This window comes from Tiliqua scincoides, chromosome 4 (genome assembly GCF_035046505.1).
Source record: "Tiliqua scincoides isolate rTilSci1 chromosome 4, rTilSci1.hap2, whole genome shotgun sequence".
Classification (NCBI taxonomy): Eukaryota; Metazoa; Chordata; class Lepidosauria; order Squamata; family Scincidae; genus Tiliqua; species Tiliqua scincoides.
Genome location: NC_089824.1, coordinates 187965877 through 188195881, shown reverse-complemented (window position 1 = coordinate 188195881; position 230005 = coordinate 187965877). Strand labels below are relative to the sequence as shown.

The following is a 230005-nucleotide window of genomic DNA, read 5'->3' as shown; positions in this document are numbered from 1 at the left end:
AAAGCTGTGGTATGTATATAAATAAATAAATGAACTGAATGAATATAAGCCATCACTAGTGCATAGAATTGTGTAGACATTTTCAGTTTTTTATTCCGGAATACATTTTTATTCCAGAAAAATTTTGATGTTGGTTAGAGGGTATGAGGACTGCTTTTTAAAGCCATTTCTGCTCAATGTTGCATATATGCAACAGGAATCAAATGTGTACACCTGTGAAGCAGGCAAAAGTGGGTTTTAATAATGTTTTAACTGATGGTTTATATCACTGCCACTGCTTGGCTTTTATTGTCTATTTTATAGTTTTATATGTATTATCTTTTATGTATTTTATTTGTTGTTAGCTACCTCGGGTGCCCTCTGGGGAGAACAGTGGGGTACAAATCGAATTCAATAAATAAATAAATAAACAGACAACATTGTGCAGTGTCTACTTTATTTCCTGGCAATTTAATTCAATTCTTTGTGTTAATATTTTCACTGTATTTTATAGTTTATTAATTGATTTTGCATTACTATGATGAGTTTTAAAGTATCAATATGGTTGCTATTTGGTTGTTTTCAGAGTGTTTACTTGGTTTATTTATTGCAATGAGCTCTAGTATCAGATTATTATTGGATTAATGTATGAATTTAATATGTTTATTTTCATTTTGACTTGCAGCTGCCTCACTGACCATTGGCATTAGGAAAAAGGGACTCATGATCCCAGAGGAATATCTCCCCGCCCCATTGGAACCCAAAGGAACATGGAGTGTAGATTCTGTAGACCCTGTGATCAGAGAAGCCCCTCCCTCTTACAAACCCTAAGGCAACCTGAGATAAGAAATAAGGTGGTGTACCACAAAACAGCAAGGCTGTTGTGCCATAGCAAGTTATCCAACTGACAACCAAGTAAAAGATGGCAGTGAGGTCTTCCTACACCAATCGGTTGACTGTCTGTCATGGAGTTTGCAAAGCCTTTCTCCGTCTCTGTTCACTCTGTCTAGAATGAGTAAGTTATCAACTCTGCTGAGCGGCAGCTGGGACTCACACTGGTCCCTGCAGACAGGCAAGCTATAGGTGTACTTTAGGATCTGTACAATGTCCTCACCTGTGGGGCAGCTGCCTTTGGGAACCAAAGAGAAATACAGAGAGAGTAAGAACAATAGGCAACAACATCAGTCACACCTGTTCTCTGGCTTGAGATGCACATGGAAAGTGGTGCCATTAGAGTGTATATGCTGTTGTGCACTGTATGAGGCAAGAGCATTATTATTATTATTATTATTATTATTATTATTATTATTATTATTATTATTATTATTATTATTAACAGTATTTATATACCACTTTTCAACTAAAAGTTCACAAAGCGGTTTACAGAGAAAAATCAAATAACTAAATGGCTCCCTGTCCCAAAAGGGCTCACAATCTAAAAAGATGCAAATGAATACCAGCAGACAGCCACTAGAACAGACAGTGCTGGGGTGAGTACTCTCCCCCTACTAAAAAAAAGGAGCACCCACTTGAAAAAGTGCCTCTTACCCAATTAGCAGGGGTTAACTTGATGGCTTGGAACTTGAGTTTTCCCTCTCATAGAGGGAGTTGCAGTGGAACTCTTGGCTGTTGCAAAAGGAAGGGATGGTTTGGCCACACAGTTGATAGCACAGGCGCAATCTGAGGGATCATAATGGGGAAGGGTTGGAGACATGAGAGGGAGATGCAACATCAAGACACTGAAGCATAGGATTTTCTCCCCCGCTTTGCTTACCTGTGGCATGCATTGTCCTTCCCCTGTAGGGGTAATGAGTTGGAGTTTTCAGTTGAGCATTTGTGTGTGAAGAGCCCCTGGGGCAGAATACCTGCAGTAAGAGTTCTGAGAAGTCACGAGTTAAGAAAATATCTTGCCATACATATTGTGAAGGGCAAGAAATTGTGTAAAGTGCTCCTTCTGTGCTCCAAGTGCTTTTTCACCATCGTTTCCTTAACCAAAGTTTCTCTTTGAGAGACCAGAGAGGTAGAGTCCCATGCCAAGGGTCTAATTATTTGACAGCCCAATGCTAACTAATATTCCAGTGCTAATGCAGCACCAATGCAGCCCCAAGATAAAGGAACAAAAGTTCCCTTACCTTGAGAAGGCCTCTGTGACTGCTCCCCCACTGGATGATGCCAGATTGGCATGACTGCATTGGCACTGAAAAGTTAGTTAGGATTGGGCTATGAGATAAACTGTTCCTGGTAGAAGCTTTAGAATTGGTGTAGTGTGCTGGAATTGGCTGCCAAATATACTGTAGTTTGTATCCTATGTCCCATCATAGGAAAGTGAGCAGGGCAGTGTGTTGGTGGGATGTGCAATTTTCTGTTTTTCCCTTTCCCGTTGTTCCTTATAATAATAATTAATAATAATAATAATACAGCAACTGTTACCCTGCACATGCCCAATCTCGTCTGATCTTAGAAGCTAAGCAGGGTCAGGCCTGGTTAGTACTTGGATGGGAGACCGCCTGGGAATACTGGGTGCTGTAGGCTTATACCATAGTCTTTCGAGACTGAAGGTTGCCAACCATTAATACAGGCATGAGATTATGAGATTACTCCAACCTCTGGTAGCTCTGTCACGGACATACCTCTGTTGTGTGTGTGTGTGTGTGTGTGTGTGTTGTCTGAAGGGGAGTTCGGATATGGAGTCCATTGACACTTCATCCATCCTACGTCGATCACACTTCATGCCCCAATCTTCTCTGTTTTGGCCTCTGCACCAACAGTGCAGCATTTTTCCAGAGTTACACGAGCACCCACAGTGCATCCGTCGTTGGTTTGCAGTCTTTTACACTGTCATTGTGCCATGTGTATGGAGATACAGTGATGTATCTCAAGGATAGGGTTGGGCTGTAAGATGTATGTATGTAAATGTAAACAGATATGTAGTGAGCAATGAGCTGAACTGCCACGGCATTTCTTTTGGGACACTCCTGTACAAAACAGCTCGTCCAAGTTAGAACTTTAAAATTAATACTATAACAGTGTATGTTACTGCAGTAGAAATTCACAAATGTGGTTGCCATATGGCTGCCAACATCTGTAAGTGTCCATGTGCTTCTAGTTGCCCAGAATGAAGTAGGAGACCCTTTCCTGAGTTGTCCATGCAACACAGAGAACTCTTATACAGTGCAACCTCGCTTTACAATGCATTCTCTTTACAATCAAATCACTTTACAATGAACTTTTGATCAAAAACAAGGATTACTATACAATATGTTATTACCGTTACAATGGGCTCATAGTTGCTGTCAACAGCACCTCATGGGTGACAGATAAACTCATCTGCTATATGAATGCAGGCTTTGATACCATCTCAGCAAATAGCAGCATTTTTAACAACATGGCTTTGTCTATTGAGGGAAATATACAGCTTTGTAGTTTGTGTTTTATAATTATGACATTGTGTAAATGAATAACCATGGCCCCCAAAGAGCCCAACAGACACCTTTTAGAGAAGAAAATAGCTTGGTCCTGTTGCAGAAATTTCAGCTTCCGAGGTCTTGGAATAAATTACCAAAAGACAATGCATTATTTGGTTCACGTTACAATATTTTAACAGTACAGTGGTATCTCCAGCATGGATTACCATTATAAAGTGAGGGTCCACTGAACTAACTTTTCTTCTGGGGTTTTATACTGTGCTGTTTGTGATTTTTTAATATTATAAGGGATTTTATGTCATATACTGTTTTAGGGACACGAGTGAAAAGTGGCTAAGAAATGCAACTAAAAAAATAAAGGCTTGAGTGATCTCATGCTGGGTGGGAGATTTAGACTTTGTCCTTCCCCCCAAATTCTGTATTATATGCAGCCAAATGATATACGGAGAAAGGTGTCTTACGTCATGCTGAGCTTTGCAAGATAAAAACAGAGATTCTCTCTGCTTCCGAGTGTTTCAAGTACTCTAGAAAAATTACAGATTATTTATTAACAGTATTTATATACCGCCTTTCAGCGGAAAGTTCACAAAGCGGTTTACAGAGAAAATCAAATAACTAATGGCTTCCTGTCCCAAAAGGGCTCACAATCTAAAAGGATGCAAAAGAACACCAGCAGACAGCCACTAGAAAAGACAGTGCTGGGGTGAGGAGGGCCAGTTATTCTCCCCCCGCTAAATTGATTAAGAACATAAGAACAGCCCCACTGGATCAGGCCATAGGCCCAACTAGTCCAGCTTCCTGTATCTCACAGCGGCCCACCAAATGCCCCAGGGAGCACACCAGATAACAAGAGACCTCATCCTGGTGCCCTCCCCTACATCTGGCATTCTGACTTAACCCATTTCTAAAATCATTGATTTTAGATTGAGCCGTTCCGTCTCCCATATCTTCAGGGTATGCCACTGGACTCATGGGAGGAGTAGACAGTGACAACAAACAATAGCTGGATGCTAAGGACAGCCAAAATTTATGAACCACTTATTTTAACATAAGTTGAGAGCATCTATGGAATGGGTGGAACATTTATGTGCAAATACTTATGCTTACTTAGCAGAGTGATGGTATGATCCAATGACTAAATGTGGGATCCAAAGCTTCCCCAAATTTGACTACATAATTATCCTACAGAGTTGTTTGTGTACTTCTTACATTTACACCTATTTTCTTTAAGAAATTCAGAAAAAAAAATTCATATAATTCCCAGGCAGTGTTCAATACGCGCAACAGGGCGCAATCCTAACCCCTTATGTCAGTGCTTTCCAGCACTGACATAAGGCCAATGCAGCTCTGAGGTAAGGAAACAAACATTCCCTTACTTTGAGGAGGCCTCCGTGAGTGACATCCAACTGCAGGATGCAGCACATGTCCCATTGGCACATCTATGCCTATGCTGGAAAGCACTGACATAAGGGGTTAGGATTGTGCCCTTAAACTCTACTTGGGCACCATTTGCTTTAGTAGTTGAACTATATCATTATTTGAGATGAAAATCCTCAGATGGATTCCCCCGCCCCTTTTTTGCCTATTTTTCATTGTTATGGACTTGCTAGTACCCCAGAGGCTTTAGTCATACTTTAGTGTACTTTAAGAGGCTTTAGTGATACTGCAAGTGCTGTTGAGACATTCAAATGCAGGAGCTGTTACTCCTTGTTTATTGTTAGTGTTGCAAGGTCGAGAGCAAAGTTCAAAAGCAAACTCAGTAGGCAAGAGTGGTGATCATCTGCAAGCTTTATTTCGTTGCCAGCAATGGGCTTCTCAGGGACTCCTGTCCAAAAGGAAAGCAATGAGAGCTATGTGGGAACTCTCAGATCCCTCAGAGAAAAAGCCCTGTTCTAGTGTGAGCCACTTGCTTATATTCAATTTTGGCTCCTTTGTTTGAGGAGTCTTACATTTCATTGGCTGGGGGTGTGACATCAGAGATGGAGGCTTTCTCAGGATTGGTCACAGATAAATTTATAAGCATTTGATTGATCTGTTTCAAGTTACAAGTTCCAAAAAAGGCAAATACATACATATTTCAAAAACCACTAGGTGGCACTGTTTACTCATTTATTACAGTACTAGGTTTGATATGTCTTTTGCAATTATCCCCTGACCTTGACAAGAGCCACATGCTTATCTCCAACATTCTTTGTATCAGACTCCGTGGGGCTATGTGCCAGTATTGTTTTCTTTAGTTGCAATCCCATATGTTTGTCTTAAAGGATGTTTAATGATGTATTGTGGTGTAATTATATTTATTTAATACAAGAAAACCTAACCTTTTATTGTAAATAAGGATTTTAAGAAACATTTCTCTTTATTTCAATTAAATCTAGCCCCTCCTGTCAGCTTTTAGGTCTGACAGAGATTCTCAGGAATGTTTTGCCAATTAGGGGCTTTTTCATAATATCTTGTTCCTGTTCAACTGTTTCTGCTGATGTCTGTATCTTGGAAAACTCTATTTTAATTAGCAACAGATTTACTGTCTCTGCCAAGGCCTTTCTTACTATTAAAAGGTTAGTGCTATCTCTCTGACCTGTGTACAACCTCTAGTTTTCTCGCTTCTTGCAATAATTTATTATTAATTATTATTATTAAATAATAATTAAATTATTATTAAATTAATAATTTATTATTGCAAGTGCCAAGAGATATGGCTTCCTGATTAATTGGTGCAGGGCATACTGCTTCCTGCCTCCCTCTAGTTCCTCTGTGTGTTGTATCTTATCTCACTTTAGGTTGTGACTTCTAGTTCCAATTAAAAATGACGGGTGGGCCTTGATTCCTTTGAAGTCTTACAGAGTAGTCTTATCTGTGAGGTGTTGTTTTCCTCACATTCCAGGTCTATGAGCTGTCTGTGAGGCTTCTGCTAAGGTTGCAATTTGAATTACATGGCTTGAGCATAATCTACACTTTTAAGCAATAACTATTAAGCAAGTACTGTGATCCCTTTAACATGAACCTTTGGTGTATTAACCCCTCCCAGTCTTTAATATATACATTCAAGACTGTATTTTGGTTAAACAAAGAACTAATAGAATAACAGGAAAGTCTGACTTATGTCTTAGAATCCAAAATGTTCTTTGTTCAGTTCCAGTTTAGATAGGTTGGGGGCCCAGAAAAAGGGAGTATGTGTGTTCCTGACTCCCTCTTCAGACACTGCCTTATCTCTCTGGCAGGCTGCCAAAGGCACATTCCTCTGCCATCTCAGCAAAACTGTCAGTTTGAAGCAGAGACAGAGAAACAAAATGGATCTAAGCTTCATTTTCTCCTATTAAACTGCTAAGCATGTGAACATGGAATATTAAACTAATAAAAATGTTTAATTAAATATAGCATTAACATAAGTAAACATTTGAACATTTCCCTATTAAACATCCTAATGATTTGCTCTGTTTAATGATTTGTTTTAACATGAATGGCTGGCTTCCATTAGCCTGTATCATTAGAACATCATCTTCTTCCCCTACTTGTTGCGAGGTCCGCAGCAAAGTTCAAAAACAAATTCAGTAGGCAAGAGTGATGATCGCCTGCAAGCTTTTATTCGTTGCCAGCAAGGAGCCTCTCAGGGACTTCTTGTCCAAAGTGGAGAGCAATGAGAGCTGTGTGGTAATTCTCAGTGCCTCCAGAGAATAGCAATGTTTCAATGTGAATCCTTGGTTTATATAGGATTCTGGCTTCTTTGTTTGAAAAATCTCACTGTCATTGGCTGGGGGATCATGACATCAGAAATGGAGCTTCTCTTAGGATTGGCTACAACATTACAAGGATCTGATTGGTCAGTCTCAAGTTACAATTCAAAAACATACATATTTTAAAACCACTAGGTGGCACTGTTTACCCACTTATTGCAGAACTAGTTTAGATTCTTCTTTATTAAACAATGTAAGCTCTCTATAAACTAAACCTTTGGTTTTCTGTCATTCTCAGTATGTATATTAACTCAATTCAGTACCAAACAAACTGAATTCTTCCTGCAAACAAGGATTTTTAAGAGACTTTCTCTTTGTTAAATTCTGCTTTTGCTGTTAACTTGGTGCTTCTAATGATGTTTTCCAGATCAGGAGACACGCTTAGGAATGTTCTTTTGCTTATCTGTTCTTGTCTCAGCTGATTTGTAGGTGTTTGGATCTACCAAGCTCTGTCTCTGTCTGTCAAACAAGATAGACTGTCCTTTACATTAAACTTTTTCTGAACCCAACTATCTGCTTTTGGTGCCAAGGGAAAGACATAAATGTTCTGGTCACTCCCTAATTCTCTGTATGTTGTTTCTTATCTGGTTCCATTAAGGTGACAGGCATGATATAGTCCTGGTATAGATAGATACTTTATTTACGGTCATCCGACCAGCTAGTCACAAACAACAAAACAAAATACACAGAATTAAAACCAACACCCCGTTACACATATATAAAATCATAAAATCAGAGATTTACACTCTCAATCATCCTGGTATGCCTTTGCTTTATGATAAGAATTCTAACTGTGAGGAGTAACCCTATACTGCATTCTAAGTTCATGAGCTTGTTTGTATTACCTTTGATTAATTGTGCTACATCTACTTTTCAAGGCTACTTTGAGGCACATCTGAGACTTAGTCTTTTCAATTTAGCTCTCACCACTCTGTGCATTTCAGGCTCTGATCAAACTATTTTCAACAGCTAAAATTCACTCTTCCTTATACATTGCTAATCCCACTCTACAACTATTAACCTACATGCTAGCTTTTATTTGGCATTTCTATGAACCTTGGTGTGTGGTTTTAGCAGCTTCCAGATACCTTCTTCTGTTAATTTACAACTCTAGGGCATTACTCATTACACATTAAGAGTGCATAGGACTCTAAATGCAGGGAATTAGAGGACAAGTCCTCTCATGGATTGAGAACTGGTTGGAGGCCAGGAAGCAGAGAGTGGGTGTCAATGGGCAATTTTCACAATGGAGAGAGGTGAAAAGCGGTGTGCCCCAAGGATCTGTCCTGGGACCGGTGCTTTTCAACCTCTTCATAAATGACCTGGAGACAGGGTTGAGCAGTGAAGTGGCTAAGTTTGCAGACGACACCAAACTTTTCCGAGTGGTGAAGACCAGAAGTGATTGTGAGAAGCTCCAGAAGGATCTCCCCAGACTGGCAGAATGGGCAGCAAAATGGCAGATGCGCTTCAATGTCAGTAAGTGTAAAGTCATGCACATTGGGGCAAAAAATCAAAACTTTAGATATAGGCTGATGGGTTCTGAGCTGTCTGTGACAAATCAGGAGAGAGATCTTGGGGTGGTGGTGGACAGGTCGATGAAAGTGTCGACCCAATGTGCGGTGGCAGTGAAGAAGGCCAATTCTATGCTTGGGATCATTAGGAAGGGTATTGAGAACAAAACGGCTAGTATTATAATGCCGTTGTACAAATCTATGGTAAGGCCACACCTGGAGTATTGTGTCCAGTTCTGGTCGCCGCATTCAAAAAAGACATAGTGGAAATGGAAAAGGTGCAAAAGAGAGCGACTAAGATGATTACGGGGCTGGGGCACCTTCCTTATGAGGAAAGGCTACGGCGTTTGGGCCTCTTCAGCCTAGAAAAGAGACGCCTGAGGGGGGACATGATTGAGACATACAAAATTATGCAGGGGATGGACAGAGTGGATAGGGAGATGCTCTTTACACTCTCACATAATACCAGAACCAGGGGACATCCACTAAAATTGAGTGTTGGGCGGGTTAGGACAGACAAAAGAAAATATTTCTTTACTCAGCGTGTGATCAGTCTGTGGAACTCCTTGCCACAGGATGTGGTGCTGGCGTCTACCCTAGACACCTTTAAAAGGGGATTTGACAAGTTTCTGGAGGAAAAATCCATTACGGGGTACAAGCCATGATGTGTATGCGCAACCTCCTGATTTTAGAAATGGGTTATGTCAGAATGCCAGATGCAAGGGAGAGCACCAGGATGAGGTCTCTTGTTATCTGGTGTGCTCCCTGGGGCATTTGGTGGGCCGCTGTGAGATACAGGAAGCTGGACTAGATGGGCCTATGGCCTGATCCAGTGGGGCTGTTCTTATGTTCTTATGCACAGTAGCCTGTCAGTAGCAGGATCTGTAACATTTTTCCAAATGCAGTCACACATCATGATGTTGCTTTTTGGTAGAATACATACACAAGGCTCTTCTGACATGAAACTTCCTGATTGCTTTTCCTAGTGCATATTTTGGTTCTTAAAGAAAGCCTGTTTAGATCTAAAATTGTTTTCTATTTAGAAGCAGGTATTCAAGTTTGAAAGTGTATTTTAAAACAAACCTACTCTGTTCAGCCTAGCTTCATCCATCACTCTGACAATTGGCCTGATAGCTGGTAAATTCCAGACTCTTTTGCTGATGCTTTTATTGCTTAGCAATAAAACATCTTCTGATTTACGACCTGTGCTAGCCTGCACTTTTTAAACTTATTCAGAGAGGGTGAAATGGAGTTCATATGTTTTAAGCATTGCTAGACATAATTTTCTATTTCTTAATCCATATAAGCATAACATTTTGTTCTAAACTAATTCATTCATTGAACACTTCTCTATCAAGCTGCTCAACTATAATGTGTGAGCATGGCATTACATTGGCTTTCACTGAACATTTGGTCTGTTAGCATAAGTTTATTTGTGTTTGGCTTCTACCAGCTTGCATCATACCGACTGGTAAACAAAGAAATTGACTGGACCCTAAAGCCCCAGTTCCCAATCCCACAGGTCACACCTGGTTAACATCTACAGGCTATAAAAAGCAAGGTCATGCCAACCCTCTTTGTGCATTTGCCCAAGTCTGATGTTGGCAGTTGTATAATAAAAGCTTTTTCAAATCTGTTAGAAGCAGGAAAGCTGCCTGAGAAGCAGTTGGCCCACAGGGGAAAGGGGAGATACAAGGGAACTTGGAGATTGCAGAGATATTAAATGAGTTCTTTGCATCTGTCTTCACGGTAGAAGACCTTGGGCAGATACTGCTGCCTGAACCGCCCCTCCTGCGTGTCAAATAGAGGTTAAAAAAGACATTTCAGATCTAATTGACAAATTAAAGATCAATAAGTCACCAGGCCCAGATGGCATCCATCCAAGAGTTCCTAAGGAACTAAACAATGAATTTGCTGATCTTTTGACTAAAATATGCAATGTGTCCCTTGAAACCAGTACAGTGCCAGAGGATTGGATGATAGCTAATGTCACATTGATCTTTAAAAGAGGAAGGTAAGCAGACCTGGGAAACTACAAGCTGGTCAGCCTAACATCTGTACCAGGTAAAATAGTGGAATGCCTAATCAAAGAACACATATAAGAACAAGCTTTGCTGAGGGAGAATCACCATGGCTTCCACAAGGGTAAGTCTTGCCTCACAAATCTTTAAGAATTCTTTGAAAAAGCTGATAGGCATGTAAGGTGCAGGCAAACCCATGGGTATTATACAGGGTGACCCAAAAGTAGGTGGACAGTAAATGATAACATTTATTCCACCTACTGTCCACCTACTTTTGGGTCACCCTGTATATCTGGATTTTCAGAAGGCACTTGACAGGGTCGCTCACCAAAAGTTCCTGAGCAAACTCCACAGGCAGGGAATAAGAGGGCAGGCTCTGTCATGGATTAGGAATTGGTTGGGGACTAGGAAACAGAGAGTTCATGTCAATGGGCAGTTTTTACAATGGAGAGAGGTGAAAAATGTGTGCCCCAATGATCTGTCCTGGAACCAGTGCTTGTCAACTTGCTCATAAATTATCTGGAGTCAGGGATAAGCAGTACACTGACGTTGGTAGGGGGTGCGGGGGGTACGGGCCGCACCGGGTGATGCGCTGGGGGGGTGACGCGCCCTGGGGGGACGCACTAACATCGCGGCATTAGGAGCTACCCCATCGTGTCATAAACCGTTGGATGCGGTATGTCCTGTGGAGTGCAATGCAAAAAACATAATTGAAATCGCTCCTTTCCTTCAAAAGTTATGGCCAAAAAGCCGGAATGAAAAAATGCATGGAGCCCTATGGAAAGTGAAAGTGAGCTGTATTGCGCGTTTACCCGCGAGCAGGCGAACTTGCCATAGTGCATCAGAAAGGACAGACTGAGAGGAATCCAACAACACCAGAATGGTCCCGATCCAATGAATGCAGCCCCCAAAAACACAAAAGGGAGAAGGAGGTCCCTGCCTCCCTCCCAGCTGCAGTCTATTGAGCCCTATGGAAAGCGAAGCAGCCTCATGGTCGCATTTCCTTGTGAGTAGGCAGACGTGCCTTGGCTGGTGGTCAGGCCAGGCAAAGGGAAATGTGAGGACACCAGAAGGGTCCTGATGGGATGGAGCTGGAGTGCAACAAATGCTCCAGAAGGCAGCCTCCCCTCCCCACTAAAAAGGACAAAAAAAGAGGCTTGAACTGGTAAGGGGAAAGTTTTCTATTTTGCACTTGTAAAGCCAGGAGGGTTTTTATCTTGATGTGCCTGAAATAGAAGAACTTTAAGCTGGGCACTGGGGAGGGCTGGAAATCTCACTGATTCTTTTGGGGGGGGGGGTGATTGCAGGCAGGCTACAGAGTAAGCTCATTGACCACTATGGGACTTACTTCAGAGTAGACATGCATAGGATTGGGTTCACAGGCTGCAACCCTACCCACACTTTCCTGAGAGTAAGCCCCATTGACCACAATAGGACTTACTTCAGAGTAGATTCACTTGGTGGAACAGGACTGGCTCCCCCTTATTTAATTATTTCTTTTATTTTAATTTAATTATCTATAATTATTTATTTTAATTTGCTTGATGATGTCACTTCTGGCCATGACATCACTTCCAATGGGTCCTGGACAGATTGTCATTCTAAAAAGTGGGTCCCAGTGCTAAAAGTTTGAGAACTGCTGCAATAAGGTGTTAGTAAGTTGACACGGGGTGTGTGTGTGTGTGTGTGACTCTAGAAGTTTTCAAAATCACTAAAATCAGAGTTTGGAGGACTAATATCATCATGTTATATATCAATCAATGCGTAATTTCATGCAGAATGCAATGAAACAAACCACATTGAAATATCTAACAAAAGGTACAGCCCAAAAACCAGTGGGGCGGGGCAATGGTACATTACCATGCCCACCACCTGAGGCGTCACCCCACCCACTGCATGGGGTGACGTGCAGGCCTCCCGCACCGGGTGACACGAATCCTAGTGACACCACTGAAGCAGTGAGATGGCCAGCTTTGTGGATGACACACAACTTCTGGGTGGTAAAGACCAGAAGGGATTGTGAAGAGCTACAGAAGAATCTCTCCCTACTGAGAGAATGGGCAGCAAAATAGCATATGCAATGTAAATGTGAAGTAATGCACATTGGGCAAGAAATTAATACTTCGCATATACGCTAATGGGATCTGAGCTGACTGTGATAGAACAGGAGAGAGATCTTGGGGTGCTAATGGACAGCTCCATTAAAGTGTTGACCAAGCGTGAAGCAGCTGTGAAGGCAGCCAATTCCATGCTCTGGATAATTAAAAAATATTGAAAAGAGGATTGAGAATAAAATGGCCAATATTATAATGCCATTGTACAAATTGATGGTAAGGCCACATCAGGAGTGTTGCATGCAGTTCCGGTCGCCACATCTCAAAAAGGATAAAGTGGGACTGGAAAAAGGTACATGAGAGCTAAAAATATTCTACACCTTTCCTTGAATAAGATGCAATGACAAAATAACATGACTTTTGACTGAACAGAATACAGCAAAACCAGTGTACTCCTGCAAAGTTAGCAGAACTCAAATATTTATTATTTATTATAAAATATTATCAGTTTGCATAACAAGATATTTTATAAAACACCTCAAAATCAGATGTTCAAAGAAAAAATGTGGTTTCAAGAGACATTCTGAGAACAGAAAAAGAACAAAGTTACTTGCATAATGTAATCTGTACATGAGATGCCCCTTTCAGTCCATTTTTATTCTTTATTTCTATAAGTTTCTAGGACATTTGATTGCAATGCAAATGTTGATTCTTCATGGATGAATCAGGCTTATTCATTTAGAAGTCATCCCACTGAATAAAGTGGAACTTACTTCCAAGTAAACAGCTGTCAATTTATACTTGTTCCCTACTTCTGGCACGTTTCCCTTTTTGCGCATTCTCTTCAGGATGTTCACGCTTCAGTCTTGTTTCCATTGGATCGTCCATGTCACCTATAAAGCAGAAAGAAAATAACATCCTATTGGTGTATGGCTGTTCAGAAATACATGAGCAAAGTGGTTTCAGTTTAAATTTGTTAAAGATGGAACTCTCTGCACAGAAACAAGTCTCATTTAAGTGCAATGCCAAAAAATTACGGCTGTGCAGGAGATGTATCTGTAAATAAAATAATTATTTTTGTTCTAATTTTAATTAAGCTCAGATCTGAGCATCCCTGTGGAATGCCAGAGGTCTGGGAGGACAGTGAGGATATGGCAGAGGCCTCCTCTGTTGATCCTAACCCCCTGCTAGGCTTGTCCCACCCTCCGTTCCACCCTTTCCCCCCAAAAGTGCCCTCTCTTGCCTCTAAAACGTCCTCCCACCACCCTGTCCCAGGTCACTCAGTGGCATACTTACCTCTGCAGGTGGGCAGGCATCAGGCATACAGCATCAGCGGGGTAGCACAGGCCTTACTGCTGGCACTGCTTACTCGTGCAGTGTCATGAATGTGCTTTATGGCAAGTTCCTGACACCTTCAGCAGGCACAGAGGCTGCTGCACTGGCTGAAGGCGCAGAAAGGATTGTGCTCGCAACATGAGAAAGCATATTTCACAAGCTGAACGTTTCAGAAAGTTTTTACCAGCCTTTATGCCATGATGCATGAAACAAGCACCGAAATTGAAACTGAGTGCAGACTTCAGCATTTTAAGAACATAAGAACAGCCCCACTGGATCAGGCCATAGGCCCATCTAGTCCAGTTTCCTGTATCTCACAGCAGCCCACCAAATGCCCCAGGGAGCATACAAGATAACAAGAGACCTGCATCTTGGTGCCCTCCCTTGTATTGGCATTCTGCATAGCCCATTTCTAAAATCAGGAGGTTGCGCATACACATCATGGCTTGTAACCCATAATGGATTTTTCCTCCAGAAACTTGTCCAATCCCCTTTTAAAGGCATCCAGGCCAGATGCCATTACCACATCCTGCGGCAAGGAGTTCCACAGACCGACCACACGCCGACCACCACACACACATTTTGCTGTTTTTTGTTTTTTTTAGTATTTTTTAAAATAGTCCTCAAGCTACAAAGATAGGTTTCGAGGTATGCAAGCACTGGTGAAATCTCTGAGGCCAAAAAGGGACTGAACAGGATTTATAAATCCCCTTCCCATGAACAGAACATCCATAACAATGCAGATTTGTGTCTTTTCCTTAATGTGTACAGCAGGTTTTGGGTTATCTTGGTGCAGGTTTTGATTTTTTTAAAGTGCAAAATATAAAAAGGGGATCAACTATATTGTCATTTTAGTCATAGTGATTACTACTGGACTTTCCTATTATTTCAGAACCAAGAGAAATCTACAATTCCTGCCACAAAGACAGCCCAGCACCTGCCAATGGACTCATCCCGTCTTCAAAAACCCATTTTACCTCTTGTCAGCTGAGCTGTTTTATATTGCTCTTCTCTGACTTGTTTCATCAGCTGCAGATTATGATTGCTGGCTTCTTTGTGATTTACCATAGGAAAAGGGTAATCTTTACCTAATGCAAAAGAGAGAGGACATGTTTGAACAATAGTTAGTCTGCTGTCTAGGGGACCAGCAAAGACATGAATGCAAACCAAAACATTGGCTTGTTCTCCATACTGTAAAACACAATGTATGAATAAGGTACAGTTGAAGCTATGTCAACTAACCAATTCATGCGGAAGTGGGGAAGGGCATACTTCTCCCCCCCCCCAACCCAGTAGTGAAAGGAGGGTAGCTCTCAAACCAGCACAGCAGAGCCTTCAGAATGGCTGATGGGTAGCAATGGTCTGGTTACTTGAACATAAGAACAGCCCCACTGGATCAGGCCATAGGCCCATCTAGTCCAGCTTTCTGTATCTTACAGCGGCCCACCAAATGCCCCAGGGAGCACACCAGATAACAAGAGACCTGCATCCTGGTGCCCTCCCTTGCATCTGGCATTCTGACATAGCCCATTTCTAAAATCAGGAGGTTGCGCATACACATCATGGCTTGTACCCCGTAATGGATTTTTCCTCCAGAAACTTGTTCAATCCCCTTTTAAAGGCGTCCAGGCCAGATGTCATCACCACATCCTGTGGCAAGGAGTTCCACAGACCAACCACACGCTGAGTAAAGAAATATTTTCTTTTGTCTGTTCTAACTCTCCCAACACTCAATTTTAGTGGATGTCCCCTGGTTCTGGTGTTATGTGAGAGTGTAAAGAGCATCTCCCTATCCATTCTGTCCAAACCCTGCATAATTTTGTATGTCTCAATCATGTCCCCCCTCAGGCGTCTCTTTTCTAGGCTGAAGAGGCCCAAACGCCTTAGCCTTTCCTCATAAGGAAGGTGCCCCAGCCCCGTAATCATCTTAGTCGCTCTCTTTTGCACCTTTTCCATTTCCACTATGTCTTTTTTGAATGCGGCGACCAGAACTGGACACAATACTCCAGGTGTGGCCTTACCATAGATTTGTACAACAGCATTATGATATTAGCCGTTTTGTTCTCAATACCCTTCCTAATGATCCCAAGCATAGAATTGGCCTTCTTGGAAGCTGTACTCTCACTGTTACCCAGGGCAGTTCCACAGCTGGAACTGTGGACACTAACCCTTGCAAGGCAGACATCAGAAGTGAGGCAGTGCTGTTTCTACAGTCAGGGTGATCAGATACAATGGAGAACAGTGTGCCTAGACCTTTAACCAGAGTATAGAGGAGGGAATTTTGGCAGGTGTAGCTTTTTAAAGCCTTCCATGTTGAGCTGCACCTGCCAAAATGTTCTCTTCTAAACAGTGGTTAAAGGTATAGGCACTCTGTCCTCCATTGTAACTGGCCACCCGGGCTACAGTGAATGAATGCTTTCCCACAGGAATAGAACCTCCAACAGGAGCTGAGAAACATACACAGCCCAGAAAAGCCTTGAGGGACCAAAGTCTTTAGTGGCTGTGTCCTGAGAAAGAGCTAGGAAGAAGGAGAACAAGGATTGATAGAAATCTGTCTCTTTCCAACTGTGTGAGGGAGGAAAAACAAAGGCTCCAATCTTACTCACACTTACCTGGGAGTAAGCCCCATTGACTACAATGAGACTTACCTCTGAGTAGACATACATAGGAATGGGCTGTTTTGAGCATTACCTATAATGCAGTCTGCTTCTATCTGTGCTTCTTCTGGTGCTGCCCAAGGTTCATAGATGTATTTAGAAGGAAAATTCTTCAGCACGGGGAGATATTTTCTGAAAAAAATTAATTGGTCTGTTTTATTCCTTCCATCCTGTAGATACAATTGTTACAAACTGGAGAAACTCTAGGTTGTTATCATTTATTACTGCACTGAGGATCATATGTCTTTTACCTGACTCTGTTGAGACAGATCCTAAATAATGTGAAGAATTGATAATCTGTTCAAACATTAGTCAAGTGAGCAGTCTGAGCAACAAATGAAATGTTTACTTCTGCCCAGCCCACGGGTGTACACATTTGATCCCTGTTGCGTATATGCAACATTGGGCAGCAATGGCTTAAACAGGATTCTGAGAACCTTAATAAACAATAATGCAGTAAAATGCAGAAAAGGATTAGGATCAAGCAGATTGATGAGCACTGAATGAAGGAGAGTGATCCACCTTGGGTGCTTACTCACCGGATGTACTGGCCTTCTGGATCTGTGCGCTTGCCAAAGCGTACAGGGCAGAAAATGCGAGTGTACTGGTGAAAGAAAGCACTGGCTGACAGCCACATCCAGTTCCCTGCATTGATACTGTAATCTGCATCCAGAAGCAGCTCTTCAAACACCTGTAGTTGATGAGAGTAGCAAAAACTAGATATGGGGGAAAGACTAGGCTACACTGCTTTCTCTTCACATCTGGTTTTCTATGTGGAGAGATGTGGAGGAGCATGAAGTCATGTGAACACCCATGTGTGAAGTGTGAAGCAGGACAGCCAAGCAGTCCCAGCAACTGCCAGACCTAATTCTTATTCAAGTTTGCTTAATGTTTTTCACTTCAAACAATCTTGTTGGCAACCTTCAGTCTCAAAAGGCTATGGTATTCCGCTCTGAATGGTGGTTCTGGAACAGCGTCTAGTGTGGCTGAAAAGGCCGATTCGGGAGTGAGTAAAAACAATACTTTTATTCTAATAAGAACAGTGTATGCAACAAATGTCTCTCTATTTTCCCAGGGGATAGCTGGCATAAAAAAGCATTGCTATTTTCTTCAAATCCTCTAAAGGTTTGTAATTCAAAGGAGTATTTCAGAGTACCAGAATTAGGGGCAGAAGACAAAACGATGACTGCAAACCTGCATGCCTTCTTCCCAACTGATCCAGAGGTCCCCTCGTGTCAAGAAGCAGGCAACAGCATGGCGAGCAAAATGATGTATCCAGCCTTCCTGATGGAGCTGAGTCATAATGGCATCAATCCAGGGAAATCCTGTCTTTCCCTAAGGAGGGCAAATGATGTCAGTTCCTGATCCACTCTGTTACCATGCTCTCCTTCCTTCCTTTTCCTCCAAGAAAAGTCACCATTCCCTCTTTATGTAGAGATGAATTGTTGAACTGAAGGAAGAGTAACTCTTCTACTCAACATTTTAAAGGTTGAGGATTCGGTTGCCCTTTCTTAGCTTAGGTGGGGATGGGGGAGGACAATAGCAACAAAAAACAATTATCATACAACTTTGGGAAATGATGCTTGCAGTGGGGAAAGAAAACAATAACCATGAGTTTGATTCTCACCTTTGTTGCCCATGGCTGTTGTGCATATAACATATCTACTTTTACTCTTATCTAAGCCCTACATAATTGATGGTTCAATCCTATGAGGCCTTGCACTGCTGGAACTACTGTTCTGGCAGCACAAGGTCCTTCACAGACATGCCATTTTGGGCTACGGCTGTACAACGGCTGTGAGTACCTGTGGCTGTGCACCAGTGGTCTGCCCGTGACCCCTGGTGCAAGTAAGTCAGTTGGGGAAGAGGGAGGAAGGCAGGGTGTGTGGGATGGGATGGGGAGAAATGGGGCAGAGACTGGGGCTGGGAGGAAGGACGATTGAGGCAAGGAAGGGGTGGTGTTGGCGAGAGCAGCGCTGCTGATATCCTATCCCCCTTCCCAGTCTTGATCCTCCCTCCCAGGTCCACTTGAACTTGCACCAGCAAAATCGCTGCCATAGATCTGAGTAGACCCAGCAGCGAAGTGAGGGCTTAGCCCCAGACAAGGGAACAAATGTTCCTTTACCCAGTAGGCACCTCCAGGACAGGCACCCCTACAGGATGCAGCACATGCTCTGGTGGAACAGCTGCATAGCCTGAGGGGGGTTTCAATAGGATTGGGCTGCAAGTATAAACTGAGAGCCCAGACTGTCACAAAACAGGCTGGAAGTTTAGCCTCTTCTCGGCCATAATCTGAAATATTCTCTGATTGTCTTATCGAACGCTCTGGTACCGCATTCAAAAATCAAGAAATCCTCTTTTACCAATCCATTTTGGTCTACCACAAAGCATTTTTTGACTTATTATTTTGCCTCTTATACGACAGCAATCAAATTTAAATGGAGTTAATCATTTTCCATTAAATAATTCTTTATAATTCTTGGAGACAGCCACAGGAGATAATAAAGCAATGATGTTCTAGAAACTGTTACATGTCTCTTTCATTGCTAATCATGTTGTTCTACAAATGGCACTGTCTGTTCTGAACCCTGTCCTGCAGAGGCACTAAGGGTAGCCAAAGAATTCCAGAAGCCTGCAAAATGTCTATTAATTGCACTTCTTTTGCCATATCTTACTGTTTTCCACTTATGGAGCTTTTCTGCATCTTGGTACCATTTTATTTGAAGGCAGATGGGATTCCCAACCATTTTGGTGAAGTTGGGTGTTGAAGATGCTACTGTGTAGAAGAACTCTCTCCACAGCAGCTGTCCTTGAAGAGATACTGGTGGCAGAGAATGATTCTTTGACTGCAATATGAACAGAGAAATATGGAGAACCATTGTTGTTTTATTGTTCTTCCTGTTGCTTGATTGCATGTTTTTGTTTTCTATTTTGACTTTTTTTTTTTTTTACACTTTGTGAGCAGCCCCAAAGGCACTTATGATTAGCTCAACTAGTTCTAATGTTTGATAATAATGAATGTTTTGGTACTGGAACAGCAAGTTATAATTTTCTTTTTACAATAGCTATTTCTATATCACTAGGTCTTATCCTACCACCATCAGTCCTTAAGACAGAATCATGCATTTTACAAGTACAAAGCAGATGTATTTAGTAACCTCACAAATCAGGCATACGGAAGGCTGGCAACAAATATAACAAATCACAATGTGTGCCTTTTAAAAATCTATCCAAACAATACTTCAAAACAGTACAAGAACTCATCACACCTGAATGTTGTGGGAAAGAGATGCTCCTTTTATAAAAACAATTTTACGTTTGCTGTGTTTGCTTGGTTAATGCACACTCATTCATGAAGCACTCTTACCTGAGCATAAATTTTTGACAGCCTGTGAAAAAAGGTCCGAACGGATAAACAGCCAAAGCTGAAATAGGGGCTCAAACCTGTAGTACTTGGAAGCAGAGAATTTGGGATAGTTCTTGGCTTTTTAAACTTTGCTACCCAGCCCTAAAAAGAGGAGTGCAAAGGAAAAAAAAGATATGAAGCAAAAGAATTTATTCAATTAATGTATACTGCCTACTACAAACAGGATGATGATAGATGACCTCATCTACACCATATCTGTGCCCCAAATGAAGAACAGCTGTGTACTGACACACTTGTACAAGGATGGGCTGTTGTTCTGTGTGTAGCAAGTGTATAAACACACTGCCATAGTGACTCATCAGATGCTCAGTAAGTATACAGACTGCTTGTATCATGCAGCCATAGCAAGATGTGCTGCTATGATGAGTTCTAGAATTAGTTTGTTTCTGCTGTAAGATGCAATTTTAGCAAAATGCTCACAAACTTTTAGTAAGTCAACAGTAAGATTTACCAAATGCCCACTACAAATATGTGTACAATTATGTACAATAAAGAAGAGAGTGGGAGACTTGCTAAAAGAACTGGGGCATCTTCTAGAATCTAGAAGACTCTAGATGTCTTCATGTATGATAGCTGTGTAAGATGAAAGGTATGGACTCCTACTGCATTAAACATCTCTGTCTAACAGAGCAATCTATACCATGTTTACTTGGACCTAGGTTCCATTATGTTCAATGGGGTAATGGGCAGACAACTGCAGGCCTAGATAATTAGAAAGACCCCTGACTATCCTGACTAGCAAATGTTGCGAGCAAGGGCAGGTCCTTCAGAAATGAAACTGACCTGGTTGTTCAGGTGTTCTTTGAGTTGTAGAAGTCCTGTAGTTTCCCCACCTCTCCAAGGTGACAGGTACTCTTTGGAAATCCCCAGATCCTCAGGGAGAGGCAACCTGTACTGCTCATCCAGGCCCTCTTCAGGTAGAGGACTCAATTTTCTAAGGAAAAAAAGGCTTCTTTCAAAAGATTGTAGCAGTGAGGAGGTAAAAAGAAGCTTTCTCATCTAACTTGCAGCTAAATGAGATCAAACGTGCCATTTTGCACAGTTAGCAGGGGTTAAGCAATGTGCAAATCAGAGTTCTCACTCCAACTAATAGAGGATTTGCTCACTCATGGCCTAGGATAGAGGAGAAGGGTACTTAAATCACCATCATGGTGACTATGAGTTTACATAGAAATCAATAGATCACACCAGCCAAAGTTGTTTTTCTGGTTCTCTGGTTCATGCGTCTTTAAAATAATAGTGTCCCAGCCACACCCAGAACATATTTACAATGTAAAATTGACCTGATTTCACTGACAGAACTCTGTGAAATGTAATTTCCTGGGGATGTTTAACTGAGAAGTCTCATATTTTTAAATAAAAGTACCATACTAATTACTATAGGACACAATTCTGCCACTGTTACTGTTAGGCATATTTCATTGGTGATGGACTAGGACGGGGTCTCCAAACTTTTCAGTACATGGGCCACATCGTATATTTTACACATTTTTGTGGGCCGAAGAAAACCAGTTTTATAAATAAATGAAATTTTAATCAATTGATATGTTTTACTTGGATCTTTTTCTCTAATCAGTTCGATATGATTCAGAATAAAATAGAAATGTGACAATTGCAAAGAAACAATGTTAAAATGTCAAACATTAGCAAAAAAAAAAAAGAGCAATAAAACTATTTTAAGTTGTTGTGGACTGGACGTGGCCCCCAGGTCATAGTTTTTGGAGACCCCAGGTCTAGGAAGTTAAATATACGCTTAGTTCAACTTCTGTCCCAGTGAAACTGCAGGTACTTAAAAAGTGTTTCACTCTGGATTGTGATCATTAATATAATATTTTTCTTCACTACAGTATAAAAACGTAATCTAAAAACCCAAGTCAAACTAATGACAAAATAATGAAACTAGAGTTCCTAAGAATTCTTACAGAAGCCTCAATGATTTAAAATAAGTTTATGGATATCCCCTAGTTGTGTTTCCACGGATCCTGGAAAATTTGATTGGTGCTCTGCCCCTGCAGCTGTAACCAGTGGTAGAGTGAGATGCAAGTGCGAAAAGAGTTCACAAAGCCACTGCTGAAATGCCTCAGAGCTTTTTCCTCCTTTGTTCACAGAGGGGAGGGGGTTAGCTTTCACCTGCACCCTCCTCCTGCCAAGTGGCTGCCTCCCCTGCCTAGGCTATCCAGGGGGTTCCCTGGAGCAGTGGCATTGCTAGCAGGCTGCAGGGGGTGCAGGCCTCACTAGGTGATGCGCACAGGGGGGAACGCCTCTATTGGCAAAAATTTTTTAAATCTTGACATTTTTGAATAATACTGTCATTCAATGTGCAATTTCATGCAGAATGTGATGAAACAAACCTTATTGAAATATCGTTATTCTATCAAAAATTATAACCAAAATACAAGCAGGGGTGGGGCGATGGTACATCACCATGCCCACCACTTGGGGCACTGCCCCGCCCACTGGATGGGAAGAGGTCCATCATGGGAGTAACGTGCTGGCTCCCTGCACCGGGTGACACAATCCTCATGACACCACTGCCCTGGAGCTCTCTATCTTCTGCCTGTTCTCATCATAGACCTGTAAGGGGTTTTTGCAGCTCTTCCTGGTTCCCATGCAGGCACATCACTCCTGCCACCTCTATGGAGCCTAGATTTTGCTGCTTGGTGCATTTTTGCATGGTCAGGGCTGCCCCTGTTCCACTCCCATCACTGACTGCTCTCTTGGCCAGAAAAACAGTGATTGGGCAATTTCAGACATTTGTACATGCAGCATCAACTCACTTTTTTGTATGTCACAATATTCATTAAATTTGCAGCCAAAATGGCATGAAACAAAATAAAATCTTGCACAACATGCCAGTACACTACAACATCAGTTACCATTTTCTTGAGATCTCTGTTTAATAATAATGATCAAATCATCTATCTTGTATGTTTCTCTCGAATGCTTTAAATAATCCAAGTGTTGCAACACAAGAAAGATTTTTCAGATTTTGCGTCATTCATAAATTCCTGAGTTAGCAGTTTTCTCAGCAATTATCTTGATGTTACAAAAAATAATTTTTTTAAACAGAAACAAATGTAATTCTACCTCAGGCTCTTTCATATATACCAGGGCATGGCCAAACCATGGCTCGCAAGCCACATTTAGCTCTTTGATGTACAATGTACAGCTCATAGAAATATGTTGGCTGAACCTTTTTTGTATCACAATTACAATAAAAGATTCAAAAAAATTCAAACTTTATAATTATTCACCTGTTATAAACTGAGAGTTAAATGTATATTTAATGTTCATGGTGAGTAAATATATTTAAGAATTTAAATGTTTCGTAAATATTGTGGCTCTCATACATCTCTCTTGCAGCTCTCAAATATCTGAAGTTTATCATATGTGGCTCTTAAGCAAGTCTAGCCACCCCTCTATATACCTAAGGATGACATTGTATTCTTAAATCACACACAACATTGCTTTTTTCTACCACAGCCTAGAGATCAAATTATGTCGTACAACAATTGATAGTACAGTGATGCATTTGACACTTAAGAGAGCAAGAATGTCTTGTGCTAGTGGTAGAACTGGTTCTTACTGGGCATCCTCCGCTGCAACTTCTTGTACAGGCATCTCAGGATCTCCAAGCAGAGTCAGAATATGAAGAAACCTCTTGTAAGTCAATGGAGCTATTCCTTTGTTTAGTTCCACAATCCTGTATAATACAAAACAGTATACAGTATGAAGAGAAACCACCTGCAAAAGAAGGCTTCAGTGGACAGAATTTAGCCACATAATAGCACATGAATTTTTCTTTAATATCGCCTAGGTCAGTGTTTCTCAAACTGTGGGTCATGACCCACTAGGTGGGTTGCGAACCAATTTCAGGTGGGTCCCCATTCATTTCAATATTTTATTTTTAATATATTAGACTTGATGCTGCTATGGTATGTGCCTACATTTGGAGAAATGTTACAGATCTGTACTTTGAACAGGCTACAATGTATATGCTTTTAATAATGCTAGTGAATGGGACTTACTCTAAGTGTGGGTAGGATTTCAGCCTAGGATTGTTCAGGATTTTAGGATTTCAGCCTAAAAATGTTCCTGCTTAATGATGTCACTTCCAGTCATGACATCACTTCTGGTGGGTCCTGACAGATTCTCATTCTAAAAGGTGGGTGCCAATGCTAAAAGTTTGAGAACCAGAGGCCTAGGTCATATACTTAACAGCTAGAAACTTGCTTGGTTACTATATTAAAATTTCAGAATTATATAAAAGGAGCCAGCATTACATATATTTTTAAACAGCCATATTGATAGGCCTGGAAACAGCCTTGCTTCTTTACAATATTGACAGCTTCTGCCATACTGTTATAGGCAGTTTAGAGGACAAAGAGTAAATTGCTGAAAGTTTGCTCCCATTCTAATATACCAAATGTCTAACCTCTACATTGGACACATTTTAATCTGTGTACAAAGTACTGCCTTGAGTGGGTAAGGATTCTGCATTATTGGGAATAAATGAATAGGGCACGATGTATATATATTTTGCAGACTTTACTGAAAATGCATGGAAGCCAGAGATGGAGCAGGAGGATGTGAGCCTCCTGCCCCATTGCACGCTGACTTTTCCTTATTTGCTGAAGGTGTGCATAGACCTATTGTATTCTGTTTACAGATCATAACTGCACATTCTGGACTATGTCTTTCCTAAGGTTGGTTTTATACCAGATCTGTACAGATGTCTTATCAAGAGAGATATAACTTCTGGAAAGATTTCTATTTCACTGTCAAAGATGGTTATTGGCACTGGGTTATCCTACCCCACCCACACTGTTTGAGTGTAATTGATACAATGACCATTGTTACAATGACCGTTGTTGACCCTTCCCTTGCTTCCTACCATGTTGGACCTGGCCTTCCAACAACGTGGACACTACCTGAAAAGCACATCATGCGAGCTAGGCACAAGTCAGTCAGAAATCCCATGTTAGACACCTATGCAAAACACTTGATATTTGTCCATATGCCCCACATTTCTAACATTTACTGCTAAAATCTGAAACAGACAGGGAAGGGATTCATGTTCCAATTCCATATACCGTCCATAAAAAGATCTGAGCCCAATATAGCCCACCCCTCAAGGAAATAACCCTTCATCCTCGAGGCCAGTTTCATACCGGCTGACATCGTATAAAGTGTGTGCCACCAATGAAAATACTTCAAATCCCATTTCCTTTCCCATATCTTGGATAGTCCTCTCCATCTGCTTATAAAATGGTTCAATTTCATTATCCAAAGTCACTTGGGAAATGTTCCACTTTTGAACATGCTCCCGCAATACAGCCTCATACTCTCCCTGAATAATCCATAGGCAAGAGTTCAATTTCTTTAAGTTTGACTGCAGATCTTCCAGGCACTGCAGGAGGAAATGCCAACGCAGAGTTCCCATTTTAACTGCAGATGTCAAAAACTTCCTATCGAGGATGTAGACTGGATATACAACTTCAGAAGACTTCAGCGCTGCTAGCAGAGTGGGGTTGTCATGCAGCCGGAGTCCTTTCCGGAAAAGGTGAATGGTCCGATGAGGCATGCTGGAGGAGACCTGGGGGGAGAAATGTGGCTAGAGTTCAGATCTGTATTATCAGGAAAAGAAAAACAGAAATCTGAAAAACTGATAGCTGTGGATAGAGATTTCATTATACTTGGAGCAGAGGAAACTTGAGAGAGCAAAGCCAGGTAGAATGTACAAACATGTCAGTTCTCATTACAATCACAGTGGAGATTGTGCTAATTTACTTCCCAATGCGATGGGCCTTTTATGACACCGTATTTCCTGATATGGTCCAGCAATGGTACAAAAATCACACCTCTACCAGGACAGTTGCAGTTGCTGCTACAAAGCAGCAGGAGCTCTGTCCCCTACTGCCACAGAACCCAGGTTTCAAAATGGGGGGGGGAGAAAGGGTAAGGAGGGGATTATCTTAGCGCCAGGATCTTATCTACTCTTTCCCAGTCTGTCCCACCCCTTTCCTCTCCTCAGACTTATGCCAGCTTTATAGCTGGTGTGGGTTTCAGGAGACCCACAGGAAGTCAGAAGGCCTATGCAGAGGTAAGTAAAAAAGTTTTTTTTAAAGTAAAAAAGTTTTTACTTAAAAAAAAAAGTTTTTACTTATCTCCAATTCCCTTTGGATGCTCTCCATAGTATGCAATACAGGCTGCATGCTATGAACTAGCGGGAGATGGCACTGGGCTGTTAGAGAAGTATTCAATAATGCAAACTAAATAAGGACCCAGTCCTAAACATCCTCAGTGCTGGCGCTGAGCTCCAGAGCTGGCCCTGGGTGTCACAAACATGCCATAAAGCACGTTATGGCACCCAGAGAAGAGGGGCTACCAGTTTGAGCCTCAGCGCTGTATGGAGGGCCAGTCTGTGCTCCAGCAGCACAAGCCAGTGATAAATAGTTTTGGGGTGGAGAGAGACAGGGAGTGGGTAGGGAGTGGGCAGAATGGGATGGGAGAGGGCAGGACAGGAGGGACTGTACTGTACTGTCAAGTCTGAACTGCAAAATAGCCGGTGCAGACTTGTGAAACCCCATTGCAAGGCTTGGGGCTTTCCCCAGGAGAAGTGTACAAAAGTGGCACTGGATGCAGCAGTAGCTGTTTTGGCACCACTGTACCCGTCAGAGTCACTGGCTTCAGGATTGGGCTTCCCATAAGGTAGATTCCCAAATCAGAAAAAAACTTTTTTACTGTTAGCGATAAGCAGGAAATTCAAACTCTTCCTCTGTGTCTATAGAAGCATAGCATTGAGACTCCTGAGAAGTAATGGTACCAGTGTACTGTGCTTTAGTCAGACTCCACCTGGAATACTGTGTCCAGTTTTGGATCCTGCAGTTTAAGAGGGATATTGACAAACTGTAGTGGACCCAGAGGAGGGCAACTAGGATGGGGGTGGAGACCATGTCCTATGAGGAGAGGGTGAAGAAGTTGGGCATATTTAATTTGGAGAACAGACCAGAAGTGACACTATAAAGATCTATAAATTCTTGAGGGGCTGTCATGTGGAAGACAGAAGATTTGTTCTCAGTTGCTACAGAGGGTGAGAGGAGGACAATCAGTTTAAATTACAACAGGAAGATTTCAATCAAATTGTACAAAGAACTTTCTGATGGTACAAATTGTTGGGCAGTGGAACAGCTTGCTTTGGAAGGTGATGAACTCTCAACTGTAGGAGATCTTTAACCCATTTCTGCCCAGCCCACAAATATACACAGGGACATTTGGTCCCTGGTGCATATATGCAATGTTGGGTAGAAATGGTTTTTAAGCAGAGACTGGATAGTCTAAAACCATTCTGTTTCCCCAAACTTTTAATTAACTGCAATGAGTTTTACAGCCTTGTTGCACATTACATTTGTGTTCTGCCTTTCTTGCACCATTTAAAATCAATGTGCATGGGGTTTCCTGGTCATCACCTATCCAGACATTTACCAGACTAGACCTGCTTAGCTTCAAAGTGGCTGCATCATCTTCCCTCAGGCCTTTTATACTTCATTCCATTTACTGTTGCATTATAGCTCACTTAGCTTTTGCATAGTGAACAGGGCTGGATTGCATGGAAGTTGGCCATTTATTAACTTAACAAACTTGTTTATGTACTTTTATTTTTCATTTATTTTGGTGTGCAAACTGCATTGTGAACTTTGTGCAGAAAAGTCCAATATGATAAAATAACAATACAGGATTGGGTATCCCTTATCTGAAGTGCTTGGTACCGGCAACATTTTGGATATCAGATTTTTCGGTATATCAGAATACGTGCATGATAGATCTTGGGGATGAGGCCCAAGTCTAAACACAAAATTCATTTATGTTTCGTATACCCTATTTATACGCATAACCTGATGGCAACTTTATATAATATTTTAATAGTTTTGTGCAGGAAACAAGGTTTGTGCATGAAATGCAGTTTGTGATTTAATTTCTTTAAGGCAAAAAAGTTTTTTTTTTAAAAGAGCTCAAAAAAGTTCCGTATTTCAAATACTCCATATTTTGGAAATCGGGATAAGGGATCTCCAATCTGTTCTAATCTGGATAAGGATGCCCAACTTGTACTATAGTGGGGAGAAAAAGTAAGAAAGAAAATGACATTGAAAAAAAAATTGCACAATCTTAGCAAAATAAATGTACATTTTTTTTTACCCAATGTCATTTTCTTTTTTATTTCCTCCCTGCTTTATTGGGTCACACTGTAAGCATGAGCTTCTGGGATGTCCAGAGGAACTGCAGGAGACAAGAAAGGAGGAGGAAGGAGTTCCTCTGGGTCCATCAGGGCACCCAATCCTTCCCTGCTGCGGGGCTGGGGCTGGAAAATGGAAAGGGTTGCCCAGTGGGGTGGTCCAGTCCTGGTGTTTCTGAAGGAGAAGCGAGAAGAGGGGCGGAGAGAAGGAGACGCCTCCCCTCCCCCAGGGCTGATTCTCCTACAGTGCGGGGTGGGGCGCAGGCCCGACCCCTCTTATGCCACTGCCGCAGCGCGCCCATGAGAATCATCCGCCTGTGCGCTGCACGGAGAGGGCAGCAGGGATTCTGTTGCCTGACCGGGAATAGCCCATTCTCGCGGGCTCCTATGCACTTCTACTCAGAAGTAAGTCCTATTATAGTCAATGGGGCTTACTCCTTCGTAAGTGTGAATTGGATTGCAGCCTGGGAGAGATGCCTGGCAGGTCCCGCCAGTCTCATTCTTGATCTAAGGAGGGGAGGGAGGCAGAAGGGACCCTGGGCGCGCCCGCGGGTTGCAGTACAGTACCTGCTTGTCTCTGCAGCCGTTCAAAGGGCCTTCCGCCTCATCCAGGCTTCTGATTTCCGGCAACAGCTGTTCGCTAGTCCGGGGATGCGGCACGGAGCGTAGGGAGGGACGTTTGGGCTTGCCCTGCTGCACTGGTGGTGGTGGGAAGACTCTGGTGGTTGCAGTCCTGTGTGTGGCTGCCAAGGAACAAAGTCTGCAATCCTATCCACACTTACCTGGGAGTAAGCCCCATTGACTATGATAGGACTTACTTCTGAGTAGACATGCCTAGGATTAGGCTGGAAGCTGCATGCAATGGTGGTGCAAATTTCTAGGGGAGGAAGTGCCATCTAGAAAACACATACATGCATAGACACAAACACATGTCCTCAAAAGTAGCTCTCCACTGAGTTCAGGGTTCAGTAGGACATCTGATCCTAGGTGTGTGTATGTATGTGGGCACAATCCTAACCAGATCTATTCAGGAGTAAGTCCTATTTTGTTCAATGGGGCTTACTCCCAGGTAAGTGTGGATAGGATTGCAGCCTGTATGTATGTATGTATGTATCAGGGACATGAGGTGTGTGGGGAGACAGGTGAGGCAGAGCCTCCCCACCAGAGTCCTTTGAAAAGCACCACTGCTCTGCTTCCCCTGGGGGCTGGGGATAAGAATAGGCCCTCAGTTTGGCTGTACTTGTCTTAAGAGAGGTGACTAAACAGCCACCCGGTAGATGGGACTCGTTAGCCTGGGAAGGCAGCTCATCTGAGAGAAGGAAAACTCTGATCCCAAACCTCCACTGCCTTGTGGATACATCCAGTTGTGGAAAAGGCTTCAGGAGTCAACCTCGAGGCAAAATCCGGAGCCGGAGTCCCTGAGGCAGTTCATGGCTGAACACAGTCACGTTCTGGCAACTCCTGTGACACCGCTGGAACCAACCGTATTGGCCTCTGCCTTTCCATTGGACCATTTCAGCGACGTGGAGAGAGGGGATTTGCTGCATGGGTAACAGCCTATCCTCCATACCTACTTTACCCAGGCTTCGCGCACTGGAGAGCACACTCTGTTCCAGAACCATCAATCAGAGCGTGACACCATAGTCTTCGAGACTGAAGGATGCCAACAAGACTGCTCTGCACATGGGTTGTGAGTGCTTGCACACCTCACACAGCAGCGGCACTTACATACATACACATGCCTAAGATCAGATGTCCTACTGAACCCCGAACTCGGTGGAGGGTTACTTTTGAGGACATGTGTTTGGACTGGGGTGCTGCTGTGTGCCTCCCAGAGATTACTGTGGACAAATTGGGTAACCGTGTCTTCTGTAGTGTTGATGCTTTTTTGGGAACTGGTTTCCTATACTGACAATAAACAGAAGTCCAACAGTAATTCTGTCTACTCTCTTTAGATGGTAGACCTGCATCTGACACTTCACACAGACACTTTTCTGAACTTCCCAAATTCCTGCACATAGTATACTAGTATATTGGGAGAGGACTAGTCTGGAACCCTTTGATACAATGTTTCATTTTCTACATCCAGGGAATCTCTTACCCAGCAAAGCACTGCCAGATGAACTGGGAGAGGAGGGATTGTCTCTTCCCATATTTGTACCTGGGTAGGTAGTACTTCCAAGAACCAGATCCAAGAAAATGTATTCTTATATGAGGCCTCAAATTGTTCTATAGGTCATAGGTTTTATTTTTTTTTTTAACCACTAAACCAATGAAAGTGAATGTAGGAGTATGTAAAAGTTCCAGCCTCTTAAAGGGTTATGTAAACCTTCAGTGTTTGCAAACTGTTATGTCAACTGAAATTCTAGCCCAATCCTGTTGGGGCTGGGCGGCAGCAGAACTCATAAAAGACACTCCAACAGCACGCAAATGCTGTATATCATTTGTATATCATTTTGTATTGTTGCTTTTGATTTTTATTACTGTTTTATATTTCACATGTGTTGGAGGTTTGTGATAGGCTATTTTAAAAGGCAATTTTTAAATGTTTAATTTTTATATTGTTTTATGATGGTGAAATTGTAATTTGTATACAGTATTTTGTTGGCCACCTGGGCTGCCCACAGCATGGGGGGAAGGTGAGGTATAGATGTGTTAAATAAATAAATAAATAAATAAATAAATAAATAAATAAATAAATACAGTAGAACCTCTTTAAGTTGACCACCCAAGGGACTGTCACTGGAGGAAATTGGTCAACATAGGGAGGTGGTCAACATATGGGGAAAAAGGCATTTAAATATCATGTTTAGCTCCCAGGACAACAAATGCAAGGCCAAGTTATTATTTAGATTGGTTTTTTAAAAAGCTTTATTGCAAATATCAATGAGAATTGATCCTCTTGTGATGCTTACTATTTATATCATCTATATCAAGAAACAGAGACTAAACAGCCCACAATCAGTGTTTAAAAAAAACCTTGAAAATTCATAAACTTAAAAAAATTGTAAGTTAAAAAAATACTTGGTTTTATAGCAGACAGGCAGACCAATGCTATCCCTTGCCAGCCGATAGCATGTAGCATGTTACATAGCCCCAACAGCTAAAAAAACAAAACAAAACACTTTACTTAGGCTGTCTGGCCTCCACTGGGTCTCCTCAGATTCACTAAATGCCAGAAGGTGTTTGTTATGGTCCCTCACTAAAAGCTGTTGAGAAAACTCCACAGTCAGGGAATAAGAGGACAGGTACTTTCATGGATTGGGAACTGGTTGAGGACCAGGAAACAGAGAGTGGGTGTCAATGGGCAATTGACAAAAAAGGTGGAGAGGATCTGTCCTGGAACTGGAACATCTTCATAAATGATCTGGAAACAGGGATAAGCAGGGAGGTGGACAAGTTTGTGGATGACACTAAACGTTTCTGAGTGGTGAAGACCAGAAGAAATTGTGAAGTGCTCCAGAAGGATCTATGCACAAGCAGCCTCATGTCCCTCACAACTTGGTACATGTTCAGTACAATCGGCAGCCAGCACAAGTCTGTCAACTATGTGCAGTGTGCCTACCTATAAAAACCCTTTCGCACATGTGCTAGCAGGTGTAGGGGAGGGATTGTCGCATGGCTTCTTGCTTTTCCAAGATGGGACAAACCAGACAAAACACAGGCCCACAGTATCACGTTCAGTGGGCAATTTACGGAGGGTAAATTAATATCTGTGCATTGGTCTGTGCAATGGTCGCTACAACTGACGGAGGTGGTCAATATAGAGAGGTTGGTCTCCCTTAATGTATATGCAGTGTCTGTCCATACTGTGAAAATTAGGTCAACTTAAGAAGGGGGTCATTATAGAGAGGTGGTCAACTTTGGAGGTTCTACTGTATTTCACAGTTGTATGAGGTCCATTTGAAAGCTAATGGTCCATTTGAAAGCTAAGCTTACTAAAGGGCACGTTTAATTATTTCATCCTTCTTAGGGCACAATCCTAACCAATTTACCAGCACCAAAGTAAGGGCACTACAGATCTCAGGTAAGGGAACAAGCATTCCCTTACCTTGAGGAGGCCTCCATGACTGCCATCCAACTGCAGGATGCAGCACATGCCCCATTGGCCCAGCTGTGTCAGTGCTGGAAAGTTGGTTAGGATCTGGGCCTTAAATAGTTTGGGAAGAACTGGCATGATCTATATTAACAATATGATGTATGTATGAGAAACAGGCATGTTAAAGACCATACCAGGAGTATGAGACTGTACAACACACATCCCAGAACATCTGTGGGCTAATAAAGGATTATTTCTATAACAGAAATTCTGCACATAATCATTCAAGGCACTTTGTCCATGTTCCCCTGGGTAAGAAAATTCTGCACCTGCTCAGGGGCATTTTACTCTAACTATGAATGAAGATGGACCTCTCATCTGCTTTGACAGTTGTGGGCCCAATCCTATCCAACTTTCCAGTGCTGAGGCAGCTGTTCCAACAGGGTGTGTGCTGAATCCTGTGGTGGAGGGGCAGTCACTGAGGCCTCCCCAAGGTAAGGAAGTGTTTGTTCCTTTATGTCAGGGCTCCACTGGGGCTGCATTAGTGCTGGAAAAAAGTTGGATAGGATTGGGCCCTGTGAGTGGAGAGAAAAGGCTGAAATTAATCTACTCCCAGCCTAATCCTATGCATATCTACTCATAAGTAAGTCCTATTATAGTCAATTGACCTTACTCTCAGGTAAGTGTGGATAGGATTGTAGCCTAAGCCTGTCTAGAACCCTGGGAAGTCCATTTGGGTAGACCAGTGTTTCTCCAACTATGGATTGAGATTAGGTGGTGTTCTGCCAAATCTCCCAACTCCCTTCTAATGCCCGCTTTTTGGCTAATTAACACCCCCTTTTCCAAGCACAGCTGTGGTGTGCAAAGGAATAAACACAGAACTTCAAGAATTTATTACTACAAACACATACACTCACTGCAAGTCCTCTTGTCCAGAGGCTTTCCCTCCCCAAAACTCAACTTAGTGAGTAAAGGTCTGAATCCTCCAGTCCAAGTCCAATCCCATCTCCAAAGCACAGTCCAGTCTTCCCAGTCTAATCTTCCCAGTCCAATCTTCTGCCGTAGAGTTCCTCCTCTCCAGTAGTGTTCTCTCCAGCAGAGTGTCTCCTCCAGCAGGGTCCCCATCCTGGTTTCCTGCTGGGTCAGCATCTAGCTTTCTCTGGGTCAGGGTCCTCCCTCTGGTCAGCATCCTGCTCCTTGCTCTGGGTCAGGGCCCAGCTTCCAGCTGGGCCAGCATCCCACTCTTGGTCCTGGGTCAGGGTAGCTCTGTCGCCTCCCAAAGCTGCCTTTTATCCTTGGATGTCTCATGATCCAAATGCAGCTCAGCTGTGAGCTACCTCATTAGCTCCAAATTAGGCTCAGGTGAGCCATCCCTTCAGTCCATGTCCATTCAAAGTCCCATCAAGGTCAAATGAAGTTCAGGTATCCATCCAGGTCTCCATTGGCCTTGATTGATTACAGCTGTGGAGCCAGCCCTGCCCTTCCCAGAGCTGTCAAACAGCTGTCAAAACATGGAATCGCTGTCAACACCACATCATCCACCTGATGATCTTCTGATCTTCCATTACAGGTGGGTTGTGGGACAATTTCAGGTGAGTCCTTACTAATTTCAATGTGTATGCTATTTGTAATATATTAGAGTTGATATGGTAGGTGACTGTATTTGGGGAAATGTTACAATGGGACTTACTCCCAGGTAAGTGTGGATAGGATTGCAGTCTTTGGGATGTTTGGTGATATTTAAAAAAAAACAACACAAATAGATCAGCAACTGCTTGAGAAAATTAAGAGGGTTCTTCTTATGTTTAATTTTTTTAACTTAAGAACATAAGAAGAGTCCTGCTGTAACGGACCAAAGGCTTGTCTAGTCCAGCTTCCTGTATCTCACAGTGGCCCACCAGATGCCTCAATGAGCACCCAAGACAATAGGAGACCTGCATCCTAGTGCCTTCCCTTGTCAGCAGAACATATGAACATAAGAAGAGCCACTGTATCAGGCCCAAGCCCATCTAGTCCAACTTCCTTCATCTCACAGTGACCCATGAGATTCCTAAGGAAGCACACAAGACAGCAAGAGACCTGCATCCTCATGCCCTCCCTTGCATCTGGCATTCTGAGGTAGCCTACTTCTAAAGTCAGGAGGTTGCACATCCCATCCCATCCTCCAGAAATTTGCCCAGTCCCCTTTTAAAGGCGTCCAGGCAGATGCCATCCCCACATCCAGTGGCATGGAGTTCTGCAGACTACACGCTGGGTAAAGAAATGTCTTCTTTTGTCTGACCTAACTCTCCCCACACTCAATTTAGTGGCTGTCCCCTGATTCTGGTGTTGCATGAGAGGGAAAAGAACAGTATTAAAAACTTATACTCACTGTAAGCTTAATTTTATTTACTTAATTTAATTTGATTTTGCTGTATGGGGGAGGTGTTCAAAATTTTTCTGCCTGATGATGTCACTTCTGGCCATGACATCATCATTCCATCATGAGGCTTAGCCAATCAGAGGCCGCTTGGAGTTGAGGGGGGGGTGCAGCTCTATAGAATCCCCAAAGAGACAGACAAGATTAGGGTCACACAAGCTGAGCTTCATTTCATTAAACTGAAACCCGCCACAGGCCGATACCCCCTATGGACACTGGGTGGTGCCACTCCGTTGATCCTTGGAGTGGAGTGGAAGTGCGTTGAGACCGAACTTGTTTGGTGCACCTAAACCCAGTTGAGTTGCTAGGGCTGAGCCATTGCTCTCCAGCGACCAATCCACATCAAGAAGTCCTTTGAAAGTCACTCCGCGCACCCAATCAGAGTGTGGCATGAGAGGCAGTCGCCAGGCATGCCGGGAAGTGCTGTTTCGAATGAGTGGCGCGGCTCTCAGTAGGCCTGCGGCGGTCCTCGAGTTTCGTGTGGTGGTCTGAGGGGGCGCAGCGCTGCCTGGTCCCGCCCCTCAGAAGCAGGGTGGGGTGCCTGGAAGCGGACGGTCTCCGCCCCCCTTCCCTGGAGGGCCGAGGGAGCCTGTGGGTGCTCGCCGGGAGGGCTCCGTGCTCGTCCTCGCCCAAGAGGCTCCTGGACGCCGCGGGCGGCCCGAGCGGGGGGGAGGGGCGTCGTTGGTGCTTCCCTCGGGCTTCACCACCTCTCTCAGCGGCTGGGAGGAAGGAGCGGGACTGCCAGTCCCTCAGGGCTGACCCGGAGCCTCCACGACTGGGCACCGGTTTCTAGGTACCCAGGCCCATGGGGTGGAGGGGTCGTTTGTGCCCAGGCTTAGAAAGGGGGCCCAGGAGCCAAATGAGGGGGCTGCAGGGCTTTCACAAGGGGCTCCAGGGCCCATGAGAGGGGGCTGGAGGAGGTCGTTTGTGTGCAGGCTCAGGAAGGGGTCCCAGAAGCCAAGGGAGGGGGCTCAGGGCTTTCTCAGTGGGAACCCAGGCCCATAAGAGCACCCAATCTAAAGGGGGTCATTTGTACCCAAGCCCAAGCTTAGAAAGGGGGTCCCAGGAGCCAGAGGAGGGGGTCCAGGCTCATAAGATGGGTGTAAAGGGGGGGTCATTTGTACCCATGTTTGAAAGGGGGTCCCAGGAGCTAAAGGTGTGGGGGTCCAGGGCTTTCTCAATGGGCTTCAGGGCCCATGAGAGAAGAGTAAAGGGTAATTTGTGCCCAGGGTCAAAAAGGGGCCCCAGAAGCCAAAGGAGGGAGCCCAGAAATTTCCTGGGATCTTACATGTTCCAATCTTATCTGGACTCACTTCTGCATGGGCTGCTGGGGGTAGCTACATTTGTGTGTAATCAAGTGACCTGCCAGTTAATGGAATACAGCTCTCTAGTATCTGCCTGCTTTCTCTCCTGTCCATCATTCTTTTCCCCACCTTTCTCCCTGTTTTGCTCCCCAAGCAAATCAAGTGGAGAAGTTGTGACCACCCTGAATGTGCCAGTGGAAAGAAGGAAACTTGATGGTGTGCTGTGTAAAGGGTAGCAAAAAGAATCAAGCAAACCATAAACTGCTGTGGTGCTTTCTTTGTTATTAAATGTGTTTTAAAATATGCCAACTTTGTGCATGTCACTCAAGTGTCAGCGTGACACTAGCGGCATTCATCCTGCAGCTTGGCCACCCCTGCTCTAAGTACCTTTGTCACTGCTTTAAGAAACTAGGTGAGGAAAGGGCCTGGAAGAAGGAGCCTCCCTCTTTTCCCAGTCTATGGAATGCACATAATTAAGTGACTCCCCAGTAAAACTGTTTGAGGCCTATCATGAAAGAGATCTCCAAGGAGCCCTTTACATGGCATCCAGTCCATTTTAACAGTGCAGATCTTGGTAGAAAAGACATGTTCTCATTTCTGGGTCAGTTATCTCTGCAGAGTTGTATATAGGTTGCAATGCAACACCCCTAGTTAACCTTACTTGCCTAGTTTTAAATTGTACATCTCCTTAGTATAGAGGCACTGAATGTCAGCTTAAACGTAATAAAAGAAATAATACAGCAAGTCTACTTCTGCCATGGTAAAATGGTCTAGGTCAGTGGTTCTCAAACATTCTAAGTCCTAGAGCAGGGGTGTTAAACATGTGGCCCCAGAAGCAATATATCTGGCCCCTGGTATAATTGGACTCTCCCAGCTTGATAATTGGGCTCTTATGTATCTTGAAAATATGGACAAGATTTGCACATATCTTAAGCCATTTGCAGCTAATGAGTTTCTATGTGAGAACAAAGTGCTTATTTCTGGCTATCATCTGCTTAATGATATCACTTTCTGCTTAATGATGTCACTTCTGTTTCTCAGCAGGCACCATGAACTTTGTCCTTCTGTATGAATGAGTTTGACATCCCTGCCGTAATGACTGCTGCCTTGTTTATAAATGCTATGTGGTGTGGCTGTAATGGTGATGGGGCAGTAGTGCTCCCCCACTGCCAAGTAACAGCTTGTTTAACCTTTGATGCACATAGCCAATCTGCCCTGTCAATTTTGCAAACCCCCCAAAATTGGGTTATAGCCCACTGGTGGGTCCCAGACCCACAGTTTGAGAACTGCTGACCTAAGCAGTGATCTCTGAGTATACTGAGTCTGAGTCAGAATTTCTGCTGGCTCAGAATAGTACAGGTAATTGCCCAGCCTATCCTGCTGTTGCCTTGCTTATGCAAGAGAGCTTTGTGGTAACTTAGAAAAACACTGAATGGTGCAAATGTTTCTTATGCTGTTATAGTGCAATGCAGCGGGCTTCACGACTGAAAAGGGAGCTGCATCTTTTGACCACAGAGCCACCACTTGGTATTACTTGCTGGCAAAATGAAAGCTGCTTGGATTATCTTCGAGCCCGTATGTATCTGGCTGCTGGTGTTTTTTAATAACTGTATTGTTTTTTAATAACTATTGTTACAAAATAGCCTATCGCCCTATTGTGTGAGTAACTTATTTCTTTACATTCAGTATTTCTGCCCTGCATTTCATTCTAAATGATATGGATCAATGACACTCTGTCAGGACCCACCTTATTTTACATAACTAAAAGAAAAAAAATTCCCTTAATAGGCTGCTCAAGCCTCTGTTTTTATCCTTTTTATTATGGGTGGGGGTGGGCCACCTTCTGGAGCAGTTGTTGAGCGCTCATTCATTGGATTGGGACATTTCTGGTGGCCTTGTATTCCTCTTTGCCTAGCCAAGGCATGTTTGCCTACTCATAAGTAGATGCACACATGTGGCTTAGTTTTGGCTTCCATAGGGCTCAATACATTTGTCAGCTGGGGGGATTTCCTCCTTGGGAGTTTTTGGGGGCCAGTGTTTATCACATGAGGACCATTCTAGAGGTGTTGCGTTCCTCTTGGCCTGCCCTTTAAAGTGGACTGAGGCACAGTTGTCTACTCATGAGTAAATGTGCACATGCAGCTCAGTTTGACTTTCCATAGGGCTCCATAAATTTTCCTTGTCAGTTTCACAGCCCTCAGCGATCAGGTCCTGACCCAGCAGTGGGTCTCGACCCACAGTTTGGGAAACACTGATCTATACTCTTAACTTTTTATAGTTTATACATAAGACAACTAAAGAGTAATCCAGTAGAAACAATAAATTTAGAATAACATAATTAAAATTAATCTGAACAATCTAATTTGAAAAAGAAATGAGATCAGACTGTTAGTGTGTTATCAGAAGCAGCATCTAAACAAATTTGTTCATGCGCGCGCACACATATACACATCATCTGTAGATTCTGAGGTTCCCACACACTTTAAATCTTGTTTTTGCATCCATAAAGCTTGTGGAAACTTTTGCGTGCAGCTGCGTGGTTTTTTCTTAAAGAAAGAAAGCTGACTGAATTCTGCATCAATACCTCATTGTACATTTTCTGTGCTTGCAAGGGACTGCAGCATACACATAGTGGTGCTTATGATTCTAGTTTAACTAAAAGCAAAACATTATTTTTGTCAATCAATTGTTTTTGCTTGTCCTTTTTATTTAACCTTGAGGCATACAGTGAAATAATGCGCTGCACCTTGCCCCTTTTCTCCTGTGTTGTTTTAGACCACAGAGCTGGTTCTGGCTTATTGCTTAAACGTGAGGTGCTGTTTTGGTCTGTTAGCTGTAAATGGATTTAATGCAGTGATTTTGTTCAGCTGTTATTTCTTTTAAGCTTTGATGTGCTAAGTCGGAATGTAAGAAAATCTTGTTTCAAATGCTAAACTTAGTTGAGATTCCCAATAAAGGTGAAGGGGCTGCATATCAAATTTATGTGCTAAAATTGGAGAAGATGGATCATCTATATAGCAGAAAATACAATACTTCTCTCAAAATTCTGTGTGTTGCCAAAGATCATAATAGATGCCCTTCATTGTTCTGTTCTTTATTTTTGCCAACCTTATATTACCTTTGCCAGTGTAAAGGTTGTTGCTTGGAAGAGATAGCTATGTCTTGATTCAAGTCTCCAGTATTTTTTTAAATTCCAGCACTAAATTGAACTCTGAATCATAATTTCATGATCAAATCATTTGATACTTTGCTTTTACTTCTGTCCTGCTTAGTTTCTTAGATGGTCATATTTTTAAGAAGTTTAAGAGGTGTTCCTGTGATCAAACTTTGGTTCTTTTAGTGCCTGCAATAATTTCCTAAAGGGGGCAGTGTTGACACATTTTACATTTTAATATCTATTTTCTTTTTCTTTCAAGAAATACTAGGTTCTGCAAATACACCATATGAAAAAGGGATTTTTGATTTGGAAGTAGTGGTGCCTGAAAGGTAAATGTTTAATTCTGATTTGTTTTGCAGTTAAAGTTTGCTAACAGCACAATCCTAACCTGCACGGGAACAGGCAGGCAAGGTGGCCTGCCCCATATTCAGTATGGCAGTGGTTCTCACACTTTTAGCACTGGGGCCCAATTGTAGAATGAGAATGTGTCATGATCCACTGGAAGTGATGTCATGACCAGAAGTGCCATCATTGAGCAGGAAAATTTTTTCACAATCCTAGGCTGCAATCCTACCCACACTTACCCAGGAATAAGTCCCATTGACTATCATTGTTAAAGCATATACATTGTAGCCTGTTAAAAGTACAGGTCTGTAACATTTCTGGAAATGCAGTCACATACCATGGTAGCATTAAGTCTAATATATTAAGAATAAAATATTGAAATGAATGGTAACCCTCCTGAAATTGGCACGTAACCCACCTAGTGGGTCCCAACCCACAGTTTGAGAAACACTGCAGTATGGGGATGGTTGAGGCACAAGTTGGAGTAAGAGGAATGGACTCCCTTTACCCAGTGTCGTGCTGCAGCCAGCTCTATAGGGCTACTCGGATTTGCACCAGCGAAATCGCTGATGAAAATTTGAGTGGCCCGGGTTGGACTGACCTGGATGGGGGTTGAGATCTGACCTAAGTGCAGAGTTTGGTTCCAGCTGCCCTTGGCTGGCGCAACCTTACCTGTTTTAGGTGGCGCATAGGCTGGATGCAGTCTCTGCGTTCTGGTGCACATTCTTGTGCTGGCCCAGCTGACTCTGGAGGCAGCGCAAGCTTGCTTTATGGCATGTTTGTGACAATACTGGGCTGGCGCAAGGGACTTTCACTGGCCTAAAAAGCGCTTAGGATTAAGCTCTAAAAGTTATAGTTGTATTGAATAGGGCACTTTCAACTACAGATCCCTAGAGCAGTGGTTCTCAAACATTTAGCACTGCCACCCACTTTTTAGAATGAGAATCTGTCAGGACCCACCAGAAGTGATGCCATGACCAGAAGTGACATCAAGTAGGAAAATTTTTCACAATCCTGGGCTGCAATCCTACCCACACTTACCCAGGAGTAAGTCCCATTTACTATCATTGTTAAAAGTGTATACCGAGTAGCCTGTTAAAAGTACAGTTCTTTAATATTTCCCCAACTGCAGTCACATGCCATGGTAGCATCAATTCTCATATATTAAAAATAAGATATTGATTAATGGGGACCCACCTGAAATTGGCTCGCAACCCACCATTTGAGAGGATTAGACTAGAAACCAAAAAAGTGTTGTCAGTGTATTTGAACTGAGTAGATCACTAGAAACTAATTTTTGAGGGGTGTATGTGTGTGTGTTCAGAAATTACCAGGGAGAAAGACCTAGTAGGATTTTTTATATTAAAAATTATATATTTTTTTGAAATAGATATCCCTTTGAGCCACCAAAGATGCGCTTTCTGACTCCCATCTACCATCCCAATATTGATTCTGCTGGAAGAATATGCCTGGATGTTCTCAGATTGCCCCCTAAGGTAAGGAAAATGCTTCCCTCTCAGAGATTGAGAAGGTATCAGTATTGCAGATAAATGCACATCCCAGGATGTTTATTGGTATACAGATTTCTTGCTGTATTGTAGGAATTGTCTTATTTAGATGACATGGATGGGTTTCTTAAGAAGCATAACTGTAGTTTAGTTGCCTTGCCTTTAACATTTTGAGAACTGCTTTGAGAATGTTTTGCAATATATCTGGCTGTATTGTTCTGATGACTACCTCTTATCTACTGTAGTGAGATCTTTGGAAAAATTCTGATTTTTAATACCCTATGAAACATTTTTTAATCTAACCCTTCCCCTAATAATTTTGCTTTTGCTGTTTTTGTCTTTCTATGAAGGGTGCATGGAGGCCATCACTGAACATTGCCACTTTGCTGACCTCTGTACAGATGCTCATGAATGAACCCAACCCTGATGACCCTCTCATGGCTGACATTGTACGTTTTGTCCTCTTTTATTTTTTTCCGTAGCATGTGTGTTTAGGAAGCATGTGTGTTTTGGAAGTTATAACTGTGCCATATCTTTATGACTGTGTCTGAATTCTGTTTCAAGTTGCTGAAGCTTTAAAATTCTGAATATTTTTGTGGCTAACAAAATAATGTCTCATACTATCCAGTATCTATCAGTAGATACCCTCATCAATAAAACTCAAGGTGGATTACAAAATCAGAAAAATTAAATATAGTAAAGTTTACCAAATTAAGGGTACGATCCTAACCAGGTCTACTCGGAAGTCCTATTTTGTTCAATGGGGTTTACTCTCAGGAAAATGTGGTTAGGATTACAGCCTAAAGCGTATTGTAACTAAAGTATTTATGGTATCCTGTGGTTTCATGGCTGCTTTGTGCAGTTGATTTCTTCTGAATGAACGATTCACAGCAATTAATCTGAAGGAAGACCACATTTATTCTGTGGTATGGGAGGATATGCAAATAGGACTTGCTTTGCTGACAGCAAGATTGGCACTTGCCATTTTGAAACTGCATTATGCTCTTTAAAAACCGATGGGGCACATACATGTAAATACGGCGTGCACCAACATTAGGGCCTTTTTCAAGGATTAGTCTTCTTTCCCTAGGTATCTTAGATGGTTAAGCAGTCTTCCAGGCTGTCTGGTAAATCTGTCATCAAATGTAACTATGGTCTTATGAGTGTGCGAGACCATAATTATCCTTGTCTCTTGCTTTTTAAAATTATGTCTAGTCCTCGGAGTACAAATACAACAAACAAGCATTCCTCAGAAATGCCAGACAATGGACAGAGAAGCATGCAAGGCAGACAACAATGGTAAGAAATGTACATCACTTGTATTACAGAGGAATGGGGTGTAGGTTATTCACGTGTGCAGTCTTGCTGTGCCCAATGAAATTTTTCTGATCTACGTCACTTAATTGCCTATCTTTTTGTAATTGAGTCTGGGGAATGGAAGTCCCACAAACCATGTGCCACGACACACCAGTGTCTGGATTTAACTTCTTCCATCTGGAAGAACCTTTTTTCTGGCATGTTGAGTTTTGTTTTGGTTTCTTGGCTATGTTACCATAGTTCAGAACACCATGAAAAATGCAGGGATTTTTCTGATGAGGACTTATTGTCTATTTGTGTCTGATCTTGTAAAGCATGCCTTGGGTGAAACTACTTGGACTTTATCCTACTACAACCATATATTTGGAATTCTGTCAGGCTTACTGCCTGAATCTAAGACTTCTGGCAATGTATTGCTCTATGTCAATATATGGGGTGAGGGAAATTGATCTGTGGAGGCAAGGGACTTTTGGTGAAAAAGTTTCCTAAACCCCAGGCACCCATTTCCACCGAGTTTTGCAACAATAGCGCAATGATCTGCAGATCTAGGGAGTTTTCTCTGGAAATTCACCCTTGCAGGGATTTTCAGATGAGGGCTTATTGACTTGTGTGTGTGTTTTAGCTATAGAAAAAGAAAGGTCCCTTGTGCAAGCACAGAGTCATTATTAACCCTTGGGGTGTCACAACTTCCATGATGCTTTCATGACAGACTATAAGTGGGGTAGTTTGCCATTGCCTTTCCCTGTCATATTACCTTTCCTCAGCAAGCTGAGTATTCGTTCTACTGACCTCGGAAGGCTGTGTTGACCTTGAGCTGGCTACCTGAGATTCCAGCTTCTGCTGGGATAAAAGTCAGGTTGTTCTCGGTTGCAGTACTGCAACCTACCACTCTGCACCACACAAGGCTCTTGTTGTACCTATACCAGAGGTCGGTAACCTGTGGCTCTAGAGCCACATGTGGCTCTTTCAGCTGTCTGCTGCAGCTCCTCCCAGTGAAAGTGGCAAAGGGGGTGACAGGAGGCACCTGTGTTGGGAGGGCAGGCTGCTTCCCTCCGCCCCCTGAGCTCACTGCCCTCCTCTCCCTTCACCCCCACCTGCCCCGCATTGGTTTCCCTTTTCAATTTTGCCAGCTCTGCAGGCTTCAGCTCCCTGTTTTTCCCTTCCAACTCTCCAGCAGGATGCCCTCCTCCTCAGCCATTGCGAGCCCTTGCAGCCCGCCTTTCCCTGAGCAGGTCCCCACTCCACAGCAGAGGAGCAGGCTTTTCCTCCACAGCAGAGGAGACATCCTGTGTGTCTACTCAGTAGTAAGTCCCATTACAGCAGATGAAGCTTACTCCCAGGAAAGGGTACCTGGGATGGCAGCCTTAGAGCCTGCTCAAGGCCAAGCAGTGAGTGAGAGCCCATGCAGGTCTGTTCGAGAGTAAGCCCCGATGTAGGGCTACTCCCAGGAAGGTGTGGAGGGCTGTAGCCTCAGCTGCCTCCTGTGCAGGTCTACTCACAAGTAGTCAGTGAGGCTTCCTCCCAGGAAAGTGTGGAGAGGACTGCAACCTGAGAGCTCCAACCAACTTGTCTGCTCAGAAGTCCCATTGTAGCCAATGGGGCTTACTCCCAGGATAGTGTGGAGAGGGTTGCAACCTGAGTAAGGGAGGACAGGCAGGCAGGGCAGAAACTGGCCTGTGGCTACCCCCCCTTCTTCTCTTCCCCACCTCTGGAGTCTGTGTCCTTTTTTCCTTCCAGCAGGGTGCCTCTGGAAGGTGGGGGGAGTTCTTTAGTATCCATGTAAGATAAGCAGATGTCATAACCACCATATGTATTGGAATCCTGGAAGCTCTGGTGAGGAGGTAGATGTGGTGTCAGCAGTGAACCCTTTAAGGGTAAGGCCTGGGCATCCAGCAGAGTGTGCTGCACAGCTGCAGCCATTTGAAGGCAATAGGGCCCTCAGGGATATAAAGGGCACTTGAGGAAGGGGGGTGTGGGTTGTAGAAGGAGTGCAGGTTGGAGAGGAGACTGACTTGGCTTATTGACTTTGACTTGGATACTCTGACTGATTTGACTGACTTACTTTGGAATCTGATCTTGGACTGTGACTTAGCTTATTGACTTTGGACTCTGCCCTGGATACTCTGACTGACTTTGTGACTAATGGACTACTGGAGACACTGGAGTTTGAAGCGTGGCTGCTCTGCCCAAGACCTGCTGATGACCCAGGGTCTGCTGTAGTGGTGGGAGGCTGCTGGCAGGAGAGAGGACCTTTGCAGGTTGAACAGGGGAGCTACCCTGGAGGTGGGGTCCAGCAGGACTGCAGGGCAGAACCAGGGTCATTTGTTGGGGGAAAGAAGGGAAGCTAATTTGCTTAAAGTGGGCATAATTCTCCAGGCAGAGAATGGCCTTGGAATCAGGCAAAACACCATAGAGGACCAGGTGTCTGAAAACACAGGACAAGAATGTATGACAAAACTAACTAAAAGCTACAAGAGGGGGCTACATTATAAAAATGGGACCTATAAGAGCATAAAGGTTAAAAAAAAACACAACTATATGCAGTATTATCTTCATTTTAGATGTCAAAAGGGTTTTGTGGCTCCTGAGGTTTTTTCCTCCAGAAAATGGGTCCAAATGGCTCTTTGAGTGTTTAAGGTTGCCGACCCCTGTCCTATACCATGTATCAATTTAAGCTGTTTCTGCCCGACATTGCATATATGCAACAGGGATCAAATAAGTACACCTGTGGGCTGGGCAGAAATGGGTTAAAAAGTAAATTCCCGATTTCATGTTCACTTTACTTGCTTAAGCACACTAAGTATATATTAAATGGAAAGACTTCTTCCAACTGCCAGGTGCCTTAGGACTGGAGAAGAGAGTGGCTCATTCTGTCATTGGCCAAAGGACCAAGAACCCAATCCTGAGCTTCCTAGTGCCTTATTGGAGCAGTGGCACCAAAGCAGCTACTGCTGTAGCCAGAGGGCCCTGGGAAGCAGTTGGCATCCCCTTCCCCTGGCAATTTTACCGGCATGGAATTGAGAAACTCTGTGTTAGGCCTTTGAGCCTGACAAGGAGTTTAGGATACAGCAGAGCAGAACTCTGCCAATTTCACATTTTTGTGATGCAGCATTTGCAAGTTTGAGCACCATCCTGACTCTCAGAGAGCTTGCCTCCTTCTCTCTGCTTGAAAAAACTTTGCTCTGACTGCTAATTGCTGAGGAACTGGAGAAGCAGGTGGAGGAATTGGCCAGAGGACCACGGGGCTCCGTAAGCTGCTTTGGGGATCATTTTGATTGAAAGTTAGGGTTAAAATCTATAAATAAAAATAAAGATGGGCAAATCAAACATTCATGGGTATAGGAAAATTGGGCCTTAGCTGTGTCTAGGAACTAGGGAAGGCTGGAGCTGTTTTTTCAAGCACAAAGCTGAAGGCTAGTAATGGATCCAAGTTAAGAATAGCTGCAGCAATTGCTTCTGTATAGTCTTGCGTGGCTGGTTAAAGAGCAGCTTGGTGTGTTCGAATAGAGCATAAAGCAGTCTTAAGTACATTTACTATTTTGATTTTTCCTTGTAAGCTGTAATGTAGTAAAATGGATTGAAATAGATGGTGTGATTATGCAGTAGAAGCACAAGGGGGCATCTAGATCTTGTAAAATACTGTTTCTGTAGTTTTCTTTTAAGAAAGCATCTCTAGGAATGAAAATAGAGAAGCTGCTCCTTCTTAATCTTTCCTAATGAAGTTCTAGATTGGATAAATGCAGTCTGGATAAAGCCTTTCATTTCTGTTTGAAGATAGTATAGCCATGCCTTCCACAAATTGCTCTCTACTCCTTGGTGGTGCTGTAAGATTATAAGAGCAGCCTTGCTGGATCAGGTCAAGGGTTCATCTAGTCCAGTGGCCCACCAGATGCCTCTGGGAGCACACAAGACAACACAATACCTGTATCCTGTTGCCATTCCTTTGCATCCGGCATTCAGAGAGAGACTACCTCTAAAACCAGAAGGTTGCCTACAGTTGTCATGGCTGGTGACCTGTGATGGCCTTGTCTTCCTTTTGTGACCTGTGATGGCCTTAAACATTATTATTATTATTATTATTATTATTATTATTATTATTAACAGTATTTATATACTGCTTTTCAACTAAAAGTTCACAAAGCGGTTTACAGAGAAAAAAATCAAATAACTAATGGCTCCCTGTCCCAAAAGGGCTCACAATCTAAAAAGATGCAAAAGAACACCAGCAGACAGCCACTAGAAAAGACACTGCTGGGGTGAGGTGGGCTTTTAAAGGCACTTTTAAACATCCTTTTAAAGGCATCTAGACAAAGGTGCCATCACAACATCCTGTGACAAGGAGTTCACAGTGTAAAAGAGATCTGCAATAAAGGACTAAGTGATGAATAGCCAAGAGCAGGGGTGCTCAAAATTTTTGGCAGGAGGGCCACAACATCTCTCGGACACTGTCAAGGGCCGGGGGGGGGGGAATTAATTTACATTTCAAATTTGAATAAATTTACATAAATGAATATATTAGAGACGGAAAATGAATGAATTCAATCCAGTTTATGATTCCATTCAGCCTAATAAGGGGGGATCTTCATGGCAGTTTATGATCCCATTCACCCTAATAAGGGGGGGGGGAATCTTCATGCCAGTTTATGATCCCATTCACCCTAATAAGGGGGGGATCTTCCACACTTTCACACACACATACTTGCCTGCTCACCTGCCCCCTTGCCCTCCCTCCTTCCCTCGCTTGGGCTGCCTGCCTGCTTGCCCAGCTGCATGCCTACCTGCCTGTCCATGTGCTGCTGTCTGCCTGGCCAGCTGGCCAGCCAACCAGCCCCCCCTCCCTCCCTCGGGAGGCGGTGCTGCGAGCTGGGCTGGGCTCCCCTCCTGGTGATCTCTCTCCCCTGGCTCAGGTTGCAGGAGGGGAGGGGAGGGGAGCCGAGCCAAACAGAGTGGATCCCAGCCCAGCCTATGGGCAAGAAAGAAGAGACCAGCAGGCAAGTGCACAGGGTCTTTTATAGTGGGAAGTAACGCGAGACCTGCAAGTCTCACGTTACCTTCCCACTATAAAAGGGCCTGCATGCCGGCTGGGCTCATCTTTCCTTCGCTGCCACTGAGCTCAGCGGCAGCGAGGGAAAGCAAGGCACGGAGTTTGCGCGGCAGGCCAGCGTGGGCTGGGGTGAGTGCCAAGTGCCCATTGGAGGTGGGGGGACCCCCTGGTGGCTGGGTGGGGACCCACAGCGGGCTGCAAGTGGCCCGCGGGCCGGGATTTGGGCACCCCTGGCCTAGAGAAATCTTACATGTTCTCTAATCATCATGGATGTGAAACTATGCATGAATTCCTGCAACAGGTTATCTAGTTTCCCACGCAAACTAGAGTAGCCTATTGAGACAGAGCAGTGACTATCAAACAACTGAATTTAGTTCAGCTGTAATTTAGTAACAGAAAATTCAAGGAAATCTTGGATGGTGGGAAACATTTGGTGCAGGGTAAGATGACTGGTCTATATTAAGGTGATGGAATGTGTTGCACATTCCACTGAAGTTTTGATTTGGGGACCCTGAGCATCTACAAGATATGGATGAAAGTGCTAGTTCTTTGAGCCAAGTAACCAACAGAAAAAAAAACATTTGTATCTGAATTGCTTTTCTTCCATACCATTCCAGGCTTCAGAAACCTCAGATGAAGAGAACCATCAAAGTGAGGCCAACCTACTCAAAGTTTCTAACTCTTCCCACAAAAGAAAAGGAAGCAGCATCCATGGATTGTCTAAAAAACATTGCTCAGAAACATAGAAGTATTACTGCTTTGCAGGATCTTGCTGTCTGTCAGTGTGTGTTTTATTTTGCATCTCTTAAACAGGCTTGATGCACATATAAATATGTAAATAGTACATTAATGCCTCTTCAGTTGTTTCAGTGATCTCATAACGTCTAGTATGGTAGATACCTGTTTATAAAAACTTTTTTCCACTTTGTAGAATTTTTTTATTCTCTAGTCTTTTCCTGTATTTGTATGTGTTCTGAATGAAATCACAAATGCAACAATTATAAACAAATTATTTGAACTTACCTCATCTAATGGTAATTTATAGTTTGTAAGGTTAAAGCTGTAAACTTCAACTTCACTGCTGCACTAAGTAAATAATACTCATAACTTTTTTTCTTCACCACTGCTCTAGAAGTCACAACACAATCTTCAAGCTGAACGTAAGACTATAGGCCCCATAGTTGTAGTACAGCCTATGCTTTATGTACACATCAGATTTAATCCATGACACCTCTAGCTGAAAAAGAAACATAGGTAACAGAACTGGGCTGACAGGATAGAAATATATGGGTGTTGCTACACTTGGAGCTGAGAAACCTTCTGTCACTACTTTGCTGCAGTGTGATGCAATGGTGGATCAAAGTGATGAATGGGAGAGAGCAATAACCGTCCTTTGCCAGCTGCTTTGCAGTGATATATCCAAAAGTGGGAGTTGTGTTACTCCTGTAATTGTGGGCCTAGCCACACAGACCAATACCATCAACCTTACCCATGTAGTGGGCGCTACTTATCCACAGTCCCCATGGTGTGCAATTGTATCACAACGAAGTTGTTCCTACACTGCTATATGTGAGTAAAGGGCCCCTCTGCTCTTCCTAATTTTGATGTAGTTTGGGGCTGTGAACACACTCAGTTTTTTAATCACGCTGATTTCTAAGTCCAGTTCTTTAGACGACCTTTGCAGGCCCCATGGTAAAGAAATATTTTGTTGTAACTTTGCAGCTGCTTCTGATGATAGAAGTTTAAAATCTTCTAATAATTTTGTTATATAAAAGTCATAATAAAGACAGTTCATTATTTTTAACCGCAAGGCAGAGAAGAGTATGACTTTTACTTTGACATTGGGTACATGCTATACTAGTATAGACTGCCACTTGTTTAAATAATTGATATGTTTGCAAAATATGCAACATCTTAAAAAGACCAAACAAATGCACAAGCCCCCTGGCTTTTGGATGTGCTTGGGTAGTGCTTTCACACAGGTACAATAGTGCCAGGCTGCCAAGAATGGTGGCAAACAGCGCAAATGGGATAAGTGTGCGGTGGCAGTGATGAATGGGGTGCAGGGACCCTCTATTCCAAAGCATCTACAGTAGATAGTGGAAGGAAGATGCCTCTCTCCTTTAGAGAGATGGTACTGGAGCAGCATGTACCATCTACTCTACAGGAAATCAGAAAATGTGTGCATGTGAGGCAAAGGTTACAAGTCCTGTATGGTAGAGTTGTGCTGTATGCTTAGGGCTGCTTTCCCTCTACATCAGGGGTGTCCAAAGTTTTTGGCAGGAGGGCCACATCATCTCTCTGACACTGTTGGGGGGGGGGAGGAATTAATTTACATTTAAAGTTTGAATAAATTTACATAAGTTTACATAAATGAATATATTAAAGATGAACTTATATGAATGAATGAAGGTCTTGCAATAGCTCAAGGCCTATAAAAGGCTTTTCACAAAGCAAGGCTGGCCTTTCCTTTGCTGCTGCTACTGCATCATAGACATAGAACAGCAAGCAGTGGAGGGAGCCCTCATCCCACAGTTCAAGCAAGAGGTCAAACAGTCACCCTCGCACTGAGAGCAGTTGTGTCGGGCCAGTGCGGGCTCCAACAAATATCTGGGGGGCCAGAAGCTCATTGGAGACGGAGCTCCCAGCGGGCTGCATTGAGAGGCCTTGAGGGCCACAAGTGGGCCCAGGGCCGGGGTTTGGGCACCCCTGCTCTACGGCAGTGGCATGGCATCCACATCAACAGCAAGTCCTAGGCTCATTTCTTGATAAGACCACAAAATGTACAGGACTGTACTACAGGCCTTCCATAAATACATTTTTTATGTTTCACAGCAGGTTTGCTACTAATAAAGAATATTCACAAAAACAGTTCACAATTTTGTTTACATAACACAAACTATCTTGGGTTTAAGTTATTTTTACTTAAGTATAGACCCCTGGAACCTAACCTGTACTTAAGTAGGGAACCCAGTGTACACCTTCATTGAAGTCTACCAATAGGCTGACTAGATTTGAACATATGGTGTGATCTCCCATTCCCTAAAATTGTTAGTGTTAGCTCATATAATTTTGTTTTCAGTATAGTTGCCCTACCCATGCTTTGAACTGTGAGAAATGTTTAGGTTCAGCTATTCTGTGATTGAGTAATATAGGCTTGCTGTGTAAAGAAGTTTTTAAAAAAGTTTGAGTGTCTCTTTGGTGTATTTCATAAAGTAACACCTTAGCTTGTGGCACATGTGTGCTTGTGAACCACCCCAATGAATTTATCAGGTTCCAAACATTTAAAAAAATCCACTTTAAAATTCAACCAATTCTGACTAAGATCTCCACAGGATTTTAAAATTCTGTTGGCATGTATTGCACACGCTTGGCAGAAACCCAGAATCTGCTGAATATCTACGTTTCTTTTAACATTGAAAGAACACATACAAAAAAAATTCATCCATCTGAACAAAAAAAATTATATTCCCCAATTTCCCATGGATTCAAATTATATAATACAGTGTGCACTTAAAAAAAAAATTATTTAGGTGGAACATTGCTGCTACCACCCCTCATACCAACCAACACCAAATAGATTTCTTATTAAAAGAAAAAAATCCCTTCAATTATCCAGGTCTGTTCAAAATCAGTGATGAAAAAGCTGGAGATATGGGTTAGTTATATGTTAGTTAGATATGAGTTAGTTATAGTTAGTGAGTTATAGGTATCAAATATCAGCATAGTATTGTTATCTGCATAGCTTTTTGTCCAAATATGGTGTGTGCTTTTTTATATATATAGAAGCTAATTAGAATATCCTTGTTTTAAGAATCAAAGTCCGGATTTAAGAAGCTGTTTCAAGCCAACTTGTTCAAAATCCACTTCTGATAAAGAGTCTGTCTAGTCTATTAAATGATCTTTTTGACTTTTATGCCTTTGGGCATCATAATAAGATTATTACATTTTCTTTTGTCATGCAACTCTAAATAATAAATTTTTAAGGTTGCAGTGGGGAGGTGAATTTATATTAGCTCATAATATTCTGTGCTCTCTAACATTTGCTTATGAATGGAAATGCTCTTTTCTGAAACATTTTATATATCCATTATCACCATAGTCCTGCATTATGCGCAGGTATGGTGAGCTGTACTTCAGGACAGGTATGAGCCAATTTAATGTGCAGTGATGATATGAAACTTGTTGAGAACTAGCCAAGTCATTTACCTGGTTATTTGCAAAAACATTCTGTTTGTACTAATTAATTGTTGGTTTCAGCTTCCTTTGAACCAATCATTAGTGTACAAAGGTTGTATACAAATGTTCTGTGAATGTTCTGGCTAGAGGCTAATGTTTCTAGTCTGGTGGTCTGCAGATTTTCTATTGTCAAACAGCCCTTTCTGAATCAACTTACCTACCAAGTAGCCCCTGTGCATTGCAGAAGAGACTGGGCATTATCTAATAAGGTACACAGTTGAGCTTCACTGTGGTCTTGCATGAACTGAGTATGCCCTAGAACACAGCCAAAACATCCTGGCAGCTACAGGTTGCAGAGGGAGGCTGATAGTTCCAGGGAAGTTTGTCTACCATTACTGATCTTCTTTTGTATTGGCCAGAACTATTGCTTAAGCTTCCAAGGAACCTGAGAGTTCCCTGGGGCACAGTTTGAAAACCTCTGCTATAGGGGTTCGATTTTCATCTGGCCTTTCTGAAGTTCCTCAGGTTTGGCATCCTACAGAACAGGCAAGCAATAGTTTTTATTTAAAGTAATAATAATAATAATAATAATAATAATAGAGCTGCAGTGTGTTTGGGGCTGTGTCAGCTCTTTATCAAAGGAACTTATATATGCTTTAAAAAATCCCTTCTCCACTCTCCAAAAAGTTGTATGACATCCGTGACTTGTGAAGAGTTTGATATTGTTATACTGCATACTAAACGTAGTTTAGGGCGCAATCCTAACCCACTTTCCAGAACTGACATAAGGGTAGTGCAGCCCCAAGGGAGCAAACATTCCTTTACTCTGAGGAAGCCTCCGTTAGTGCCACCCAGCTGCAAGATGCAACTCACGTCTCATTGGCACAGCTGTGCCAGTGCTGGAAAGTTGGTTAGGATTTGGGCCTTAGTCTTTTTTCAAAGTTCCCTATGAATAATCTGGGTCTGATCAAATTGCAAGCATGACTACCTACCTTATTTTTTGGTGCCCTTCTTAGTTAATGCATCAAACTATTCCATACTTGGCGCTATAAGTGTTCTTATAGCTCAACACCTGATAATTGAATTGTGCTTGTGAACTGTGAATCTGTCCCTTGAGGCCCTCTTGGGAGGCCGTGTTGCGGGTTTTTCTCCCTTGAAAGTGCAGAGACTATAACTCATGATAGGTCCTTCTCTGTTGTGGTGCCCAGCCTGTAGAACTCTCTCTTACATATCGAGTTGGCCCCTTCCATGTTGGAGTTCCACAAGGCTTTAAGTGTTTTTAGCTTTAAGCTTGGTTTTATCTAGCCACCTGGCTGCTGCTTTATGGAGATTTATTGTAGTTGTGATTCTTGTGGTTTTTTCCCTTGTACTTTATTGGCTTATTTTACTATTAATTTGTTATTAACAGTAAACAATTTATTGTTTTTAATTGTTGTAAACTACCTTGGATTTCCCATTCAGGAAAGAATGAAAGGTATAAATATTTTAATTGCAATGGAAAATTTTTTAAAGATGTGCATGTATGTTCCGAGTAGTAGGACCTGGGTGGGGGAAAACCAGGCTCTTTCTTGATGTGCTGCCCATCATGCTGCAGGCCTTACTTCCTTCTAAGTTTGCTGAGCTGATCTTGGCCTTGGTGTTGCGATTTCCCCAGTTTCTGATGCTAGAAGACATCCGAATTCATGCTGAGGTCACTTCTGGTGGGGCTCAGGGATTCATAGTTTCTGTGGCAACTGTGGGTTTTCCTAATTTTTTAGAGGTCCCAATCACACTGCATGTCACATGTTTGAAGTGATGTTCCTTGCTGGCCTAGATTTTAGTATTCTGGGCATTTCTACTAGACCTCCATCAGAGTCAGATGGTCATGTGGTCCAGGCATATTAATAGCATTCACAGCTCCTGCAGAGTGGTGGAAAACCTATGAAGATGGTCTGTCCTTGGAGATTTACAGAATACAGTTTCCAGAATACAGTAGGAGATTTGACTGTGCCTGTTGCCCTTACTGTCAAGTTGGACCCATTTTAGATCACTGATTAAATAAAGTTTTCCATTTTGAAACGCTTATTATTCCTGAAGGAGCATGTACAGTATTTGACCTGGAAGATCCAGGTTCAAATCTCCCTTCTGCCATGAAGCTTCCTGGGTGACCTTGGGCCAGTCACTTTCTCTCAGCCTCACCTACCTCACAGGGTTGTTGTGAGGACAAAAGGAGGGAAGCAACTGTGTACACTGCCCTGAGCTCTTTGGAAGAAGGGCGTTACAAAAATGTGAAAAATAAAATAAAATAATAAATAGTTGCTGTAACAAAAAAATATTGGTTTGAAGCTAAACACAGTCTTCGTACCTTTTGCTTACACTCTTGTGTTGCAGAATGATAGCTGCTCAGGGAAGAGAGATTTCTGCTTGGGCTTTCTCTGTACACATGCAAAGGTACTGAGCAAGATCACTTTATGTAGCTTTAAGCTACATTGCAATCATATGCACTCATTTGTTAGCAGTATCAGAACAATGTGGTATTCACTCCATGTAAACATGTATATGATCAGACTGTAACTGTTCAGAACTTTAAGCAAGGATTGGTACTTACTGAGCAAAATAGTGTTTCTCTAAGTTACAGAAAGTTCTTGATGCATTGCCAATGAATTATTTTACATTTTTGTAATAAACACTTTCTTAGAAGAATGCCATATTGTTTTGTTTGCTCATTATACTTTTAATTAAATTTCAATAGCCTTTCTCATTTTTTTAGCATGTTACTAAGGAGCCTCAGAATCTACACTGAAGCAATCAGACCGCAGTACTGGGATCTGGCTTTCTAAAACTGGGACTGATAATTGACTCTGGAGTCTTGACAATCTCCATTTACATGATATAGAAAATGCTTTAATCCCTTTCTCCATTATTTCATGGGGGAAATATCCATGAAAAAAATGTAGAGTTTCTGCTAAAAGCCCAGAGAGAGGGAGAGAGTACACGTGCCTACGTGTTTGAGCCTCTGATAATCAAGGGATGAGCCTTCAGTACATTCAACTTTTGTCTTTTCTCTCAGATTCGTTATCCCTGCCTGCTTGTTGTCCTACCATTGTCTCATGAAATGTTCCCTTTTTAATTAAAAAAGGACAATTTTGATAAAATCCAAATTTTGTAACCGCGTATACAGTGATCAAGTTTCTGCGTATTTATGTAATTTTGACTTGTCTGACGCAGAATTGTAGATGTTGCCTGTCTTATATGCCAACCGTTTTTATTGGCTATGTTACCATTAAGACTTTCAAAATGTGAAGGAGCTCTGATGGGCTTAATTAGCATGCTAGCCCTTGTCAGCTGGTTATCTATAATAATCTGCTTTTTTAAAAAATGACTTTTTCCTTGAGTTATCTGAAATTGCAAGCTATCAATCTGGATGTATGTATGTTTTAGAGCCCCCTGAAGTTAAAGAGAGTTTGTCATTCATCTTCTTGAGTCTATATATGAAGACTGAGACTTCATGAGATAAGAGGGTTTTTAAAAATTTCCCTGGAGAGTTGGTGTAATGCTTCAACTGCTAGTTTGTCTCTCATACTCTCAAGATAGACTCCTTCCTTATTAACATGAAGCCTTTCACTGTTTCTGTCTGAGTTGCTGTGTGGTATGTGTTTCTGTATTTCTCAAATCTCACTTGCTGATATGCTACATAAGGCTGGTTCTTCCCAGCATACATATACAAAGCTGGTTCACATAAGCACACATATTACTTGTATACTGTAGCTTGATGACTGGGAGCCCAATGTGCAAAATGGGTCCACTGAAAAGTATTATGTTGGAAGTGATGTGGAAGTGGTCCGCTGATACATATGAGTTGACACTTGATGTTGCTGACACTTGACGCTGCAGTAAGAGCATTACCACAAGCCCACTGTCTTGTTTTCTGTCATAAGTCACAGATAAAATTTAAAATAAAGAGCTTTAAAATTACAATTTTTAATTTTCTACATGATCTTCCATAGAGAATGCTTTACACATCAATATACAAAAACAGGAAAGTAGGAATTCAAATGAGGATTGTCAAGAGAGGGGAAAGTGGCTATATATTTCTCTATATAAATATACACATAATATACAAACACACGCATGCTAGATATTGCATATATGGCATCCTTTATATACAGACAACATACATGGTGTGTAAAGGCATTTTGTTTTCTTGGCATCGACACAGGATGGGATCTTGGACATAGATGATTCTGGAGACAATAGTATTAATAGTAAAAGTTATAGGCATTCTAGGTTTTCAAGAGCTGATGGAACCTGAGTTAGGCTAACCATTCTTTACAAGTATGGTAGGCTAATCATCCTAATTCAAGAGGAGACCCCGTTGCCATGTAATGCATGTAGAACTGACAGGCAAAGGAAAATCAAAGAAGCTGAAATTTTATCCAAATGCAAAGACCCTGGAATGAATGGAGTCCAGACTGTGCGCACCTCATCAGATTGACTATGTCTTCAGAAAGCCAGTGGCTGCATAGATGGAGACCCCGCAAAAGATTTTCCTTTGGCATGATCAAGAATCCAGCTACAGACCAGAAGAAAAGATAATTTTCCTGCCCCATACAATGCATCCTGCATATTTCACCACTCATGAGTTGCTCACTGTTTTTTATGAGCAAAGTTTATAAAAGGCCACTGCAGTATGATCTCCCTGCTTAACTCAGGGCATTTTCTTCAAGGATACTAATAACACATTTAGTTTGGAATACATAACCTCCAAAGAATTTAATGAATTACACAAAGCAGAAGATAACCACTTTTAAAATGGTATATGCAGTATATTCAAGTTTGGCTCTGGAAATATGCAAATTGTTAGTAGTCTATTCTTGATTTTGGTTTGTTTTTAAGATTCAGCCTTTTGGGAATTCTGAAGTAGTTAAGATAGGGATGGATATTTCTTTTCTTACTGTGAAAAGATCTTCAGAGATTAATGGCTGAACACTGTGTAATGATTAGGAATGTCTTCTTTCCAGGTCCTAGGAACTGACTTTGCAAGAAGGGTTAGAAATGCTATTTGCTATCCATAATTGCAAGTGAGACCCTCCATGATTTAAGGGTTTCCTAGTCTGCTGGTTGCACCTTTTTGGCTAGTGTATAATAAGCCTTTCTAATGCACAATCAAACTTCCATTCATAGAACGTATATCAGAGTGAGCCTTATTACTAACTGGGGATTTGAAGAGTTTGTTCCATCTGATTCTTTATAGAACTTTGCAGTAACCAGCAGGATTATTCAGCCTTAAGGGGCTGAAAGGAAATGGTGCCTGGACTGTTTGCAACATTCCACACTTCTCTCTATGTGTTTTGGTCTAAGGTTTCTCTCTGAACTCTATTAAGTGATTGCTAGAAAGCAGAAGTACCGTAGTCTAGAATTGGGTGCCCTTTAGGATATTAAAGCATTGGTAATAAAGTCCATGTGATAGGAATAAAATGTTATTTCCTTCTAGAGCAGGGGTGCCCAAACCTAGGCCCTGGGGCCACTTGCAGCCCTCAGGGGCTTCCAATTTGGCCCACAGGGAGACCCTAGTCTTCAATGAACCTTTAGCCCTCTGGAAACTTGCCAGAGCCCATGCTGGCCCAACACAGCTGCTCTCAGTGTGAGGGCAACTGTTTGACTGCTTGCGTGAGCTGTAGGATAAGGGTTCCCTCCACTGCTTGCATCATATCTGTGATGCAGCAGTGGCAGTGAAGGAAAGGTCAGCCTTGCTTTGTGCAAGGCCTTTTGTAGGCCTTGAACTACTGCAAGACCTTCATTCATTCATATAAGTTCCATCTCTAATAAATTCATTTAAGTAAATTTATTCAAATTTGAAATGTAAATTAATTCTTGTTTTTCCTGGCCCTCGACACAGTGTCAGAGAGATGATGTGGCCCTCCTGCCAAAATCTTTGGACACCCTTGTTCTAGAGTATGGGACAAGTTATTAATTGGTGCAGATAGCTGTTCCTCCTCAGCAAAGAAACAGAATGGAAATCAACCTGGGCTATTTCAGCAGCCTGCAGGCCATACATTACTGGGTTAACAGAACTTCTGTAGCACATTCTTTCTGGGAATGAATCCATCAAAAATGCAGCATAAACAACTTGGGTACCTTAAACCCCCCCAGTGGATCCAATTCAGGATTGGCCCTTGTGCAGCTATTTCCTATCTATCAAGTTCAGTTCCCAAAGGGAAAATAGAGAAGATGCCAAAATGTTTGTCGAAGTAGCATCATGTTCCTTTTAGATTTAACCTAATGCTTCAGCTTTTATGATTGGAAGTTGTATTATTTGTAAAATCACATAAGTGTAACTGAGTGCCAATATGGTTGGCTCTGGCTATAGTTACCTTGTGTTGAACTTGCATTAGTGGGAAATAATACTGCATGTGGAAATCTCTGGCTTGTGATTGACAAGTACAGAGAAGTGCAAGGCACAGTCTTCTGCTATCCTTTTCCATACCACCAACAGCTTTAAAACTTGAGGGCAGCAAAAGAATTCATCCTTCCTAATGGTTTGAGCAAGGGTCTGAAGTTTAGAAATGGGACTACACCATCTTCATCCATTGCTCTTCAGTTCATGGGCCCCCATGCTTTGTACTGATGGACTACAGTGGGACCAGGGACAAACAGATGCAACCCTATCCTGAAGAGCCTTGCTCCTGGTGGGACTGTGTGAATTCTAATCCTGCACTGTACTAACCTTGGACTCAGGCACAATGTAATATTTCATTCATTGTTCAGTTTGGGTACTTTTCCTGAAGTTAAGCTTTAGATAGCTGAGTGCTGGGTAGGCACATCACTCCTTGACCCTGATACTGAGGCACCCCAAGTGGAAAGCTAGTCTGTCACCTTCGCCTCTCTTTCATTTGTAGAATAGAACTGATGGTATTTCTTACTGCAGAGGGGAAAGGGCAATGCAGAGCCCTAAACATTTGACAGGTGATGGGCTGATCTACCCTGTGGTGCTCAGTGTTATCTGTGGTGCTTGGAGTTCCTATGCAGGGACTCAAGAATAATTCTTTCTCTATCATTATCCTAGTTCTGGGGGAACCACTTAATGACCATTAGCTAGCTGTTCTAAGCAATTCAGTTGGAGTTAGGGTCAGAAGTGTCCCAGAAAGTTGAGACATGTTGGTTATCTGTTTCTGCTCTTCCACAATGTTGCAGTGTGGTTTTCCTGCACTGAAGGATTTAACAAAAGCTTCCTAGGTTTCCCTCACCTGAAAGACATAACTCGGTGGTAGGAGAGGACAACAATCTAGCAAGATGCGTTACATGGTGTTGGTGCCATCTTGCAGGTCATCAAGTCATCCTGCTTCCAGAAGAAGAGAGATATTTGACCATGCTTTTCCTAGAACAGCCACTGTCCCAAGCAGTTAGCAGCTACAGACTGGGCTCTCGCATAGGTTTTTCATGAAGGGGATGAAGTACTGCTTATAAGTGAGAGGTGAAGGCTGGTGCAGATGGGGTGGGAAACAAGGGAATTCGAAGGCTGTTCCCAGCTGGGTCTCTGCTGTCTGATGCGATGAGTAGCTCATCATCAGCGAGGTAGGAGAGATGAGAGGAGAAGCCATTGTCATGTCCTCGGGAACCTGCCTTTTGCTGGCATGGGATGAGAGTTACTGAGGGAAAGTTATATGCCTCTAGGACAGATGGGCACCTGGGGGGCACTCCAAAGATGTCTGGTGCCTCAAATATGTGATCCATGTCTGAGAAACCAACAAGGGCTTGGGTAGAGTCATACGAGCTCTTCTCTGTGTCCTCAGACACGTAGGATTGAGCACAGCTTTCCCGGGCCTGCCTCTTCTGCCTTAATAGCCGCAGGTCATCTCTGAAGTGGGGATTAAAGAGCAGGTAGAGCAAGGGATTAAGGCAGGCTGGCAGAGGCAACACCACCAGCAGCACAGACTTGATTACTTCAGGGGTGATGAGGAAGAGACTGAGCATGGAAGAGAAGGTAAGGAAGGCCACAGGACAGTAGAGAAGGCAGTTGGTAAAAATAAGCCAGGCGACATGCTTGATCATAGCACAGTCCCAGACTGAGTCAAATTCACCTTTCAGAAGGTTGCAGTAGAGGCGAATGTAGGTACTTGTGATGATGAGGAAACAGAATGTATTCACCAGCACCAGGGCCACCATGAAGCCCAGCATGGAAGGCTTCCCATCAAGGAGTGGGTAGGGAAGGCAGAGAGGGGATGCCCCATACTCCCCAACAGAGAAGACAGGCAGCACTGCAGCCACTGTGGCGAGGGCCAGGCAACAGAAGGCACCTGCCTTAACCATACCAAAGGAAGGCACTTTCCCATATGTCCGCATCCATGACACTGAGAGGCTGCACTGCACAGCAGCCAGTGTTAGGAGAAGGATGGAGGCCTCTGAAGCAAACACTGACAAGAATCCAGTGACTTGGCACCCTATACCTGTCTCCCACCTGGCTCCATATTTGGCAAAATGGCCAAAGGTCACTGCGTCCACAAAGGCCAGGATGGCGCAATACATGCCCGTCAGCAAGTTGGCTCCAGAAATGGCACCAATGACAAACTTGATTGGGGAAAGGTAGCCAGGTGAGACAAAGACCACTATCATGATCAGCCCATTGCACAACATGGAGACCAACATAATCAGCCAGACGCCTAGGCGGATGACCCAGCTCTCAAAGAGGTGATCGCAGGGCTTGAAGGGACCTGAAAGGAAGGAAGACTCAAGTTAAAGCCAGGATGGAGGAGACACTGCAGCAAAGCAACTGACACAATACTTGCTGAAAATCAGATCAAGAAGTAATGGGCACGACTACAGGGGTTGAGGTACAGTAGGGTTGTAATGCTAGAAGACTTGCTGCAACAGGGAGTGCAGTGCTCTTGGATTTTCAGCTGAAAAGCTTGAAAAGCAGGGGCTGCAACCAGGATCTCAGAGCTGAATATCCCAAAGGTGTATTTTGTGCATTTTATTCTATTTATGCTAGTTATAGGGAGGGGTAAAGAGCCACGTGGGGCACCAAACACTAGCCTCTGGCTCCTAAAAATCCTGTTCCTAACATTTCTTCAAACATTGCTCAGTCACTGCCTTGACAGCAATGAAGTTTCTCAGGGTGCTTAATTCTTTACCCACGATCAATTCTATGCTTGTGTAAAGCAACTGTATAATACACTCCATGCAGCCTGAATGCAGTGATATCTGTAATGGTCATCAGTGGCCATCACAGAAATACAATTTGCTGGTTCTCCTTGTCTTTCCTCCCACTCCGTTTTATGTGCATGCGTTTTAAACTTTTGAAGTAGAGCTTTTAATGAGTTAATTTGTCTGTATTTTGAGAGGACTTCTTACCAGGGCTGGGTGTGCACTGGATGTTGGGACAGAGCTTTGAATCCTCAAGTTCAAGCTGGAAATCATCCATGTCCAGATCATCTAGACAGTCAAATGAAAGAGATTAATGCTGCAAGTATATCATGATGTCTCACAAAACCTGTTGTTTAGAAAATCCCCACAAATCTAAAAAACTAATTATATAATTTTGAGGGACCCTCAAATGATTTTAGAATATTTGAAAAGAACTGTGTGTGATCTGCTGATCAGTGAGTATCAAAGAACTGAATCAAAGGCAGCATGGCTATTTTCCTGACTCCAAAGTAGCAGGTGCCAAACTGTCTAGTTCTTATCTAAGGCCTGATTTGCTTATGCATAAATACACCTAAAGGTCCAGCCTTGTTATACACGGATTTTTTATACACAGATTTGACTCAACACGAATGGCCACTGCAAAATGAGGAGGAATGTGCTGATCCCTGGAGAAGGGGAAAAATGCATCCCTTTAAAATCTGTTTAAAAAACTGAACAGTCCTTTGACAATATCCTCCTTAATGAGAGAGAGAGAGAGAGAGAGAGAGAGAGAGAGAGAATCCATCAGTCCTTCTCTCTCTCCCTCTCTTCCCCCTGAGCACGTGAAAGAAAGGTGATCACTTTGCATTGGTGAAGGAAGGGGCTGAGTGAAGTGTCTTTTTAAGTGCTTGGAGGAGGACTGATTGATGAATTGTCTTCTTAATGACTCTTATCTTACATTGCTATAGTGCGTTTTTTGCCATCCACGTGAGTGCTTGCAATGGAACCCACGCAAATAATGAGGCTCAACCTGTAGTTTATTGTTCATACCTGACACTGACATTGTTTCGGCAAATTTGGCGAATGTGCTCAGAGAGAAAAGTCTTCTCTGAATGACCCAGGATGACTAGTACTCCAATTGCAAACATCTAAAGCAGATTTTTTTCCGCCTCCTGGGTAAACATGTAGAGGCCACTCTGTTGGCTTTAGGGGATCACTCTGTTTTCCAGACTGAGTTAAAACATGAGGCAATCTGTTTTTTTTTAATTCTCCAGTTCTTTGGAATGGGCACTGAGCAGGTCTACAGTTCTGATGGGCAGCACTGACTAGCAGAGAAAAGAGCTCAAGCAACCTTCCTGTTAAGTGGGCTTAGCACCTTTGTTCCCTGATACAGTCTTTTAGCATCAGCTGCTACTGCTGCTGTAGGGTGCACCTTTTCCCATTATGGAGCTGTGGTAATGGGGAAAAGCTGCACCTATAGATTCTCTGCCTGTCATGCACAAAGCCTTTGCCAGGAACAAGACAGGAACTCTATTATTAAGTGTCTCTCACTTCAATAAAGCCTGTTTTCTGCTTTAAGCGAGGGTTTCGCATAGCACGAAATTTACGATGAACATTTCCCAAAGCATTTTTGGTTTATCCCATGCTGAATAGTCATGACTGTGCTGCATCACTGATGGCTCCTCACTGCAGGGAGCCTAGATTCATTGCAGCTCGGCTAGGAATATGCTGGCACCTGGCAAAGCAGGATCTCTTGCCCAGCAGTCTAGACAGCTGAGTCTTCACTGTTTGTTTTACTGGAGGTGTCAAGAACACGACTTGGGCAGTCTTAGAAAAGGTGCATATTTTCCCCCACAAACGTCCTGCCATCAAAACAGCCCAATTGTACAAAGGGAACCACACAGAGCTTCCATTGAACTTGTACTCAAATAACTGCTCTCTGCTCTGCTGGATGCAGGGCAAGTCTTCATGGGTTGGTAGCACAGAAGGTATGCAGGACCCACTCCTTGCAGCAACATGAATCCACCCTGTTCTCTACCTGTGACTGATGCAAAGTTTTTCCAAGAATAGAAATCAGCAAGCCAGAGGATGCCCACCCACCGGAGTTGGAGATCTGGGTGATACACCGGCCTGCTATTCGATATGTACACTATGCAGCTGGATTGTGGAAAAGGAAAAACTATCACATCTCGTGTTCTACTGTTTGCATTACTGCAGCCCTAGAAGTTATCAGGGTGGCACATTTCTGCTGGAAGAGTGGAAAGTGGTACCTGTGCCAGGACATTCAACATTGTAGACAGCTTGTGAGGTAACTTTTTGCAAGAGCCTCCGTTCTTTGCATTTGAAAGGGAAGGCAGCAAAAGATGGGGAGCAACCCCTGGAACAACACATCTCTGTGTGCTATAAAACATTCCCCAAGGGAAAAAAATCTATCTTAAAAAGCTTTTTTCTGATGCAAAGGCAGAAATCAGAATTCTTGCCAAAAACCAAACTTTTCTTTCCAAAGTGTAAAAAAAAGTAGCATGTTTTTTTTAAAAGGAAAGCTTTTGGTACCACTTATTAACGTCCAGCAAGCTTTTGCTTAAACGTGAAGTCTATTAATAGAAAAAGAAATAGACAGCATCAACTAAGCCAAGCTGGTGAATACAGATTACAGATGGTGGCCTGTCTTCTGTAGTGCAGAGTCCTGTCTTACAAGATGTGAGAAGGGGACCTTTCTTTTTCCAGAACTAAAGCAACAGACAAGACTGTTATAACATAGGCCAAGAGCCTGTCTCAACAGGATCAGTAGAAGACAAATCCCTTCTTCCCAGAGCTCATGGTATAAAATACATTTCTCATTTCAGCTAGATCCTCTTGGTCTTGTCAGTGTGTGTGTGGGCCATGTATTTATACTGCCATATTATGCAGCAAACAAACAATCCAAGCTGTGGCTTGGGAATCCATGTACCAGTGCTTTTTGCACATGACATGTAGTCACACAGAAGTCCCTGCCACCACAACAAGATCTGGCCAAGTGAGAAGCAAACCCTTAATACAACAGTCTCATGGCTTGGCTGGCCTGCTTTGATCCCTCATGTACAGCATCCATCCAAAGGTACAGCTCAATTTCCCCTCCTGCTTCCTTCTGCTAGAGAAACTGCAGTTAAAAGTACAAGGTAGTCACCAATGGGAGCATAACAACATTGAAAGCACATGGCTGAGGCAATCATACTGGCTCCAAAACTGTGGATCTGCTTCCCTTTGTACAGTGATATTCCTTGTGTTTTACTGGTTTAACTTCTGCTTTAATTTCACCCCTATCCTCAAGAGAACAAATTGGCTCCCAAGTTACAGCCATCTGGATTATGGAGATGCAATACGTCCTTTGCTGGTGCTTTTGTGCAAGCGTGATAATTCTAGGTCAGCAAGAGCTGAGTATTTCAAGCTACATGTTTCAACTTATGTACAGACCCCTGGAGCCTAACCACTGCGTATGTAAGTCTTATAGTGCAATTTGATGGATGACAACTCAGAAGCAAGCCCCACTGTACTCCTAGATAAGTGTGTATATAGGATTGTATCCTTAATATACAGGTTGGAAAGTACAGCGAATAGTCTAACCAAGGAATTGATTTTACTCACAGTGATTATCAGCATGGCCTGGAAACAGTCCCAAGTTCCTCTTGTGCCCATCCTCGTCCTCAGGGCTCATATCCTCAGATTCCCATTGACTGGATACTTTAAAGAAGTTGCCACATGCTCCAAAGGCACAGCACTGGTAGGCATAGGGCACCTCCAGGACTCTGGGAAGGATAAGACAGAGCTACTGGTTGTTTGATTCCTGTCTGCTGAACTCAGACCATGCTGACTCAGGGCTGCAGAAACTCATGCTGCCACAAAGGTAGCCTTCCGCATACTAAATATGGGAAGGAACAAGGTAAAATACAAGGGCGACTAGATGCAGAGGGGGACAGGGCTCCTTTACCTTTAACAGCAGCATAGAAGGAGGAATTGGTAGGCTCAGCTTGTCACAAAGTGTTAAGAAGAACTGCAACTTCTGTCATGCCTGGTTTCACAGGTACCAGAGCCCATTCTCCTACGTATGTTGTGGAGAGTCAAAGCCCCCAATAGGCAGCCAGCACTGCACAGAATTGTTTTCTGCATTGTAAACATGCTGCTGCAGAGTTGCATATTACGGTCATGCTACCTACTCATATGTTGGATCAGTAGCAACAAAGGACAACCATGTAACAAGAAACCGGAACTGAAGAAGCAAAAGAAAGCTGTGTGATGCTCATCAGGACCAAAGATGCAAGCTAGCAGGCACGATTTCTAGAAATTTCCTCTTTTGACACTGAGCTTAGCCACACTACAGCCTGACATTTGTTTAACATGCTGTAGTTTTGTGAGTGGAACTAAGGCACTCCTCAGTAAAGCAAGATTGCAAAGGTTCTTTGCGAGCAGGCATGACAATTTGTATAAAACAGATACATTAGTATAAAACAAGTGTCGGTTTGCAGTGTTGTTCTTCTCTCAGTTTATTTTGGTGGTCTCTCAGTATGTTTTGTTTGGTATTTCCTGTGCCCTCTCTGTGTTGTCGCTTCTTCCTACAAACATATAGATCAACTCTCAGCACAATCCTATACATGTCTTCTCAGAAGTAAGTTTCATTAACTTCAGCAGAACTTATGCTCAGGTAAATGTGTAGGATTGCAGCCTCAAGTTTTTCAGGCTGCTACTATTCCCATGTGTAAGCTATCATTTTAACCAAATGCCTTGTGGCCAAGCTAATACACAATGCCTTCTTTAAAGCAACCTAGTAGATTTAGAGTAAAACACTGAGCACTCAGAAATCCCTGTTTGGCTCTGAATCCAGATGCAACTAATGGTGCAATTAATAGATCGCTAAGGCACTGAACTGAGCTTGGGATAGTCAGGACTCCTGCCCACTAACATAAATGCTTAGAAGTCGCTGGCACTCCTGCTATTGTGTTTTGAGCCTTCTGGAACATTGTCTTAGCTGCTTACTCCAACCCTTCAGGCAGCTCATTAATCCACAACAGACAAGACAAGGCCACACAAATAGCATTTACTGCAGAAAGGCTGGATGTCATTAGCAGAGGTTGGCTTTTGCAAAGGTTTTCCGCTCTGCTGAGCCCTAGGCGTGAGTCTCCTGCTTCCAGGGCCTCTGCCCCACAAGTTTTGATGATGATGCGAGCGACGAGACATTTGGCGGCTCATCGATTTCTCAAAGCAAAATCTGAGTGATGGATTTTGAGTATTAGCAGGAAGTCACGCTTGCTCAAGCCTCTGGCATAATGGAGTTATGTGGAAATGTCTGGTAAACACGGACACCAGAAGGTGGATCAAAACAAACAAAGTCCACTTAGAGAGGGGGGGGGCTGGGATGTTCTTTGTGAAGCTGGAAAGCAGTCCCTCTAGAAAGGAAAAAACAAACCTCACCTCATCTTGGGAAAGTTTTCTTTAGTGAAGGCCTCAGATAATGCAGGGTTGCCTTTTAGCTTGAGGTGAGTAAGTCCATCCAAACCAGCCAAGGGCAGTGTCACCAGCTGATTGTCAGTCAAATCCCTATCAGAGTGGAAAGCAGAAGACACTCAAGAAAAGGACAGTGAGTAGTGTGCTGTGTGAAGATGGGCTTTGGGCAAGATTTTCATTTTGCTGCTCTGAAACAACTGCTGCTTTCATGAGATTCTTTTATTTTGATACAAAGTTTTAAAGTTGTATAAGGAGCCACTGGACTTGCCAGTAGAATATTAAAGCTGCAGTCCTATGCACTCTTTCCTGGGAGTTAACCCCATAGAACACAATGGGACTTTCTTCTGAGCAAACACACATAGGACTGTGCTATTAATAAGGAAATACAACTTTTCTCCTTTTCTGCTCAGCTAAAGATGCTAAGAATGAGCAGAACTTTAGCTGCTTTCAAAAGAGGCAAAATGATGCCACACACCAAACTGCATTGTACAGAAATACCACTCCTCCCCTAATAAGTAGCCATAGTCCCGCGAACATGGATGGCATATGACCAAAGCACATCTTTAAGGCAGAATCTCTTCTGACGAACAGGAAAACTTTCACCCACCACATGATTCATATTAAGTACTGTAGTTAAATTTTTCCAGGGATGCTGAGGCTTCTGACAGCTCCGGAACTACCTGATTGGTAAAACCAGGCCCTTCTCCCTATACGATGTTAAACATGGTAAAGTGATGGCCATGCTACCCTTCTGGTTTGACATATCTGCTTGAAAGCAGATTAACAAACAGGTTTTGGTAAAGGGAAATTTGTGCTAGAATATAAAGAGATCAGCCACTTCTCTCTGGACAGCCCAATTTGCAGCAGTCGGGTTTCATTTTCCACATGATGCATACTTCTGTTCTATGTCACCTATGCAACTTACAGCTTGAAGAGTGAGTGAAGGGTCACAAAAGCTTCAGGATGTATGGACTGAATGTAATTCCAACTCAGGTCTCTGCAAAGCAAAAATATAAACAGTAATGGGAAAAGCATGTTGATAAGTCTGTAAGTGGTAAAGCTACAGACTTTTGGTTATGTTGGTTGGCTATGTATGCTGGCAATGTAGTCTATGTTTGTCCCCTGCAGCTATTAAGTAGACAGTCATTTCAAAGGGGGCAATTTTGGCGACAGATGTACATGTCCTTCCCAGGTACAATCCACCTTTACAGATTCACATGGACTTGTGCCAGTGATTTCACTGGTGCAGGTCTGAGTAGATCTGCCGGGCTGGCAGGGGCTTACCCTGGGGCAAGGGAACAAATGATCTCTTAACCCGAGGAGGCCTCAGATGGCAGAAACTCCCCCGTGGAATGCAGCAGATGCCATGCTGGTGCTGCTGCATTGCCCCACAGGGAATTAGGTAGGATTGGGCTGTAAGTTTCCATCCAATTGTGGGGTTGAACTTTTTTATGACAGGTGAATTTCTTACCATCCTTGAATTTATCCCAGTGAAAATCTCTGGGCAAATTCTGTTTCAAAGAAGCTCCCCATTTATCACTCTTTTCTCACACTGGCTGTCATAACTCATGCCTTTTACATCCTTGTGCACAATCAACAGACTGGCATGACTCCGGGCATTCCAAGTGTCATTAGAAATGCAGCGTCAACAGCCTGACTTGCATACCCAACTTGGTGTACATTCCATTGTAAACATTTACTTCCTTGGTAATACATAATTTTATAATACATGTATAAAAGTATACATGGCAACTAAGGTCTGGGTGTTGTTGTCTGGGCTTTCCAAACGCCAGTCCAGAGGCCAGATCTGGGATTTGGGGAAAGCCCTCTGCTCCGTGAGCAGAGCTTACCATTCTGCCTCTGCGCCACATGTATTCTCAGTAGATCTGGGTACTGGGACGCTCTAGGCAGTTGTGTCTGCCCACACATCCTGTTGCACAGCCTTCTATGATGCTGGGAAACAGATGCGATTGTCCAGAGCATCCTGGTGCCCAGATCTACTGAGAATACACACGGTGTGGAGGCTGAACAGTATGCTCTGGTCTGAACAGGGACTACTTTTTTGACGGGCAGTGGTTGCGAGTTTGGTGATCGCTGTTGTAGATAATAGTAGGATTGAATACATGTGAATTAAGAAGGGATATGATGTGAGTAGCTCTTCCAGTAGAATGCAGAAGTATGAACCTTAGAAATACACAAACTAGCTGGTCATACAGTTTGCGCCGCGTGTATTCTCAGTAGATCTGGGCACCAGGACGCTCTAGGCAGTTGTGTCTGCCTGGACATACTGTTGCACAGCCTTCTGAGCACTGTGGGCCTTAGGGCCTGGTTGGTTGGGTTCCCCCCCCCCTAAAATAGTAATGCTAGGAGAGGGGTACAAAATGGAGCAGAATCATGGCACAGGAGGCTTGGAGGGACTTTGTCTCCACCATTGTTCTGCTCCTGATTGTTTCCCACCATGCCCTATGTTAAAACAGAAAAGAAAGGTTTCCACTGAAAGCCAAATGGAAGCTTTTCTTTATATTAGAAAAAAAAAAGGCAGAAAGCCTTTATAGGATGGGCCTATCACAACTTTTTTGGTAATTAGCCTATCACAACTTGAGTAATTAGCAAGGAAGATGAGTAAAAGGGTAGAGAACTTTTAGAGATTATGATATTTTTTAGTACAGTTCAGTTCCTGAATGGTTTGTATCTCTGAATAAATTAATACATCATAAGACATCTCTGCGTGTGAAGTATATGGTATGTGCATGTTGTAGATATAAAAGATGTATTTAAATTTTAAGTTCCTCTTCTCTAGAACCTTTGTAGGCCTGGTTCTGTGCATAAGATATTGTACTCCATTCAGTGCTACTCGTGCTTGGGCAAATAAAACAATGGCTTTTGTGGCCACAGACGAATCTGGCCTATTTATTTTGAAGAGGTTTTGGTGACCTTTGGCTGGCTCTGTAATTATGCTCAGAGTACTCTATGTTAGATTTTTTTACTTGCATTTCCTATAATAAAAATTCCTTTACTTACATGGAGCGCAAGGTTGTGAGCTGCCCAAAGGTGTCTACTCCAATTTCATGGATGTGGTTGTGCTGGAGGCCACTGCAAAAACAGAGAGGCTGCATTGAGAGAGGGAAACCTGTTTCTGAGATTTCGCTGTCCTCACTGGCAGCAGAATAAAGCACTATTGCCATGAAGGTTACTTCCATGAAAGTCTGTGGTTCAAATTTCAAGGGGAGGGTGGGTCAAGAAACAAAACACCCCCTCAGTTTCACCCCCCCTCCCATGCATGTAGCCTTGGGACTGGGCCCATGTCCCATTCAAATCAAACACATGCTTGTTGGGAGTTCAAAAAGCACCAAGGTTTCTTTATGGCAGTAATTTCTAGACCTCCTCAGCATCTGCCCCAGTACAAACCCCAGAGGGCTGAATGTCCCCATGGTGATCAGGCATCCCAATGGATGCAAAAGATGGGAGGGGTGAGGAGGAGAGGCACTGGGGAAACTCAGTGCCTTCACATCACCTTATCTCTATCACCCTAATCTTGTTAATTGGAATCTCTTCAAGAATATTGATGATGCTCCCAACATTGCCAGCGCCCAGGTGGCACTTATGGTTTCTTCAATCGTGCCAAGAGCTCTGTGTGAGGCACAAGCCAGAAGGTGAAGCATTTTCCATTTTGGAGACATTAAGCCCCTGGCAAAAGCCTGACTAGGTGTCTATGCATGTGCACCAGGATCCACCTCTCTTCACTTGTTCATTCATTCCCACAGACTGCTGAACAGGCTGCTCAGACCTAGGAACTGTATCTCAACTTGCCCAAAGGCAACAGTTACTCACATTTCCTCCAGCCTCTGGCAGTGGTGGAAACTGGGCAGCTCCTCAATTTGATTGTGTGAAAGTTCACTGTGGGAAATATAACAAAGAACAGAACAAAGCCAGCCTTCTTTATTTCACCTTTTTTAAGGCCCTCTTGGAATGTATCTGGTGCAGAAGAAGGGAGTGGGTGACCTCAGGCTATGCAGCTGGGGAAGCAGGAAACCCCAGAGACAGGTAACATCTCTCTGTACCCACCTGATGTTTGGCACCAGTTCTTTCATTCATTCTGTTCTTGGTTTCCTGGTATTACTCCTAGATTACTTTCCCCTGTCCATGCAGCCTCTTTCTTTGCCTTTCCACTGCATCCAGTTGGCCCCAGGGGCCCATGTTACAACTGACTACTGATTGGTGTTTCTTGAGGTCAACACATAAACAGTCTTCTCCAACACATGAAAATATGCTTCTGCATGTTTAGTATGATGCCTTTATAGCACTTTAAACTGTTTTGAATGAGGGCTAGGGAGCAAGCAAGATGTCATTCCAGGTTTTTCAGATTTTTTTTTTCTATTCAATTTGCAACACAAACCTTCTTTAATTTTAATCCTGGATGGTTCCTCCTCCCCAATCCATTTTGTTCTTGCACCCATGAGAATGATGACATTTCAGCCCAACATGCCGTAATACCCATATGACAGTTAAGGACCAGAATGACCTGGTCATTATATATGACCACTGATGGAACTGATTTGAAAAGTGACACAAATGTGATAGAAGGAATTCCCTTATTGCCAGTTTCCTAGAATGGAAAAAGCAGCAGGGTGGAAAACATGTCACACTTGCACAGTACACAGTGCAGAGACCTGTGACAGATGTGTTGATAGTAAAGAGTCATTGAAGAAAAAGAAAACATGTTTATAACTCACAGAATTTGCAGACTGGGCAACTGCTGGCACATTCCTCCTGGAAGGAAACGGATCCCAGCTCGGGTCAAGGTCCTGCACAACAGAAAAAAACAAGAGTCAATGTCATTACACAGAAGGAAGCTTCAGAGACACAGCTCACTCCCTGCTGCCAGCATGAATACTACTGAGGATGATTGCTGGGGTGGAATTAAAAGAGGTGTAGAATGTCAGATATGGTTCATTACAAATAGAGAATGGAGCAAGAGGGGTAGGGTAAATACAAATTGTTGTGCTACATACTTCCAAAACTATGGAGAAAGACAAGGTGTATTCCTGACTGCAAGGTGTATACCTGATGCAAACAGTATTTGTCTAGTCAAATTTCTGTGATAAGGAAGGATACAGCAGCCGAGTCAAAATGCAGGCACCTGCAAATTGGCATCTGTGCCTTTCCTCTTTATGGTTTAACTTATTGACAGTTCTGGACAAGATATGCTAGCTCTATAAATGAAGCTGTGGTATAACCTGTGCATGTCTACGAAATGATATCAGACACCAGGGAATCGCAGCTTTGGTTACTACAGCATAACTGGAAAGTGCAAAGCTGCTTGAAAGACACATTTTGGACAGCTCCTTCAGTGCTTTCCCAAGCATGAACCTTTTATATCTTATTGTGGTTGAAAGGAGACATGAGCTGGTTTGAATCAGGACAACACTATACTCATGATCCGTCCCTTGCCTTCTTTGTCATGTTCCTAGTGGAATACAGGAGATAATGTGGCGAAGTAGGTAGTGAATCCAAGGTACAAGTTTTCAACTCACCTTGGTGCGCTTTTCTTAGCATCTTCCCCCACACGTGAACATATTAAAGTACAACCTTAGGAATTATGACTATCCTCCTTATGAATAACTTGGTACGGGTAGGGTGGGGGAGGTAGCACCTTAGCCCTGGATTAAAGAGTCTCATTTCTTACATAATTTGGAGTAATGGGTTCCCAGCAAATGCTTTCTCCGGAATTGCCTTGATGTTGTTGTTATGGAAGCCCCTGTTGAGCAAAAAGACACCAGAGTAGTTATGGATCAGAATGTAAAAGGGAGATGGTTTAAATATGGAAAGTCTTACAGTAGCTTCACACAAGATGTAATTTTCTGCATGGAAATGATTTAGTTTGTCAGTTGTGGTAAATGCACAGGCTTCTGCTTTACTGTGTGTGCACATGGCAGGAAGCTGCCCCCAATTATGCTTCCCTACTGTGTATGCATGCAGCAAAACAGACATATATCCATCATGTAGTCGTGATGAACTGGAAAATTCATCCTTCTTGCATTTAATTTAACTATGTTTCTAAGCCATCACCCACATTGCTGAGAGGTGCCTGCCTCACATCAACTCCCTGGGAGGTCTGTGTGTACTGTGACTTTTTGAGATGCAAAAGTGGGACAGGAGCTGCCAACATTTTAACAAAATCTACATTTTAATCAAAAGGATCAGCATTGTCAAATCTCACATTGCAAATAGGCAATGTAACATAATTATATATTCAAGAAATATGGGGCATCCCCTGTTCTTATTATCAGGGAAAGCCAACAATGACACTCCACAGCCTACACCTGTATCCTGGCAATCTTGTCCTGTGCTGGGAACCAGGTCAGCTGAAGCACTCCTAGCTGCCTGGTAAGCACTGCATGCTATCCCCCAAATTAGGACTTTCTCAACATACTCTAAAGGTTGAGAAACGTATTACTCATAATGCATGACCATCTCTTGGGAAGCCACAAATTGCCCATGTCCTGGAAGAATGAATGGACTCCAGTGAAGTGGAAAATGCTTCTCTGAGGGTAATAATTAGAGGTTTACAACTCCTTCTAGAGGGATATAGGCCTAGAGGTAGAAGGTATTGGGAGTGGGGAAAATTGGCCCAGCAAAAAAATGCTGATTCTGTCAGCACTGCACCTTCAACATCTCTCTAGGTGTGTCGCATGCATCTCATCCATTGGGTCAATCACCACCATTATTAAAACCCATGGCAATTTGCCCAGTACTATCATAAGTATGGGAATTCTACTTTGACACTAATGATGTCTGTGAGGCATTTACTGCCATGCTGAAGAGAAGCAAACTGAATTTATGAAAGAAATGGTGAATGAGGAATGCTCATTAGGGTTTGGAATGACAGCTCTGCCCACATCAAAGCTGGGCCCAGATTATCTGTTTGAGCATTCTTCTTCCAGAGAGTAAAAGAAATGCCTTACAGCTCCTGAAGTCGGCTGAGTGTCCTAATGGCCACTGGGAATTCCACCAATTCATTATAGTTTAGGTCCCTGGGAGAGAAAAATGCAAAGGCATCATTAAGGAAGCTGGAAAAGCTCACCAGAGTGTGTCTCATTCCAAAGGGTTGGAAACTTTGTTATTAAGCACTGGAGATGAGCTTTTCAAGTTTGTTTTGTTTATCCAGCCACTCATTTCTGGAAGCATAGTAGAACATGGTACAGTCACACTCTTGTAATACCATAGAATTACAGCCTGGGAAGGGATCCACAAGGTCATCACAATTCCCTCTTAGGAGATTTTAATCAGGCATCAACCAAAGCAACTTCCAATCTCTCAATGATATTGCTCTCTTGGAGCCACAATACCCTACTCCTGTGTCATTCTATGTATTCCTTCAGATTAACCTAGCTGCCCTTCTTTGGTATGTTCCGCTTCTGTGTCTTATTCTATGCTCTTCTGTTCTCTCAAGCACATTTGTCCATTGCTTGTTTTGCTTTGCCCTGTTTTCCTGGAGTAGTAGTTCCCAAACTGTGGGCTGTGACCTGATTTTTGTTGGGTCACCAAGGGTGATGCAAAGATCAGATAATTCATTGCCTCAAGCCCTGAGGCTATTGAAAAATACTGTTGCTGCTAATTACCCTGCAAAGCCCTGGCAGTTTGCAAATAGCTGCTCTGCAAGCAGGGTGACCAGATACAATGGTGAACAGAGTGGCTATACCTTTAACAATTGTGTGGGAGAGGGAAATTTAGCAGATGCAGCTTTTAAACCCTTCCATGTTGAGCTGCACCTGCCAAAATTCCCTCTTCTATACAATGGTTAAAGGTAGAGGCACTCTGTCCTCCATTATATCTGGTCACCCCGCTTGCAAGGAGCTGAGTTCCTGAAGTTTGAAAGCATGTGAAAATATAGATAAAGTTTGAGGGTCTTTTTTTCTGGTCAGTATTATTACTACTGGCCTAGAGAGAATGAGGAGCTGCAACAGGAGACCTATCTTGGGCTGCAGCATTTACAGCACAATCCTATGCATATTTACTTGAAAGTGGTCTGTAGTGTTCAGTGAAGCTTACTCACCAGTAAGTGTGTTTAGCACTGCAGCTTTAATCTGGCAGCTGCAAAGCCTTTACCTAAAACAGTGAGGCTGCTGCCAGGATAAGGGATGTGTAGCAGGTATACACAAAGCTAGAGTAGCTGTTCCCAAAGTGATGAGTTGTATGTACCATGGGAACCTAAAATCGGCCATTCCTCCTTAAGAGGAGTGGCCCAGGAATGTGTGCCCTGATGGGACTGCAGTGATTGTGGCACCATGGAGACCCAGGGGCATGGTAACATGCTGGGGGGGGGTGAGGGGGTTGTGAAGCCTTCCAGAGGGTCCTGCAGGCTTTCAGCCCCCTTTGCAAGCTTCCCTGCTGCAGCAATGAACTCTGGTCCATGATCAGAGCTGGTTTGCAAGTGGAGCTCACTGCTGTAGCCTCTAGGACTATTTGGTCAACTTTACAACCCCCCCCCCCCCACTTATTCCACAAGCCACTCTAGCTTGACCTACCTGCAGCAGCTGGTAGAAGAGAGTCTGCTCCAGCATTCCAAAATGGAGGTAGACTTTTGGAATGTGTTTCCTCATTTAGGAGGATAATGTGTAAATCAGCCATGGATGACAGAAAATCGGCAGTGTGCCAAGAAGTGTGGAAGACTTCATTCAGCCATTCTGGGTGTTGTTACCACAAGAAACAAGAAAATGTGGTACAAGCCCAAATACATTTTCCAGAGATGGTGGTGTCATGGGCATGCTACGTTTATTACACAGTATATAACACAAATATACAGTAATCTGAAAGCACCATTAATGCTCCTGAATGAGACAGGATTTGAATATCATGGGGTTCTGTGCAATAAAACCTCTTTACCAGACATCTTTTTGAATGGTGTGTGCTAATATTTGTTGACTACAGTTAATGCAGTTTACCTCCCCACTTTTTCCCCTCTCCAGAGACAGTCTAATTTCATCACTGAGACAATGATGATCAGGTCCAAGGGGAATCTCTCCACTGACACATCTCTGTGTTGCAGCTCAGGTAAGGCTAGCCAAGGAAAGCTCTCAGATGAAGCAAGCTAAACAAATATGATGTCATCAAGATGGGGTGAGCCAGGAGAAACAGTGAAGAAACTGAAGAAAGAGGGTGCATTGGATTTCTCAGGAGCGGCATTGCCAACATGAGTTGTAGTTATGCCAGGGGCTCAGGCACCTTCACATGGATGATGGTGCTTGATATAGGAGGTTTCAGGGCATCTCTGGCTGCAACACTGAATTCACACAAAAAATTACATGGTCAGGGCGGAACATGCTCAGGATGGGAATGAGAACGCTGCAACTGTTTCATTTGTGTTACAGCTTTCTTCATTGATATACTCTGCTTGTCAGTCATAGCAGGCATTAATTTCGTCTTAAGACAAGTGTTTGAGAAATCACACAAACTTTCTCCCAAGACAGAGTGTACCACTTCAGACTGCAGTATTTAAATGCTCCCCCTGTACAAATTCCTTGCTAGCAGAAATTCTTCGGCTAGTATTGTAGCTCTGTGGAACAACTTGTAAGAGATGAAGGCATGGGGAACTGTTTTGCCACAGCAGAACATGCCTAACGTATGTGAAAGATAAACTATAAAGATAAACTATGGTGTACAGAGAAAATATGGAAAACTGTTTCACAGCTAGGTCCCTACGGATCCTCAGGTTGCAAACAGTCACAGGGAAAGTCACATTTTAGTCTATAGGTTGTCCATTGAATCATTGTCCTGTTTATTTAGAATAGTCCAGCACAGTGGAATACACTCCAGGCAGCTTTCCTAACGCACAAATGCAATGTGACCCTTTCTATTTACATGGTAGCTCAGTGGGTTTTAATTGGTGAATATCTTAGAAGGTTAGAGTAATTACTGGCTCCTGTGGATTACTTTGTAATTGCACTTAATGGACCTCAAAGTAATCACCACATGAATGGGATTGTGGTTTAAAAAGGACAGAAATAACCATAAATTTACTCTGGAATTAAATGGGATTTGCCGTCTAATTGGCTAGTAACGCCCACTCTCTCCCACTCTCCCCAGCTACTGCCTGGTAATTACTCTGTGCATAGTAGACAGAGCTAGACATGCCTGTATTAGTAACTGAGAGAAGCCCCATGTAACACAGTTCATTGTCAAATGTGTTCACACACACATGTCAAATGCCATAAAAGCTACAGCAGAAGAACATGCATTCAAATTTAGAAGCCACAATCCAACGAGTATGTTAAAGAAAACCGATTTCAGTGGGGGTAAGCACACTTTACTGTGTGTTCAACAGTGGTCAGAAATTTTTTCTATATTAGCACTCATCTTTTGTAATACTGTTTACCAAGACTGGTAAAAACAAGGCTAAAAAGAAGGGAGAAGACCAGAGGGAGGGGTGTGGGACAGAAAAGGCAGGGGCATTGAGAGCAGAGGAGAATGATCCACAGAAATGAGAGGGAGAAAAGATGCAGGGGTGAATTGCATTCAAATGCAGTTGTGGATGTTTACAAAGAAATGTCTGTGATTGCAGGTAGCTTTTAAATGCAGGATATCCAATATGAAGCACTACTGCTCCAAACATCCTCTGCTATGAATATGAGAAACCTGGCAACTCTTGATATGATCCATGCTAGAAATGCTTGTAAAAACATTGTCAATTGATAGCCAATATAATTAGCAACATGTAAGCCACTCATTTGCTTTTTCTGTTTTTTCCCAGGCACTGTTTCAAGAGCTTTCTTTAATTGACAGTTGTAATTTTTATTTGCGTATCAAAGAGCATGCATGTACATACAGGAAGAGTTCTTCCCCAATGAGTATTGAAATTCTTTACCATGTTGGGAGCCTGACTGGAAAAAGCCCCAGTCTCTGCTTGGCAGCAAGATAAAGTATTGTATTCTTCAGCAGATCCCTCTGGGTACAGGAGCCATTCCTGAACTTGACGTGGGAGTGTACTTACTGGAGGAGCAAAAACTGTACCAGAGGAAAACAAGCTGAGATGCACAAAGGTCCTTTCTTAGAGTCTGCTGTTAGGAATGCCACTGTTGGGTAATTGAAAATGGAGAAGGAATGCTCACACAGTGAAGCATTTGGATGGGTTTGGAAGATGAGAGAGAAGATGGGCAACACAACAGAGGGCTGTACAGAGAGAGGAGCAAGATGATCTATGAAGACCTTAGTTTGAGAACACATTCATCACGATCTGACCACACAGCCTGTTTTAGAGGCAAGAAACAATCTTAAAAATACATTTTTAAAATGCAAAGTATCACTTTGACATCTATAAAATAATGCTAAAAGTGAGCACTACATGTGTGTTTCCCTCACTACCCAGGAACCACAGCCTGGCTCTTCCCACTGTAATTAACGTGTGTTCAGTGTTTCCTTTGTAATACAGCTCTCCTTCACTAAGGGTTGGGAACTTCTTTCAGAAGACTATTCTGATAGTTTAATACAGTGCATGACTTCTAGAAAAATAGATACTGGAGTTCAAATCAGTCTGGAAAACATGCAGATCTGAAAGCCCTTCCCTAGTCCTTGATGTGTGAGGACTCCCTCTACTTATTAAATGGTGAGGGAGATGTGCTCTGAACCAGTTCAGAGGTACTTTCATCTATTCTTCCTGCATATGCTCCATGGTAAACTCTGACACTGAAAACAGTTGGGGCTGAGTTCTAATAAATCTTGGCACAAATTAAGCTCTGGGTTTATTTATACTGCGAAAATTGACCTAGACTTTGCAAATCAATACTTAGGATGAGATGTATGAACTATGAGCATCAGTGTAACATCACAAAACCTGGCAACAGGTGTCAGTGGGATGTTTCATTTCTATGTTCATTTCATTTCCAGTTTGTCCATTGGCGTCTTGGAGCAAATCTCAAGTGTCTTTACTGCACATATGCACTTCCTCCTAAAATTATGGGATTCAGGGTTTTTAAAACTTTTTTTTCCTTGATAAGTGCTGAACTTGCAGAATTATAAACATACACTTAGAACCTTCCTCAACAAATTTCACCCACTTTGCTGAAAACAGGGACGGACCTTGAGTCAGGATTGTGAAGAAACCTGGTTTAGCTTTTAGCCTGCCCCATCTTGAGGAGTGACATACACACAAATTTGACAAAACATGTTAAACTCTGATTCCTAATTGAATGCCTAATTGAATAAGAAAGGTCTTTCAATATTTCTAAAAGCCTCTTGCTGGTTCTCCAGCAGAGCTGTGGAGCAGCCACCAAGGGGCTGGTGCATCCTGGATGTCCAGAACTGATACTCAGATGAAATACTGCTTTTTTTTATAGATTTAAGCACAAATCTAAGGATTTAACTAGATCAGGGGTCTCTAAAACTTTTCGGCTGAAGGTCCGCATCAAATATCTGGCACATTGTTGAGGGCCAGAAAAAGAAATTAAATATAAAATTTAAATAAATACATTAGAGATGGAACTTAGATGAATGAATAAATGAATGGGCTCAAATGTCCAGGACTTCTCCAAGCATGGATACAGCCGAAGAAATAAAGTACACATTTAAATGGACCCCCATTTCCCCACCCCACAAGCACAACTCTGGTTGTGTTTGATCAACTATGGCAGAGGCTCTTGGGATCAGGGGATGGCCGCAGGATAGAGGCTTACTGTGGGCTGCATCTGGCCCCCAGGTCGGGGTTTGGAGACCCCTGAACTAGATGACTGGTTCATAGGTCTGCATCCAATACAGGTACAATTATTACTACTTTTTCTCTGTAACAGTTCAAGATGTCTTCCCCTCAAATATCACTTCTGCTATGACAATATTGCATTTTCCCAGTACTTGAGCAGCATTATTGCTGGGAAAATGTGGATTTCCCTCCGGCCAGCATTATTGTTTCTAATGTGATTGCCATTTGGAAGGTGCTTGCATGTTCACCACAAATTCCAGCTGGCTAGTGCCTGAGACATCCATTATGTCAAGTAACTCAGCTCCCCTCCTGCCTGTGTTATGTGACTTTTCTTTCTTTTACTTAAAAAAAAAAAAAATCTTTGTTGGATAAGCACTCCACTGCTTAAAGGCTCAAACAAGAGTGCTCTTGTGCTCTATGAAACAAAAACAGTGGCAAACAACAGCAAAGCCCCTTCCTCCTCCCCCACTCACTCCAGAGAACTTGAAATAAGAAGTAAATGGCATGTGAATAGAGGTTATTATCCATGTTAAAGGGCTTTTTGGAACCCAGTCACCTTGCCAAGGGTAGTGGGGAATGGGTGTGAGAGGTAAGACCATAAAACACTTACTCGCTTAACCGCATTCAGAGCTGCCAGATCAGGTTTTGTCCCTAGTCCAGCTTTTAAAATAGGAACCTCTTAAAAATTCCCCCACGTCTCCTGAAGGAGCAACAAGCCAAGAGACTTTGTTATTGTTCTGGACAGAGTTTTTGTGGACCCATATTTAGAACACCTCAATCAATGTTTATTTAGGAGTAAACTGACAGCAGCAAAACCATTGCCAAATCAGGCTGCCAGAGTGATTTGAACCGATGACACACAGCCTGGAACTATTAATAACTTGTGAAGGGCCAGAGACACACACAGAGAGAGGAAAACAGATAGTCTCAGCTCAATTTTCTGCCTCTTAGAGGCTATTAGTGGTTCTGCCCAGGAAGCCAAGAAAATTCTTCCACAGAACACCACAAATTTGCAGCTAATAAACCTACAGATGCAGTAAGGTCAGAAACTGGAGCTGGAACTTTGCTGGTTATTTTCGACCTGTTCCAAGTTCCTTCCAGTAATTCAGGCTGTCATTGTAATTCTGTGACAGTCCTCATTCAAGTTTGCAGGGAAAAAGGTCTTTAACGCTTCCAGACTAGTTGATAGTGAATTATTTCTGTACAGCTAGCTAAGATATTCCCTAGCTGAAAATAATTTTGGCTGCCACCAGGAGTTGAACAGAACAGTTTTTAGTGAGTGCCTTTTGGGGTAGGAATGTGGTTAGATATGGGCAGTGCAAACATGATGGGAGAGTGCAAGTTGCAAAGATTACAAAATGTATGGTATATTTAGGTGGGTATAATGGAGTACAACAGGGGTGCTCACACTTTTTTGGCTCGAGAGCTACTTTGAAACCCAGCAAGGCCCGGAGATCTACCAGAGTTTTTTTTACAATGTTCGCGCCATCATAACATATAACATTTATGTGTACAATGTATGTTGGTGTACCTTGAGCCCCACTGAGTATAACAGGACTTACTCCTGAGTAGACATGCCTAGGATTAGGCTGTGAGGCTGCAATCCTAGCCACACTTAACTGGGAGTAAGCCCCATTGAGTACAGTGGGCCTTACACCTGAGTAGACATGCCTAGGATCGGGATTGGGCTGCAGTCCACCCTTCCCTGGGAGCAAGCCCCACTGCCTGCCAGGGACCTGCCCAGGAGCAGCAGCTGCAGCGGGGAGCTGAGAGCGGCGGGCAGGCGAGGAGGGGCCTGGGGGAGGAGGGTGCAGGCAGGCAGGCAGGCAGGGCGGCCGCTCCTTACCTCCTGGAGCTTGGTGAGGAGGATCTCCCTCTCGGCCGCATTGGACGCCATTGCTGTGGGTCCAGGCTCCGCACCTGGGAGCCGCCACCGGTGGGGAGGCAGGCTGGGCCGAGGGCACTGCTCCGAGACTCCCAGGCGGCGGGCGGGCGGACGCATCAACCCCCTCGCCTCATGCTCCCATGGAAGAGGGTCTCGCGGACGGGCGTCGCGCTCGCTCGCTCCCGCGCCGCGCCTTCCTCTCCCCTGCCTCCTCCGTGCTGGAGCCGCTCCTAGTCGCACCCTTTGGCTGTCACCCTGTCGCGAAGGCCGCGCTGCTTTACGGCTCTGGCAGCACGTGACTGGGGTGTGTGGAGGGAGAGTCCGGAGCCGTTTCCTCACAGAGGCACCTGAAGGGGGGGGGGTCGGCACTCCGCGATCGACTCATTTTGCCTCGTGATCGACCGGTCGATCGCGATCGACGTATTGAGCACCCCTGGAGTACAACATCACAGAAATTTGGCCTAAATCACACAGAAAATAAACATCACCAGAAGTCCCTGAAAATGGCATGAAGGGGCTTTGGTGCAGTTGATGTTGGCTGTGATGAGAAACCCTTATTCACAATATAAGGGTATTACTTTTGTGAAGAATTATACCATCCCAATTCAGCCATGGCAGATCAGGTTGCCTATGGCTGAAAGTAAAAGAGGAAACTCATCCCTGTTTCTTACCCCCATCTTCAACCTAAGACAGAATATAAGTGAACCTTGTTTGACAATGAAGTCATTCATATTGCCACATTTTGGATGCTGTTATTCCAGGTTTGTTACTTTGAGACAAGACACACAGAGAGACACAACTTCTGCCTAGATGAACAAAGAATTCTAGGATATTTTGCCACATGTTCTCAATCTGGGTCTCTGCTGCTACTCTGAGCCTATTCTCACTTGCTGTCTTGAAAGGCAAGCAAGCATGACTGTGGGGCTGGAGAAGAATCAGGGGGTAAATGGGTGGGTGGACACTATAATTCTGTTCTACCAGGGTCATGCCCTCCCCCTTACTACACTATTGTTGCTGTCCATCCACTGGCTGGCCACTTATTCTAAACAGGCTGGTTGGGAGAATGCTGGAAGTAGGACACCCTGTTTCACTCCCAGCATTCTCCCAACCAGCCTGTTTTGAAGAACTGGAAGGCACTGGGGCTGGAGGAGGAAGTAAAGGAGAGTGTGCACTTGGAGCATGTGTGATTTTTTTTTTTTAAAGAAGTAGAAAATTTGGTTGCCGCTTGGGGTGCTGGGATTATCAGGACTAGGCCTGCTCTATGCTCATCCCACCCTTAGTGATGGCCCTGGATAAATTCTCCCACCAGAGATAACAGCCTTATTCTTATTTACACTATTACTGTAGGAAGAGAGGTGCATCAGGAGCAGTAGATCCAGATAACTCTTCTAGCTGACTTGAAGAACTCAAGTCAGTTGAAAGAATGATATGTACCACTGTTTTTCCCACAGCATGGAAATTAGAGATTAAAAAGTGAGTACATATATGTTGTTATCCTGTAATGGTGTAAATAGGCCTTCTCTTTGCTCTTAATTAAGAATAAAGGATGTCTCTCTCACTGCATTGTTTATGAACACAAGTTGAAAAATGCATTCCACAATGCTTTCAACAACATTACTGATTACACAAACAGAGCGTGCAGACCCAACAAAGAGCTTTGTGTTCTTCAAGAGTGGATTCTGCATTTTTAGAAAGTACCTTGTATGTGACATACAGATGAGTTCACCCTGGTTTTTGTGAAAATCACATCATTCAAGAAGTATAAATATTGTGCTTTGGTGCAATATCCGGGATAAAGAGAGAGACTTCCTGCCATAGCAGTGGAGGACATTAATTTCAAGAAAGAATAAAGATGAAATTCTGATTGTGTTTTGCCTGTATAATCAGCTTTCCCTTTGTATATGAAATGACTTATCAATGGCAGAGGCAATGCTATACTCGTAGCTTTTGGGAAAGATAGTAAATGTCAGGGTTAGTCAGAACCCAGCATTTTTGCCAAACAGGGCAACAATTGCAGCCCAGATTCCTTGGGGCTAAGGCAGCATTTCTTAAACTGTGGGTTAGGACCCACTTGGTGGATTGTGACCTGACATCTGGTGGGTCCCACAGAACTTATAATGAAAAAAGAGGTGATGGAAAGATCAGATAACTAATTGCTTCAAGCCTTGAGGCTATTCAAAAATCAGATAGCTGCTAACTGCCCTGCAGAGAGCTGAGCTCCTGCAGTTTGCAAACTTGTGTAAATAAAGGGAGATAAATGTTTGAGCATCTCTTTTCTGGTGTGTTTTTTCCAAGTCTGTCAGCAACAGGCAGTGGGGGCAGGAGAAGGTTGGGTCACATAACATTGGGCACAATCCAAAGGCGCTCATGGGCCAATGCAAGTTCCTTGCGCTGACCAAGAGGGTGGTAAATGTGCCATGAGGCACATTTGTGTCTCCTCAGGAGGAAGCTGCATCACGGAGACTGAATTCAGCCTCCGCGGCGGCTTCCTCCAAGTGCCTTGCATTGGCTTGGATGTACTGATGCAAGGCTGTGAGGCGGGGGAGGTGTTCTTGGGTGGGGAAGGGTGGGCAGTGGGTGGCCCCTGGGTGGGCAGGCAGGGAGTGGGAGGCGGGGCTGGGATCCTGCACTTACGCCAGATCCCAACCCCCTTTCCCAGGGAGAACGGAGCAGCTTCAAGCCACTCTGCTCTCCTTGTGCCACCTCAAGATGTGGTGCAAGACAGTGGAGACCCATAGGGGCCAGCAGCCCTTACCCGAAGGTAAGGGGAAATGTTTCCCTTTGCCTCTGGTTGAGCTGCTTATGGCCACTATCCTGTGCTGGATACAGCACAAGCCTCCTGGCTTGCCTGTTCCAGCACAGGATAGGATTGCACCCTTAGTCTGTCAAGCCTTGAGGTTTATTCACTAGGGCTGCCTCATTAGAAGAAATGGATTGAGATTTTTTTTGCGAACAAACAATACATTACTTGTAAATAAATAATAAATAAAAATATGACTTCTTTTTAGATTACCTTTTTAAAGACCTGTAAACTAGGTGAGCCTCAATAGAATGCCATTTTAAAAAGTGTGTCTCGGTGCTAAAAATGTTTGAGAACTAGTGGGCTAAGGCAGTGGTTCTCAAACTTTTAGCACCAGGACCCACTTTTCAGAATGAGAATCTGTCAGGACCCACTGGAAATGATGTCATGATCGGACATCATGAAGCAGGATAAATTTTTCACAAATCTTAGGCTGTAATCCTACCCACACTTACCCAGGAGTAAGTCCCATTTTCTATCATTGTTAAAAGCATATACAGAGTAGCCTGTTAAAAGTACAGATCTGTAACATTTTACCAATGTAGTCACATGCCATGGTAGGATCAAAGCTAATATATTAAAAATAAAATATTGAAATGAATGGGGACCTACCTGAAATGGTCTCGCGACCTGTCTAGTGGGGTCCAACCCACGTTTTGAGCAACACTGGGCTAAGGATCATCCCATCTCCCTAGACTTGGGACTGTCTTTAAAAGAGTACAGACTCTAGTAGAGAGAGTGTTAATGTCACTACATAAAAACTCAGCTCACAGTCTCCACTGTGTCCCCAGGCTATCCCCTCCCACTAAGGCTCCTTTCTCTAAGTTTTTGGAAAGTGTTTTTTCCTCAACTATCTGTAGTTCTAGTAGCTGCTGAATTTCATATGGTTTCAATTCAAAAATAATTTATTTAACAAGTCTAAAGTAGGCCTTAGGGAGCTAGACTCTCTGGGGGGAGGTGTCCTTTACAAATGCAAGAAGGATCCACGTATATGAGAGAGAGAGAGAGAGAGAGAGAGAGAGAGAATGCTATCACTCTGCTCTACAGAAAAGAACAGAGGAATTAATTATGTGGGACTGAATACAGTAATGCTCAGATTTACTATACCAAGAGATACAGATTAGGAGAACAAAGGTGGATTTGGATGCACTTCTATTATGCTAATTTGCATTTTTTGTGTGTGTGATCCTCATCATGCACACTGATGTATATTCAAAGGGATCACCAAAACTGCCACAGCAAACTTCTCTCACCAAGTACACAAATGATACGAGAGGCAAAGAACCATGTGTCCAGGTAAGGAGTGCTAAAAATGTAAAACCGCTGCTCTCATAACTGATTTCTAATGTGGCCTGAGGGCTACGTTCATGCTCACCTTTGAACTCTGCATTTGAAACATGGACATTATCCATGAAGGAAGTTCAAACGCCAGTTAATTCTTTTCAACTTTAAACTATAAGTGAGATTGAAGATTACATTCCATGACCATCTGTCAAATTCTATCAGTTACCGAACAACAAACACATTCCTTCACAGCTCATATCCCAGGGTAAAACCTTATTACAAAAGCCCCAGATCTGGATTTACATTTAACGACTGGCATTCTCTGCCTCTTGAACTGTACCATCAATGGAAGAATCAATTCAGTTCAATCAACAATGCTCAGAAAGATGGAAAAGGGGGTACAAGGTAGAAGAGCCAGAGCAGAATCTATTTTTAACCTCTGTGGTTTTAATAATGACACTTTTCCTTTCCAAAATTCCTACCCACTCCTGGAAAAATCTGCCCAGATTTGTACCCAAGGCCTCCTCTGCGAGGGCCCATGCCTGTGCCTGCAGGCAGTAAGGGCCTGCTGCTGCAACTGCTATCTACCACTGCCTGGGCAAGCTAGGGTTCACTGAGAGACTTATGGGGGAGCAGCAAAGTCCCCAGTGCCATTTGACAATTCCTGGATGTCCTGCCTCTTAAAGCTGCACTGAGGGCTGGGGAATTGTTAAATAATGTCAGGAGAAGAAAGAGGTCAGTTTGTTTCTGCCACACTGCTTCCTTGTAAGCCTGCACATGGAGCCCTGGGCCCCAGGCTCTTTCACTGGACAAAAGTGGGAAACAGCAGCAGTAATGGACCGTTCCTTGCCCTCCAGTACCATTTTATAAATCTTGCTGCTGTTCAGGGGGCCAAGGCACAATGGAGAGGCCTACCAGGAGGCAGTGGGGAGCAGGTGGCAAGAGTGGGCATGGGTCCTCTTTCACACTGCAGCCTTCATACCCATAATTATACCAATAACTCATAATTATAGCAGCAATGGTGAAGGAGGCCTGTCACCCAACAACTATCCAGTTTTTAGCACCATGGGGATCAGCTGGCACACACTTATATAAGAACATAAGAACATAAGAACAGCCCCACTGGATCAGGCCATAGGCCCATCTAGTCCAGCTTCCTGTATCTCACAGCGGCCCACCAAATGCCCCAGGGAGCACACCAGATAACAAGAGACCTCATCCTGGTGCCCTCCCCTACATCTGGCATTCTGACTTAACCCATTCCAAAGCATGGGAACCACTAGGGGAATCTTCTCCTAGACCCCCCCCCCCCAAGTTGGACCCACAACTTCTCCCATGCTATACTCTCTCCTGATTTTTCTGCCTCATTCTTGGGACCCTATCCTGTACTCCCATAATTCCAGATTCCTTCAGCCTCTTGCTAATTCCAGCTCTTAACAGCCCTGTACTCAAAATAAAGCAAGGTTCTCATCCCACACTACCTGAGATAACTGGGCAAAGAGGCACTTTTTTCAGTGGTGCTTCTATTATATTTAACAGGGGGCAGAGTGGCTGTCCCTCTTCACCCCAGCACAGTGTCTTCTCTAGTGGCTGTATTTCTTTTTCATCCTTTTAGATTGTGAGACCTTCTGGGACAGAGAACCATTCATTCATTCATTCATTCATTCATTCATTCATTTTTCACTGTAAAGCACTTTGTGAACTTTTTTTTGTTAAAAATCATTATATAAATACTATATTATTAACAACAATATTACTAGTAATACTGCTAACAAAAGAGGAAGCTGCTGTTTTCCATCCACATATAGGAAAAGAAGCATGGACGTATTTTAAAAGTGAGGCTCTCATTTGCAAGGGAGCTATATGTCCAAAGACTACTTTAGACAAGATATTTTTGTTAAAGCTGAGCCAAATCAGAATTCTGAACACTGTTTTTCAGTGTGCTTTTGACAGCCCTTTCAAAACATTCCATACAAGTCCTGGACCCTAGAAAGAAGTGCTCAAACATTCCCAAAAGCTGGTTGAGGCTACAAGGAATTGCACAGACTCTGGGTTAACCCACAAAGTACAGTTCCAGACAGCTCCTGAACCCAAGGAACAAAGGAAATGTGCAATTCCCAAGCTAGACTGCCCAGCTTGAGGAAACTCCCTAGCTGGACTCAGTTAAAGCTTAGATAGAGGTTTTTATATACACCTGTCACCCAAACTACAGAATAACCCTGCCCTAAAACATATGGGCTTTGGGAGAGGGCTTACAGAGAGTAATGTAAACAGTCTCTGCCTTAGTTCTATCAGGCCTGGGAGCCTCTCCAACACTGGCCAGATTCAGAGATTGAACAGCTACCTGGCTTTCAGGACCCAGAAGGTTCCCTGAGCTGTGTCCTGAGCCCAGTTCTCTGATCCTTGGGAGACTTCTGAACAGTTCTCTTTGAGCTATCACTTATGGCCAGGGCTTGGACTGAAAGCAGATGAAGATTTTTAATATGCATGCAGTTTGATAAAATGGTTTCCCTCATTGAGCATTTCCCTCATTACCAGGAAAATCAAAGCATAAAAATTTCTTGTTTTATGTTTAGGGATAAAACATGAATTATCTCTTTATAATGAAACAGGAAGGATTCAATTTCCACCCAATCTCCACTTGTATGTACTTTATAGGAATAGCACACCTCACATCTGATACAGACATGGATTTTGCAATTAAGTACTGCTTCCAAATTCAAAAGTGCCTGTATAAATTTCCCTAAACTGGAAGGCAAAGAGCAAGCTGAGATTAGAAAGAAAACTTCACATCACAAATGACACATGTACAGATTGCATTTTCTGCCCATTAATGTCCTTGAACTCTAGCCAGGAAACAATACTCGGCCACCAGTAATTCTAGTCCTGAGATTCATTGGGAGTCTTACCATACCACCCACTTTCTCATCATGTTATATGCCACCAGGACTGCTTGCATTAATGGGTCTCTCAGCTGCATGTGTGAGAGCAGCCAGTGTGCTCCAGGCTCCAAATACCTCAAATGTACAACTTTCTCAAAACATTTTAATTGGTCAAAAACAGAATGTTCTCTTTGTCTTCACACCCAGCACCCTCCACAGCTTCTTTCTGTACAGTGCCAAAGCACACATTGCTACCACTGTAATTGTAATAGAAGTCATAAACTAGCCCACTCAGAACCTCTTATCTACATATTATCAGGTACATTTGTGTGTGTCTCATTAAATAGCATGCTTTCATGACATGACAAATCTTGCTGCAGGATTAGTGAATGATCCTAGCTCAGGTCTGGTGGGTGATCTTGAAGACTGGCATTGGAGGCTTTCAAAACTTGGCACTGGAGGCTCTGAAATCCTAAATTTAAGTCCTTTGTAAAGAAAATGACAGTGACAGAAGAGCTGAGTTCTCTTTGGTGGGTTGCCGTTTGTGAAAGCCAGGGGCATCCGGTATGGGAGCAGCAAGTGAGGCCTTAGTCCACAGAAAATAGTGCAGCTTCTCCTGTGACTGTGCAAGTGCTCTATGTGCACAAGCTGAGTCAGAAAGTAGGTTGAGCACATGTACAGTTTCAGGGGAGGCTGTGGCTGTTTTCTGTGGACTATGGTAGGACAGTTCTGCCTCACCTGCCACCCTCACATTGCACATCCCTGGGGGAAGCTTGTGGAAGCTAATCATTTTTCTTTCATGTAAAAATGTCAAGATCCAAGGGAAAAAACCTTAAACATTTGTGAAACCCAGTAATTTTTTTCCCCAAGGCCTGAAATAGAAAAATGGCAAATTTTGGAAAAACTGAAAAACATCAGTGAAATATTTTCTTTTTCAGAATGACAAATGAAAATAAACCACATAAGAAGCAAAACTCCTCTATCCACTCTGTCCATCCCATGCATAATTTTATGTGTCACGTGGCACAATCCTATCCTGCTTTCCAGTGCTGATGCAACCATGCCCACAGGGTGTGCACTCCATCCTGCTGTGTGGGGACAGTCACAGAGGCCTCCTCAAGGTAAGGGAATGTTTGTTTCCTTAGTTTGGGGCTGCATGGTGGTTAGATCAATGCTAGAACATTGGATAGGATAGGGCCCTCAATCATGTCTCCCCTCAAGTGCCTTTTTTCTAGACCAAAAACCCCAAATGTTGTAGCCTTTTCTGTGTGGGAGGTGCCCCAGCCCACAAATCATTTTGGTCACTCTTTTTCCAATTCCACTACATCCTTCTTGAGATGTGGAGATCAGAACCGAACATAGAACTCCAGATGTGGCCTTATCATTGATTTGTACAATAGAATAACAACATTGTCAGCCTTATTCTCAATCCCTTTTTAAATTACTTTACCTTGAATTTGAAAACAAATAAATTCAGGAAAAACACACTGAGGCAAACTCCCTTAAATTTATTTTGAAAAATTCAAATATTCTAATATTAATCAAATTCTTTTTTTAATTCTTCTGATTATAGACTTTTTTTGATTGAGGGGCATTTAAAAACATGGGCAAATATGGAATTTAGAGGGATAATGCTTAATGTTACTGTAAATAGATTAAAATTGAATGGGCTTCCCCATCTCCTTCTCCATCTGCCTCCCAGAGACTGCCCTGGTAGTGCTGGGCTGCGGCCATCACTACTAGCTAAAGGATTCCTGACAGTCTCTCTGGGCTCGCCCCAGTTCCTGTGCAGGTCAGTGATGGCACTTGTGCTGCCGTTTGGGGGAGTTGCCCCCAGCATTGGGATCGGCTCGCTAGGGACTGCTCTTGCAGTGCTCGGGCTATGTAGAGGCTTCTGGAGTGAGTCTTTGTTTTGGTCAGAAGATGCACTGTGGCCTGGTGCGGACTGCATGTCAGTGGCTTTGTCTCCAGAGGGTGACTCAGTGCCATAGGTCTAAGCAGATCCTGGACAATTACTCAAAGAACAAACAACCCCCAGATTCAGATTATAGCTTCACTAAACTTGCACTTTGAATCACAACTCATTTAAGTCTATCTGAACTGAAAATATATCTGTCCAGTTACTATTAGTGGTAAGTATAGTTCACACCAACGCAAGCATGGTCAGTGTGATTTAGTTGTCAGGATGCACATGGCTTTTGCTTTGTATTGTTAATATTGTGTTTTATTTCTTCAGCATAGATGGAGGAAAACCTGCATGATATTTTCTAAAAATGCATCACACACAGTGGAGGACACTAATTTGCTATATCCTTAAGAGGGTGCTGTCCCCTTAATAATCAGCAGTCTGTCTACCCTTGCCTTGTCTGGCTGCCTCAAGAAGTTACTGTCCAGTTAGGCGGTTTATAACAGCTGAATTAGATAGGGCTGAAAGAATAGGAACTCCAAAGAGTTGCCCTTCCCATGGAAATATCTGGACTGAACAGAGCATAGAAGAAGTCCCAGCAGCATATGACTGTGGAGCTCAGAAAACTCAGATAGACCACCATGACTTTAAAATTTGATATTGTTTGACGGAGGAAGAGAAGCACCCTCTTGCCTGATTGCTGGAAATTAAAGAAGAATAGATGCTATTTATCAAGTAGTAACATCCTACCTGTACATGAAAGTTCTTACCAACAGATGATGATAATCTTAGACCCTTTTGACATACACCCATGCAGGCATGGACGTCACCCCACCCTTGGATGCAACCCCACATGGCTGTACATGTACATTGACCTTGCTCATTGAATTCTCTTATTCACAAGCAAATTGTCGATGTCTAGCAACACACCCCAGCAAAGCAGTTGCTATGCTACTATGGGTGCAAGTGAAGGACGCTTTCCCATTTTCTCCAGCTCAGCTCAGGTGCTGTGCCGAAGTGTGTAAAGATCCTTCTCTCTGCTTGACAGGACAGTACTGATGAGTGGCTCACTATGTGTTATAGGTACACTAAATTATTGCTTGGTAGATGGTTGCCTGTGCTTGATGACAGAGAATAGCCAAAAAAAAGCACTATGGTTTTCTTATCACAGCATCTTTAGCTTCTGTCTGCTCCTTCTGCTATGTTGGGATGCTATCATGGGATGAACCATCTTATAAAATAACCTATCTGATTAAAGTAGAATGATGTGGCATGAGACAACCCTGCCCTGGCACTGCTGCTTACAAGGCAGATATCAACATTGCGATAGCATCCATGTGCAATGCAGACTGTATAGTAAAATGCAACCAAACCATGACACAAAGCAGATTACACAGGTTGATATGCAGTGAAAATGATGGATTTGAGCTAGTACAAACATAGATGACAAATGAAGGCTGCTGCAGCCAAGACATGCAAAATCTAAGTTGTTTCCAGCCTCTGTAACTCCACCTATGCTGTCTATGTTGCAAATAATAATGGCATATTTTATTCACAAGTTTTCATATTTGAGCCATTGGTTTAGGAGGCAAGGAGACTTCTGTGCCTGCTATTCCTTATATCTGCTATGTTTGTTTTGTTCCATTTTTCTCATCCGTTGCTTTTTTTTTTTTTTTACATAAACTAACAGATGCTGTCTCAAAGGGACCACTTCTGGAGCACCAAGGTCTCACCCTCTTCTCAATGCAGCATTGTTCTGGAGCCATAAGCTTGGCTTCTCCTTTCATTTTTCTGTCTCTTTCTTTGTTGTTTCCACATCGTTTCACATGATAGCTTGAACTCTCTGATTTAATGTCAGTTTCGGTAGAAGCTTTGGCATGCAGTTTCAAAAACACGCTCATATCAATCAACCTTCCGGAATAAAGCCTGGCTCTGTGACGACTGTGCCCTTGGGGTGCTGAAGTTTCTTCTTTGCATGCATTGTCTTCTATCCCTAGGTGAACTGGCTAGGTTCCTTAATGACTTCCAAAGGAAAGATGCCAAACTGCATGAAAGAGAATGAACACGGAGGTTTCCCTCTCTCTTCCTGTTATCTCACAGGAGAGGAGATGAGTTGGTGGCAAGATCAGTGATTGCTACAGGGAGAAATACCTTGCCAATTAGTTGCACAAGAGCAATGACTGGTAGGAAAGACAAGTCTGCTATGTAACTCAGCTACAAGTTAAGTGCTCACACCTCACTCTTGTTGCTGTCATGTTTCAGCATTTGCTTTCTCCTGCCTTACTAAGATTCAGGCTATATTAAAATGTGCAATATGTATCCCTCCTAGGTAAACAGCAATGCCAAGTCACATGTGCATCTTTCAGCATAAGGCAAAAATTCATATTATATATTATTAATTAATAGCCCAATCATATGGTCATAGGTCACTGGTCATAAAAACACTTCCAGCAGTGCACACAGGCTGGAGCCTTCCCACGCACACTGGAGCAGCCACCCAGACCTGCCAATGCAGATAAGGCAATGGGGAAAGTGGGGCGGGGCGGGGGGGTGGTAGAACAAAGGCAAAAGAGGGTGGAAGGGGGTAGCAATAGGAGTGGGGAAAAGCCAAATTGGGTCTGTGGACAGGTTTGGCAGCAGTGGCAACTGCCAAATCATAGCCCTCTTCTTGGACCAGATCCCACAGTACAAACTTGCACCAGCAAATTCACTAATATGTGTCCAAATAGACCCCTCCACACTGTGAAGACTTACCCTCGGGTAAGGTAATGAATGTTCGCTTACCTGGAGACCTCCACAACTGCTCCCCCCACAGGATGCAGTGGTAGCCTTTTTAGCACTGCTGCATCGGTGAGAACATAAAAAGAGCCCTGCTGGATCAGGCCAAAAGTCCATCTAGTACAGCTTCCTGTATCTCACAGTGGCCCACCAAATGCTTCAGGGAGCACATAAGACAACAGACACAACCTGTGTCCTGGTGCCCTCCCCTGAATCTGGCAATCAGAGGCAGCCTGCCTCTAAAAACAAGAGCTTGCACCTACCTACTATGACTTGTAACCCATCATGAACTTTTCTTCCAGAAATTTGTCCAATCCCTCTTAAAGGCATCTAGGCAAGATGCCATCACTACTTCCTGTGACAAGGAGTTCCACAGGGAACTGATAGGATTGGGCTCTAAGAGGCCCAGTGGTCTCCCATTAGTTTTATAAGGTCTCTGCAGATCAAAGAGCCACAACAGAGCATGCTAAAATATGTAGTATGGTGAGAATCTGACATAGGAGATTTTGACTACAGGAAGAGGAAACTAGGATATTAAAGAGAGTATTTAAATCAGTATGAGCCTCACACTAGTAGCATAGTAGCATAAAGCAATTGAAATACATTGAAAAGTAACATAAAGCAATTAAAAGTCATTGTGCTAAAAAGTTAGTGGGGGTATAGGGGCTATCCAGTGTTTTCTAGAAAGAATGTCACATCTGCTAGCCTGGCAGAAGTCATGGATGTGCATCCTATGTAAATCTCTCCCAGGTCTTAGGGAACAGACCAATCCTGAGTTTCCCAGCACCCAGGGCTGCAGCAGCGCCAAAATGGCTACTGCTGTATCCCAAGGAAGCACTGCTGGGGCTACTCAGAGTAAGAGAGCTTACGTTTCATTACCCCATGTAAGACCCAGGTGACCTCAATGGGTCTCCTCGGATCTGCACCTGCTATTGAGCGGGCACAGATTCAAGGAGACCCATGTCAGGTCTCCCAAGCTGGGAGGGTGGGTCAAGATATGGCAGCAGGGCCTGCCTCTATCTCTGCCCCCTCCAGCCCTGCTCCATCCCCCGCCACACCTTCCCCTGACATCCCCCTCCCCTGGAACACCCCCACCCACCCATACTTACCTTTCCGCCGCCTGGTGCTCACTTGGAGCTTTGGGCGGCGGTCCACCAGCCAGTGCTGGCTCAGCACTGGCTCACTCTGAGCCTGCTCCAGCCCTGGACTGGCAGAGACTGTTGCATGTGTGCCTTACAGCATATACGTGACAGTACACGCCAGCAGTGGGCTGGGACGCTTCATTCAGGATCGGGCTCTCATTTCCCTAAGGCCAATGTGGCTGACTTGGAGAAGCTGAAAGAGCCAGAAAGCTATGTAAATAAGGTCTTCAGGCATTATAAAGAGGTACTACTCTGTGACAGTTCCTCAGTTTTATGACTATGAACAAAGGTCTTGGTACAGGAGAACATCATATGGAAGAAGTAGGCAGCAATGTTTTAGAAGGAACCCATCTTTCCAGTAATGTATCTACAATATACCCTTTCATGCCAGGATACACATCTTTCTCTGTGTATGCGTATGTAGAGACTTTGTAGTGGGAGACTGGAGCACAGAGATATGGGTTTGTAACAGGTGTATTCCAAAATAGAATCAGACTGCTGGTGCTTAAAATAAAAAAGGGTTGCAGAATGGGTTTTAAACTGACTTGTGAAGGAAAGCCAACATGACATGAGCTGAGGAGCATCTGATTCAGGATAAGACATCCCTTAGGCAAGATGTTCTTTGCCCTCTCAGGACAACTTGATAATGAACATGCAAAGACAATAAGGAATCAATCAAATTATTAATTGTATCACAGCAAAGGTTTCATGCAAGGAAGACATAGAGCCAGACATGATATCTAGGTGTTTGTATGCTAAAGCTAAAAGCCTCAGAGCCAATATGGGTATTAGAGTGCCTGTAATTAGAAGCGAATAATAAAGATAATTTCAGGGATGAGAACTCGAGTCAGGTGACTTGAGCCTGAGTCACAAAAACACATTATTTTGCTGACTCGTGTACACTTGAGTCAGGTGTGTCAATGACTCTGGCACTGACTTGAGTCTGAAGCCACTGACTTGGAAATAAGTCCCCACATGTGCAGACTCAAATCTGCCTGTGTCTAGATGTTTGCTTAATTTTTTGAGGTGTAAAAACCTTGTGGGGCCATCTTTCAGACTTGGCAATCAGCAGGGAAATCCCAGCCAGGAGACAGGGAAGGGTACATGTTTTGGTTTTGCATTGAGCAGGAGGTGGGGGGAGACAGAAGTGGCCTCTCTTGTCCATCTCTGAAGGAAATGATGATCATTGGATGAAGGTTTTTTCCCTGGACGAGTGAGGGGAGAAGATGGATGGAGGTGGTTCCTAGCCATCCACTGAATGACCGGCTGCAATGGGACAGCTTCTGAGTAGAGCTGCAAAGGATTGGGTCATACTGGTAAGTCTCCCAGCTGCTGCGTGTGACCCTCCTCCCTCTTGCCGCATCTGTCCTCACTCTCATGCAGTTCATCCCACCCCTTCCCACCTTATTTACAGATGGGATGGGGACATCAGGGGAGTGTTTAAAGAGAACAATGATGCACACATCCCAGCAGCAGCTCTGGTTTTTTCCATGGAGCTGTGGCTGAGTTTTTAATGGAGTTTTTAATGGTCCCCAAAATGCTCTGGGCACCTCAGAAAGTCCTCCCGTTAGGACTCATTTTCAAGTTGAGTTAAAGGGCTGGTGGACACTCGTGACTCGACTTGAGATAAGCCATGCTGGATTTGCTTATCTCTGGACAATTTCAGGAACATGCTGGAATAATAATAAACAATGGGGTACAGTTACACAAAATACACAGAAAGGGCAGCGTGGATTGTGTTGTCAGTGGTATTACTCCATACTTATCCAGAGTTGGTATTCCTTAACAATGGTAGGAGGGAAATATGCCTTTATCTCTTTTTTGTGGGCTTGCCAGTGGCATTTTTCTAGCCAATGTGGGAAATAGAATGCCGGACTAGATGGGCTTTTGATCTGATCCTGCTGGGCTCTTCTCGCATTCTTGTTACCCAAGATCTGCAAGATTTAAACCAGGAAAGCCCTGATGCATACCATCTTTCTCAGCTATACAGAGCTGAGGCAGTCTTTAAACTCTTCCCATAGAGGATTTTGCTGTAAGGTTCCATGTTGTTGGTAGAGTGCTTCACAAACCTCTCCTTGCTACCCCTCCCTAAATGGAGTCACTTCAAAAAACTTGATAGGATGCTTTATGGGTAATTGTCTGGAAAATGTATTCTCTGGTGCTGCCCTCCTACTAATCCCTAGCTCAAAGCTTCTAGGGAACACAGGTCACATAGTGCCCTTGGCAAAATTTCACACTGGTGGCAGTTTTATCTACTTGAATGACACTTTTATGCTGGGATAGAGTCTCTCTTTCTCTCCCCTTTTGTCCTGCTTATCCTTTTGACAGCTTGATTCTACCATTAAAGTCAAGGCCTGCTTTACTGGGGTGGTTGGAAAGGTTTCTGGACAACTGAGGGCAAGAGTCTCTTGGTTTGATGTTCCAGAATGCTGATTTATCTCCTTGTTTGTTTGTTTTTTATTAGATCATCACATAAAAAGCAAGCATTTTCCACAGAGCCAGGCAGATGCCTTTTGTCTGGACTTGGGGAGCCAGCATTTAACTCTTGCAGTTCAAGACAGCTCTGGGACCTAGAAAGTCTACAACCTGCCTCATGTATTATCTCAGTGACAAGAGAGCCATTCCCTTGTATCATGATCCCAAACTGCTCTAATAAATCTGGATGGAGCGCCCACATGCACAGAGCAAATGATATGGTTCATTCCCACAGCAGTATCATCCTCCCGGGGACAACCCCATTTTCATACTGGAAAGAACTACATCACTTATACTTCACCTATGGTTCCTCCATCTAGAGTTACTAGCATAAAGACATAAGACAGTATCATGATAGCTCTGAACATGAATGAATTGAGACTCTGTCTTCCATAGCCAACATTAAATTCAGTAATTCCTTATTGTAGGCAACCATTTCTGGCATATAAGAAAAAGGAGGACCACAAATGTTTCTGCCAGGACTGACATAACTCTCTTTTCACCAAAACTCAAATGCCTCTAGCAGTACCTTTATGTCAGTCTTCACTACGTGTGCCTACTTAAACTGCATGTGGCTTGTTGGTGTGAATGTGCACAATGCCTATGACTATGTACAAATCCATTCTTCTTTCCTGGCCTCTACTAAAAGCCACTTTGGGTTCATATATTTACTTTCCAGAGTCTTTAAAATGAAATGACTATCTGAGCATAATAACTAGTTCATATGAACCATTGCATAGAAATATTCTGTGTCTGAATTACTGGGATTTCCTAATTGTTCCAATGATAAATAATATAGTTGCAAACCAGAAACATGAGTGCCAAATGTAGTTTGAGAATGGGATACTTCAGCCATTTGCACATTCAGCCTTAAGGTAGAATACCTTCCTGTGATGCATGAACATAATTTTCTCTTCACCTTTGCTTCTTAGACCATTTTGTAGAAAGATGGACTGAATATAAAAGTACTGCACAACAATCACAGCCTATCTGGGAGAATAATTTAAAGTTCAGTACAAAGAAAAATTAAATAACTCACAGAGTTTCTAGGCTGTGTAGTCCTTCAAAGCCATGCATTCCCAAGCTCTGTATCTGGTTATTATGCAGATGCCTACAAAGAGAAAAGAAATTCTTACATTCTGAACACCAGCAAATATATTTTTCCATTTTGTTGCCCAGAGATGTTTTGCAAGCTGAATGCAACACAGGGCAGCTTGCTAATACAAGAGGTATAAGATTCAAAAGCAATCACTGAATGTACTCAGAATGGTTAAGGAGTTATGGAAAGCATCATACGCAGTTGTTGTTTGTAAGCAACAGGCCCAGTTATGACTAGTGATGGCAGAGAATTCCTTATCTTTATTCAGAATGTCATTTCCCTAAATGAGCCAATTTTAGCTTGATTTAGATCAGGTGGATGATAAGAGCTCTAGGTGGCAGTGAGGGCCTTGGGAGTGAGGGGAGGCATTCCAGGGTGGGAGAGGGTGGACAGGGGGGAGGAACCGGGGTGGGAGGGGAGTGGGACTGGTGAAGCCCTGCTCTACGTCGGGCTGAAAAGCCCGACATGGATGCTCCGAAGTCTGTGCTGTCAAAATAGCCAGTGCAGACCTGAGAAGCTCCATTGCGGGGCCTGGAGTTTTCCGCAGGGGAAGTGTAAGAAAGTCTCCTTCCCCTGAGGAGATCTCAAAAGGCCCTAGTGGTGCCGCTAGATACAACAGTAGCCATTTTGGGGCCACTGTACCCAGTGGCACCGCCGGGAATTGGACTAGGCTGTAAGGCCTCTTTGTGTTCCCTTCCACACTGCTGTGATTGGAAGGTAATGTTGCAGCCAAAGAAAAGGGCAGGGTGAAGTTCAGAATGAGCCCGTGTTTATTTGCAAGGGATTTTGATTTAGAATGTAAAACCGTTTTTTTCTGACCCCTCCTCTAGCTCTTAAACTTGCTGACAACCCCAGTTATGACACTCTGTAAAGCAAACCATGTCTGAAGTTCCTAATTCATATATTCTAACTACATCTATCATCCTGCTGTGGGGCTGTACTTGACATGTTGTGTTTTGGAAAGCCTGTAAGGCAGTGGTTCTCACTCCTGTAGCACTGGGAACCACTTTTTAGAATGAGAATCTGTCAGAACTCACTAGAAGTGATGTCATGACCAGAAGTGACATCATGAAGCAGGAAAATTTTCAGCAATCCTAGGCTGAAATCCTAGCCACACTTACCCTGGAGTAAGTCCCATTTACTGTCATTATTAAAAGCATCTTCATAGTAGCCTGTTAAAAGTTAAAATCTGTGACATTCCCCAAATGCAGTCACATACCATCACATCACACCAAGTCTAATATATTAAAATAAAATATTGAAATGAATGGCAACCCACCTGAAATTGGCTCGCAACCCACTTAGTGGGTCCCGACCCACAGTTTGAGAAACACTGCTATAAGGCAAAAGATGTACAAACTATCACACTAGCTATATCATTGCTCTGTTGTGAGTATTCTACACCAATCTGCTAAAGGGAAAAAGAGAGGAAAGTGAAGAAATGGGGAACAGTCTTTAGTAGCTTTTATCTCTTCTTCACAAAATCCATGCTAGATAATTTCATGTCTATTTCTTCTGCAATGTAAAGACCCCCCATTATCTCATATCCTTCCTTTCACCTTTATCCACATTCTCTTGATTATTGCACAGATGTGGGAATACCCTGTGCTTCTCATTAATTTTTTCTGCATTCCATTTCCTTCTGGTGAACCGTTTTATATGTGTAATCAGTGATACTCATCTATATCAGTAGCAGCAATGCTGCAACACTGACAGAATAGGTTTCTAGCTGAGCTGCACCAGGTGGAACACAGAATTCAATGTTCAGTATTATAACAGAAAATGCCAAACATGCAGGTTAAACCAGGTTTCATTTTGCTTAGCTGGTTATCTCTTTCGTGCTTCCTAAAGAAGCTAAGAGCAACATTATAGCCTCACATTAGCCTCACATTAAGAGCAAAATAGGTTACACTTTGTAGCTAAGCAGAGACTTGAGGTTTTTACTTCCACGGCCAACATTTTCACCCATAAACCACCACTCTAATTAGACAGTCATTATTTCCCTGCGTTCCTCCTTTACTTCTGCATTGGCGTGCTGCAGAATTGTGAAAGCAAGCCAGCGCTTTGTGAAAGCAACTAGCACCCTGGCCAGCTCTTCCTATGTTGTGCAGTGATTATAATGGATCACCTTAAAATGGACTGATGGGTCACCTTAAACGGAGCATAGCCTAGGAAATGGATAGAATGGTTGACAGAATGGCTTTAGCAGACAAGGTTCTTGGAATGTTTAGACTGAGACATCACATAGTGGGACTAACTTCAGAGTAAATGTACATGAGATTGCTCTGTAATTGTAGATTCTAACCAGCTTACTTCATATTTACATTGCTAACAATTCTTGTTTACATATAACTCAGAGATAAACTCCTCCAATTAGGGTTCTTTCTTGTGTTACGATGAATTTCATTCATAGAAGTGACCTGTGAAAGAATCAGCAAACCCGTATCTGACACACAAGTAGATTCGATTACAAATTCTTCCCACACTAATACTTTTACAGTCGAACTGTTACCCTGCACATGCCTGATCTTGTCTGATCTCGGAAGCTAAGCAGTGTCAGGTCTGGTTAGTACTTGAATGGGAGACCACCTGGGAATACTGGGTGCTGTAGGCTTATAGCATAGTCTTTCGAGACTGAAGGTTGCCAACCAATACTTTTATAGCCCAGTCCTATCCCCCACCATCTTTTGCCATGCAGCCACACTGACAAAGCATGCCCTGCATGCTATGGTGGTGGTGGTAGTAGCGGTGGTGATCTGACTGGCAGTGAGAAGTAAGTAAACATCTTTTTTACTTACCTTCTGGTAGGCCATCTGATCACCTATGGGTCTCCCATGCCAACTATGTAGCTGGTGTAATTATGAGGAAGTGAAGTAGCAGAACAGGTTGAAAAATCAGGAATAGGACCCAGTGTGTGCCAGTGCTGCTAAGATCCACCCCCACCAGCCTGCTCCCCTTCCCTGCCCTCCCCCTCCCTACCCCCTCCACAACCTTATCTAGACCAGTGGGCATGGTGCACTTGTGGTGCTGCTGGTCATTTCTGCCAGTGGCTCCTTCATGTGATGGCAACATGGCTTTTATGCCTCCTAAGACACTGGATTATGAGATCCGCTGCCGTCAGCCCTTTATAGGACTGGCCCATTAAACAAGGAAGAGTATTGGGGGTACAGTTGTATCAATTAATGGTGTAAGGAGAGAACCAATGGTCATCCTTTCTGAAGAAGGATTTGAGATTTGAAGACTGAAGGCTTGCATTTGCCAGAAGGCATCAGATATAATGCTACACTATGGTTTAACATTCTGTGTGTGTGCCGCAGCAAGCCTTGCGTCTGTGCACTCTTCCTCCCTCTGTCTTCCTTCAGGTACTATAGGAGATTTAAAGCTTCCATTTGCAGATTGTTCCAAACTGCAAATTCCTATTTTGTCCAAATATGGGAAACAATGATTTGTTCAAACCACAGTTAGTTAACAAACCAGAGTATTGAACCAATCAGCTAAGGGAAACCCCACTTTGTTCAGTAGTTGCCCGTGCTGTGGTAACACTATGCCAATGGAATATGTCAGCCTTGCTGTGCTAACAGCAATGTCTATGAAGCTATGAAGTTGTGATATCCAGCACTTGATAATCCATCATTTACTGAATGATTCAGGGCACAATCCTAACCAGGTCTACTCAGAAGTAAGTCCTATTTTGTTCAATGGGGCTTACTCTCAGGAAAGTGAGGTTAGGATTGCAGCCTCCGTGAGCTCACCAGCCCTGACTTCTGGTTTGCAGCCTGTTGATGACTATCAAAGCTGCTCAGGAAAGTTCTGCAGTAAAACTGACAGCACCCCATTGCATTGCTACAGCAACGGAGATACCACAGAGGAACCCTATGAGCGAGGGCACAGAGGAGAGAGCCTTGAAGTTTGTTTCGGATTGCTTCTGGCTTAGCAGAAAACTCCTGGTCTCATGTGTCTTGGGAAATCGGGAAAAAGTAATACTGCTGTGGCAGATTCATATTGCAATGTCTTGTTAGACCAGGACTATAATTCAGACGAGAAAGATACGAGCTACTCCACTTTGGGCTTTAACATTTGTAATGCATTAAATTGCAGATAACCTTTGCTGCCTTCAGACTGGAGCAGATCCAGTAGTCCAAATCTGAAAATATTTCCATGTCTGTTTGTGCTAGCAAAATAGTCTTGCCACTGACCTAATGTTACTGAACCCAAAGCTGTTTCTTTGTTGTTAGGAAAGAAAAAGGGAAAGATTTTTCAACATAGCCTGGCTCCCAATTCCTGCTATGGAGGAGGTCAGCATTTCTGAACACCTGGACATAATAAAGTATACACGAGGGGATGAAAGCTACCTGGGGTCATGGCACTTCAGATCCAATACATATGAAACAGTACCTAGTTCCATAGAAGTGAATAAAGGAGTTTTAATTGCATTAGCACACCAAGGACCATAAATTTCATTGTCATAGTGTTACCACAGCACAGGGTCTCTACTGATTGACAGCTCTGGGTACTAGAGGTTTAGCACCAATTCAAGCAAGAACCCAATCCTATCCATTCCCATGCTGTAGCATGCAACCACACCATGGAAGTGCATACTGCATGCTATGTTGGGGGAGTGATCAGGAGGCCTGTCAGAGGTAAGGGAAATACCTCTCTATGGGCCTCTTGATAGCCAATGGGTCTCCCTGGACCTATGTCTGCTATATAGCTGGAATGAATTTGAGGAGAGAAAGGAGGAGAGACCAGTTTAAAAAGAGAGGATAGGATCCTGGTGTATGCTGGCGCTGCTGGAATCCATTTTCTCTCCCCCCAGGTCTGCTCCCTGTTCCCCCCGAACCACCCCCAAACTCTTCCTGCCCTTGCCCACAACATGGTCCTGCCATTGACTTACAGAGGTTGATGCAGTTCAGGGTCTGTGGCAGTGTGGCTCTGGAGCTGCCACCATTTTGCGGCAGCTCAAAGTTGCCTGGCAAGAGGTGCACTCTATGTGCCATCGCTGGTGTTTTGTTTTTTTCCCGCAGTGGGACACTCCTCCAACTGCGGCAAGTGATTTTTGTTCATGGGAGTAATTCGTTCTGGGTGACAATGTAACGTTTGAGCCAGAAGCTCACAGATCTCATCCTTAGCAACTTCTATAACACTGCGTTATATTTCATAGATCCTATAGCTGCTGGTATTTGTGAGCTACCAGGTCACACATTATGTTAGGAGCTGGTTCCTTAGTAAAATAAACAACATAGATTATGTATATTGCCTTAGTGTTTTTCCTCTTCAGGAAAACCATGACTAGGACTGGGAATTCAACAGAATCTAAAGAGGAGGAGGAGGAGGAAGAAGAAAAGATGCTAGCATGGCACCAAAGGGGCTCCAAAATTCTCCCAGAGATCACCCCCAAATTCCCCCAGTTCCAGAAAAAGTGAGTAGGTCTCTGTGGCTCAGAGATCAATTGAATCCTCCCAATTTGACCTTGGCAGTTGTCATGGATGCTGAGCCCTGAAACCAGTCCTGGGAAAGAGCTGACTACTTTCTTGCGGCTTCTACAGAATGTCCAAGGTTGCCCTGAGACAGTCACTTCAGCTCAGACATTCCAGAATTTGGGCTGACAAATCAGTCCAGACATGCCAGAAGTTGTCACCATGTGCCCAAGAAGCAGGTGGATGACCTTACAACCAGTATATTTTTTGTGATGGAACACAGGAAATACATGTTCTGTAACACTGTTTAACAATTATGGGCAATGGCATATTGTTTATGCCGCCTCCAAAGACGTTTCAGCCACCAGCAGGTGAATCAATGGCACTTTTATTATTTGTGTTTGGTCTGAGCTGGTCTCAAAGAAAAAAAAAATCCCATTCCACAATCTTAAGTACTGTTTGGCAGAGAGCACGCAGCTCCAAATGCCAAGTGTTCCGTGGTAAATGCAGCTTGGATTTATGGTGAGGAGAATAAATAGGCTCCATGCAGTAGTTAACTTGAAGCCTGCAATAGCCCTGAATGTTTCTGGTGAGCATTTAAAGATTTTGCTCTTGGGCAGAAATTGTTTTAACTGCTTTCCCTTTAAAGATGGGGGGGGGGGACTGGAAAAAGCAGCTGTTTGAGAGAAAACTTGGATCCACTGTAACTTTCAACAGAGAAGATCGATTTCCTTCAAAATCTAAATCAGGACACTAGAGCATAAAACAGTTACTCCTCACTGTAGGAAAGCAATACCCTCCAAATCCAGATGGTTTCCTCTATCAAATTTTATGGGGCATTTCCAGATCAAGCTGCCTTAATGTCATCTTAGACCCTTACACAAAGATAACACCTGCACTTTACATACTTCTAAATCCCAGCTGGATCCCTGGCTTGGTAATCTAGGGTTCAAGTATTATAATAACTAGTGTCACATGGCATATTGCCATAGGAGATTGATCTCAAAGGCACGCACACAAACAACTGAAATAACATTGATTCATTAGCAGAAAGGATGGTTCTAACTCAAACAGAGGCAACAATGCATATGGCAGACATAACACTGATAGAACAAGTTTCCATCTGTGAAATACATCCATTTTGAACTCATGCCTCAATCTATGAGTATTGATCTGTAAGTCATAATACAAAGGGGTAGTGCTACTGTCCATGCGTTATTTTGTCCAAGGGCTGAACAAATACAGAGTAAACTTTTGTCGCTCATTGTAGGTCACCACTTATTGCTTCTCAAACTCACTCTTCACTAATTTGTGTCCATAACAGGTAGTCCATAAGGGCTGCACAAATATAAACCACAATATCATCAACCTCAGTGCATACATGACTGCATGACAGCTCCCTGTACTCTTAACTTGATGCTTCAGTGCTTCACAGCGTATGCAACAAGTGTCCTGTGAACATTTTATGGCAATTGCCACACTCAAATTTTGAATTCAGAACAACTTAAAGTGAAATTGCTGACCCTATCCTGAATTTGGTGCATGGGCCCCTTCTAAGACACAATGGGATATCCTTTATGGTTTGAAACATTCCAGAGCTTATATTTCTTTTAATTGAAAGGTTGCTCTAGATTCAATCTCCCTTTTTCTATATCCTGTATTACAAATTTATATTAATTCCTTTGTTAGTTAAATTTTCTAACTCCAATATCCATTGTTTCTATCTTGTTTTATTTTTAAATATATTGGCTGCCACATTTTACTTCTTACTGCTTTTGTAATATTGAGTCATGCCTTTCCTAATATTCCTAATACTGTGTCAACAGTTATTGTAGGTGCTGAATGAACACATACATAAATGCATACATTCAAATACCTTTAATATCTAAATCTGCTTCGTAGAGTCCGTGGGCGCAATCCTAACCAACTTTCCAGTGCTGGCACAGCTGTGCCGGTGGAGCATGTGCTGCATCCTGCAGTTGGGGAGCAGTCACAGAGCCCTCCTCAAGGTAAGGCAATGTTTATCCCCTTACCTTGGAGTTGCATTGTCCTTACCTCAGTGCTGGAAAGTTGGTTAGGATTGCACCCTGTGTTAGTGTAAACTAAATGGAACCAACATTCATCTCAAACTCTGCCTGCTGGTCCGTTTGCGATGTTATGCATTTGGACAAATTGCATCATACTGAATTTTAGACAAAGGAAATCTCAGGCTGTAATTCTACGCACACTCGCCTAGAGTAAGCCCAACTGAACACAATAGCACAGGAACAATTGCACTGTTAAGAGGAGTAAGTGGTTAACACAACCAGGGCAGCTAGATCTCTAAACTGGAAACCATTTTAGATGGCAAATGTCAAAGTTGTACTGTTCCACATGCATAATCATGACTTATAGGAGAAGCAGAGAGATACAAAAGATGAGTTGTTTCTGGCTTAAATTTGGCCTGGAATGTTTTGTTCTGTTTTGAACATTCCAGTCCCCAAAGAGACTCTTTTATAATCTTATGAGCATGTGAAATGCTGAAGCTCTCATGGAAAATGGAACCCAATCTTTGCCACCAGCTCTGTAGCAATGTAAACAAAGGGAGTTTGACTCACAGTCCAACTTGGGACGGTAAATATTTGAGGAGAGGAACTCCTCTTCCCTCCTTCCATCCTCTCATCCATGTTAAATAAATTACTTTAACAAGTGGAATCACAGTTGCTCCAGTCCCTGCCAAGTTATGCACTGTTCATACAGAGCCATTTTTTCCTGGTAAGTTACAGATGGTTTCACAATTGCAAAAGTGAAGCTTTAACAAAATGAAGACACAGTTCTATGAAAATCCTTACAGCGGTTTCTACAGAGGACAGTTTGGCATGCCATATGAAAAAACAGAGATCTTGGTTTGTTTTGTAGGAAATAGGATAATGAGCAGACCCACAACATGGATGCTGCCAAATATGTTATATCTGTAGTGAATTCCTGCTATAACATTGGGGTACACAATCTACTTAATATGCTGTACAGTGTCACTGCACGTGAGTTGTGACAATGCCACTTTGTGATATGGGTGTACCCAAATATCTTGAACAGAAGATGGAAACATCACAGGGAGGTAGTTTTTGAATGTAACAAAAGGGCAGCTTCTCATGATACATTTTGTTCTTCTGCTATACTAAACTTTTCCAGATGGTGAAATCCAGAAGGGATCGTAAAGAGCTCCAGAAGGATCTCTCTAAACTGGAGGAGCATGCAGCAAAATGGCAGGTGCACTTCAATGTAAGTAAATGTGAAGGGATGCACATTGGGGCAAAGAATCAAAATTTCACATATACGCTGATGGGTTCTGAGCTGTCTGTAACAGATCAGGAGATAAATCTTAGGGTACTGGTGTATATCTTCATGAAAGTATTGACCCAATGCTTGGCGGGTGTGAAGAAGGCCAATTTCATGCTTGGGATCATTAAATAAGGGGTCAAAAATAAAACAGCCAACGTTATTACAGCACTGTATGAATCAATGGTAAGGCCACAGCTGGAATGTTGTGTCCAGTTCTAGTTGCCACATCTCAAAAAAGTAAAGTGAAACTGGAAAAGGTGCAGAACAGGGTGACCAAAATGATTCATGGGCTAGGGCACCCCCCTTAAGAAGAAAGGCTACAGCATTTGGGGCTCTTTAGTCTAGATCAGGAGTGTCCAGACTTTTTGGCAAGAGGGCCACATTATCTCTCTGACACTGTGTCCGGAGTCAGGAAAAAAAGAGTTAATTTACATTTTAAATTTGAATAAATTTACATAAATGAATACATTAGAGAGGGAACTTATATGAATGAAGGTCTTGCAATAGCTCATGGCCTATAAAAGTCCTTGCACAAAGCAAGGCCAGCCTTTCGTTTGCTGCCACTGCTGCATCACAGATGTGAAACAGCAAGCAATGGAGGAAGCCCTTGTCCCACAGCTCACACAAGAGGTTGAACAGTTGCCCTCACACTGAGAGCAGTTACGTCAGGCCAGCACAGGCTCCAGCAAGTTCCCAGAGGGCCAGAGCTCATTGGAGACTGGGGACTCTCAGAGGGTTGGATTGGGAGTCCTTGAGGGCCGCAAGTGGCCCCAGGGCTGGGGTTTGGGCACCCCTGGTCTTGATAGAAAGAAGGCACATGAAGGAGGACATGACTGAAATGTACAGACAAAGTAGCTTCTGAGAGGTCCACCTGTGATGAAAAACGGAGGACTTACTGTTTTTGGTCTATTTGTCAGCACAGGGGATATTAAAAGCATGTTGTGGTAACTAACACAAATCTGTCCAGAATTCTCTCTACAATTACTTGTCCTTAGAGCCAACCAGTGCTTATTTTTCCTTTTAAAAAAAACCAAAAACCAATGCTTAACTTTAAAAAAATTATCTGCATTTCACTTCTAACTTTCCTAAAGTTAGAAATCCAGGAATCATGAATGCAAAGTGATGTTCTGTCCTTCACATCTTTGGACAGAGTCTGTTTTAGGTGTTTTCAACGTCCCTTGATCAAACCTCCAAACATGAGGCTAAATAAATTTTCTCCCTTACATCAAGGATGTGTAAAGTCTCACTATATACAAAGCCCTAACTGCCAGACAAGAATGAAGGAGAGAGGCTGATTTTTGCAGCCTCTGTTAACAGTATGCAGGTCTACACAAGACATTTCCTTGTTTAGAAAGTATCCCACATCCCTACATGAGAAACGGATGGGAACGGGTGTACAGAATTCCTTAGTGGGGATGTAATTTATTAGCAGAGGCTGATGCCCCTAACTTGTTCCAGATTGGAGCTTATATATTTTGATGTTGACTCTTTCCTCCATCAGCGGATGATCAGCCATGTAGCTCCCAGAGGCCCAAGGTGTGCGCAGCAGGAAACCACATTGCTGCACCTGGGAAGGTCATGTCCTCAGCTATGAAACTGCTGATCAGGGGTATCCAGAAGTATTAATCAGGCTGTAAATGACATCTTCCCTAGTATCCCTCCGCAGCTGTTCCCTGGCCCCCTCCCAAAGATGGTAACTCCCAGATTAGAATGAAACTTAAGTTTATGGCAGTGACAAACCCTCCTTCTGCCTCGACATGCCTGTTTCTTAACTCACAGTCCAATCCTATTCAGTTCATACACTGGTGGAACTAACAATCTGCCAGCAGACTGCCTTACAGCAGTCGCAAAAAACTCTCTGGCATCACGCAGTGTTATGCACTGCCAGAGTGCTGGTGGGGAGGCTGGAGCCTTCCTGTGCATACTGGTGGAGCTGTGAAGACTTGCCAGCACAGGTAGGATGGCAGGGGAGGCGAGGTTTGGTGAGGGGAGGACAGAATGAAGAGGGGGAAGGTGAAACAAAGGCAGAGTGGGGAAGGGGGAGGGCGGAATGGGACAGCTTTGAGGCAGGGGAGCATGAATTTGAGAAGGGGGCAGACTTGGCAGCAGTGACAACTGCCGAATCCAAACCCCGTTCCTTGACCTGGTTCTCCAGCATGGGTCCACACATACCTGTGCCAGTGATTTAGCTGGCACAGGTCCGAGTAAACCTGTCTGTGCTGTGGAGGCTTACTCCAGGTATGGGAACAAATGTTCCCTTACCCAGACCTCCATGACAACCCCTCCCCGCAGCATGCAGCACTAGCTATTTTGGCATTGTTGCATTACTGGGAGGGAGGGGATAGGATTGGGCTGTCTGCTTCTTACATGCACAGTCACATACATGCTCACACATATTTTCCACATATTTTTCAGGAAAAGCATTCTAGTTACCATGACTCAATTGAGGATGTTCTATAGATACATTTCAGAAAGTTTATTTTTCCCCCTCTGAGGGCTATTCTACACATATTATTCTCGTGGAGGGCACTAGAAACTGACTTCATGTAGCAGCAACATCATGCTGGTGCTGGAAGACTCACTCACCATGGCGATTCCTTGAATTGAATGGAAAGCTTCTTTGGCAATGCTTCACATTTAGCTATGTGATCCTGGCATTAAAAAATAATCTCACTGCTAGGCAAATATACAAGATGAATGAATCTAGTTATAGGTCAAATGCAGATCAATAACCATACAGAAATTATTTCCAGGGCCTTCAATTTGACTTACAGAGCTGCCTTGAGCTTAATGCTTCAGAAACTGGAAATAAGGCATCAAGTCTTCTTTTGGAAAAAGCACTGAGGATGCCCTACAGAACGTCACATAGAAAAAGCATATGCATATATACAGGATACCCAATCCCTGTAACCACACTCATCCAGAACCTAACTTTATGGTAGTTCTCCACAATGATACCTCGTGACTTTCCTCCATTATCCTGGGAGGGGAAAAGATCTTTTCCCATTGGCACTTCCTGTCTTTCTGGTTGTGTGCAACATCACTGAGCACACAGAATGGTCAGCTGCTGTTTGACTAGAGAAGGGCCATCTCAGCTCAATAGCAGAACACATTCTTTATGCATATATGGTCCAAGCTCCATCCCTAGTATATCTAGTTAAAGGACCTTTGGTTGCAGGGATGTGGAAGATCTTTGCCTAAACCCCAAGGAACCATTGTCAGTTAGGGTCAATAGTACTTAACTAGATGAATCCTTTTGCTTACAAGTATCTGGTAGTGTCTTATACCACTACTACTACACCCTTTGTATTTTTCCAAGTACAACTACACCCTTTGTATTTTTCTCAGCTACTTATGTTTATGTGTTCAAAACTAAGGGTAATTATAAAAATGCTAAATGTTCAATAATACAGGTATAGATTAATATTTGTTAACGTTTGGACTGTATGTATTTGGATTATAAGTATGGGAATGTTTTGGCTTCGCTTGTGCTGCTTTATTAGAATTTTGTTTATGTATGTATTTGTTTTTCTATTTTATGTTTATTATAGTTAAATAAATAAATAAACAGAGAAAAAAATAATACGGGTATAACCTAATTATCCACTGATTTTTTTACCTGCGGTTTTATCTTAATGTGATGAGAAGGGCCCTTTCCTTTAATTTAAAGGGAAAAGTCATTTAACAACAGCCCTGTTAATGCGAGAGAGGGCAGCTGGCTGTCAATCCATCAGTCATTCTCTCTCTCCAAGCACTTAGAACAGCTTCACTCCAAGGCAAGCAACCCCTCCCTTCCCCCTGAGCATGTGAAAGAAAGATAATCACTTTGCATTCAATCACTTTGCTGCACTCTGGGTAAAGGGAGGTTGGCTTGAAGTGAAGCCTTTCTAAGCACCTGGAGAGAGATTGATGGATTGTCTGCCTAATGACTCTGTCTTACATCACAAAGGTCAGCAAGGCTGTTTTTAAATTGCCTAGAAAAGGGACATTGTTTTTTAAATGGATTTTCTTTAATGTGATTTTTGCCAGCCAAAAATCTTTGAGTTCTGGGAACGGAACCCTCGCAGACTCAACCTGTATGCTCTTTCTGTCCATAAACCCTAGTTGAATGAATGAATAATGCCTTTATTAGGCATAGATAAACCCTAGTTTATGAAGAGACAAATTAGGTGGAGGACAATATGACTTCTATAAGGTCATACTGGACAAGGACAATATGACCTTGGATTCCTTCACCTTGGGCCTTCACCATGTTTCAGTAGCTGTAACAATGATATTACTAATTCCTGCCACCAAAGGAATTTGTATGACAAAGCATGACATACAAGACTATACGAAGAACCCTACTTGACCAGACCAAAGGTCCACCCACCCAACTACCCTGTTTTCAAGAGTGACTGGCAAGATTCCTTCAGTAAGTCCACAAGCAGGACCGTTACAATAACTGCTCTGGTTAGCAGATTTCCATGGCCAAATGCACTTGGAAATCATTGTATAAAGATATACAAAATATCAATATATATGAAATCAATAAATATATTCCCATGGAATTATATCCTGTAAATCCAAGGTAATAAATTAGTCCTAATAAGTGCTATTTACTGAGTATCAATACAGAAAAAGAGAACAGCTACTCTTCAAAAGTTTAGATAGCCAATATGTAAAAAGTACCAGGAACAATTTATTCTTGTTAATCATGTTTGTCTGCCACTCCTCCTTCAAGGAACTTGGGGCTACGTGCCTCATTTGATTCTTACACCAAATCTATGAGGCTGTTTAAAATGAAAAAGTGTGCCTGACTCAAGGTCATCCAATGAGTCTTAAGGCCAAATGAGTTTTGAGTATTTCCTTAGCCATAGTTTGACACTTCATTCACTACACCAAAACAGCTCTCAGTTTTCTCTAAAACCATTTATATACAGCCCTGGGAAGAATATTTCTATCAACCCTACATTTATAGTACTTTCTACAATGGCAAAGTAGCACACCTGAGGTACATGGTTTAACATCCCATTATAACTAGAACAAAGTAGCTCTAGTTTCTAGCATTAATAGGAATAATATGATTTTTTTTTTTTTTTTGGTCTCCAAGTACTTTCAAAAGCCTTGTACAATGAACCTGGAGGAGGCAGGTAGTATCCCAGGCAAAAATGAACTGTTTATCTGGCTTTTTTTTTTTTTTTACACTTTTCTAAGCGTCTCTCTCAAACAATCATAAGAAAAAGAGAACCGCTGGATCAGGCCAAAGACCCATCCAGCCCAGCATCCTCTGTACTTTGCAGCATCCAACATCCAGCATCCTCTGTACTTTTCCAGGGAGCTGAACCTATGCACCAGATGTTTAGGATATGGCCTTTTCCCCATTAGACTTTCATTACACAGGCCAACACACATTTTGCTTCCTTAAACTTTACACCAATTCCTGGGTATATTTGGGGTGCTGATTCCAAAAATGGCATCCGTTTTGCCATATCACATCTAGTTTTGGAGACACGGCATAGCCTCTTTAGTGAATGGTTCAAGCAGCTTCCTCATGAGGAAGCCTACACCATGGCTTCCTCATGAGGAAGCTGCTTGAACCATTCATTAATGAGGCTACACTAAATCTCCAAAACTAGATGTGATAGGGCAAAACAGATGCCATTTTTGGAATCAGCACCCCAAATTCATATCAAACCACCATAAAGTTTGGGAAAAACTTTTCTGACCCTTAATTTTGTAGGCCTGTGTTATCATTGTGTTCTAATGCTAAGCATTGAACACTTGCTATGCGCTCGCCTGACATTCGTTTTCCAATGATGTTTTTACCCACAAACATGTGTATTTCCAGAGTTGTATTTCCAGAGTGGGTGTTGCTGGTTCAAAATAGTTCTAGGGCACTTGATAATTGTTGTTGTTGGCATCCTTCAGTCTCGGAAGACTATGGTATCGCGCTCTGAATAGTGTTCTGGAACAGAGTGTCCTCTCCAGTGTGCGAAGCCTGGGTAAAGTAGATATGGAGGGCAGACTGTTACCCATGCAGCAAATCCCCCCTCTCCATGTCACTGAAATGGTCTAATGGAAAGGCAGAAGCCAATACGGTTGGTTCCAGTGGCGTCGCAGGAGTTGCCAGAATGTGACTGTGTTCAGCCACGAACTGCCTCAGGGACTCCGGATTTTGCCTCGAGGTTGACTCCTGAAGCCTTTTCCATAACTGGATGTAGCCACAAGGCAGTAAAGGTTTGGGATCAGAGTTTTCCTTCTCTCAGATGAGCTGCCTTCCCAGGCTAACGAGTCCCATCTACCGGGTGGCTGTTTAGTCGCCTCTTACGACAAGTACAGCCAAACTGAGGGCCTATTCTTATCCCCAGCCCCCAGGGGTTACTTGATAATTACATGCGGACATACTAACTAAAACCAAACAATAAATTGCTAACTAATTTAAAACATAAGCTTTTATTTTAGAAGATGAATAAACCAACAAATCACTGGTTAATGAAACAGACGCCACCTACTAAGCTGCTACAAAAGTGCTGGTTAGCCATGTAATTACAACTGGAGAATGTTTATTCTTTCTTACTTGTCTGTGAAGCAAATTTATCCCATCTGGGGATGGGTGGTCATTGAAAGCAATATCATTTGCTTAAATTGTTAACTATAATGTAGAAGCTAGAAATGTCAAGTATTTGGAGGGGATACCACAAGTTTTCAAAAATGAGTATCTATAAATATACATGACACAGTGCAAAACAGAGTCTACAGCTACTAAAACCAGGCCTTCATGAACCTGATTTGCTATCATGAGCTGAGGACATTTCCTTGATGAGGTATTGCTCAGAGAAAAGCATTGCTTTTCCAACTCTCTTCTACGTACCCAAACAGCACATTTTAAGAAAAGGTGCCCTGTGCTTTGTCAAAAAACAAGCAGCTGGTATCAATGTTAAGTAAAAAGCAAATACTTACAGCACCACAAGGCTGGTGAGGTTCTGGAAGGCATAGTCAGGAATGTGACCAATTTGGTTAAGTGCCAGTGTCATGGCCTGCAGAGCTGGCAGGTTATTGAGGGCTTTAACAGGAATCTCTGTCAGGGCATTATCATCCAACCAAAGGTGACGTAAGGAGGACAGTCCCTCAAAGCTCTTCTCAGGTACCACAGAGATCATGTTGGCATCCAGGCGCCTAAAGGAGAGAAACAGAGAGCCAATCAAAATCTGTGTGCACAGTGTAGACAGTGTACTGCTATCATGAATGACTGAAAACCCAAGCAAGTGCCTGCAGCAAAAGGTTGCTCTCCACAGAGACTCAGGAGATGTGGTTGTCATGTACCAAATGACTGCCAGATCTTGTCTCTTTTTCAGGGCATATCTGCTTCCATAGCTGTGGATTTTTTACCTTGAGAGAAAATGGGAGGAAGGGCTGTGAGGTAGTTTATATCCTCATGGCATGGTGCAAGAACAGTAACTCTGACAACAATTTTACGGTTGCCATAGTTATTCCATAAACATTCTTGCAAATGCTGGTTTTACTGTTGTTTCTCCTCTTATTCCCCAACTGCATTTTGGGAAGAAAATAGGGTCCTGGCTCCTGCAAGTTTTGCCCCACCCATATCCTCACTAAGGTATTGCTAAGACAAGGTGGAACAAGTCTTCTGGGAAAACCAATCCATACAAATTGGAGCTTAGTAATAACTTGCAATCAGACGAATAGCTCCAGCACAAAGAAAATGAAGGAAAGTGCTACAAAGAAAACTTTACAGAATGCCAATAGAAGACATTTGTTTCTGAGAATGCCAGTTTATGTTCCATGAGCTATCTTGAAGCCTTTGCTTCCTTCTACAAAGTATTTCTTTGCATAAAACACAGACTAGTAAGTATGTGGACCAGGACATTAAAGTTCTGGTCAATGGTCCACTCAGACCAGTATTCTGTTTCTGAAAAAGGCCAGATTTAACACAAGGTGCTAACAAGGTTTTCCTTTTCCTTTTCCACACTACTATCATTTTGGGAACACATGAAAAATATTCAAAAATTCATAGGCATGAGGGAATCTTGTTGGCTACAGTATATGTTATAGAGAACCATGCATTTGAAACCATGTCTAAGACTTTTAAAAATGCATTTAGATATGTCTTCATCAACCATAATAAGGCTCTCAATATCTGCCTTATGATTTCAAGAAAAGCTACTTTGGACTTGTTTACATCTGAAAACCCAGCTACTGCGCAACATATGTACAATAACACAGCTGATGTCTGTCTTAACAGCTGGGTCTCTTGTCCTGAATGAGTTCATTAACAGCCAATAAAAGCATGAGCTATGCGGTTCTTTTATTCTTCAAAACCTCCCTTCAGCTTGACTTGATCACTTAGCAATGAACACTACTTAGTGGACAACCAGGTAACAGACCATTTCAAACATTTGAATGGTCAGCTCACAACCATCTGGAAATGGTTATACCCAGTTGAAGTATGAGGGCATGGATCTGAAAAGGGGAGCAGTTTGCATTTGGCTAGATAGAGGACATGAAAGTTCTAAGTTTTGGGGGGTCAACAAGGAGAGTTGACTAGCGGTCAACTTTGAGTTCTGGGATGTTACTGTTTCGGAACTAATGTTAGGATAAGCAAGCCTACATGTGTCCAATTGCTACCCACCCCACCTGCATATATACAAATAAACAGCTTATTACAAAAGGCATGAGTACTGTCAGTGCTCTCTTATTCGAAAGAACATGCAAAGCTGCCCTGAAACTTGTGTGAGGCACACAAGGAAGCAGGAAGTGAAAATAATGACATTTAACAGTATTAAGTAGACTGAAACGTGGTTTCCAGGATCGGAACCAGTTTGATGTACTCAAGTTGCTTGCTGAAAGTCAAGTTGGATTGTTCTAAAAATGTGCAGGAGGGTTCATGCTCTCAAATGCAATTGCTCCCAAATGTAACACTGTTCTTCAAGAAGGGATGGAGGGAGTATAAACTCTGCTCCCCTGGCACCCAAAACCTGCTAATTATATCAATTAAGCAAAACAAAAAAGCAACCACATCGATCTCCTCTTTCTGCACTGTGTGATTATGACTTCTTAAGCACTTTCTATTATGGTTTATACCTGGGATAATTGGACAGATTAGGAGACAGAGCAGGCCAGTGCCAACTTGCTCCATTTCCACAGAGAATGATGTTTAAATCTTTGTTTAAGATTTAAGCCAGGTACTGGCTTGGCGGAGAGGAAGGAAGCTGGCTGGTGCAGACCCCATGCCAATCTGCAGCACGAGCCTAGGCGTGTCTACTCAGAAGTAAGTCTCATTGTGCTCAATGGGGCTTGTTCCTGGGAAAGGGTGCATAGCCTTGCAGCCTGAGAGCCCAAGCCTATGCATGTCTACTCAGAAGTAAGTTCCATTGTGTTCCCCTGGGGGCTGGGGATAAGAATAGGCCCTCAGTTTGGCTGTACTTGTCGTAAAAGGCGACTAAACAGTAGATGGGACTCGTCAGCCTGGGAAGGCAGCTCATCTGAGAGAAGGAAAACTCTGATCCCAAACCTCCACTGCCTTGTGGCTACATCCAGTTATGGAAAAGGCTTCAGGAGTCAACCTCGAGGCAAAATCTGGAGCTGGAGTCCCTGAGGCAGTTCATGGCTGAACACAGTCACGTTCTGGCAACTCCTGCCACGCTGCCGGAACCAACCGTATTGGCCTCTGCCTTTCCATTGGACCATTTCAGTGACATGGAGAGGGGGGATTTGCTGCATGGGTAACAGCCTATCCTCCATACCTACTTTACTCAGGCTTTGCGCACTGGAGAGGACACTCTGTTCCAGAACCATCAATCAGAGCGTGACACCATAGTCTTCCGAGACTGAAGGATGCCAACAATAAAACACTCCCAGGAAAGTGCCATAGCCTTGCAGCCTGAGTAGACAGGCAGAGGAGGGGCTCTGAGGCTGCAGTCCTCTCCACACCTTCCTGGGAGGAAGCCCCACTGCCCCTAGTGGGACTGACTTCTGAGTAGACAGGCAGAGGAGGGGCTCTGAGGCTGCAGTCCTCTCCACACTTTCCTGGGAGGAAGCCCCACTGCCTCTAATGGGACTGACTTCTGAGTAGACAGGCACAGGATTGGGCCCTGAGGCTGCCATCCTAGCCACAGTAAGCCCCATTCACTATAATGGAACTTACTTCTGAGTAGACAGGCACAGGATTGGATTCCACAACCGTCCAACAAGGAAAATGAGGACAATACCATTGTAATGGGACAGACTCTGGCAACATCAATGGAGCTTGCCAAGAAGACTCAATGGGCAGAAGTTAACAGTCAAGAACATTTTTGGTACTGGAGTTGTAATGGTCTGTGAGCTAAAGCAACAGAAGTTGCAGCAAGAAAGCTGGGGAGGAAGGGGGCAGATAAAACAATAGATATGTGTGTGGTCACTGGGAAGTATGTAAAAAGAGCATTAGGAAAAAATACTCGGCAAATAAGAAATTATCAAAATGGTGCTCAGTCATGCATTGGGAACGGGGTTTTGGGAGTGTGTGATAACTTGCCTTCCTAGAGTGCTTTCTATGGAGAATAAGTATAAAAGCCTGTGAAGAAGGGCAAAGTCTTACAGGCTGGACATAGCAATGCTCTCTCTCTCTCTCTCTCTGCAATTGTTTTGATTCAAGTCTGTCATGCATCCACACATTGCAATTTTAACAGTGAAATGTATGTTTGGATTCAGTGTTTTACTCCAAAAGTCTGAACCCACTCCTTTTTCTGGGTAGTCTGAGAATGTCTAAGAGTGGTGGTCTTGACTGTCTGGCACTATTCCTCTTGTGCCATCCAGACCAAGTAAATATGCAGCAATGACACCTTCTAGGGAGCAGTGCTAGACTTGATGAGTCAGCTGACCCAGCCTGAATGCAGTCAGCTGTTCACTTGACCTTATCAAAGCCATGTTGCCAAGCCAGTCCAGCAAACTGAGCAACTTGTCAAAGTGACAATTTGAACCCATTTGCTTGGTAGCTTTTGGCTTGCTGTTGGCTGGTTCCACTTGGCACCTGACCGCAGCCTGGTCCTGACTATGTCTTCTACCTGATGTCTCAGTATAACTGACAGCCTAATCCTAGTGGGCTAGTTACAGCTGAGCAACAGCGTTCTGTGGTAACAGGCAACATGGTGGCGTGCACAGAGCCCTGCTGGTGGTTTTTCTTGAGCTGTTGCTGCAACAACCTGCAGGTAAGCCAGGGTTGGGTGGTGGATTGTGGGGGAGGGGAGGATCTGGGCATTCAGGGGCAGTCATCTGGGGAGGGAAGAGGGAGGGACAATGTTGATCCAGCAGCAATGGTGTACGCTGGATCTTATCCCTTCTTTTGAAAATCTCCCTGCCCTTTTCCCCTCCTATGACAAGCCTCACCAAAACAGGTGGCACTGACATATTCCAAGGAGACACATAGGTGGCTGAGGGTTTACCCAGAAGTAAGTAAAAACATTTTTACTTATCTCCCATTTGCCTTCTGATCAACCCTTCCCACTATGTGTCCCTCCCATGTGCCTTTTTGGCACAGCTGCTCGGCACTGATGGCGGGACATAGGATTAGGGCCTGACTTACCCAGCTTGGTCCTGATAACACCTTCTGCCTCTGTCCCTTTGCTCCCTGATTATCCACTGTGGCCTGTACCAACCATTGCCAAGGCATGACACTATGTTGCAAATTAAAACCAGTTTCAAGCCAGTTGAATTCCTGAAGCTCCTTACAAAAGAACCATGGAAACAGTAACTGTGGAAGGGATTAGAAATCTCATGTGTTCTCAGGTGTTGAGAACACTTTCAAAAATTACTATTGTTCCCATAATCCTTTTGCAGAAGAATTCTAAATTTAAATTTGTAGCATGGATGTGCCCTTTGTTGTTATCTTTGTAAAAAAAACTTGAAGACTTCCAAACTGGGAACAAACTTGGGATCCCCTTGTTACTTTGCCAACAAACTCTCCTTCAAGCCTTGGATTAGGGATGTTCTTGACAATCTCACTTCTATGTGTAGCCTTAGTTTGAGGGTTAAAAGAATGTGAAGCAGGATCCAAATGTTCTTACGCTGCCAACAGTGTCACCCCCAGACATTTACACACCCAGAGCAAAAGATCAGGGGAATACATCATGCTCAGAATTGGAAACAGGAAAAGGGTACTCTCAATAAGTGGCCCAAAGCAATTGCTTCACATTGCTTCATGATAATACTAGACCTGCTGCCAAACATTGGGACATTGATCTCAGCATGTTTACTGTCTATTTTGCTTTGATGGTATCCGTGTGTTGAGAAACAGCTGGAAACAAAGGCTTCCACCATTCAACTACATGATTTTGTCACAGCTCATATATGGACAGGCCATTGAACTGCTTTCAAAAGGAAAGGCTAGTGAATCATTCAGTGACAGTCACCTGCCCATTTTTCTAAATGAACAACATGTGCTGACAGGTGATATAACAGCCAAGTCATACCTACACTACTGCACAAGAGTCAAAAGCCAGGCAGGAATGACTAGACTGACTGGCTTTGATCCATATGCTGTGTAAAATAGCAATCTTTTCCAAGACTTCTTACATTATTGTCCTAACTGTTGCCTTCTTCCACCTAGCTTGTTCTCTACATTTAGCATGATGGCAAACCTTTGCTTGGTGAAAAGGAATAAAAGAAATCATACCTTTTATTAGGCAAACTCATTATTTACAATGAAGAGACTATTTTTCTAAGGTTAAAGAAAAACGCAAACAAAAAATAAAATACAATGGAATCTGTTTTTTAATTTTTTTAATTTATTGGATTAGTTAATCCATTAAGAGCCCAATCCTATGCATGTCTACTCAGAAGTAAGTCCCATTATAGTCAATGGGGCTTACTCCCAGGTAAGTGTGGATAGGATTGCAGCCTAAATAGCATGAAGAGGGTAAATTGTTATTGGATAACTCCAGGTGGCCAATGTATAACCTCGTCATGTGAAACATTTTGTTTCCATTATTTTATTTTGCCTATAGGAAGAACCTTTATTTCTGGCAAAGCTGCTTTTCCCATCAGTGCATCTCAATTTCAGGAAAAGCTTAGTCTGTCAAATGTTTTGCCTGTCATGCAGCAGATAAAAGCACAGACATCAAAGGGACCACGTGGCCAGGTCAACCCCTGAACCCTCAGTATCAGTGGCTGCACTCAATGTACTATCCAGGGGCAGGCAGGGGGTACCATGGAAACTCCAAGGCAGGACCCTACTCCATGACTCCCGGCAACGTGGCGCCAGCACTGAGCACAGGAAAACGTCCATAAGGAAAGGTGGCAATGGCTATGCCATTGGTTTCCTTTATTTCACTTTTATTATAGAGCATGGCTGCTTTTCGGACTTATACCATATTCAAGATTAAATTTTATGGTGCTCCCCACCAGTTTTGTCATTAGACTGAGGGGATGCAGGCATGGTATAGTTTTTGAATATCTCCCCAGAAAAATGAACTGAGAAAACAACTAAATGATCTCTCTCAGGTTGGATGTTTGCCTTTTTAGCAAGCCTGTGCAGAGCCTAAAAATGTGATGGACCCTTCCGTAAACATGTCACTATAAAGTAGGGGTGCCCAAACCCCGACCCAGAGGCCACTTGCGGGACTGCCAATCCGGCCCATGGGGACTCCCTTGGGGACTCCCAATCCAGCCCACGAGGAGCCCCCAGTCTTCAACGAGCCTCTGGCCCTCTGGAGACTTGCTGGAGCCTGTTCTGGCCTGATGCAACTGCTCTCAGCGTGAGGACAACTGTTTGCCCTCTTGCATGAGCTGTGGGACGAGGGTGCCCTTCCACTGCTTGCTGTTTTACATCTGTGATGCAGCAGTGGCAGTGAAGGAAAGGCCGGCCTTGCTTTGTGCAAGGTCTTTTATAGGCCTTGAGCTACTGCAAGACCTTCATTCATTTATATAAGTTCCATCTCTACTATATTCATTTATGTAAATTTATTCAAATTTGAAATGTAAATTAATTCTTACCCCCCACCCCACCCCCAGCACAGTGTCAGAGAGGTGCTGTGGTCCTCCTGCCAAAAAGTTTGGATACCCCTGCTATAAAGCATCAGTATGTGTGTGTATGTCTCTGTGTAGTACATCTGTGTGTCTTGAATCAAGACCTCCTGCACCTACCATGACCTAATCCATGAGCAAGTCAGAAGGATGAAAACTTCATGGACCAAGGATACCCTCAGGGTACAATCAGCTGATTCTGGTCTGGCTTTGGTCAGCTGGGAATTTATGAAATCTTTGCCTCTAGCCCAGTCCAGCCACTGAGCAACTCATCAGAGCTGCAAAGTCAATTTAACCTGCCTTTCCTTTCCTTACCTTGCCCTGCCTTGCCTCCTTCTAGTCTCTGCTTGACAGACTCAGGGCACAATCCTATACATGTCCACAGAGAAGCTCCTATTCTGTTTAATGGGACTTACTTCCAGGAAAGTGTGGATAAGATTGGGACTCAGGGCCCAATCCTATCGAATTTTCCAGCACAGGTGCATCCGCAATGCAGCCCCGAGGTAAGGGAACAAATGTTCCCTCACCTTAAGGAGGCCTCTGTGATTGCGTCCCAGCTACAGAATGCAGTGCATGCCCCATTGGCACGGCTGCATCGGCCCTTGAAAATGGGATAGGATTGGGCCCACAGTACCTGATCTCAGCCTGGCTCTGATTACTCTTTCTGCCTCTGGCCCTCGCCCTGACCCTGGTACCTGACCCTGGTTCACCCTTAAGTGCTCCTACTGCCTCTGGCCCTCTGTTCCCCCTCCCCATCCATGCCTCTCTAGCCAAGGCATGACAGACACTAACAACAGATCCCACGTACACATGTAGAAGGACATGAACAACAAGATAAAATCCAATGTGCTTCTTATTGACCTTGATTAAGGAGATCCATGACCCTGAACCCCTCACTTTAGCGCATGACTTGTTACAGTTCCCTTAGTGACAAGCCAAAGAACAGGGAAAATGGGAGATTGGTCCCAGATGTTCCATACAGTAGATGTGTCTGGGCAGCTGGGTTGATAGGTCCCAGATGTAAAATACAGTAGATGTGTCAGTGCAACAGGGAGACTGACAATGGTTCCCATATGCTGATTACAGTAGGGGAGTTCGTATGCTTGGAATTATAATAGACTACAATGAGGAGTTCTATAAAATAGATAAATGGAGACAAGTATACAATTCTACCTCTCTAGATACTCTTTTCCTTTAGTATCTAGTTTCTCTGAACCAGTTTATACATTTAGTGGAAATGAATAAAACTTTTATTGGATCATATCAATTCTAAGTACAAGGCTGAAAAATGTTGCGTGCTCCCTCATTAAAAAAACAAACACAGAAACCCCTCAATGCACACAGAAAAAGCACTACTTCAGGAAGAACCCCCATTTCTTACTTGCTAAATTTCCAATTGGGGCAGGGCGGTTGTAAGGGAGGAGACTGTACAAACCCTTCCCATCTGGAGTCTGGAATGGTGCAGCCCAGTGGTTCTCAAACTTTTTAGCATAGATAATCTGTCAGGATCCATTGGAAGTGATGTAATTAACCTGGAAGTGATGTCATAGCCGGAAGGGACATCATCAATTTAGGCATCAAGCCTAAACCGTGATCAGCCAAAGGACCCATTGCATAGCATGCTTGTGCTGTTATTTTGCATATCTTGGAATTCAAACATTCCAGTTCAGAAGTTAAAGCAGAATGCAGATTGGATCCTTCTCCAATCACACAGTTTTCCCCTTCCAGCATCACATCATCCAATCTATTCAGGGTAAAGTACCATGCCTCTCTCCCACCAGGAGCCTGCCTTGCCCAGCAACTCTGTTCCCTGTATTTTCAGCTCCGTATTTTCAGTGGCGGCTGAGCTAGGTGCTATGCGACCCACCTCAAATTGGTTCATGACCACCTAGTGGGTCCTGACTCACAGTCTGAGAAACAGTGGTATAGCCCAAAATAAATTTTACCTTTTGATTCTGCTGAATGCTTACATTAGAAATAAGTTAGCAAAAAAATTGATACTTAATACAAGATGAGGCCCATGTGAAAGAAAACTAATAGGGCACTATTATTATCTTTCCACATATAATTTAAGAACGTGCAGGAGCAACACAATGACTCTGACTGCAGTTATGACTGCAATACTCTGCATATGAAATTGGTAGGAAGCTTGATCAATAGTCAGACTTACTTCCATATAAACATGAGTTGACTGACAGCCCAATCCTATCCACACTTTCCTGGGAGTAAGCCCCATTGATGCTAATGGGATTTACTTCTGAGTAGACATGCATAGGCTTGGGCTGTGAGATTGCCACAGGCAGCAGATTTGAAACAAATGGAGAAAAGGAGATCCTCTTTTGACCTACTCAGTTCACAACATATGACTTATGTATTCAATGGGCTTTCTCTACCTCAAACAATCCTGGGATTCCCATTATTTTGCTTGCTAGTTATCACTAGAACACAGTGGGTATCATCATGGGGTAACAGCAGTGTGTGAGATACTACGAATCTATTATATTCAGATATTATATATGGAGGAAGGGTTCCAAGAACAGTGTGGTTTCCACACATAAGAACATAAGAACATAAGAACAGCCCCACTGGATCAGGCCATAGGCCCATCTAGTCCAGCTTCCTGTATCTCACAGCGGCCCACCAAATGCCCCAGGGAGCACACCAGATAACAAGAGACCTCATCCTGGTGCTCTCCCCTACATCTGGCATTCTGACTTAACCCATTCCTAAAATCAGGAGGTTGCGCATACACATCATGGCTTGTACCCCATAATGGATTTTTCCTCCAGAAACTCGTCCAATCCCCTTTTAAAGGCATCTAGGCTAGACGCCAGCACCACATCCTGTGGCAAGGAGTTCCACAGACTGACCACGCGCTGAGTAAAGAAATATTTTCTTTTGTCTGTCCTAACCCGCCCAACACTCAATTTTAGTGGATGTCCCCTGGTTCTGGTATTATGTGAGAGTGTAAAGAGCATCTCCCTATCCACTCTGTCCATCCCCTGCATAATTTTGTATGTCTCAATCATGTCCCCCCTCAAGCGTCTCTTTTCTAGGCTGAAGAGGCCCAAACGCCGTAGCCTTTCCTCATAAGGAAGGTGCCCCAGCCCCGTAATCATCTTAGTCGCTCTCTTTTGCACCTTTTCCATTTCCACTATGTCTTTTTTGAGATGCGGCGACCAGAACTGGACACAATACTCCAGGTGTGGCCTTACCATCGATTTGTACAACGGCATTATAATACTAACTGTTTTGTTCTCAATACCCTTCCTAATGATCCCAAGCATAGAATTGGCCTTCTTCACTGCCACCGCACATTGGGTCGACACTTTCATCGACCTGTCCACCACCACCCCAAGATCTCTCTCCTGATCTGTCACAGACAGCTCAGAACCCATCAGCCTATATCTAAAGTTTTGATTTTTTGCCCCAATGTGCATGACTTTACACTTACTGACATTGAAGCGCATCTGCCATTTTGCTGCCCATTCTGCCAGTCTGGAGAGATCCTTCTGGAGCTCCTCACAATCACTTCTGGTCTTCACCACTCGGAAAAGTTTGGTGTCGTCTGCAAACTTAGCCACTTCACTGCTCAACCCTGTCTCCAGGTCATTTATGAAGAGGTTGAAAAGCACCGGTCCCAGGACAGATCCTTGGGGCACACCGCTTTTCACCTCTCTCCATTGTGAAAATTGCCCATTGACACCCACTCTCTGCTTCCTGGCCTCCAACCAGTTCTCAATCCACGAGAGGACCTGTCCTCTAATTCCCTGACTGTGGAGTTTTTTCAGTAGCCTTTGGTGAGGGACCGTGTCAAACGCCTTCTGAAAGTCCAGATATATAATGTCCACGGGTTCTCCCGCATCCACATGCCTGTTGACCTTTTCAAAGAATTCTATAAGGTTCGTGAGGCAAGACTTACCCTTACAGAAGCCATGCTGACTCTCCCTCAGCAAGGCCTGTTCGTCTATGTGTTTTGAGATCCTATCTTTGATGAGGCATTCCACCATCTTACCCGGTATGGATGTTAGGCTGACCGGCCTATAGTTTCCCGGGTCCCCCCTCTTTCCCTTTTTAAAAATAGGCGTGACATTTGCTATCCTCCAATCTTCTGGCACTGTGGCCGTTTTGAGGGACAAGTTGCATACCTTAGTCAAGAGATCTGCAACTTCATTCTTCAATTCCTTAATAACCCTTGGGTGGATGCCATCAGGGCCCGGTGACTTATTGATCTTTAATTTATCAATGAGGTCTGAAATATCTTCTCTTTTAACCTCTATCTGACTTAACTCCTCGGTCAGGAGGGGCCGTTCGGGCAGCGGTATCTGCCCGAGGTCTTCTGCCGTGAAGACAGATGCAAAGAACTCATTTAATTTCTCTGCCATCTCTAAGTCTCCTTTTATCTCCCCTTTCCCTCCCTCACCATCCAGAGGGCCAACCGCTTCTCTGGCGGGTTTCCTGCTTCTAACATATTTGAAGAAGCTTTTATTATTCCCCTTAATGTTGCTGGCCATGCGTTCCTCATAGTCTCGCTTGGCCTCCCCTATCACCTTCTTACATTTCTTTTGCCACAGTTTATGTTCCTTTTTATTCTCTTCATTAGGGCAAGACTTCCATTTACGGAAGGAAGCTTCCTTGCCCTTCACAGCCTCTCTAACTTGGCTGGTTAGCCATGCGAGCACTCTCCTGGATTTAGTGGAACCCTTCTTTCTTTGCGATATACACCTCTGCTGGGCCTCTATTACTGTTGTTTTAAGCAGCCTCCATGCATTCTGGAGAGACTGGACTCTTTTTACCCTCCCTTTCAACCTCCTTCTAACCAGCCTCCTCATTTGAGGGAAGTCCGCCCGTCGGAAGTCAAGGGTTTTTGTTAGAGATTTGCCCGGTATTCTTCCCCCAACGTGCACGTCAAAACGGTTCGCAGCATGATCACTGTTCCCCAATGGCTCAGTAACGTTTACATCTCTAACCAGGTCCTGCGTACCGCACAAAATTAAATCCAGAGTCACCTGTCCTCTGGTGGGCTCCGTGACTAGCTGATCTAAGCCACAGTCATTCAGCACGTCAAGAAATCCAGTTTCCTTATCGTGACCAGAACACAAATTGACCCAGTCAATATGAGGATAATTGAAGTCCCCCATGATTACAACCCTGTCCTTCCTTGTCACCTCCCTGATCTGTTTCCTCATTTCAAGGTCCCCATCAGATTTCTGGTCTGGAGGACGATAGCACGCCCCCAGTATTACATCGCTGCACAAGCCTGGTAATTTAACCCACAGAGATTCTACGGTGGAGTCGGACCCACCTTCAATCTCTACTTTGCTGGATTCTATCCCTTCCTTAACATAAAGGGCCACCCCACCTCCAACACGCCCCTGCCTGTCCCTCCTGTAGAGTTTATAGCCCGGGATTGCGGTATCCCACTGATTCTCCGCATTCCACCAGGTTTCCGTTATGCCCACTATGTCAATATTTTCCCTTGTCACCAGACATTCCAGTTCTCCCACCTTTGCTCGTAGACTTCGGGCATTCGCATAAAAGCATTTGTACACGGAATGCCCCAGGATGGGCTGCTTATTCGCTACTTTGTCCTCGCATCCTCTCATTGTGCCAAACCGTCTATCACATCCCATCTCCCTACCTTTCCCAATTTCTTCTCCTACCCTGCCTTTGTCTTGTTGTTCTCTAACCTCCCCATCCTCATCCCATAGGGATGAGGAGTCCCGAACCGGATGCCCCTCGGCTCCTGTCGGCCTTCCCCCAGGGATCAGTTTAAAAGCTGCTCTGCCACCTTTTTAATGTTATGCGCCAGCAGTCTGGTTCCATTCTGGTTCAAATGGAGCCCGTCCCTCTTGTACAGGCCCCGCTTGTCCCAAAATGTTCCCCAGTGCCTAACGAATCTAAACCCCTCCTCCCTACACCACCGTCTCATCCACGCATTGAGACCCCTGATCTCCGCCTGCCTAGCTGGCCCTGCGCGTGGAACAGGTAGCACTTCAGAGAACGCTACCTTTGAGGTCCTGGCTTTCAGCTTCCTGCCTAAAAGCCTAAATTTGGCCTCCAGGACCTCCCAGCTACACTTGCCCACATCGTTGGTGCCGACATGCACCACAGCCGCTACCTCTCCCCCAGCACTGTCTACCAGCCTGTCTAGACGAGAAGTGATGTCCGCAACCTTCGCACCAGGCAGGCAAGTCACCATGCGGTCCTCGCATCCGTCGCAAACCCCCCTCTCTATGTTTCTAATAATCGAATCCCCCACTACAAGAAGCCCCCGACCCCCCTCCCGCCGAGGAGTATCCCGAGTGCGCTCGGATACGGGCCCATTCCCTGGAGAAGGGATCCCCCCTAGGGGATTGTTTCCCTCCTCTCCAGGATGACGTCCTCCAGTCCCGAGACTTCCCACCCGGGCAGCCGAGGAGCTGCACGCCTGAGGTTGGGACGAAGCCTGATCGTCCCCAGAAGTCTCCCCACGGTCCTCCTCTGGCTGCCTGCGCTTCTCCAGGTCAGCCACCAAGGCTTCAAGGGAGCGGACGCGTTCCCTGAGAGCCTGGAGCTCCTTGCATCGAGGACACACCCATGACTTATGCCCCAGAGGCATATAATCATACATGTGGCACTCGATGCAGAACACTGGATAGCCCCCACCCTGCTGCTGGCTGGCTGACTGCATAGCTTTTTTTTGTTGTTGTTGTTGTTTTATTTAGGGGTCCTTTTAAAAACCGTACACTGGATAGCAGCCCTTTTCTCTAGGGAAGAGGAAGGGCAGCGTATGGGGCCCTGGCCTCCTCGCCCTGCTGCTGAACTCGCCCAGATGCTAAACTCTTGTGCCTTACCTGGCACTTGGTTCCCAGAGGCCACACGCGTCTGCAGAGAGCCTCACGCGATGGCCTGCCTAGCTTTAGACTCCTGGCTGGCTCCTCCCCCCTCCTTCCTTCCTGATTGAAAGGGGGCTGGCCTTCCCAGGTGAGTTTACAAAAGCTCAGGAAGGCAAATGGCTGCTGATGGGCGTGACCTACTCTGCAGGCTCCTGAATGGACTGCTTGGATTAGCCTAATGGGGCTCTTAATGGGTTGGGAATTGGCCCTTCCTAGGTCCTTTCCCTCCTAGTTCTGTTCTCTTAGGCTGGACTGTTTTTGTAACCTCAAGCTAGTTTTTATTTGGGTTTGTTTACTTATTTATTGCTCTCTAGATCCTGTGTCCCAATTTACTGACCTGTTTAGGTTATGTTCTAACTTAGATTAGGTTTAACCTGGGTTAAGTATAGGTTTAATTTAACAAGTAGAAAAAACCTGCTTTCCACTTTATCCTCCTCCCTTCCTTCGATTAAGTGCTACCTTAGGTGCAGCTAACTTTCAACTTTGATTTAAATGCCTGACCCTTGGGCACTTACTCACGAGTAGGACTCTGCTCTTACTCACGAGTAGCCCTATGTACCTCCCTTAGGTGCTAACTTTCAATTTTGATTTAAGGTTGCTTTAAAGGTAAGGTTAAGGTTAGAAGACAGGGAGTTAGAAAGACAAAGCGTTAGAATGCGTACACTTACCTCCTCCTCCTGCTCCTCCTCCTCTCCTTCTCCAAAACTCAGAGGTCTCCTTGCCTTCTCCTCGCCCAGATGCTAAACTCTTGTGCCTTACCTGGCACTTAGTTCCCAGAGGCACTTGGTGTCCCAGAGGCCACACGCGTCTGCACACAGATTTGATTCTCACAACTTTTCACTGTATGCATCCATGACTGCTTTGTCCAAACCTGGACTGCTCTGGATTCAGTCAACAATTGCTTGCTGCCTTCTTTTCAACTAGCCAGAGGGCTCACTTTTCTTGTGCTCCATGAAAAACTTATGCCTCATAAATTACAGTAACAACACTTAACCTGGCCTTGCCACAAAATCAGATCCAAGACAATAAATGGTAAATGGATGTTAAATTACCTTCACTCTATTACTGTTGACTGCCTGTGTTGGAGGAGCTTGACAGTGAACTTCACGTGGCCCTGGACTCCCTTGCCTCTGGCAAGCCACTTGGGAAAGACAGCATCCCTGCTGAGGTCCTAAAGTGCTGCAAAGAGATCATTGCCACTGAGCTGCATGAAATCCTCAGTGTCTGCTGAAGAGAAGGTGGAGTACCACAGGACATGAGGGATGCAAACATCGTCACGTCACAAGAACAAAGGCAACAGGGGTGACGGCAGTAACTACCTGCATCTCTCTCCTTAGCGTTGTAGGAAAGTGTTTGCCCGAGTTGCACTAAAGAGGCTCCAGGTACTTGCAGAGAGTGTCTATCCAGAATCGCAGTGCGGATTCTGGATAGACCAACAGGTGGACCAAAAGGTCCACTACTGATATGGTATTCTCCCTTAGATAGCTGCAGCAGAAATGCAGGGAACAATGACAGCCACTCTTTATAGCCTTCATAGATCTCACGAAGGCTTTCGACTAGCCTCTTCAAGATTCTCCTCAAGATCGGATGTCCACCCAGGCTCCTCAGCATCATAAGGTCTTTCCATGAGGACATGAAGGGCACTGCAGTCTTTGATGGCTCTACATCAGACCCCTTTGACATCCGAAGCGGAGTGAAGCAGAGCTGTGTTCTTGCTCCGACTTTGTTTGAGATTTTCTTCACTGTACTGCTGAAGCATGCCTTTGGGACTGCAACAGAAGGCATCTATCACCGGACCAGATCAGACAGAAAGCTCTTCAACCTCTCCAGACTGAGAGTAAAGTCCAAACTCCTGTTGAAATGTCTGCGTGACTTTCTCTTTGCCGACAATGCAGTTGTCACCGCCCACTCTGCCAAAGATCTTCAGCAGCTCATGGATCATTTTAGCAAGGCCTGCCAAGACTTTGGACTGACAATCAGCCTGAAGAAAACACAGGTCCTGGTTCAGGATGTGGACTCGCCTCCCTACATTACAATCTCTGCGCATGAACTGGAGGTTGTCCATGACTTTGTGTACTTTCGCTCAACGATCTCTGACACTCTTTCTCTCGATACTGAGCTAAATAAACGCATTGATAAAGCAGCTACCACGTTTTCCAGACTCTCAAAGAGAGTCTGGTCCAACAAGATGCTGATGGAACATACCAAGATCCAGGTCTACAGAGCTTGTGTCTTGAGTACGCTTCTGTGCTGCAGTGAGTCATGGACTCTTCACACATGACACAAGAGAAAGCTGAATGCTTTCCACATGCGCTGCCTCCGACACATCTTCGGTATCACCTGACAGGACAAGGTTCCAAACAACACAGTCTTGGAATGAGCTGGAATCCCTAGCATGTATACACTGCTGAAACAGAGACGCCTGCGTTGGCTTGGTCATGTCATGAGAATGGGCGATGGCCAGATCCCAAAGAATCTCCTCTATGGCGAACTCGTGCAGAGAAAACACCCTACAGGTAGACCACAGCTTCGATACAAGGACATCTGCAAGAGAGATCTGAAGGCCTTAGGAATGGACCTCAACAGATGGGAAACTTTGGCCTCTGAGCATCCTGCTTGGAGGCAGGCTGTGCAGCATGGCCTCTCCCAGTTTGAAGAGGCACTTGCCCAACAGACTGAGGCAAAGAGGCAAAGAAGGAAGGCCCACAGCCAGGGAGACACACCATGGACAGACTACATTTGCTCCCAGTGTGGAAGGGATTGTCACTCCCAAATTGGCCTCTGCAGCCACATTTGACGCTGTTCCAGAACCACTTTTCAGAGCGCGATACCATAGTCTCCCGAGACTGAAGGATGCCAATGATTATGATTACTGTTGCTTTTTATCTTTTAAGCACTCAGTGGAAATGATTTCTCCCCCCCCCCCCAAATAACTAAAAGCACATTCTATCAAAAGCACAAATGATTTATATGGAGCAATATTACTTTTACAATGAGCTGTCACATTTCAAACAGATCAAAGGTGGTCTATGAAAGCAGGAACATGCTTTCAGGCTATGCTAATTCCAAAGTGATTCCTTTCCTTCCTTCCATCCATCATCAGAATATATATGCTTACAACAACCTTGTCTGGTGGGGTAGGCTTCTCCTTTGTGAACATCAAAGCACTTGTCCATGAAACTTCCAAGAAGTAAATCCTTGCATTTCAATCTTCAGTGATAATGATGATGACAATTATCCTACTCATAGATTAAAAAAAATAAAATCTTACTTTGGTATTCTCTTTCCATCTGTTTCCACAAGGATTCTAAAGATACGAACAGTGTGGTATGCTGGAACCATGGACGAAGATAGGCTACTGGCTCTTTGCACGAAGTGGAACAAGAGAGGTCAACGTATTGAAGGACTATACCTAACCAAATACACCTTTTTCCTCCAATTGTTTGAAGTCAATTTTGGAAGCATTTTATAAGGTAGTAAGACTAGGGAGAGCAACCAGCCAATATAAAGCAAAGGCTACTTTTGCATCTGCATCTCCTCACTTGCCTTAAAACACACGTAGAGAAATTGCCAGTTGCCAGTTTTTGACTAGGCACTGTTCAACGTGTTGAGTCTATAACTGCACTCTGCCATGGCTCAGCTCCCCAAGCTTCTTCTCCACTTTCCTCACTTGAGATAATCATGAGGAACTTTGATGAACTTCTGTTATATAAATGTGAAAAGTAATTGTTGAGTCACAAATACTCAGGCTGGGATCTTCCGTGTGCATGCATAAGAACATCTGAGGAATCTTTATTGTTTACAAGTGGAATATAAATATAAAAAAAATAATAAAAATAATTTTAAAAATCCTGTATTTCAGTCTTGCCTCTGTACTCTCAAAAATCAGGAACCTCTCTAAGAAATCTTTCACTGTAATTCAAAAAGCTTTGGTTAGAAGAAATCAGAGATGCCCCTGTATATATGGAAATAAAAGTGCATACACATGTCTTTGTATCTCACCTAAGGCAAAAGCCTAACAAGCCACAAGTGATACCAAGAATAGTCGTGCAACTAAATGTTTTCTGACTACTGGGTTCATATTGATCTTTACTCAAACAGAGAAGGGACCAGTGCCAAGACCAACTGAATCATGAGAATTAGGGTACAAACCAGAAATGACGATGGGCCAGTGCAAGTCCCTTGCACCGGCCCAACAGTGTCGTGAAAGTGCCGTAAAGCACTTTCACTTCACCAGGAGAGAAGGACGCCAACGCAAGCCCCGCTTGGCTGGCACAAGAGGTAAGCCTGCACTGGCTGAGTCAGGTTGGTGCAGGGGTCTGGGGGGTGGAAGGCGAGGAGGCGGCATTTTGGGGAGGGGAGAATGGGCAGCGGATGGGCCCATGGGTGGGCGGCTGGTGAGTGGGCTCTTATACCAGATCCTATCCCCACTCCTGGGTAGCCCGGAGCAAGTAGCCCCATTGGGACTGTTGCAGCTTTACCAGGATAAGGGGAAGCTATTGCCCTTGCCCTGTGCTGAGCTGCTTTCAGCCCCAACCCAGCGTTAGATACGGGGCAGGTCAGCCAGCCTCACCATGCCAGCGTGGGTTATGTTTGGGCTGCCCGATGCATTTCATTTTTCTTGCCTTTATCAAATCAAGATTTCTCACTTCAGTTTGCCATATAGCTTATTCACTTGGATACAGGACAAGAATATGCATTGTGAATCTCAGCTTATGATAGTGGTTTCTTAAACACACTCACCCAAGATTTTTGGCAACCTCCCAATTTCTAATTGCTTGCCTGGCTAGAAGAAATGAATCCCTTCCTGTATGGGGGAAAAAGGTGATGTCATTTGTTAAAGCTTGTCTGGAGTATGATGGGGGCAAGTGGTGTGAACAAATTTGACCAATCCATATTTATCTTAAATATTTTTGGAAGCCCAATCCTATCTTGGGTTTACGGCAGCAGAACTCGCAATCTGGTGCTGTAAGTCTAAATGCAGCGTTGCGAAAAGCACACCTGTCATCTGCTGAGGGACTGTAGGCACAAATGGCCAGAGGCCTGGCAGGCACACCAATGGCTCACCCACGCTATACCACAGCAGGTAAGGTGGCAGCAGGAGTGGGTTGTAGGCAGGAAGAGGTGGAACTCAGCAGCAGTTTTGTAAGCAGAGATTCTATCCCCAATTTCCTGGCCTGACATGCCCCTGATTCTAAAAGGAATTTGAAACTCATTACATAAAAGAATAGGAAGAGCCCAGTGGGAATAAGTAGAACTGGTTAATAGCTGCATGTTAGCCATATTTTATCTGTCTTGGTTTTTACGTTATTAAATCTTAAGAATGCAAGAAACACCCTGCTGGATTGGTTCAAAGGTCCATCTAGTTCAGCATCCTGTTTCCCACAGGGGCCAGCCAGATGCAGCTAGAAAGTGCACAACCAGAACATGCAGGCAGCAGCCCTCCCACACAGTTGCTCCCTTGTAAATGGTATTTGGTGAACCTGAACCCAGAGGTCCCATATGCCCATTGTGGCTAACAGTCATTGATGCTACAGACCGATCCTGCAAGAATATATCTAATCTCTCTCTAAAGACATTTGGCTAGACCTTCCTTCATGTAGCACAGTTTCTTACTAAACAACACACACAACCAGAAATGGTGCCCCCAACGGACCCACAGTGAGCCAGACTTGGCTGGTAGAGCTATAAGAAAGGAAGCTCCACAGAAGACATCTCTCTTTTGAACAATATGAACATGCAAACATGCAAAAACCTCAGTTTAATTTAGTGAGTACATGCTGTTGTGCAGCAAGTCACTGGCACCCATACAAGGAGTTTCTTGATGTAAATACTGTACGTAGGGATGTTTTCGACTGTATACAAAATAGAGCTACTAATACCTCATATTCCTACCACTCATGTTCCAAGAAACAAAACGTAAGAAAGACACACTAAAGAGGTCTGTTGCATTAGACCAGGGGTGGACAAACTTTCAACTTTAGGGATCCTGGACCTTTAACAAATTGTACAGAAGAGGAAATTTCAGCAGGTGCAGCTTGTCATCTCACAGAGATGAGATTCTCTCTCATACACAATTGTTCAAAGTCCAGGATCCCTAAAATTGAAAGTCTGCCCACCTCTGCATTAAGACTGTATAGTCGAAAACAGAATAGCCAATTGGCTGGGTCAATTCATTACTAAGTGTAGGAAAAAACACTTAGAGGAAACACTTGGTTGAGATCCTCAAAAATTAAAGTATATTACATAGACAATTCCCTATTCCTTCATCTTTCAGTCAGTGCAGTTCTGGGAGGGATCAGGGAAGTGGAAAATCTCCAGGCCTGTGGGCCCTCTGGGTGCGGCACGGCCTCTGCCTACCACATTGCCGCTGCCACCTTCTGGAGCTGTCCCGGGGGCAGGTGAAGCCCCGCGTTGTGTCTGCGAGAGCTCTGGAAGCCTTCAGAGGCCTCCGGGGTGCCCTTAAACAGTACTTCCAACTTTTGCAGAAGTACTGTTAGTGCTCCAGAGACCTGAGAGGGCTTTAGGAGCACCCAGGAACGTTGCACGAGGCTCCATACAGAGCTGGGTAACATCTCCGTGGGAAGGGCGGTGTGCTGTGGGTGGAGGAGCAGGATGTTGTAGTCCACAACTGCTTTCAGACTTTGGAGTTATGATAGAAGCCAGATATTCTTCTAGTTTAGATGGCTCTTCAAGGTTTTGAGAAATTCCCTTACAAAATCATATCAAAGGCTGTGCACTTTCAACAAACCTTTTGGAAGGTGTTGCTCTCATAGCCTCCCATTTGTTCTGCCTCTGAATGTTGACAGCAAAGTTCACAGGGAAGATCCAGACATTTTTGAAGTCCTGGAAGGGACTATGGCACATTCAGATGATGTAGCTTTTATACTTTGCATCTTTACAGAACAAGAACACCACCAAGTTTTGAAAACTTATACATGTATCAAGGGCCTCAGCAGTGGTTAACCTGTATAGAAATATTGGTAAGCTGTCCAGTAAGCTGAGTCAGCTGAAGAGTCTGTCCTACCTTAGGACTCTTGTTCTGTCCCATGACATCCCACACATGACACTACTCTGTAGATCTGGAGGTTTATCTCTGTTGACTCCAATTATTAAAGGAATGCTTTCCTCAGGGCACACTCCAGGTATGAGGGAGTCTGAGACAAAATGTCCTCCTCTTGTCCCTGATGTCACAGACCTCCATGTGATGGGCTTATTGGTTGGCAGGAGTGGCAGCAGCTCTTGCCATTGCTGTGTATCTGGTGGCCCACTCTGGTGGGCCAACTGGACAGCAAGCAGTGACAGTACCCCTCTCAGTGGTGCCACTGTCATGGATGGGCACACCTTGGTAACCTTACTAAGCAGGGAGCAAGAGCATACCATGAATTCCCCCACAATGCCCCCAGAGCCAGCCACAGTTGTGTACACATGTTCCTGCTCCTCCCCCCAGGTGGCTGGGGAAAAAGGAGCCAAGTCAAGCTGCTAAAAGAATCAATACAGGCTTTAAAGCACTTGTGTAACTGTTGGAAAGGTCACCATATCCTGCACCACCTAAATGTTTCAGCATCATCATTGCGCTCCACAGCCAGGCCAATATACACCACTCACAGTACTTAACCCTCAGGCTTTCAAAGAATGAAGGTTGCAAGATCTAGCAGAAATGGCTAAAACTGCAATGTGAAAAATCCACATTGTGTGAAAATCCAGGCACTGCTGTATTTGGGGCTTTGGACTATGAACTTGAGTGAGCAGGGAATGGCAGTTCCAGACATTGACAGATGTCTACCAACAATAGGCAATATAAAGAGAATTCCTCTCTGCCATAACTGTTGCAAACATGGGCATAAGAAACAAATACCCCAAGCATCTCTCTGGTGTATGCATTCAGAGGGAAGTGAAAGAAAATCCAATCTGCTTCCACAACTTTTTATTTTTGTTTGCCAGATAAACCCCCAAAGTTTTTTATTCTGATCTTTTAATCCAATCAGCCTCTTTTCTCTTTTCACTTTTACTGAATATGCAGTAATTATAACCTATAGCACCTGCTTGCTTTGAAAGTCTTTGGCTTTCTCTTGGCTGGCAGAGGAACAGACAGTGTGCCCATCTGTTTTAGGTAAGAGCTCGTAACCACAAAGTTGTTAATTAGCTTGACACACGACTCTTCCAAAGCACTCTCAGTGTGCTATTACCACACCTTTAAAAGTAGCTAGACGCTCTGCCAGAGACTCTCAACTGGATCACTGCATTTAAAAAGGACAGGCATCCAACATGTAGTTTAGTAACTTTGCCATCAGGTGTAGATGTGCCTCTTCAGATCCTTCCACTGTGTGCAGATTACAGTGGAAGTTCGTAAAAATATAGAAAAAGTGTTCTTCATTAAATGATACCCTACCAGTGAAAAATATTAGGATTACGCAAATCTGTCCATTTCTCTCTCCAGCCTGACTTATTGCTGCCTCATCCTCAGGCTTTTTGTGCCTCTTCAAAGTAGAAACCGCAATAGTAGAAGCTGTTGCTAATTCATAGGACTGACTACCAGAGATGTTAACAAGTACTGTACTTGAGAACAGGAGAGGATGATGAGCTAGGTAGCTGCAGTGCAGCATTTTGCACAATCTACAGTGCGAGATATTTGCTTTTTCCTGAGTCATACCAGAAGGTGATGGGGTGTCTCTACTATTGCTGACATGGTAATGTCTCCTGCTGCAGACTGGGGCAGCTTTTTCCAAAGCAATACACTTATCAAGAACCTCTAGTCCTTCCTTTCAGGGATCAGTTGCAAGTGTTGTATCATATGGAGTAGTGTTTCTCAAACTGTGGGTCAAGACCCACTAGGTGGGTTGCGAGCTAATTTCAGGTGGGTCCCCATTCATTTCAATGTTTTATTTTTAATATATTTGACTTGATGCTACCATAGGATGTGACTGCATTTGGGGACCTGTACTTTTAACAAGCTGCTATTAAAATTCTTTTAACAATGATAGTCAATGGGACTTACGCCTGGGTAAGCGTGGGTAGAATTGCAGCCTAGGATTGTTAAAATGTTTCCTACTGGATGATGTCACTTCCGGTCATGACATCACTTTTGGTGGGTCCTGACAGATTCTCATTCTAAAAAGCGGGTCCCGGTGCTAAATGTGTGAGAACCACTGATATGAAGCTCGAGCCATCAAGTATTGTGGTTTCTAAAAGACAGGGGCAGATGAGGATTTGTTTTCAAAAATGGAATGTAAAGTGACAGGGTACTATTGACTGTGTGGGAGTCCAGATGCTGATGTGTTTTGAAACACAGCTGAAGGAACTTCAAAGTGAATCTCAATTAAACTGGCCTATTGGTGGCGGCAGCGGCTGCTGCTGCTGCTGCTGCTGTTGCTGCTGCTGCTGCAACTACTACTACTACTACTACTTAGCATTAGTATAGTGCTTTAAAATGCCCAGTCCTTCACACATATAGTCTCAGCAATTATTACAAGAATACTATCAGGTACATAGCATAGTACTATTACTCACACATTTCCAAAAGAGAGGGAACAACTGTGAGAGAGTGTCTTGCCTTATGCCACATGCAGCTTAATCCTATCTTGCGCTGGAACAGGCAGGACAGGAGGCCTGTGCTGTAACCGGCACAAAATTGTGGCCAGAAGTGGCTCAGTCGGATGCAAGGGAAAACTTCCCCTTACCACTGAGTAAGCCACTAAAGTCCCAATGGGTCTCCTCGTACTTGCACCACCTCCAGAGGTGGCATAAGCCAGATGAGAATGGAGTGACTTGCAGCCACTCCGTGCTGCTCGGGGAACGGCATTGCGATCCAACGTAACAGCCAGGTCCCAGTCCCACCTTCCGCTCCCCCGCCCCTGGGACAGCCCACCCACCCTCCCCCCACTCTGGAACACCTCCTTCTTGCCTCCTCCCTGCCCGTTCTAGACCCCTGCGTCCGCCAAGCTTGGCCAATGCAACCCTCACCTTCCTAAGTTGGCGCGAAGGCTGGATGCAGCCTTTGCAGGCCGGTGTGCGTCCCTGAACTGGCCCAAACAACTCTCAAGGAGGCGCAAACATGCTTTACAGCACTTTTGCAACCCTCCTAGGCCAGCACGAGGGACTTGCTCTGGCCTAGGGCACAGTCAAGATTGTGCCCCTAGTGAATTTATGCAACAAGATGTGAACAAGGGACTTCCTGATTCTTAGCCAAAATATTATACCAGTAGAGTGTTCTAAAGGGCAGAAACGTCTTGACACAGAGGTAGGGCGGAAGTATTCTTTTTTTGTAAACACACACACACACACACACACAAAGCAAGAAGGGGTCCAATTCAAGTACAGACCACATTGTGTTCCTCCCCCAAAACAGTCCTCTGCCAAAAATTGCTCCCCAAAGTGACTGTCAGACTGCAGAGCTATTGATTCCTGAAGCAGCTATTTACAATAGCAGCTTTTATCCAATATGGGAGTAATAATACTGACAAGGAAGATTTAACAATTTTTTTTTTCTCCTGCCCCCTTTTTCCCCACTGAAAAGCACATCCCAAACTGGCTGTTGGCCCCCAAAATAAAAAGCTGCTTTGGGAGGTAATTTTCAATGGGGAAATGGTGCAAGCGGATGGGTGGGCTAAGCGGATGGGTACTGCTGTCAGACTGGGAACCCTCCCATTAGGTTTAACTGAAAGGGACACTTGTAGTCTACAGTACTTTTGTACTAAGTCCATCAATCAATGATGAACTTAACATGTGGTTGGGCTCTAACCCAGTGGTTTTCAATCTCTGTACCTTTAATTTCCAGACTGAATTGTTTGCTGAGGAATTCCTGCAAGGATTGCAAGTCTGCAAGGAACCCTAGAATTCCTTGGAACACAGTCCAAAATACACTGCCTAAAGTTCCACTAACAGCGTTACAACTGTTGGGCCTTTCTACCAAAATGTTTGAACAACATCAGGAAAAATGAGTGATACACTCCTAGCTGATAGATATTCTTCTAGTTGTGGGACTGCCAACACTAGCCAAGTGCCAGAGGCACCAGATTTTCTTGTACAAAAGATTCCCTGACATAATAGGGGTTTTCGTTACACAACAAGAAAGATGTTAAGCTGCCAGACTTGCTGGCATTGCTTTCAAGGGTGGTTTTGTGTTAGGTTTTTCAGGAAGCTATTTCGTTGTCAAGCACTAACCCCCAGAGTGCCTCCTCAACCTCTTCACTGAAAAGCTAAAGAAACAAGATGATGAAACTCTTTAGAAGACAACAGAGAAGGCAACCATAATTTTAACTTGCATCTCTCTAGAACAGCTCCCCCTCAAGTAGACCTTCTTTTTGTTAGCCTTGAGTTCTAAATTTTTGAGTTGTTGGTGATTGCTGCCCTCAGAAACTAGGTGGTAGGCAATTTGCAGCCATGTACTACAATGATAAAAAGTTAAGCCAAAATACTTACTGGTAAAAAAAACGACATCAAGATTTTGTAGTATGTAATTCTGCCTGATATTAACTGTATTTCACTAAGATCCCGTTCTTCTCATAAAAATTATAACATTTTACCTGAGATTGCATATACATCATTCTAAAGACACATAACTCCTTCTAAACATTCTTTCAGGAATCCATGATTTACACAGTCTCATGGATTGCCTTACCTTGTCTCCTTGTCTTCTGGTTCCAGAACCTGACCACCAACTATGTCATCTGTCTCAGGCTCTTTGGAACTTTGCCAGCTCAGGAACCTGATTACAAGCTTTGTCTTGATCCTTATCATTTAACTCTGACCTAAGAGGGCCTTTACACAGACTCAGCAGTTATTAGGACCAGATGGGTCCTTATTGGCTCACTGGCTGCTTGCAGAGTGGTGCTACAGAGCAGCAGAGATCTGGCCAGCAGCTGCCTCTGGCACAAAGAATAAGACATCTAGGCCTCACTACCAACATCCTTAGTTCAAAACTTAAACTCTAAATCACGCGTTGGCAACCTTCAGTCTTGGAAGACTATGGATGGTGGTTCTGGCACAGCGTCTAGTGTGCTCTACATCAGTTCATGCCTTAACCTTAGTTCATACCTTAACCTCTACATCAGGGGTTTCCAAAGTTTTTGGCAGGAGGGCCAGATCATCTCTCTGACACTGTGTTGGGGGCCAAGGAAGAAAATAATTAATTTACATTTAAAATTTGAATAAATTTACATAAGTTTACATAAATGAATACATTAAAGATGAACTTGTATGAATCAATGAAGGTCTTGCAATAGCTCAAGGCCTATAGAAGGCCTTGCACAAAGCAAGGTTGGCCTTTCCTTTGCTGCCACTACTGCATCACAGATGTGAAACAGCAAGCAGTGGAGGGAGCCCTCATTCCACAGCTCACGCGAGAGCAGTTGAGAGCAGTTGAGAGCAGTTGCGTCAGGCCAGTGCAGGCTCCAGCAAATCTCCAGATGGCCAGAGGCTCATTGGAGACTGGGGGCTCCCTGAGGGCTGCATTGGGAGTCCCTGAGGATCACAAGTGGCCCCAGGGTCTGGGCACCCCTGCTCTACGTTATCATTCTTAACAGAAAGACAGATGTGGTGAGAAAGAAATGCTCATCTATTTTCGAGGCAGCTAATATTCCCAGGAAAATGTGGTCATGATGACTCTTCAAGTCATGCACAGGAACAATAAACATAACACTGTATAACTCCTCTTTGTACTACTTGCCCTTGCTCCCAATCTGCAAGGCTTGTGATTCCCTCATCAGTGTGGAATACTTTATGGAGTGCTGTTTGATATCCAGGCACTGTTAATGTTCTATGACACAACATGCAAACTCTATAACTCGGGGCAAATGGAAAAACCACAGCCTCTGAGCAAGGTAAATAAGTGACACAGATCCTCCACTCAACCTGTAATGTCTGGAAGCCACTCTGCAGTGATATATGGATGTTCCAGGCAGGTTATTAATATATAGAAGAACTGTGAAAAAAATTACTCATAGATAATCAAAAAGAAAAAAAAGTTCTTAATACAGGCCCAGTCTTTGTTCCTATGAAATGAGCATCCCTGTGAAGATATTGCAAGAATGGAAATGGATCTGGCACAAGGCCAGCCTGAATAGAGGCATTGGCAGTTCCAGTGAAATCTGAAGAAATCAGCTTAGCTGTAGATTAATTCACAAAGCAGTCTGCTAGAGGTAAAACAGTTTACTCAACAACTTTTCATCTCTCTCAAATCAAACCTAATTTATCCTAATCACCACCAGTCTAATGGAACTTAATGAAGACAGGGAGATCTCCAAAGATCATTTTCTATATCAAAACTGTATTTAGGAGAAAAATTGCCATTGCAATGGGGAACATAAGGGAGCTGCATTTTTTTTTCCTATATGGAGAAAGGACATAACTAAGAAAAGTTGAGTGGTTTAAACATATCTCTGTGTGACATAGTAAGCATGCAACTTCCACATAATACATCCCAACCATTTCTAGAGTTGGAATTGCATAGGGGATGCACTATCTGACAAGGTCCATTGGTGGGTACCTGACAGCAATTCCTCTGAGCATGGTGGCTTGCAAAAATTCTGCTGTGTTGGTGGAAATACCTGTGGCTGAATCTTTGGATAGGAAGTTCACAAGTTATTGCCTCTATGTGATTTCAGTATGTACTAATCTCAGGACTGCTCAGGCCACATCAGCTGGAGGAAATTTTGAACACTGGCTATAAAATACAACCTATATGTTACCAATGAGTAAGGACTGCAAATGCAATATTCACATGTTTCTGAATGCTTATTACAGTCAACAGGCAAAGGGAGAAATCACAGAGAGATCCAAGTATTTGAGATGACATATGGAGCCCACAGATCTCACAGCAGTGAGAGATATGAGCCCTAGGGCACAATCCAAACCTGCGCTAGAGCAGGCAAGCCAGGAGGCTTGCGTTGCATCCAGTGCAGGTTCATTGGCTGCAGCGGATCAGCCAGAGGCAAGGGGAAGCTCTTCCCCTTACCCCTGGGTAAGGGCTGCTTGCCCCAATGGGTCTCCTCAGACCTGCGCCACCTTTGGAGGTAGCGCAAGTCCAAGGAAAGAAGAGCGGCTTGAAGCCGCTCCATTCTCTTCGGGGACGGGGGTTGGGATCCGGCATAACCACCGGGTCCCAGCCCCACCCCCGGTTCCCCACGTGCCCGCCCCCGGGGCCGCCTATCACCCACCCTCCCCCTGCCCAGAAACGCCTCCCTCCTGCCTCCTCCACGCCCCCCATGCCTACCCTCGCCGCTTGTGTCGGCACAGGTGTGCTGGCACAAGCAGCGGAGAGGAAGCCGCTGTGGAGGCTTCTGCTGGCCTCCATGCTTTGGCGCATATAGATGTGCTGATGCAGCTTCCTCCCATGGAGGCGCAAACATGCTTTACGGCACATTTGCGACCCTCTTGGGGTACCTATGCTGGCATAAGTGCCGGTTAGGATTGCACCCTTAATGTCATTTGTGACACTGCATTCCTATCCTAGGCTGGGGTGCAGGGCATAGCACGCAACATCTGCTGTACACTGTGTGCCAGTCAGTGACCAAGCTGGCAGGGAGAGGTAAGACATAAAAAGCTTTTCTTATCTTCCTGACTGCCCCATGGTTACTGATGGGAGTCCTCAGATCTACACCAGCTCTTTTGTTGGTGTCGCTCTGATGTGCCTGCCAGGAGTGTGTCAAGCCTGAGACAGAGATTTGGATACGGTGGACACCAGTGCTACTGCAATCCAACCCAAACCTGCCCACTCTGTCTCTACCAGCAGAACTGCACCAGAAGCCTTCACACAGCAGCTGCTAGCAGAAAGGTTGCTGCAATGGCAGGGTCCTCATTGCCCCAGTGTATCTAGTGGTACGCCAGCACAATCAGGAGATAGGGTTGTGTCATTAACTTTACATCTGGACCAGGTCACTGCACTACTGAATGGTGCCTCACAAGCAGCTATCAAGGTTGAAAGTTCTCAAGCTGTGTCAGTGTGAAACATTCTTAATATCATTACATTAAATGTATGGTTTGGCCCTGTGTGCTTGCTTTTTCTATTGGAAAAGGCAGCTCAGGGGAAAATCAGGATCAGGACCATAGTGTGGGGGGAAGGTAGCTGTGGGCCACAACATGAAAGAAAGCTGTGAGGAATGGCCACTGGATGAGGCTTCCATGTTCTTCCACTGGAGATGACATCTGGAGACAAAGCGTAGCAAGAACTGGTTGGCCGTGTGACTGGCTGTGGTTTCACTTGAGAAGGACAAAGGGGAGTTGCAAGTGAAAAAGCCAGAAAAAGATGGGAGAGATGAAGGAGCCAGTTTGGATAAAGGACTGAACAGAAGTACTGTACAGCTGTGGGAGAGGTGGGAAGGAGAGCTGGAACTCCACAGAGAAGGGGCTAGTAGGAACAGAGTGTGGAAGAGGTGTGAAAGGAATGGGAGAGAGGTGGCAAAGGCTGGACAAAGAAAGAAAGAAAGAAAGAAAGAAAGAAAGAAAGAAAGAAAGAAAGAAAGAAAGAAAGAAAGAAAGAAAGAAAGAAAGAAAGAAAGAAAGAAAGAAAGAAAGAAAGAAAGAAAGAAAGAAAGAAAGAAAGAAAGAACCAGAAGCTCCAGAGCCTTTCCCCTGTCTGCAAGCAGGGGAAAGGGCCCTCTCAGGGCCCAATCCTGTCACAAACGTGCCATAAGGCATGTTTACAGCCCTCAGCGCCAGTGGTGTACTGGTGCTAGCTCAGCGACGGCCAGCACTGGGCTAGTGCTGACAGAGCACCAGTGCTCTGCCACTGAGTGGTCACGCAGACCCCCCGGCAGCAGAGAAGTAGGTGGGGGTGTGGGGGAGGCAGGGAGGAGATTTTCCGGGGGGAGGCGGAAGAAGGGCAGGGAGAGGGTGGGCAGGAAGCATGCCAGGGGAGGGAGAGGGGTGGGAGGGAGGTGGGACCAGTGGAGGATCCTGAGCCTTTGTGTCGGGCCGCCTACCAGATGCAGAGGCTCTTTTTTATGCCAACCCTTGCATTACTGTAGAATCGAGTAGCTCCATTGCAGGGTTACTTGCCTTACCTGGGGGAAGGGGACAAAAGTCTCCAGCAGAAGCCAAAATCAGGGAAGTCAAACCAGAAGTTTACAGAGTCTCCAAGTGAGCCCAACCAGAAAGGCAGCACTGACCCACTGCATGAAGAGAATGACAGTGGAGCCAGGCAACTAGTCTTAGGTCAGAGGCCTGTCCCTCTTCCCAGCAGCATTCACTTCCTGCTCCCCCCCCCCACATGATTACCATGAAATAAACCCCTTATCAGTAGCAACTGGTGCCTTTACATCTCTTTACCCCTAGTTTTCCCTGTAATATGTTCCCCCTTACTCCGTATGGTGAGGAGCTGCCCTGTGAGATGACTGTGGGATGAAACTCCCAAAGGGGCTTTAATTCCTTCACCACTGCAATTCCAGTCCAGATTGCCCCAAACAGCCATCATTTCTCTGGTGGGTGGGTGGGAAGCTTCCACTGGCTAAATCAGCTGCACACTGAAATAAAGCTGGCTACCCCAAGAGATGCTCCCTCAGTGTCACACCAAGCAGCAGCAAAAGAGAGGGAGCAACACCCAAGTGCAATTGCTGTCACAAGGACTCTTGTTGCAATTGTAATAGTATATAGAGCTGGGGTGATTTTGGCATCTTTTCGGCCATGTTCTTTCTCTCCTGGGTGCAAGGTATACAGTTCGCTTTAGTGGAAGCAAAAAGGAGCTCCCTCCATTCTGAACGTTAAAGATTCTGTTTCGGCCAACATGTTACAGCTAAATTGTTGAGGGAAAAATATGCATTCACGTGCTTGGAAACTGTCCAGACCACATGATTGAAGGAGAAAGCTCAAAATCACCCTTTTTGTATAGAGAATTGTATTTGCTGTGAAAGAGATCACACAAGAATCTGAATGGGATTTCATCCATAAGCACATACCAGCCTTTGCTTTGAGGAGACGGTTCCTGTAACAAGGCCTTATCCCTTCCAGAGATCAAAGTGCCTCCAAAAGCAATGCACCGAGTTTCCTCATGACCCAGCCTTCCTTGGGAGCAGCAAAAGGCTCATATGTCCCACTGCTATAATGCAGTCACCTCAGGGTTGGATGGCTTTAACAGCACAGGTGTGTGTGGAAAAGGAAATGATCAAGAGAGCCGTTTGAAATAGGAACACAGAGAGACTGTACAATGAATGGCATTGCATAATGGTTTGGCATAGAAGCAGAAAGACCCCCTGTCACTATGAATGTTCTCTTTAAAACATTCAAGGATCATGTTTACTCATTTCAAATATAGCAACTTTGACTGTGTCATCCTCTAATATTTTTAAAGAGATTCAGTTAATGGTGCAGAATAGGTTCTCTTGGAGAAACAGCATTAAAGAGTGATTTCATCTGAAAGGCTGTTGAAAGGTGCTTCCAGAGAGTTATGCCTGCTGACAGAGCACCAGACACTTGCAAGCCTCATGTGGACTGTGCTGATTAATAATAATAATAATAATAATAATAATAATAATAATAATAATAATAATAATAATAATAATAATAATAATACAGGTATTTATATACTGCCTTTCTTGGTCTTTATTCAAGACTTTATTCAAGGCGGTTTACATAGGCAGCCTATTTAAATCCCCGTAGGGATTTTTTACAACTGAAAGAAGGTTCTATCTTTCAAGAACCACAACATTCAGATGTTTCTTTCTGATCTGGTTTCACATTCTGGCCTCCATCCTCCCACGCTCAGAGCAGATGGAATAACCTGGCTCAGCTTGTCAGCTGCTTCAAGGTCGCACGGTGCCGGTGGCCTCGAACTGGCGACCTGTGGATGTTATCTTCAGGCAAATGGAGGCTCTACCCTCTAGACCAGACCTCCTGATCCTAACAGACTAGTGAAATTGGGACATGAGGAGTACTGTACATGAGGAGAGATGGCAGCACAAGCTTCCTGGTATCACTGCAATGGAGATATTCCTTTCACCCACTTCTGGTTTAGCATTACAGTAGCTGGAAGAAGGAACCTAATCACTGAAGCCATTGCTTCTTTAGCTTCAAAAGAGCTTATGATGGAACTGGAGACAACAGAGCTGAAAACAGTGTGATGAGAGGCACGGCATAATTACACTGATACAGAGGAAGGAGAACAAACAAGGGCGGTGATGTTAATGGAAAAGAACAAGAAGACAAATGTTAAATATAAGATAAAGGTTCACTACTAGATCTGACTATGGGCCACAGGGACCCCTAAATGCTCCCCTTTCATTACATCACTGAGGATAAGTATTGCTAAGCTGAACTAAGGTGGAGTGGAATTATCATGATGACTGCAAAATACTTCGCTCACAACAGGAGAGGAAACTGAACTATTTCCACATGCGCTGCCTCCGACGCATTCTCAGCATCACCTGGCAGGACAAAGTCCAAACAACACAGTCCTGGAACGTGCTGGAATCCCTAGCATGTATGCACTGCTGAAACAGAGGCGCCTGCGTTGGCGCGGTCATGTTGTGAGAATGGATGATGGCCGGATCCCAAAGGATCTCCTCTATGGAGAACTCGTGCAAGGAAAGCGCCCTACAGGTAGACCACAGCTGCAATACAAGGACATCTGCAAGAGGGATGTGAAGGCCTCAGGAGTGGACCTCAACAATTGGGAAACCCTGGCCTCTGAGCGACCCGCTTGGAGGCAAGCTGTGCAGCATGGCCTCTCCCAGTTTGAAGAGACACTTGGCCAACAGTCTGAGGCAAAGAGGCAAAGAAGGAAGGCCCATAGCCAGGGAGACAGACCAGGGACAGACTGCATTTGCTCCCAATGTGGAAGGGATTGTCACTCCCGAATTGGCCTTTTCAGCCACACTAGACGCTGTTCCAGAACCACCATTCAGAGCACGATACCATAGTCTTTCGGCACTGAAGGTTGCCAACGGAGCAAAATACTGCTCTCTGCTGGACAAAAGCATGGAAAAATTCAGGCCATTGAACTTACCATCTGTATTCCTTGGTGACAAGAGAACATCCTTTCATTAGCCTCCAGGAGCAAGGTTTAGCTAATTTAATGTCTGCAATAGTAGGGCATGTCCTTTACCAATTTGAAACAAGCTACAGTCATAAACTTCTGAAAATACAAGCAAAAGTCGTACCCAATGAGATACCTAAACACCTTGTCCACTGGCAAAGAACAAGGTAAAAGAAAAACCAGCAGGTCTAAGAAACAAGAACAAAAAAGAAAGGTCTCAGAAGGTACACCACAGGCTGAGGACTCCCTGAATGTACTCTGCAATTAAGAACCTCTGGCCAAGCCAACAAATGCATAGTTTCCAGTACATGAGATTGGACTCTCAAAGGGAAGAGCCAGCAGTCTCCAGGTTGGCCTCACGCCTTGGAGCTGCCTAACGAACTTATTGTGTGAGGCACCAGGCTTCAGCGGCCTTCTCTTTAAAACTCCCTTTTGATGTGTGTGTGTCTCCCATTGCAGAAGAGACAGCAATCCTTCAGAAGAAAAGGAAAAGTCAGGAGAGAAAGCTTGAAGATATTCAAAATTCTTTAGTCAAGGGCCCTGAGCCTTTGCCAACCTCTACTCTCATAAAGAAGGCAGCTGAGAACTGAAACAGGAGTCACCATATGGAAACAGGAAATTCTGCCAAGTCCTTCCTCCAAAGACTAATAAGTGGTGTTTTCTCTTATCAAAATGTCTTCCCACTCCACCTTCTCCAAAAGAAAATATGTGATTCCTTTAAATGCTGACCAACTTCTGATGATCATGCAAACAATCACAGATTTCTAGAAAACAGACTAGTCTTTTTTAGAGAGCAACTGTAATGAATGCCCTACAAAATGAAAGCCATGTTATACACAAGGGGATAGTTTTTTTAATGAGTCTACTTCTTTTGAAAGGGTATGTAAGTTATTGAGCTACTCAGAATTCTTCATCAGATAACTAGGAAAGACAACAAATTCTGTGTGGAATAAAGCTACTCACTCATGTGTGCAAATTTAGTAACCTGAATTATCTACCATGCGCTGAGCAGAGGAGTTGAGATTTGGGATAGCTTTCTCAATATCAAAACTCATTATTATTCTTTGAGTGTTAAACAAACATAGCAAAATAAGACAGTATTATCAACTGTGAATACTGTTGTGAAAAGGTCACCTTATTCTTACAGCCAACCAAGGATAACATTTCATGTATCTGCTAAAGTAGGCTTATATAAGACAGTGGGCCCACAGTATCCATGGGGGATCCGTTCCAGGACTTCCTGTGGATTCCAATTTCTGTGGATAATAAAATCCATGGGGGAGCAAGGGCTGCTGGCAAACCAGAAATGCCTCTCATAAGCGCCTGGGCTCGGAGGCTTCTGAGGTGCAGGGAAGCCATGCATGACCTCCTTGAACCTCAGAAGGCCTGCCGGAAACAACTGGAAGGCACTTGAGTCAAATCCATGCATGCCAAACCCACAAATAAGGAGAATTCACTGTATAACCAACACATTTATATACATATATACAGGTATTTCTGAACCCTATATCGGAGGAGGACTTCAGTCTGAAAGACCACCTTCCCTGTTGTTCTACCTGCCTCCATTCTTGCCTTTAACTCCCTTCAGCACCACTATGGCCTATTCATGAAAAGCAAAGAAGCCATGGAAAGATGGCTTAATAACTAATGGGGCTGAGGTTATGCAAGACCAAGAGCATAATGCAGCCTTCAAAACGCTGAATAAAAATAGTTCCAGAAATGTGTGTTTGCATGAAGAGCAGCTTCCAGTGCTAACATTTCTGATGTTTCACAGCATGCTGTTTCCACTACCTCCTGGCCAGAGGTTTGGAAACTTGCCCAAAAGGTTCCTATGAATCCACTGCTAGGGTTTTCTACCTGACACACAGCACAATTCTATGCAGTTCTACTTAGATGTCAATCCTGTTGTGTTCAATGGATCTTACTCCGAGGAAAATGTTATAGGATTACATATTCACTTGCTTTAGAGATTCTAGAGCAGTGATTTTCAACTGTTTTCGTCTCATGGCACACTGACAAGGTACTAAAATTGTTAAGGCACACCATCGGTCTTTTGACAACTGACAAGGCACACTGTACTGCCAGCAGGATACTCACATTCCCCAATGACCCTACTAATAAATGACCTTCTTCCAAACTCCCATGGCACACCTGCAGACCATTCGCAGCACACCAGTGTGCCATGGCACAGTGGTTGAAAATGGCTGTTCAAGAGTATCAACCCATAAGGACTTACAGTGACTGAAGGTTTGGAAGATCCCACAGAGCTTCTGCTGGTATCCTACTGAGTTGATTGTTCTGTAGCATCCTGTAATTAGAAAAGAAGATGTTCAAAAACCACCCCTAAATACAAGGGAATATACATATATTTTCCTGAAAAAGATTTCAGAGTACAGATGTTATGCAAGACACAAAACCTTCCATTAAAAAGGACATAGTGCTGCTGAAAAATGCAGGCATAGGAATGACATTCCAAAGATCACTGGTTCTGAGATCAGAGGTTCCTGGGCTGACATGAATGATGGAAGGCAGGAATGCAACATTCTTAAGGGCTCATACTATGACCATGTAGACCCTATGCAACAGCAACACCACAATTCAAGTAGCTCCATAAGTTTTATATATGAGTCAGTCCTCAGGAACAGCAGTTACACACAAGCACTCTGAACACTAAGACAAGGAAGGAGCTACGCTGGAAAGAATATTTATTTTGTGGAGATCATGAATGCTCAGGGACAGCCCATCCATGAGGCCAATTGAAGCGGTTGCCTTAAGCACTGCTCCTTCTTCTCCTTCCTGGATTGAAAAAGAAGAGGAGGACAAACAGTAAAATGTGGACGGGAGGGGGTTGCTGAATGAGAACACTGGAAGGAGAGTGGAAGGAACAGAGGCTGGCAAATCATTGGGTAAAAGGGACTTCAGGTGTCAGGAGGTCTTGAGCTGGTTCTGTGGATGTGGTACTCTTCATGATAATACGATTTCAAGTTGGAAAGCAATCTAGGTCAATTGACATGAGATTGCAGCATACTTGATAAAAATGAAAGGCATCTTTAAGATATAATTGACCTATACAAAAGCCTGTAGTTACAGTCCTTCTGCAACTATATGTTTCAAGTTACAAGCAAGGAATGATACTTTCAATGTTCCTGTAAGGTCTTGTAAATTGTTCCTGCACTTCAGAATTTACTACTGTACCCATGTGAATCTCACACTGAAAATTTTTTGTGAAAAACAGTGAAGATCACTGATGCAGAACCTACTAATACTAAAGTGTCTTTAACACTTGTCTCTAATACTAGATGACCAGGCACTCTCCTGATTTGTCCTCACATTAGAGTGGAAATAAATAAAAACAAAAAATAGTTAGGCTTTAAGATGCTACAGAATTCCTTGTTATTTTGGCTGTAAAGACTGACAGCCTGATCCTATCGGGCTACCCCCGTGTGCTGTATATTCAGTGCCAGCTCCAGGTGTCACAAAGAGTGCCATAAGGCATTCTGGCACCAGCGGTGGGAGTGCAGGGCCAGCACTGAGGCCAGCATCAGTCGGCACTGAGTCTCAGTGCCGCGAAGACAACCGGACGGCGCTGCTGCATCATTGGCCGGCAGTAAGTTTATTCAGGGCAGGAAGAGGGTACCGAACAGAGCGGAGGGAGGGGCAGACCGGGCCCAGGATTGGCAGCAGACTTCTGAGCTGGAAAACCTGACACATAACTCCTTGGTTCTGCGTCCACTCAAAGGCAGGCACAGATCAGACTAGACCCATTGAGGCTACCATAGGTTGACAAGGGGTAAGGGAACATTTGTTCCCTTACCTCAGGGAGACCTACGGTTGCTTCTCTAGCCCCACAGGATACAGCAGTAGTCATTTCAGCACCGCTGTAGCCCTGGGCACTAGGAAGCATAGGACTGGGCTCTAACACTGCTACTCTTCTGAAATGTAGCCCTTTTTCAGACAACAATTCTGGGGATATTGACAAGAGGAAAAGGGAAGAACTGGACCTAGTAGCCCCATTTCTGAACTTCCAGGCATTGATTTGAAGTTCTGAACAGAACCTCCTTGTATACAAACTGCATGGCCATAAGTTCTCCGCATTATCTTTACCCTGCACTTTTGCATGGTGCTAAATTCCAGCTTTTGGTTATAAAGATACTATTTCTAAGAATGTGGGTTCCACAAAATGAACTTACCACATTTATCTTCCTGATAGAGAAAACAGGGTCTAGTCACATATGGGTTTGCACTGAAGTTATTCATTTGGTTTCTAATATCATAAACCCTCTGCACAGCAGGGCAGGGATGTTGTGATAACAGAGTTAGACAAAACTGCTTTACAATTGGAATTACAACATTTACCTAGCTCAGCGGAATGGAAACATTGCTTACCTCAAGCTAACCCCTTCCTCACTTGTCAGCAATAAAATTTTTATTACGTGGAATCACTGTACAGTGTCGTAGGACCGTCTATCCATCAACCCCTTCATAGATGGATGGGAAACACATGGGAAACTGGGACAATGAAAAGGAACATTTTCCTTCCAAAGAGCTGAAGCCTCATACACGCAAAAAAGGATGTGAGTCTTGAAGCAAAACGTTTTTTGAATGCATTCACAAACAGGTTTTGCTGTGGTATCTGGAGAGCAAAGCTGTCCTTACTATACTCCAGTGGTTCCCAAACTGTGAGCCATGGCTCGCTGGCAAGCTGCAGAAATCAGCCAGGGGAGCCACGGAATCCTTGTGAAAAATCTGTCATCCTATACAATGTATAGGATTGCAGCCCTAATGGGGAACCACAGTCAATGCCTCAGTGGGTCAAGGGAGCCACCAGTCAAAAAAGTTTGGGAACCCCTATTATATACCATCTGAAAGCAACTGGCTGGACATTAGATGAGCAGCAGGAATAAGCTCCAGAGAACATCACAGGCAAGGGGAGGAAAAGTGAGCTGCACTGTGTGGGGGCCAGGCAGCTCATTTCTCTCTACGGAACAATGGCTCTAATCATAGGGTTTGGTGGACATGGTGCTGTTTACACTGGGAGTAGCCTGCCAGGCCCACTGCTTCTAGTAAACATCTTGGGCTAATGATAGTCATTTGCATTTACCCAAGTAAACATCAGAAGCACAACGTGGACAGTGCAGATTTCTGGGGTATTTCCCCCAGTAAAAAAACAATAAAAGACAGAAAAAGGTGATTTCCAACAAAAAGTATTAATCCTTGTGTAAAAGAACAATTCAAATTGTAAAAAAATAATCAGTTTGATTAATCTATTGCACACAAAACATCTTAGGATGTAATATTCTGCATGTGATACCAAATAATATATAAAAGACTGATTTGTCACAGTATGGTAATAATACATGACACAATAATAGGAGGATACATAGGACACATAGGAGGATAATGTCGTAAAAATTCACCCAACACAAGAAAACATCTCAAATGCCTTAACAGGGAACTAATCCATTCTAATATTTACTTTAAGCATAAAATGGTCAAGAGAAATATGAATAATAATTCTACATGCAAGCACTGGCCATATTAGGAGTTCCCTTACAAAATTTCCCATGCTGATGCCCTCAGCATGAAAAGAGTAACTCTGTTAAATAAGAAATGGAAGCAACACCTAGCAGTTCTCTGAAACATGAGCGCTTCCATGAATAATAGAAATAATAAGCCCTTCTGTACATGGATCTAGACTTCTTGCTCCAAGTTTCTCCTATGGTGGCTTTTTTTTTTTTTAAACTAGAGAGGAAAACAGTTTCTCAGTCTTTAAGCTCTGTTCTTGGAGCTTCTCTACTTCCCAACTGGACAGGCCCCAAGATAATTGGCCAGAGTCATTTAGGAAGGAGAGGCTGCTTCAGATGTGGGACCTGCAGGAGAAAGCATTCCTATGAATACATGCTGAACATGTTTGCAGTTTTAAAGAACTGGCTCTTAACATTCTCAGGCTCCAGATCCTTTCTTCCCTGGCAAAGCAGGAAAATCACTTCCTTTTTGCTGTACACTAGCTTTTCACGGGAGGCATGTCTCTGACATTCATCATAGAAGGGTAAAGGTGTACTTTTGAGCACATGTCCAATATTACAAGCTCTGTTCAGACAGCACAGTACATATACTGAACACAGGGAAGGGGGACTGGATAGCTCCTTTGCATTCACCTGAATACAGCTAATGTGTACAGAGCTTAAGTGTGTACATGTGTAGAGACACATGTACATGTGTTCAGAAGTTCTGATTAATATGCAAAAGCCTAGTGGTGGGGACAGGAAGTGTGATCCCAGCCTTCCACTCCATGCATTCCTTCTCAATGCCATGTTGTCCAAACATAGAATCTCTGCTTCATTATCAAGGGGTTTATCTATATCTACGCTTCTTAGATGACTGGTACAGTCTGCTGCATGTGCATGCTTTTCATACTTGTGTGTCTGACAGCATGGACTGCAGTGGAGCTCTGGAGGATGACCCTTTGTTGAGCGCACATGTGCTCACACATCTGTGTGCGTGTGTGTTAAACGGGGCAGGGCAGGGCTCTGGGGCTGATCGACTTCTCCTTGAGAATGACTCTGTGTATTTATTCTCTCCCTTTGGTTTTAATGATTGAGCAAGATGAAAGGGAAAGAGGTATAGATCAAGGGCTGCTTGCCCGCCACTCCAGGGAGGGATTTAAAGAGACAGCATCGATTCATGTGTCTCCCCATGCCTTCTGGGGAAAGCTATTCATTTAATCATAGGAATGCTTTTCCACACGGCCCCCACATCTGAAGCAGCCTCTCACGCCTAATTGACTGACACTCCTATCTCCATGACTCTTTACATGCTCTTTCTAATAAAAACATTCTCACCCTAGGCCTGGAGCTGCTATGCTTCTCTAACTCAGCCATTCTGCTTAAACAGTGTGCCCTGTTCCCTCCCAGCAGTTAGCAAGGCCATTATCAGTGTCCCTTTATCTTTCTTCTGATGCAACAGATCTTTGAGGCCACTGTCCATCAATTTAGAGTGCGCTCTTGCTGCGCTCGTGACCCCTTTCTCCTGTCACTAAGCCCATCTCTTCTCACTATCACCTTTGAATTAACTACAAGTTCAAAAGTCCACAATGCATCTTTCATAATGTATGGCTCACTTGCCTCATCTACATGGCGATCGGAATTGCATCTGCACTATCACTGGCTGCAACCTTATCAAAAATATTTACAGCAACTGTTATCCACAAGGCGCTTCTGAGGGCTAGGTTACACACAGATGTGTTTCTTTCATGAAAAAACCAGTCTTGCGCAGGGCAAGGGAGCACTATTCCTGAAGCATCTATTGTTTTACTAATTGGTTATTTGCTATTTCAGGGGCGAAAGTGGTGAAAAAAAAAGGAGGGAGAAACTGTTAACACCCCAATCCCGTGGTCAAGATATGTATCGGACTCCTTCCCCCATTGTTCTTTAACATCAAAGAAACACCTCCTGTGTATTTCCTAAATTAAACCTGCCTATTAATGATGACCTTAATGTCACATGTAGTTTGGCCCCTACACTGAGCCAGAAGTCTCCATGATCTTCTTTTTCTTCTTTAGTCTGCCAAGGATGGTTGCAAGCCGAGCTGCAAAAGGAGGTGGATAGTCACCCAGCGGCGGTGACCTGGATTGGCGGTGACCTCTCACAGGCAAGAAAACACAGTCTCCATGATGACAATCAAACATACAGATCTACTTACAACCCAGAAAGCACAAATATCTCTAGATATCACCTTCTCTGACCCAAAACATCTGGCCCTTAATCCCAGGTGTGTTGAAATGTAATAATATCAAAGGTTTAACATCAATAAAATTAATAATATTAATATCAACACCAAGGCACAGCTCTTAGCAGGCTTAGCCTTAGAATATGTGAATAATAACAGAAAGTGCCTCTGAGCATTTGCAGAGTACCTTTTCCTCAGCACCAACTCAACTGCAGCTTGCCCAAATACCCTTAAGAGTAAGGAGCTGGGCTTCCAAAGCAGATGGCAGGGCTGGCTCCTAAGTAAGTTTGGCATGACTTTTCTTTGTTTCAAAACTATGGTATGAGCCTTTACAATCCATCCTAGCTCAAAAAAACAAACAGAAAAACAAAAACAAACACAAAAGGTCTGTGCGGCTGATTTTTGGTGTGGCGGGTGCAAGAAGGGCACTGAAACGTTCCAGACAACCCTGCTAAAGGAGAATTGTGCTAGAAGTTGTGACATAGTGAAGCTCGGGTAGATGGGGAGAGATAGACTGCAAGGTCAGTCTTTTCCCGCGTGTGCCATTTTCTCCTTCCCTGCATTCCCTGCCTACAGCATCTTGGGTTTGATGAAAGCAAGAGTCTTCCTGCAACCCCTACTTGGTGCTTCTGCAAGCCCCGTTCTAACAAATCCCAGGGAGATTTGCTTCCGTTCCCTATGGCCTCCTCAGCACATTTCCCTCTCTGTTGCTGCATCTCTAGTAAAGGCTGAAATAAGCAAAAGGTGCTTGTACTCCCGAAGCATTTTGGTTAAACCCACCTGTCTGCCAACAGGCTTTCTCACAGAAACTTGGTCATTATAGAAAAAAACCTCTTGTTTGTTTTGCTTTTAGTGCAAAAATACATAAGGCCCCCAACATGTCTGCAAACTTAGCAAAGAACTCAGGTTCTATAGCAAGGGTGCCCAAACTCCGGCCCTGGGGCCACTTGTGGCCCTTGAGGACTCCCAATGCGGCCCTCAGGGAGTCCCCAGTCTCCAATGAGCCTCTGGCCCTCTGGAGACTTGCTGGAGCCCACACTGGCCTGACGCAAGTGCTCTCAGTGTGAGGGCGACTGTTTGACCACTCATGTGAGCTGTGGGACAAGGGCTCCCTCCACTGCTTGCTGCTTCACATCTGTGATGCAGCAGTGGCAGCAAAGGAAAGGCCAGCCTTGCTTTGTGCAGGCCTTGAGTTATTGCAAGACCTTCATTCATTCATATAAGTTCCATCTCTAATATATTCATTTATGTAAATTTATTCAAATTTTAAATGTAAATTAATTACATTTTCTTCCCTGGCCCCCGACACAGTGTCAGAGAGATGATGTGGCCCTCCTGCCAAAAACTTTGGACACCCCTGCTCTATAGGAAGAGGCTGGAGCAAACATTTGGTTTGTAAAGGAGGGCCATGAATATTTTATTGCCTGGCTTTAGTGGATATTATTTAACTGTTTTAATTGCTTTTCTTTAAATATGATGCAAGCTGCTGCAAGAGCCTTTGAACAGAGCTTGTGGAGTATAAAATTAAAGTAAATTAAAAGGTCTAAACAAATGGTACCACGCTCTGGGTAACAAGACTGGCAGATTGTTAGGTGTGCTGTAGGGCCTATGTTGTGTCATAAGTTCAATGTCCTGCAAGCAGTGTGTTGCCACCTGCCTGTGCCCAAGACTCATTAGTTTATGACTCATGACCTAAGGAGTCCTGGCACAGGCAGGTGGCTACGACTTGCACTCCTTACAGGACATTAAACTTGACTCTCCTACCCCAAATGATCACCTCAGGAAACCAGATGCTAGGACATCACAACCTGTATTTATTTTACACAATCTGCCACTAAGGTAGACTGAAAACACTTTGAATGTTGGAATCACGCACACATTCCATGCCCAAAAATGAGTCCATCTGGATATATTTTTGGAAATATGATGATGCCCCCCTCACCTACAGATCATTTTTTGTAAAAACATGAACCCTCCCCCAAGGGAAGGGCCACAGTTTAATGGCAGTGCACATGTTTTGCATTCTGAAAGTCCTGGTTTCAATCCCTGGCATCTCCATGTAGGGCCTGAAAAGACTCCTGCACATAACCCTATAGAGCTGCTAGCAATCAGTGTGGCCAAAACTGAACTGGATTTACCACTGGTCTGACACAGTAGAAGGCAGTTTTCATATGCTAAGGAATAGGATTTGAGTATGCTATTTGTTTATGGAGTATATCCACTCCATCATTTGAGTATGGGATTACTCTGGAGGTTCTTTAACTAGCAGGAATCTTTATTCCCCTGAGGCTGCCAGAACTCCTTTGTGTAGAATGCTTCCAACCTTTATTTCAGCTTCAGGAGAAGGTGTTTTGCCTGTGCTCCCACAGAAACAGAGAGGGATAGCCACAGTCCCAAAGCATTTTGGCTACACATACACCTGTCTTTTTGCATCCTTGTGCCCATGAAGGCTTTTGCTACTGTTATCAATACCTGCAGGAGGTGCTATTTTAGTTTCACTGAGGCCTGTGTACGTACATTTTTACCTCTTTCACTGGGAACTGCTCCAATGTAAACTGATAGAGAGGCTTTCAAAGCCCATGAGTTCCCTGAGCATAGAGTTGTCCTTGTTGAAACAGGGTGGGTTTGCTGTGGTTTTCTTGGTTTCTTTGATTCAGTGCCTAATGCAGAATGAGGATAAAGTGGCAACTCATCTCTAAACCCAGGGATTTAGGGCAGGATTCTTTAGAAGGCCTAGTAAACAGTTCCACAGTCTCTAATCCTGGGAGCAGGTTACTACCTGCTTGCTTCATATATAAACTTTGCCGGTTACGGCGATTTCACGTTGCGGTTGGGTTCCAAACATGCCCCCAGGACTGAAATGTTTATTGCAGGAGTGAAGGGATTGTAAAATATCTCCTTGGAAAGAAGGAAGATGAAGAACTGAGCACCTAAGTATGTGCTGTGCTACACCAGAATGGTTATTAGAATGAGATCTATGCTTGTTGAAGCGCCCTGGCTGCACCTAGCACAAAATCATAAATAAAAACCAGTCTTGCCATCTTGATTCATTTGCTATGGCGGTATCACCATAATGGTATGGTTGTTACATAAGTCTTGGAGAACAAGGAAAGTACCAGGGATAGAACCATATCAAAGAATAAAAGACAGCTGTGATTTATAAGACAAATGCTGCTGTATTGATTGTGGATTCGTACAGATCACACAAGGCTGCTGACAATTAGAATAAGCAGTAAGTACAGTAATGGCCTAATCCTATTGGCCATTTGTGCCAGCGGAATGCACATTCTGTTGGCATAAACAGCTTTATGGCTGTTGCAAACACGATGGTGCCAGAGCACAAGGCATGGCTGCTACTGCAAGTAGCAAGTGGTTGAGTCCACTTTAAGGGGGACGTCAAATGCCCACTGCAGCAGGTAAGGTAGTGCAGGGGTTGGGAAGGAAGTGGAATAGAGTGGCGAGAGGGTGGATCAGGTTGGGGAAGGGGGCGGGTTAGGTGGATCAGCCTTACCCAGGCCTGATCAACCTTTACGTGTCAATGTGGACTTGCACCAGCGATAAAGATCGTGCACATCCAAATTGACCCAAGCAGCTGCTGGGGCTTTCCTTGGGGAAAGGTTCCCTTACCATGAGGAGGCCTCAACATGTCAACACTCCCATGAGGGATACATCAGGACCTGTGTCAGTGCTGCTGCATTGCCAGGTGAGGAGTTAGTTAGGATTGGGCTGCCTGTAAGTAGGATTCCAGTAAGTACAGTTGGGACCTATATATCCACCTCGAAACTGAACTGTGGATTCGTGTATACGGGACCCCACTGTATTAGAATTTGGGGAGTCAGTGAAATGCCCTGAACATCCTTCACCTATTCAGATGGGAGTATTCCAAGGGCACAGCTTGACAAAGTAAGAGAAAACCCAGCTCCTCTTACAGTACTAGTTAATTACATTCCTGCTGTGATATAGGTGTGCCCTGGTATCCACAGGGGTTCCATTTCGGACCCCCACACACATGGATAACAGGGATCTGCAGATACTGGGGATGCACTTTAAAAAGATAGGAAAAGTGAAGGAGAATATTAAAAATAGTTCTGTTTACCATAGTGCAGAGAGACTGCTGCATTTTCAGGGCTACAGGCAGACTTCCAAGCATTGTCTTCCAGGTTGCGATGCATTCTGAGGTGACACTGAGAGAAAGGAGGAGCCTCGCATGACCAAGAAGAGACTGCAGGCTGCTTGGAAAACTGCCTGCAGCCCTGAAAATGCAGCAGTTTCTCTGTGCTACATAAACTGAGCTATTTTCAGTGTTCACTTTATCTTTCTTAAGTGCGGCCCTGGTATCCACAGAACCATGGATACCAAATCCGCAGATATTGGGGTACACCCATGCTTACAATGAACTCAGAAGAGAGTCCTGAAAATAGATGGTAAGAGAAAATCATGTGAATCAAATGCCCATTAAGGCCTTTGACAAGGTAAAGCCTTTTAAACTCTCAAAATACAGGTTTAGAGAAGAATAGTGTGAGAGCAGCAGAAGACTTACAAAATCTTTAAATTGTAAAGGCCAGAAAACGCTTCTCTTGGGATCGTAGAGAGTTGATTTCCAGATAGACGCCTGTAATAAATAAAAGGGACAATGTCATGCTAATGTAATTAAAAGTCTAGTGGCACCTTTTGTTTGGAAATTAAAAAAAAAAGTAGCTGCTTACTGTGCTCTTCAAATGGTTTTTTCAGTTGCAGAAGTGCAGGACTTCCAGTTTGTTTTAATGGAACAGTGCAAATAAAGGAGCTTCTTCATTCACAAAACCCCTATAAAGCAAAGCGGAAGTCCTGATCTTCTGTGCCTGAAGCAACTGTCCCTGATGCAAGGTATGGAGGTGGGTTATCTACTGTTTGCTTTTCAGCTGGTGGAAAGTGCATCAGTGCACCCACAGCAGACTGGAGGGAGCAGTGGTGGCAGCAGTCTCAGGGTGAAGGGCTTGAATCAACTGGCCCTCCCCATAATCTGCTGCTGATGGGCCACCCCTGAAATATGGTTTTGTAAGGTGAAGGCGACTAAACAGCCACCGGGTAGATGGGACTCGTCAGCCTGGGAAGGCAGCTCATCTGAGAGAAGGAAAACTCTGATCCCAAACCTCCACTGCCTTGTGGCTACATCCAGTTATGGAAAAGGCTTCAGGAGTCAACCTTGAGGCAAAATCAGGAGCCGGAGTCCCTGAGGCAGTTCATGGCTGAACACAGTCACGTTCTGGCAACTCCTGCGACGCCGCTGGAACCAACCGTATTGGCCTCTGCCTTTCCATTGGACCATTTCAGCGACGTGGAGAGGGGGGATTTGCTGCATGGGTAACAGCCTATCCTCCTTACCTACTTTACCCAGGCTTCGCGCACTGGAGAGGACACTGTTCCAGAACCACTATTCAGAGCGTGACACCATAGTCTTCCGAGACTGAAGGATGCCAACAAAAAGGTGAAGGAGACATCTCAGGAGGAAGAAATGTCTAAAGTTGTTTTAACAGCCACACTCCTACATGTTCCTTTGCTATTCACGCAAGCTGCATGAAAGAGGCCACTCTTGGCTTTATAGTCAGGATTACATTGAGGAACAGGGAAATCTGTACTATAAACCCATTGGGCAATGATTCAGATTATCCAGTGGCATTGCTAAGGGAGTGCAGACACCACCAGGTGACACGCACAGTGGAGTGTGACACCACTAGTGGCCAAAATCGCTAAAATTGGGTTTTGTACAAATAATACCATCTTGTTATATATACCATTTGATGCATAATTTACAGCGGAATGCAATGAAAAAAACCGCATTGAAATATCTGTGTTCTACCAAAAGCTATGGCCAAAAAACCAGCAGGGGCAGTGCGATGGTACATCACCATGCCCACCAACTGGGTCATTGCCACGCCTACTGCATGGGAAGTGGTCCATCATGGGGGTGATGTGCTTTTGTCCTGCACCAGGTGATGCAAACCCTAGAGAGGCCACTGAGATTATCAAAAGTTAATTTATTTTTGAAAGCTGTAGACAGTGCGTTCTTATAGATAGCTTTAAAAAAGGATTCGATAGAATCATGGATTATCAAACAATAATCACCCTGATCGCTAAATAGAAGAACCTCCACGTTCAAAGGCAGTATACTGCTGAATACTAGATGCTGAGACCAGACAACAGGAGAGGGATGTTCCTTCTTCCCAGAATCATCATGCTGATCACTGCTGGAAAGTTTTGGAAGCAGAATGTTGGATCTTTGGTTTGATCTAGTAAGCGCTGCTTGAGTTCTTAAGGATGTGCACAGCTTCTGGAGTCATTCAAAGACAATGACATACACAGAACACCAGCAGTCTCCCTCTCTCTGTACAAACGATCATTGTTTTGTGTGTGTGTGTGCATGCATAAGTATGCAAGCTCTGTCTCTCTGTCTCTGGGATTTAAGGAAAATTGCTCCCATAATTAGTCCCCTGACAGTGTAAATAGCACAGGGTCATCTCTTTAATGTGGAGGAGCAGGTTGCAACCTGCCTTCCTTGCAATACACCAACTGCCTGGCAGGTTCTGCTTATTGTCACTCTGGGAGTGTGATCTTTTGAAAGTGCTTCATTTGATTGATTTCAGCTTCCCCGGAGGGGGCAATGTTTCTGATGGGAGATTGTTAAGAGACACAAGCTGCACCCAGACAAGCACTCATCACATTTCAGTTTAACCTCATTTTGGTGTATTTCCTGTGTATATACGCTTCCTCTTTCAGGAATTGGGAATTAGACTTTTTAAAAATAATAAATGACGAATTTGCACAATTAAAATCCCACACACCCCAATACTTTTGATGCAGCATGCCAAGAAAAGGCACCCAAGGGCTGGGTGATAAATGCTTGAGACCAAATTGTGAAGAAGCTAAGTTCCAGGATTGTGAGGTAGATGAGTTTAGCTTCTTCCAAAAGCAATTAAAAAGAAATTAGTAACGCGCGTGTGTGTGTGTTTGTATATTGCATGGGTACAACAATGCAAATTCAGCATAAAAAGGAAAGGGGGGGAAAGGCTGTAATGTGGAAGGAGGAAATGTGGGCCAATAGCTGAGAGGGGCTCAGCATGAGGCTTCCTTCCAGGCAATCGTGTTGAGTACTCCTCAAACCGGAGTGCTCAACAGAAGCACAGGGTAACACACAACAGGTCTCAGGGTTTGGAGGGTGGTGGTGTGTGGCTCAGAGAAAGGCATGGCACATGTAAGACCAAACACATCTCAGGAAGGTTACCTGCAGTAGTTTAGTGCAGCATGTACATGTGGACAGAAGTGTGCATGTATAGTGGTACACTTATTTTAGTTATGAGTCTATATATTTATACTCATGCAGAGTTATGAATCTGTGCAAGAAACAGCCCAATCCTATCCCCTGCCAGTTCAGACTATGCAGTGCCACTAACAAAGCACACACTACACACTACAGAGGGGCAACCAGATGGCCCAGGAGAGGTAAAAATCTTTTTTACTTACCTCCCTGCAGGCCACCTGGCCTCCCATGGGTCTCATCGGACCAATACAGGCTCTTTTGCTGCTGTATCTCCAAGGAGACTCCTGGGGGCAGGTCTAGGCCAGGAAGGTAAGATAGGTAGAGGTGGGAGAAAACAATGAAAACAAAATAAAAATATGTAACAATCTTTTCGGCATTTCTCATTTTTGTTTAGAAAAAAACCCAAAAAACTCAGTCTGAGAAAAAATAAAACTGTTTTATTTTGTTTTTATTTATTATTTAATAGGGGTGTTTGCATGGGTAATGACTGTGGTTGCATCTGCTAAGACTGCACCAGCAATATGACTTACCAAGTACATTTTTAAAGCAATAATAATTTATAATTACAGGTGTGCATCACTTAACATGGTCCGTCATTAAGCAGAAGGTCGTTAAGCAACGCACACCTGTATAATGTAAACTTTTGAATAAAAACACAGAACTTCTAAACAAAGTTCTAACTTTGGAAAACACCCAAATCCGCCCCCCCCCCCCAAAATATTTTCTTCCACCTTTAGGAATACTATATAGGTGTGTACATGCCCGATCTCGTCTGATCTCAGAAGCTAAGCAGGGTCAGGCCTGGTTAGTACTTGGATGGGAGACTGCCTGGGAATACCGGGTGCTGTAGGCTTATACCATAGTCTTTCGAGACTGAAGGTTGCCAACCATTTTTTTTTTTTTTGCACTATAGCCACCAAGATCCTCCCCCTCATACCTCTGGCCTTGCCCACTCCCTGCCCCAAACTGCCCACGACTCCCCCCCCCTCACCACCAACCAACCTGCTCTGGCAATGGTTCAGCAGCCTACTGCTGGTGGTGCAGGGCTTTGTGGTTCCTGAACCATCAGTAGTGAGCTGCTGCCTACTATTGGAGCAATTAGCTTTGCACATGCATGTGTATCAGTTAGCCTTTAGGACCAAACTACATGTGACATTAAGCCCATTGTTAGCTAGCTTTTTCAATTCGGAGGCAAACCATTGCTTTGGGGCAGGGGATTTGCAGCATGAAAATGGCGTGGGGGGGGGGGGTGGAAGTGTTAACCATCCGGCACTGTGCACCATACTTCTGGAGCAGATTGGTTCCCTTGCAGCAAGTAGACTACTTCCAGTCCACTTCTGCATTAAGCCTATCTTCTAGCAACAGTTCTTATGTTATGTTATAGATTTAATGGCCCTTAGTGCTACTTTTCTTTAAACAACAATGAATGCTGCCATCAGAAAATTAAAGTGTCTTATTTTCCTGTGTGGTCATGCATTGAGAAGATGATGCATGTGACGGGTTCCTGGCTGACATTTTAAGAGGTGCATTACATTTTACAAACTTGCTTTGATGCTAATATTAGTTTCCATGTCAGAAAAAGTCTGGCAGGACTTGGCTTACAAAGTGGGTGAAATGGTTCTTTTATTGGACCAACCAGTTTTAAGTATCACGCGCTCTCCCAAAACACTTTTGCAGAAACTAAACCCCAGCCATTTCTCTGAGCAAATTTTGCAGCATAATTTAACACGTCACTTTATGTCCTTTGTTTGAAATCACAACAAACCCATCCAGGTGCCCATTAGTTGGGACATATAACAAGCTTTGATTTTTGTATTAAATTTGGCTCTCTGATTACCTATCTCACACAAGTTCAAAAACGTGCAAATCAAGCAGCTGATACAATAGCAGGTATCTGACATACTCTTATATTGCTCATTCTGTGAGTTCAAGATAGCGATAAACTACAAGACCCACATTGGATTATTACAATATATTTCCTTTACAAAGAGTTTATTGGGAAGTGAGGCAGAGCTCACTGGTAGCATCTTGGAAATATAAGCTCCCAGGTTAAATTATCAGCACCTGCAATTAAAGAATCTGAAGTAAGGCTGGCTCCAGGTTTTGGGGTACCCTCAGCAAAATGCCCTCCAGTGCCCCCTGTAGTCTTGTGGCCCAACTTTGCTCTCACAACCTAATTGCTCACCCAGTAGGCCAACAGGGGGGCAAGCAAACAATTAGCAATGAGAAGGAGCAACAGCATTAGGGCCCAATCCTATCCAATAATAATTGGATTATTTCCAGCACCAGTGTAACTGCAGTGCACCTTCAAGGTATGGGAACAAATGTTCCCATACCTTGAGGAGGCCTCTGACTGCTTCCCCACTGCAGGATGAAGTGCACACCCCATTGGCACTGCTGCACCAGCAGTGGATTGGAAAATTGGATAGGACTGGGCCCTTACTCATCTGTTCACTTCCCTACTCTCCCATAGAAAAAGAAAGCAAGCAGTTCACTGTTGTTACTCCATACCTTTTGTACAATGGCAGCAGGAACATAAGAACATAAGAACAGCCCCACTGGATCAGGTCATAGGCCCATCTAGTCCAGCTTCCTGTATCTCACAGCGGCCCACCAAATGCCCCAGGGAGCACACAAAATAACAAGAGACAACAAGAAGACAACAGGAAGGAGGAAGAGCTGACATTCTCTTGCTTGCTACCTAGAGGGAGAGGGCAGGCGGTGGTGCTCTCCTTGCAGCTAGCACCGCTCATCAGCTCATCCAATCAGAATGTCTGCAATTCTCTTCCTTAGGCAGCAAGCGTGTGAGATGGAATGGCACGAAGGAGGATATCAGTCACTACCTACCAACTCTCTCACGCTGGGGCACAGAAGAGCAGCCTACCCTCTCCTTCAACCTCCTGAACCCAACCCTCACCCAAAGCAAAATGGCACATAAGTGGGAGAGTGGTGGCACCCACTGCTGTTCCCTGCCACTCTCATTGTTTGACCTCCCAAGCAGGTGAATGAGCAAATGGGGATAGCAATCGACAACAGTAGCAGCACCAGGTCAGGGGCTGACTGTGACAGTGGCCTTTTCAGCTCAGCAGCTGCAGAAGGATGCTAACACCTGATGCAATCTGCAGGCTGAGAAAGACCTGTGCCTGAAGCCTATGCCTGCCAGTTGAAGTGAATGCTACTGAGCTAGGTAGATTAATGGGATGACTCCACAGAAGGCAGGTTCATAATTAGGTCTTATTAAATATGGTCTTACTTAATCATTTATAGCACCATCTTATCCAATGGCCACATGTCTTTACGAAGTTCTCAAATAAAGTTTGCCCCTTAGTTTTCTTCCTAAAATACCCAACTGCATAACACTGGGTCTTGAGATCAAGTTGTTGTTTTCTCTAAAGTAGCCCTTTGATTGCAGGAATAAATCCGATTCCCCCAGAACTCAAAAAGAAATGTCTTGCTACTGCTGAGAAAATGAGTATCTTTTCTCAGCTAGCACATCCACTATGATTTTGTCTGGGATGGGGTTGCGCATATATCCTGGGCACCTACTAGATAAAGCCTCTGATACTGTTTGTGATGACTGACATGGCTCTTTATTCCTAAGCCCACATCACTGTACTCTTGCTTGCAGAAATGTTAATCGTGTTGCATTTTACTTCTCCAGAGACTGAACTTGGACAAACTGTGAGACCACTCATAAACCTTTTAAAAAAGAAACTGTAAGGATCAGCAAGACTACTCTCTCCCTTTGCAGATATGCCCCACCATTTTATGGGACTTTAACTAAATCTTTAAAATAAAGTTATTCTGAAACTGTGTTCTCCCTGTGTCAGTGCTGGAACACACATTTCCCTTGATTTTTATTTTTTTTAAGCAGTTAATAACAGTGGACATGCTGCCTCTGCAGCACATTCACCTCCTTCCTTTCCATTATGTTGGATGCAACTCAGTACTGCTGGGTTTTTTTATTAGTTCTCTCTTAACAAAAATCAATGCTCTGGATTGGGATAATGGTGTATGAGAAAGGTTTTTTAAAAATCCTTTTCTCCAGGACAGTTTTCCCACTGAAAATAATCTCTTCCCCTAAATGTGGTAGAAAATACCTGGCAGCAACCACACACCCCTACACAGCAAGAACTTCTGGCACATGAGGTAGCATGCCAAATGCTGTCCCCCTTACCTGGGGATGTGACAGCCTCTCTTCTTATCACTTCCTGGATAAGAAAAAGGAAGAGGGGAATGGAAGAGGAACTGTGGACAAAAGGAGAATGATGTGCTAGATCCTCTCCTCCACACTTCTTTTGCACCATTCAATCCAGGGAATGGGAGGAGGAGCAGTGGAGATGAGTGGGAGGATGGTGATAGATGCAATCTGCCAATTTGTTACCTGAGGCAACCCCTTCAAGTCAGCCTCATGGATAGGGTGGCCCAGCTGCACTCCATGGTTCCCATCAAACTGCCACTGGTCTTGATTAATAAAGAGGTGTCCATTCTTGTATGCTTTTGAAAAACCTTGTTTTTCATGCAATGCATGACTTGGTCCATAAAGGAAAGCTGCAGATTTTTTTATCTGGGCAAATCTGAATGAACTGAACAACAGGAAGCAGTTTCAGAAAATTATTTAAATGTACAGTACCCGATTCTGTCTGCTTGTGTTGCATTCAGCAACCTTCCCTAGAATTTTTAAAATAAGTATGTTTAGTTATACTTACAGCTCTTCTAGAAAGCGCAGGTGGTGGAAGTCCCCAGGCAACAGCTCACTGATGTTGTTCATACTCAGGTCACTGAAAAACAAAAAGAACAGAAGTTGGATCCTGAACAATATCTGGTAAGTCTGTATGATTTAGCCTGGTCTGCAAAATGCCTACTCAGAGGCATCAGGCTGTAGGACAGATGCAAGAAAACTGAGGCTAGGCTACACCAGTTTGTTCTGTGGGAGAACATTATCACTCCTGGACAGAGGGGGTATTATTTGCCAGATAAGCTTAGGAAAGCCTCCACCTGGCCAACTTGGGGAATATTTGCAGTAGAAGTCACAAAGGGGAACTATCACTGTGTTCAAACAGGCAAAGGTAGAAATCAGAGCACAAGTTCTCTGTCATCCTCCCCTTTTATGAGAATATTATATTCTACTAGGGTTATCTACATAAACGTCGCCCAGTTGCATCCTATTGGTAACAGAAGTGTGAGAATGGGAACACATTGGGCAAAAAGGAAAATTAAATTTGACTAAGGTTGATGGGAATCTTGCTCTTCTACTGACTCATGTATTCTCACACTCCAGCACCTCTATTGCCAACAGCATATGGTTGGGCAACATTTAAGTAGGGAAGAGAGCCCTAGTAGCAGATAGCATTGTCAGAAAAGGAAAACGTGTGTTCTACTTTTTACATTTGCCTGCCTGGGCAAAAGAAGGGTGATTTTGGCTTGCAACTCTCCTACCGCAAATAAACTGGAAGAAGTTCCCAGGTTTCCCATACACTATGTTACACAGATTCATCCTCCTCTTGGAATTGCACAAGTGAAGTTTAATTTATTTTCTCAATAAACAGTCAAATTTATGCCATTAAGTATCTGTTAACTGCCCCCATAAATATGATGCAACCTTCCAGAAAAAAAAAAGAAGAGCTACATTGGATTGTGAAGTAGCTAGTTTCAGGAACTGCACAGCAATGAAGGAATTAGGAAAAAGCCACATTTTTAGTTTTATTTGTTTGGAGACAGTCTGCTTCGAATTTTGTTTTGTTACACAAAAAATGATCCAATGCTGCAGAGGAAAGATGGAACAATGGCCAGGAAGGTTTGCTCCACATTCATCATGGCTAAAGCTTGTAACTCTTTAATGAGGTAGATAGGAATTGCAGGAGAACTGGCATACTGATAGGGCATGGGATGTGGTGAGCTGTCCTCTCTCCTCCTCATGTGATAATGAAGAATATTCATGTGATGAACACACAGACAGGTGGATTTTTCTCTACAGACAAGTTAGCAGAGCTGGTTTTAAGCCAATTGGACTAATTGCTCCCATTTGGCCCTGCACAAAAGAGGGCCCTGTGCTAAGGTAATCTACTTTTTGAATTATTTTTATAAACAAAAAATAAAATTAATATTTTTACCAATCATTTCACAGTCATTAAAACAAGTGGTTTTGTTACTGTTTACTTTTCAAAGTATTAACAAAAATGCCCCAACCCACAAGGACTCTGTTCAACAACAGAACTATACCCAGTGACCCAGCCTCAATATTACCATTGGAAGAAATGGGCACAGGCACCTGTGAACATTGAGAACTAACAAAAGCTAACATTTATCAATTAAACCACCCAGGGTAAGGGGTACATATAGCAAGGAGTCAAGGGTACAAAGTTTACCAGATAAGTATAAAGGTAAATGAAATTCTATCCCCACACTGCCACCTAATAGCCGGTACCACCTTTTCCTATAACAACACTTGCTCTCACTCTCTAGCAACATTTCTCAACATTTGTCCCCACTGGACCACTACGTGTGATCCGGTGGTAACTGATGATGTAGTAACTGGTGATGATGTCATCACCAGTTACTTCTGGATTGGGAGGCCAGTTGACTGGTAAGAGGCTCAGGGCAGACAAGTGGGCTTTTCTGAGTGCATGAAAAGTACATGCTTGAGCTTTACCCACCAAGCCAAGCCTCCTATAGCCGCTTGTTGTGTTGCATTGCTAGTATTACTGCCAGGTGGCAGTGGTCTGGGGGTCCCATGTGTACCACCAGGCATCATCTCAAGTACCACCAGGTATACAAGTACCACTGGTTGAGTAACACTGCTCTATAGGCAGCTTGATAAAACAGGCAGTAGCAGGGGATCTCCTTGAACTAGCAAGGTCTCACGGCAGCAGCAACACAGAGCTGTCAAAGCCAAAAAGAGCCCCGATCTGAGGGAACAGGCTACTTATAGAGAGCCCCTTGCCTATCCATATAAGCCGAGGCCTCTGCTACTGGACCTAACAATGCAAGTTCTCCCTCTAGTCCAGAGATTTTCAACCTTTTTCATCTCACGGCACACTGACAAAGCACTAAAATTGTCACGGCACACCATCAGGTTTTTGACAATTCACAAGGCATACCATGCTGCCAGTGGGGGGCTCACATCCCTCACTGGCCCTACTAATAAATTACCTTCTCCCAAATTCCTGTGGCACACCTGTGAATCACTTGCGGCACACCAGTGTGCCACGGCACAGTGGTTGAAAATGTCTGCTATAGTCCTAGGTTTTTGTAACTGCCTTTCCTGCCTTTTTCCAGGACTTTGCAATTATGGCTTAGCTTGTAGGGATTACAAGAGAACTCTGAGGTAAATCTTTTTATTTTTTTTCAGATAACACTCTGAGGTTAAAAAAAATTTCAGGCAACAAACAATCTACACTTTTTTGTTTTCTTGTAAGCTTACATGTATGCAACTTTATATTAAAATGTGCTTACTGTATGTGCTCATGCATAAGTCAGAAAATTATGCCTGAAGATCGGACCTGAGAACACAGGTCGACTTATACACAGGTCGATGTGGAGGGGGTGAAGCTTCTGAGAGTAGCTGCTTAGTGAGGTGGGGGAAGACTTTCTGAGAATCAGGACGCAGGTGGGTGGGGGGCAGAAAAAAGTCACTTTACTTACCAATACAAATTGTTCTGAGGTAGCAACAGAAAGCAAACAAAGAAAAAAGTAACCATTTCAACTTCTTTTCCAAACAAGAAAGAGAAGTCAAGGTGCTTATTGGAATTGTAGACTTTATGAGGGTTGCTACTACGGAAGTACTATACTATATTCCTCACAAAGCCTACAACTCTCTTAAGTACCTCCGGGCACAATCCTAACCAACTTTCCAGCACTGGCATAGCTGTGCCAGTGCAGCATGTGCTGCATCCTGCAATTGGGGAGCAGCCACGGAGGCCTCCTCAAGATAAGGGAATGTTTGTTACCTCGGAGCTACAGTGCACTTAGCTCGGAGCTAGAAAGTTGGTTAGGATTTCACCCTTCATGTCCCTTCCTGTTTGGAGAAGAATGTAAAATTGCTCCTTTTTGGCTTTCTGTTGCTGCCTCAGAATATTTACTGTTGTTTGCAAAGAATTTCATGTACCCCAAAGTTTTACCCTTGACTTATCCATGGATCACAGCAAATTCTATTATTTTTGGCTTAAACCTTGTTCTCAACTTATCCATGGGATGTGTATAAGTCTATCCCATGGATAAGCTGAGAACAAGGTTTAACCCAAAAATATATATGCAGTGGATCCATTTTATCCATTAGTTCACATCAGCGGCTCCCTGAGCAGCCAAGGAAACCAGCTGTGGAATCATTAAGAAAAACTCTTCATTCTATACAACGTACAGGATTGTAGCCCTAATGGGGAGCTGTGGTCCATGACCCGGTAGGTCAAGGGAGCCGCTGTTCAAAACGGTTTGGGAACCACTGGCTCACATGCACTTTTTAAGCGCACATTTTGACTGCTTTCCATCCTACCATAGAGGTATAAATAAAATTTATTATAGACTTTATATCTCTAAAATTCTACAGACCTTGGCTGTGAACCTGGGGCCATGCAAAAAACGTTCCCAGTTGGGCCCCGCAGCTCCTAAGGCCAGTTCTGCAAGCTAGTTAATGGTCATAGTTTCAGTTTGAGCATATCTGCCCTAGAGACTGCAGATCAAATTACACATTACAAGAAGCATATGCTTAGCACACCCATATTTTTCTGTAAATGTAAATAATTTAAGCTGGGACTGAGCATAGAAGCTCCAAGTACCCTGTGAGGAGGAGGAAGAAGCCAATGAGGCATTTGGAAGATGGTTGTGGTGTGGAGGTCAAACTATTGCTTTGCCTGAAAAAGCTAAGCAGGATTAGCTCGGGTCTCTTGGATGAGTGACCAGAAGCTATTGGTTAAATACAAAGGAATGTGGACTGGCAAGAAATTGATAATGTTCTGAGAACCAGCCTGAAGCATGTTTTGCAGCTACCTGTGGAAGTTTGGAAAGTGCTAGAGCAGTACAGCCAGGACAGCAACTGCACTATTAAGGAAATTGAAGATCCTATCAGTTTCCCCCATAGAATAACACTTGTAAAAACCACATTTAGGGATAAAAAAAACAATGTTTATTGTCAGCCTGCCTATGTAAACCACCTTGAGTCTACAAGACTCAAGTCTATGAGAAAGACAGTATATAAATACTGCAATAAATAAGTAAATAAATAAGACTGGTGCAACACCAGCTGCAGAACTCTGGAGGTTACTGTATTGCCCAGATGCCTGATACAATTTACCTTGTGATCTGGGGTACCTAGGAGGTACCTAGGAGGAAGAACTTCCTTCCTCCCATCTCCCACATCTCTCTCTTCCTAATGATCGAAGGAGCAGAACCCAGATTCCTGACCTCTGTCCCTCAGGCAGGCATTTCTGAAGAGCATCTCCTTACTTCCAACAAAAAGAACAGTATACAGTTATCTGTTTCCTAAACTGCAGAAACCTCAGAAGATGCAAATGATTGTAAACTGTGAGTATTCTCATTAAAACTGAAATATTATCAGTTCCTATGTATTTTTTGATAGCAGCAGACTAGCTGGGTGGCAGAGTTTACTATAGGAAAGGCAATCTAATTTTAGGTAATTTTGTAGATTAAACAACTAAACAAAAAATGTGTAGATTACCTTTCCTATAGTAAATTCTATATGTATGCATTACCTTTGTATCGGTTGCTCAATTCCATGCAATAAGAGCCTGGTTGCTCTGCTTATTAGAACCCCCCTTTTCCAGCAAGGCACAGCCCCCCCAACATTTATGTGAACAATATCAGAGATGACTAATAGGGGATTCTTAATAACCTTACCAAAATACAATTCCCAGAAAGCCATGATTATTAAAATGATTTTAAATGAATATAAATGTATAGTATAGTAGTCCTGCCCTAAGTTGCATGGCGACCTAAACACTTCATAAATAGGGGTTAAGGTATATATTATTATTGTTATGGACAGATAAATTAGGCAATAAATCAACCTATATGATGCATCACATTTTTGCTCTAATTTTAAATATTACCTCCTCACTGTCCTACATCTTAAATAATTAAGGCTTTCAGCTTCTCTGGTTTTCTCCTTTGTACTCTGACAAAATGCCAACATCTTTGAAGGAAGTTCAGTTCTTCCAGTAACTTAGGCCACTGCCAGATCTAGGTCCAAACTTATTGCGGCTGGGCAGCAGTGGAAAGCAAATTCTGCTGGCACTGACCACCAGCACCAGCTGTAAAAGGCTCCGGCAATCTACTGAGTAGCATGCTGCCAAGGCGCTGGCAGGAAGACTGGAGCCTTCTTGCCCAAACAGTGGGTCCCCAGCTGCCCACTAATCAAAGTAAGATGGTGGTGAAGGTGGGAGTCTTGGGGGAGGGAGGAAGGAACAGGGGCCAGGAGGGGCAAATCTGAACAGGGAGGGGATTAATGGGATGTGGAGAGGCTGCAAAACCAGATGGATCTGGCAGTGATGGTGTACGCCAGATCCTATCCACCTTTTCTGCAGCCCCCCCAACCCCTTTCTCTCTTTAGACTTGCACTAGTGAAATCACTAGCACAGGTCTGAGGAGACCCATTCTGGAACAGGAGGCTTACAGAGATGTAAGGGGATTCAAATTCCCTTTTGCCTCTGAAGCCTCCTGATCTTCCCCCCTCCCACTGGATACAATATACCCATTTTTGGCATGTCTTCACCAGTGCAGAGGGGGGACAATAGGATTGGGCTGTTAGAAACCTTGAAAACTTGCTTTCTTCATATTTGGGAAGTTTGCAGGAGAGCTTCTCATTTAAAAATTCTCAACATGCATACAGTGGAAAGCTAAGACAAACTTCCTGGAAACTGAATTGCATGTGATTCAGAATCAGACTTCATAACTTATCTGTCCCTCAGGGGGCTCCATAATTCAAGTTCTTTGATGTCTCTCACTTCTCATAAACAGGCTTTTCCCCCCTTAGCTGCACTTTAGATAGCGTTGGAGTTTTTTCCCCGAAAAGGTAAAAAGACCTCTCCATTGCCCATTCATTGAATAAATCTATTGATAGATTTCTGCCTTAATTGTGTCATAAATTTAAGGACACCAGGAGGCTCAGGATAGTGAGCTTCTGATGTACATTCCCTCCTGGGCATGATCTGCCCATTCCTGCACCATCGGCCCTCACCATCTCCTCCCCATTCACTGCATCTCCATCCTCCTCCAACCCGTTATACCCCCTGCACTGGGTTTACCTGCTCCAGTGAATCTCTTGATGTCTGCCAGCATGTGTGGGAAACGCTTTACACATAATTCTTTATGGCTACTTTTCACCAGACTGCGCCAGCAGAACAAGTGTTCTACCAGCACTCCAGTCAGATAGGTTTGGGCTGCTATTCAGTGACAGGTTGAGCAGTCTTAATGTGTGCTGGAACAGGCAGTCCAGTGGGCCTGTGTTGTATTCAGCCCAAGATGGGGCTGACTGCAGGACAGATTGGGGCAAGGGCGAAAAATTCCCCTTAACCCAGGTAATGCTGCAGCGGCTCCAATGGAGCTACTTGGATCCACATCACCTAAACCGGTAGCGCAAATTCGAGCAGCTTGGGGCTGGCCCATACCTGCCAGATTCTGGTCCTGTCTCCTGCTACCCGCCCACCCACCATTCCACCGCTGCCCACCCTCCCCTGCCCCCAAACGCCTCCTCTCCACCTTACCCATGCCTCTCCAGACATGTGATTTCAGAAGCTCAGCAGATTCTGATGACTTTTTCAAAAGTGAAAGTGACTTTTTCAAAAGGTTCCTCTGGTTGCTTTTTCCTGAGCATGGCGTTTCTGAGGATCAAACTATATGTTACATTTACTAAGTACATGCCAACATGCTTGCTTTTTTTTGCTAACTAGCAGTTGGATCAGGTCCCGTGTGGATTCAACCAATGTTTAGGAGAAGGAGTCTTTAAGCTTTAATTCCTTCCTGCTGTCCTTGCTTTGTACCCATTCCTTGCTGTTTCTGTTCACTATTGAACATGATCGCAATATTGAACCAACACATAAAGCAGTGCAGATACAATCTAGTCTACTGCATCTAGCCCTTATGGAGAATAGGACAACTGCCCTCAGTTATTCTCTACCCCCTTTCTAGCAGTTCTGGAGATTAGGCTCCTCACCTCCATCTCACACATGGCTTGCTGAAGCTTCTCTACACACATAAATGCACAGAAAGCAAACTGTCCATTCCACATAGTTCTGGTAAGGCCGTACCTCTGATCTCTTGCCAACTGCTTGCAGGTAAATTGGCAAGGAATGATCTGGTTCAAACAGCAACAACCACAGCACACACTGCCAGAGCCCACAGTACTGGGCAGGAGTGGCATGTTACACAAACATCTGCTATTGCCTTCAACTTTCATGCCATGCCTAAGTATCCTATCAAATGGGTAACTATATAGCAACAGTTTTTCAAACTTCAGAAATGTTTAGTACACCAGACGGGGGGTGATGTTCAGTGGGAATGCACAACCTAGCATGTGCCCCAGAATCCTCTGCTATGGTTTAGGAGGCTATGACAGACATATAGTAGTTCCTTGGCAGGTGAGTCACATGTGGAATGTAGTCTTGGAAGGAACAAGTTTGAGAACCGCTGCTGTAGGGCATGCCTTGGAGTTGCGCACCTTGAAATCCAACTTCCTGCATAGACAATGCATTTCATTTTCAGTGCAAAAAATAATAACTTGAAAAGTCACGCAGCTTGTGTAACAGGGGTGTCACAATGTGTGTGGTAGAGCTGCACATTTTCTAGGGGAGGTGGTTTAATTGATGTACGTTCTTTCTTCCTCTCTCCACCCAACCTGGAGAAAATTGCCTTGTGGCTGCTCCTGACATCCTCTGGGTCTGGGAGATCAATCTGAGCCTACACTCAGTTTATCCTGGTTGGTCAAAATGGGGAAAAGCCAAGAACCTATAAGAGCCTAATGGCCCAGGAGCTAGACTTTATCCAATGAACTGTGATTCTTACGAAGAATTCTCTGGTGCACTCTCTCTCCAAACTTTTCTACCACAGTTGTGCTAATGGAGGAGCTACTTTCCAGATCATAACCTTTCCAAGGAGAACCAGAAGAAAACTGCAAAGCTCCTGAAAAATTATTTGGTTTAATTTGGATACATTTTTTTTAATCTTTACACCAGCCTCTTAAGACAGGATTGGTAGAGCAATATTGACTTCCCAAGACTACTTACGGCCCAATTCTATCCAGTTTTCCAACACTGATGCAGTCACAATGGAGCCCTGATATAAGGGAACATATATTCCCCTACCTTGAGGACACCTCCACAACTGCCCCTCCACTCCAGGATGCCGCACATGCCCCACTGACATGCCTGCATCAGTGCTGGAAAGTTGGATAAGACTGGGCCCTTATAGTGAGCTATACAACTGAATGGACCACTATTGCCAACTTTTTTCTGAAGGGACTCCTGTGCTAAAAGCTGCAGAAGTTCAGTGGGTAAAGCTTTCTGCATTACTTCACCTATGAAGTAGGAACAGTTTTTCAGGCTAAATTTTTGCATTTTATGCAGATATTAAAGGTATAGGCAGAGTAGGACTTTGAATCTGGTCTTTTTCATAGCCAAGCCCAATACTGTAGCCTCAATACCATTGCCATTGATATTGTATATATCACTTCCACTTTGGAAGTTTCATAATTGTCTTGACAGGTATGTGAGTAAAAATCTAGAAGCTTTTGAAAATACTAAATTCACGAAACCTACTGTAGTATTGTCAAATCCTCGAGATAAAAAAGATTTAACTGCTTCCTTATGTTGGAGTTGGTGCAACTCTGTCTGCTGTCCAGAGGGGGCAGGATGATGCCCAGAAGGGGTCAAGCTATGACCCAGTGACTCTGACCTTTCTACCTGTTCTCTCTGTGATCCTTGTGGGGTGTGGCCCTAACCCTTTATCCTTCCCTTCTCCTCTGAGCACTTCCTCTTGTCCTCTGACCACTGACCTGTTAAGATGGCGCACACCAGGGGTCTGATGCCCAGGCCATTTTGAGCACAAGGCATGCAGGGCGAGGCAGCTCCAGGGCCTTGCTATCTCTCAGTGTTAGCTGAACCTCTGATCCTAATCAGATGCTGTAAATATACACTCAATGGAACTGTAAGTAAATAGCTTCCTTTTTGCAACTTTAACAAGCCATTGCCTTTTTGTCTTTTTTATTGATCAGCAGGGTGAGGGAGGATCCCTGGGGTGATACTCAAAGGGGGGTCCACTGCTTAAGCTACTCTGCTTCCCCCCAAAGAGGAAACTATTTTTAATTTCCTCCAAAACCTTAAACCCTCAAACTTGCATCAACAAACAACATTTTTAAAAAGTGTCCAGACTAGGAAGAAAAAAACCTGATCTGGCAGTCAAGAACAAAGCTGTGCAAACTGTATATCTCGGTTTGTTACTTATAAAATTAAAGTCATATTCCTACTAGGGTTGCCATCTTTTACCAACTGTGCCTGTGCTTTTAACATCCCAAGACACCGAAATTAACCAGGCAAAGCGTCTTACACACTTATATCTATGCTACAATAAACCCCAGTGGCAAAATTTGTATGTGTCACCCTGTTAATGGTGGTACAGTAGCAGGGCTATTAAAAAGGAGGTGGCAGTTTTGATCAACTGCATTTTGCAAAGCGTATTATCGGCTTCTAGGGTTTGCCTAGACTCCATCCAATCAGCCATACTCTCACCTTTTTGATAACGGTCAGAAGTCTGGATGTTTTCAACAGAGATTAACTAAGAACTGGAGAAAAATCTGAGGCAGGTTTTCACTGTTTTGACTGTTGTTTGCTTATTTGTTTTAAGAATGTGCTCTTTAATCTGACTTGACTCAGTTTACTGCACAGAGAGTCCCTTCCAAGTTAAATTCAACAGGGACCAAAGTAAGCAATTCAGAGGAGTGATCCTGGGGAATGTTGCCTAAACCAGGGTTCAGCTTGCCACATTTTTGGCTGAGAAAAGTTTTTCATAGAATGCACCGGGGTGGTAATGGGGAAAATGAGCTTTGGACTCTGAGCTAAAATGGTTCCCTTGATTTGCTTAAGACAGAAGTTTGCTGCACACATCACGTACCCACATTTCGCACTAGAAAGTAATATGGTTCATATATGATACAGCCATGGAAAATATCCCATACCATGCCCCTTGAGTACAAAGTCTTTATCCAGCACATAATTAATCTGTGGAACTCCTTGCTACAGGCATCTTGTGATGATTAAAAGGGGACTGGACAGACCAGTAGCAGGTCCGGGGGCAGTGGGGGTGAGACAGGCCCGGGCAATCCAGGCCATATCCTAATCATCCTCCATGCCAGCCTGGCATTACACCAGCCTGCTTGGATCTGCATCAGCGATTTTGCTGGTGTAGATCCGAGTAGCCCCACAGGGGTGGCTGCCGCACTACTTGGGGTAAGTGGAAATAAACCCCCTTGCTCCGATTTGTGCAGCAACCACCTCCTACCCTGCACTGGATATGGTACTTACTGGTCAGCCTGCATGTTCCAGTGTAGGATAGGACTGGGCTGCTATTGTTATACATTGTACATTTTTATTAAGAAGCTTTGTAAGCCACCTTAGGCATTTGCTTCGACATGAGAAAGGAGGGACACAAATTTTGCAAAGAAATATACTGCCTTTCTCTAGGCAGGTCACAAACTATCATAAAAGCTGTTATTAAAAGCAACAAACCTATGATAAAACAGTTGAATTGTTGAAAATCCTTAAATCTCACCTTAAACCTATGGTAAAAGATTGATGAGGAAGGGAGAGTGTGTTAGTTAGGTCTCATGTTTTAAAAATTGGTCACTTGTGTTTAATAAAGTGGCCCAAGTTCAACCCAAGCCACAGTCTGGTGTCTCATTGGGGAGGTGTAAGGGTAAATAGAATGCCAGGTGCAGGGGAGTGGCAGTGAGATGCAAGTATCTTGTCGTCTTGTGTGCTCCCTGAAACATCTGGTGGGCCGCTGTGAGATATAGGAAGCTGGACTAGATGGACCCTGGGCCTGATTCAGCACATGTCTTCTTATGTTCTTATATTAATCATCCAGACCATGTCAAAGGCTCAATGAAACAAAAACCATTTGAGTAAATGTTCTAAATGAGCCAACAGATCAGTCAAAGCAAGGCAGACTTTCTTGAATCCCACCCTTTGTACAGGCCTAGCCTGAGGACTGTTCAGACAATCTATCAAATGCATGTGGGTTGGAGATAGGGTTTGTCACAGTCATTCTGCTCCCCTAGCATCTTCATTGTATGAGTGATTGCCCTGAGAAGACTGTTAGGAAGTCCCATAAATATGGGGTTACCATAGAAAGGACTTCTTCCTTGTTATCATCAGCCTGCTTTCAGGGCAAGAAGCAGATGAAGGAAGGCATCGCTCAATATGTAATATATCTCTCACATTTATAAAATAGTAATACCTTTGGAACAGATATTGCCTTGCTATACATTACATTTAGCCTCCTTGAAGCTTTTTGTTTAGTTGTTATATTAGCTTGCTCAAATTGGAATCATTTTCCTAAATATTTGTGACTAATCCTATGGGCCTTTTGCAACAGATAATCTTCCAAACCTATGGCACAAAAAACCCAGTGATGGTAGAAATGTTATGCTGCAGTCACATGTGGCAAAGCCACTAGTAGAACCAGCAGTGGATCTGCATGTGCTCCAGAATCACCATGACACTCTGCCAACCCAGGTAAGTTGGTGGAGGGAGTGGTTTGTGAGTGGGAAAATCAGAGGGTGGGGAACAGGTTGGGGGGGGGGTGGATCTCAGTGGCAAAGGCACGGGCTGGATCATATCCCCTATTTTACAACCTGCCCCACACCATTCTCTCCTAATTTATTCCAGCTACATAGCTGGTGTGGGTTCAAGGAGACTCAAAGGTGGCCAGAAGTTTACTTACCTCTGGTTGGCCTTCTGGTTGCACTCCCCCACCACTGGATGAAACCTCCCCCTTCTACATAACTATTAATGTTACAGGTCAGATATTTTAAGGCAAGGCTGAGTTATGAGCATTATTTTGTCTGACTCTATTGGTTTTTGTGTGTTTTTGTAACTCGCCTGATTTCAAAGGATAAGGTAGACATCTAAAAATACAACCCATACATAGGTTGTAGCTTCTGGTTTCCAGCTCTTTGTTACACTTTAATGTGACCAAGAAATGAAATCCTATAGCTACACTATCCCAGACTGTACCTGCATAAAATTTTTCCCAGAAGTCTGAAAATTTGCAGAGGTCAACCAATAGATGCCACAAGATTATCATCTTAAAACACACCTAGTATTAGGGGTCTTTTTTAAGCAGCCACAGCATTGGCAAATCAACAAAAAAGAGATTCTCATCTCTGATGGGGTCAGGTCAAGGGCTTCACAACAGACGAAAATTGCTATAGCACATGGGGGAGGGGGTTGAAGGAGAGATTGCAATAAAGCAGAACCTAACACTCTGAATGTGAAGTCACATAAATCACCATTTCCCCCCCAACTGTTCTTCTAAAGGATGTTGTAGCTAAAATGTATTTGTACCTAATTGGCATACCCATATATAAGGAAGAATTGCTAAGTTTGTTTTGAATAGGACAGAACAAATACTGGTCTGCCAGCTCTGGCAGCTCCATGGGTTGTATCCAAAAACTACCAACCCGTCTGATGTTCAAGAGACAACAGAAAGGAATGTTTTGTTTTGTTTTGAATTACTGAGAAGAATACAGTTGCTCAGAACTCAGCAATGAGAGCTTGCTGGCTGTGTAACAGGGAATTCAGTTAATATTCTGACCCTTTTTATACAAGGAAGCTGTCACAGTCAGTTTACCAAAGACTACTGCAGGACAGGCTATTGCAAAGTAAATAAATATAGGCATACGAAAGATAGTAGCAGAGATAAACTTCCACTGTGTGTAATTGTGGTGGTAAGAGATGTACGGATTGAGGCACTGAAACTTGCTGTGAGAAAAGGAGACTATCATTGGTTATTGTTACAGCTTAACCATCATTAGTACATTTCTGTTTTACTTTAACGGCAGCCAAAGCATTAGCAGCCACCCGTGTCTTTTCCAAACTAATGATTCATTTCTTATCTGAATATCGCATGTCAGCCTGCAATTAAACGTAGAGCAGGTGTAATGTAGTGGCTAAGAGACTGGGATGTAAACCAGGAATTCCCCAGTCCAAATCTGATCTCTACCATGAGCCTTATACCCTTTCATGTGTTGCTCAAAATCTCATCAAAATGTATAGTTAAGATGTTCACTACAGTCCAGCAAGAAGGATGAACCATGTTCAGAAACAGATCTATGCATGTGCCGCTGGTGTAGATGCAAATGTGCAGTGGGGGGTGAGTGCATTTGCATCTGCGTGGTGATGCTCATCTAGGTTCTGTGGAAATGGCTGAAAGTATCTTTCAGCAGCAAGCATCCACATCCTCAGACAAGGCCGCTTGTGGTTGCACGTCATTAGTGGCTCATGATTAGAACTGATGCACAGTATACAGTTTGATTTGTTGTAAGGAAGTTTGTGTGTATGTGGTTGTTGGCATCCTTCAGTCTCGGAAGACTATGGTGTCACGCTCTGAATGGTGGTTCTAGAACAGAGTGTCCTCTCCAGTGCGTGAAGCCTGGGTAAAGTAGGTATGGAGGATAGGCTGTTACCCATGCAGCAAATCCCCCCTCTCCACGTCACTGAAATGGTCCACTGGAAAGGCAGAGGCCAATACGGTTGGTTCCAGCGGCGTTGCAGGAGTTGCCAGAACGTGATTGTGTTCAGCCAGGAACTGCCTCAGGGACTCCGGCTCCGGATTTTGCCTCGAGGTTGACTCCTGAAGCCTTTTCCACAACTGGATATAGCCACAAGGCAGTGGAGGTTTGGGATCAGAGTTTTCCTTCTCTCAGATGAGCTGCCTTCCCAGGCTGACGAGTCCCATCTACCCGGTGGCTGTTTAGTCACCTCTTACGACAAGTACAGCCAAACTGAGGGCCTATCCTAATCCCCAGCCCCCAGGGGAGGTGTGTGTGTATGTAGGCATTATAAATATTGTGATCAGTCATAGAGGAGGGGGAGGATTTTCTAAGCTCATTTTTAACCCACCCCCATAGTTGCATGGTAAAGTCAGAGACATTCCATGGAATGCTTTTTGAGCAATAGCGGATTACCCTGTGCCAAAACCCCAAGAACTCTTTGGTCTTTGATGCCCTGCTTTGTCATTCCCTTCGAACTTGACTCATGGTACTTTTGCGAGGCTTTGTTCCTCATTCAGATGAAGTGGAACCACAGGGAGATTTCTCTGAGCCTTGGCAGATAAAAACAACTCGGGCAGGAAAAAGGATCCCCAAATGGAGTAGGCTATAACCAGTGGTGCCAACTGTACAAGAAACAGCATTAGGGTGGGGGAACTTGCCTGAGTATAAAGAACAAGGCAGGCTGAAGTGTTCAGGCAAATGGTTTCCAGGCCATTCAGTCTCTTTAGGAATAATGAGACATCTGCAGTGCAATTGCCCCAAGAAGGGAAAACCATGTCATAATCTGACACCTGCTTAAAAAGCGAGACGGTGCCTGACCCTGGCCTTTTAAAATCCCTCTTCTCCCAGACGCTGCACTCTCTGCCAAAATAAGTAAGAGAAGGAGCACTCTGCTAGCTCCAGCACTGAAAACATACGTAAGCCATTCAAGTAGGAATAGAAAGCTATAATTCACTCAGAGGTGTGAACTAGTTCGCATGGATCTTAACACTCCAGAGTGATTTATATTGAGAAAAGCCTTGGCAGGTATCACTGTGGAAAATAAAATGGAATTTGCTTTTCTGCTTTATAAAGTATAGTCAACATGTCCCAAAGTAGTTTTTAAACACTTTTGCTTCAAAATTATAAAACAATCCCCTGTTGCTTTCACAGGAAGAACACATTGAAGACTGAGCAGCCCTTTAATCTCACAGTAGAAAGCAGCACTGTACATTCCAATAAGGAATCATGTTGGCATCCTTCAGTCTGGGAAGACTATGGTATTGCGCTCTGAATAATGGTTCTAGAACAGTGTCCTCTCCAGTGCGCGAAGCCTGGGTAAAGTAGATATGGAGGCTAGACTGTTACCCATGCAGCAAATCCCCCCTCTCCACATCGCTGGAATAAGGCACGCATTATGAAGAGGGACTGGGTTAAGAGGCAGAAGAGACTGATGGGCTAGATTCTCTGTCATTTGGACTGAGGTCATATGACACCTGGAAGAAGGGCTGGGCCCAAATGCAGACCTTGCAATCACAAAAATCCTGCTAGCCATAATATACAGGGTGACCCAAAAAAAACCAGAACCCATAAAATTTTTATTAAATCCTACAAAGGTCCAGTAAATTTCAAGAAATTTACTGGACTCAAACTTCAATCTGTGTACGATTATTCCCCAAAGTTTCAGTTATCTTGGTCGCTTTGCATAAAAGTCATGTTCTTTCCAAAGAAAAATTAAAATTAACAGTTTTATTCAAAAATTTGTGGGTTCTGTTTTTTTGGGGTCACCCTGTACAAATAGTGACAACATACATGGAAAGAAATGATTAGGTGAAGTGGTAACAAATGATGAGAATATTGTATTGCAACAGCCCATCTTAACAGTGAGTTGTTTTAGGACCATTTCAGATTATTTTTGTTGATTTTTTAAAACCAATCTTGTTGCAAATCTTAAAAATCTTGTAGGGAATTTTAAAAACTAGCACTTCAGTTATAAGACTGTCACATTTTTCTAGGTTAAAAAAAATCACAGTATTTGAGGAAATGCAGCCCGTCCTTCAGACAGAGACACCATTCCTTTTGCAATTTTGCAAAATATGATTGCACAAGTGTCATGGATATGAATCATATACGATCTCTCCAGCCCACACACCCAGCTTGCATCATTTTCTGACAGAAAACATCTTCAGAGTCAGAGTGGCATCTTGCTGCAACATTTAAATGCATTGTGTAGTCCTTAAAAAAACAAATTCCAATACCAGCAATGTTGTCTCCCCTCTAATTTCATAAATGTCATCTCTCTGTTTAGTTCTCAGCAAGTTTTGATCTCCATGTTTGTTCATCCTCCCCCTTTTGAAAAGTGAACAAGATTTGCTGAAGGAAGTCTTCCCTCCCAGCCCTGGCAAAAAAAAAAAACAAAACTAAAAAAAACAACTATCTGCTCCACTTCCATGACGTGGGGGAATACATATTGTTCCACGGTCTCATTAAGGAGATTTGCACTAAGAATACTACAGTGCAGTTGAAGCTTGTGTTCTTTAATTATGGAGTAAAGCCTCTATGCCTCCAAAAGGTACATCAAAATGGGTTTTGAGCATCCAATATGATACCCTCTGTGACTAAGTGCATATCAGCTTTGGATCTCTTAGACATATACCATTATAGAAGGTCAGACACCTTTGTTTCTATCTGTTTTTCACCCCCCCCCCCAAAAAAAAATCATCTGTCCATAATAAATTAGAGCTCTTCTTTTCTTTGCCTGTACCTGCCTCCTTGACTGTTGAAAAGTCAGGACAATGACTGAGGCTTCTGAAGCAATGAACGCATGCCCCTTGGCCAACCCACCCACAGCAGTAAATCTTTTTCCTTTCTTCTCTAGTCATCAGTGAGCCTGCCCATTGTCTGGCAATTCAGCTCCTTGCCCCAGCACAAATGGGAAAACAAACAGCAGGTTTGGGTGGCATCTGATGGAGTGGAAGACAGGGAGAATCAAAGGAGGCAAAAGGGTGGGGAGAGATGCTGGTAGAGTCAGTTCTTTTGTGCCACTGCATCAACATCCGCCCCCATTCAATCCTTGTTTGTTCAGTACAGGTAGCAGACAGGTTAGCTGGGCTCTGTTGGCATCTGTCCTTCCCCTGCTGTTTCATCAAAACATACATGCAAAACAGGACGTGCTGTAAGTTTTTCTCCTTCAGAGGGCTTCCTTCTGTCTTTGCACCATATGACATAGGTACTGACCAACAAATAGAACGTTAACTCATTTGTCTGATTTGCTCCTCTCCATGTTTCAGAGGGGCTTTTTCTTTAAAGCACTGTGGTTATATTTATTCAATAAGTGTGTGTGTGTGTGTGTTTAAAAAGCAGAGTACATGTAAAGCACTGGTTCCCAACCTGTGATCCATGAACCATAGGTGGTCCTTGAGACTCTGAGAATGGTCCACGAGGACTCAGGGGAAAAAAAGACCTCTTTCAATCCAGCATACTGAGGAAAGATACTGGCCAAATTGATTTCAGGTATTGCATTAGGTCACATAGAAAGAGTTCACTACTGAAAGGGATGCAAGAGATGTTTACTTTCTCTCTTTTTAGTAACTGAAATAAAAAATAGTTTTTTATCCATAAAGAAGGACCAAAGGGATAAATGCTGTAATCAATACTGCATAGATTGGGATGTGATAATTGTTTAATCACTTTTAGAGTTGGGCAAAGAGGTCTCATACAACTTGATGAATGATTATGAAGTGAGGAGGAAACTCCACCACTACAATGAGAGAGAGAAAAGAAGTTAGTTGGGAATACAGGTCCAACCTGGTTATATACTGATTTTTTATACACAGATTTGACTCAACACAAATGGCCACTGCAAATGAAAAGGAATGTGCTGATCCCTGGAGAAGGAGAAAAATGCATCCCTTTAAAATCACAGTTTAAAAAACTGCTTTTCTTATTGTAGAGAGACAGTCTTGCAAGTGATTACAGGTATAACCTAATTATTTGCAGATTTTTCTATCTCAGTGTGATGAGAAGGGCCCTTTAAATTAAAAGAAAACAGTCATTTAACAATAATTAATGGGAGAGAGGGCAGCCAGCTGACAATCCATCAATCATTCTCTCTCCAGGCACTTAGGCAAGTGACTCCTCCCTTCCCCCTGAACAGGTGATAGAAAATCACTTTGCTCTGGGTGAAGCGAGCGCAGGTAGTGAAGCCTTTCTAAGTTCCTGGAGAGAGACAGATTGATGGATTGTCTGTCTAATGAGTCTTACATCACAAAGGTCAACAGGCTGTTTTAAACTGCTGAGCAAAGGGACATTGCTTTTTAAATGGATTTGCTTTAGTGTGATTTTTGCCATCCACGTGAGTTCTGGGAACGGAACCCTCGTGAATAATGAGACTCAACCTGTATAGGAAATATTGTACCTTATACAGGATACTGAAGGACAAATAAATCCAGTGCAGAATAAGCTGGTATTCAGGACTACTGCACTGGCAATACAGCTACAGTCTTGTGTGGTCTCCGTGCATTTGGGTAGGCAAACCAACTTGAAAGCAGGACGGATGGCTGAGTGCTCACACTGTCAGAATCCTTGTGCAGCCTCCATGTTTGGGGATAGTGTTGTGGACAAAGAGAGTATAACAACTCTCTTTACTTTTAAAAACCTCACCGTGCGGGTTGGATGCCACAGCTTCCATGCTGTGGTTGAATGACGTATTGCCATTGGTAAACCTCTGCCCACTTCAACCACTACATTAGCTGAGTAACAGCAATAGGGCAGCCTTTGGCAGTACCCATACTAAAAAGAGGAAAACAGTAATTGCCACCCTGTTTTCCACTAGTGTCTGCAGCCCCTTACCATAGGGATGAAATGAAAACGTGCACATGGTGTGCAGGCTTTGCCCCTGAACTGCACACATTTGTTAGCATATCTGTAGAGAGCCCCTGCACATACAACTGTACACACAGCAGATTTTCTCCATGCAATCAGGAATTCTACAAAGGCAGAGCTCATGACCGCATGGAGAGAAGCCTAGCTGCATACAAGTCTATGCATGAGAGCTCTGTACAGATGTTCTAACGGCAGGTCAAGGGCAAAGCCTGTCACCACAATGAGGATCCCTCACATTTGTGTTACTCCACTAAGGGCACAATCCTAACCAGGTCTACTCAAAAGTAAGTCCTATTTTGTTCAGTGAGGCTTACTCTCAGGAAAGTGTGGTTAGGATTGCAGCCTAAATGTTTGTAAGAGGCGGTTGTGCCTGTGCTATTTGTGGTACCTGAAACCTCAATTTCTGTGCCTCCACACAGTCAGAGACCCTCCCTTTGTATGATGTCCTACTTTATTGATAGCTGATTGTGATCTTCTTATCGTTAGACCAGCAGTTTTCAACTGTGGTGTGCCATGGCACATTGGTGTGCTGGGGAGTTTGAAGCATGTAGTTGAAAATGCTTCTGAAAACTGAAAAACTCTTCTGGGTTCTACGGCTCTCTTTCTAGTCTAGGGCAACTGTCTATAGCAGTGGTTTTCAACCACTGTGCCACGGCACACTTTTATGCCGCAAATGGTCTGCAGGTGTGCCACTGGAGTTTGGGGGAGGGTCATATATTAGTAAGGCCGTTTGGGGGGATGTGAGTGCCCCCACCAGCAGCATGGTATGCCTTGTCAATTGTCCAAAAACTGATGGTTTGCCTTGTCAACTAAGTGCCTGCTCAGTGACCCACGCAATGAAAAAGGCTGAAAACTGCTGTAACAAATTGTTTCTCTGCACTGGCTCTGCCCTAGAAACAGAGCTGCAAAACCCAAAGAGTCTCCAGGAAGCCGGAAGTGACATCATAAGAGGTTAAGACCACAGAGGTCAGTATGCCCATGAGAAGAAAGACGTTAAAAATGTGGGTATCATAAAAGCGGTATAAAAATCCTTTAAATAAATAAATTGCTGCGTTAAACCAATGAAAGCATATTTGTTTCATGCTTTCAAGTAGAAATAGTTAGTGACAGGGAAACATAAAATCTACACAAAAAATCTCAATCAAGAAACTATATAGCACTGTTTGAGGAATTTTTTTTTTTTTACAAAAAAGAACTTTTATGCACTTTTATTGGTCTTTTTTGGTCTTGTGTTTTCACAAATGACTGTAGCAATATCTGCTCTCTGATATCATATAACCCCTGAAAATATTTTTCATATATATGTACAATGAGCTGAGAATTTTTTTTCTTGACAGCTCTTATTGAGCTGATGAGATTTTATTGATGTGATTAAATGGAATATAACACTTCTATTCACTAATTATAATACAAATTGAGTTCATACCCCCTTTTTCCCAGAGATCCACTGCACCCTGAGGGACCCTTACAATATATGGTCTTTTCTCCTTCATCCTTACCTCATCATAATGATAGCCATTTCACATGACAGCCATTCATACAATAATACAGAAGAAGGCAGCATAATTTGCTGCTGTGTGTAGGGAACACATGATATACTAGGCAACTTGGGCAACTTGAAACAAGTCTACATTTCAAGAGGAAGCAAGCACCCAAGGGGCCCACAACAAGCTGCAGGAAAATAGAACTTCTTTACTCACACTTTGTCAAACAGAGGGCATGCTTGTTCCTGTCACCACACTCTTCAGGTCAGTGGTTCTCAAACTTTTTAGCACTGGGACCCACTTTTAAAATGACACCCTACTGAGACCCATCTAGATTTAAAAAACTTTTTAAAAAGGTGATCTAGAAAGAAACTATTTATTTCGTTATTTGCAGGTAATATTCATTTTAAAAAAACAAACCTCAATCCATTTCTCATAATGAGGCTGTCCTAATGAAAAGGCTCAAGGCTTGAGGGGCTTCGTTATGTGACCCAGCCTTCATCTTCCCCTGCTACCTATCATTGACTGACTTGGGGAAAAAAAAACACCAGCAAAAAGACCCTCAGACATTAATCCCCCTATATTTACACAAGCTTGCAAACTGCAGGAGCTGAGCTCTTTGCAGGGCAGTTAACAGGGCAGGGCAGGGCAGTTAACAGTTATCTGATTTTTGAACAGTCTCTGGACTTTTCAATTAGGACTTCTCTGGAGGCAATTAGTAATCTGGTCTTTCCATCACCCATGTTTTCATTGGAGGCTCTGTGGGACCCAGCAGCAATCAGGTCCCAACCCACCAAGTGGGACCCAACCCACAGTTTGAGAAATGCAGCTATAGGTCTCTTCTGCATCACAAAGCAGGACTGGTGTTCTTCCTTCTGCCTAGCACTACAGGAACCATACAGGCTGGTCTTGGATGTGAACACATACACTTTTATTATTTTTTTAAACTTTTATACCATCTTTCTCCCAAAGGACCTATGGCAGTGTACAGCAACATAGCAGCAACCATCACCATAAAAATCATCAGTATAGTCAAAATCAACAACATAAACTAATCAGCAATAGTAACAAAATGTACAACGAAAAAAATCATCATGACAGCTAATATCAGGTGCCTGCCAGTGCCTATACAGCCATTTTTTAGTCAGCTACCTAAAAGCTTTCAGTATAGATGCCTGGCTAGCTTCCAAGGGGAGGGCGTTCAAAAGGGCTGGTGCCACTACTGAGAAGGCCCTGATTCTTTTGCATGCCCATCATACCTCCAATAAGCTCTGCACCTGAAGCAGGATCTCAGATGGTGACTTGAACATACAGGGGAGTACATATGAGAGACGATGGTCCTTTAGGTAGTCTGCCCTAAACCATTTAGAGCTTTAAAGATCAAAACAAGTACTCTGAATTGAACCCAGAAGCAAGCTGACAATGTTGGTGCAATATGCTGTCAGAGAACTGCCCCTGCTATCACTTGGGCAGCCACTTTTTGCACCATCTGAAGCTTCTGGACTGCTTCTCAAGGGCAGCTATTCACAGACTGTTACTGTACAGTAATCTAACCTAGAGGAGACAAAAGCTTGGATAGCTGTGGCCAAGTGGGTCTTCTCCAAGAACAGTTGCAATTGGTGTAGCAGCCAAAGCTAATGGAATTTGGATACACAACTCCAGGGTACAGCTGGTCCTCCATAGGGATGACTGGATTGAAAACAACTTCCTCAAGAAAACCGCAACCCTGCCTTTCAGTGCAAGCCCATCGAGAAAAGACTGTGAACCTAGTCCTCAGGCAGCCCAATCCTAACTTGTGCTGGAAAAGGGAAGCCGGCTGGCCTGCCCCGTATTCAGCGTGAGGTTGGGGCCAAAAGCAACTTAGCCTGGGGCAAGGGGAATAGCTTTCCCTTATCCCAGGTAAAGCCGCAGCAGCTCCAATGGGGCTACTCAGATCTGTGCCACCTAAAGAGGTGTTGCAGTTCCAAGCAGCTTGGAGCTGCCCCGGGCTGGTCAGGAACAAAGTTAGAACCCAGCATAAGTGCAGGATCCTGGCCCTGCCCCTCACAAGCTGCTGGCCTCCTTATACCTAAGTCTGCGCAAAAGTTGTTTACAGCACTTTTGTGACAGTGATGAACTGGCGCAAGGGACTTGTGCCAGCCCATCTGCCAGTCAGGATTGTGCCCTGAGTTGCTTGAACCCCCAACCAACAACACCTACGCCCTATGCTCCATAGAAGACACAGAGATAGCCACTTGTGCTTATCACGTCTCTATGAACTGTGCCTACAGTGCCAGGGATCTCTGGACAGTGGGTTTCTGGCTTGGATCCAGGTGATTGAATACAAAGGTTTTGACTGAAAACAGCTTTTGTCCTAAAGCACCAGTTATCCTGAGATACTGAGCTCTAAGATGCTTGGCAGAGAAATGCTAAAGTCTGAGCTACAAAGACTCTACCCTTTGGGCCTGCCAGACACTTTCTATTCATTTTAATTTGCCTTTTCAAAGCAACTTTTTTGAAAAGCCCAAAATATATCAATAGCCTTTCACAACAGGCCATAAATCCGTCCGGAAGGAAGGGGCGAAGGGAGTGAAAACAACAGATCCATCATCTACAGAAAGAAAATTAATCACACTCTGTCATGAAAGAAAGCATGAAAGAAGAAAGGGCCTGACAACTTTACAGGCACCTTTTCCTCCCTGCTGATAGGATGGCTGGACTCACACCTTAGTTCTAAATTCCCATTTCAGTATTAGCGAGGAGTGCAGGTCTTCCATCGCTTTGCCAGATGGCCCCATTCCTCAAACCACTAGCGAGCAGTGAGATGGCTCTGTTCCTTGCAAGGATCTCAAAACATGCATGCGGGCCAGACCAAGGCTAAACCTAGCCCAGTATCGTACATCATAACTCACACTTCAGAAGTCATAAGAAGCTACTGCCTCAAGGGTGGTTTTGGAGGAAGAGTCTTTCTTGTTCACAATCAGCCTCCAACATCAGAGATTCAGCAAAAGGCTTTCAGCTCATGAGTTTCATCCCCAATAGTCAACTCCCCCTCCCCCCGCAGTCAGTTGCATAACTCCTTATTTGTCATATTCTTTCCAAGCCCACTCCCCATTTGTAACCATGACAAATGTGTGTTTCAAAACATGTCTTACTTATTTAAAACATTTCTAGGCCACTTTTTGATTTAAAATTCAAAATATCCAAAGCCGGTTTCAATCATCGTAAATACGTTGACACTGTCATAAAGTAATTGAAAACCAGCAACAATAACATTTTATCTAAAATTATACATCTGAACAGAGCAAAATTCCATAAAAGCAGCAATAAAATCTTCTAGTAACAGCCTTGGAAAACAGAAAGGTCTTAAACTACTGTGGAAACAATACTGTTTTTTAGACTATATATATATTGCTTTTCAACAAACAAAAATGCTTTGAAAGCGGATTATGGAGCAAGACAAATGAGAAGACCGTTCCCTTTCCCAGAGGAGCTTACAGTCTAAGGCAGTGGTTCCCAAACTTTGAGCTATGGCTCCCTGGGGAGCCAATATGGCCCCACTCTGGTCAACAACCACATAACCTCTGCCAGCATAGGCAACCAATAGAGGCCTTCAGATACAGATCTTAAATTTTGCATAGGCTTATTTGGAAGAAGCCAGTCATTTAAATACCCTGATCCTAGCCACAAAGATCTATTAAACGTAATAAATAAATAAATCAATAAACCCATCAATTAATAAATAAGCAAGCAAGCAAGCACCTTGACTTGATGTGGAAACACACCAGAAGAAGCTACTGCAGATCTTTTAGACCAGGAGAAATGTGTTCCAACTTGCACCCTTCAGCCTGGCTGCTGTGTTCTGAACCAAGCTGCCCAACAGTCTTCAAGGGCAGCCCCATAAAGAATGCACTGCAGTCAAAAGTAGCAGGGAATCAGAATTGCTATAGCTCCAAACTGTGCAAACTTCTGCAGACTAGAACAGTGTTTTTCAACCAGTGGTATGGGTACCACCAGTGGTACTTGAGGTGGTGTTTGGTGGCACTCGCTGGACTCCTGGACACCTGACTTGGGGCAGTGAGACCAGAAATGCAACATAACAAACAGTGGTAGGAAGCTTGGCTCAATGGGCGGAGCTTTGAAGCATGCTTTTCTGCGCTCAAAAAAAGCCCTCCTGTTCACCCTGAGCCTGTTACTGGTGTTTGCTGCATCTCATCTGGTCTCCCAGATGAAGATGATGGGAGATGACCATCTCCCAATGAAAATTATGTTATTGCCAGTTACTTACAGTGGTACTTTGAATAGGAGGACCATGTGAAGTGGTACAGTAGAGGACAAACGTTGAGAAACACTGATTACATCCAAGGCCTGTTTCTGAAGTTGTGAACTTGCTCTGGTGAAGGTTTGGTTGGCAAAGCCACACACATCGTTAGTAAGAACGACACCCCAGGTGCTAAACTTTGGGCAACATTCCTTCTTCAATTCAGGTTAAACTAAAAGTGTTCTTTATTCATTCATTTAGATTAGACTTTTCCCCAGTAACCACTAGGTGTCAGCACTGTGCAATGCTGGCTTCTAGAGACTCACGGTCCACAGAAAAAAGAACAGGGTCTGATTGAAGAGTTATAGCCCTCCTATGGGGGTGGTAAGAACATAAGAACAGCCCCACTGGATCAGGCCATAGGCCCATCTAGTCCAGCTTCCTGTATCTCACGGTGGATACACCAAATGTATCTCACCAAATGCCCCAGGGAGCACATAGGGGCTGGCTCCTCAGAGGTATTCTAATGTTTGTAGAGTGCTTACAATGTGAGGTGACCCAATTACATGACTTCACCGTCCACACTGGTACCCACAACTGTGGCTAGTGTTGGCTGACGTACACCCAGAAAGCTGCCACATTATATTGCAGTTTAGCCATAAATTCAGTGGGTGATCACCGTCTCTCTCAACCTTAACGAAGCAGGACAGAAATAATGTTGGCCTAATCTATGTAATTGTCTCAAGGATTAATGAACATTAAACTACATGTTAAGTTAAAAACATGATTTGCTCTGATATGCTTGACTTTTATTCTCTAAATAGCAGCAGTGCGGGGTCCCCCAATCCAGATCATGACAGTGACATGGAAAAAGGGAGTATTTAACTCTTTGTTCTTGCCTTCCTTATTTGGATTTCTCCTGTTCCTCCCCCCCAGTACCTGTTGTTTAAAACAAAAATTAAAATGCATCCTGGCCAAGTATGCTATTAATATGTAGTTTAGCTCTGACTACATGTATGTGAAATGGAAAACTCTATGTTGACAAACACACAGAGAATTATTATGACCTGCATTTTTTTTATTCTAGAAAGGTACATCTTAAGAGATGGTGAATCAATAAACAGAATAAAAAGAATGGGCTCACAATGAATAAGGAACACAAATTAGCAAGTCCTATATCAACAGCCAACGTCACTGAGCAGCAGCTGAGGCTGATCAGAAGGCCCCACTGTTGATTCCTGGGCAGAACAGGGCAGTGAGGGGGAAGAATGGGACAGAGACCACCAGGGCAAAGGGGGGGGGTGTTGATGGTGTGAAGGGGGCAAGTATCAGTGGCAGCATCTCCACTGTTATCCTATCTGACTGTGCGCACAGTCACTCTGAATGGATGACACAGTGGCTTGGCTGAGCTGCTCCATCATCTTCCACAGCAAGCCTAGCTAGGAACCTTAGGTGAGGCCCACTGAAAGAGGAGTGGGTCCATACTGGGCAGTTTATGGAGGGTCACCTGAAACTGGGAATCACAATCCTGCTAATGTGGGAGAAAGAGGGAATCTAGAGCTGAAAGCCTTTAACCCTCCAAGAATGCAAAGGAATTGGTATTACATTGTAGAGGCCGAATTGGTTCTTTTGTTATTCTAAATTTCATCTTCTCCAATAACCAACATCATAGTTAATTGCTTTCTTCTACAAGTCTTCCTAGCCTTTTACTGAGTTTTTAATGTTTTTATTAATTGCACCCGTTGCCAGTTGGCCAACTAACTTATACCTGACCTAGTAGTCAGATGCTGGTTGCAGGGCTAACTTTCTGAGAAGTTCTAACTTGACAGAAAAGATGCATACTAATCATTTGAGACCATCAATTCAGGGAGATGATTGGTTGGCACCTTTCAGGATTGGCTGGTGATTGTAACAGGCTAAGACCCATTTCCCACACTGTATTTTTAAGGCTGCAATCCTATGCACACTTTCCTGAGAGTAAGCTCCACTTACTTCTGAGTAGATATGCATAGGATTGCTCAATGTGTTGCTGAAGCATTCCTGCCAAGTTCTTCTTGTATCTAAACAGAGTCGTTTATATACCCTCATTTACTTCTCAGAAAGAGCCATATGAACTGAGGACAGAATTGCAATGTTCATTTATATCAATTTTATACCACTTTAACTGTCATGGCTTGTCTAAAGAATCCTGGAAATTGTAATTTGATGAATGAGAGTGCTGAGAATTCTCAGTTAAGATACCTATTCCTGCCCCCTTACAAAACTACAGATCTCCCTGGAGAGAGGGAATGAGTTACTATTAAAAGAGATTAAGGTTGTGGTATTTTATAGGTGTGCCCTGAGAATCCTGGAGCAGCTCAAAAGCTCCTGTCTTTTTCTCCAGATCATGTATTCTTAGCTAATTCTTAGCTCGTATATCTATATAAGCTGTATATCTATAGCTTATAAATAGATATATAGATATATAGATATAGATAGATAGATTATATATCTATATATATAAGCTAAGAATTAGCTATATATCTATATAGCTAATTCTTAGCTCGTATATCTATATAAGACCTTCCCATGTTACATTCTGAGACACGGGAGTGATTTGAAGAAGGGGTTAATTAACTGCAAATAAAACATAAGTGGTCCCAAATGGAGAAACCTCACCAGGGACCAAGGATAGTTCCATTTCTCCTGGATAAGAACTACCATACTACATTAAACAGGTTCCTTCTGGCTGCATGTGACCGTACTTAACATTTCATAGATTTGTAGCACCCGAAAGTTGAAGGTTTTGCAGATAATAATACTTAGAAATACTCTCAGGGGAAGGACAGGACCATGTTCCTGCACTCCCTAAACACACATTGCCTGTTTGGCTCAATGACTCACAACACCACTTTGAGGGCAAGGTGTGTTTTGTGGTGCTGCTAACGTGAATTTTAGTCAGATTTTTATGGGATAGCCTTGAGATTCTATGGTAACTAGACGAGCTCCTTTTCCCAGTCTTCCTACCCTCAGGTTTCTCTCAGTTCATCTGCTTGTCCCTAGTCAAAGTGACTGACTGCCATTTAACAGCCACATGGATGTTTGCAAGCATGGATGTGTACATATCACATCCACACACATGGTTATACAGAGAAAACAAACAAGGAAAACTTCAACCAGGAGCATCGCATGGTAGGAAACAGCTGAGGCCTAGATTTAAGAATACAGAATAAACAGGGTGAAAGTTCACAATCGGGGAAGGCTGAGAAACCAGATGAAAGTTTTGAGACTGGTAAAAACTGCTCAAAACAGGCGTCATCAAGAGGGCAATTACTAGCTTGTTGAACGTAAGAAAGGAGTTTTGCAGCAGTCCCAATTCTGAGTGTGTGGTCTGCATTTTTCCTTCAGTTCTTCAGAAGGACCTTCTGAAGAATGGACTGTGTAGGTGTCATAAGATAGAAAATAAAATCAGGAACTGTGCACATGGCAAAACAATCCAAGAACTTTCACCATGCTTCCAAAGTGGAAAAACATGCACTAAATGCAATTCACCACCTAAAATGGTTGTGAGACACTGACCTGCACACATTCATACTAATTCATATTCCATTGAAGTCAGAACTAGATATTAGGAGAGAATCAGTGGGTAGGAGGGGATGCTTAATCCTCTCTTGTCCACTGATCCTCCCCTGAGAAGACTCCCTTCTAGCAGTTTTAATGTTTTTTTCCTCTAGAACTGGACATGAGCATGACTGGGAGAAAATAATTTCAGTTTGAATTAATCTGTTGCTTAACAATGTTTTCTTTCCCAGGTTTTTCAGATCTGGTGTAGTGGCAAAGCAATGGAGCTTTGTTGTGGTGCATGTCGGCACCAACGACGTGGGCAAGTGTAGCCGGGAGGTCCTAGAGGCCAAATTTAGGCTATTAGGTAGGAAGCTGAAAGCCAGGACCTCAAAGGTAGCGCTACGTTCTCAGAAGTGCTACCTGTTCCACGCGAAGGGCCAGCTAGGCAGATGGAGATCAGGGGTCTCAATGTGTGGATGAGACAGTGGTGTAGGGAGGAGGGGTTTAGATTCGTTAGGCATTAGGGAATGTTTTGGGACAAACGGGGCCTGTACAAGAGGGACGGGCTCCACTTGAACCAGAATGGAACCAGACTGCTGGCGCATAACATTAAAAAGGTGGCAGAGCAGCTTTTAAAATGATTCCTGGGGGAAAGCCGACAGGAGCCAAGGGGCATCCAGTTCGGAACTCCTCATCCCTATGGGACGAGGATGGGGAGGTTAGAGAACAACAAGACAAAGGCAGAGTAGGAGAAGAAATTGGGAAAGGTAGCGTGATGGGATGTGATAGACGGTTTGGCACAGTGAGAGGATGAGGGGACAAAGGGGCTAATAAGTAGCCCATCCTGGGGCATTCCATGAACAAATGCTTTTATGCAAATGCCCAGAGTCTCCGAGCAAAGATGGGAGAACTGGAATGTCTGGTGACTAGGGAAAACATTGACATAGTGGGTGTAATGGAAACCTGGTGGAATGCGGAAAATCAGGGGGATACCGCAATCCGGGGCAAGAAACTCTACAGGAGGGACAGGGAGGGGCGTGTTGGAGGTGGAGTGGCCATTTACATTAAGGAAGGGATAGAATCCAGCAAAGTAGAGATTGAAGGAGGGTCCGACGCCACTGTAGAATCTCTGTGGGTTAAATTACCAGGCCTCAGGAGCAATGTAATACTGGGGGCGTACTATCGTCCTCCACACCAGAAACTGGAAGGGGACCGTGAAATGAAGAAACAGATCAGGGAGGTGACAAGGAGGGACAGGGTTGTAATCATGGGGGACTTCAATTATCCTCATATAGACTGGGTCAATTTGTGTTCTGGTCACGAAAAGGAGACCGGATTCCTTGACATGTTAAATGACTGTGCCTTAGAGCAGCTAGTCATGGAACCCACCAGAGGACAGGTGACTCTGGATTTAATATTGTGCGGTACTCAGGACCTGGTTAGAGATGTCAGTGTTACGGAGCCGTTGGGGAACAGTGATCATGCTGCGATCCATTTCGACATGCACATCAGGGGAAGAATACCGGGCAAATCTCTCACAAAAACCCTTAACATCCGACGAGCAGACTTCCCTCAAATGAGGAGGCTGTTTAGAAGGATGTTGAAAGGGAAGGTAAAAAGAGTCCATTCTCTCCAGAGTGCATGGAGGCTGCTTAAAACAACAGTAATAGAGGCCCAGCGGAAGTGTATACCACAAAGGAAGAAGGGCTCCACTAAGTCCAGGAGGGTGCCCGCATGGCTAACCAGGCAAGTTAGAGAGGCCGTAAAGGGCAAGGAAGCTTCCTTCCGTAAATGGAAGTCTTGCCCTAATGAAGAGAATAAAAAGGAACATAAACTGTGGCAAACGAAATGTTAGAAGGTGATACGGGAGACCAAGTGAGACTATGAGGAACGCATGGCCAGCAACATTAAGGGGAATAATAAAAGCTTCTTCAAATATGTTAGAAGCAAGACACCCACCAGAGAAGCGGTTGGCCCTCTGGATGGTGAGGGAGGGAAAGGGGAGATAAAAGGAGACTTACAGATGGCAGAAAAATTAAATGAGTTCTTTGCATCTGTCTTCACGGCAGAAGACCTCGGGCAAATACCGTTGCCCAAAGGGCCCCTCCTGACCCTTTGGTCACAAATTAAGTCAGATAGAGGTTAAAAAAGAAGATGTTTCAGACCTAAATTAAAGATCAATAAGGACTTTCAAGGCGTCCTTTCAAGACTTTCAAGGCGTTCAACCCGGTCCCTCACCAAAGACTACTGAAAAAACTCCACAGTCAGGGAATTAGAGGGCAGGTCCTCTCCTGGATTGAGACCTGGTTGAAGACCAGGAAACAGAGTGGGTGTCAATGGGCAATTTTCACAAGGGAGAGAGGTGAAAAGCGGTGTGCCCCAAGGATCTGTCCTGGGACTGGTGCTTTTCAACCTCTTCATAAATGACCTGGAGACAGGGGTGAGCAGTGAGGTGGCAAACTTTGCAGATGACACCAAACTTTTCCGAGTGGTGAAGACCAGACATGATTGTGAGGAGCTCCAGAAGGATCTCTCCAAACTGGCAGAATGGGCAGCAAAATGGCAGATGCGTTTTCAATGTAAGTAAGTGTAAAGTCATGCACATTTGGGCAAAAAATCAAAACTTCACATATAGGCTAATGGGTTCTGAGCTGTCTGTGACAAATCAGATCTTGGGGTGGTGGTGGACAGGTCAATGAAAGTGTCAACTCAATGTGTGGTGGCAGCAAAGAAGGCCAATTCTATGCTTGGGATCATTAGAAAAGGTATTAAGAACAAAATGGCTAATATTATAATGCCATTGTACAAATCGATGGTAAGGCCACATCTGGAGTATTGTGTCCAGTTCTGGTGGCCACATCTCAAAATGGACATAGTGGAAATGGAAAAGGTGCAAAAGAGAGCGACTAAGATGATTACTGGGCTAGGGCACCTTCCTTATGAGGAAAGGCTACGGCGTTTGGGTCTCTTCAGCCTAAAAGAGAGGCGCCTGAGGGGGTACATGATTAAGACATACAAAATTATGCATGGGAAGGATAAAGTGGATAGAGAAATGCTCTTTACACTCTCACATAACACCAGAACCAGGGGACATCCACTAAAATTGAGTGTTGGGAGGGTTAGGACAGACAAAAGAAAACATTTCTTTACTCAGCGTGTGGTTGGTCTGTGGAACTCTTTGCTGCAGGATGTGGTGACGGCATCTGGCCTGGATGCCTTTAAAAGGGGATTGGACAAGTTTCTGGAGGAAAAATCCATTATGGGTTACAAGCCATGATGTGTATGTGCCACCTCCTGATTTTAGAAATGGGCTATGTCAGAATGCCAATGCAAGGGAGGGCACCAGGATGCAGGAATCTGGTGTGCTCCCTGGGGCATTTGTTGGGCCGCTGTGAGATACAGGAAGCTGGACTAGATGGGCCTATGGCCTGATCCAGTGGGGCTGTTCTTATGTTCTTATGAGCTGTCACTCAGGACGTCTCTGGTTCATACCTTGCCTCTGCGGTGAACCTCTGTGCCAGCCTCAGCAGGCTACTTTCCACTCTAACTGTAATAAGGGGATAATAATACTGACCTTATAGGGTTGTTGTAAGGATTGCAAAAATGTGAAGCATTTTGCATGCAGAGAAAATGCTAAGAATTATAAATTTCGTTCCTCTGCTTGTACTCTGGTTTTAACTGCTGCTTTTTTTCTTTTTTTGCATTATTGATTTGTTGTTGTTGTTGTTGATGGTTTGATTGATGTAGGCTGCCTTTTGCACTTTTGCTTTGGTAATGGAAGTGACACTCAAGTTTACCTATCAACCTCTTTTGTGCTATGTGTGAATGAATGTCTGTGCAATAGAATGCCTGTTCTAATCTAGCCAATGTGGGTGAGACACCAAAATCCTGTGTTTTAAGAACAATGGGTTTGTATTTTCTTGTCATTTGGAGGAAGCCCTCCAAGATACCTCACATAGTTAGTGATGTGAAAAATGATGGTGGCAGAGATATAAAAGTCATTTTTGATTGAATTATACATCTCTTCAGGGTGGATTACAAAGTAATTCCTATGAAGGGCAGAAAAACTAGTTAAATATTTTAAATCTTGCCCTATACTGAAGACAAGGATGCTTGAGACAGAGAAAGAGAGCATGAGAAGAGTCCTGTTGGATCAGACCAACAACAGTCCAGCATCTTGTTTCCAACAGTACCAAGCTGGTTGTTTCTGGAAAGTTCATAAGCAGGGCTTATGACAGTGTCCCCTCCCAGTGTTTGTGTCCCGGATATGGCACACAGCAGATGTACACTGCTTGTGTAAATCACGAGAGACCTCTCTTCCTTGAATTTGTCTCCTCTCTTTTCAAAGCCACCTCAGCTAGCAGCCATCATCAAATCTTGTGGTAGTCAATTCTATAAGTTAGTTATAATTAATCTTATAGCATATAATTGTAGAACTTCACTTCAGTCACCCAATGAAACTTATTTGTGGTTGGTTCAGGGCCAAAAAAGAGGAAGTGTTTTGTTTTTTTTCTTCCCACTCAACACATAAGTTAATTATGTACTGTATTATGTGAAAGAACTTTCTTTTTTTGGCTTTGAACCAACCACAAATAAGTTTCACTGGATGACTGACATGAAGTTATAGCAACATGTGTTAGGGAGAAAAAATATCTATCCACTTACTTCACACCATTCAAAATTGTATAAATCAAATCACAACCCCCCCAGGGTCTGCCCAAGATCTCTTAAGTGCCTGAGGTGATATGCCAAATGCTATCTTCTCACTCTGTGGTCTCTGGCATTCTAGCCCAGGAATTGGCAACCTACAGCCTGTGGGTCAGATTCAGCCTGCCAGCCGATGTCATCGGGCCCCTGCAGAGCTCAGTGTGGGAGGTGAAGCCTGCCACCAAAGTTGCTGCATGCCATATGGGGAATGGCAGAGCCACCCACCTGGGCTTGAGGAGTCCCTGTGTCCCATCCCGTCCTCCGCCCCTTCATTATTTTTCTAACTAAACAACCCCGAATGCTTTAACCTTTCTTCATAGGAAAGGTTTTGTGCATTGTGCATCTGGTTGTATGCTGGTTTTACAGCATGCAACCTGTTGGCAAGCTGAAGGAGATATTTGGAAGATTAGCAGATATTTGGAGGATTCGCAAAATGGAGAAGTTTAGGCAATCAAAGAGAAGAAACTCTTCTAGCATGGAAAAGGAGCTCTAAATATACGGGGCTCAACATTCCTACTGCAGCTGTCACACAGTTCCTAGAATGCTGGATGTGCAAGTGTCGGTAATAATGAGTTGTTCCTTTGTGACTACTAATGGGAAAGTTGTGTTAATTATATTGAAGACTAAGGTTTATTTTGGCCATGGGCAAGCCACATCATGTGATGTAAAGGCTCCAGAAAGCCCTTCCAAATTGGGAAGTTGCCGGCAGAGTTTATATGAATCTCTACAGCTTGTTCTGTTCCTAATTATAAGAATACAACAACATCCGTACTGGGTCAGACCAATAGTCCATCTAGCCAAATATCCTATCTCTAATTACAGTGCACTGTCCAAGTCCAAAAAAGAAAGCTTCATTCAGCATTCATTTGATTCCTGCAGTTATGCCTCTAACAAGAGATCTCCTATGAATCACTGGACTCAGAACTTCTCTGACTACAGGTCATCTTGGATTTCCCAGCCTGACATCTATGGCTAAACAGGAATTAATCAGTGTTGTTTATTAGGTCTATACAAGTACTTTAATTTCTGGAACCTTAGGCATGATTGCCAAGAGCTCTCTCATGGGTTACTCATACTTTCCTACCCACTTGGAATGCCAGTGCTAAGTCAAAGAAGAGCATCCACTGGTCTGACACTGTTCTGCTGCCATGCAGTTTATCTGGAGATGCTAGGCAGATGCTTTGTCTACCTTCAGCCCTTCTGCATACAGCCCACAAACTGAATATCTCCATAGAATGGCTTGGAAATATCACGAAGCCTGCTGCCTCTTTGGGAAGAGTCACTCATTCGCTAGTGCTAACTCACACCTTGGAAAGATAAATTCACCCTGCCCACCTCACTGCCATCTTTTGTCCCTCTAGTGGGCAAACCTCGGCCCACAGGCCATTTGCGACCCTCAGGACCTCCAATCCAGTCTGCAGGGAGACCCCAGTCTCCAATGAGCCTCTGGTCCATTGAAGACTGTTGGAGTCCATGCTGGCCTGCGACTGCAAGTCACAACCGTCAGACACAAGTGCGGGCTGAGTAAGAGCAAGGCCTTTTATAGTCTGCATGTGTTTTCTGCTTTTCCCTGGGCATTATTTTAACTCCCCCCACATTGTCTCTGAACAACTTATGCCTCCATGTGTTTCTCACTTGGTCTCTATGTTTTCACTGTGCAAGAGGTGTGTGGCAAACTGTTCATAGTTCCCATGTGGTTCTACATGCCTATATTATAGTTCTCATGTGTATTATAAATAAGCTCATTCATTCATATCAGTTCCACCTCTAATGCATTCATTTATGTAAATTTATTCAAATTTGAAATGTAAATTAATTCTTTTTCTCCTGACCCACAACACAGTGTCAGAGAGATGATGTGGCTCTCTTGCCAAAGTGTTTGCCCACTCCTGCTAGCTGGTATCTTATTCATCCAGCATTTCCAAACCAGGCAGTGTCCACCTCAAGTCTCTGTTTCTGTCTCCTTCTTAGAATTGCCGACCAGATGGTTGCCAAGAACATTGCTATTGACCTATGGACAGGTCAAACAAGGCTTCAGAACTGGGTTGCCAACAGCTACTTTTTATACTGGATCCTGTCAGTACCACTTAGTTCTGTCAGGTAATAAACAGTTACCTGTTTCAGTGGACTGAAAAGCCAGACCCACCTCATAACTCAACAGTCTGCTCTGGCTATAACATGACCTACCAGTGTGTCTTTTCTCCACCCTTATTAGCCAGAGTCTTTATAAGCTTTGTTTTCAACCTAACAGATTCCTGCAGACACCATCCCTTCAGATCAGCCAGGTGATGCTTAAAACAATTCTCAGTTTGGCTCCACCACCAGGCCTCATCCAGGACTCCAGTATTTTAAAGTAAAAGTTGGCAGCTCTAACCTAATATCACTTACAGCAATGACACAACCTTCATGCAGTTGTATAGTATTTTTGAGGTTTAGGCCATTACTTGCCTTATGTCCTACTGAATTCAGAAAAGCAGAGGAGACAGACATTGTAATGAATGAAGGTGCCTTCCACAGTTGCAGACCTAAGAGCCCAAACTAGTCAACGGCACAGAACCCTGCCTTACTAGATCTATCTTCAAGCAGCTTGACTATATTCAGCTGCCTATAATAGCCCAACATTACACCAGCGGAGCACTGAGACAGTGTGACCTGGATCAGATGCAAAAGGAAGCTAGACCCAGCAGTATTGGCACCTTACGCTGAGTCTCTGCACACAGAGACACTCTGCATCTCACTAAGCACATGGTTGATAAAAAGAAACTTGTATTTTTCATCTTCACTTAGAAAGTCATCACTTAGAAAAATGACTATATACAGCCCAACTTCATCTTCTGGGATCTCCTAACAACCATGCAAGAGTAGTCCAACAAATACGCACAATTTTTAGCACCAAGACCTTATAATTGAGAAACTTAAATGCCAGTGACAAAATTAGGATAATAGATTGGGTACAGTTTTCCATTTTAAGCTTCCAGTTTGTGGACAAAACCAGTGTCACTGCCATAACCAGTTGACGGTCTAGAAATGACCTGGAACACCAATAATGTACCAGTGCCCTGGAAATCAAGGAGTGATTTAGTGCTCATTAATTTTTCTTTAAAAGACAGTGAAGCTGGGAGATGGGATAGTAAATAGCCACCTTGTGATCATGAAGGTTGGATTGTTGAGCAAAAGCTGAACAGCAGTGGACTGAAGGGCATTTCACATCTAAGCAGGTTGAAGGAAAGGTTTCATGAGCTCAGAGAGTAAAAGCTCTAGACGTTTCCAGCAGGCTCGCACAAAAATATACACAGGGACCTGTGAACAGCAATGTTAATGATGTTTTAAAAATGCTCATACCAGCCATGGGGCCCCAATTCATATCCAGACCATGGTGCTGCAGTAGGGTTAACCCTTTCCCCCAAAATAGCTCTATATCCCACATGACAACATTTTCACATATCATGTAGGTGCCTGTATGTTTGATCTGTAGGGCAAATATCAGCTTCAGGAGAACGGGAAATGTTGCAGGGATTAAACTCCCTTCCTCTAGCACCACAGTCCAAATCTGAACTGGGTCTTCCACGGTAGCTTTAACAAAACTTTTTAAAATTACAGGAGATTATGTTCACAGATCCTCCACATCACATTCACACATGCTCGCTTGCACCCTTCCAAACCCTCCCTACACACCTCTGTCATTGGAAACGGAAATGATCAAAATAAACTAAGATTCTTATATCTTGGACTGTGTTATCAAATGGCTCATCCCCCAACTCGGCCAAAGATTCCCTTTAGCACAGCAGGTGTCAATTCCATCCCAGTGGGCAGGGGATGATTCAGTCTCTGGGCAGCTTTTATATATGCCAGGTTGTTTACCATTTCTGTTGGATGGATAGCATTTGGCATATGCTACGAATATCATTTTGTACACAGATGCAAAAGCTGGTAGTCAGCATAGTTCTGGTTGTTTAAATTTGGCACCTTCCTAAAGCTATAAATATTGACTCCTGCTGAAATTATTTCTTTAGGCCAGGTGAAATTTGACAGGAATTAGAACCTTGAATTCTAAGTGCACAAAACTGTCTCCACCCACCCCACCCTCACCAGTCACTGTCACTGCGGGCCAGGGATAAGTGATTCAAGATAGTGTAATGGTCAAAGTAATTAGCATGGAGAACCTGAGTTCAAATCTCAACTCAGTGGATGACTTTGGGTCAGTTGCTCTATCTCTCAGCCTAACCTCAACCTAATATCAACCTCCATACATCAGATTGCTAATACAATCAGATTACTCTACCCTGAGGTCCTAGGAGGAATGGTGGTGTACACAATTCTATTTTATAACATTCTTCTATCCACATTCCGAGTCACAATCATGGTCTATAATATTGTATCTTCTCTTTAATGAGAAGATGTGGCCCCCAATGACTAATCCCACAGATTCTAGATCTGTAGAAATTTTCTCTTGCAGCATTATTCCTTTGTGTTTTCTGGGCTTAAAAGCCAAAGGACCAAGTCCTTTCTTCTTGATGTAGATGCATCCTATGTTGTTGCAATAACAAATCAGGTTGTGGTTCTGTTTATCTAAATGGGTGGGGAAAGGGATGGATAAAAAAGAGCTGGTCACAAAGGCTTTGCTACAGTCTGCTGGATTCCTATAGCATGTGAGGGAAGGTCATACTGTTTTCAAGAATGGTGCAATAAGGAGTAGAGAATATGTTCACAATATCTATCAAATAAATTGAAGCTGTGATATAGAGCTGCAAGATGGCCAATTAGTTTGGGCACCACTGTGCTAACTATGGCTCCATAGGAGTCATGGCTGGCTTAGGTTTCCAGTTAACTCTAGCTCAGCAATTTTCAATATTTTTCAACTCACGGCACACTGAGAAGGTACTAAAATTGTCATAAGAACATAAGAACAGACCCACTGGATCAGGCCATAGGCCCATCTAGTCCAGCTTCCTGAATCTCACAGCAGCTCACCAAATGCCCCAGGGAGCACATCAGATAACAAGAGACCTGCATCCTGGTGTCCTCCCGTGCACTGGCATTCTGACATAGCCCATTTCTAAAATCAGGAGGTTGCACATACGCATCATGGCTTGTAACCTGTAATGGATTTTTCCTCCAGAAACTTGTCCAATCCCCTTTTAAAGGCATCTAGGCCAGATGCCGTCACCACATCCTGCGGCAAGGAGTTCCACAGACCGACCACACACTGAGTAAAGAAATATTTTCTTTTGTCTGTCCTAACCCTCCCAACACTCAATTTTAGTGGGAACGCCATAGCCTTTCCTCATAAGGAAGGTGCCCCAGCCCAGTAATCATCCTAGTCGCTCTCTTTTGCACCTTTTCCATTTCCACTATGTCCTTTTTGAGATGTGGCGACCAGAACGGGACACAATACTCCAGGTGTGGCCTTACCATCGATTTGTACAATGGCACACCATCAGTTTTTGGACAAATGTCAAGACACACCTCACTGCTGTCAAGGGCTCATATCCCCCAATGGCCCTACTAATAATAAGTGATCCACCCCCAAACTCCCATGGCACACCTGTGAACCATTCGCAGCACATCATTGTGCCATGGCACACTAGTTGAAAACTGCTGCTCTAGCTGATAAGATGGCCGCCACATAAGATACTACAAGATAAGATACTATAATATGACAGCCGTTTCCTCATTCTGTGGGTGGTTTTTGTGCACCCGACACAAGGCCATTTTTTTCTCATACAAGAAATGGGTTGGTAGGCATGGCACAGATTTGCAAGGGTGGCAGGCCTTTCATTAATAGTGCAACAAGTGTCAGTGAGGTCTATACTCCAGATCAAGAAGGATAGCATTTCATTTTAAGACTGAGGATCTGACTACTCATGAGTTAAAACATTGTCTTTAAAGGTGTACTCTTCCCCTCTTTCTAACCCAAAAATAGCTTCAGAGACCACAGCACAGGGTAAAGTGTTGTTTTAAACTTTCTGAACCCATTTTACCAGAACATTTCCCCCCCTAAAGCTATTTGACCCAGAAACTGCTAATTGAGGTTGATAACTGCTTCAGGGATAAATAATTTGAGCAGGGTGAGTTTTAGCATGAAACTGAGAAAGGGACAGGATTAGCTCCTTTTATGCTCTCCTCATGATGCAGTCCTATGGCAATGGAGGGGGGGGAAGAAAAAGAGAAGGAGCCATTAAAACATGTTTAAAGTCATGTCTAATTTGGATCTAAGGATGTCTTGGCTTCCTGAGCTCAGTCAATCTGAATAAAAGATTTAAATCTACAGATGACAGAGATAGCCCTTCTGTTTAGAAGGGGTTCTGTTATTGCAGGATGTTGCAGCTTTAAAGAACATATGGGAAGTCTGTATTTTCAGAACACCCCGCAGGTCCAGAGGGCTCTAATGAGAAGACCCCATAGGACCCTTATTTTTTGGCAACTCTACCTATCAACAAAAGTTGAAATCCAACTTGGGTCCAGTTTGTCTGAGTTGCTGGGGCATTAAGTGTTTGTCTCAAATGTTGCAGCGACTGTTACCTTGCAGATGCCTGATCTCAGAAGCTAAGCAGGGTCAGGCCTGGTTAGTACTTGGATGGGAGACAGCCTGGGAATACTGGGTGCTGTAGGCTTATACCATAGTCTTTTGAGACTGAAGGTTGCCAACCATTTGCTCCCTTTGGGGACAATACACATGTAATACACAGAGGAGGTCAAGAACTGAAAAATACCCAGTAGGTCTGTTTGTATGGAAGTTTGGTAGCTGTTGGGGTGGGAGAGAGGCACAAAAGGAACATGCATGCATACGTGATGGGCTAGTATTGACAAGAGTTTTTTTAATATATATAAGCGTATTTTTGGTCGAACACTTTGTGTAATGGGTTTTTTAAATACAGGCTAGTCAACAATGAGATATGAATCAAAGCTATGTTCATACACACCAAACACCCACATTAAGATTCTGCCGATAGTAATAAGATATTCAAGTTCTCCTCCTAGAAAGCGAATAAGAATATTTTTAGTAAGGGAAAAGAATGCTAGAACTCCACCTGACTTCACTGAATGGCAAGACTGTGCTGTTGTGGGAGCTGAACTAGCACAGCACTCCTAGTTTTCTGAATTATAGCAAATGAAAAGGAGTCTAACCCCAATTGAGCTAAGTCAAATATTAATGAAGGCAAATAACTGGGATAAGTTGGTATATAGGACAAACATATTTTGCTTCATACCATTGAAACTATTGTGGTTTCTGTGTAGCTTTTTTTCCTTTTTCCTTTTTCTTTTTTTAAAAATGTATTTTAATGTATTCTTGTATTAATATTCTTGTTTATTGCTTTTCTTTTTAATATCATTATAAATAAAATATATACATAGAAACTATTGTGGCTTCCTTGAAACAATCCTGAGAACTGTAATTTAGCAAGGGTGCTGAGAATTATCTGTTAGAGATTTCTAGCCCCCCCACCCTCCAGATGGACACTTCCCAAGGTTCTCTTGGGCAAGGCAATGAATGACCACCTAACAGTAGATATGACTCAGAATAGGTCTAGTCATGTTATTCGTTTTACATTTATCATCCTCTTACCAAAGAAGGGCTCAATGGTCAAGAGCATAATTTGCATGCAGAGGGTCCAACATTCAGTTCCTGATATTTCCAGCCAGTGCTGGGAAAGACCCCCCCCCCCAAATGTGGCATCCAAAAGAGCTGCTACAAGCCAGCATATTAGGCATCCTGAATGGTCAAACTCAGTAGAGGCAGCTTCATATATTCAAGGCACCATTCTACATAGATTCCAACTCATATGTCAAGTTTCGTTATTTACTACTGAAAGGTAGTCACTTCTGTGATGAGGAATGGCAGCCCCCAACAATGCATAGCACTGTTACTTATGAATTGAGGGGGAAAAGCTCTATGGTCTGTTTGCCAAGGTGACCAAATCTAGGCTAGGCATCTTTTCCATGCTTTACTTCCCCAGTCTGCTGGCAAGTCACTGACCTGGAACTTATGGCCCATCCCAGAGCCCCATGAAATCACTGAAAAGACTTGTGCTGCTTTTGCCATGCCTTAGGGGCCATCCACAAGTATACATCCAAAATGCCATCAAAGTTTCACACACCAAATTGAGGAAAATTAAAAGATGAAATTCAAACCATTCCAGGAAGGACAGTGCAATCTGGGTGCTGGGGTGAAACCTGAGCTTGGTCCCTCCAAGGCTTTGCAATGCCTGCGGAGTCTGTCTCAATCAACACTGATGCTGTCATAACTGGGTCACAGCCATGCCTGGTGCCTGTTTTAACTTAAGTCTTCCAGTACTAATAGGATCTGAATGCAGAACAAGACGAAGGGAAATTCATTTAGGTTGAGTGGCAAAGTCTTTGTAGTGCCACATGCCCCGTTGATTATTGGGAGAGAAAGCCAAAATTAATTACCATCTCCTCAGTTCTCAGGATGCCTGGCTTCTGGATTGAGAGAAGGATATGATCAGCAACACAAATTGAGATGTCAGCAACAATATCCTGGTCTTATCCAAAGCTGGAAAATGAGAGCTGGCAAATGGGGATGGGAAGGCTACAGGGGCCCCCCTAGAGATCCATCTGTTTCATTTCTTTCATAGACTGAGTAAGGCTGTTCTTAATGCCTTACCTTAATGCCTCCTCACTGCACCTGATTGACCACCACCAATTTTTTCTACCACCAAAATTTTTCCATATTTAAATACACATTGTTCTAGTATTTTTACATATGTTGTACCAAAACAGCTGGTGCAATAAGTCGCAAAGTAAGCATTAAATGCATTTTTTTCCCTGCAAATGTGTGCAATACCTATAGTGACCATATCTTATAAAATTCAGTCTGCTGAAGAGCAAAAAAGGTCTGGAACTATGTATTCTATCACAAAATTTGACGAGGGAGAAATTTGGTAATATCCCCAAAGATAGACATATGGCATATGGAACATCATTTTAGAAACTGGGAAATGGAGAAGGCTTGTGGGACTGCTATTCTGAGGCAGTGAGTGCTGGCTGGCCCCTCCAGCCAGCTGGAGCAGCTTTAAGGTTTTACTGTGGCTTCTGGGATGGTAATGAGTTTCCTCTGAGCAGGGAAAAGAATAGTCTATATTGGGGGACACAGTAAAGGGAACACAATTCCTTTGAGGAAAGCACGCAGTTCAGTTCCTTGCAGCATTTCAAAACATCAAGGTAGAGGTGTCATCCCATGGCAAATTATAGTCAGAACTGCCATTAATTGGGTTGAAGGGGAAACTGAATGAAACAGGAACAGACTTTGGGGGCCAATCTGGATTAAACTTTAAAGGCTGAAGAGGCCACATGCAATTAAGAAACATGCATACTCATGACACATGCATGGTCAGCCCAAGACCTCCTGATGCCCAAGGTAGCATGTTAAAATCTTTCCTCCTAACCTAATGTAGTGCCAGCCTCTGCTTATCCTACTCTCCAATATTCTAGCTCAGAGTTCTCTCCCTTCCACATTTCCTCTTCCTCTCTGTCTCAGTTTTTCCTTTTCCAATCCAAGGAGTGAAAGAAGGAGTAGCAGTGAAGCCTAGTAGGTTGACAGAGATGGACACCCCCCAGCAATCGGCTGCCTCTGCAACCACTTCAGCTGGCCTCATGGATGAACCAGCCCTTGTCCCTCCCCTTGCTTTGGGATTAATTTGTGTAGTCAGGGGGGATTAATTATAACTGCCTCTCTGAACATGTTGCTAATGTTACTTTTTAGAATTATTGCCAGAGTGTGCAGGAGGGTGATTCAAACAAATGCTCCCTCCTCCAATTAGACCCTCACTCGGAAGCAAGAAGAAGGACCAGAATGTGTATGTGCCACAAACTCTCACATTCTTAATGGTACAGGACTGGTTTGGACTTTAGGGTATCATTGAAACTGGCCCATTTTGACCACAGTATACATCATGAATACCTAGCAATTCTTTTTTGCTGCTCAGTATGGAGTTGCAAACAGGCCACAATGTCTCAGAGTCATAATAGAGCCTTATTGTTTCACGATTTCAAATTTGAAAATTAATTAATTTCCATCTTACCTTTCCAAGCAGGGATGCCAAACAAAACATCAAGACTATCTCTAAGATCTACACCTAGAAGTGAATGGTTCAGCGGTACCTCTTCCCACAAAATCTCTCTCTCTCTCTCTCTCTCTCTCTCTCTCTCACACACACACACACACACACACACACATCACTTTTGTGATCAGGACCAATTTCTGTTTTAAACAGAGCTTTGGCTCCAGTCTTACGTACACTTACTCAAGAGAAAAACCCATTGAAGGACTTACATCCAAATAAATATGCAAAGGATTGGACTGCAACTTGCACACTCTCTGTGACTCTTAACTGCCTTTTCCAAACACCTGTTCTGAAAGAGACATTAAGCCTAATCACTAACACAAACACACACACAAAATCTGCCTTCACAAAACATAGGAGATACAGCAGTAGAACAAAACCTTTAACAGGATCAACTAAAAATCTTGAAATTGTGTGCAGGCTTTTGAGTACACCAGATCTTTTCTGCAGGCTGTCAGTTAAGAAAAAATGGCAACAATGAGTAAAACTATAAGTGGGAGGGGGGACAGATATTTTGCTGGGCATGTGTAAACCTGGCTCTTAATGAAGTAGGCATTTTGCAGCCTTAATCAGGTTGAATAAGTTTGCAAATGGCCCAGGATTTGCAAACAACCCAGTGACAACCCGACTTTGAGTTGTGAAAATGCTGTTTTTTCGTGACTCTTGTCAACTCGAGTCACAGATGTCGCTGACTTGGACGCGACTTGAGTCTAATGACTTGGAAATGAGTCATGACTCGAAATGACTCAAGTGAAGTCTCGCTTTTTATGTGTGCTTGTGACTCAATTTTGTGTGTGTGCTTGCTTACTTTTTTTCTGCCATGCCTTGTGCTGTGACTAGTTTCTCGTGACGACCTGTGACTCAAGTCAAAATGACTCTATGAGCAGGTCAGGTTGAGTTCTGACACCTACCCATTATGATTCATGAGTAGAGTTGAGTCAGGGTGTCAGTGACTTGTGACTCAGGTGCAGTGACTTCAGCACATGCCTTCAAATGGCTTGCTCCCTTGTATCCTAAGACTATTACAAACTGCAGAGAAGGGTCTTCCATCATGCCCAGCAACATCTTTCTTCCCTCCTCCTTCTTTTTTTGAGTAGGCGCAATAACATCTAGCCTAAGGAAGAGTTCTGGTGCACTCAACGGCTCTGTGGTTTTTGGTTGGTCCTGACAAAGATATTGTTCTGCTACCCCTGCTTTTGTCCACTTTAAAAAACATGGAGAAAGTCCATCTATCAATGGGCAGTTTCCAACCACACAGGAACAATCTATAAACATCACAGGCAGGCAACCAAAGTGACGTTCCATGTTGAACTAATGACTTCTAGAGCACATTGAACTGAATGGTATTTTTCTTGTAGGCAGCTATCCCTATCCACTCTCTCTCTCTCTCTCTCTCTCCCTCAAAGCCACACACCTACCTTAGTCAACAGAAGATATTTCCTTTCCACTTCACTCCCATACGGTTCCCTTCTTCAGCAGGCCGGGCCCTGACAAGATGCTGCCGCGCCTGGGCCTCGCCTTTCCTTTGAACGCAGGGGAATGTTATTAATTGCCCGCCCTGGGGGGACATTCTGGGTTGGAAACTATTCAGTCTCCCCTGGGTCCCTTTGTAGTGGGACCTGCGGCTGCTCCTGCCGGGAGCCAGGAGGTTCCAGGAACAGCTCCCACACGTACAGGTGTGTCTGACTCACTCCCCCCATAGGGGCTCCTTTCATTTGAAAAATCCTCTCATTTCAAGCAGGGTTTAGGCAGCTACAGAAAGGTTCTTGGATGAAGGCGAGAGGAAGAGCAAGGCCCTTTGCACTCAGGGGTTGAAAACTTTCCTCCAAACAATAATAGACTAAGCAAATGCCCTCCATTCCGAAAGGTTCTTCTGTGTCATTACAAATTTGGGGAAATCGCTGGTGAATTTTTGCTTTATCTTTTTATCTGATCACTTTTATCCCAAAGTGATCAGAGCGTTATTTTTTCATCTCAGAATGACCCTGTAAAATAGGTGAAGGTGAGGGAAGTATGGGGAACTTCATACCTGATTAGGATTAGCACTGATTTCCTGCATTCACACAACCCTACTTAACACAACCTGCTTTTGACAGTATGTGGGGTATTCCATGAGCTGCTTCTGTGGCTGTACTCACACTGTGAAACTTCCTACCCAATGGGATTTGTTGAGCCCCATCTCTCTTTTGGTTTTCTGATGTTAAGTCATTTTTGTTTAGAGTTTGTTTTTCTTCTTCCAGACATAGCTACTGTTTGTTCTCTGCTGGGCTTTTGTACTTGTGATTTTTCAAACATTTAGATTTTTTATAACTTTTATTGTATTGTTGTACAGTACAATATTGAGATCCAAATTACATAAATGCATATAAGGAGGAAAGGAGGAGCAAAATTCCTTCACTCTTTTCCACCATCTATAATTTTATAAATATCATGTCGCCCCTTTCTAATCATTTTTCCTAAGGGCAAATCCTATCCAATATTCCCATGCCAGGGCAGCTGCAATGTAGCTCCAAGGAAAAGGAACAAATGTTCCCTTACCTGGAGGAGGTCTCCATGGCTGTCCCCAACCGCAGGATGCAGCACATGTCTCATTGGCCTGGCTGCACCAGCACTGGAAGTGGGACAAGACTTGGCCCTAAAAAGCCCCAAATACAGTAGCCTTCTGTTCAAGGGAAGGTGCTGTAACAGCTTGATCACTATATGTGCGGTGTCATTCCAATTCTGTTATATCCTTTTATGAGGTTATAAATAGTTAAATTATGTACAATTTATAAACATACATTGTACACAGTATTCTCAATGGTACTGCACTATGGATTTATAGAATCTACATTAATAGAATATTTTATTTTTGCCATTAAAAAAAAATTCCTTTCTTGACATTTTCCAGCAATAAGAACATAAGAACAGCCCCACTGGATCAGTCCACAGGCCCATCTAGTCCAGCTTCCTGTATCTCACAGCGACCCATCAAATGCCCCTGGGAGCACACCAGATAACAAGAGACCTGCATCCTGGTGCCCTCCCTTGCATTGGCATTCTGACATAGCCCATTTCTAAAATCAGGAGGTGGCACATGCACATCATGGCTTGTAACCCATAATGGATTTTTCCTCCAGAAACTTGTCCAATCCCCTTTTAAAGGCATCCAGGCCAGATGCTGTCACCACATCCTGCAGCAAAGAGTTCCACAGACTGACCACACGCTGAGTAAAGAAATATTTTCTTTTGTCTGTCCTAACCCGCCCAACACTCAGTTTTAGTGGATTGGTGTTCTGGTTCTGGTGTTATGTGAGAGTGTAAAGAGCATCTCTCTATCCGCTTTATCCTTCCCATGCATAATTTTGTATGTCTCAATCATGTCCCCCATCAGGCGTCTCTTTTCTAGGCTGAAGAGGCCCAAATGCTGTAGCCTTTCCTCATAAGGAAGGTGCCCCAGCCCAGTAATCATCGTAGTCGCTCTCTTTTGCACCTTTTCCATTTCTACTATGTCCTTTTTGAGATGTGGCCTTACCATCGATTTGTACAACGGCATTATAATATTAGCCGTTTTGTTCTCAATACCTTTTCTAATGATCCCAAGAATACAATTGGCCTTCTTTACTGCCACCGCACATTGGGTTGACACTTTCATCGACCTGTCCACCACCACCCCAAGATCTCTCTCCTGAACTGTCACAGACAGCTCAGAACCCATTAGCCTATATGTGAAGTTCAGATTTTTTGCTCCAATGTGCATGACTTTACACTTACTTACATTGAAACGCATCTGCCATTTTGCTGTCCAGTTCGGAGAGATCCTTCTGGAGCTCCTCACAATCACGTCTGATCTTCACCACTCAGAAAAGTTTGGTGTCATCTGCAAAGTTTGCCACCTCACTGCTCACCCTTGTCTCCAGGTCATTTATGAAGAGGTTGAAAAGCACCAGTCCCAGGACACATCCTTGGGGCACACCGCTTTTCACCTCTCTCCCTTGTGAAAACTACCCACTGACACCCACTCTGTTTCCTGGTCTTCAACCAGGTCTCAATCCAGGAGAGGACCTGCCCTCTAATTCCCTGACTGTGGAGTTTTTTCAGTAGTCCTTGGTGAGGGACCGTGTCGAATGCAATCTGAAAGTCCAGATATATAATGTCCACGGGTTCTCCTGCATCCACATACCTGTTGACCCTTTCAAAGAATTCTAAAAGGTTTGTGAGGCAAGACTTACCCTTACAGAAGCCATGCTGATTCTCCCTCAGCAAGGCCTGTTCGTCTATGTGTTTTGAGATTCTATCTTTGATGAGGCATTCCAACATCTTACCCGGTATAGATGTTAGGCTGACCGGCCTATAGTTACCTGGGTCCCCCCTCTTTCCCTTTTTAAAGATTGGTATGACATCTGCTATCCTCCAATCCTCTGGCACCGTGGCCGTTTTGCATATTTGCATATTTTATGCAAGTTGCATATTTTAGTCAAGAGATCAGCAACTTCATTCTTTAATTCCTTACTAACTCTTGGGTGGATGCCATCCAGGCCTGGAGACTTATTGATCTTTAATTTAGCAATGAGGTCTGAAACATCTTCTCTTTCAACCTCTATCTGACTTAATTCCTTGGTCAGGAGGGGACGTTCGGGCAATGGTATTTGCCCGAGGTCTTCTGCCGTGAAGACAGATGCAAAGAACTCATTTAATTTTTCTGCCATCTCTAAGTCTCGTTTTATCTCCCCTTTCCCTCCTTCACCATCCAGAGGGCGAACCACTTCTCTGGTGGGTTTCTTGCTTCTAACATATTTGAAGAAGCTTTTATTATTCCCCTCAATGTTGCTGGCCATGCGTTCCTCATAGTCTCGCTTGGCCTCCCGTATCACCTTCTTACATTTCTTTTGCCACAGTTTATGTTCCTTTTTATTCTCTTCATTAGGGCAAGACTTCCATTTATGGAAGGAAACTTCCTTGCCCTTTACGACCTCTCTAACTTGGCTGGTTAGCCATGCGGGCACCCTCCTGGACTTAGCGGAGCCCTTCTTCCTTTGCGGTATACATTTCCATATTACATTGCTCCTGAGGCCTGGTAATTTAACCCACAGAGATTCTATGGTGGAGTCGGACCCTCCTTCAATCTCTACTTTGCTGGATTCTATCCCTTCCTTAATGTAAACGGCCACCCCACCTCCAACACGCCCCTGCCTGTCCCCCTGTAGAGTTTATAGCCCGGGATTGCGGTATCCCACTGATTCTCCACATTCCACCAGGTTTCCATTATGCCCACTATGTCAATGTTTTCCCTTGTCACCAGACATTCCAGTTCTTCCATCTTTGCTAGGAGACTTTGGGCATTTGCATAAAAGCATTTGTACATGGAATGCCCCAGGATGGGCTGCTTATTAGCTCTTTTGTCCCCACATCCTCTCACTGTGCCAAACCATCTATCACATCCCATCATGCTACCATTCCCAATTTCTTCCCCTACTCTGCCTTTGTCTTGTTGTTCTCTAACCTCCCCATCCTCGTCCCATAGGGATGAGGAGTTCCGAACCGGATGCCCCTTGGCTCCTGTCAGCTTTCCCCCAGGGATCAGTTTAAAAGCTGCTCTGCCACCTTTTAATGTTATGCGCCAGCAGTCTGCTTCCATTCTGGTTCAAGTGGAGCCTGTTCCTCTTGTACAGGCCCCGCTTGTCCCAAAATGTTCCCTAGTGCCTAACTAATCTAAACCCCTTCTCCCTACACCACTGTCTCATCCTCGCATTGAGACCCCTGATCTCTGCCTGCCTAGCTGGCCCTGCACGTGGAACAGGTAGCATTTCAGAGAACGTAGCGCTACCTTTGAGGTCCTGGCTTTCAGCTTCCTACCTAATAGCCTAAATTTGGCCTCCAGGACCTCCTGGCTACACTTGCCCACGTCATTGGTGCCATTTAGTCCAGCTTCCTGTATCTCACAGTGGCCCACTAGATACCCACTGCATGGGAGGAGGTTCATCATGACTCACTGGCCTTCTGCACGGGGTGAAACAAACCCTAGTGATACCACTGAGCTGGTGTGCTGACATAGTGGTTTAGCAGGCTACTTAAAGTGTTCTCATTGTTCTTGTTTCATTTGGCCATATGGTTGTCTGCAGTAATCTCCAACTGCTTTTAAATGGCATGTCTACCGAATCTGATCTACCATGCAATGTCTGGTACAATCTGGTACGCAGGACCATGCATAAACAATGGAAAATAAGCACATATGATTTATTTGACTTCTACTCATGATTTGTTAAGTAAACACATGGAACACTTTGAAAGTTTGACAGGAACAACGTTGACTTCCTCCCCCAATGCAATGGCTCCAATCTAAATCGGGGGCCCTGCAATGCCTTTTTGCTAAAGAGGCAGCTCCAGTCTTAAGCATGTATTCCTCATACCAGCCCTGAAACTGCAACATCCTGGGAATCTAATGCAATGTTGTAAACATGCTGTGTGAGCACATTTGCAAGGTGCTATAAGAACATAAGAAGAGCCCCACTGGATCAGGCCAAAGGCCCATCTAGTCCAGCTTCCTATATCTCACAGTGGGCCACAGTTCAAAGTAGCTGTATCTCTCCAAAGGGAGATAAGGGGCAGAGTGGACAAACTGGAAGGGGCCAACATCTCACCCTAACCCCATTAATCTGAAAAAGGGATAAAGTGGACAGAAGCAGCAGGAAAGACGAAAGCACCCAACCTCAACCGAGTCTGGAAACGGGAAGCCTCTCCCTTCTCTGAACCCAAGCAGGTGCAGCAGAGAGAACTGAATGGATGAGATGGCATTAGAGCCTGCCCTCTGCCCCTCCCCAGAAACCTGTCAGCACCCCAAGACTTGCCAGAAGGGAAAAAAAAAAACATTTTTCAAAGTGAGTCTTAAATTCCTCTAATCGCTAGTTAGAGCTCCTCACACGTAGATCTAAGGGCATGAGCTCAGTGTTTGTAGTGCCCTGGGCAGATTTATAAGTTGCTTCTCCAGAACAGGGAGGAAGGAGGTGGAGAGGGAGCTGCCAGGTATGGTTTGCTGTGTATGTTGTTCCATCATCCTTCTGACACAGTCAAAGGAGTTGTTGTGAGCTGAGCAAGCAAAGAATTCTTTAGACAGTCAGACCTTCATCTGCACATCTCCATCAGGCCCTGGGGGGGGGGGGGACAGACTGAGAGCCCTGACTTTCCTAGTTAAAACTTCAGCACTCTCTTTGCTGCTACTGAAAGGCTTTGGCTTTTGGGTAGTAAAAATTCTTGCTCAAGTTTCCTTCTCAGAAATTAGATGGATATTTTTTCCTTAAGCGAGGAGCATTTCTTTCCGATTAAGCACAAATTAAAAATGATGACATCTTGCTGACAAAGTGTCTTTCATGTAGCACTACATGGGGCTAAGAATGCTGTCGCCACACTGGTTTCAGACGCTTAATTAACTTTTGTAACTTTGTTACAAAAGACATCTAGCATTTCTGTAGCATTTCTGAATACTGAAATTGCTTTGCAGACAGTGAAGACCATGTCTTGGGGCAATCCTTACAACAACCGTGTAAAGCTGGAATTAATAAGGGTGAGCTGTATATGGTCCAGTTAACCCATAGGAAGGATACATTTCCTGTGGCACAGTGGAGAGTTTACTACGTTCATCACTCAGTAGGGAAGACAGGTTAACTCAAGCTCTGATTACAAAGGAAGCTAATAATAATAATATAGTACAGTCTTTTTCAGCGTTTATCCTCCGCTGTACTTTACATGGTACACCTATTCTAAGTACCACTGGAAGTAACTGGTGATGACATCATTGCAAGTTACTTCTGGTTGGGAGGCCAGATGTGATGTGAAAAACACCTGTAAGAGGCTCAGGGTGGGTGGGAAGGCTTTTACAAGTGCGGAAAAGCATGCTTTGGAGCTCTCTACCGTTTGCTGTGATATGTTCCTCGTCTCGCTGTCGGACATCAGGTGTCCAAAGGTCCCACAAGTACCACCAAACATCACCTCAAGTACCAATGATGTTACCTGTACCACTGGTTGAGAAACACTGATATGGTATGATGTAAAAGGCAATTCCATTTATTCAGAGCACAAATAACAATAGCACCTTAGTGATCTTATGCAGGTAACATGCTATGTTAATTTTACACCTAGAAATGTGCAGACAAGGACATAATTACATTCCCAGGACAAGGTTGGAAGGCAAATGACATAGCAATTTGGTTGAAACTAACCAGATCTGGATCTGGTCTGGATGGGAGACTGCTTGGAAGTTCTGTGTCTGCTACCTTGATAGCTATTCCATGGAAGAAGAAGGAACTCTAAATATAAGGAACATGTGACTCAGCAAGTCTGAAGTATCTAGTTTTGTTCTGATCAGTACACATGGCTGCTTCTCCAGCGGTATTGGTCCCCGTCCCCCCGCTATTAGCCACTTATCCACCAAAGTCTCAGATTTAATTATATCTCTAAACTCAGGGTTTTGTACATATGTGGCTAGCTGGCCTACAAAGCTACTTCACTAAAAGGGGAAACCTTAGATGCTGTTGGGATCATTGATTCTCAGAGACAGACAAGGGAATGGACATGCATCTAAACACCTGATGATTGCAATCCGGTGTGCACATACTTGGGAGGAAAGCTCATTCAAGTCAATAGGACTATGCTGAGCAAACTTTCATGCACTCAGGTTGCATGAGTGTCTCTCCAAACACTGCTTCTGGAAGCAGCCTGGGGAGGGGGATGTGGAGTACAGCAAAAAGGATAACCCCCTCCAGCAAAGGCCTGTCACTGTGTGATTTGTTTGTTTATTGTTAATCTTTGGAAGCGATCTCATTCTCTGCTGTGCTCCTGCACTCATGAAGTCAGATTTTCAAAGAGTTTAAAGGTAGCACAGCACCGGATATTGCACTATTGTCACTGGAAAAGACTTGTGGGAGTATCGCATGAAGGCTATAAATAAAATGCAGTGTGTGGGTATGATTTGACATGTTGCGTGGAGAAGCCTTTTGTTGCACTTGGGGCAGGCTCACTCCATTTGCAGCTGGGCCCAGGGAGGCTTACATTAGAAAAGTTTAGAAGTTCCTACTCTAGAAACACTTAACTCATGCAATTCATGGTTGCATCCCCAGTGGAGCTCTTTCAGGCTGCTGAGACACTGCTCGTAATTCTGGGACATGGAATCAAAATTGAGGTTCCACACTGCACTTAATATAGAGCATTTTATCCAGCAGTGCCCTCCCCCATGGCCAAGATCCTCCTAGAATGTTTACTCACAAGTATGTCCTGTTCAGCAAAGTTTCTTTCCAGTATTAATGGAAAGTGTCATCCTTGCAGGTTCTGCCCATTTGACTGCATTCAGGACTGGTAGATTAGTGATGAGTCACCCCTAAATTATCCCTTGAGTAGTCTCTCTGAGGCCGCCATCCTAACCAATTTTTCAGCACTGACATGTCAATGCAACTCCGAGGTCAGGGAGCAAACTTTGCCTTACCTTGAGGAAGCCTCCATGACTGCCTCCCAACTGCAGGATGCACCACATGCCCCACTGGCACAGCTATGCCAGTGCTGGAAAGCTGGTTAGGATTGTGCCCTGAATTGTCAGTTTCTGTTCCTATGGGGCAGAGATTTTAATGGCTGGTCTCCTTCACTTTGCTTTTGGAAACCAGTAACTGAAACCTCTTGCTCTCCCATCGCCAGATCAGAAGCTGGCAATATGGCAATTTCTCATTAGTCATTCAGCTGTAACCAACAGGAAACAATGAAACAGGTAGAACCTGCAAAGAGAACACTTTCAATTAAAGGTTCAGGAACCCTGAAAACAGTTAATAGCACTTTGAAGGCTGGGTTGCAGTTGGGTTTTATTACAAAAGAAGGGGGGGGGGGAGCTACAAAAATCAGGACCAAAAAAAGCAGAAGAGGACCTCATTAAACTACAACAATATGACAATGACTATCTGGTTGATCCATAAAAAGCGAGTAGATATCAATTCCAGAGCAAAGGGCTTACAATGAAGCTAGAGATGTTTTCTAAATGGGTGTGCCACATTCCCAGCTGCAGGGCTACCTGAGACCACAAAATGCTGCCACAATCAGACCAAGCTGCTCTGTCATCTTCCACAGCATCATGAGACTTATTCTGCTGCTGCCAGAGACAAAAATGAAAGGTGGCATCTGGGTATGGCATGATTTGCACCGTATACCATTGGGCCCATTTTACCCCAACAGCCAGCCTCAGCATGATTAGGCCCAGTTCCAATGTAAGATGCTACATATTTTTCCTTCTATTCACATGACAGCTTGTTGTAGGTCTGTGCAAGTTCTTGGATCTTTCTGAATGCTGTTCATGCCATTGCAAGGCCAAGTGAATGCATTCATGTCATCTTGCCTATGCAAACATTACACTTACAAACGCCAGGAGTTCACTGCTGGAATTGCATTACTTGATCTTGATCCTGCAGAGCACTAAGCTGGGAGGAAATTTAACAACTACTGTACTTTGTTGGGACCCTCAAAACAAAGCACCATACTCATACCGTAGATGGTGGTGATGTCACACACTGCTCTAATGCCACCTGCAGAAAGATAAAGCTCCAAAGCTTTACCCAGGAGCTTTAACTGAAACCTGTGTCCCTTGCATGATGGCAGGCTCATATGATGGCACTGTGTCTGCAGTTCCCCATAGCTACCATGCAGCTGACGGTGAAGGGAAAAGACATTAGTGGACCCAGATGTCTGCTAGAACCCTCTGGGTGGTGGGTGGAAAACAGAGTACACCTCTGTTTTGCACCCACTGCTTGGCGTGGCTCCGAAGGGGGGCACTTGCACGCCACAGTGAGGCTCCCTGCAAAACTCAGTTCTTTGCACCCCCTCTAGCCTAGGATCACAGCCTGGATGTGAAAGATAGAATAAGCTATTGTTAGAAGAATTTGTGAAGTGATTGAGGTAGGAGAAGCAATCAGATTTGGTAGGTAAGTTTCCCACAGTCCATACTACTACAGGCCCTAATTATGTTGTACTAAAACCACAGCAGGATGCTGTCCTTAACTGATAGGATAAAGCTGGCTGGTAATTCCATTATCATCTGTATATGTTAACAGCATTCCTGACTCTCCCTATGAAGGAATTGGTATGGCTGTGCTATGCTGAGGCTACCCCACAAACAATGCCTGGGCAAGAGATTACAGATTTCTAGTGATTTCTCATGCCAAATTCCTGCCATAGTTCTGCCCCAGTATGTCCCTCACCTCAGAGCTTGGTAGCAACAGGAGAGGCAGGTGAGAAGGGCAAAGCAAGCTCCAGCTCACTGGAGACAGAGTGTTCTCTGGGGGAAGTGCTGAGTGGTGCTACCTAGTTGGAAGTGGCACGAAAACTAGCAAGCGGAGAGGGAAGGTGGCACTTGGGCTTCAGATTCTCAGGCAGGCTGTGAAATTCCAGAAACCCATGAAGAATTTCGAAGCAATCTGCAGCCTCACTGAAGAGCTTCCACTGACCTGAAACCCTGCTGGAATTGCACAGGACTCACAGAGCCCATCCTGGAGCAGGCCAGCAGGAAAGTGGCACCCCCTGGTGCAGTTTCAACTCAGTGGAGGGCGAATGGCCTGTGCAGAGCAGGGTATGTGTCTGCAGGTGTCGGTGCTTTAGGGAATGCATGGCCAGTCACTCTCTTGTCCATTCCAAGTTGTGAAGAGACTCAGGGAGCTGGCTTTTCTCCCTCCATCCTAAAGATCTCTCAGTCTTCCTATCCTGCAAGCAGGTGCCTGAGAGATGGGAGTGGCGCAGCTCCGTTCTGTCTCAGACACCCAACTGCATCACACTTTGGGCCAGCTTCAGTTTTGGCCAAGAGGAAGAGTTTGACAATATCTCTAGTGGTGCCTTGCCAAAGCACCCAAGCAAGTGAACAGCACGCAAGCAGGTGGGCAAGTGACAGAGGTTACAGCCTTCTGCTGAATCAGACCCCTGGACCTTCCAGCGCATACTATTGACGCTGACCAGTAGATTCAGAAAGGATCTTTATCATGGCTGGGATTGAACCCGAGACCTTCTGAATGTCAAGCAGATGTTCTAACACTGAGTTCTTCCCAAACTGCCTGGCAAGGCCACAGCAATGGTGGTAAGGAGCAGCAGCTTCTGACACCCGCTTACTCACCTGTCCTCTTCTTCTGAGTGGGATGGAACGCTATGGAACTCCCTTCCCCTTGACTTAAGAATGGCTCCCTCTCTTGAGACTTTTTGGCGAGGCCTAAAGACCCTTCTGTTTAAACAAGCCTTCTGAGTTCTCAGCCTTTTTTAACATCTTTTAATATTTTTTACAGGCCTGATTCTTATGATTTGCTGCTGCTCTATGCTCTTTTTTACCTAACTATTTTTTGTCTGACTGCTGTTTTTATGATATCTGTTAATATGTTTTAATTTGTTTTAAACTATGTTTTTAATTTGTTTTAACCTGTTGTAAGACGCCTTGAGTCCCTTCGGGGAGAAAGGTGGGATAAAAATAAAGTTGTTATTATTTATTATTATTATTATTATGGGGAAGGAGCCCCATTTCTACTGTGACCCAGAGGGAGAGAGGGCAGCATCTGCTGTTCCTTGCCACCATCACTGCTCACCCACCACAAAGCAGGTAGGAAGTGAGGAGAATCAGTGACGAGGACAGCAGTCAGCCCTGCACAATTCCCATACTTGCCCTCTCCAGTCCTCACTGCCACCAAAAAGGGGAGAGAAACCAAGTGAGTAGCTGGCTGTTGCTGCTCCTCACTCTCCCTGATCTAACACTCACTGCTGCCCAGAGGAAGCAAGTAAGCAGATTACTGCCCTCACTTCATACCCACATAAGCTGGAAAGCAGGGAGTGCCAGTAATGGCAAAGAAGAATGACAGCAGCAGGCTGACTTCTTGGCAGGCTCTGCCAGGGGTCTGGGGCTTTGGCAACTGCCCTGCCAATGCCAGTCCTGCACTTTGCTTCTCAGCTCGATGAAAAAGAGGAGGAAACAGTGGCAGCCACAGCAACCAGGCAGGCAAGCAGCAAGGAATGGGGTTTGATCCACAGGTATGCTAGAAACAGAAAAATGAGATTAAAAGACCGCAGCAGATGAATACGTTCACAGCACTGTGATCTCCCGTTGTATATTACATCTGTCTTCAGCCTAGCAGGCTTGTGTTAGCCCACATCAATGACTCGGTCCTCTGGGCTAAATTACCGAGTATAATAATCTGTTGGAGGAGTTGGGTGGTTAGGAGTTGGAAGCCAGCAGAGTCATAAAGAGATGCCGCAGCCATCTCCCTAAAGTAAGCCAGAGTAACTATTCCTCATAGTTACAAGACTTCCTATGGCTCTACTCACTAGGTAGTGGCTGTTCTACTAATTAACAGTGTTTATATTGGTGTGATTTCAGTCTGAGCTGTACTACTAAAGTCATAAAGCTAGATGCGCGCGCGCGCGCGCGCACACACACACACACACCCTTTCTATGGAAGGGCTTTAGCTCAGAGGTAGAGCCCATTCTCCACATACAGAAGATCCAGGTTCAGTCTCCTGGTAGGACGGGGGATGGAGAGGGACAAAATCACCTGAACTCCTGGAGAGCTGTTAGTGTCAGCATAGACAAGGTTGAACTACATGATCTGACACAGGATGCAGTGCTACAGATGTTCATCTAGTTGAGGTTACCAGGAATTCCTGGGGTGGCGGCATAAGGAGAAGGTAAAACTCCCCAGGATCCTAGGGATACAAAGACTACGATAAGGCTGACTCACAATTACGATCACCAGCACACCATACATAGCACTCCCATTCCGAGTTTGACATGTTGATTTACATGCAGGGATCCATCCAGGCTTTGGAGAATACCCCAGAAATCCCAGCCAGGATTTCGAAGGAATGGATGTCCTGCAAGTGAAAAAAAAGTCTCCATTTGACTGATAGCTTTGGAAGAGTTTACACTAAGTGCAGGGATGCAAAGAGCTGTCAATGGCGCCACCACATGCCTAAATTGAGCTATGGAAAGCAGGAAGGAAATTTCCTTGAAAAGTATCAAGGTGAATACAGACAATCAGCTTTGCAACTCATCCTGCAGACGCCTGGAAATGCGGCTTGCTCAGAGATGGTGGTAGCTGGAAAGCAACAGATGTGTCCTCATTTGCTGTCCCCTCAAGCTCTGATCTGTCCCAGGAGGAGAAGAGCGTGCAGCACACCTCAGAAAATGGGACACCAAGCCCATATCTTGGAGTATCCCAGACGTTGCAACCTTGATGATTCCTGCGCCTTTTCTTTGACTACTGCAACCAGAAGTATGTTGTATGGGATCTGGCATACCTGATGGTTACAAAACTCTCTGATTACTAAGGGGCAAACTATAAATCAAACACCAAAATGTAGAACAATGCCCTACTGCAGGTTTTTTTTTTTAAACAAAGAAACTGCTTCAGGAGAGAATTTACATGGGGTTGCTTAACCCGTTCTCCACAATCATTGCCCCTCTCCAAACTGGCCCCACAGGACTGCAAATGGGTCTGCACTGCGCAACAGATCATTTTTGAGCTTGACAGAGGTGCAACAAACGGGCCAGACACTGTTTGCACCTTTTCCATTTCCAGTCTCACCTCTGGATGATGTGCGCTCTCCATGTGGACATTCCCTCCATGATTTAAGGGATTGGTTGAGACAATCTTAGCCTCACATCCAGGCTTAAGGTTCCTTTGCCGAACCCTGTGCCAGCCCAATAGTGCAATCTTATGCATGCTTACTCCAAAGGAAGTTCAACTTATTTCCGTGGGTCTTAGGGTCCAATCCTATCCAACTTTCCAGCACTGATACAGCTGTGCCAACAGAGTGTGCACTACATCCTGTGGTGGTGGGACAGTCACAGAGACCCCTTACCTCAGGGCTGCATTGAGGCTGCATCAGCACTGGAAAGTTGGATAGGATCGGGCCCTTACCCCCTCGTGAGTATGCATAGGATTGCACCCCAAGTGTAGAACATAACATCTGTGGCTGGTTTTACAAAGGGTGCTGAGCTGTCATCGACCCAGAGCCCTTGTGACTTCTGGGTGCTCTCACCTGCCACCACTTCTAGTTGTGGGGCAGCCAGAGCTGGCCATGCAGTGGAAATCAGCTAGAGCAGGGGTGTCAAACATAAGGCCCGGGGACCAGATGCGGCCCGCATCTGGCCCTCAGGCTCTCATCTGCTGAGCAGTGCTGTGGTGCTATTGCTGAACAGCAGCCCAAGTGAAAACTGGGCTTTCTCATATCTTGAAATATGATCAAGATTTGTGTATTTTCTCTTCTGTTTGCAGCTAATGAGTTCCTAAGTGAGAAAAAGTGCTTATTTTTGGTTATGACTTGTTTAATGACATCATTTCCGGCCCTCAGCTGGCATCACGAATGCTCTTCGGCCTTTGGTATGAAAAAAGTTTGTCACCCCTGGACTAGAGGATGAAAGAAGGCGGGTGGAGCCTGACCAGAGGACTTCTGCGCCCAGGGCTTAGTCAAATCCAGGGGAAGCGCCTTGCCCAGGACTCTAAGCAGAAGCTGCATAGGGGCCACTTGAAAGGCAGATGAGACTGGGTCTCTGGCCAGTGATTTTTAGGTTAGCGTTCCGTACCAGCTGCTGTAGCGAACCACCCTTTCAGCCCATCACATGCATTTCCATGCAGCTTTCCTCAGAAAACCTAAACCCTTAAACTGGCATCACTGATTCAGACAAATTCCTTCGCAGAGTCTCTGGATGAAACGCTCCTGCCTTCAGAGACACGCTCTGTGTGGCCAATGTCCTCAGGGTACCATCCTGTGTGTATTCTTGACTCCAGCAAGATCCCTTGTATGTGTCTGTGTGTCATACTTCCTAATCAGTGCAAGAAGCATCCCTCTGAAACTCTCTCTCTCTCTCTCTCTCTCTCTCTCTCACCCCCTCCCCCCCCACTTTTTCCAAGGGCTTCAGCCACAACCCATAGGCACCTCCCACAGAGACAGTCAGGCAGCTCTGAGGAGCTAGCACAGGGGTGGGGGGAGAACTGGCAAAAGGGACAGATGCAACCACTTGGGTGAATGGGATGCAGAGAAAATAACACTTGGCCACAAATGGTGATCTTCTCTCTAAAGATGCCCAGATACTCTTCCTACTCATAGGGTAGGGGAGACACAGGGCAAGCAGCCCCCCAAAGAAGCGGAGCAGTCAGAAACAGAGCAAAGCCCTCTGTCAGCTTTTCTTCTGTAACCACTAGACCAGACTGCCTCCTATAGCTCAGCCCAATAGGAATCAGCCCTATTCTTCTCCTCTCTTTCTCAGGTCTCCTGAATCAATGGGTTAGGCAGCTTTTTGGTGATCCACCCCCGCCCCCGCCCCGTCTGCGGTGGGCATCTAAAAAACCAAGTTCAGTCCATCGCTGCAGCAGCTGCTCAGCCCAGGCAAGGTGGTGTTTGCTGGGCTCTCCTGGCGAATGAACGCACAACCTGACTCTCCAGCGACGTCGGTCTCTCTCCTTCAGAGAAAGGAAGGGCACTCTGGGAAGCAGCAGACACCTGCACCTCCTCCTCACCCCCCGATCGCCAAGCACGGAATAAGTGACTGTCCCACAAACAGCTCTCCAGAGCAGTGGCGTAGCTAGAGGGGGAGCAAAGCACTAAGGCTTGCAAGGAGCCTCACCGCAGCCTGCAAGCAGCCCCTCTCCCTCCCTTTCGGAGCCATTCCTGGCAGCGAGAGCAAAAAACACCGCACGCTGTGGTGAGGTTCCCTGCAAAACTTAGTACTTTGCCCCCCTCTAGCTACGCCACTGCGGCAGAGAGAGGATCTGGCTGGCCGACGTGACCCTTCTGGGTGAAATGCCGGCGCTTCATCCTCTTTCATCCTCTCTCCGCTTCTCAGAGCGGGAAGACGTTTGCCAAACTCCCTCCGCGCTGCAACTCGCCCTGACGCTCCTGGACCTGCCTCTCTGAACCTGTTTGCAAGAGGGATCCCCGGCTCAATTGCTCCGTCTCAGTAGCCCCTTCTGCTGCTCCCACACAGAGAGCCCAAGCCTACGCATGTCTACTCAAGCCAATGTGACTTACTCGCAGGAAAGTGTGGACAGGATTGCAGCCTCAGAGCCCAATCCTATGCATGTCTTCTCGGAAGTAAGTCTCATTATAGTGACTCATTCCCATTATAGTGAATGGGGCTTACTCCCAAGTAAGTGTGGATAGGATTTCAGCCTCAGAGCCCAACCCTACGCACGTCTACTCAGAAGTAAGTCCCATTAAAGTCAATGTGACTTACTCGCAGGAAAGTGTGGCTAGGATTGCAGCCAGAGTCCGTCCGGCCAAGAGGCGCTGCCTGCTTTGAACGGGAGCAATCAAGAAGCAAAGTAGGCAGAACATCGCCGTGTAAACAGGCTCTCCAGACGACTACAAGGGGAGGGGGCTGCGGGGGGAGCAGAGCGAGAGGGGCTTCCCTCCCCATCACACCAGCGGCTGACTCCTGGTGCCCAAGTTGCAAGTGGACACTGTGGATGCGGCCCCAGGTGGGCGATGCCGGGCTCTCCTCTCCCCGTGCCCCTCGCCCACTCCTCCAGGGGAAAGCCCGGGCAAGGATGCGACGGCGGGACGGGTACTTACAGGTAGGCTGTGAAGGGACTCAGGCCGGAAGGCACGGCGGAGAGCGCCAGCTCCGAGCAGTCCACCGAGAGCACGATGCCGTCCTCCTCGCAGTGGCAGTGCACTGGGCAGGAGGGCGCAGCGGCAGCAGCCCCGGGCTCCGCGGGCGCCAGCTGGAGGGCGCAGGAGAAGAAAGCCAGGACCAGCCAGCCGGGCACCAGCCTGCCCCTTCCCCGCTGAGCTGCAGCCAGCATGCTGGGCCTGCCCGGGCGTCTCCTGCACCGGCTCCCTGGATCGACGCTACGGGGACGGGCGACGACACGCAGCCCCGGAGACAGCTCGCTGGCGGTGCGCTGCCCGAGTGCGGCGGGGATGCAGCCGGCGAGGGGAAGGCATCGTTGAATGATCGCGGTTATTGGGTTTCAGGCGGGCTGGGCAGGGCAGGGCAGGCAGGGCGCCGCTCGCGGGGGAGGAGCCAGAGTCGCAGTGCAGGGGGGAAGGAAGAGAGAGGACCTGGGTGGAGACACGTGCAGAAGTGGGCCTGGCTGAGCAGAGGAGGGCCTGGTCGTGGGCCACTGTGGGCCACCAGCAGCCTTTCCCGTCTCCTGGCCTCATGTGCCTTCTCTGGACCCACGTTGTCAGTGCACATGTCTATGCACCTGCCGGCAGAGGAGCACACTTGGCGCATGTGGTGAATGAACGCAGAAGCCACCGCTGCTTCTGCGTCCAGCGAACACGATGCCACATGCATGGTCCGGGGTCGTTCTCCATCCCAAGCCAGGCTCAGCTTGTCCGATGATGCGCCTCCGCTTGCGCAGCAACATCATGTGTCAATGCCAAGGTCCAGAGGAAGCTTCATTCCTCCAGGGAAGAGAGAGAGGCAGGGTCAGGGGAGTCTGAATGGCTGGCGTTTCAGAGCTGGGATGTGTGGTGCAGGTTGGAGGAATTCGGATGGGACAGCCCTGGAACACTCACTAGGTAAGAAGAGCAGGGGAGCCAACAACAGTTTTTGACTTGCAGAATCACTCAGTCAAAGGCCACCTGTAGAATTCATTGGAGACATTGCTCTGCAAGGAAATCACATTTCCCTGCACTCAAATTGTAATGTTGAGTTGCTACAAAAATTTAATACCCTCTTCCCCCAATTTAAACCACAACTGTAGTTAAACAGTAGTGCCTTAGTCAGAGTACTGATCGTGTCATGGGCATGGATTGGGGGATGCCTGTGAGATCCGTACTGAGAGAGATGCAAGTCTTCCCTCATCTTCTGTGGCATTCTGAGGAGATGCCTTCCTATGCACCTGGTCCCCTTTTTGCTTCCCTGTGTCTTCTCCCACTCCACAGTGCTCTTCTTTATTGCTGCACCATTCATCTTCTGCAAGATACACCCCTCCCCCACTAACATGGTTACCCCCCAAAGCACCGTTGTTCCCTTTTATTTCAGGAGGAGCAAGGATGCAGTGATAGTAACACTAAAGGGGGGAGGGGACACTTCTTGACATGCTCTGTAGCATCAGCCAGTTGTTGCCCATGAGGCCCATTGAGGCAGTTACTTTGAGTGATGGGCTGGGAAAGAGAGCAAATTAGCACACCCTGCCTGCCTGCCTGCCACCCCCTGGTCAGCAGCCCACCCAGTCTCTTAACCCTGCACTCCAGTCCTCTTCTATGCAATGGGAGTGAGTGAGAAGAACAAAGCAGTGACAGCCTACCATAAGCAAGCAATTGCCTTGGTGGGGCTGGTGGAGAAAGCAGGACCCTGCTACAATCTGTTTCAGTTGCTTCCCTTTTAGGAGAGCAATCCAAAAGGTTCTCTTCACTGTGCCACTTCCTCTTGGCTTGCCTACCTCCTTATTCGAAACAGGCTGGGTAATAGTGGCATAGCTAGAGGGGGGTCAAAGCACTAAGTTTTGCAGGGAGTCTCACAGCAGCATGCAAGTGGCCCTTCCCCCTCCCCTTTGGAACCATTCTGGGTGGTGGAAGCAAAACTGTGGCGTGTTTGCATACTGCCCAGAATGGCTCCAAAGGCGAGGAGGCCACTTGCACTCCCTCTTTTGACTGTGCTTATTTGATTAAACACCATTAGCAGCTACTATAACCATTACAGTGCATGCATTTCCATGACATGCAGCCAAATCCTAAACATGTTTACCCAGGTTAACAGCCCAATCCTATGGACTGATACCACCAGCAGAATGCATGTTCTGGAATGTGTATTCTGCTGCCGGCTGCTGCTGAAAAGCAGCCATAAAGCACCTTCTGGCAACACACATACTCGTAGAATAGTGCGCTATTGGGGCAATGGAAGACGGGCCAGAGCCTTCATATATGTGTCTCCAGAGTGCCAGCTGCCCGCTGAGGAAGGTAAAATGGTGGGGGAGGCGAGAGAGGGTGGAGGTGGGTGGAACAGGGATGGGGAGGCTCTGGGAGGGAGTGGATCTGGCAGCAGTGGGAAGTGCTGGATCTTAACTCCTTTGTCAGCAGCTTCCCCACCCCTTTTCTTTCCTCTGACTTGTGCTAGTGAAATAGCTAGTGCACGTCTGAGGAGACCCATTATAGAACAGGAGGCTTATGGAGGGGCAAGGGGATTTAAATCTCCTTTCCCCTCCAAATCTTTCCAATCCACTGCTGGATACAGTGCACCTTTTTTTTGGTGTGTGTGCACCAGCAGGAGGAGCAGGGAGGAAGGATAGGTTTGGGCTGTAAGTAACTCCTACTCAGCTTAGCAGAAGTATTCGCAAAGACGTGCACATAGGATCAGGGCCTCTGAGAGAAATTTTATCAGGGGGTACAAAGTTTCTTTTGGGCCCCTTTGCAAAGGGGGTGTGTGTCAAACAGAGCAGGGGAGGGTGATGATGGGCGAGCAGAATGGGAAGGGGCAAAACAGAATGGGGGGAGGGTGGAAATAGCTGGAAAAGTCTTTGGAGCCCTGGTCTACTCACCCATGTGGCACTGGCAGCTAGATTCAGTAATACAGAAAACCAAACACACTCCTCTCTAAAATCTTTTAAATATAGAAAATCATGCAGAAAATTAGCACCATCTTATTTTGGCTCACACTAGAATGGAAAGTGTCCTGTGTGTACCAAAACTTGCTTCTGCAGCAGTTGTAATCTTGCAGCTGTGTCCCTATACACTCCTTCATGGTTATGGGATCCACAAGCCAAAGAGCTACTGCTGCAGGCCAGTTTCCTCCCAGATTTGACACTGTGTTAAAGAGTGTCACATATGCATTCCTCGGTCCAGCATATATTTCTTTCCAGTAGCTGCAGTAGCTGCAGCCGCACACTCATGGTAGACAACATCTTGTCTTGTGACAGCCACAAGTCTGAATAGATAGGAAAATGTCAGATCCCAGGAAATTTCTGGGGCCCCTTTTTGATCCTGGGCCAGGGTACAAATTACCCCCTTTACCCCCCTCTCCTAGGCCCTACATAGTCAGCCCGTCCTCTGTATGATAACTTAGAAAAAAGCCCCACTGGTTTCAATAATGGTTCCTTGCATGCAAGTGTGCATGGGATCACAGTTTTAACGTTTTCAAATTGCTAGTTTTAAAAGCTGCAAAACTGCATGTCCCAGAGTAGCAACTCTGAATTCTCACTTGTGGTATATCAGTGGCTGGTTCAATCTCGCCTTGGTATATTAGGCGGGCTTCTGAAACTCCCCTTGCTTACTCCTTGGGAAGTAACATTCGCATTACTGCCTGTGCATTTGAGATGGTGAACATGCTGTCTGGTTGGAGCATAGAAGCCTATGACCTTGGAGACAGAGTTGGAAACCAAGTTTCCATAACCTGCTTCTACAGTGTGCCCTTGAACATGAAAACAGAGTGCATTAAGCATCTGGCTAGTGATGGTTAATGTGGAAGGAAAGCCATCTGGGTGCCTCCTAGTGGTATCTGGGACATAGAGTCTTGTGAGTTAGTTTCAGTGGACTTGATCCTGTCTACGTGGCAATTGGTTGAAC

The 230005-nt window shown here is 44.1% G+C and overlaps 3 protein-coding genes and 1 pseudogene across 5 annotated transcripts; 2 read left to right on the top strand and 2 right to left on the bottom strand.

Annotated features, from left to right (window-relative positions):
- The first annotated feature begins 2391 nt into the window (after positions 1-2391).
- LOC136649955 (5S ribosomal RNA) lies at positions 2392-2511 on the top strand (annotated as a pseudogene).
- A 10757-nt stretch (positions 2512-13268) lies between these two features.
- LOC136647568 (cryptochrome-1-like) lies at positions 13269-29013 on the bottom strand. The gene is made up of 11 exons (XM_066623188.1): positions 28944-29013; positions 25315-25739; positions 23730-23846; positions 20927-21077; positions 20084-20224; positions 19392-19562; positions 17911-18051; positions 17256-17407; positions 16751-16848; positions 15037-15147; positions 13269-13617 (listed from the first exon to the last, which is right to left on the bottom strand). The coding sequence occupies exons 2-11, from the start codon at positions 25725-25727 to the stop codon at positions 13520-13522; spliced, it is 1593 nt and encodes a 530-aa protein (XP_066479285.1). The 5' UTR covers positions 25728-25739; positions 28944-29013; the 3' UTR covers positions 13269-13519.
- A 6267-nt stretch (positions 29014-35280) lies between these two features.
- On the top strand, positions 35281-48482 carry UBE2T (ubiquitin conjugating enzyme E2 T). 3 transcript variants are annotated; one of them, XM_066625449.1, is made up of 7 exons: positions 35281-35366; positions 37601-37713; positions 39555-39624; positions 41031-41136; positions 41499-41597; positions 42364-42447; positions 48127-48482. In XM_066625449.1, the coding sequence occupies exons 2-7, from the start codon at positions 37605-37607 to the stop codon at positions 48253-48255; spliced, it is 597 nt and encodes a 198-aa protein (XP_066481546.1). In that variant the 5' UTR covers positions 35281-35366; positions 37601-37604; the 3' UTR covers positions 48256-48482. The 3 variants fall into 3 exon arrangements, with proteins under 3 accessions (XP_066481546.1, XP_066481545.1, XP_066481544.1); XM_066625448.1 differs by having other exon boundaries at positions 35281-35425; XM_066625447.1 differs by having other exon boundaries at positions 35281-35627.
- Positions 48483-55663: 7181 nt separating this feature from the next.
- Positions 55664-226296, bottom strand: LGR6 (leucine rich repeat containing G protein-coupled receptor 6). Its single transcript, XM_066624681.1, has 16 exons — positions 226064-226296; positions 165523-165594; positions 158057-158128; positions 148025-148096; positions 112891-113106; positions 97151-97222; positions 73234-73302; positions 71955-72026; positions 71002-71073; positions 70100-70165; positions 69290-69361; positions 67194-67265; positions 66236-66361; positions 64415-64575; positions 61019-61099; positions 55664-60378 (listed from the first exon to the last, which is right to left on the bottom strand). Exons 1-16 carry the CDS (start codon positions 226294-226296, stop codon positions 59129-59131), a joined length of 2778 nt encoding a protein of 925 aa, XP_066480778.1. The 3' UTR covers positions 55664-59128.
- Between the last annotated feature and the right edge of the window lie 3709 nt (positions 226297-230005).

Excerpts from the sequence above, each read along its gene's own strand:
- LGR6 (XM_066624681.1), bottom strand. The coding sequence starts at position 226,296 with ATGCTGGCTGCAGCTCAGCGGGGAAGGGGCAGGCTGGTGCCCGGCTGG. Across the intron at positions 97,223-112,890 it reads CTCACCAGCCTTGTGGTGCT|GCATCTGCATAATAACCAGA; the intron begins GTAAGTATTTGC and ends TTCTCTTTGTAG. Across the intron at positions 61,100-64,414 it reads AGGCCATGCTGATAATCACT|ATGATCTGGACATGGATGAT; the intron begins GTGAGTAAAATC and ends TTGACTGTCTAG.
- UBE2T (XM_066625449.1), top strand. The coding sequence starts at position 37,605 with ATGCAGCGGGCTTCACGACTGAAAAGGGAGCTGCATCTTTTGACCACA. Across the intron at positions 37,714-39,554 it reads CTTGGATTATCTTCGAGCCC|AAATACTAGGTTCTGCAAAT; the intron begins GTATGTATCTGG and ends TTTTCTTTCAAG. Across the intron at positions 41,137-41,498 it reads TTCTCAGATTGCCCCCTAAG|GGTGCATGGAGGCCATCACT; the intron begins GTAAGGAAAATG and ends CTTTCTATGAAG.
- LOC136647568 (XM_066623188.1), bottom strand. The coding sequence starts at position 25,727 with ATGCCTCATCGGACCATTCACCTTTTCCGGAAAGGACTCCGGCTGCAT. Across the intron at positions 23,847-25,314 it reads ACTTTATACGATGTCAGCCG|GATTGTGGAACTAAACAAAG; the intron begins GTATGAAACTGG and ends TGTATTATACAG. Across the intron at positions 21,078-23,729 it reads GTTGCAGCGGAGGATGCCCA|AAAATTGAGTCCTCTACCTG; the intron begins GTAAGAACCAGT and ends TTTTTTCCTTAG.